The sequence below is a fragment of the Rana temporaria genome, chromosome 8 (assembly GCF_905171775.1).
Source record: "Rana temporaria chromosome 8, aRanTem1.1, whole genome shotgun sequence".
NCBI lineage: Eukaryota > Metazoa > Chordata > Amphibia > Anura > Ranidae > Rana > Rana temporaria.
Genome location: NC_053496.1, coordinates 147112229 through 147400586, shown reverse-complemented (window position 1 = coordinate 147400586; position 288358 = coordinate 147112229). Strand labels below are relative to the sequence as shown.

Sequence of the window (288358 nt, the reverse complement as noted above, 5' to 3'; positions counted from 1 at the left end):
GGGTTGCCCTGCGGATTGACAGCAAGCTTCCCGGTGTCTGTTTTTCTGGCTACCAAGGTAGGAAGCATTTGCTACTCCTCTCTGATGACTGGCTGACTGTTTGTTATGGGTATTGATGTCCTTGCTTTGTTTTCAGCCTACCAAGCCTTAGCTACGGATTTGTTATCGCCCCCCAGTGGCCAACCCTTGCTCTGCAGGTAGGAATTTTTTCCTTCTGCTTGGTTTGGGTGCCTTATTTTTTTGTATTCTGTTTTTTCTTTCCCAGTCCTTCTAGGTCTGAAAATAGACAGTCAGCACGTGAGGATGATAAAACTAAACATCATTCCTCTTCAAGTTCTAGACGTCCGAGATCCTCCTCTAGACATCGTAGTAGGGAGTCCAGGTCCGGACACCACTCTCATGGTCATTCCAGCCACTCTAGAAGCAGAGTCTAGTGCTGGGGGTGCAAGTCCCAGGTGCCAGATGGAAAATCTCTGTGTGAACCATGCTTTGCCCGGGCCATGAGAGAGAGAGGGGATGAAGGTCTTCAAGTGGAAGCTATGGTCAGAAAGGTGGTACAGGAATCCCTAAACAAACCTGAACCCGTGGCTTCAGTTGTTTCCCCATCTGACCCAGTACCAGTTCCCATGCAGTTGGATACTGAAGTTCCAGGTCCCTCTAGACTCTATCGCTCCGCAAGTGAAACCTCTCTGTGTGAGATTGAAGATTCTAACAATATCTCTGGTTTTGATTTTTCTCTAGTTCCAAATCTAGTGAAGGCAGTGAAAGACGCCTTAAAGTGGGAAGAGCCTGTTGAGGCACCCTCTAAACAGAGAAAATTATTTAAACAACTTCAGAAGGAGCGCCCAAACTTTCCTTTTCTGGAAGAACTCGGGGGAATCATTTCAGATGAATGGACTGGAGTAGAAAGAAAGAATTCTTTGCTCTCCAAAGTGGCGAAGATGTATCCATTTAAGAATGAGGATGTTAAGCATCTGGAGTCTGCCCCTCTGGTTGACGCAGCCCTAATGAGGTTGGTAAAACACGTCACACTCCCTTTGGAGGATTCCGTCTAATTTAAAGATGGGTTAGAGAGTAAGATAGATACGGACCTTAAACGTATCTATATCACAGCGGGCATGACTTGCAAGCCGGCCCTGGCTCTCGCAGCTTTATCTAAAGCAGGGATACTCAAACTACGGCCCTCCAGCTGTTGCGGAACTACACATCCCACGAGGCATTGTAAAACTCTGACATTCACAGACATGACTAGGCATGATGGGAATTGTAGTTCCTGAACAACTGGAGGGCCATAGTTTGAAGACCCATGATCTAAAGCAATGGAGATTTGGTCAGAAGAGATAGATTCTTCCATGTCAAGCATCTCTGAGGATTTAGCCGGAAGCATGCCGCTTCATGAGCTGAAAATGGCATCAGTCTTTTTGGGAGAAGCTTCTCTTGACACTATTCGCTTAGTGGCTCGTGTCATGCTCTCCTCTGTTACAGCCAAGCGGGCCTTGTGGCTCCGTCCTTGGCTAGCTGATCCAGCCTCTAAACAGGCTTGGTGTCGTATCCCCTTTCAGGGTTCTTCTCTGTTTGGGAATAAGCTTGACAGTGCTATTACCCGTGCCACAGGCGGTAAGTCAGGGTTCCTTCCCCAAGATCGTCGCCTTCTGAGTCAGAGAAAATTTCAACCCAGACACAATCAGGATCGTGCAAGAGAGGCTCGCAGTTATAGACCTGGTCGTGACTTCAGACGAAATTGGAGAAGAAACCAGCCGTCAGGGCAAAAACCCTCAAAAGCAGCTTCTTCTGGGGGTCGTGAAGCCCCTAAATCCTTTTGATACAGGTTCGGCTCAGACGGTTCAAGTCGGGGCCAGGTTACTCCAGTTCCGACATGTCTGGGCAGCCTCGGTAAAGGATTACTGGACGGTCAAAACAGTCTCTTTAGGTCATTCATGGACGTTCATCAAACCTCCCATGCTTCAGTTCATACCCACAGTCCTACCCTGCTTGGAAGAGAAGAAACAAATTCTTCTTTCATACACAAATTCCCTAATAGCCCAGGGTGCTGCCATACAAGTTCCAATGTCAGAGAAATTCCAGGGGATGTACTCACCCTTGTTCATGGTCCAAAAGAAGTCCGGTTCTTGGAGACCAGTAATAGATCTCACGCACCTAAACACCTTCATAAAAAAGGAAAGGTTCAAGATGGAGTCATTGCTTACAATACGTCAGACGGTTCAACCCGGCAATTGGCTAGTCTCTATAGACCTGAAAGATGCGTACTTTCATGTTCCAATTGCAGCAGAGTTCCAGAAATATTTCCGGTTTGCGGTAAACAATATTCATCTCCAGTTTACATGTCTCCCCTTCGGGCTTACAACATCGCCTCGAGTATTTTCAAAGCTCTTACTGGCCATTGTCGCCCTGATCAGAACCAAGGGAATCCGTCTACACCACTATCTAGACGATCTGCTGTTACTTTCCCAGTCCAAGGAACAGCTACTGCTACATCGGTCTCAAGTCATTTCTACTCTGACGGAGTTCGGTTGGCTTTTGAACCTAGAGAAGAGTCATCTAGAGCCTACTCAAACTCTAATCTTTCTTGGAGCTCAATTCAATACGATAGAGAGCACAATCTCCTTGCCACTGGAGAAAATTCCAATAATCCGAGACAGAATTCACCTGGCATTGTCTTCTCCTCTCCTCAGAGCTTCGCAGTGCCTCAAAATAATAGGCACCATGGTATCTACAGGCCCCATGACAAAATGGGCTCAATGGAGAATGCGTCCTTTTCAGAAGGGTTTTCTCCAGCAATGGGATCCGAAGGCCCGAGATCACTTCGTTCGGATAACTCCATTCATGCAGGAAAGTCTTCCTTGGTGGCTGCTACGGAAGAATCTTCTCAACTGTCATTCGATAGCCCCAGTTTCATGGATCACGATTACAACGGATGCCAGCAACAGAGGCTGGGAGGCACTCTGCTTGATGGAGGTAGCTCAAGGGAAGTGGGTCTTTCCGTCCCAGAGGGTAGTGTCCAATGTCCTGGAACTTCGAGCAGCCTTCCATGCTCTACAAGCCTTCTTCCACTTAATTCCACTTCTTCCACTTAACTTAAGGGTCATCAGTCCTCCTGAGACTGGACAACACTTCAGCAGTGTCTTATATCAAGAGACAGGGGGGCACCCGCAGTCTCTCCCTACTAAAAGAAGTAGACCCGATTATGTCATGGGCTCAAACACATCTAATGAACTTGACAGCTGTATATCTTCCCGGGGTTTAGAACTCTCAGGCGGATTTCCTTTCAAGGAAGTTGCTTGACAACGAGTGGTCTCTCCACAGCGAAGTCTTCAACTGGGTTCTATCTCTAGGGATTTCGCCAGAAGTAGATCTATTCGCATCCCCGTGCAACTTCAAACTAAAGAAGTACTACACGAGATGTCGTTGCCCTCAAGCCTTCGGAGTGGACGCCCTGACGGACCAGTGGAGGTTCCAGAAAGCATATGCCTTTCCCCCAACGCCTGTCATTCTTCATTTCCTGTCGAGACTCAGATGGGAGAGAGTCGAGATAGTAGCAATAATTCCATACTGGCCCAACAGACCATGGTTCCCATTACTGGTGCAACTGAGTTTCCGGGATCCAATTCAGCTTCCAACCAGACCAGATCTTCTACTACAAGGAATAACTCCTCACCCTTGCCCAACACACCTCCATCTGATGGCTTGGTTTTTGAGAGGGCAAGGCTGGAAGCACTAGGGTGCCCAAGTAAAGCCGTTCCAACCTTGTTAAATGCCAGAAGATCAAGCACCAATAAAGTTTATCAGAAAATTTGGTCTAAATTTTCAGATTTCATTTCTTCCGTGAATGGTTCTCTCAATGATCCCCAAATTCAGGATGTTCTAGGATTCCTCCAGACAGGTCTTGACCTACCCTTATCTGTCAGTTCTTTGAGAGTACAGATTTCAGCCATTTCCGCCTTCACAGGCATATCCTGGGCAAGACACACCCTTGTCAGGCAATTCTTTAAGGGTGCTGTGAGACTTAGACCTCAAAGAAAACCAAGGTTCTCCAAGTGGGATCTTCCTATGGTTCTGGATTTTTTCTCAGAAAGTCATGTGAATCCTTTATCAATCAAGGATCTCTCCCTCAAGGTGGCCTTCCTTGTTGCCATTATGTCAGCTAAGAGAGTATCTGAAATTGGTTCTCTAGGTTCCAAAGAACCATTTCTCACCTTCTTCCCGGATCGTGTCATGTTAATTCCTATGTTGGGTTCTAACCCAAAAGTAACATCTGTCTTTCACGAGAATCAGGAAATCGTCCTTCCCACCTTTCGTTCAACTGAGGACTCTAGTGTTCATCCTTTGGATGTTGGAGAAGTTCTGAAACAATACCTTGAAGCTACGGCACCTTTCCGGCAATCAGATCATCTACTTGTCACCTTCCAGGGGAAAAATAAAGGAATGCGTGCTTCCTCCAGGACTATTGCAAGGTGGATCGTCCAAGCCATCCAAATGGCTTACAGGGCAAAGGGGTTGGCTCCTCCAGAAGCGGTGACTGCACACTCCACTCGGAGCATCTCCACATCGTGGGCGGCTGCCCGTCACATCTCCCCGGAAGTGATTTGTAAAGCGGCTGCATGGTCGTCCTTAAATACATTCATGACGCATTATTGCGTAGAACCGGCCTCCTTGTCGTCGGTTAATTTGGTCTACACGTTTATCTGTTTGACAATGTCAATTAAATCTTTTTTCTTTAACCAGCAATTGCCCACCCGGGTGTGTATGGCTAGTCATTTCCCACACGTAGGCTGCCATGGAGTCTGTCAGGAAAAGGGAAAATTTATATCAAATACTTACCGTAATTTTCCTTTGCTGATGGACTCCATGGCAGCAGGAGTTCCCTCCCTTGCTGGAGTAGGCTATATTATGGAACACGGTCTATGGCTAGAAGCAAAGATTTATGGGAGAAGGGTCCTATGAGGTATGAGAGGCGGGATTAACCCACACGTAGGCTGCCATGGAGTCCATCAGGAAAGGAAAATTACGGTAAGTATTTGATATAAATTTTCCCTGGTTTACCAAATGTGCTGGGCAAATAGTAGAAATATCACAAATGTCCAAATGTAACCAATTACCTCTACCAAATTGATCAGTTTTTGACTTGCCAATTAGTATTTTAAGAGACTTTTTTTGTGAGAACGTCAGAAGCTTTAATGGAAATCAATTCTGAAACTCTAAGCGCAGCAAAAAACATGACAGAAAAAACTGCTTGAAAAAGAATGGATTAAAAATTTTAAAAACAAACTTTATTTGTAACTAAGCAAAGATCACCCAAAATCTTTGGAGTAATGGGTTTACAGGAATCAGCTGTAAAATTATCTTTTGTATATCCCTTTAAAGCCTGCTTAACTGAAAAGTATTGCATAAAGGAAGGTAAATTATAAATTTTTAGAAATTCGAGATTCCGAGCAGAGTCTTCTGCACATAAGACCAAGAATACTGTTTAGAAAATAGAAAACTCAGAAAATGTATAGCTAAGCATTCGGAAAAAGAAGATGCCGGTTCTCGGATTAAATTCAAGAAACTTAAATATAATAACCAGGCTGATTGATATCCCGCCCAGGTTGGGGGTGCTACAGAATTAATGATATACTCAGATATGGGCCCTAAACCAGGTCCCATAAATTGGGCGGACATGGCAGTCCCACGCGGTCTGCCTCCGGGAATAACTGGAAAAAAACGATGCATCTGCAGAAGAGATAATGAGTCTGCCAAATCATTATCCTTTCCTGCTACATGAATATCTTTTAGCCAAATATTCAGGCTTAAACATTTAAAAATCATATGTCTTAAAACGACAATGACAGATGGAGACTTTGATGTTAAACAATTGATGGCATACATAACACCCTTATTATCCGTTCTCACTAAGAACCTTTTGTTTTTAAAGAAAGATCCCCAAATTTCGAGGGCTACAATAATAATAGGAAATAATTCCAATAGAACTATATTCTTTAAATATCCCTTTACCTTCCAACTTGGGTTCCAACATTCTGCACACCAATGAGTCTGCCAAATTGCGGCAAAACCCAAAGAACATATAACTTGTATGACCTAATAGTCTAAAGAGCCAAGGCTGCTTGAGGCCCAGGCAATTCCATAAACATAAGTCAAAAAAAGGGGGGGGAAGGAGGGGGGAGGGACTTTCACGGCACTGATAAGAAACCAGGTAAGTGTAAAAAACAAAATGTATTTACATAAAACGGTTTACACGTTAAAAACATTTGGGAACAGACCCCACAAATCAACATTGGGTATACAACCAATTATGACAGATAGGTGGAGCCACAAGGCCTCGACCAGTTTTGCGGCAATGCCGCTTCTTCAGGAGGATTCTAAAAGATAGTAGTGACAAGGAATAAAAAACAAGCACAAAGAATATATGTATACATATAAAACAATATAAATAAAAATTAGTATTAAACAGCAATGCACTTTTCTGAGGGAGTAGAACTCACCCAAGCTGGTCAGTAGATTCAAGCACCGGGTCTGGCAAGTTACCCCTGGCGCATGAAGGGGGAATAGCTTAGAACGGACTCTGATAAAATGAACAAGGTCATAAATATTAATACTGGTAAGGGTAAATGAACGGTCCGTGATAAAGGGCACCAGGTAGTGAAGTGGGGAAGGGAAAGGAGGAGAAGGGGAAAGGGGGGGCAGTGAGAAAAAGGGTGAAGAAAGGATATGGGAAAGGACGGGAGGGGGGACAAGAGGGGAGGGGATATTAACTGAGAGGGAAAGGAAGGAGGAAGGGAAAGGAGAGGGGGAGGGGAATAGAACAAGTAATGGGATAAAGGCCAGTTGTGGCAAGGAGATGACAAGGGACAAGGCAAGGGATAGAGGGAGGGGGAGGAAAGCGGATGAGGTGTGTTAGAAGGGAAAGGATGAAAGGAAGGACTAGGAGAGGGGGGGAGGAAAGGAAAGAAGGGAAAAGGGAAAGGAAGGGGTGGAAAAAGGGAAGGGGTGAAAAAAAAGGGGGGGGAAAGGGGGGGGCAGGGGGAAGGTAAAAAGATGACACAGGAATAGTACAATAGGGAGCAGAGCTGGGGGAGGAAACAGGGGGGGGGAAATGGTGAGGAAGTGATAGGTCAAGGATTGTGAGGAATGAAGCAAGGGGAGGAAAAGAAAAAGAGGGGGGAGAAAAAAAGGGGGGGAAAGGGGGAAAAAGGGGAGGAGGGGGAAATAATGAGGGATGGGTGTGGCGGGGGTGGTGGGGATGGATTGGGAGGAAAAGAGGTGAAGTGCGGAAGGGGGTGGGGGGGTTTTATTTAAGCGAAATAAGAACGGGGGGAGGGAGGGGCGGGGGCAGCAAGACAGGGGGAACAGGAAGAGGGGATACAAGATGGGGAAGAAGGATAGAAGAACAAATAAAGAAGACAAAACAAAAACGGCAAAAGAACGAATATGACATCTATAACAAAAGACTTGCATTCTGTATTTTGTTTGAATCCTTGTTCTGTTCGTATTTTGATTTTCAGTCGTATGTTCATATGACATCTAAGAAAAGATTTTCATTCTGTATTTTGTTTGAATCCTTTTTCTGTTTGTATGTTCATATGACATCTTATAACAAAAGATTTGTATTCTGTATTCTGAATTCCTTTTTTCTGTTCGTAATTTGGTTTCAAAATACAGAATGCAAATCTTTTGTTATAAGATGTCATTTTCGTTTTTTTGAATGGACAGTGAGTGTAGTTAGTTAGTGAAGCAGCTTCTCTTTTGTGCTGAGTACAGTAGTACAGTAAAGCCAAATAAACTTTTTTGTGGATTTTCGTCTGAAGGGAGAGATCAGTTGGCCAGACTTTTGAACCTGGAACCCAAAAATGGTTTTCTGATGGAGTTTAAAAATGAACGAACGTTCGGTAAAACGATCGTTTTTATGTTTGTTGTTAAAAAAGTCTGACCAAGTGTATGGGGCTTAACAATAGTTAATATGGATGAGCCGCGTGTTGAAAGTGCCGCGAATCCAGCGATATATTACGAAAGTACAAATGATGAAAATTCACGAAAATTATTGTCTAACAAGTAACGAACATGAATTAAACAGAATAACAAACCATCCCGCATGTACGAAAATAAAACGGTAACCAAAATACGAAACGATCGGAATACGAAAAAATTGCGTCGTACGAAAAACGAACGGGAACGAACAGGAAAACGGGCGTCTTACAAAAAAACGAACGGGAACGAACCTACGGAACGATACGAAACGGAACAAAAAAAACGAAAACAAATTCTGTGCACATGTCTAGAGCAGAGTAATTAACAAGGCAGAGGATAATCAGGTAATGCTTAATCAGCAAAGGGTGATTTGGTCTGGCTAGAAAGGGAGGATTCAAAGTCAGGACTAAGGATCGTTTTTAACAGCAAGGATATAAAAGTTAATTTCTTATGTAAAAGCTTTGAGAGAAACACAGTCAGTCTATAGAGTACTGGCTGGTTTGCTTACCTTTAAACTAATGCTGCACCGCATGTCCCCAGGGAGAGCATCCACGCTGTCTCACTGAAGGCAGCTGAATGAGCTGCTTAAATGAGAGATCCCAGAACCAGGCCAGACGTCATGTGATCACGACGCTGGCTTGGCCCTCCATCCTGCCCCCCACGCTCTGATTGGAGTGAGTGGGAGTGCAGCTCTGGCCCAATGGCATGACGCCAGGTCAGAGGCTGCAGACAGGGTGCTGTGATTGGTGCTCCCTGCTCGGGACGGACACTTCATGCACAAATCAGGGGAAGAAGCCAGCACCAGAGCCAAGATCCGACCATGAGAGGAAATAAAGACCTCTCAGAAGTGCACCGCTGCATATAGTACAATTTAACACTTTAGATACCGATATACAACAATAGGTATACTGTATATGTACAGAAAAACATTTCTTGTAATTCATGTTCATTGCTATGAGAGTCAAATTTTATTGACACTGACTCTCATAGCAATGAACATGAATTACAAGAAATGTCTTACTCACCATGTCCCCCCTGTTTCTTCCCCCAGCTCTGCTCCCTATTGTACTATTCCTGTGTCATCTTTTTACCTTCCCCCTGCCCCCCTTTTTTTCCCCCTTTTTTTCACCCCTTCCCTTTTTCCACCCCTTCCTTTCCCTTTACCCTTCATTCCTTCTCCCCCCCCCTTTCCCCCCTCTCCTAGTCCTTCCTTTCATCCTTTCCCTTCTAACACACCTCCTCCGCTTCCCCCCCCCCCCCCCTCCCTCTATCCCTTGCCTTGTCCCTTGTCATCTCCTTGCCACAACTGGCCTTTATCCCATTACTTGTTCTATTCCCCCCCCTCTCCTTTCCCTTCCTCCTTCCTTTCCCCCTCAGTTAATATCCCCTCCCCTCTTGTCCCCCCTCCCGTCCTTTCCCATATCCTTTCTTCACCCTTTTTCTCACTGCCCCCCCCTTTCCCCCTCTCCTCCTTTCCTTTCCCTTCCCCACTTCACTACCTGGTGCCCTTTATCACAGACCGTTCATTTACTCTTACCAGTATTAATATTTATGACCTTGTTCATTTTATCAGAGTCCGTTCTAAGCTATTCCCCCTTCATGCGCCAGGGGTAACTTGCGAGACCCGGTGCTTGAATCTACTGACCAGCTTGGGTGAGTTCTACTCCCTCAGAAAAGTGCATTGCTGTTTAATACTAATTTTTATTTATATTGTTTTATATGTATACATATATTCTTTGTGCTTGTATTTTTATTCCTTGTCACTACTATCTTTTAGAATCCTCCTGAAGAAGCGGCATTGCCGCGAAACCGGTCGAGGCCTTGTGGCTCCACCTATCTGTCATAATTGGTTGTATACCCAATGTTGATTTGTGGGGTCTGTTCCCAAATGTTTGTAACGTGTAAACCGTTTTATGTAAATACATTTTGTTTTTTACACTTACCTGGTTTCTTATCAGTGCCGTGAAAGTACCTCCCCCCTCCTTCCCCCCCCCCTTTTTTTGACTTATGTTTATGGAATTGCCTGGGCCTCAAGCAGCCTTGGCTCTTTAGACTATTAGGTCATACAAGTTATATACTAACTGGGATGTTGGCACAATTAAAATAGTTGTATCATTAGTCTAATTGAGGCAATACTCACCCCTTTCGAAAACCCAAAGAACCTGCGGCTTCCGTAAATAGAAAAAAATCTTTGTCCAGAATAAAATCCTCCTGCCACATAGCTCTACCATTAAAATGAGAAAGGAACTGCAGCCAAACTAATAGGTCCTCCCTCATTTCATGTGACACACGAACACGAGAAAAGGGGGATTTTAGGCCAGAAATTGCAAGGTATAGCCTTCTGGAAAAAAACTTTCCAACCGGCATAATCCTGGCAGCAAATGCCAAAAGACCTAAGAGAGACTGTACCTCCTTTAATAGAACCTTCTTTTTCCGAATTAATGACAACAGTAGATCCTTGAGTTTTTTAATCTTTGAATCAGGGAGCCTGAATTCCATCAAATTAGTATCAATAGTGATACCCAAAAATTCTAAACAAGACAATGGACAGACCGTTTTTGCAAATGCTAAAAAGGGAACACCGAAGTGAAGACAGATTTAAAAAAAATATATATAATAATTAGGGTTGAGCGAACCCGAACTGTAAAGTTCGGGTTCGGTACGGACTTTGGGTTTTTCCCGAACCCGAATAGTTGGAAAAAGTCTGGGTTCGGGTTCGGAGTTCGGGTATGTTTTGGCGCGCTGCACGGCAGCCAATCGCCATTCGTGTTACTACTGTGACTGGGAACTGATCACAGCCATGCCTACTTATGGCATGGCTGTGATTGGCCAGTGCAGCATGTGACCCATCATGTGACGTGCCTCTATATTAGATAGAGGCACACAGCACAGATCGTCACTCTGCTTCACTCTAGATAGGGAAAGGCTGCTGGAATCTGCTGCATAGGGAAAGTCTTAGGTGTATCTGGCTCGTTTTCACTGGATTTCACTTATGTGAGGGAAAGGTTGCTGAATCTGCTCAGGGAAAGTGTTAGGTCTATGCTGTTATACTGCTCCAGAAATATCAAGAAGCACACTTTATTTCTTTGATATCTGCATCATCTTATGGCATCTGGTTCGTTGTCACTGCTTCACTTATGTGAGGGAAAGGTTGCTGAATCATAGGGACAGTTTTAGGTCTATCTTGCTCCAGAAATATCAACAAGCACTCTATTCCTGTGACATCTGCTGTGCTTCATATAGTTTAGGAATTTTGTTCAACTATAGGGGCTGTTTGCAATCTATAGGTGACTCTGAATATTTCAACAGCAGTACACCTGCCACACCACCTGTGCACCTGTGATATACTGTGTTTCTGTCAAGTACATAGTCAGGGAGAGTTTGCTGAAATATTTTTTCTATGGTGGCAGTCAGCACTCTATAGGTGACTATGTATATTTCAACAGGCACTGCACCTGTCCCCTGTGATATACTGTCTGTGCAGTACATTGTTTAGGCTGGTTCCTGCTTCTTGCTATAGGTGGAGAAATATATAGGTGAATCTCTGCCTATTTCACCAGCTTACACTTTTTTATATTTAACATTTTTCAAAATTAGGGCAAGACCCTACATTTGAGAAATATATAGGTGAATCTCTGCCCATTTCACCAGCACTCCACCTTTCCCCTGTGATATACTGTCTGTGCAGTACATTGTTTAGTGCTGGCTTCCTGCTTCTTGCTATAGGTGGAGAAATATATAGGTGAATCTCTGCCTATTTCACCAGCTTACACTTTTTTGTATTTCAAATTTCTCAAAATTAGGGCAAGACTCTAAATTTGAGAAATATGAGGAAAACGTCAACTAAGGGACGTGGCCGCGGTCGTGGTGCTGCTGGTGGAGCTCCTGTTACAGGGAGAGGACGTGGTCGATCTGTGCCAGCTACAAGCACAAGTGAAACACCTTTCTCAGGTGCGAGTAGCCGACAGAGCCTGCAGCGGTATTTGGTCGGGCCTAATCCAGCTCTACGAATGTTGAGGCCAGGAGCAGAACAGGCGGTAGTAGATTGGGTTGCTGACAGTGCCTCCAGTTCCTTCACATTGTTTTCCAACCAGTCCTGTGCTGAAAGCTCAGAGTTGGCGCCTGCAGCCGATGTCCACCATCAGTCTTTCACCTCACCCCCTTGCAAATCAGCCAAGCAGTCTGAGCCCCAAAGCATGCAGCAGTCTCTTCTTTTTGATGAGTCTGTTAGCATGTGTTCCCAGGGCCATCCACCTAGCCCAGCCCCAGAAGGGGAAGAGATTGAGTGCACTGATGCCCAACCACTTATATTTCAGGATGAGTTCATGGGGGGACCATCACAGCACGTCTTGCATGATGATGATGAAACACAGTTGCCAACTGCTGGTGCTTTTGCAATTGTGCAGACCGACAAGGAGAGCAGTGGTGAAGACTGGGTGGAAGATGATGTGGAGGACGATGAGGTCCTCGAACCGACATGGAATCAACGTCATGCAGGTGACCCATGTAGTTCAGAGGAAGAGGCGGTGGTCGCACAGAGCCACCAGCACAGCAGAAGAGGAAGCAGGGTGCCAAAGCAGAGCGTCCGTCCCCTAGACAGTATGCCTGCTACTGCCCAACGCAGCAAGGGACCGAGCACACCAAAGCCAGGTCCAAGGAGTTCCCTAGCGTGGCAGTTCTTCACACAATGTGCTGATGACAAGACACGCGTGGTTTGCACGTTGTGCAATCAAAGCCTGAAGCGAGGCATAAACATTCTCAACCTGAGCACAACCTGCATGACCAGGCATCTAAGTGCAAAGCACGAGCTGCAGTGGAGTAGACAACCGCAAAAACCAAGAAAGGTCTCTGGCTCCTCCTGCTTCCTCTTCTGCATCAGTCTCGGCCTCTCTGCCTCTTCATCCACCTCCGTAGTGACAGTGCCACCTGCCACCCCTCAATTAGAGGACCGGCAAGCAACACTACCACCTGGGTCACCAAACATCTCCACAATGTCCCATGGAAGCATTCAGCTCTCCATATCCCAAACACTGGAGCGTAAGAGGAAGTAACCCTCTACCCACCCGCGATCCCTGGCCCTGAATGCCAGCATTTCAAAATTACTGGCCTTTGAAATGCTGTTATTCCGTCTGGTGGAGACGCAGAGTTTTAAAAGCCTGATGGCATTGGCTGTCCCACAGTACGTCGTGCCCAGCCGCCACTACTTTTCCAGGCGAGCCATCCCTTCCCTGCACAACCAAGTGGGGGGACAAAATCAGGTGTGCACTGCGCAACGCCATCTGTGCTAACGTCCACCTAACTACGGATACGTGGACCAGTAAGCACGGTCAGGGACATTATATCTCCCTAACAGCGCACTGGGTAAATGCAGTGGCGGCTGGGCCTGAGGCTGATAGCAGTTTGGCGCATGTCCTTCCACCACCGAGGATTGCAGGGCGCTTCAGTTTGCCTCCTGTACCTAACTCCTTCTACTCTGCTTTCTCATCCTCTACCGCCTCCTCATCCAGTCAGCGTAACAAACTCACCACCAACTTCAGCACAGCCATGGGTAAACGCCAGCAGGCAGTTTTAAAAACTGCCTGGACACACACATAGAGGGTGAAGCACACTAGCACGCAAGGACCCCTTGTAGCAATACGTGCGGAGAAAAGCGGGGCATGCACACCTCCTAGGACGCCATTTAAATGCTGGTTAGCGGCTTTTAACGGTTGACACTGCCAAAGACACTCAGTGCCGGTCAGAGGCACTTTATATTGTAAGTGTTATTTTTTACCTTTTTTAAATAAATATATTTTTAACATACTACACCATGATGAGCCCCTTGTCTTTGAGGATTTAAGGATACCTTGTAAAAGGAAAAAGGAGGTAAAACCCACTGACGGATAAAGAAAAGACACCACCTTGGAGCCTATTAATATCTGGGGTCTGGTGAGTGTTGATTTTAACCATTGGTGATGGTGGCACATTTTTATCGGGTGGAAGAGATAGCGGCACTTGTCTGTATACAGCACCACCAACATTGAACCTTTTGTTTGCTGGAACCTACTGTATAGGAGCAAGATTGCTTGCCATTGGACTATTTTCAGTGCAGCTAGCACATTGCACTTTTTATTGGTTGTTTGATAACTATATATATATATATTTTTTTGTTATATATAATTTTTTGGGGATTACCTGTTTCCAATACTAGTTATTGGACAATTCACGGTGCAGTTGGCACATTGCACATTGTGTGTTTTATATAGTATACTTTTTTCTGTATTGTTTTCATTATTTAGCCGGTTAGTAGCAGCAACTAAAGCCACTCTTTCACAGGAGCACTGTGGCATATTGATTAATGTGTATGCCGATACACCATTTTTTATTTGTCACATATGCATGATTTAAATTTAATTTATATATTTTCACAGATTGTTTGTATTTAGGTTACTCACATTTAAAATTGGGCACATTGTGGCCCTGATATACATATTCCACTTATGGTTGAGGGTGTATTCTATCAAGTCACAGCTCACATTTCCAGAGATTAAACCCTCTGGATAATTAGATCAGCGCAGTAACATTTTTTCCTATGTCCGTACCTTGTGCAGAATAGACACCGGGCCGGCCTTACCCAGCCATTGTTTTTTTCTGAGCTTTCTAGGGTTGCCATCTCATCCCTTTCAAAGCAAAAACATATTAATTACACAGGTTCTCTGGCTGATTAAGGTGCTGTTAATTTAACTCACTTGGTGCCTTATCGAGTCTATCGACATTAAATTAGCCCCAGAACCTGTGTAACTCTGTGTTCAGGTTTAAAGGGATGAGGTAGCAACCCTAGATCTGTCTCACTATTTTGGGGTTTACCCTAATTTAAAAAATAAATCAATTAAAAACCAAAACCTTCTGTGTTGGCTACCTCCTCCTCCTCCTCCTCCTCCTCCTCCTCCACTGCCTCTTCCACCTTCAGTCACATTCTTAGGCTTGCGCACTGCAACTGCTTTCTTTAAGTCCCACCAGAGGTTCTCAATCGGATTTAAGTCTGGTGACTGCGATGGCCACTCCAAAATGTTCCAGCCTTTAATCTGCAACCATGCTCTAGTGGAATTGGAGGTATGCTTGGGATCATTGTCCTGTTGAAAGGTCCAACATCTCCCAAGCCTCAGGTTTGTGACGGACTGCATCACATTGTCATCCAATATCTCCTTGGTACTGAAGAGAATTCATGGGACCTTGCACACGCTGAAACTTCCCTGTATCTGCAGAAGCAAAACAGCCCCAAAGCATGATTGACCCCCCCGCCATGCTTTACAGTAGGCAAGGTGTTCTTTTCATCATAGGCCTTGTTCTTCCTCCTCCAAACATAGAGTTGATCCATGGGCCCAAACAGTCCACAGAACACAATCCCAAAACTTTGTCCACATGACTTTTGGCATACTGCAGTTGACTCTTCTTATTCTTTGGAGACAGCAAGGGGGTGCACCTGGGAGTTCTGGCATGGAGGCCTTCATTACGCAGTGTGCGCCGTATTGTCTGAGCAGAAACTTCAGTACCCACATCTGACAAATATTTTCTCAGTTCCTCAGCAGTCACACAGGGACTTTTCTCCACTCTATGCTTCAGATAGCGCACAGCAGTCGAAGTCTGCATCTTCTTTCTGCCACGACCAGGTAGCGTTTCAACAGTGTCCATTGCCTTGAATTTTGCATTTACTACTGTATTACAAAACCAATTGATATCATATTAGTTGCATATGGTTCTTTATAAAGTCCTTGTAGGATTTCATTCTGAATACAATTACAAATGTACACTAAATTCCCTAAAACCCTTTACAGCATTGGGGGGTTGAATAATTTTGAACAAAACTGTATGGACCTCGTCCTCCAAGGTCAAAATCATTTTTTTTTTATGTTATTTTAAGTTATTTCCCTATCCACATTTATTTCCAGAGTACTTGCCATGCTCTTCCCGACATTTTGCTGCCATTTGCAGCCCTCCAGCCCTTTCCCTTAGTTTTTTAGAGACATTTTTGTAGTCAAAAGTCCGGGTCCCCATTGACTTCAATGGGGTTCGGGTCAAAGTCCGGGTTCGGTCCCCAACCCAAACTTTTTTTTCAAAGTCCGGGTTCGGGTCCGAACCCGAACATCCAGGTGTCCGCTCAACTCTAATAATAATTAGAACAGTCAGGAGAATTGGGTTGGCCTAAAAATAAAAAATCATCCAAATGTATTAAAAATTTAGAACCAACTTCAAAACAAACCACCCATTCTAAAAAAGAAAAAAAAAGATTCAAAATAAAAACAAGACAGGGAACAACCCATAGGCAAACATTAATCAAAATAAAAATTGGCATTAAATAAAAACCTAGCGAATTAAAACATAAAAGATTAATAGGTAGGAGGCAAAAAGCTGACTTAAAAGGGGTTGTAAAGGTTTGTTTTTTATTTTCTAAATAGGTTCCTTTAAGTTAGTGCATTGTTGGTTCACTAACCTCTTCCTTAAATTTTCCTTCTAAATGTTTTTTTTCTTTGTTTTCTTTGTCTTAATTTCTCACTTCCTGTTCCTCCTCAGTAAGATGTTCAGTAAGCTGCTAAATGACTTTCCACCGCTCGGATGATGGTGGAAAGCTTACTGAGGAGAAACAGGAAGTGAGACATTCAAACAAAGAAAAAAACATTTAGAAGGGAAATAGAAGGAAAAGGTAAATGAACCAACAATACACTAGCTTAAAGGAACCAATTTAGAAAATAAAAGACGAACCTTTACAACCCCTTTAATGTCAGCTTTTGCCATAAGGGATCCTCTATCAAGGCATCTTAATTTTTTAGGGCATCCTCAAACGTGGCATAAGAGACTGATGATAAGCTATCCTCAATTTTATCATTGAGCAATTGACCCTTGGGAAAGGATAAGTGATGTATTAATCTAAAAGAGTTTTCCTTCTTTGGGACAATACCTAAAGGAGAAATCCTAAAATTACTTTTAATAATTTTTGATAAAACTATCTCAGGAAATTCACAAACTGATTTGAGATTTTTAACTAAAGTACATCCCTGTCCAGAGTAAACTGGGAAAAGAAAACCATCACTAAAACCTTTGATGAGAAGCTGGGCCTTCTACCGGAGCCTCTTGACCCGAAGAGCAAGGTAGGTCCATGCACTGGCGAATCCAGGCTTCTCCCCCGTCCTCTCCCGCCCGATCAGCCACCACATCAGGCTCATCTTCCGGCCTCAGAAGACGCCATTTGCTCAGTGAGGATAACCTCAGAGAACACCAAAGCTCCTGTCTTCTAAGGCGAATGAGCCCGATAGCGACGGAACCCTAATTTTATAGCCCTAAACGGGCCGGTTCTGACTAGTTTAAACTGGATTTTCCTGGGCTTTTACACGAGACCCAGGAGAGGTCACCTGTACCCCTCTCCCAGGCCAAGTGAGTCATATGTTCCCCCTGAGAGCATAGGGCTCCCAGGGGGGACTTAAAACCGCCATTTCTGCTGCTCTCCCATGAGGAAAACGGGGGCTAGAAACTGTCTTCCCCCTTTTTCCTATCATTCTGAAAAAACTGCTACAACCACCCCTTGTGCCTAAAGTTAGTGCAAGATGATCATTAAAGCGGTTGTAAAGGCTGAAAGTTTTTTTAATCTTTATGCATTTGGCTATAAAGCCTGTGTGCAGCAGCCCCCCTCAGCCTCCCTAATACTTACCTGAGCCACGTCTTGATCCAGTGATGTTGCACAAGAGACTTGGCTGTTTTGCACTCTCCCTCCTTATTGGCCAAGATGGCAACAAAGCACCATTGACTCCCCTGCTGTCAAAGTGAGTCAATGAGGAGGCAAGAGATGGGGTGGGGCCGTGGCTCTATGTCTAAGCTGTAATGTTTCTAAAAAAAACAGGGTCTTCAAAGACAGGTTCTTGGTTTCTATCATTTGTCTTGACCAGTTTGTGATAGTCTAATGCCTTGTACACACGATGAGAAAACTGCCATTTTTTATATTGTTCGTAGAAACCGGTCGTGTGTATGCTCCTCAGCAGTTTGACGGAAAAACTGCCTGTAAAAAATTGAAACCAGCTCTTTCTCGTCGTCTTTCCAGTCAGTTTTTTTCTTGTCGCGAAAAAACGGTCGTGCGTATGCCTTTCCGAGGGGAAAAACGCGCATGCTCAGAATCAAGTATGCAGCACAAAGGGTGGCACCATTTGAAAGGAACTTCCCCTTTTATAGTCCCGTCGTGCGTCACCGCGCTTTGATGGGTCGTTTTTTTTGCATGAACGTGTGTATGCAAGTCAGGCTGGAGAGGAATCACATCGGGAAAAAACAGTTTTTGTTTGTTGAAAAAAATAGTCATACTGTATGTACGAGGCATAACAAATAGATATGGCAGCCATTACCAGCAGCAGGGCTGGACCTGCAAGAGCAAATAAATAATCTCCAATCCCAGTTGACACCTCAGAAAACGTGTCGGAAGGAGCCAGTTGTAACGTTGGAGGGCGTGGTCTGCAAGTGCCTTTTAAAAATAGATTTTTTTTATCAAAAAAGAGACCAGTCTTCCTCCAATCTTTCATTATTCATCATGAGCTGTTAATTAGGGATCAACTTGAGCCCACTGAGGAAGGTATAGAGCAGTGGTTCTCAACCTGGGGTCAGGACTCCCTCGGGGGTCGAATGAGGATTTGCCAGGTATCACCAAATCCTGGGCTGTTCCTGAAGCCCACACCTCTCTCCTATCCTTTTTGCGGCCGTCCAGCAGAGCTGTGCCTGGAGCCCGGCCACCCACTCAGCCGCCCATTCAGTTCACGGCATGGCTGGGGAGCAGAGACTAGAGGTCAGCTGACTGGTGAGGAATGTGAAAGGGGAGGGGCTTGAGGAGACCCCATCTCCTGATTTCAGTATAGGTGTCACTGCTATGAGACACCACAAAGTTGGAGACACAGTGAACCCGGAGACACATTGAGGAACACTATCTGTGATTATAGTTGCCATTAAATATCCCCACTACAGTTCTCAGATCAGCAGATGACCCTGAGGAAGAGCACCTAACCTAAGTTGACTGATCAGTACCCCCCCCGTCAGCACTGCCACTGATCCCCCCCCCCACCAGCAATGCCACTCATCCCATTCCCCCCCAACCAAGGAGTAAGAGAAGGAATAAAAATAGAGAATATATGGAAGGGGTATGAAAAGAGGAAAAAATAAAAAGGGAGAGAAAAAAATAAGAGAAAGAACAAGATGGCTAGAGAGAGGAATGGGGGAAAAAACAAGAAATTAGGATAGAGAGAGATAAAGGTGAGAGAAAGGAGAACAAAGAGTGGTACATCCTAATATGTACCATAAGGGTTTTTAATATTGTACGAGTGGAAGGGACTCAGGGAGCACTAAATGTCGGTGGGTTAAGGGCGCAAGTTACTTGTCTTGCCTTGGGTGCTGACAACCCATGCTATGAAAATAAATTTACTGTTGGGGGTCCCCACAACTTGGGAAATTTTATCAAGGGGTCACGGCACTAGCAAGGTTGAAAACCACTGGTATAGAGGAATCCATGTCATCAGCCGCAGATAAGCGTCCATGCTTACTCATCCACCCAGGTTTGATGGGAGCTGTTGTCCTTTGTGAATCTGAGATTGGACAGACAGAGAAATGCATCCCCAAAGCTGTGGATCAGCACACATGCTTGTGACCTATGAGGGTTTGGCAAGTAGACATTTTTTTACGCCTGTAGTGCAACGCCGCTGCCGCCAAAGGGATGAGAACACATGTCCCTCTATGGAGATGGTTCACATCTCCACGCCGAACGCCGGACGCCTGACACCTGCCGGCTTTCGGCGTTCGGCTAGGAGATGGGAAGCATAGAGGGGGTCAACCTGGGGCACATCTAGGCGGACAATACCGGCGTTTTGTCGCCGCAAATCGCGGTACAAAACGCTATTTGTACCGCGATTTGCGGCGACAAAACGCTGTGAATTTGTCTGCCTAGGTGTGAATGGAGCTTAAGTCGGAGCTCCTATTAGAACGGTTCCATAGTATAGAACGGAGCGCAACTTGTCAGGCGGCCAAGTCGATCCAGACCACACATCTGTTTCCAATTTACCCATTATGTTCACATTGGGCACATTATATTTTATACTACTGTTGGTTTTCCCCACCCTAAATTCTATAATCATCGCACCTTTACACTCACTTTTCATTCCAGGTTTTCAGGTGTAGCAGGCTTAATTGCATTTCCAGCGCTTCCCTTTACATAGACAGAGCAAATAAAGGCCTTTTCAGCCCAGGTTCACGGACAGAGGGAATGAAAATCATGCAAGTTCAGCTGAACGCACACAATTTCATTCCTGCATGTCAGTCCTGACTTTGGAGGCGATTTCAGAGACCTCTGTGCGGGTTGCTGCACAGATGTCCAATGGAAACTGCACCCCGAAGTTGCCAAAGTGGTACAGAAACTACTTTTGGGAATCAGTGTGGTGCCGAAGATTTGTCAAATTGCTCCAATGTAAATCTAGGCTAAAAGGGCTTTAAAACACCCATCAACAGAATCATTAACAAAGGGACCTGTAAGATGTTTGAGATATGAGATGGAAAAAAAAATCCACTACCAGAATAAAAAAAATGGCCTAAAAAAAATCTTTCCATATAGATACCAGCAAAAAGCATAGAAGGAATATAAACCCATTTTCAGGGTTAAAGCAGAGGTCCACAAAAATGGAACCTCTGCTTTTCAGAACCCTCCCCCCCTCTGGTGTCACATTTGGCACCTTTCAGGGGAGCGCAGATACCGGTATAATACAGGTATTTGCCACCATTTCCGGGCATAGACTTCCGTGGGGAGTCACGCCCCTTCCCACCCCCGCCACTGTCTTCTGGGAAACACAGGTCCCAGAACACAATGGGGACCAGTTGCACGACTCACGCATGCGCAATAGGGAACCGGGAAGTGAAGCCACAACGCTTCACTTTCTGATTCCCTCACAGAGGATGACGGTGGGGGGAGCCGAGCGATTGCTTGGCTGCAGACATCGGGGGCACCCTGGACAAGCAAGTGTCCATTTATTAAATGTCAGCAGCTGCAGTATTTGTAGCTGCTGGTATTTTTTTTAGGCGGACCTCTCCGCTTTAAGTCAGAAACAAGTCATCTCGAAGGAGCAACGCAGTTACTTCATCCTTCTAAGGCTCGATTCACATTATGCATGTTGCTTTTGAAAGTTTCTGCAGTGCTTTTGGACATGTTTTTGATACATTTTTGCAGTTTGCATTTTTTAAAAGGGACCAATTGGAACACATCACTGCTTCTATCACAGAATTTGTACTTCCTGATTCCTCCCTAGTCTTGGTGCTTAGATTTTCATGGCTTTAATGTCTTTTTGCTTTGTCCATTTTGCTTGAAGAGGAAGCTGAACAAAAGAAGAAATCGTTGATTTTGGGTGCATCCGGCGATTACCAATAGGGAGCAGATAGGGGAATTTACAACGGCCTTCGAGCCCATGAAGACATGTTTCTGGATTACACACGGATGTCTATTAACCACTTAACCCCCGGACTATATTGCTGGTCAAAGACCAGAGCACTATTGGCGATTCGGCACTGTGTCGCTTTAACCGATAATTGCGCTGTCGTGCGAAGTGGCTCCCAAACAAAATTGGCGTCCTTTTTTCCCCACAAATAGAGCTTTCTTTTGGTGGTATTTGATCACCTCTGCGGTTTTTAGTTTTTGCGCTATAAACAAAAATAGAGCGACAATTTTGAAAAAAAAATAGATTTTTTACTTTTTGCTATAATAAATATCCCCCAAAAATATATATATATATAAAAAAAAAACTTTTTTTCCTCAGTTTAGGCCTATACGTATTCTTGTACATATTTTTCCTAAAAAAAAAAAAACGCAATAAGCGTTTATTGATTAGTTTGCGCAAAAGTTATAGGCCGCGATACAGATACATTGAGGTATCTTTAGTGCGGTGTAGCGCATCTGATATGCGATACGCCGCCGTAAGATAGTGAGGGGAGATCAGTATTCAGAAAGCTCTTGCCGACAACGTTGCGCTGGCGTAACGTAAATAGGCCGGCATAAGCCCGCGTAATTCAAAGTAGGTGCAAGGTGGGCGTGATGTATTTAAATGAATCGTGACCCCATGTTAATGAAGCGCCGAACAAACGGCGCATGCGCGCGCATGCTCAGTATCACGTCGAATTTACTCCCTAACATACGCTGGCTCAATGCCTGTGACATAAACGTAACCTTTGCCCAGCCCCATTCACGTACAACTTATGTAAACGACGAATTCGACGGCTGTTCTGACGTCCATACTTTGCATTGGCTGCACCTCATATAGCAGGGGTAACATTACGCCGGAACGTAAACGGCGCAGCTAAATCCGACGGGCGCAAGTAGGTTTCTGAATCAGCGTATCTAGTTTATTTGCATATTCTACGCATAAATCTACGGAAGCGCCCCTAGCGGCCAGCGTAAATATGCAACCAAGATAGGACGGCATAAGAGACTTACGTCAGTCGTATCTTGGAGAAATTCTGGCGTATCCGATTCTTTGAATCGGGCGCATAGCTACGACGCCTCACATTCGGACTTACAACGGCGTATCTGGAGATACGCAGTCGTAAGTCCTTTGTGAATCTGGGCCATAGCGTTTACAAAATAGGGGGTATTTTTATGGCATTTTTATTAATATTTTTTTTAACTAGTAATCAGCGATTTTTTTTTGGTACTGCGACATTATGGCGGACACTTCGGACACTTTTTTGGGGACCATTGGCATTTTTATAGCGATCAGTGCTATAAAAATGCATTGGATTACTATAAAAATGCCACTGGCAGTGAAGGGGTTAACACTAGGGGGCGGGGAAGGGGTTAAGTATGTTCCCTGGGTGTGTTCTAACTGTAGGGGGGTGGCCTCACTAGGGGAAATGACCGATCTTCTGTTCATACATTGTATGAACAGAAGATCAGCATTTCTCTCCCTGACAGGACCGGGAGCTGTGTGTTTACACACACAGCTCCTGGTCCCCGCTCTGTGACGAGCGATCGCGTGTGCCCGACGGCGATCGAGCCCGCCGGGCATGTGCACGGGAGTCGGGGGCGAGCAGGTGTCCCGCGATCGGTCACCGGAGCTGAAGAACGGGGAGAGGTGTGTGTAAACACACCTTCCCCGTGCTTCATTGTGGCAATGTCAGAGATCGTCTGTTCCCTAATATAGGGAAAGACCATCACTGACGTCACACGTCCAGCCCCACCCCCCTACAGTTAGAAACACATATGAGGTTACACTTAACCTCTACAGTGCCCGCCTAGTAGTTAACTCCTAAACTGCAATTGTCATTTTTACAGTAACCAGTGTATAGCACTTTTCGCTGTGAAAATGACAATGGTCCCAAAAATGTGTCAAAATTGTCCGATGTGTCCGCCATAATGTCGCAGTCATAAAAAAAAGAAATAGGATTTTATGCTCAGCGTAAAATCTCTTTCTCTGAGTTCATGGACGGACACAGCCTTAATCTTGACATAGTGGGTATTAGCCTTCCTTTAGGAGTGACTAGGCAGAAACTTATAGAAAAGGTTAACTTATAATACACACCCTACAGCCCCGCCCAGGGGGCGGGCCCTCCGGGTATAACCTCTCTCTGCATCTCGCAGGTCAGTTCGTCAAAAAGTAGTACAAACATAAAAAGGAGGGGAGGGTGCGGTGTCCGTCCATGAACTCAGAGAAAGATTTTACAGTGAGCATAAAAATCCTATTTTCTTTTTCATTCATGGACGGACACAGCCTTAATCTTGACATAGTGGGACGTCCCAAAGCAGTGTCAAAATGAGGGGTGGGAACAGCATAAAATTAAACTTCACCCCAAAACAAACAGAGCTCCTTCACTGAGGAGTTGCAACTCTAAACAGCTGCCTGCAAAACTTTGCGGCCGAAAGAAGCATCCGAAGATGCACTCACATCAACCTTATAGAACTTAGTGAAAGTGTCAGCGGACGACTAAGTCGCTGCTTTACACACCTGGGAAACAGACGCTTGATGTCGGAAAGCCCAGGAGGCACCTATTGCCCTGGTCGAATGCGCCGTGATAATTGCCCCCCTTACCCCTTATGGCGTAAGAATGGCAAAATTGAGGAAAAGAAATTGGACAGCCGCACTCCGAAATAACTTAAAAGAAAGTTGTCTTATTTTCAACTGTACACACACAGTCACTGCAACCACAAAGACAGAACAGCCGACGCATTTCACACTCGTAATTAGTGCTTAATCATGGCTAGAGAATGGTTCAAATGCAATAAAATTTATACTAAAAAGCAATGCAAACATGTGATTACTATCAACCTATGGCAACATAGAATTAATTAACTAATTAATTGATTAATCAATTAGAGGTGATACCTTCCCAAAAGAAAAAAGTCAAGACAATTAAACAAAAACCTGTGTATAAAGACACACATATCCCAATTTAACCCCACAGATTACATACATCCCAAAATTTGCAAAGTAAAGTAGCTGTGCAAAAGTAAATATGAATAGTACATGTGAAATTATTATGGACTATTATATGCATTCATATTCAAATTAATCCGAAACGACACACATGTGTATGAGTTGTCCAACCTATGACATATACTTCAATATATATATATATATGTGAATATCAATTGTTTAGTGTGGAGTGGACCATATATAAGTATAGACACATCAAAAAGAGTAATCCGTGCATATATATGCAAAAAGTGTCAAAAAATAAGTGACAGGTGTGGCGATATAGCTACAAACTACATGAATAAATGAATGGATGCATGAAGAATAAGCATATGTGGATACACATATGGATTAGAATGTGTATAAGTATGTGAGTATATGGACACCTGCATGCTATTCAGAAAATTCCTCATATAACCGGAGTGTTTTGCATAAATGCATGTCGGTAAATGAATAAGTGGATCAACAATCACTGAGGAAAAAAGGAATGTGTATATATTCATATAGTTGTGAAAACTGCAGAATATTGTGGTGGAAAGTTTGAATGTCATATTTATACCAGTGTAAAGATAAAGTATAATATGTTTTGCCAGACTGGTTCAATTTTGTGAAACTAAGCACTCAGCTGAGCTGTAAAAAGAAATGACTTCTACAGCAGCCAAAGTGTCCTTTGAAGCTAGACAGCTGGACAGGGGCCCTTTGCATAACTGGTGTGACTACACATCAGAGGTTGGCTACACATCAAAGAGTTTTTTTTACATTGCTTTAAGGCTTGAGATTCAACCAATAAGGATTTTGGAGCCTGGAGACCAAGGGGGGAGGGGGTATAAATCAGTCAGGTAGAAAGATTTTCTCTCTCTTGCCCTGAAGATGTGGACGTAACAGCATGGTGACGTATCCTCTCTGCCCCTTTCCCCCTCTCTCACTCTCTATCTCTCCCTTCCTAAGCTTAATCTCTGTAACTTTTCCTTTCCTATGACTTGTCATTTCTTACTGATGTATCCATTTTAGCCGTCTTACTGTTTTTATAATTGTGTGCCTTGGATATCATCTTGGTTTTAAAGGTGTTATCGGTTATGTTATACTTGTAAATATTGGAGTAATACAAGTTTCTTCTCTGTATCAATAAATATAATATTTTTCTCTTTTTCGCAGCGCTATTCTTTGCTTTAATTTTTATATAGACAAAAAGGTTTTTATAGCTTATTTTAATTATTTACGTGCGATATTAATATTTCTCTGATTATTAATTATGTACGTGCGTTATTAATTATTCTATGACAAAATGGTGCCCCGTGTATTGAGGAGAGTTTAAAGTTTGAATAGATATGATTTCTGGTATGGTAGACAGAGCTGAGTTAAGAGTTTTTTGTTTTAACCTGTCTGAATACCTAACAAACTCACTCTTCAGAACTTAACTTTTTCTTTTTGTCTATGCGAATGTGTTGATGAGACTGATTTTGAATAATGTAGATATATATAGAATGAAATTGCAGCAGGGTGTCAGTGCGGATATTTTTCTGACCGCTAGGTGGCGCATCCGTCGAATTCCGCGTCAAGTATGAAAATTAGCTAGATACGTGAATTCCCGAACATACGCCCGGCCGACGCAGTAAAGACGTTGTTTGCATAAGTCGTCCGTGAATGGGGCTGGACGTCATTTACGTTCACGTTGAAATCAATGACGTCCTTGCGGTGTACTTTGGAGCAATGCACACTGGGAAATTCCACGGCCGGCGCATGCGCCGTTCGGCAAAAACGTCTATCACGTCGAGTCACAGTAGATTTACAAAAAACACGCCCCCTGATCCAAATTTGAATTAGGCGGGCTTGCGCCGGCTGATTTGCGCTACACCGTCGCAACTTACGGAGCTATTGCTTTGAGAATACAGCACTTGCCCGTCTGGGTTGCAGAGGCGTAGCGTAGAGCGGATACGTTACACCCTCACAAATTTACACCGCTGACTGTGAATCTGGCCAAGTGTGCCTCTATGCAGTTGACCCTTTGAATAAGATTAGGCCAATCTTTGTGAGTGAAACACACCTATGCTTTTGTAAATAAACAGTGGGGCGATGGTGCCGCTATAATGATTAATATTCAATAAGGTGTGGGTGTAGTGGTTATTAAACCTATGTGACTCAGTTGGTGAACCTCCACCAATAGTTGGTGTCCAAGAAACCTCCAGGTTAGTAGGAGAAATAGATGAATGAATAAAGTCAGGACCCTGTGCAGGCCAGCAAAGAGAAGTGACGTGTGATCAAAAAAAAATATTTAAAATTAGAAATAAAGCAGTTCAAATCAATATCCAGGTTGAGGCCTCTAGGGGCTAGAGACCCCAACCTGTGTATCCAACGGGTCTCATTTTGTGAGACCTGGATCTTTCTGTTGCCCCCCCCGCCAGTGGTACATGGGACTTGAATGTTGTTTTTCTCCGAGGCTGGGGTTTATTTGTTTTGCACGGTGGGCATCTTTGGCATCTGGAGAATCCTTCCAGTTATGGACAAATATTCACTTCCCTGAGAGGATCAAGTACATTGTGGACAAGGGGTGTTCGTAGTGTTGGTACTCTACGGTACATGAATCTGGGTCGTGATGGCAAGAACGCTGCTAAAGTTCTGTCCTCTTTCAAAATGGGCCAATACTTTTTGAAGATCTTTTTTTTCAAGTGTTGGTTCTGGTTGCTGTATTCTGTGATAAAGGCCAAATCCATGGTAGGTGCTTGATGAAGCTTTTTTTTGTTGAACAAAGCTCCCCTATCCATCTCACGAATAGTGTTGCTCACGAATATTCGCATTGCGAATATTCGACTCGAATATAGCATATTCGAGAAATCGCGCTATATTTCGAAATTCGCGGTGAATATTCGCAATTCCGAATATTCGATTTTTTACAATTTTTTTTTTTAATCAGATCACATCCTAGATATCTCCATCGACGTCTAAAAGCATTGCTGGTATCATTAGAGACCCTGGGCCGAGTAGCTGAAGCGTTCATTGAATTTTCCAGAAAGATCGCAATGCGATTATTCGGCAAACGCAATATCGCGCGATTATTTTCCTCGCCCCGATCTTCCGCATCAGAGCGATTTTTACAGTTTCATTTTTAAAACAGATCACATCCTAGTGATCTCCATAGACGTCTGAAAGCATTGCTGGTATGATTAGAGCCATTGGGCCGAGTAGCTGAAGCGATCATTTTATATTGCCGAATATTCGCAATGCGAATATTCGGCAATAGGAATATTGCGCGATTATTTGCTCCGCCCTTTTGCATCAGAGCCAATCAGAGTTCTCCTTCCACACTCGTCACAGGTTAGCAACCAATAGGAACCTGCCTGCATGGACATTATATAAGCTCACTCCCAGCACCATTTCATTGCAGATTCAGAAGCTGGCTATAGAGTGTGGAGGCTGTTTCTGTGTTCCTGGTTTCCTGTGTCTTTGTTCTTGATTGATTTAGATCATCACCAGCATTGCTATTTAGTGATTCCAGTGGATCTTTTCCAGTATATCAACTGCTTTTTTCAAAGCAATAGACCCAAGAGCTTTTTTCAAAGCTACGTTTTGTGCTGTTTTGTGCTGTTTTTTTCATTTGTGTTACTGTTTGATCCTGCAATCCTCGCTGTTCAGTTATATTTGCAAGAGATTTCAGAACACATTTTGCTGAGCTTTATAAAAGAGCTTTTCTAAAAGCTAAGTTTTGTTCATCTTGTGTTACTGTTAGATCTTGCAGGTTCGCTGTTCAGTGATATTTGATAGGCATCTCAGTTCACATTTTGTTTAGTTTTCCCTAAAGAGCTTTTATAAAAGCTAAGTTTTGTGTTCAGTTTAGTTAAATTTTGTGTAGTAAGTGTACACACTGTTAGTGTACATTTATTTCATCTAGCTTAGCTTAGTGTGTGTTTAGTGTCTGTGTTTTGTGTTTAAAAAAAAAAAAAAAAAGTTAGTGTTTGTTTAGTGCTTTTTTTTTTTTCTTTAATTTTGTAGTCCTTGTCTGGTGTACTACTTTTCTTATAGTTTAGTAGCTGTCTGTGTACGTCTTTGTCTGCGTGCCTGTCTTGTAAAAAATACACAAAAACACATTTTGTTCACATTTACCCCCCCCAATAAAGTTTACCCCCCCCACACACATATCAGCAATAATGAGCGGCATCCGTGGCAGCAGGGGTAGGGGAGTTACTCCCAGTGCTGGATCGCTGCCAGCACGGGGTACCTCTCGTGCCCCTACTAGTGGTAGAGGATCGGGTGCAAGGGGAGTACGCCTGATCCGGGAGTTCTTCCCATCGGGCAGCCGCCCGATATTGCCATCTCAGGCTCAAGTAGTGGTGGACTACATGGGGCACAGCAGTGCCACTGAGTCGTCGGTCCCGACTCACAGTAGTACCACCATTACACCGGTGCCTGTACTACCCCCCCCCAGCCCCCAAGAGTCCAGCATCTTACTGTTCGACAGCGACAGTGAGAGGGATCTCTTGGGGGAGGCCATGCATCAGGCAGACCTCCAGCTCTGTCCTGATGGTCAGGACCTTTTTGAAGGGATGGATGAGGAGGATGGGATACCTGCTGGCAGTATCCCAGAGACATCCCTTCAAACTGGTGCTGCTGTTTTGGTGCAGGAAACAGCAGCACCTAGTCAGACCCAGGCGTGGGTGAGGGGACAGCGGAGCCAGGCTAGAGGCTCCATGTCACGTGGTTCCCTCAGACCAACACATCTCAGCCCTTGGTCTGACATCTCTGGGGGCGAAGAGGGTGACCCATCATGGTTGCCATCTGACGCGTCGGCTCACTACGTCAGTGACGACGGGGAAGGTAGGCACCCTGGTGAAACGGTGCGCCAGGTCACCACCAGGGAGACCATCGTCAGGGTCTCCACTGGTGATGGCAGCAGGAGGTGTCAGGAGGAGGAGCAGCAGCAGCAGCAGCAGCAGGCAGCTCCACCTGTGCGCACCGAGTCCCAGCAGGTGCAAGTAAGCGTCACCCCATCTGACAGGAGGGCGGTGCTGAAGTCACCTGTCTGGAATTTCTTTACCCTGGTGGCAGACAACCCTACCGTGGCCATCTGCCGGATTTGTAAAGTGAGGGTGAAGAGAGGGAAGTGTTTGGCTCGGGTGGGTACCACAGCCCTGAACCAGCACCTGAGGATAAACCACTGGGCGTTGTATGACGAGATGAAGCGTGGTGGTGGTAGCAGCGCCACCACCACAAGTGAGCAGGGTACAGCAGCCCCTGCCACATCTTCATCTGTTTCCAGCAGGTCATGCCCCCCCGCTCCCTCTAGTAGAGGTACTGGTACCGGCAGCCAGACCTCTACTTCCACAGCACCCTCCACGTCTGTGTCCCGCACTGCCGTCCGGCGCCAGGCGTCGATTTCAGACGCCTTTGACCGCACCACTCCCTTCCCCCCTGGAGACCGACGTGTGCGTTCCCTCAATGGGCTCCTGGCAAGGGTTATTGCCCAACATCTGCTGCCCTTCAACATAGTTGACAGCAACCCCTTCAGGCAGATGTTGGAGCAGGCCCAACCCCAATGGCGTGTCCCCAGCCGCCATTTCTTTGCCAGGACTGGTGTCCCTGCCCTACACCAGCACATTGTGCAGAATGTAACCCTGTCGCTGGATCACGCTGTCAGCGACAGGGTTCATCTGACAATGGATGGCTGGACCAGCAGGCATGGGCAGGGACGCTACATCAGCTTCACGGCCCATTGGGTTTCCCTCCGAGGCGTCGGTGAGGGATCGTCGGAAACCGATCTTGTGGTGCCGCCCCGGGGTGTCCAGGGGAGAACTGCTGGTCTCCCTCAAGCCACTGTCTCCGCAGCTGCTGAGCCTCCCAGCAAGCGCCCCCGTAGCTACTCAAGTGTGGGGCACGTGCGCTGTCAGGCCGTGCTCCAGCTTGTTAGTTTAGGGGACCGGAGACACACTGGAGAAGAAGTGCTGAAAGCACTTCAAGCTCAGGTCCAGAAGTGGCTGACACCCCTAAGGCTCCAGCCAGGTATGGTTGTCTGCGATAACGGCAGCAACCTACTCGCCGCCCTCCATGCTGGCAGTCTGACGCACGTGCCCTGTCTGGCACATGTCCTCAACCTGGTGGTGCAGAAGTTCCTGCGCACTTATCCAGGGTTGAGTGACATTGTGGCAAAGGCGCGTAGGATTGCCAGCCACTTCAGGCGCTCCCCAACCGCTACCGCGTCCCTGTCCAAATTGCAGCGGAAGTACAATCTGCCCCTTCACAGGCTGATTGTGGACAGTGTGACGCGGTGGAACTCCACCCTCCACATGCTGAAGAGGTTGTGGGAGCAGCAAAGGGCGGTGAGGGAGTACCTGATGGAACTAGGCACTGAGAGGGCTTCACCACAACTCCCTTTCATCGCCTGTGCGCAGTGGGGGCAGATAAACCAGGTCTGCCAAGTGTTGTCCTCCTTCGAGCAGGCGACCAAGATGGTCAGCAGTGAGCAAATTGGCCTCAATAGCGTGCTGCCAATACTGTTCATGCTGGAGAGGACACTAGATCGCCTGCTCGAGGCTGGGGAGAGTGCCTTGGTGGAGCAGGAGGAGTGAGCAATGCTCCACCGAGACCAGGGCCAGGACGAGGAGGAGGAGGAGGATGATGATGAAGAGGAGGAGGAGGTGGTTGCTGGTGTCGTCCCGGAGTCAGGGCCTGGTCAGGAGGGAGAGCCGGTGTTGGGGGCACCGATAGTCCGGGGGTTGGGCATGTCTGAGTTTGACCAGCAGCGCCTCAGGGATGAAGAGTCGCACCTCATTCACCTGGCCAGCATTGAGGAGTCACAGCGGGCTGTGCTCTTCCCCATGGCTGCCCACATGCTGAGATGCCTCAGGAGGGACCCCCGGGTTAAGACCATCAAGACGAGGGATGATTTCTGGATGGCCACCCTTTTGGATCCCAGGTGCAAGGGGAAACTGGAGCAGTTCATCCCAGCCAGCCGGAGGCAGCACCGGATGGAGGAACTGCAGGCAGCCATTGTCAGACGGTTGGAGCAGGCAACTCCCCGGCCTCCAGTTGTCCCCCCTCATCTCACCCAGCAGGTGGCTGCACCCAGCTGCAGCCGAGCAGGGGACCTAATGGAAGAGATGAGGATGTTCTTCCAAACCGAGCGACCCAGTACCACCACCAGCAGCAGCAGCAGCAGTCACCACCAGCGGCTGGCCCACATGGTGGCAGACTACATGGCGTCCGTCGGTGCTTCTGACAGTATGAGCACCGACGACCCCATGGAGTACTGGGTTGCCAGATTGGACACCTGCCGCGAGCTCGCTCAGTATGCGCTGGAGTTATTGTCTTGCCCCCCCTCCAGCGTACTATCTGAGCGGACATTCAGCGCGGCAGGTGGGGTGGTCACGGACAAGAGGACCCGTCTGTCCACAGACTCCGTGGACAGACTCACATTCATAAAGATGAATGAGTCCTGGATCGGCGGTGACTTTCTGGCACCCGTCGTCGGTTCAGGGCGCTGAAGGGTCCCTTGCCATGCATTCCCTGATGAAGCCCCGGACCTGATGTATTTACAGTGCTGAATATAACTATTTCAACATCAGAGAAAATCAATGTTAATATTTGGTACAGTAGGCTTTCTTTGCAATTACAGCGGTCAAACATTTCTTGTAGTTTTACACCAGCTTTGCACACACTGGAGGAGGGATTTTGGCCCACTCCTCCACACAGATCTTCTCTACATCAGTCATGTTTCTGGGCTATCGCTGAGAAACACGGAGTTTGAGCTCCCTCCAAAGATTCTCTATTGGGTTTAGGTCTGGAGACTGGCTAGGCCACGCCAGAACCTTGATATGCTCCTTACAGAGCCAATCCTTGGTTATCCTGGCTGTGTGCTTTGGGTCATTCTCATGTTGGAAGACCCAGCCTCGACCCATCTTCAAAGCTCTAACTCAGGGAAGGAGGTTGTTGCCCAAAATCTTGCAATACATGGCCCCGGTCATCCTCTCCTTAATACAGTGCAGTCACCCTGTCCCATGTGCAGAAAAACACCACCAAAGCATGATGCTACCACCCCCATGCTTCACATTAGGGATGGCGTTCTTGGCATGGTACTCATCATTATTCTTCCTCCGAACACGGTTAGTGAAATTATGATCAAAAAATTATATTATAGTCTCATCTGACCACATGATTTTCTCCCATAACTCCTTTGGATCAGTCAAGACAATTATGTCAGCAGTTATTTCACACCCTATATACTCTTATTAAGACTGCTGTACATCATGGCAACTCCTGCCCATGTGATATGACTCTGTATCAACTACTACTGTTAATACTACTACTGCTGCTTCAGCTGCTGCTGCCGCCCAGTCAATACACCTATGTCAGCAGTTGTTTAACACTCTATATACTCTTATTCCTACTGCTGTTCATCATGGCACCTCCTGCCCATGTGATATGACTCTGTATCAACTACTACTGTTAATACTACTACTGCTGCTTCTGCTGCTGCTGCTGCCGCCCAGTCAATACACCTATGTCAGCAGTTATTTCACACTCTATATACTCTTATTAAGACTGCTGTACATCATGGCAACTCCTGCCCATGTGATATGACTCTGTATCAACTACTACTGTTAATACTACTACTGCTGCTTCAGCTGCTGCTGCCGCCCAGTCAATACACCTATGTCAGCAGTTGTTTAACACTCTATATACTCTTATTCCTACTGCTGTTCATCATGGCACCTCCTGCCCATGTGATATGACTCTGTATCAACTACTACTGTTAATACTACTAGTACTGCTGCTTCTGCTGCTGCTGCTGCCGCCCAGTCAATACACCTATGTCAGCAGTTATTTCACACTCTATATACTCTTATTAAGACTGCTGTACATCATGGCAACTCCTGCCCATGTGATATGACTCTGTATCAACTACTACTGTTAATACTACTACTGCTGCTTCAGCTGCTGCTGCCGCCCAGTCAATACACCTATGTCAGCAGTTGTTTAACACTCTATATACTCTTATTAAGACTGCTGTACTTCATGGCAACTCCTGCCCATGTGATATGACTCTGTATCAACTACTACTGTTAATACTACTACTGCTGCTTCAGCTGCTGCTGCCGCCCAGTCAATACACCTATGTCAGCAGTTGTTTAACACTCTATATACTCTTATTCCTACTGCTGTTCATCATGGCACCTCCTGCCCATGTGATATGACTCTGTATCAACTACTACTGTTAATACTACTACTGCTGCTTCTGCTGCTGCTGCTGCCGCCCAGTCAATACACCTATGTCAGCAGTTATTTGACACTCTATATACTCCTATTCCTACTGCTGTTCATCATGGCACCTCCTGCCCATGTGATATGACTCTGTATCAACTACTACTGTTAATACTACTGCTGCTGCTTCTGCTGCTGCTGCCCAGTCAAGACACCTATGTCAGCAGTTATTTGACACTCTATATACTCCTATTCCTACTGCTGTTCATGATGGCACCTCCTGCCCATGTGATATGACTCTGTATCAACTACTACTGTTAATACTACTGCTGCTGCTTCTGCTGCTGCTGCTGCCCAGTCAAGACACCTATGTCAGCAGTTATTTGACACTCTATATACTCCTATTCCTACTGCTGTTCATCATGGCACCTCCTGCCCATGTGATATGACTCTGTATCAACTACTACTGTTAATACTACTGCTGCTTCTGCTGCTGCTGCCCAGTCAAGACACCTATGTCAGCAGTTATTTGACACTCTATATACTCCTATTCCTACTGCTGTTCATGATGGCACCTCCTGCCCATGTGATATGACTCTGTATCAACTACTACTGTTAATACTACTGCTGCTGCTTCTGCTGCTGCCCAGTCAAGACACCTATGTCAGCAGTTATTTGACACTCTATATACTCCTATTCCTACTGCTGTTCATCATGGCACCTCCTGCCCATGTGATATGACTCTGTATCAACTACTACTGTTAATACTACTGCTGCTTCTGCTGCTGCTGCCCAGTCAAGACACCTATGTCAGCAGTTATTTGACACTCTATATACTCCTATTCCTACTGCTGTTCATCATGGCACCTCCTGCCCATGTGATATGACTCTGTATCAACTACTACTGTTAATACTACTACTGCTGCTTCTGCTGCCCAGTCAAGACACCTATGTCAGCAGTTATTTCACACCCTATATACTCTTATTAAGACTGCTGTTCATCATGGCACCTCTTGCCCGAGTGATTTGACACTGTATTGTCAATGTCTACTACTACTATTACAGCTCAGTCAAGACACCTGTGTCCCAATTTTTTGGTACACTATTGACTACTATGACCACTACTGATGCTGTAAAGTATTCCCCAAGTGTTTTTATGCTATGTGTTACTATTACCACTACTGCTTGTAAATCATGCCTGTGTGATACTTAGTGGGAATGCTTTAATAAGCATTCCTAGTATGGATACCCGTAAATGTATTAATCTTAATTAGTGTGAATGCTTTAATAAACATTTCCAGTATTGATATCCGTAAATTTAGTAATCTTATTATTCCTTACGTTTTTTGGTTCTGCGTAACTTCGGCATACTTTCAGCTATTGAGACCATTCAACTGTAAAAATGTTCGTCTCGTTCAGCTAATGATGGGACTTCTTCAAGTTTTTTTCTACTTTTTACACTTTTATAAATTTTAAGCTTTTAGACCCTTTTTTTAAACATTGAAGTCAATGAGAACATCCTTTTCCCCTTTGAATTCACATGCCATGCCAAAAGTTTCAGCTACTTCATACTTTCACTTACAGACACTGAAAAAACTTTAAAGCGGTCACAAAATATTTAGCTATCCGGCTATGACTTTTCAGATCGTTATCGTTTACAATTTTTTGGTGAAAACGCAATTTACGTTTTGCGAATTTTTCACAAAAATGCAATAGGTTATAATGTAATCCTATGGAGGGGATTTAGAGTCTGTCATGTGACCTTAACATTGGAGATCTTTGTAATTAAAAATATCTTTACAAAAAGGGGAAACAAATTGGTCTCACGCCCACAAGATCTACTTTTCATACACAATTTTTATATCAAAACGTAGCTATGCTTGTCTGGTTTATGGCAATGTGACCAATTCTGCGATACGTATTTTAGTTTTAATTATTGGAGCAACAGCCAGAAATTATGTCTCATAGACTCTCATGTGAAATTATCTAAAAAATGTTGCTGCAGAACTCACAAAGACGCTCTTTTCTAAATCGCAGACATGGCCACATTTTTAAGTTTATCTACATAAATTTCATATCGATGCGTTTACAAGGGCCGTGTATTTCAAACGGTGTAGTCGTTGTATCAATTGCATGTACGTTTGAGGATTTATTAAGCTTTGTTTGGAGGCTTAAATCATGTATTAGATCTGTGAATTAAAAGCGTTTGTAATGTTATTTCTTTCCATAAATAACTTTCCTGACCTCAGTGCAATATTCCTCCTCACTGACCTGGGGGGGAGGGGAAACCTATTGAGGGGGGAGGGGCGACCAGGAAGTCAGCATACTCTATACTTTGCAGATAGAGAAAGAAGCTGTGTGTCCTAAAGATAGTGTAGTGGTTATGGTGAATGTCTTTGGCAAGGGGCTCACCAATTAAGCTATTCAGCATTCCCACTCGCATTTTCCTCAGGAAATGCATTGTCTAGTTATATTATATTTTAATACTCCTGCTGCTGCCTCCATGCTGAGTAAAGCTTCATGACCTCTCTGGCACAGCGGATCCACCAACAGCCTCCGCTACAAGCTACCAGACCGGACTACCAGACCGGATCTAAACAGCAAGTGTAACTATAACAATGAACCTTATGTTAAACCCTGTTTTGCGGCATTTATACTGCAACCATTGGGCTGACTGCAAGAGCTCATCTGCATTCTCTCTCTTTCTTGCTCTCCCTCTCTCTCTCTTTGTATATATATATATATTGTTGCTTTTGTTATGTTCATTTTTCAACAGTTTATTTTGTGTTCGTCGTGTCTGTGTCGTGTGCTTTAGTTTGTCCTAGGTTAATGTTAAATAAAATAATAGTATAAAATGTTTTTGCTTATTATGAAGTTAAATGTGTTGATGTTGATTTGTTTGATGTGAAGTTAGATGTGTTGAAAAACCTACAACTCTATCTCAAAAAGAAATGAAACATTTCCAAAAAATAAGAATTTTTAATACAAAAATAAATTTAAATATAGCTCTCAATCCGTTTCTGAATGCGGTGCATTTCCGCAATCTGACCCGATAGCTGCTGCTCTAGCAGAGCATTTTGTTGGGTGAGGTAGCTCATCTTCCGCTGGTTCTGAAGGATCTTCTGGTGCGTCTTTTCGATGAGTCTGTTTTGCCTCCTCATATCTCTTGATGCTTTTAGGATATAATAAAAAAACATTTGGATTTCAAATAACGTTACCAAATAAATAAATATTTTTTTTTGCTTATTAATCAATCATTATCATGTGTATACACTTGTTATGTGTCTAACACATCCCGGGAGTGCAGAATTATTAGGCAAATGAGTATTTGGACCACATCATCCTCTTTATGCATGTTGTCTTACTCCAAGCTGTATAGGCTCGAAAGCCTACTACAGATTAGGCATATTAGGTAATGTACATCTCTGTAATGAGAAGGTGTGTGGTCTAATGACATCAACACTCTATATCAGGTGTGCATAATTATTAGTCAATTTCCTTTTCTTTGGCAAAATTGGCCAAAAGAAGGATTTGACAGACTCTGAAAAGTCCAAAATAGAGAGATATCTAGCAGAGGGATGCAGCACTCTTAAAGTTGCAAAGCTTCTGAAGCGTGATCATCAAACAAAAGAAGCGTGTGGAAAAACAAAGGTGCAAAATAACTGCCCATGAACTGAGAAAAGTTAAGCGTGCAGCTGCCAAGATGCCACTTGCCACAAGATTGGCCATATTTCAGAGCTGCAACATCACTGGGGTGCCCAAAAGCACAAGGTGTGCAATACCCAGAGACATGGCCAAGGTAAGAAAGGCTGAAAGACGATGACCACTGAACAAGACACACAAGCTGCAACGTCAAGACTGTGCCAATAAATATCTCAAGAAAGATTTTTCTAAGGTTTTATGGACTGCTGAAATGAGAGTGAGTCTTGATGGGCCAGATGGAAGAGCCCGTGGCTGGATTGGTAAAGGGCAGGGAGCTCCAGTCCAACTCAGACGCCAGCAAGGTGGTGGTGGAGTACTGGTTTGGGCTGGTATCATCAAAGATGAGCTTGTGGGGCCTTTTCGGATTGAGGATGGAGTCAAGCTCAACTCCCAGTCCTACTGCCAGATTATGGAAGAGACCTTCTTCAAGCAGTGGTACAGGAAAAAGTCACCATCCTTCAAGAAAAACATGATTTTCATGCAGGACAATGCTCCATCACACGTGTCAAAGTACTCCACAGCGTGGCTGGCAAGAAAGGGTATTAAATAAAAAAAAGTAATGAGATGGCCTCCTTGTTCACCTGATCTGAACCCCATTGAGAACCTGTGGTCCATCATCAAATGTGGGATTTACAAGGAGGGAAAACAGTACACCTCTCTGAACAGTGTCTGGGAGGCTGTGGTTGCTGCTGCACGCAATGTTGATGGTGAACAGATCAAAACACTGACAGAATCCATGGATGTCAGGCTTTTGAGTGTCCTTGCAAAGAAAGGTGGCTATATTGGTCACTGATTTGTTTTTGTTTTGTTTTTAAATGTCAGAAATGTGTATTTGTGAATGTTGAGATGTTATATTGGTTTCACTGTTAAAAATAAATCATTGAAATGGCTATCTATTTATTTTTTGGTTAAGTTGCCTAATAATTCTGCACAGTAATAGTAGTCACCTGCACACACAGATATCCCCCGAAAATAACTAACACTAAAAACAAACTAAAAACTACTTCCAAAAAAATTCAGCTTTGATATTAATGAGTTTTTGGGGTTCATTGAGAACATGGTTGTTGTTCAATAATAAAATGAATCCTCAAAAAATACAACTTGCCTAATAATTATGCACTACCTGTATACTTCTAGCATCAATACCATATTATGGTTCTACAATCTGACAGGTGCGCTTTATATGTTGTCCATTTTTATATCTACATTTTGTTGTTGAAATGTTATTAATCATTGTGCACATATTTACCTTCCTGAATGAGGCTCACAGGACCGCTCTCTTCCTCCTGCTCTTCTGCTTGAGAAGTTGGGGTGGTGGGGGGGGGAAGCTCCTCAGCTTGCTCCTCAACAGGAGCTGGGGTTGGGGAGTGGGAGGGCCCTGGCTGCTCCTCCTCATGCATCTCCTCCTCTGCCGCATCCTCCTCTGCCGCATCCTCCTCCTCATCGGCCTGGCGCCTTCTGCGCTTGGCGCGGACAACTGGCATTGGAGCTCCTATAATAACACAATGTTCATATATTATAAAAATGTTTTCTAATGACGTATGCAAATTCTGTGTACTCTGCTGTATTGTATATGAATACAAATTGATTTATATAGACAGTTAACCAATGGGACAATGTTATATTAAAGGGTCTTGTGGGCACTACAGGGGACTGAGCGTGAGCTGGGATGCAACCATGTTAAAATGAGCTGTTTTTGTCTACTTTGTTTTGTTCAGACCATCTCATGTTAAAAAAAGGGCCTGATGGAGCACACGGGATTACTATAACAACCCCACCCCTAACACAGGAATTTAGTGGTAATCTATATATATATAAAACTCAACGTGTGTGTGTGCATAAATGTATGTATGTATGTATGTATGTATGTATGTATGTATGTATGTATGTTCCAGCATCACGTACAAACGGCTAAAGATATTTATATGAAACTTGGCACACAGGTTACTTATATGTCAGCCACAAACATAGGATAGGTGGTTTAAACCTTACCCACCCCCACTTGCCATGGTCGGGGTTTTTCTTTAAAGTCCCATGCAAAGCAATGGGAAAATTATGTTCCCACATAACTTCTGTGTTCCTGTCTGCTGTCCCATGTCTTTTTTCAACAGTACTATGAATACCTTGGCTGGTGGTGATATATGTTAGCACAACATGGCATCTTGGTTAACAACATCTGACCTTACATGAATTACATATGACCTTACATAACTGTCACCAAAGGAGCTGCGGTGGCTCCACGCGATTGCCACTGCACTGACAAGTGATTCACCTCTGCAGCTAGGGGTTCGGATCCCGCTCTCGGCTACCTGTGAATTGAGTTTGGTGGTCTCAGCCCCGCCCCTGGTGGGTGTGCTATGCGAGGTTGGGTTGGGAGGACCCCCTCACACCCGCCATTGCCAACCGGGGCATGGAGAAAGGTGGCAGATTGCCTCTGGGGGAGGCCTCCCAACTCCTGCAGGCCGGCTCCTCTCTCTTTCGAGTTCACGCACAAAATACACTTTTTAAAAAAAAAACATAACTGTCAACAATAACTTACCTGGATGATATTTAGCCCGAAGACGTCTGACCTGATCCATTTGGCGCCTCTTCAGGTCAGACCACTTCTTCACAATTGCATTGTGGTCGTGTTGGCCGCCAAAGTCAGCGATTAGGGCGCTGACCACAGCCCTTTTCTCTGGCTGCCTCCGCAGCTTATCGTATCCTGTTTCCAGGAACTTCTGCAAGATGAAGAACAAAGTATATTGTAATACTTCTGTTGACAGCCTTATGGATATATGACGTAAATGTATGCTATTCAACAATTGGAAGCATTCTCGCCTTATTAATCAATGACAGGGGTAACATGACAGATTTTATATCCTGCCATTTCGGTCGCCACCTTTTTTGCATAAATATAGCAGCCATTATCATTTGCATAATTATGAATATATTATTAACAACACAGGATACACGTATAGGGGAGATATGCGTTGCTAACTCTTTTCCCTGTCAGGAGCCTAACGCCCCGGGGGTCAGAGACGGGACCTTTTCGGAGGGCCACTGACGTATGTACCCGTCGCAGTTTTTTGTGATGTCACTCTTTAGGTGTGTGCACATTTTTCACTGCATCCGGGTGGAGTTTTTGGGTTGTGTTTTGCACGCCACAGGCTTTTCAACAGGAAAAAAAACAGCTGGAGGCAGAATGGTTGCAAAACACTACGGGTTTGTTACCTAACTCTGGGTTTCAAGACCAGTCCACCTCCAGCTGTTGCAAAACTACTACTCCCATCAGCCACGGTCTGTCAGTGCATGCTAAGAATTTTACTTTTGCTGCATCTAGGGTGCCACAGTTTAGAGACCCGTGCATAAAGGCCTGAAAAACGGGGGCCTGCAGAACTTACAATACTAGAAGTGCCAGCATTCCCAGGCATGCTGGAAGTTGTAGTTCTGCAACATCTAAAGGGCAATATGTATTCGAACGTCCTTGGGCCTTGAGGACACTGAAGTCAGGACGTTCGCATACGTCCTATGTCCAAAAAAATGTTAAATTCATTATGCTAAATAACAAGGAAAAGTGCCTAAATACACATTTGCCAACCAGGGTGTCTGCAGCTGTCCAGGCATGCTGGGACTTGTAGTTTTGGAAAAGCAGGAGACACATTTTTTGTGAAATACTAATATCTGATCATATATACTAACTTTTAAACTAGACTGAAATGCAGTTGAAGATAATGAAATAACAGTGGTCGAAATACTTACACAAATCAGCAAATTTTCCTCATATACAGTGAAATTACTTCCAACCATCTTGCTCTGCGATTGTGTTGCGATCAAAAAGTTGGAAACTGGCAAGGGTCCAGGAAATGGTCGCGTGTTGTTCGCGTGTTGATTGCGCTGCTTGGACCGAGATGGGTCCATATGGCTTCGGCTGTATGGACCACAGTAACTCTTTTCCCTGTCAGGAGCCTAACGCCCCGGGGGGTCAGAGACGGGACCTTTTCGGAGGACCACTGACGTATGCAACCGCCGCAGTTTTTTGTGATGTCAGTCTTTAGGTGTGTGCAAATTTTTTCTTGCACCGGGTGGAGTTTTTGGGTTGTGTTTTGCACGCCACAGGCTTTTCAACAGGAAAAAAACAGCTGGAGGCAGGATGGTTGCAAAACACTACGGGTTTGTTACCTAACTCTGGGTTTCAAGACCAGTCCACCTCCAGCTGTTGCAAAACTACTACTCCCATCAGCCACGGTCTGTCAGTGCATGCTAAGAATTTTACTTTTGCTGCATCTAGGGTGCCACAGTTTAGAGACCCGTGCATAAAGGCCTGAAAAACGGGGGCCTGCAGAACTTACAATACTAGAAGTGCCAGCATTCCCAGGCATGCTGGAAGTTGTAGTTCTGCAACATCTAAAGGGAAATATGTATTCGAACGTCCTTGGGCCTTGAGGACACTGAAGTCAGGACGTTCGCATACGTCCTATGTCCAATAAAATGTTAAATTCATTATGCTAAATAACAAGGAAAAGTGCCTAAATACACATTTGCCAACCAGGGTGTCTGCAGCTGTCCAGGCATGCTGGGACTTGTAGTTTTGTAAAAGCAGGAGACACATTTTTTGTGAAATACTAATATCTGATCATATATACTAACTTTTAAACTAGACTAAAATGCAGTTGAAGATGATGAAATAACAGTGGTCAAAATACTTACACAAATCAGCAACTTTTCCTCAGACTTAGTGAAATTGCTTCCAACCATGTTGCTGTGTGATTGCGCTGCGATCATAAGTTGGAAACTGGCAAGGCTCCAGAAAAATGGTCGCGTGTTGTTCGCGCAATTGCGCATGCGCGATCGAAAAATCGCAATCGCAATATGTTTTTTGGTTAAAATATCATACATATTCGATTTCAGAGTGCTGCTACAGCAGTTTTCGAAATATCTGCAATCAATTTCGCATTCGCATGTTGCGATATTTCGATAAAATATCAGGAATATTCTGAGCCAATCAGAGCGCTCCTCCAGCATATCTCGAAATTGCGCAATAAATATCGCATTCGCATATTGCGATATTTCGATAAAATATCACGAATATTCTGAGCCAATCAGAGCGCTCCTCCAGCATATCTCGAAATTCCGCAATAAATATCGCATTCGCATGTTGCGATATTTCGATAAAATATCACGAATATTCTGAGCCAGAGCGCTCCTCCAGCATATCTCGAAATTCCGCAATAAATATCACATTCGCATGTTGCGATATTTCGATAAAATATCACGAATATTCTGAGCCAATCAGAGCGCTCCTCCAGCATATCTCGAAATTCCGCAATAAATATCGCATTCGCATGTTGCGATATTTCGATAAAATATCACGAATATTCTGAGCCAATCAGAGCGCTCCTCCAGCATATCTCGAAATTCCGCAATAAATATCGCATTCGCATGTTGCGATATTTCGATAAAATATCACGAATATTCTAAGCCAATCAGAGCGCTCCTACCGCAGTTATTAAAAAATCGCAATTATTTTCGCATTCGCAATAGCGAAAAATCGCAATCAATTAATTTCGATAAAATATCACGAATATTCGAATTTAGCGAATATATCTCGAATATTCGAATATATATTCGAGATATATCGCGAAATCGAATATGGCATATTCTGCTCAACACTACTCACGAATGTTAATTTTCAGTTTTGTCAGCATCTATGCTTTTGGGATGCGTTTCCACTGGTGCAACTCCAATGTGGCCTGATTCAGGGTGCAATTTTGAAATGCAGCTGTAGTGCGACTGTGGTGTGGCTTTGAATGCGTTTTTAATCCAGAAGTCGCATCAAAATGGTGCAGGTACCTTTATCGGTCGTTGCAGCATTGAGCCACATAGATTGGAATGGGTGCTATTGAAATCAATGGGCTGCGAGGTTGTAATGCGACTTGGGGTCCAAAGTCGCATGGCAAATCCCATCAGTAGAAACGGAGACTAAATCACACTGAATTATCTGGATGTATGTGAATCTATTCCTCTGTTTAAATAACTGGGGATTGTAAGCAGTGTAATTAAATCTGGAAACACTGGCTAGATTGTAACTGCTAAAAAAAAAAAAAAAAAAAAATCATAGTGTAATTAGGGGTTCGTCAGTTAAAATGGCCTCCTGTAGTACAAGCCATCATAGGGTCTAATCATGCTTAACGCTTGGGAAGCCCTGTGGTACAGTAAGCATTTATTTTAGAATACTTTGGAAAGTCTGCGGGGAGGTTGAACCGTTTGGTTTGGAAAATCTCCGGGCTAATTTTTTGAAGGACTATAATCAGTACATGGATTGTTCTGGCAAGTAGTGAAAAAAAAAAATCGGTAAAGGTGGCAGGTGCAAGCCCTGTCAACCCAATCATGTCAAAGTGTAGCTAGCTTTGGAATAAGCGCCCTATAAGGGTTGCGGGATCAGCTCAAAGTCTGTCGTCCGTAAAAAGATGGGAAATCAAATCGCTTCAAAACGGAATTCTGACCGTGGGGAACCTTACCACTTGACTCCAAGGGAAGAAATGATAGATAAATATGGACCTTGGGTTGTGAAATATATAAATGATGGGAATCGCTAGACTGGAAACGGTATTTTTAAGAGAAATGCGAGATGCTTGGAGGGCAGGGATGGTAGGATAACAGAACTGATGAGGTGAGTATTTTTTAATAGGGAATCCACATCCCCAGAGAAGTGATGAACAGAGGTTATGGGTTTAAGTAGGATATAGAACATGTGGATCTGTGTAAGGTCTTGAGGTCATATTTGACCTAGCTAAACGTGTTGTGCGGAAATGTGTGAGATCCTTCTATTCTGTGAGAGTGTGTGACGTGTGCTCTCAGCTGCTGACTCAGTGCTGACAACCCAAATAACCCCCCTTCTATTCTGTGAGAGTGTGTGAACAACCTGCTCAACAACTGTATTGTCATGCAAATTGAGTGAGCCAATTGAAAAATAAAACAAAAAAAGTAAAATGCCTCATATATGTGTGTATATGTGTATATTTTTGTATTAACGGTAATCTTTGTTTCCATAGAAGAAACTTTTTGAAGTTTTCCAATGTACTCAGAATAGGTGAAGTATGACTGTCTTGCAAGACAAAAGGGAAACTTATAAAAAATGTGGTTGTTTTAAAACTGCTAATTTTTAACCATGGTGAATACATTTTTTAGGGGGGAATTATTGGTATACCATAACACAAAAATCCATATGGCATTAATATGTATTATAGTAATACATATTGATGAAAAGTTGAGCTCAACAATTTTTGGTATTTTAAAAGAAAGTGCACGGTTTATGTAATATAATGTAATGTATATTTGTGTTTCATATGCTAATGTCTTGTTACAGGTATATAACCATGTTTTTTTTTTGTTTCCAGGTTAAGAAAAAATGTAATGTTTATTACTAAATTTTATTTTGTGTTTTATCCCTCAGAATCGATAACTGGGTTTTCAGGATTTCAGAATAAGAGGAAATCTTTATGTTGGTCAGTCGGGTTTCACAAGGTTTAGGTTTTCATGACCATTATCTAGTTGGAACGTCTAGTGGTCAGTCCATTTGGCTATGTTTTTGGACCACCTAGTGGGGGTTACATGTTCTGATCCACTGAATAGCAGAACCAACTAACTGAGGTCCGCGTATTAGTTTTTTATGAAAAATTGAGTAAGACTGCAAGGGATAATTGGCACTCTAACACATATATTAGGCTAAGTAGCCTTCAGGGGTACCACACTTAGTGGTAAAAGGGTTTTGGGGTATTCTCCAGAGGTTGAAATGGATCGACCATAGATCCGTGGCATATCTGTTTTCTTATTACCGAAGATCAGCCATGCTGACACGTGTAGTTCCATAGATCTAATAGATAAAATCCTGATGCTACTTTGGCCAGACTTGTGTTTTTAGGACTTCTTAAACTCCCCCCCGCTGTTAAGCCTGGCTGTACAAGGTTGCCTCAGGCTAAGGTATGCTAATGTCCCTAGCTATCTGTATGTCCCCAAATGAAGTTCACAGCGGTTTCCTTTCGTGTCACCATGCGACACTTATTTTTTTTTCTCTCCTAGAGTTTTTATTTTTGTCAGTTGTGGTGGCTAGTTGTTACCAATTGCCTAATGAATAGCTGTGTGTGTCCAGGCACACTGGTCGGCTCGTGTATCCCCTACTGTTCAGTGATCCTGGCGCCTCAGTGCTACAAGGGAATTTTCTTAGTCTATTGGTCAGCACCCGTTGCCTTGAGCTGGATACACATTATGCAATTCTTGTTTTCCAGTTTCTTTTAGATTTACCAGCAGACATGTAGTACGAGGGCCTGCCTGGTGGCATACGAGTTGAAAGTGCATAGGTCTGGCCTCGTATTGTATAGTTTTAGGGTTGAGTCTGGTGAAAAGTGTGCAGGAAGATTGTATGGGGCGATACCAGCTCTTGGCTGTTCCAGGGGCCCTCACTTCCGATATATATGTGGGCATGCATTATTCTCCTCAGTTAATATCCATAGGTGTCCTTCCTGTCCTAGATTACTTGTGTACCCTAACTGGTGGTCTGTGACTTGCATGCCAAGAATATCAGTGCCCCAGGGTGGCACTAGACTCCTGTCTTTCATGGGAGTCCTGTCTGAATGGTGAAGGCAGTTTGGTTTGTAGGGGTGAAGGATAACATAGTCTAATTACTGAATTGATAGAGGAGGGAGAAAGTGTGCAGCCTCTATGAGGGATCGGGTGTACCTGGTGGCAGGTGGTTTTCAATCCGGGTATCCAAACTATTTCCCATACTTAAAAGAGGCTCAATGGCGACTGTCTTTGGAGCAGGAGGTGGGTCATTGGGTACCGTAATCACTATAGAGCTGGAGATAATCAGGAACACATTGGGAGGCCCTGGGCTACATATCAGGGAAGGGTTAGGAAAATCCAACTCATTCTATTCTCATCCCTAAGGGCAGGGAAGGAACTAAGGGCAGGGACGGAACTTTGGGCATGGACGGAACATTGTGCATATATCACGGTTAATTTGGGTACTATCCTATCAGACTCTACTGGGTTACACCCTGGAGTCCATCCTGTTCTGAGGGTTGTGAGTCCAGACAGGAATTGAAAGAAATGTTGGAATGGGTGACTAGTATGACATAAATGTATGTGGTGCAGGTACCCAGGAGACTGGCACCTATGCATAATAGGGTGTCTGTTGGCCAAACTAGAGGGTGCCAGGTGATACATCAATGGGGTGAAAACTTCCTCGTAGAGGCAGTGTCTCAAGCTTAACAGTCCTAGAAAGAAGCTTTCGGTTACTGGACATGGGAGAGGTACACCTAGTTGATGTCTCACCTGAGAAGTTGAATCCCTGCACGAGTAATGCCAGTAACTACATACAAGAACATGCCCTGTTAAATAAAGGGAATACACGCGGGCTAACAGGGTACAGAGTGGTTGATAAGACTATTACCCTGTATGTGTATACACTGAATCAAGTGATTGTTAAGTGACCAGTGGCTTTCTCCCAGAGATGTGCAGACACAGCATAAGGTTCACGCAGGATGCTTATTTCTGAGGAGTAACCCAACAGAGGAGGGGTGTATTCAGCACTATATAGGGGGAATAGGAGCTGGGATGGGTGTTAGTAATAGAGTGGACAGCGGTCTCCTGAGGAACAGACCCGCAGCCATGGCTTCAGACAATAAGCACGGCTTTGTTGCTCAGAGAGATTGGTGACAGTTGTGACAACATGCAACAAAGTTACATAAATACCCAGTTTAATATGGCTCACGATTTTATCGACAATGTTAAGAGGTTGGAAGAGAGTGTGATAGGGTATAGGACAAAAACATGTCATTGGCTCTGGCGTACATGCAGGGGCAGGCGGAGTTATTGACCAGTATCAGGCTGATTGTACAAATCTCTGTATGATGGGCGGTAGCCTGAGGAGTTAGCATCACCACTCAGTAAGACTTTGACAAAACTCATCGCTTACACTAATCAAAAATGGTAGTCAAATGCCGGGATGGGCTGTACTGGTTTGGATTGTGAGAGATGAGGTGCTGTATGATCCCATATACGGAAGTGCAGACTCGGTCTGTAGATATGTTGGCATCAATGAGCTTACTGACTGGGGATTCTATCTTGGTGCATTTGGGGCTAAGTGACCCACATGTGATCAGAGGGTACGGAAGCTGAGAGCAGGTTGATATTCCCCCTGTCAGAAGTGTGACCACAATGTCTTTTGCATTCCAGGTCAATACACGGTGGTGAAGGAGGAATGTTGGGAAGGTATTTCTCTGTGGGTTCTGGATGGGGAGATCATTGCGGGGGAGGAAACACCTAGGTATAATTTAGGACATAGGCAAGTTTTGTTTCTTTGTCCTAGAGGATACCGATGGGGTGTTAGTCATGGAACTAGGGTGTTCCTTGGACCTACCAGGTGGTAGTGGGGCATTGTCACTAAAATCAAGTCACAGGGATGGAGTTTTTGTGGGTTTTGTCATTGTTTCAATGGTATATGTGCTGTTGTACTCAATACCGAATGCTGGGGTATGGGTGCTGGTCTAGTGATGCACTGTTGTCAGCATTAGGTTGAATTGTACTCAACAGGGTACACTACCTTGGGGAGTCTATTGTACCTATTCTCTTGTCCTTGGGATGGATATAGACGGAACCCCGGGTTACACCACGAGTTGCCCTGAAGAAAGGTTTTTATAGCAAACCTGACATCCCCTTTACACTTACTGAAACTTCCGTTGGGATTCGGGGAGGAATTAAAAGTTAGGTAGTTAAACTTCGGGCAACAGGATTTAAATGGTGCCAACAGTTTGTGCAAGGCGTGAATAAAAAGGCCCGTCTCAAGGGATTTATAAGCTAAGGGGAGGGGGTGGAACAAATTTAATAACTGCTGGGAATTATCGGACATGGAGCTGGCTGAGAGAACATTTTAGGTGGAGGTGGGGTAGGCTTCCTGGATAAAATATATATATTTTTTTTTTGGACACCTAGGTGTGGAAAGAGTAGCGCCTGGCTGGACATATGGGGGGGGGGGAGAATATTCCCCCATTAGAGCAAAAAGAGACCTAATAGATACTGCCTTAGGAACAGGAGGTGTTGTCCTGAGTAGCCTAAACACAAGGGATTTAGAGGTACTCAGAAACGAGCTAGGTAGGTTGGCACAGCAGGTAGGGTAGTATCCAAGTGTGCTATGAGTCATATGGATTGGTGGAGGACTCAATTCCATGGCTGTCAAAACCTGATTTGCACAGTCTCATCCCTGATTCCGGTCGCCGGGATTGAACATCGTGCTTATACCACAGTTAATTTGGGTACTATTTTATCGGGCACTACCGTGTTACACCCGAGTCCATTATGATCTGATGGTTTCTGAGTCTGAACAACCTCAAATGATTGATACTGGTGGGTGCTGGAGAAAGGAAGGGGTGGTGTTATGTCAAGGGAAACAGGATAGGATCATGAGACAACAATGCTGGCACAAGGAAGGGTCATGTCTCCTGGATGCCGAGGAATTGTCCCAACCTTATGTAAAATACTTGGGGCAAGGGTATTGGTGCTGGTATCAAATGCCCAATGATGCCCTATATTCTGCCTACGGGTTGAACTGTACTCAACGGGGTACATTACCTCAGGGAGTCTACTGTACATCTTCCCCGGTCCTGGAAATAGATATAGCCTGTTACCCCAGAGGAAAGGCTTGATATCAAACCTGACACCCCCATACATCTACAGAAACTTCCTCTGGGATTTGGGGCTGAGTTAAAGGCTTGGCTGGTAGATTTTGAACAACAGGATGAAATATTAAATGTGCTAAGAGATGCTGAGAAAGAAGCCACTATACGACTCACCCATGATCAAAATAAGTTGATCCAAGTATCCCACGCTTTAGAGGCAGACACTAGGATTTCATGGGGGGAAAGTATATTTGGGTATAGTCCTAATGCATCAGCTTTCCTAAACATTGTGCTCCGCCCTGTTGTTCTAATCTGTGTAGCTTTATTGCTCTCCCTGATGCAAGTAATTATGTGCATTACTATCAGGAGAATGAACGCCAAAACTATGAGAATGTGCACCTCAACGAGGTATCTTCTCTCAAGGAACAGAAAAGCCACAAACTCAGAAACAAATTTCTGAAGAAGCCTGTTCCAGTCCAGACCAATACAAATGTACCGTTTTTAATACTCCTAGTTTAAATTTTTATCATGTTCGTGTCATTTTTTTTGTCATTTTTTATTTCTATTTTTTATTCATTTTTTATTCCATTACAATTTTATTTCACTTTTTATACGTTTTTTTAAATTTTTGTAAAAGTTATTTTTTTTTATTCATTTTTCTCTCTCTCGGTTTTTTTTCAATTGTTATTCATTTTTTTAATTTCAATAGTTTTTTATTTAGGTCATAACAGAGATCATAACACATTTCAGACATTTGAGCAATTCACATCACAGCGAGATAGGCATCGAGTAGCACAACAAAATAAACGTAACCTCAGTGCTGACTAATGGGGTAAGAAAATAAAAATAAAAAATCCATCAATAGGGATCCATGGTGTAGCAATAATGAAAATTGGACTACAAATATTCAAACCCCTGGTGCCCAGTGCTCATTGCGAGGGTGAAAACCTGATTTGTCTCTAATAAATGTCTGGTAACAATGGTCGACAGTCGACCGACACAACCTATAAATGTGAGTTTAAGTGAAACTAGGGACATAGATGGAGGTAGAGAGAAAAGAAAGAAGGGTGGGGAAGGGTTGAGGGGGAAAAGTAAGGTGAAATAGAAGAAGAAGAGGAGGAGAAAGAAGAAGAAGAAGAAGAAGAAGATGGAGCCATAGCAGGACCAGCAATTCTAATATGGTAATCTAACCCGTCTTACAATGCATTCGGAGGCCGTCATTGAAAACACAGACATTAGGAATGATACCATCTGTTCCAAAGTTCCCAATATTTACTGATGCCAGATCTGCCGCCTAATCCATAGTCAAACATTTGTTCGTAGGTACCGTGGATGTGGGTCGTTTGTATCGTTTCGGTCAGGCTCGGAGGCAACGGGTCCTTCCAGTGCCGGACCAAAACTAACCTGGCTGCTAGTAGTATGTGGGATAGTAGGATTCGTGAGTTGTAGGGTACCAAGTCCATTCCCAGGGAGAGCAATGCCATCCCCGGTTCCTGGTCTAGAGGCAGACCTAACACTCGAATGATCAACTTAAACACCTGGTTCCAATACTGAGTGATTTTGGGGCATGCCCACAGCAGATGGTGCAGTGTGCCAGTGTTCCCACATAATCTCCAGCAAAGGGGGGAAGCCCCAGGGGCAAATTTCGATATACGGTAGGGAGTGAGATACCAACGAAGTAGGAACTTTTGATACAGCTCCCACAGATTGGCACTCCTAGTGGATGAGTATGTGACCCTGAGAGCCGTTTCCCATTGTTCTTCTAAGTATACCTTATCTAAATCCCTTTCCCATGCTCTCATAGGGAGAGACTTCTGAAATACACATTTATCTTGTAGTATGGAGTAGAATAGCGAGATGCCCCTTGCTTTTGGTGACTTAGAGAGATAGTATTGGCGGACCTGCCACGGAAGCGAGATAGACGTTTCTTTGAAACCTTTCAGGAAATGACTAATCTGCAGGTACGTATAGTGGTCAGTCGGAGGTAGGTCTAGTTCTAGTTGAAGGGCTCTGAAGGTCTTGAGGGCGGGCCCTACGTGAAGGTCCGCTACCGTCAGTCTACCCCCGGGATCCCATTTGGTAAGTGAGATATTAGGGATGAACAGTGATAAAGCTGATAGAGGGATCATTAAAGGTAAAGATCTTTGTTCAGGGGATGGGTGTAGTGTCAGGGACTTCCAAGCCGCAATAGATCCTTGGATCGTTGGGCTCATCGCGGAAGACGGGTGGTGCAGGAAGACGCTGGATAGTAAGTAGTCGTAGAGATCTTCCCCGGGGACCTGGTGGCTTTCCAGTATTGCCCAAAGACTAGGATTTGGGGAGGGGAACCATCCCTTCAGCTGGGCAAGGATAGAAGCTAAATGGTAATCTTTAATGTGCGTGTGGCCTATCCCCCCTACTGATCTATGTTTTATTAACCTGCTAAATGCGCATCGAGCCCGCTTGCCCCCCCATAAGAACTTATTAATCAGGGATTGTAAAGAGGAGAAAAAGGAGGTAGGGACCGGGATGGGCAGAGTCCTGAAGATGTAAATGAGTTGGGGAAGGATCTGCATCTTGAAAGCCGCAAGGCGGCCCGACCAGGAGAGTTCAAATTTCGCTAGATTGTTTAATTTAGATGGAATTGACTGTAGCAGGGGGTAATAGTTTTCTTTAGCTAGTTCAGACGTCTTGGGGGTAAGAGTTATACCGAGATAAGAAATCCCAGTGTCTTTCCAAACATACGGGAATCTTTCGGTTAAGGATTGTTTGAGCGCAGGCGGAATACCCATTCCCAAAACGTAGGATTTAGCGTCATTGACCTTATAGTAGGACACCGAGGAGAATAGATTTAGCGTCTCTTGGACTGAGTCTAGGGAGGATTCTACGTCTGTGAGCATGAGGATGATGTCATCCGCGAAAAGGCTTATAGTGTGTGTCGAGCCCTTGCTCCTGAACCCCCTGATCTTGGGATGCGAGCGAATGTATGAGGCCAGAGGCTCCATGAGCAAGTTAAAAATGAGTGGGGAGAGGGGGCACCCCTGGCGTGTCCCATTGGTAATATTAAAGGGGGAAGATAGCATGCCGGATATATACACCTGAGCTGAGGGGTTAGTGTAAAGCGCCATTATCGCAGAATGGATCTCGCCCGTGAATCCAAACTTGGTAAGGACCTTCTCTAAGTAGACCCAGTGAATTCTATCAAACGCCTTCTCTGCATCCAAAGCTAGGAGCAGAGAAGGCGTTTTGGTCACATTTGCTGCATGAATGATATTAATTAAACGTCTCGTCGCGTCTGCCGTCTGCCTACCCTTTGTGAACCCTGATTGATCCATATGGATCAGAGTCGGTAGTATATCGACCAACCTATTTGCGATGAGTCTGGCATAGAGCTTCAGATCGTTATTTAGCAAAGAGATCGGTCTGAAGTTCTGTGGCGTAGTTGGATCTTTCCCAGGTTTTGGAAGTGCCACAATAAGAGCGCGTAGCATCTCATTGGGGAAGGAAGAGGAGGAGGCAGCATTGTTATAAACATCAGATAGAAAAGGGGCAAGATCAAGTTTAAAAGTTTTAAAGTATTCCCCTGTGAACCCATCAGGGCCGGGAGATTTATTTATAGGTAAGGATTCAATCGCTTTAATAATCTCCGGGACCGAGAAGGGTGTATTAAGTTCATCCAGCTGGGCTGGTGTAACACGGGGAAGACTGACCTTGTCCAGGAAGGTGGATATCATGGACTCGGTGGGCTGAATCGTGGTTTGATCCTCCTTCAAATTGTAAAGAGAATTATAGTAACAACTAAATGCGTCCGCAATAGCTTGTGGGTGATATAATTTTTCTTTTGTGGTAGGATGTAAAATGTAGGGAATTTTAGTTTTGTATCTGATGCCCCGAAGGCGATTAGCTAAAAGCTTCCCAGCTTTGTTACCGCTGACATAATATGACATCTTAAGACGCCTAGTTGCTAAGTCGAAATCGTCGAGTAGTACTATTCGCAAATCATATCTGAGTTGCGATAGTTGAGCCGATAATAATTGAGAGGTGTCATTTTTGTTTTGGGTTTCTAAGGTGTGGATTTTGGTAACCAGGTCATGTATTTGCTGTCTCCTCCTTCTCCTGACCCCAGCTCCCATTTTAATAAGAACCCCCCTCATATATGCCTTATGGGCATTCCAAAGAGTCATAGGATTGGCAACAGAATTGACATTGCTAGAGAAGAAATTGGACAATTCCACCTGCAGCTGAGCCTTGGTGGTGCCACCCTGGATCAGCCTCGAGTTGGACCGCCAGACGAAGCATGAGTTCACGCCTGGCGAGTCAGCAACCGATAGCGTCACCGAGGCATGGTCTGACCAAGTGATGTCGTTGATTTTGGATGCAGTGATTTTGGGCAATAACCATTTGTCCGTGACGAAAAGATCCAGTCTTGTATAAATTCGGTGGCTTGATGAAAAAAAAGAAAAGTCCCTTTCTGATCCATTGAGACACCTCCAAGCATCGTAAAGTTCCTGAGCATGTAGGAGTGGTTGTAGCGAGTGGCGATGCCGGGTTGTACAAGACGTTGAGTCCATTAATGGGTCAGGGGGAAGATTGAAATCTCCGCAGAGAAGGAGATAGCCCTTTTGAACTTTTTTAGCTTTCTTAAGGACTTGGTGAAGGAATCGGATCTGATGGTTATTGGGCGCATAGACATTGACTATGGTATATGTAGTAGAGGCAATATCACATACTAAAATGTGGTACCGACCTAGGGGGTCGGCTAGTTCGCTGTGTTTAGAGAATGCCACTGTGTCTCTTATTGCAGTAAGTACACCACCCTTTTTAGCCGATGAGCTCGCTGTGAAAACATGTGGAAACTTAGGGTGGGTACATGAGGGCATTTTCTGTTTGTGAAAGTGGGTCTCTTGTGCACATAGTACATCTCCCTTGTGGTGGATAGCCTCATTCCACATAGATTTCCTCTTCACCGGATGATTTAAACCTTTAGTGTTGATCGTCAAGAATGTGACAGGCATAGGTACTTGTGAGCAAAAAGCGGTGTAGAATAAAAGGTGGGTACATCACTTACAGTTTGCGAGGCTTGCATGTGGTGAAGAGGAACCTCTAACAATTGGCACGGTCTCGAAGGTGGCAGGTCTCCGACTATTTGAAGCGACGTGGCGGCTCCAGCTACGAAGAAGTGGCTCCAGGTGGAGAGAAGAAAAAGAAGAAAAAGTTGAAGCAAAACAAACGAAAAAAACTGCAGGGGGGTAAGGTAGGTCATAATGACCTGGGTGTAGCGTGTACAAACGCTAACTCAGAGTGGGGGAAAAAAAAGTCTAGCTCAATAATTTACTCCTTAAACAGGGGTACAGCTGCGGATTAAATAGTGTATTTGCACTATCCAGCGGGCATTTTAGCGGTGGGAACGGGCGTTTTTCGGGTTAACGATTTGCCAGTCGTTGCCTACCCGTGACGGGTCTCCCTTGTTTGAGTTTCTTGCGTCCTCCTCGGGGATGATGAGCCAAGATTTAAGTAGATCCAAACCTTTGGAAAGAGAGTCAACGACGAAGTCCCTTCCCTTATTGGTAATGATAAGTTTAGTAGGGAAGCCCCACTTGTAGGCAATGTTGTGGTTGCGGAGGGCTTTTGAGATGGTATTCAAGTTGCGCCTCTTCTGCAGTGTGTACTGTGACAAGTCCGCAAAAAACTGCAGATCTCTATGTTGTTCAGGAACAAGATCCTTGTTGCGGGCTGCTCTCATCAAGCGCTCCTTAATATGGTAGAAGTGGAGGCGAAGGATGACATCTCGGGGCACATTGTCAGGTAGATGGGTAGGTTTAGGCAGCCTATGGATCCTGTCCATTGTGACATCTAATGCCGATACGCCGGGCAGAATGGAGGTTATTATGTCAGTGACATGATCCAGCAAGTCTGGTTGTTGAACTGTTTCGGGGATCCCCCGTATTTTAAGGTTGTTCCTCCTTGCGCGGTCCTCAATGTCTGCGATCTTGGCCCTCACTGCTTCCATCTCCTCATCCCTGGCATCGTGGGCATCTACTAAGCTATTGATAGTGTTAGCGTACTCCCCCATTTTTGTTTCCACGTGATCCACCCTGGCAGACACATTATGCAGTTCCTTACCAAGCCCGCGTATACAGGACATCATATCACCATGTAGCGAGGTCCTAAGGGACACCAACATGTCCTTCAGTGTGGTGTCAAGCACAGGCTGATTCGTGGTGGGAAATCTGTCAATGGAATCAGGGAGTTCCCTGGTGTCGTCCCCAGAGTCCAAACCTGCACTAACCTCTGATGTAGCGACCGTGCCATCTAGCTTAGGCCGTGTCTTCTCTGGGCTCCCTGATGCGGAGGAAGGGACAGGGGACTGCTTTCTAGCCGATGGGGAGTTACGTTTTGCTGTCTTGCTTTTAGGTTGAATCGTCTGTGGAGTGCTGGCAGCAGATGGTCCGGGAGAATCGGCACCGTCCTGCCTTTGCTCCCACGCAAAGTATTCTGTTAGTTTCTGGGGTCGCTGGGGACCCTTGCGTTTGTTCGTCATCACTGGATGGACAGTGGGGCAGCAACGTCAGGAAGGTGAGTTTTGATCGCCGCTGGTCAGGCTGTAAGTGGATGCTGTAACCCCGTTATTGCCGGAGCTTTACTCAAATGCGGCCATTCCGGTTTTCCCCCCCTTTCGGGGTATTAAGTCTACATGACAGAATGTCCCCGGGGAGGAATGGAAGTGCTGGTCAGAGGGAGAGAGGGGAGAAGCCTCTGGGGAGTGTCAAGATGGCCGCCAGGACTCACCCAAGCCTGTAGACACCTTCAGGGGGCCGGAGGAAGCCAAACTGCGGGTTCCGGATGGCAGGCTGGGTGTCTCCGATGTGGTAGAGGGGGACTGCCTGTCGAGGGGTCCGGGATTGAGGGCAGAAACAGCTCCCCCTTAATGGTCCGGAGTCGGAAGATGGCCGCCGTGAGTAGGCCCAAGCCGCGGGCTAAATTTCCGGACGCCCGGAGGGTCCCGATCGCTGCTCCAGCAAAGTGTCCTAGAGTATGCCTCCTCTTGGGGCACAGCTGCGGGCGGGTCCTGAGGTGGTCGCCGCTCTTCCCAGCGCCGCGATCGCAGCACCGGAGCCCGGAGAGCTCCAGGCACCACAGGCCTCAAGATGGCGGCGGGTCAGCAGTGGATGGCGTCGGCCGTACCCTGTTTAGCACAGCGATCCTGCGTCCTAGAGAGCCGCCCCGGGCAGGGATCCACTCAGGGGGGGCCTAGGATTCGGGTTGTTAGGTTTAGGAAGGTCTTCCAGCGATTGCCCGCACAGGATGGTGGTGGATGAAGTCGGGCCTGTCGGAGCCTCTCCAAAGCACGTCTCTCTCCATGCACGTCCAGCCACGCCCCCCCGTTATTCATTTTTTTAATCAATTTTCTCATTTCTCATATTTTTTATTTGTCAGTTTTATTTTTTATTCTTTTTTATTTTTTTCTCTCATTTTTCTATAATGTGTGTGTAATTTAATAACTGTATTTGTCGGAAGGTTGATTTTTATATGTATAGGCATGTTTTTCTCAACTTTTCTCTAGTGCCAATAACTCTATTTTTTTGTTTTACACTAATGACTGTATATTAATTAATTTTAGAACTCTCCTGAAGAAGCGACCCAGTTGCAAAACTAGTTGAGACCTTTCAACGTGACCCCCACCTTCACTGTGATCTTCCATTCAGGGATAATCTCATATCGGTGAACTGCACGGCTGGTCGCGCTGTTTGTATTTTGATTTTTTTGTTTACGTTTTGATGTCTTTTATATCGATTTCTTGGATATCATGTTAATAAATTTATATTTTTTATTATAATTGCTCTTTTGAGTTTACCTGCTCACCCTGTACCGCTACAGTCCTATTTATTGCCCCTTTTCTTTAGCTTTTGCTATTGGTCTTTTGGGTTTTTGGGGTCCCTTAAGCGCCATTTCTATTCAAATTAATTTTAAGGATGATGGTACTACCAATTCTATGTTTTTTACTAAGAGGCCAACAATGAATTCCAGGCTGAGGTTGCCACTTAAACACTCATTTTAAGAACAGCATCGATGTGCAGCTACAGGGAGTCCTTTAACCTTCAGTTATTGCAGGAGCTGGGACGAGCTCCCTCCAATGCCAGCACTCCCAGTGGCAGAAGCTCAACATTTACACCAAATCTGCCAATATTTGAGATCAATGCTGTAAGGAGAGGATCTTGATTTTTTGAAAAAAAGATTGCTTTTCTGGCATTTTAGTAAAAAAAAAAAAAAAAAAACATTGGGGTAGATTCACAGACAAGATACAACGGTGTATCTCCAGATACGCCGTCGTATCTGAGTCTGGCCGGTCGTATCTATGCGCCTGATTCATAGAATCAGTTACGCATAGATTTCTATCAGATCCGACTGGCGTAAGTCTTACGCCGTCGGATCTTAACTGCATATTTACGCTGGCCGCTAGGGGCGTATACGCCGATTTACGCCTAGAATATGTAAATCAGCTAGATACGTGAATTCACGAACGTACGCCCGGCTGACGCAGTACATTTACGCCGTTTACGTTAGGCTTTTCCCGGCGTAAAGTTACCCCTGCTATATGGTGGCGTAAGTGTGGCGTACCAATGTTAAGTATGGCAGTCATTCCCGCTTCAAATTTATTTATTTTTTTACGTCGTTTGCGTAATTCGTCCGTGAATGGGGCTGGACGTCATTTACGTTCACGTCGAAACCAATGACGTCCTTGCGGCGTACTTTGGAGCAATGCACACTGGGAAATTCCACGGACGGCGCATGCGCCGTTCAGGAAAAACGTCAATCACGTCGGGTCAAGCCTGATTTACATAACACACGCCCACCTCTTCACAATTTGAACTAGGCGGGCTTACGCCGGCCTATTTACGCTACGCTGCCGCAACTTTCTTTTAAGAATACGGCACTTGCCTGTAAAAGTTGCGGAGGCGTAACGTAAATAGGATACGTTACACCCGCACAAAGAAACGCTGATCTACGTGAATCTACCCCATTGTGTTTACCAATTTAAGCACAAGATTTAAAACTGAACTAAAATTTTACTCAAATAAATAAAATGAAAAACTGTGCATCATAATTTTTTATAAAAAGATGAACCAACAACCAAGGCCCAATTGTCAACACCAGGAGTCAAATATTGCTGTGTTGTGTTTTGTTTATTGCTGAAGACATAGCCCAACATTAAACATTGCCTGATTTCACCACATTTCACTGCTTGCCATTGCCATTGATTGGCCTTTTTTTGTGGGCATCACTGGAAAGGAAGGCTTGAAGCTTAGGACGGCTACAGATACAGGTAACATAGGCAGATAGGAGAGGGAATCCCGAGAGGCTGTCTGGAGCCAACACCTGGTGGTTCATGAGCAGGTCAACAAGGTTATAGTCCACAAAAGATATCTAGACAAAAAAAAAAAGAAGTCTGTCAGTATATTATGGAAAAAGGTTTGTGAAATGGCCCTGACAGTGTCACACAGTAATGTCCTTCTACCTTGCTACCTAAACACCCCATTGGGGGATCCTTCTATTTTTTCACAATAATGTCCTTTTGCCCTCTGGAGGACAGATCAGACCATACACTTCCCTCGCCAAATCAAATGTGAATCTTTCTGCACTGCCAACACCACATTTAACACCATTCGCATTAGGTGAAAAACACCTGGTCGACTAAATAGGCCATTTGGGTCCCACCTCCCTAGGAGATTCTTATTTCTTTTTAATACATTAACCCGGTACCCAAACAATTGGAATTAGCACATTACATCCTCAGTGTCAAAACGGACAATAGCTAGAGCCTAGAAGAAAGCGTTTTTTTTTAGAGGTTGAAACCAGTTTGGATGGCTTCTTTATAAAAAGGGAACAATTGACCAGTATCATTCTCAATACTCATGCCACATTTTGTAAGACTTGGGACCCATTGATCACATATGGTTATCCTGCTCTTGTGGGATGACTCGCTTATAAGGAACCTGAATGGTGTCCGGAGGCCCCAGTGTCTTGCCACCCTTTCCACCCTAGAGTCCTAGAAGGAAGGTAAAGGGCTATCTGGATATGTACCCAGTTGGCCCCTTTTCCGTTTTGTGTCTGCATGTGAAGGTGTAAAGTTTATGCAGGATATTTGGGACATTTTTAAGAAACCAAGCTAGAATGCCATTTGCTATATCACTAGTTCTTTTTAGCAATAACAATTCTGTTTATTTGTAATTTAGTCTGCCAGGCTTGCAACATGAAACACCAAGAGCTGGTTCACACTAGGGCAGCACGACTTGCCGAGCGACTCAGCAAGGCGATCTGCCCACGACTTCAGAGGCGACTTGCAAAATGACTTCTGTATTGAAGGCAATGCAAGTTGCCCTGAAGTCATCCCAAAGTAGTACAGGAACCTTTTTCTAAGTCGGAGCAACTTAAGTTGCTCCTATTAGAACGGTTCCATAGTGCGGAGCGCGACTTGTCAGGTGGCCCCTGTGTAAACCGGCTCTAAAAGGGTACAATGTCCTTTTTCAGCTAGAAGTCAGCCTGGTAGCATTCTGTAATCCCTCAACACTGGTTCATTTACTGTAGCTCACATAATCTTCAAAGGCAGGGCAAAGCCAGTAGAACAGAAGGTATCAACATGTCCTGCATGTAACAAATCCAAACATAATAGACCAGAACAGATCCATTGATGTAGCATAGACAATGACCAAATACTATACAGCAAAACTTCATACAACCTGAAATATGGGTAATATTTTAAACAGGCAGATCCCATTTTGGAAAGCTCTTTGTATGGACTGGCCTGGACCAAGAAAGCCTTGAAACCAAAAAGGTTCTGGAAGAAAAAGTACCAGTTACACTTACTGGTAACTAGCTTTCTAGGAAATCTTCCAGGACGGCACACCTGAGAGATGAGAGGCTCCTCCCTACAGGAAACACAATCAATTGACACACCTCCCCTTGATCCTTACTGTAGAGAAGCAACTCCTGAACCCGGTTCACAAGTGAAATAATTCATTAGGCACTCGCCTACAATTTTCCCTCCTCCACAATGTTTGGGAAGTAGGTCTGCCATCCCAGAAGATTTCCTAGAAAGCTAGTTACTGGCAAGTGTAACTGGCATCATTACAACATGCTTATAAAACGCAGTCTTACCCATGGACCTAGATGTGTATGACTAACGAGCAGGGAGATTCTGATCTTAATCTAGCTTCCTTACTGGTTAGGATGCAGTGACATATAAGCCCACATAACACTTCTGGAAGAGCAAGGTCTTCAAATTCTTCCTGAAGCTTAGCAAATTGGTGGTGTTTAGGACCAACGATAAATCATTCCATACCTTACCCCCCTTCACTGAGAAAGCACATTCTCCTCGTCTGTTTCCTCACCCTGGGAACAACGACATTAGTTTGTCCCGCTGAACGAGACTGACAGTCAGGAGCATCACGAAGTATCATAATCAACATCAAGCTGTAAAGGGTATTATGACCAAGTTTTGGCACTTGTTGTCTATTGATCCCATGTTGCGCCCATTTGTGACGAAGGCACCCGCCATCACCTATCGACGGGCATCCTCTCTTAAAGACCAGCTGGTCAAGAGTGAGTTTAAAGGAGTGTTCTGCAAAGACCCATGCAAAAGGATGGGTACGTTTACATGTGGGGGGTGTCCAGTCTGTCAATATATGAATATCCTACAGGATAATATCTTACCTAATAAACCTTGCCATTTTTTTAACTGTAAGACCAAGGGGGTGGTATACCCTTTGATGTGCCATTGTGGTGGATTCTATGTGAGCAAGAAAAAGTTGCCTCCAGACACATTAGTTCCATGAAAATTACCAACCCCGAACTCCCTCTTGGGAGACATGTCATACAACATAAAGGGAAAGTTTCCCAGGATCCAGTTTCTGATCCTGGATAGGATTCATCCCAATTCCAGGGGAGGAGACTGGAATAAGGTGCTGCTCCAGCGGGAGACTCGCTGGATTGCAGACCTTGGGGCTACTATGCCTCCTGGATTAAATGAACAAATCAGCTTCCGATCTTTCCTGGAAGGCTTTGCCTCGGGAGGATGTCAAAAAGAGTGAGTTTAGTACCACACTGTTTGAATGCCCTGCTGGAATCTGTTCATTATGGTATGAGATTGTCGTTCGGTTTTACTTTTTGATTTGTCCGTTTAATTATTAACCTTTTTGTTTATATGGCTTTATTTGTGTGTTGTATTTGAAGGTATATCTTAGGGTTTACATATATGCCACTGTTGCACCGATTTGTGCCGGCGTGTTCTCTGGGCTGAACTGGATGACCCTTGTGGGGGGCTATTCCCCCTTTTTTCCCCACCCGGCGCACGTGGGCCTCCCTCTTTATGGGGGTGGCCCAATTTTATGGCCCAGCATGCCCCCATTTGGTGGTTGCATGCATTTGGGCCATACCTGCGTCGGCGGGCTCACGTGGTGGGGTTGTGCGCGTGCCCTTTTGTTCCTTTGCCCCTTCAACCAATTGGGGCGGATGGGGGTGGGCGCGTGTCTTGTCCCGCTGTGTTTTGTCCGGGTCTATTGGGTTTTATCTGGGTGTGGGCAGCGGGTGTCACCGTGCCCCTCTTCCTCTAAACCAATATGACATTGCCTTCTTACTACCGACTCCGACTCCTATCTCATGGTTGTCTTATTGGCATGTTGAATCGGCAATGTGAATGAGCTAATGAAGTGGCTTAAGTGATGTTTTTCTTTATGTGCAGGATGGTGGCGCTGTTTGCCTGCTTGCTGCCCTGAAACGTTGCGCATGATTGCGTCATTCCGATGCTCATCCCCGTGGTTGGATTAATGTGCGGCAACGTCTGACGCGATTGTGTTATGACGTGATGCCTCCCGCCCTCTCCCCCGTGGTTGGGCTCATGTGAGGCGACGTCCGACGTGATTACGGCATGACAGTAAACCTCCCGCTTCCGCCCTCTCTTCCCCTTCGCCCCTGTGGCTGGGTTCATGTGCAGCGACGTCCGACGGGACTACGTCATGACGCTGCACCTCCCGCCCCACCCTCTCCCTCCCTTCTCCTATTTAAGCACCATCGCCGATTGGCCTGGTTGTCATGGCTGACGGCGATGATGTGTGCTCTGAGGATTATGTGGAGGTATGTGACTATAATAACTTGTGTCCCAGTTTAAGCACACTCTCACTGGATTAATATTGATCCAAAGTATTTACGCGTGTTTGTTTACAGACAACAGCACTATTGAGGCCATTGTATTGTTTAAGACTGCTACAAGATTGGTGATTTGCAATCAGACAAATCTGCCATTTGCAGGTATGAGTTGAGGGCTTTTAGGTTCTTTAATGAGGGGTTGTTTTAGGAGGGCTGGTATGGGGCAGTCTATCATAGGGATTTGAGGGCGTGAATATTTTATTTACCAATCTTTCTGTTAGAGCTGCACGATTCTGGCCAAAATCAGAATCACGATTTTTTTGCTTAGAATGAAGATCACGATTCTCACGGCGTAAAATCTTACATTTACAAAAAAAAAAAAATGGGCTAACTTTACAGGCTAGTTTTTTTTTAATTCATTAAAGTAATTTTTTCCCCAAAAAATTGCAGTTAAAAAGACTGCTGCGCAAATACAGTGCAACATAAAATATTGCCACAACCGCCATTTTATTCTCTAGGGTCTCTACTAAAAAATGTTAATGTTTGGGGGTTCTAAGTAATTTTCTAGCAAACAAAAAATTATGATTTTAACTTGAAGAGCTGTCAGATAAAGGTTTGGTGTTTAAGTAGTTAAACGTTCCTAATTTACATACAGAAGTTTATTCCTTTGATGTGATACAATGTTTAGAATTAACTTTCCACTGATAAAGGTTTTCAAAACTTGGCAGGCTGCCCAGACTTGGCAGCTTGCCCAGACTTTGACTTTTGGCTGAGAGCAGACAGGAAATTCTTTGCATACCAAAGTGCAGAGAGAAAATTATTTTCATGTCAAAGATCGTGAAACTCTGTGTCAAGAATAGCAACGGGAAAAAGATTGCGATAACGATTGACGATTAATCGTGCAGCTCTACTTTCTGTACATATTATATTTTTATCTTGAATTGAATTGAGGAGTGTTCTCTTGGTGACCTCTTTGTCTGCACCTGGGTGGTGCCCTTTGGATCTGTTGGGATCATTTGGGGGACCCCGCTCTGTGTCTGACTCTCGGGGGGCTGTCCTTGGCTTCTCTGGGGGACACGCTGGTTCAGCTTTGGGCTCTTGCAGTGCTGTGATGGGTATGATCTAAATATCTTGTGATTGCTGTGTTTTAGTATTATTTGTATATACTAACAATTGACGTATTAATGTATAATATTCTAAAATGTTATTTGAATTTTATAGTATGACCACGCTTGGATACTAGCCCCTGACGAAGGGACTGCATCCCGAAATGCGTAGGGTTTTACCGGATCCTCGTGGGAATCCATGCACCATTCATGTGTTTTTATTCATATGTATAAATTATTACTGTGTTGTTGCCCAAAAAGTCCAACTTTTGGGGGGTTCTTTCCCATTTTGTCCCGCTGAACGTAGTGCTCTACTAGGAGCATATTGTGTGATTTTTTTTAAAGGGAAAGAAAAAGGCAGCCCGGCCAAGGCAAAGTGACTGAAGGCACAGAACCCAGAAGGAAGACCGGTGAAGATGGAAGCGCCCGACCCTGCTGGATTGATCACAGTGCTGGAGGGCTCAGTTTGATCATTTACATTGTGGCATAAGCCACCTCAGGTCCTCTAAAAAGTAATGTTAGCAAAGTTTACAGCTTTAATATCACAGGATCTCAGGAGCCTCCCATGGGGCCCCCTACTGACCCGTTGCCCTTGGGCAGTGCCTAAGTGCATAGTTGCCAACATTTAAAAAAAAAAAAAAATCACGGACACTTTTTTACAGGTGCTATATTTACAGTAGCTGAGATCCCCTATGTTCCTCTATTAGGGGTGCAATGGATAAAAAAAAACTCACGGTTCGGATCGTTCCTCGGATCAGAGTCACAGATCGGATCATTTTTCGGATCAGCAAAAAAAAAAAAAGACAAATGCCCATCAATGCAGCATGACATGTGCCCACCATTGCAGCCTCATTGTGCCCCAAATTGCAGCCTCACTGTGCCCCCATGCGTTCTGATTCTGGTGCGGCCAAAAAAATGGGTCCTGCAGCATGTTTTTGGTGTGAATTTGGTGCGATTTGAGCCATACAGAATAATGGCACTGCTGAGGAGTTGCATGTTATTTAAACAGCGGTGTGGGGAACCAGGGCTGAAGTGGCCCTAGTGTGTGTGTATGTATGAGTTAGACCTTAGATTGTAAAGCTCCTTGAGGGCAGGGACTGATGTGACTGTATAATATGTATATGCAATTGCAATGAAAGTGGCTTTTTTATTTTTTCTAAGAATCATTGGGAGTGGAACTATGGGATTGATTTACAAAATCTGGTGCAGCTGTACATGGTAGCCAAACAGCTGCCAACTTCAGTTTGTTCAATTAAGCTTTGGCAATAAAACCTGGCAGCCGATTGGTTTCTATGCAGAGCTGCACCACATTTTGCGTTCCCCAGATTTTGTGAATCAGCTCCTGTACTTGGAATAAGTTGACAGATAAGAGGCATTGAGGTGTCAGGAGCGGTGAGAGCTGAATGTCATAGCAGAGAAGTGCCGGGAGCTCGGATCAGCGCACACACAGCCTGCACAAGCCAGGAGTAGTTAATCATCACACAGGAGGCTCAGCCTGTCACATTGCTCACACCTGCCTCCCTCTAGTGTGCGCTCATCACTTACCTCGAAGGACAGTAGGGATGACATTTTTCCCCTCGGAGCTCCCAGCCATCCAGTGTCTGCTGACCATAGTCTGCTCTGGCTGGACGAGGAAACTGTCCGCTCACCTCTGTGGGGCCACTCAAGACATTTGCGTTAAACCTTTTGGGAACCACCAACCCCACCATCATTCTTCTGTGTGCCTATCACAAGCATGGGGTTAGGAGGAGGCGGGGCTGTGTGAGACCAGTGAGAGGCGACAATATCAATTTAATGCTGTTACAGCGTGTTTTATCGCTCTGTGATCCCTCGTGTGCCGATCCGAAAATCGGTTGAACTGTGCGGATCAATGACGATCCATTGCACCACTATCCTCTATACATCACAGTAGTAATCACAAAATTAAATAAGTACCAATAATGGGCAGAAAAAAAAATCTGAGGATTGAGATTTCCTTTAGTTGATGTGCCCATTCTACAGCTGGTAACATTGAGGATATTCAGTATAAATGTAAATAACTGTTTGTGGGTAAAAGGCTTAAGGGAGGAATATGGAGGGTATAGAGGAATGTTGACGGTCCAACAGTGGGCATTATGTACAGGAGAGGAGTGTGGAGGGCATCGCAGTGGACAGCATGTACAGGAGAGGTGTGTGGATGTTACGATAGCGGGCAGTATGCATGAGAGTGTGGAGGGTATGATGGGGCAATATGTATAGGAGAGAAGTGTGTAGGTTATGACAGTGAGCAGTATGTACAGGAGAGAAGTGTGGTGAGAAATGAGTATGACAGCGAGCACTATGTACAGGTGAGGATGAAGGAATCTGGGAAGGAAAAATGTAAAAGGTTTGCGGAAGGATGTTTAGGTGGCTTGCGTAGTGGTTAAGCGGGCCATACATGTGTAGCATTACCCCCAGTGGAGCTGCTGGATGTTTGGGCCGCGTATTATCTCATGGCTACTCTGAATTCCTAAGGGTGAATGTTTAGGCAGACTTTCCTCTGCACCACTTGTCCACTGTACAGTGTCTGATGTAAGAGGGCACTGTGGCTTGTGGTTTTAGCAGAAGCTTCTGGGCAATTTATATCCAGACCCAAGGGGAGATTATCTCAAATGGGCAGAAACCATCTGGCTGGTAATAGGGAGTTTGCAGCTAAATTCCTATGGCAAAGGAAAGTATTTACCATTTTCTTCCCTTTTGCCACAGCCACCGGGCTCCCTTTTTCGTCCTTACGGTCCACACGCATAGGATAGCTGCCAAAGTGCCCCCCCAACTGCTGTCCCCATAGGCAGCTGCAAGGTTAGGCTGTGTCCTGCACCAGTTAGTGTATACACTGGGGGGGGGGGGGGTAATGTCTTACCTTCCTCTTTGCCATCTGAGGTGGTTTAGGTAGACACTCGCTCCACTTGTCCTCCGTAGTGAACTGGTGCCTTTTTGGGCTTTCAGTTGCCACACTGATCACTGTCTGCTCCAGCGCTTCCCCCGTACCGAAACGCGTAGACGCACAAGGGACCCAATTCATACTTTTCAATATCTTTTATGGTTTGTATTTTTGAACACTGTTTTTGTCTGTACTTTTTGTAATATATATTTTTTGCTATTCCTATTGTTGTCTTGCCTTTAACCACTGGGCACTTAAACCCCCTTAATAACCAGACCAATTTTCAGCTTTCGGATTTTGAATGACAATTGCTCAGTCATACAACACTGTACCCAAATGAAATGTTTGTCCTTTTTTTCACACAAATAGAGCTTTCTTTTGGTGGTATTTAATCACTGTTGGTTTTTTTTGTTTTGTGCTATAAGAGAAGAACAAAAAAAAGACTGAAAATTCTGTAAAAAAAAAATGAATTTTTTTTTGTCTGATAATTTTTTTTTAGCAAAATTAGTATTTCTTCATAAATGTTGGCCAAAGTTTATACGGCTACATATCTTTGGTAAAAATAAGTACAAATTTGTGTATATTTGGTCTTTGTGAACGTTATAGAGTCCACAAGCTATGGTGTCAATATCTGAAAATTGATCACACCTAAAGTACTGACGGCCCATCTCATTTCTTGAGACCCCATCATGCCAGAAAAGTACAAATACCACCCAAATTATACCTTTTTGGAAAGAAGACATTCCAATGTATTTAGAAAGAGGCATGGTGAGTTTTTTGAAGTTGTACTTTTTCCCCACAATTCTTTGCAAAAATCAATGTTTTTTTTTTTCTTTAATTTTTTTTCACAAAATGTTCATATTAGCAGGTTATTTCTCACACACAGCATATGCATAGCACAAATTACACCCCAAAACACATTCTGCTATTCCTTCCGAGTATAGCGATACTACATGTGTGCGACTTTTACACAGCGTGGCCACACACAGAGGCCCAACATGCAGGGAGCACCCTCCGGCATTCTGGAGCACCCAAGCCAATTCTGACATTTCTCTCCTACATGTAAAAAATCATCATTTATTTGCTAGAAAATTACATGGAACCACAAAACATTATATATTTTTTTAGCAAAGACCTTAGAGAATACAATGGTGGTCGTTGCAACTTTATCTCGCACTGTATTTGCGCAGCAATTTTTCTAACGTATTTTTTTTTTTCATATTTGTACTTTATTTCTCTTTTTCTTTATATGACAGTTTCACAAAAGGTCAACATAACATATATAATGGGAACAGCAGCATATATATGTAGTTTTTCACACTACACTCTTGTGTAAGGTTGGTAAAGAAAACAAGAGGGGTTCCGAGCAACTTAAAATGACTAAACCAAACAAAAGGAAAAGCAATCTTTCGTCCCCTAACCCTGTTCACATACCAATCCACCTTTTACCCTTAACTTCCGTTCCCATTTCTTAGTACCACCATATCGTCCCCCAACAACACTCTCCCCTCTTTTCCCCTACCCTTCCATGATCCCCCTACTTAACCCCTCCCCAGACCCAAACCCCCCCTAAAAAAAAAAAAAAAAAAAAGAAGAGGAACCCCCCCCCCCCCTCCTACCTCCCCCCACCCCTTCCGCGCCGGAGACAGGGGACCACTCCCAGTTAAGCCCTTCGACCCTTCCCAACTTGTTCCTACCCAAAGAGGGTCTTTTTCTACCCGCTCTCCTCCTCCAACGTATTTTTTTACAAAAAAAAAAAGTTTTGTGCTTAAAAAACAAACAAAACAAAATCAGTAAAGTTAGCCCAATGTTTTTGCATAATGTGAAAGATGAAGTTATGGTGAGTAAATGGATAGCTGACATGTCACCCTTAAAAGTTGCACACGCTCGTGGAATGGCACCAAACTTCTCTACTTAAAAATCCCCATAGGTGAAGCTTTAAATATTTTTACTGGTTATATGTTTTTAGTTACAGAGAAGGTATAGGGCCAAAAGGATTGCTCTCGCTCCAACGTTCGCAGAGATACCTCACATGTGTGGTTTGAACACAGTTTTCATATGTGGGCGGGACTTGTGTATGCATTCGCTTATGCGTGCGAGCACACGGGCGCTTTAAAAATATATATATTTTATTGTTTATTTTACTTTTATATTTTAGTTTGACATGTTTTTCCGCAAAAAAATAAAACATTTTGATCACTTTTATTCCAATTACGAGGAATGTAAACATCCCTTGTAGAAATATAGCATGACAGGTCCTATTTACAGTGAGATATGGGGTCAATAAGACCCCACATCTCACCTCTAGGCTGGGAAGCCTGAAAAAAAAAACACAATTCTGGCTTCGATCGTAGCGTTGAGTCGGTAGAAGCAAGAAGGGGGGGGCATATTGCAGAGAATTGCGGGGTATTGCACAGGGATGGATGGCTGGATCTGTGACTGCAATTGCTGCTGCCTCCGCTCTCTCCCCTCACTGTACCGATCAGTACAGAGAGGTGAGGGAGGAACCGGCGTCATCACATGATTTACCGTGATCCGTGATGTGCCGGGTCCTCTGGTCACGGACACTCCCGTGTGCGTGCCCCCAGGGGGAGCGCAATTCTGAAAGGCCGTTAATCAACGGCCTCCCAGAGTTAAGCAACCGCCCTGTAGCCGTACTTTGGCTATGGGGCGGTTAAGTGGTTAAAGTCCGACCATTGGTTACCCCTTTTAAATAATCATGTTTTCCTCTCATTAATACGGATGTGGCATTGTGAGTGCTCCCTTTCTCCCCCCCCCCCCTTATTCCCCGCTTGAGGGAGGAAGACAGTAAGAGCCTGAGAGGCAGAGGTGTTAAGCGGTTTATAACAGCAGCAGATTCACACCGGTGTCCAGTTTCTGGGTCACCTGTGAGAAGGCCAGAGCCTGCAGGATATATTTCAGCCCCAGGTCTGCCTATACCTGCCTCACAGGGTTTACATCCGCTGACCTTGTTTTTCTTTTCCTCCGGCAAGAAAATCTGCTGCTCCAAAGAACGAATCCAACAGCCAAAAAAAAAAAAAACTAGAGCAGGATCCAAGTTTAATTTCTGGAGGTTCACACTCCAACACAATGTCTCCAGATGGTTGCAAGCCCTGATCAGATCATCCTGCAGCTTTTCTTTGGAAAGGGCAGAAAAAGGGGAAGAGAACATCGAGATAAAGGATCACCAAATCCCTGAAGACAAAGTGGAGCAAGAGCTTCTGCCATCACCTTTGTGAATATCCGAAGATGAAAAGCCAAAAGGGAGGGCGTTCCCAAAATCCTATATTACATCCGTTCCCTGCCCATTCCGATCACTTCCAACAAAAACTAAAAAAATAAAAGAGTGGCGTTCTCAGTTGTAACCACCAGTCATTAGAGACCATTATGCCTCATTACTGGACCAGATGAAGTTCGGGTTTTCCTCCTCTGGGAAAATAAATATTGGCTAAAAGTTGAAAAAAATGAAAAAGGAGTCACTGTAGGCCACGATCTGAGTGCCTTATCTATTGCTAGGCATGCACTTTCCAAAACTAGCATATCTAATCTATCCATCATCAGGCCCACAATAACCGTGTGGAAATATATACTATTTAAAACCAAACACAAAAAAAAGGTGCCTATTCCAACAAAAAAGTATTTGATTATGGTAAAATGCATTACACAGTGGGAGGCTGGATCCAAAAGGGTCATCATTTATATGTAGGTCTACCCTTGCAATACAAGAACATAATCTTGAGTACATTTAGTAAATATCCCAATAACTTCAAAGAAATTCTTCTAGAAATTTGTCAATTTCTTACTAAACATAATCACAACAAGACAGGAATGTCCCTTATGTACAGACTAACATCCCATTCAAATAACAATTCTCATATGTTAAAATGGGAAGATTTAAAAAAGGCAATAATTTTCTTGGAACCAATGGCAGGAAGCTATACAAATAGCGAGTAAAGCTTCCTCTTCTATAGAGCATTGGGACAATACACCATTTTAATAACAGATGGTATTTTACCCCATGCAAACCATCAAAAAAAAAAAAATATACCCTTCCTTCTCCCCTATATTCTGAAGATGCAACAAGTTGGCAACCTTCACACTCTTCACTGTGGAGTTGCAAAAACCTTTAGTTTATGGAAATCTGTATCCACCATCATGTCCAATCTCACAGGCAACTTAACTAAACTTACTCTGGCGCTATTGGGTATAAAAACCTGATATTTATCCCTTAATAGATAGAGCGATTGTGGCTCATTAACAGCAAGGCTTACTACAACCAGTTTGTGGAAATCCACTGAAGCACCCAACTTTTCGAATGTAATTTCTAGATTATAACTCAAGCACAATTCGAACCAATGCTAGCATATAAAAATTACTCCACTATTACCTTTACCTTCTAAATATTTAAAAGGAGTACAGTTCTTAATACTTGTGATGTTGATATAAAATATCTTTATAATATGAGCTTTGGCTGTAGTTCATCATCTAAACACTACAATCTTTGATCCTTGTTGATACTATAAAATTGTTGGTCAGCCCAAACCCTTAATGCCGTATACATATGACCATTTTTCATGTCATGGAAAAATACGTTTTTGTCGACGCGATTCCTCTCAAGCCTGCATGCACACGATCGTGAAAAAAAAAATGCTTGAGCATAGCGCGGTGACATACAACACGTACGACGGCACTAAAAAGCGGAAGTTCCATTCAAATGGCACCACCCTTTGGGCTGCTTTTGCTGATTTTGTGTTACCGCGTGTTAGTAAAAAGTCTGGAGAGATAAGATTTGTGCTTTTCAGTCTTCGTGCTTTAAAGATAGTTTTCTGGTGTTCAATTTGTGCTTGTGGGTTCGTATCTGTCTTTTAGTGCTTGTAGTCAGTTTGTATCTGTTTTTGTAGTGCGTTCTTGTCAGCTCGTTTCGGTTTTTCAGGTCGTTCTTCATTAGGCCTTGCTGTTCAGTGCGTTTTAGTTTGTTCTGATTAAACAACCGTTTTCTAGCCATGTTGCGGGTACGTTCTTGTCGCCGAGATCGTGCTGTGGCATTGTTGCTATATCCCGACTCCAGTCCATGAACAGGGTGAGGAGGAGTTCCTGGACCAAGAATTGGTTGCTCCAGCGGGACCAATTCTGTCACATGCCTCTGCTGCGGGAGATCCAGGAGAATAACCCTGATGACTACCGGATTTTTTCTAGGATGTCTGACCCCGTTTTTCAGCATCTAGTGGCTTTGGTGTCCCCCTATATCACCAGGCAGGACACCGTTATGCGGGAAGCCATCACTGCTGATGAGGCTAGTTGCCACGCTATGCTACCTGGCAACAGGGAGAAGCTTGCAGGACCTCAAGTTCGACAGGCATCTCCCCCCAGGCTCTGGGCCATATTATCCCAGAAACCTGTTCTGCCATAATACAAGTCCTGCATAAGGACTATATTAACTACTTGCCGACCAGCCGCCGCAGTTATACAGCGGCAGGTTGGCTCTCCTGCGTGAGAGCCCGTAGCTATACATCGGCTCTCGAAGCAGCCACTAGGGGCGCTTGCGTCCCCCGCTCGTCCCTGACTCCCGTGCCATCGGGCACCCGCAATCGCTCGTTACAGAGAGGACCGGGAGCCGTGTGTGTAAACACACAGCTCCCGGTCCTGTCAGGGGAGAAATGCCTGACCGTCTGTTCATACAATGTATGAACAGCGATCAGTCATTTCCCCTAGTGAGGCCACCCCCCCCCCCCCCACAATAAGAACACACCCGGGGAACATACTTAACCCCTTCCCTGCCAGTGGCATTTTTATAGTAATCCAATGCATTTTTATAGCACCGATCGCTATAAAAAATGCCAATGGTCCCAAAAATTTGTCAAAAGTGTGCCATAATGTCGCAGTACCAAAAAAAAAAAAAAAAAGCTGATCGCCGCCATTACTAGTAAAAAAAAAATTATGTAAACGCTATAACTTTTGCGCAAACCAATCAATAAACGTTTGCCATTTATTATAGCAAAAAAAAAAAGTTTTTCAAAAAAATTTCTCTATTTTTTGTTTATAGCGCAAAAACTAATATTCGCAGAGGTGATCAAATACCACCAAAAGAAAGCTCCATTTGTGGGGGAAAAAGGACGCCAATTTTGTTTGGGAGCCACGTTGCACGACCACGCAATTGTCAGTTAAAGCAACACAGTGCCGAATCACAAAAAGTGCTCTGGTCTTTGACCAGCAATATGGTCCGGGGGTTAAGGGGTTAAGGTAAGTTCTCCTTTAACCACTTAAGCACAGAAGGTGTTTTTCAGATTTGGGGTTTACAAGACAAACTTTTTTTTGCTAGAAAGTTCCTTAAAACCCCCAAACATTCTATATATATTTTTTCTAACACCCTAGAGAATAAAATGGCGGTAATTGCAATACTTTGTCACACCGTATTTGCGCAGCGGTCTTACAAGCGCACTTTTTTTGTAAAAAAAAAAATCACTTTTTTGAATAAAAAAATAAAATAAATAAGACAATAAATTTGGCCCATTTTTTTTATATATTGTGAAAGATAATGTTACGCCGAGTAAAATGATACCCAACATGTCACGCTTAAAAATTGCGCCCGCTAGTGGCATGGCGTCAAACTTTTACCCTTAAAAATCTCAATAGGCAACATTTTAAAAATTCTATAGGTTGCATTTTTTGAGCTACAGAGGTCTAGGGCTAGAATTATTACTCTCGCTTTAACGATCGTGGCGATACCTCACTTGTGTGGTTTGAACACCGCTTTCATATGCGGGCGCTTCTCGCATTTGTGTTCGCTTCTGCGCGCGAGCTCGACATGGCGCGTTATAAAATAAGAAAACAAACTTTTTTTTTTTTTTTTTTTACACTGAAAAAAATAAATATATATCACTTTTATTCCTATTACAAGGAATGTAAACATCCCTTGTAATAGAAAAAAAGCATGACAGGTCCTCTTAAATATGAGATCTGGGGTCAAAAAGACCTCAGATCTCATATTTAGACTTGAATGCAAAAAAAAAGGAAATTGTCATTTTTTCAAATGACAACAAAAAAAAATGTCTCTTTAAAGCGGTGGTTCACCCACACTAACATTTTAGCATTAAATTAGGCATAGTAGCGCGAGCTACAGTATGCCTGTATTGATTTTTTTAGCCCGGTACTCACTGTGCAATCCTCTATAGAAGATTCCGACTCCCCGCGGGGAATGGGCGTTCCTATCAAGAGGGAGGATGATTGACGGCCGGCTATGGCACGTCACGCTCCCAGAAGATAGCCAGAACAGGTCTCGGCTCTTCACGGCGCTATACGGCGCCTGCGCACAGACTATGCGCAGGCGCCGTGAAGCGCCAAGTCCTATTTCGGCTATTTCCGGAGAAGCGTGACGTGCCATAGCCGGCCGTCAATCATCCTCCCTCTTGATAGGAACGCCCATTCCCCGCGGGGAGTCGGAATCTTCTATAGAGGATTGCACAGTGAGTACGGGGCTAAAAAAATCAATACAGGCATACTGTAGCTCGCGCTACTATGCCTAATTTAATGCTATAAAAAAAAAATAAAAATGTTTCATTAGGGTGAACCACCGTTTTAAGGCGCATGGGCGGGACTGATGTTTTGACGTCACTTCCGCCCAGCAATGCTATGGGGACGGGTGGGGGCCATCTTGCCCTCACTCGCATCCCCACACAGCAGGCAGCAGGACCCGATCACCTCTGCCGCTACCGACGGCTCCGGTAAGCGGCGGAGGGCGTGGGAGAACGGCGGGAGGGGGGCCCTCTCCCGCCACCGATAACGGCGATCTCGCTGCAAATCCACCACAGAGACCACCGTTCTCGTTGACAGGACCGCTCACTGAAGAGATGGATATCTCGGTTGTGGCAGCAGCTGCTGCCGTTACCGAGATATCCATTTTTAAAAACAGGACGTATATTTACAGTGGGCGGTCGTTAAGTGGTTAACCTCACATTTTTTGTATTTAAAGCTTGCCAATTTATAGTATTTTTCATCAGTCCCTAATTACCTTGATTGTAATAGGCTGTGAATGTCCCCATGCATGCTGTAAGCTTTTAATTTTGTTTTGGCCTACATGCATATTTACAATAACTAACCTCTCCAGCATACTCTCCTGGGCCCAAACACACCTAGCCTAGTCACTTCCCAATGCATTTTGTTTGCTTCATTGTAGTGCTTGAACCCCCCCCTAAAGTGTGTGCATTTATTTTTCAAATTCAGGGTTAGAGCCTTCATTTTTGAGGTCCCCAACCCATCTAGAACCCCCCCATAAAATAATTTAAATGGGCCATCAGAGTGGGTGAGGAATTACAGATATACAGGTCATAAATCTTGCATTTCTGAAGGTTAACAAGCTCAAGCTTTATATGGAATACAAAACAGGAAGACACATCCAGCCTTTACTGTTGTATTTTCTGATATATACAGTCACCTGTAGAACAGAGAGAAGACACAAACCAAACTTAAAGCGGATGTGCCACTAAAAAAATATATTAAAAGCCAGCAGCTACAAATACTGCATCTGCTGACGTTTAATATAAGGACACTTACCTGTCCTGGAGTCCAGCGCCGTCCGCAGCAGATGACGAGCGATCGCTCGTCACCCTGCTGCCCCCCCCCTCCATCCACGGTGAGGGAACCAGGAAGTGAAGCGCTCCGGCTTCACTGCCCGGTTCCCTACGGCGCATGCGCGAGTCGCGCTGCGCCCGCCGATTGGTTCTCGCTGGGAGCCGAGTGTTCCCAGCATACAACGGGGGACGGACGGGAAGTAAGGAAAAAACCCGTCTTTTGCCCGTATCGTGTGGCCGGAAGTGGGTGCAGATACCTGTCTGTAGACAGGTATCTGCACCCCCCTCCCCCCTGAAAGGTGTCAAATGTGACACCGGAGGGGGGGGGTGCCGATCAGCGCGACTTCACTTTAGAGTGGAGATCCGCTTTAAAATGTTGTGTATTTCTAATACGCAAAAAGATACAATATAACCTAAGCAAAGAGAAAGGACACAAACTTCAAATGTGTGCTTCCGATGCTTAAAGGGGAGTTCCACCCACAATTTCACTTTTTAAATATAAATACCCCTGTAATACACAAGCTTAATGTATTCTAGTAAAGTTAGTCTGTAAACTAAGGTCCGTTTTGTTAGGTTGTTACAGCATTTAGATTAGTTTATAATCTAGAAATAGACCGTGGCCATCTTAAGTGTGGGCATCTTAAGTGTGGGCATCATGAAGCCAGACGGTATGACTTCCTGGATTTCAGCTTTGCATATCTCGCACATGCTCAGTGCACAAGCAATGTAATAGGTTTCAGTCAGGTTTGCAAGGACTACTGGGAAACATGCCTATCCCAGAAACCCTTGCAAATAGCCTAGGCTAATAAAGAGGAGGAAGTAATGAAGGACTACAAAATAAAGGTATTTACAAGCAACAAATTAAATAAAAATTGTCCATTCTGAACACTATGAGATTAGAGCATGCAGCACAGACAAACATAAAAAAAATGGGTGGAACTCCACTTTAAATAGGTTAAGGTCATACATCCAACAGAAAGGACACTAGCAAATCTGTGTTTAATTGCTCAGAAAAACACCATAAAGCCCCATGCACATGAGACGCTGGTAAACGCGTGTTCAGAGGCATTTGGACAGCTTTTTCAACTGCCCCTGAACACATTCAATGTTATCCTATGTGTCCATGCACAGTCACATTTTTCAGCAGTTGTATTCATGCTCATTTATGCTCGTTTTTTCAGAAGAAAATAATGGTTTCAGACGCAAAAGTTTTCGCGTTTCAGACGCAAAACGCCGCTAAACGCAGCAAACCACGGTACCGGCATTTTCCCGCGATTTCGTTTATAGGCGTTTTTAAAGGCGACTTTTTTTTACATTAGAAATCTCAAAAATGATGGCAAATGATGAAAAACCATTAAGAACACATAAAAAAAAGTAATTGCTTGCATTGTGGACAATCAACTTGTGGCAGGTGACGTGGCCAGTGGACAATCCACAACTTGTGGCAGGTGACATGGCCAGGTGACATGGCAAGTGGACAATCCACAACTTGTGTTAGGTGATGTGGCCAGGTGATGTGGCAGATCACGTGGCCAGGCGACGTGGCCAGTGGACAATCCACAACTTGTGGCAGGTGACATGGCCAGGTGACGTGGCAGGTGACATGGCCAGGTCATGTGGCAAGTGGACAATCCACAACTTGTGGCAGGTGACGTGCCAGGTGATGTGGCAAGTGAACTATCCACAACTTGTTTCAGGTGATGTGGCAGGTGACGTGGCCAGGTGATGTGGCAAGTGGACAATCCGCAACTTGTGGCAGGTGACGTGGCAAGTGGACAATCCACAACTTGTGGCAGGTGACGTGGCAAGGTGACGTGGCAAGTGGACAATCTACAACTTGTGGCAGGTGACGTGGCCAGTTGACATGGCAGATGACATGGCAAGTGGATAATCCACAACTTGTGGCAGGTGACATGGCCAGGTAACGTGGCAATTGGACAATCCACAACTTGTGGCAGGTGTCGTGGTCAGGTGACGTGGCAAGTGGACAATACACAACTTGTGGCAGGTGACGTGGCCAGTGGACAATCCACAACTTGTGGCAGGTGACGTGGCCAGGTGATTTGGCAAGTGGATAATCCACTTGTGGCAAGTGGACAATCCACAACTTGTGGCAGGTGACGTGGCCAGTGGACAATCCACATCCTGTGGCAGGTGACGTGGCCAATCCACATCTTGTGGCAGGTGACGTGGCCAGGTAACGTGGCAAGTGGACAATCCACAACTTGTGGTAGGTGACGTGGCCAGTGGACAATCCACAACTTGTGGCAGGTGACGTGGCCAGGTGACGTGGCAAGTGGACAATCCGCAGCTTGTGGCAGGTGACGTGGCCAGGTGACGTGGCAAGTGGACAATCCGCAGCTTGTGGCAGTTGACGTGGCCAGTGGACAATCCACAACTTGTAGCAGGTGACGTGGCCAGTGGACAATCCACAACTTGTAGAAGGTGACGTGGCCAGTGGACAATCCACATCTTGTGGCAGGTGACGTGGCCAGTGGACAATCCACATCTTGTGGCAGGTGACGTGGCCAGTGGACAATCCACATCTTGTGGCAGGTGGTGTGGCCAGGTGACGTGGCAAGTGGACAATCCGCAGCTTGTGGCAGGTGATGTGGCAAGTGACACGCTAAATTCATCAGGAATCAGTGTGGAGAAGGAAAATTCCAGCGCTGATTTGCACGTCTGACCATCATTCAGGTTCAGGTTTCCCATTGATGATACGGTCTGATCTCTTGGGAGACACCTTCAAGACGTTGCCATTCCCCCTGCTCTGGTTTACAGTGATGCTTTCCAGCCATCGTTCCTTTTATGTATCCAGATCCGATGGATGTGGTTTCACCAACTTACATACAGTCTATATTGACCCTTTAAGCATATGTTTATTAGGGTTCAATATTTCCGGTAAGCCTCCCTTCTCGGTGGTGGTTACTCTTTCACACAGTTGTCCATTTCCATTTCACAGTGGTGTTTTCAATCGTCCATCACAGGAGATTATTTACTGGCGGTGCACTTTTCCAGTGACTCACTGTTTGTTGATTTATTATATATGGACTCACTGTTTGTTAATTCATCATATATGGACTTTTTATTTGTTCACATTGTTGTACGATTCACTTTGGTATAATACTTTTCATCCATCATTTTTCAGCGCCACTTAATTGTTTTTGACACGCTAAATACACGTACACTGCTGCTCTCTCAGCTGCTACTCACCCTGGTCTCACAAAATGGCTGAAATGGTTAAATAATACTGTTTTTTTTTTTAGCTTAGGGAGGGTCTTATGATGTTTAACGAAACGCTTATAAACGCGGTAAAATGGCGCAAAATTCGCGTCAAAAACTGGCGTTTTAAACGCCGGTTTTTGCATTTGAAAACGTGTGTTTAGATGAGTTTGCATCTGCGTCTCGTGTGCATGGGGCCCAACACATATTGTGAATTTCTGATGATCACGAAAATGCAGTCGCATAGCCAGTATGACAACAGAAAAGACACATGCGACCTCAGTTGTGTATTGCTAGTGCTAGACCACGTGCAGTCATAACCGGCAGAGAGTGGCACTAACACACTTCTGATAAACAGGGTATAGACATAAAACAGAAATGTCACCAACAATCATTCAACATTGTGCATTTCTAATTAGCAACACTACACAGTCATATAACCGGCAGAAATGTCACTAGCAAAACTCAATGCTGTGCGTTTCTGAATAGCAACAGTGTAACGTGTAACCCACAGAAGTGTACAGTGTAACCCACAGAAGTGTCACTACCAGCAATACAATTTTGTGCTTTTTTGATTAGCAAACTTATACTGTTATAACAGAAATGTTGCCGACAACTCAATGCGTTTAATAGCAACCCTGTAGAGTCATCTAACAGAAATGTCACTAGCAAAAAACTCAATGCTGTGCATTTGTGTACAGTGATGTAACCCACAGAAATATCACTACCAATAATACAATGTTGTGCGTTTCTGATTAGCAAACTTGTACAGTCATAAGCAGCAGAAATGTCGCCATCAGTAACTTAATTTCATGTGTTTCTGATAAGCAATAGTGTACAGTCATATATTCAACAGAAATTTCACTAGAAAAAAAAAAAAAAACTTAATGCTATGCATTTCTGAATAACAGTGTACAGTGGCATAACCCATTGAAATGTCGCTACCAATAATACAATGTTGTGCATTTCGGATTAGCAAACTTGTACAGTCATATAACCAACAGAAATGTCGCTGACAATTCAATGTTGTGCATTTTTGATTAGCAATAGTGTACGGTTATATAATAGAAGTGTCACTAACAATTCAATGTTATGCGTTTGATGAGCAATAGTGTACAGTCACATAATCAATATTATGCATTTCTAGTGAGCCATAAGATGGTTATATAACAGAAAAGACACAAAACAAACTTTCAATGTTGTGCATTTCTGATGTGTGGTCTGAGGTGTGCGACTATACCACAGTAGTGGTAGCTGCTATTCTACTACTGCATAGGTCCGAGTAGGTGTAGCTGGCCCACACACAGGTGGGAGCGAGTCCAAGTCTCTCAGGAGGTGATCACAATCCTAGCCTGAAGGCAATCAGACACCTGTAGGGCTTCACACTAAATACAGGCTAGTTTATGTAGCTTTAGCATAGGTTTTCACCAGGAACCCCTCAATTAAGGGTTGCAGGATAGCATCTTATGCTTCTCATACAGCCCACAGGTGGTTTGTAGCCCAAGCCACAAGAGGTTTTGATTAACTCTTACACACTGATATAGCAGTAGTGCAAGGAGGAAATAGGTTGAATTTGTGGAGATGTTGCACCTAATAAGCAACCCCTCAAGGATATGTTCACTAGTAGGGATGAGCTTCGTATTGGAGTCGAACTCATGTTGGAATCGAACATTGTATGTTCGATCGTTCGTCGAATTACGGGCCATGAGAGAGCATCCCAGGTGTTTTATATATTTATACACTGTATAGATTAGCTAGATCTGCATTTCCTAATTTACTGGCAGGCAGGTGATTGTGCTAGCTGCAGTATTCTCATGTGGTGTACTGCCCGTGTCCTCTGCAGTGTGCACCTACAGCTATGTGGTGTGTGTACTGCCCGTGTCCTCTGCAGTGTGCACCTACAGCTACGTGGTGTGTGTACTGCCTGTGTCCTCTGCAGTGTGCACCTAAAGCTACATGGTGTGTGTACAGGCTGTGCTATTTTTAAATTACTTTTTTCTCATCTCATTTTGTGCAGGGACAGTTCTAAACACGTGCTACTTCACAGGCATACTATAGACACCCAGCAGGTACGATATTTAAAGGAATTTCCCGCCCCACTTTAAGCATCATTAAAATCATTGCTCCAGAAAAAACAACCGTTTTTAAAACTTTTTTTCCATCGATACATGTTCCCTGGGGCAAGACCCAGGTTCTCAAAGACGTTTTACGACAATAACTTGCATATTAGGCTTTAAAATGAGCACTTTTGAACTCGAACGTTCGAGTCCCGTAGACGTCAATGGGGTTCTAAATGTTCGTGCGAATGGTCAGTCCATTGGAAGGTTCTGGTGCGAACCAAACGGGGGGGGGGGGGTGTTCGGCTCATCTCTATTCACTAGGGTGCCCCTATGGGTAAAAAATTAGGAGGCAGGCTTTGAGGGGCTAAAAACCTCTAAATGCACCATTGTAAGCTACCTGCCAGATTCATAGCAGCTGGCCCTGACCCTTTAGGTATTGGAGTGGAAAGCACCCTGGATTGAGCCTTGCTCAGCCCCTATATACCTTGCTGAAGTTATGCTAGGGGCTTCTGTAATCTCCTCAGTGGCCTATATTGCCTGCAGGAGTCCATCCAGATCCTCTAGGGTGAAGAGGCATCTCCTTAACCTTGCATCCTACTGAATCTGGTTTACAAGGTCTAGATCCAACTCCCCCTCTGAGCTGTGTTCTGGCCTGTCTTTCCATATCCTCCCGTCCTTTTCTTCCTCTACCTGGGCTAGAGGGAGCGATTGTGAGGGTGGGGGAAGGGCACTTGGTCCTATTCAGAAGAGGCTTTCCTGGGAGGATGTGAATACCAAAATTGCGACAATTAGGGGCACATATCATAGTGAACGGAATAAAGTATTGAAATCCATGAGGTCAGGAGCAGCTGCAGATCAGATTTATAAGCCTAGTCTGTGGTACTTCAGTCAGTTAAACTTCCTTGACGACCATCTGGAAGCAAGGGAATCGCTTTCAACCCTTCCTCCCAGATGTAGCTCCAGCCTTCCCTGCAGCCAACCCTCCAGCCTTCTTTGGAGGAACAACCTGAGTTCCTGGGAGGAGCCCGATTTGACCATATGGAGCCAGGTATACCATTTGGCTAAAGATTTCTTGTACTAAAAGTATAATGTAAAATAGATGTTACTATTGCTAAAAATGTAATGATTGAACAAAAAGTGTTTGACATATCAATAGACCGTAGTGGCCAAAAATGTTGGGGACAGAATGATTGTCTTTAATATTTATTAGCATTCAATTTGCAACCGTCATGAGGTGAAAAATGTGTGATAGATGAAGACCAAAATGTAACCATGTACCTTTTTTATACACCGGCAGAGCACAGCCAGGATGAGGGGGGAGAAATTGTGAGGCAGGCCCCAGTGGGTGCTAGGCCTGGCCTAGCACCAGTTTCCAAATACCTCCTCTCCGCATTCCACAAAAGGGCCAGGAGGCCTTGACAGATGGAGGAGGAAACATGCTTTAATTAGGAAGGCTACTGCGGTCCTCAGAGAGCCCCCCACCCCTGCTGAGGGATTTGCAGCCATTATTGGGGAAAAACTTTTCAAGAATGGACATGGGCCAGCTTCTCAGAAGCAAAACCCTCATTTTGAAGGTGATCAACATGGGCTTGATGGGGAAGCTGACCGACTACATGGACATTGTGGAGGTCGCTCCTCCTGAACCTGCTCCTGCCACAAGCTCTCCTCCAGGGACACAGTCTCCGAAGACGGGGTTATCAAAGGCTGCAGGGAAGGCTACAAAGACAATAATTTTGGTCCTACAGATATGTGCTTCTCATGGTCCCAATTTTGTTATTCACATCCTTGGTTGTTTGCTGTGGGGATCTGTGTCTGCACAAAGTCAAGTCAGTGCTGCCTTCCTAGCTTTTGTTTTTATTACCTGCGTTTTTGGTTTGCCTTCACCTTAAATTTTTTTGGAGCCAGAATAAATGGATTTTTGGTTTACAGTCAAAACTTGACCTTGTGTTTTTATTCAAAATAGAGAATTTGCTAGTGAGTAGGCAGGGACATTTAAAAAAAAAACAATTTTCAAAACAAGGGACACCAACATCCTTGAGGATAAATACTAAATAATAATGTTGTGGTAACTTGACAAAAAAAATAAAGAAAAAAGGAAATCAGTCTAAAATATATATATTTTTTTTAGGGAGATCTGGCTTACAAAAAATAAAGCTTATTCATGAGATCACGATAAAGAAATAAGTTTGTCAGAACTCTGAGAATATCAACAGCAAAAGAATTTGATTATTGTAGCATTATAAAGAAGAAAAGAATGTGCTGCATTAAACAATGCAATAATTTACAGCATGACAAATGTGCTATCGCCAAAACGAACGCTAGTTTTACCAGAACGAGCGCTCCCGTCTCATAACTTGCTTCTGAGCATAAATTTTTAATGCCCATTTTTCTCATCAAGAAAAATGCTCTGGAGCCTACACAATAGTTTTTAACGACCAATTTAAAAAATTGCATTTTTCTCGTCATGAAAAACGGTTGTGCATTACAGTTTGATCCCATCTGGGGTAAGCGGGGGCTGACCAACAAAAACATATCAATATCTGTTATGCCTTTCTTCTCCAGTACTTGGCTTAGTTTTTACAATATTTTTTGAATAAGTACTATAATCAAATCCTTCAAAGTGATGTCCAATATTGCTGAATAGCTAATCATTACTCATCATAATGAAAATTAAAAATGTATTGTTAAAAAAAAAAAAGGCATTGAAGTGCAAATGAAGAATCTGCTCCTCAATTGTCACCACCAGCCTGGGATAAAGCTGGGAGGACCAGAAAGCGGGTGGTGAAAGCAAGAGCAGGAAGCCTGGTCTCAGGACAGAATCCAAGAGCTCATGGCTCCCCATCAGGTCTTCCCACGAGCCGGAGGAAACAAAAACTAAAAGGTGGTGGGGTGAAGCCTCCTTTGGTGGAAGAGGTGTTTTCTTTTGTCTAGTCTAGTAGGAGGAGCTACAATCTCTCAAGTGCTGTCCTGAAAGACGTTTTAGTAAATATTTTCAATAGAAACCTACAGATCCTAGTTTTAAATGTAAAGTGTCTTAAGACCACTTACTTTTCCACCCATCAATTTCTTTTCCCAGTTGCGATAAGTTAGACGATGGAATGAAATTCCCTGATAAATCTCCATCCACACCAGATTCTCACCTGATCCCCCACAAGAAAGCTTTTTCCACCATTATTTTTTGAAAGGATGCGCTCAAAATGACCATATTCAGTGGCAAGAGCCTTAATATAATCTTCTTTTCCATTTTCCTGAAAGAGGGAAAGAATTTACATACCTGAAATCAATTAAGAATGAAGATTTGTGTCACAAAATCTGCACTGCCAATTCATACTTACATAGTTTTGATAGATGAGATGGCTGTACTTCAGCCTGAGATCTTCCACTCCATCATTTACCATGTCTATCTGTGCAGCCTCAATGGGAGTTTTTCCATAAATACCTAGAGAAAGAACCAGTTTTAATTCTAGCTAACAGCAGTAAAGTATATCAGTCACCGTTTCAAACCTGAGTAAAGGCAGGTTCCTCAAAATGGGACTTCAGACCACAAACCGTGTTTAGAAAAAAAAAAAAATAGAATAAAATAAATGTATATAATTTTAAACACCAAGAAAAAAAAAAAAAAAGAAGAGAAAACTGAGCAGGCAATTGCTTACTCAATATAAAATAGGACTTTTAGGAGATAGTATGTCTAATCAGGTAAGAAAATACAACAAAAATAGTTTAGGAAAAAAATATTTTTTTTAATAGAAAATTAAAATGACAGTCATAAAACCACTTCGTAAAAATAGAAAACTATTCAGCGCTGGGAAAAAAAAATTCTGAGGTGAGAGGCCATCTGTTCTTTTCTGGTGAAGGATCTCTTTCTATGGTCACTAGTCTGGAATCTGCACCATTTTGTTGAAATTCTGTTGGATTTCTCGTTCACCCTATCACTGATGGACTTATTTTTTTGATGCATTCATTTTTGATTTTTTCCTTTCTATGATCACTCATGGACTTATTGTAACATATTGTTTTGCGCTGCACTATCTTATTACATAAAACCACTTAGGTCATTGATGAATGCTGATTTCAAGATTACTAGATGATAGTGATGCTGGAAACCAACATGTTTTGCAATTTTGCGTCGTCAGGGCGCCGCATCCATCTATCTTTGTATCTGATCATACAAAAAAGTACATGTCATTAGTATAGATCTGCATTCAAAATGTGTCATTGTTCAGTTCATTACATTTCTAACAATTCATTTCATAGGTTTATGCTCACCTAGTCTTTGGAGAGGCCGCATATCCCACCAAGCAAGTGCCCACAAATATGGCCAGTTCCCAAATATTCATGCATCCGGTAGGTGCCAGACCAGCCGGATTACTGTGAGGCTATTGGACTGGGCTCGTAATCATAAGGGATGTGGGGTTGGAATCTAAGTTTTAATACATTCTAGCAATTTATATAGCTGGATAATTTACAAAAAAAAAAAAAAAAACTCATGAGTTTCTTTTTCATACCTTATCTATAGTCTACAGAGAAAAAACCTAAATATTAAATATAGAAATACCTTCTATGTTAGTGATTATGATCCCACAAATTTGTCTCCAAAAAAATCAACACAGGGCCACAAGCATATAGCAGAGTGAGACCATTAAGTTTCTACACCGCAGTGATGCTGAAAAGTCAAGTCACTGGCCCAGATTCAGGTAGATTGGAGCAATATTTGCGTGGGCAAAGAGCAAAGATTTTTCTCTGCGCCCACGCAAATATTTCGATTTGCCCAGCGATTCACGGAGCAGTAGCTCCGTAAATTGCGCGGGCGCTATGCTAATTAGCCCTGCGTAAGGACGCCTAATGTAAATGATCCCGCCGGGGGCGGGAATCATTTAAATTAGGCGCGCTCCCGCGCCGAGCGAACAGCGCATGCTCCGTCGGGAAACTTTCCCGACATGCATTGCGGCAAATGACGTCGCAAGGACGTCATTTGCTTCTAAGTGAACGTGAATGGCGTCCAGCGCCATTCACGAATCACTTACGTAAACGACGTGAAATTTAAATTTCACGAGCGGGAAGCGCAGCTATACTTTAGCATTGGCTGCCCCTGCTATTAGCAGGAGCAACCTTGCGCTAAAGTTGCTGTACGGAAACTCCGTACCTTGCGTGCCCAGGGCCCGCGCAACTTTTGTGAATCGGTGGTAGTATGCAATTTGCATACTATACGCCGATCACAATGGCCGCGCCCCCTAGCGGCCAACGCAAGAATGCAGCCTGAGATATGAAGGCATAAGGAGGCTTATGTCTGTCATATCTTAGGCTGCAGTCGGTGTAACGAGGTTCCTGAATCAGGAGCACTCGTTACACCGGAGCAAGTAAGCCCTTGCGCCGCGCAACCTATGGTTGCGCGGGCGCAAGTGCTTCTTGAATCTGGGCCAATATGTACCCGACTTGACTATGGCATGATTGAGATGGTAAGAGTCGGTTCACACTAGGGCGACACGACTTCCAGCACAACTTTCAGAGGCGACTCCGACACAACTTGAGCATGAACCACAGGGAGATCTGGGGAGATTTAGAAAACGACTTGAAGTCGTCTCCAGGACAGGAGACTTTCCAGTGGCCAAACAATCAGCTCTAGGGGAGGGAGGGAGAGGTTTGCCTGAGAAATGTATGTTATCTTCCTGGAAAGTCGCTGGCGACTTCCATTGAAATCAATGGGTACAAATCGCCTACAAGTCGGATTGAAGTAGTACAGGAACTTCTTTTGAAGTCGGAGCGACTCGAATCGTGTGCATTAACACCGCTCCCATTCACTTGCATTGTTTTTCTCCACAGCGCGACTTGGGACGACTTGAGGCGACTTCAAGTCGGATCCCAAGTCGCCCCAGTGTGAACCGGCTCTAACACTCAATATAGTGCCTTTAGTTAGAGATAATATACTGTGCAATATAGTCATCAATATGGCACAGATATGTTTCACAGACCCGTCAGTAGAACTCCTATTAGGGTCAAATAAAAAAAAATAAAAAAAAAAGAGAACAGCCGTTAGCTATTGCGGTGGCGGTACCCAGTATATATCGCAGATCTCCCTATTGGTCCCCTCCTCGTAGTGCCGGTGCTTGTGTTACCTGCAAGACGCACATGTCAACTGGCTGTCGGCACTAGTGTCTTATAAAGCCTGGTCCCACCGGAAGCACAGGGTCGCGATTGACCCCTGACAGCACTTCCGGTGCGGGTGTCCCTTTCCAGGCGCATGCGCAGAAGGACCAAAGCAGTCAGTCACAGCGCGCAAGCGCCACATTCTGCATGAACAAGTGTGGACCAGGGTTGAGAAGGGAAAATCCCCTCTCTCCTACAGGGACACACGAATAGCTCCACTTAGTGGCATATATACCGGAGTGCAGCCATACTAACAAGTGGATACCTGCATAGCGCTACAACGGCCCCAGACAGAACTTCCAACGACAACATAATTGTGTATGATATAGAAGAAATAGCAACATTTGTTCAGCATGTATCAACGATTATTTAATTGTAAACCTTAATTATACAATTCCCTATGTGAAATAATCAACTTAAAAAGGGTCATTAAAAGGATTTTTTTTTTTTAGCCAAATAGCTTCCTTTACCTTACTGCAGTCCTGGTTTCATGCCCTTAGTTTGTTTTTGCTCTGATGTTGCTGTAATTCTGCTCTGTTCTGGACACTTCCTGGTTGTCTGTTTCCTTTGGACCACAGTACTGGGAGCTTCTAGTTTCGTTTTCAAACCCTCACTTCTCTATGGCTCTATACAGCACAGAGGCAGCATAACATGCAAAAACGAAACTGAAACCAAAGGTACATTATATGATTGTTTATTTTTAATAGGAATCAGTTAACTATTATGTCTCTATACCCTGTAAACAGTCATTTAAGCAAAAAAAAATGTTTCCTTTACAACTCCTTTAAGGAGTAACACTATCCACCACTCTATATGAGGATAACCTCTAGATGGCGGTAGTGTGTGTAACGGCTACCCAGCTAGGGAGAGGGTCTCAGCCGTTGGAGAAGTCCTTTTCCCTAGCAAGCTGCGATATGCAAGTACCGCCGGTATCCCCATCCAATAGATCCAGAGAGAGAGAGAGAGAGAGAGAGAGAGAGAGAGAGAGAGAGAGAGAGAGAGAGAGAGAATTCCCCTTCCCGAACGAGACAAGGCTACGTTGAAGGGTCAAACAAGACTGACTTTTATTGCACATTTCACCTCGCTTTTTATATGGTTACAAACTTACATGAACAATGACACTCTCCGCCCCCCCTTCACACACATACTTTGAAATAATGACATTCCCTTGAATCAATCAGTCTCTAGACGTTCGGCTCCAACCTTATATTTAACATGACTTGATCAGACAATAGAATTCAATTAACCTTTAAAACAATTATACACTCCCACATAACAGCCTCCGTATGTTGAGGGGATTAACTACACAAAGGAGAGTCCATTAGCTATGCAAAGGGAATGTTAGCATTCAGCAGTGGAAAAAGTCACTCTACAATTAACCCTTTGAGCTCAGAATAGTTCATAGGTCCGTTACAGTGTGTCACATAAAAGTGAACACAGAACCATTACAGTAAGCAAGGAAAAAATAAAAAATTGTAATAAATAAACCTATTCCTGCATAGTGATCACCTGTCCTGGTGATCAAAATTACAGGAAGGGTTTAAACGATACCGCTGTGTTTAACCCTGGTTGATAGGTCGCTCTTTGATTGAATATCTACCTCGCCTCTTGCTGGAGGACTTCGTCAAAATTGCCTCTCCTTTCCTGTTCCGGGATAACCTCAAGGACAAAGAAGGGGACATAGAATGGATCATAGCTGTACTGCAGGCCAACATGTTTACATATAGGAGTGTACAGTAGGCCTGCATCTAGATCATATAAGTGGTCTTGTATACGTCTAGCAAAAGGACGCTTAGTTTTACCAATGTAAAATGTGCCACCTAGACATGTAGCTAGATAAACACCAATTGTTGTGCAGTCAGCATATGATTTAGACCTATGGTAAACCCTTCGTTTAATTTTGATCACCAGGACAGGGATCACTATGCAGGAATAGGTTTATTACCAATTTTTATTTTTTCCTTGCTTACTGTAATGGTTCTGTGTTCATTTATGTGACACACTACCGCCATCTAGAGGTTACATAGTTACATAGTTAGTCAGGTTGAAAAAAGACACAAGTCCATCCAGTTCAACCACAAAAAATAAACAAACAAAATAAAAAACACAGTACAATCCCATACACCCAACTCCATACCCACAGTTGATCCAGAGGAAGGCAAAAAACCCCAGCAGAGCATGATCCAATTTGCTACAGCAGGGGAAAAAATTCCTTCCTGATCCCCCGAGAGGCAATCGGATTTACCCTGGATCAACTTTACCTACAAAACTTAGTACTCAGTTATTTTATGTACATTTAGGAAAGTATCCAGACCTTTCTTAAAGCAATCTACTGAGCTGGCCAGAACCACCTCTGGAGGGAGTCTGTTCCACATTTTCACAGCTCTTACTGTGAAAAAACCTTTCCGTATTTGGAGGTGAAATCTCTTTTCCTCTAGACGTAAAGAGTGCCCCCTTGTCCTCAGTGTTGACCGTAAAGTGAATAGCTCAACACCAAGTCCACTGTATGGACCTCTTATATATTTGTACATGTTGATCATATCCCCCCTAATTCTCCTCTTCTCAAGAGTGAATAAATTCAATTCCTCCAATTCTCCTCATATAGAGTGGTGGATAGTGTTACTCCTTAACCACTAGCCGACCAGCTGCCGCAGTTACACGGCGGCTGGTCGGCTGCGCGAGATCACGTAGCTATGTCATTTCGCATTGCAGCCAATAGGGGCACGTGCATGCCGTCAGAGAAGCTCGCCCCTGGTGCCGACGCGTGTGCCCGGCGGTCGCGATCACCGCCGGGCACCCGCGAGCACTCGTTACAGAGCGAGAACCAGGAGCTGTGTGTGTACACACACAGCTCCCGGTCCTGTCAGGGGGAGAAAAGACTGATCGCATGCTCATACAATGTATGCAAAGAGAAAGCGAAGAGAAGGCGCCTACAGGTTAAGGACAAAATAGCTTTTATTAACAATAGGTAACAGCATCCACTTATATAATAAGTAATGGAGATCCAGCATGTAGATCCTAAGTAGTGGTCACGGATGTGGCGTTCTTCCGCACTAGATGTTAACTGAAACAGTGCTCTGGTGTCAGACCGTCCGTGTTGCAGGAAGTCCGGCTGGGGCGGTGAGACCATCAGGAGCGAGGCGTGGAGCGCAGCGTGAGTCGCGGTGATGTCACAGGAACCTTTTGCATGCGACGACGTTTCGGAGCTGGCGCTGCGTGTAGCTGAGCGCGCTCCTTTTTCAAGCATAAAGGACTAGGGGAGACTAGATGGCTATTTATAAACAAAGGGGGGTGTGCCACCTAGTGGGGAAGAGCAGGAACTGTTCCTATTCATTAACCTCACAGGAAGACATACCCATAGGACAACAAGGGAATAATTTAAAAATTGTATATAAAAACCGGGTGGACAATTTAGAGAAGGGAGAAAGAATATTTAAAAACAATATGAAATAAAACAATGTAGGTGACCATTGGCTGGTTGCACCCAGTTTACAATACATTTATCTGAATGCATGAGAGAGGGAATTATAAATGAGACCTACTGATTGTCATAAAAATGGTAGGTTGATTTAACATGGATTATGACAGACAGATAGATAGGATAGATAGAATAGATAGAGAGGATAGATAGATAGGAGACGAGTGAGGTGAAAAACTTTTTGTGAATAAAATGGACTTAAAAAGACACAACACGTTTAGAATTGTATGTATGTACGCATATAGATATAATTAATGAGTCTATTTCCCATCTAGGATATTTTGATCCAATACGGTGGACTAAATGAATGAGGTGATATCATACAGAATATGGCTAGTTGGTATGTACTAGAATGTGGACAGACTGTTCACACCTCTCACCAGATGGGGATAAGGCATTAGAGGAATAAGAAAGCAGATAAAAATAATAAAACGATGGAAGATAATATTTGAATGGAAGAAAAGTGACAGATCATCATGTATTAACTGGAATAAAGTTATAGAATGGTAGAATGGTAGGTTCTATCATTTCATTAAGGCCTCCAGGCGAGAAGAGTATCTAAAGTATATATCCAGTACGTCTCTCGTTCGCACAATTTGAAAAATCTTTCTGCCTCAGTGAGGTTTTTGGGCATCTGTTCGACTACCCATACTTATAGGTCATCAGTAGACCCTTTGTGAAATTTGGAAAAGTGTTGGGGACACTATGTTTGTCTATACATCCCTCAATCTTCCTACGATGCTGTCTGAACCTCTGTCTAAGGGGGCAGATGGTTCGACCCACATAGAGTAGTTGGCAGGGGCAGAGAAGACAATAGACAACATGGTCTGAGGAACAATTATGAAAATCATAGAAAAGGCGAGTTTTTCCTTTTTCAGTAAACTTCTTTTGACCATGCTGTACAAAGCTGCACATTTTGCATAGGGCCTTCTTGCATTGAAACATGCCATGTAAAAGGTATTAGGCATAATTCTTGCATAATATTAGAAGAACTTGGTTTTAGCTTACTGGGAGCCATTTTGTTTTTGATGTTGAGGGCTCTTCTGTATGTAACTTTAAGGAGATTGTGCAACACCGATTTTAAATGGACGTCTTCTAGAAGAATTGGCCAGTGTTTTTTCAAAATAGATTCCATTTTTTTGTGATCATGATGACAAAACTATTTTTTTCTCCAGGTTTGTGGGTATTTTGTGCATATTGGGTGTATGCCTCCTTAGAGATTCTGGGTAACCCTTTTCTTGTAATTTTTTGGTAAGTAGCTGACTTTGTTCTGTGAAATCTGCTATGCTGGTGCAATTGCACCGTAGACGGCAAAATTGACCCATGGTATATTGTTTTTCCACTTTGAATAGTGACAACTCCTATAGTGTAGAAGTGAGTTTCCAGCAGTTGGCTTGGAGTAATTTTTAGCATGGATGATATTAATCGGTATGGTACAGTTCGTATGCCGCGTACACACAGTCGTTTTTTGTGATGAAATAAAACAAAGTTTTTCAAACTTCATTTTAAAAAACGACGTTGCCTACACACCATCGTTTTTTCAAAATGCTCTAGCAAAGCGTGGTTACATTCAGCACGTACGACGGCACTCTGTTCCATTCAAGCTTGCGTCATAACTTGCTTCTGAGCATGCGCGGGTTTAAAAACGTAATTTTACCCACACACTATCATTTTAAATGACACAAAAAACGACGTTTTGAAAAATGACAAAAAATTGAAGCATGTTCGAATTTTTTTTTTTTCGTTTTTCAGAAGACATAAAACAACGTTTTCCCCACACACGGTCATTTTAAATGACGTTTTTAAAAATGTTGTTTTCTTCATCACAAAAAACGACCGTGTGTACACGGCATAAGTCTAAAAAGGCCAGCTTTTCAACGTCTGTAACAAAGGTAAAATTCAAACCGTACATATTGCTGTTACAATGATTCACAAAATCTTCACAGTCCTTGTTGGTGCCATTCCAAATGATAATTATGTAGTCTATGTATCTGCCATAGAAGACAACATATTTAACACCCCCAGTGTTAACCCCTTTTTACAGTAATCAATGCATTTTTATAGCACTGATCGCTATAAAAATGCCAATGGTCCCAAAAATGTGTCAAAAGTGTCCGAAGTGTCCTCCACAAGGTCGCAGTACCGATAAAATCGATGATCTCCGCCATTACTAGTAAAAAAAAATTTTTTATAAAAATGCCATAAAAACTATCCCCCATTTTGTAGATGCTATAATTTTTCCGCAAACCAATCAATAAACACTTGTGATTTTTTTTACGAAAAATATGTAGAATACACATCGGCCTAAACTGAGGAAAAAATCGTTTTTTTTATATATTTTGGGGATATTACAGCAAAATAAAACCAAAATATTCATTTTTTTCAAAATTGTCGCTCTATTTTTGTTTATAGCGCAAAAACTAAAAACCGCAGTAGTGATCAAATACCACCAAAAAAAAAAGAAAGTTCTATTTGTGGAAAATAAAAAAAAGAAAAAGCCAATTTTGTTTGGGAGCCACGACGCAGTGCCGACTCGCAAAAAGTTGGCCGGTCATTGACATGCAAAATGGTCAGGGGCTGAAGTGGTTAAGTTGATTATTTCACATAGGGAATTGTATAATTAAGGTTTACAATTAAATAATCTTTGATACATGCTAAACAAAATGTTGCCATTTCTACTATATCATGCACAATTATGTTGTCGTTGGAAGTTCTGTCTGGGGTCAATCTAGCGCTATGCAGGTATCCACTTGTTAGTATGGCTGCACTCTGGTATTCATGCCACTAAGTGGAGCTATTCGTGTGTCCCTGTAGGAGAGGGGATTTTCCCTTCTCAACCCTGGTCCGCACTTGTTCATGCGGAATGTGGCGCCTGAACGCTGTGACTGACTGCTTTGGTCCTTCTGCGCATGCGCCTGAAAAGGAACACCCGCACTGGAAGTGCTTTCAGGGGTCAATCGTGACCCTGTGCTTCCGGTGGGACCGGACTTTATAAGACGCTAGTGCCGACAGCCAGTTGACACACGCGTCTTGCAGGGAACAAGCACCGGCACTACGAGGAGGGGACCAATAAGGAGATCTGCGGTATATTCTGGGTACTGCCACCGCAATAGGTAACAGCTGTTCTCTTTATTTGGCCCCAATAGAAGCATTATACTGATTGGGGTATGTGAAACACATCTGTGCCATATTTATGACTATATTGTACAGTACATTTTCTTTAACTAGAGGCACTATATTGAGTGTTACCATCTCAATCATGCCATAGTCAAGTCAGGTACATATTGATAAGTGCTTTATGTTTCATTCATCTTTTCAGCATCACTGCGGCGTAGAAACATAATGGTCTCACTCTGTTACTGCTATATGATTGTGGCCCTGTGTTGATTTTTAAGAGACAAATTTGTGGGATCATAATCACCAAGACAGCAGGTATTTCTATATTTAAATATTTAGGTTTTCTTCTCTATAGACTATAGATGAGTTTTTCTCTTTCATACCTTATGATTTTTGTACATTATCCAGCTAAATAAATTACTAGAATGTTTTTAAAACCTTATAGATTCTGACCCCACATCCCTTATGATTACCAGCCCGGTCCAATAGCCTCACAGTAATCCGGCGGGTTTGGATGAACTTTTGGGAACTGGCCATATTTGTGGGCACTTGTTTGGTGGGATATGCGGCCTCTCCAAAACTCCATAGACTAGGTGAGCATAAACATATGAAATGAATTGTTAGAAATGTAATGAACTGAACAATGAAAAATTATGAATGTAGATCTATACTAATGACATGTACTTCTTTGTATGATCAGATACAAAGATAGATGGATGCGGTGCCCTGACGACGCAAAATTGCGAAACATGTTGGTTTCCAGCATCACCATCATCTAGTAATCTTGTAATCAGCATTCATCAATGGCCTAAGTGGTTTTAGGATGTCATTTTATTTTTATATTAATACATTTTCTTAAACTTTTTTGTTGTATTTGCTTACCTGATTAGACATACTATCTCAAAATGTCCTATTTTATATTGAGTAAGCAATTGCCTGCTCAGTTTCCTCTTTTCTTTTAATATTCTAAGGACTGAAGTATCTTGTCTGTTCTGGAAACTGTCCAATCACACCTATCCAAATATTTTAAACACCGTCTGTTTGTGGTCCAGTTAAATTCCCATTTTGAGGAACCTGCCTTTAATCTATGCATCAGGGATGTGGCCCACAATCTGTGTAGTCAGTTAACTGCAGCAAATGGCTTATGTATTACGGTTTCAATTCTGGTGCAACCACATGTGGCAGGGAACTAGGCTTCAAGACTGTCAAGTTAAGAAAAATTACCATGATTCCTAGCAAGATGACGGAGAATGGCATTTGACTGATACATAGTGAAGTCTCCATCCTTAAATCCTGGAAGTTGACCAAACATCTGTCAAGCAAAGCACAAAAACTGTCAGAAAAGGACATTAAAATGCAGCTAAAAACCTGTGAGAGTCCGCTTCTGATAACTTGAAATTGCTAGCTGATGGACTTATGGTGCATCTCATAAAGTTAATTTCAGTAATTCAATTCAAAAAGTGAAACTAATTTATAGTGATACAATTCAAACATTAGTTTTTCAATTGTGACGATAATGGCTTACAGCTAGGGAAAACCCACCATTCAGTTTCTCAAAAAATGTGAACACACAAGACCAGTAAAAAAAAAAAAATATTTTTAATACAGAAATGTTGCCTTACTGAAAAGTACATCTATGTATGGTATGCACTCAATACTTGGGGGGTTATTTTTGTACGAATTACTGCATCAATGCGGCATGGCTTGGAGGCGATCAGCCTGTGGCACTGGCATTATGGAAGCCCAGGTTGCTTTGATGGCACCCTTCAGCTCATCTACATTGTTGGGTCTGGTGTCTCATCTTTCTCGACAACACCCCACAGATTCTGAGGTTTAGGTCAGGTGAGTTTTGCCAACAAACAAGCACATTAATGCCATGATCATTAAACCAGGTATTGGTACTTTTGGCAGTGTAGGCAGGTGCCAAGTCCTGCTGGGAAATTAAATCAACATCTCCATAAAAGCAGGTCAGCAGAGGAAAGCATGAAGTGCTCTAGAATTTCCTAGTAGATGGCTGCGCTGACTTTGGACTTAATAAAAACAGTGGACCAGCAGACATGGCTCCCCAAATCAGACTGGACAGTTTTGCATTTCTTTTGACAATTAGGATCCCACAGTCCAGAGTCAGCTCCCACCGTCTGACAGTCCTTAATCACTTCAATACCAGGCACTCCCCCCCCCCCCTTCTGCTCAGAACAAAATGTTCAGCTTCCAGCACGGTCACACTTTAAAATGACAATTGCATGGTCATGCAACATTGTACCCAAACATTTTTAAGATTTTCTTCCCACAAATAGAGCTTTTTGGTGGTATTTGATCACCGCTGTTTTTATTTTAACAAACTAAAAAGGACCGAAATAAAAAAAGTTATAAAAATTACCAGCTACACTTACCAGTAACAAGTTTTCTAGGAAGTCTTCCAGGATGGCACACCTTTGACGACGGGTCCCACCTGACAGGAAACAAAAATCAACAGTTTAAAAGGCCCCACCCTTCCCTCTGTCCCTCAGTTATGACAAAGTATAGGCCCGCACCGGTGTCAGATGGTACATTCTGTGAGAATAAAACATCAACAATTAAGGGTAGTGAAGTAGGCCTGCCGTCCTGGAAGACTTCCTAGAAAACCTGTTACGTGCAACTGGTACTTTTCTCCAGTCTTCCAGGACGGCATACCTGAGACGATGAGCAAGAAGTTCAGACTTTTACTTGTGAAAAAAAAGAAGTTCAGGCCTACCTTAGGGTGTGATCACCGCCTGTAGGAACTTCCTGACAAACGCCAAGTCCTGAGGGGACAACAGCTCCACCCTGTTGTATCTCAGGAAAGTATTATGGCTTGTCAAAGTTGCTCCTCTGCAGATTTGATCAAGCAAAGCGCCTGCCCTCTCTGCCAGGAAGTCAGAGATCTAGTTAAATGAGCTTTAATATGAGCTGGAACAGGATTTTGACCGTTCACAAGCTACTGCGATAGTCTGTTTAATCCACCTGGCTATCGTAGGCTTAGAGGCCTGAAGTCCTTTCTTTTGGTCGGATAAACTAAATTAGTAAATGATTTGATCACCTGAACTCCCTCACTATCTAAATAGACCAAAATACATCTTCTAACATACAAAACTTTTCCTCTGTCATTTTTGGGGTTCTGACAAAAGGAGGGAAGAACAATTTCCTGTGACCTGTGGAAATCTGAGGTCACTTTTGGCAAATATAAAAAAAGGATCACCCTATCCTCTAGGAACAACAAAAAGGGCTCTTTTATGTTCAGAGCCTGTAAGGAATGTGAAATAATGGAATATTATATGTCTGACATTAGTTACTCCATTTTAGATTTGGGGTTCCATTTTGTATAACATACATTGCAATAAGTACTGTGCTTGTTTTTCTCCTACCATTTAAGCTTTGCGGTTTTTGTCATAGATACAAATAGATTATGTGTTAGACGGCTAGTTCCGGCACAGACATTCTGTGTGCAAGAAACTTGTTCCTCAATTTTCTGAAACTTGTAAGAATGAAACTTGTGGAAAGAGGAACATCTGTATCTGTATAAAATACTGTGAACAATATAGACAATTTGCAATCTATGATACAGCATATTGTGTCTGTCATTATTCTGTCCCTCCGGCGCAGGGGGCATCCACCTGTCCAAGGTCCAGCCTAGGCAACGGAACCAGAACCGAACCTTACAGACTGGTACCAGAAGTGGGGTATCGATTGACCAGGTAAGTCCGCATTTATTCTCGAATTTTAATATTTGGGTATTTTTGTGTTCTTTGCCTGGCTCAACAGTACCTCAGATAAATTTTAGTTTTGAAGTTCTGTTGTGCGCATTGCAGAGGTTGCGGTTATAAAGGATAGGGAGAGTCTGACGAGTGTTGAGTCTGACTATAAACTATTGTAAGAATATTTCAGGGTAGCAGCAGATTGCTCCCTGAAGAAGGACGGACATAGAGTGGAGCCCCAAGTACAAAAGAGCTCATTTCTTGTTTTGTATTGTCTGAATTTGATGTGATTTAATCTGTTGCAACCTTTTGAATGATATAGAACACAATGTATTGTATAATATAAGATTGATTGTTGTTATTTTTGTAACAGTGATTGCATGTCATACTCTGTGTCAAAGACCTCCTGTATTCAGTGCAAAACAGGTTTAACTTTCTCAGCAAACGGGTCAAATTTATCCCTAATCTCTGTATGGCCGGGAGGACATAGAAGTCCAACCCAACTAGGCAACAGGAGATTTTACCCGTTTAATCCCCAAAAACAGTCCCCCTGCACTAGAGTGCACCGAGTGGATATACACAATCAAATACCGTTCACCCTGCAGGAAGGTCTTCGAGAAGGCCTGTCCCCGGACGAAGTGAAGGAGATTGTACAAAGGACAGGACAAACTTTAGTTGTCTGTCCCTTTTATTTACCAGTGTCCAAAATATTTTAGGAGGACTTGAAATACAGAGTACTGACATGGGTAATAAATTTGGGAAGGAAGATTCAGAAGGTGAGCTGAAACAACCTTCTCCTATAGAGTTTGTTAAGAATGAAATACCAATTGTATATTGTGATCCTTTTTGGGATTTGATAATAAAACAAAGCCATCAATTGCATATGTCAGGATACAGTCCAGTAGGTCCTGTGAATAGGGAACAGTGGTATGAGGTAGAGAGGATGTGTGGAATAGGAAAGAACATATATCCACCAGGAGATTGGGATACGGAGTATATGAAAAAATGTTGTAAGAAATGGAGGCCTTTAGTGGAAAAATATGAAAAGAAATATGCGGAGTTGGACTAAGGTACTGCCCTTACTAGGGAAGTTCCTCCACCTTATACCAGGCGCCCACCCCCAGTTCCAACCGTGCCAACTCCACCATCCTATGTTTTTGTTAAAGAGGAAGCTCCTCGCAGAAAATTATACCCCGTTCTTTCAAATCCTCAAGTTACAATCATGGCCTATGGCTCTGCAACTGACCAGCAAAAACAGCAATGGGAAGATAGAGCCAAAGAGGAGGCAGATAAAAGAGGTCATTTGAAGAGGACAGGAAAATAAGAGAAGAGCGGATACACTAAGAGAGCTTGGGGAGTTGCAAAGGGACTTAGACTCCGTTAGTACTCAAGCAAAGATAGAACAGATGAGAAATAAGAAAGAGGAGATAGAAGAATCGAGACGCATCCAGGAACAGCAGAGGGAAATAAAATTAAAACGTGAACAAATGAGTGAGCATAAACAAAATCTTGATGAGCAAGCCCGAGAAATGAGTAATCTTAGAAAAAAACTTAGGAGGGATGAGGAGGAAATATTAGCACTTTAGATTTCAAATGTTCGAGTCCCATAGACTTTAACAGGTCTTTTTGAGGCAAAGTGAGGACTTTTCCCAGCTTTAACGGGAGAGCCCGTGCTGGAGGAAACACCCCTGTTGGCGGCACAAATGCCCTACCAACAACAGAATCAGTATTCTAATGGTGATCAGTACCCTCCACGCTCTGTGCCATACCCTCGCCAGGGCCCACAAAATGATCAGGCATGCTTCCATTGTGGTGGCTTTGGCCACTGGAGGGCTAACTGCCCACAAGGGAGACAAAGTCATAGAGGTAAAAAGGGAAACAGGGGAGCTTATAGAGGTCAAAACCCTAACTGGAATGACAATAGACAGATAGCCCAGTACCCACAGTGGAACCAACAGGCACAATCTCAGTCCCGTCCTTAGTTCTTTGCTCTTATTCTGGCATTTGGCAGGCTTTACCTACTTTAAACCTTGTTGTAGAGGGGGAAGACACCTCCTTTCCGGTTGACACAGGGAATTAATGGGATACCAACACCACATGACATAACATCAGACTTAGAAATATGTAACCAGGATGGCAAGTTTCTATGTAAATGCAGTTTTGCTCTGTTACTTACTTGCCCAGTCTCTCTAGCTGGTAGAGACTTACTGTCCAAATTACGGATCAAGATAATTTTTGAATCCAATGGCACGGTGTCAGTTAATTCACCAGACTGATGTGTCAGTGCAGAAACGGGTGGACATCAGATCTTTCTTTGTGGCTCTACCCCCACCAGTAGGTCAGCATAAAATATGGGCAGAGTCCAAAGATTCTGTGGGTTTCCTAAATTGCACACCCTACCGGCCGACAATCAGACGGGGATGTATCCCCATTTTTCAGAAACAATATCCCCTGTCTGAGGAGAAGTTGAATGGTATAGACCCACAGATACAATTATTCTTACAAAAGGGCATATTGACTCCAGTCATCAGTCCTTGGAATACACCCATTAACCCCGTAAGAAAGGCAAACGGAACATGGCGCTTGGTACAAGATTTAAGACCCTTGAACAAATGCATTACACCTCTACCTCCCCTCGTTGCAGATATTAGCACCATCTTTGCTCCTCTGACACCAGAACACAAATGGTATACGGTGATAGACCTTGCCAATGTATTTTTTAGTGTGCCCGTTGATGCTGCTAGTCAGCCCCTCTTTAGTTTTTCATGGAAACGCGGCCAACTGACATGGACCAGGTTACTGCAGGGTTTTGTGGATAGTCCAGCCGCCTTCAGCATGGTGTTAAATCAATCCCTGACTGACTGGGTTCCTGAACATGGTTCAGTTCTGATCCAATACGTGGACGATCATTCTAATAGGAAATGGGACGGAAACTGGCCGCTATAATGACTCTGTGCATCTGTTAGACCACCTCGCTGACAAGGGTCACTTAGCGTCTTTCAAGAAGGTGCAGTGGTGCTCGTCTCGGGTGGAATACTTGGGAGCGGTCATCTCGGAAGGTGCCAGGCTGGTATCCCCTGCCAGAGTAGAGGCCATATCAGCACTGAGCAGACCGAGCGACAAGCGCTCACTGCTGTCTTTCCTAGGCTCAATAGTGTACTGTAGGCAATGGATTCCAGACTGTTCATTTCATGACTCAGTCCTTAGGAAGGCTACACTCGCCACAGCCCCCAAACAAATTACCTGGACCCCTGAGATGGTCACTGTCTATGACACACTGGTGCGTTCACTTCGTAATGCACCCGCTTTGGGGTTGATACAACATGGTAGGGTCTTTTCACTGTATTGCCTCATTGTGGGGAATACCATGGCTACTGTTCTGACCCAAGAGCATGATGGTAAGCAAAGACCTGTAACGTATATTTCAAGTTCAGGGTATGCCCGCTTGTCTTCAGGCACTGGCCGACAGAGAAACTTGTTCTGGCATCACCCATGACCCTTTTCACAACTCAGTGTCACACAACTGATGCAAAACATGAACACGCAACATATGACAGCTCAGAGGTTAAGTGGGTACGAGATAATTTTCTTAAACACACAAAATTTAGAGATTAAAACGTGTCCATCCACTACTCCTATAGTACGGTTTCTGCACTCCCTCATTAAACTAATGCCTGAATCAGAGCCAGTGCCCGAGCATAATTGCGAAGACCTAATTTCCCAAACAACCTCCCCAAGAGCTGATTTAAAGGAGAAACCCCTAGAAGGGGGCATTACCATATATGTGGACGGTAGTTGTACACGTCCCGATGATAAAACCTACCGTACTGGTTATGCAGTTGTCCAACTTTCTGACACTATTCATGAATCAAGACCCTTAGTCGCAAAATCTGCGCAAGAGGCTGAACTTGCTGCGTTAATACGTGCCTGTCAGCTGTTTGCAAACCCTTATTGAAACATTACTAGATGCCATACACCTGCGTAAAGGGATTGCAGTGATTAAAGTGAAAGCTCATACTACGAGTAGGACCACGGAAGCACTTGGCAATGCACTTGCTGACAAAGTAGCCAAACAAGCAGCGGATACTATCCCTGCACATGACACCCCTGTAACCTCTATGTTTTACATGAATTTAGTGCACCAGACTACGGTTATGCTTTTACAGTCTATGGCTCTGACTGGATGCAGCATAATTTGGCCAAAGATCCTGCAGGTCTTTGGACAAATAAGGAGGGAATCATGGGTATTCCTAAGTCTGCGGCACCATTGATCATCTCATACATTCATGGTCCAGGTCACATGGGCCAGAAGTCCATCTTAAAACAATACAGAGTCCACAAGGACTCATAAAAATAATACAAGACTTTGTAAGCTCATGCGTTACAGGCGCACAAAATAATTTACAGGGCAAGGCAATGGGAAGACACGGAAATTTGCCCCCTCCATTAGGACCTCTTACAGACTTACAAATAGACTTTACACATATGCCAAAACGGAAAGGAAAAGTAAAATATCTTATGGTAATTGTGGATACATTTTCCGGGTGGGTAGAAGCAGTGCCCACTACTGGGGAAACAGCAGGAATAGCGGTACGAGCTATTATAAATAATTAGGTGAGTCGATTCGGACTCCCAGTGAATATCTGGTCTGATCAGGGACCAGCTTTTGTCTCTAAACTCACACAGGAATTCTCCAAGATTTTGGGGATACAATGGAAATTGCACATCCCTTATCACCCTCAGAGTGCTGGAATTGTGGAACGAATGAATAGAAACATTATCTTCCAGGTGTACTTTACCAGATAAGGGTCACTCCTAATTCTAGAGGGTGTTCCCCTTTTGAGATACTCATGGGACACCCTCCAGCTGAGAATAGTGTAGGAAAGGATAATGATTTGTTTTCTTAACAGGAGACTTGGATGAAACATCTGGTAAGTACTATCCAACATACCCAAGAAGGAGTTGCTGTCACCTTTTCTCCTCTTTCCACAGATCCAACTCACCCCTTTATACCTGGAGATGAGGTATTGGTTAAGCAATTGGCCGTAAGGAGAAAGACAGGCCCCATTTACCAAGGTCCATATACAGTGGAAAAGGTCCCTTGAAGATAAAGACCCCCGAAGCCCCAATGGCTCCCCCCTTGGAGCGAGGGCTCAAGAACAAGGAGGACGTAAAGCCAGAGACCCTGATGGCTCCTCCCATAGAGCAAGGGTCCGGGAAAACCAGCACTTAACTGCCAATCAGAATAGAAACTGTATGGGACAACGGTCAGGGGTGTACAATAGAATGATACGAGGAGGGAAATATTGTGGACTGTTGCTTATACTGTTTGTGGTGACCGCTTTTGGGGTTTGCTACTTCATCCCAGGTTGCCATGGGATACATAAGATAGGAAAAAGCCAAGACCCAAAATTAGTCATAGTAAGGAAAAGATTCATACCATTTAGATGGCGAACCAAATTTGGTATAGTGAGTGATCCCAAGAAAGTAAACATTCTTTGGGATCAGAGGAGGGATGTAAGGAATGTGAAATAATGGAATATTATATGTCTGACATTAGTTACTCCATTTTAGATTTGGGGTTCCATTTTGTATAACATACATTGCAATAAGTACTGTGCTTGTTTTTCTCCTACCATTTAAGCTTTGCGGTTTTTGTCATAGATACAAATAGATTATGTGTTAGACGGCTAGTTCCGGCACAGACATTCTGTGTGCAAGAAACGTGTTCCTCAATTTTCTGAAGCTTGTAAGAATGAAACTTGTGGAAAGAGGAACATCTGTATCTGTATAAAATACTGTGAACAATATAGACAATTTGCAATCTATGATACAGCATATTGTGTCTGTCATTATTCTGTCCCGCCGGCGCAGGGGGCATCCACCTGTCCAAGGTCCAGCCTAGGCAACGGAACCAGAACCGAACCTTACAGGTCACTAACCCTTCTGGCTGTTGTGATTGCCAGAAGGAAGGCCCTTTTAAGCAAAAGAAACTTAGAAGCCTGAGCCACCGGCTCAAAGGGCTCTTTGGTTAGAGCCCCCAATACCAGGGATAAATCCCAAGATGGGAACCAGATTGTCCTTTTCGGGGTTACCCTTTCCCTGGCTGTCAAAAATCTTTTTACAAGTGGGTTCAGAGCCAGCCTTTGGTCTAAAAACACTGATAAGGCTGCAACCTGGACCCTGAGAGTACCGACTGCTAGGCCCTGGTCAACTCCCTCTTGGAGGAAATCCAGGATCATGGGGATTGTTTGGAGATAACCTTCTCTAGGCTGAGCCCAGTGAGAGAAGACTTTTCAAACTTTTGCATAAATTTGCCTGGTGACTGGCTTCCTACTCAGCAAGAGTGTTTCAATCACCTTTTCCGAACACACTACACCTGAGGATCTCCTTCTCAAAACACCATGCAGTCAGGGAAAGAAAACCTGGATCGGGATGCAACACTGGTCCCTGGAAGAGGAGATCGCATCTGGACGGGAGATGCAGCGGAGGCGCAATCGACCCCCTCAGGGTGGGGAACCATGCCCGCTTCGGCCACCAGGGTGCGATTAGAATAAGGCACCCGTTTGAACGGGATAAATTCTGCAATACCCCGGGAATGAGCACCAGGGGAGGGAATGCGTACGCCAGGGCGAACTCCCAGTTCTGGGCTAAGGCATCTATTCCGCGGGAGCCCTGGTGAAAGAGGTACTCGTGAACCTTCCTGTTCTACCTGCAGGCAAAGAAATCCATCTCTGGTCTACCAAAGTATTGGCTTACCAGAGAAAACCTACGTAAGACTTACCGGTAACGGTATTTCTATGAACCTTCCAGGACGGCACCTGAGAGATGATGGCTCCTCCCTGCAGGAAACAATCACATGACAGTTTAAAAAGCCCCACCCTTACCCTTGTTCCCCAGTATGTATTAGAGTAATCCTGAACTGGTTCACAAGGGACATAGTTCCTTATAGGTAATTACCTTTTCCCTCCACTTAGGGCGGGAAGTAGGCCTGCCGTCCTGGAAGGTTCGTAGAAATACCGTTACCGGTAAGTCTAACGTAGGTTTTATCCTATCACCTTCCAGGACGGCACCTGAGAGGATAATCAAGAAACCACAGGCCTACCTTCAGGGTGGGACCACAGCTTGTAGAACCTTTTGACCAAAGGCTAAGTCTTGCTGTGACAACATTTCCACACGATAGTGCTTCAGGAATGTATGATGGCTGGACCAGGTAGCCACGCTGCGGATTTGTTCCCAGGAGGCCCCTGCTTTCTCAGCCCAGGAAGTTGCTAAGGATCTAGTCGAATGAGGCTTGATATTAATAGGAGCTGCCACTCTGGTGCATACATAGGCCTCAGGGATAGTCTCAAGATGGATAAGAGAAGCTGAGGCTTTTGATGCCTGCAGTCCCTTCCTAGGCCCAGCATGTAGAACTAATAGGTGATTGGATCTCCTAAAAATTTTAGTTCTCTCCAGATAGGCGAGAAGACACCTTCTTGCATCTAGACAATGAAATTTCCTTTTTTTCGTTTTTTGGTTCAGAACAAAAGGACGGCAATATTATGTCTTGCGTCCTATGAAATAAGGATGCCACTTTTGGTAGGTACAGGGGGTCTGCTCTAAGAGTGATCCTATCTGTCTGTACCCTCAGGAAGGGTTCTTTCATGGATAGCGCCTGCAAATCCCCTACCCTCCTGGCCGAAGTAATGGCTAACAAAAAAGTTAACTTTAAAGTTAGAAATTTAAGGGGAACCTCTTCAATAGGTTCAAATGGGTGTATAGATAAAGCCTCTAACACCCTAGTCAGGTCCCAAGGCGGACAACTATATTTTTGGACTGGAGAAACTCTCTCTTGCTAACAAAAAACTTTTATTAAAGGTCCTCTTTAGCCAATCTTCGATCGAGATAGACTGAGAGGGACGCTATCTGGACCCAAAGGGTACTAACTTTTAACCCCAAGTCTACTCCGTCCTGGAGGAAGTCCAGGATAACTGGGATAGAAGTTGAAGTTACCTGTCTATCCTTACCCCAGGAATAGGTGGTCTTCTAAATTTTTAAATACATTTTTTGAGTTACTGGTTTTCTGCTCAGGAGAAGGGTACTTATGACCTTCTCTGAGCAGCCTTTACGTTTCAAGATCTGCCGCTCACTAACCAGACCGCCAGCTGAAAGAATTCAGGCTTTGGGTGAAGTACTGGGTCCTGCCTGAGGAGATCTGCCCTGTACGGGAGTTTTAGTGGTTCCACTACCACCATGGATCTTAGGTTTGCAAACCAAGCTCTACTTGGCCACCACGGAGCTATCAGAAGAATCTGGCCGGGAGACCTGCTGAGCTTCTGAAGAACCCGCGGAATAAGCGCCACAGGCGGGAAGGCGTAAGCCAGCCTGAAACTCCAGGTCTGGATAGTGCATCCAGACCCTCCGACTGTAGTTCTTGGGAAATCGAGAAATACCTTTTTACCTTCCTGTTTTGCCGGTTGGCAAACAAGTCTATTTCCGGATTTCCGAAGCACTGTACCAGGGTTTGAAATACCTCTGGGTTCAGTTCCCATTCCTCCTGCTTCAACTGCTGACAGCTGAGGAAGTCTGCTTCTGTATTGATCGTCCCCTTTATGTGTATGGCTGAAATAGAGAGAGAACTCTTCCTTCTGCCCACTCCAAGATCTCCTTGGATAGTTCTAGTAGGGGACTGCTACCACCGTAGTGTTGTCGGAGCTTACTTGGGACTTCCCTGGATGTCTTCCTGGAAGGCTATTAGGGCTTCCCCCACTGCTCTGAGTTCCCTGTAATTGGACGACCTGTGAGCTGTCCCATTGCCCCTGGGCTTTCTTCTTTTCTAGGTGGGCGCCCCACCCCCAAGAGCTGGCATCCGTGGTAACCTTTATTGGGTTCCACTGAGTCCATGGTCGCCCTTCCTTCAGGTTTTGGTGAATTGTCCACCACTCCAGGTAAGCCAGGACCTGAGGGGTGAGCAGTATTTCCTGATCCAGGGACTCTCTCTTTCTGTCCCAAGAGGACAGGAAGAAGAAATGAAGCGTCCTGGCATGAAGCTGGGCCCAGACAACCGCTGGTATGCTTGCCGACATGAGGCCTAAGGCTCTCAGAACATTTCTTCTGGAGAGTCTGGGTTTTTTTATCATCAGGTCCCCTGGCGCTGAGGCTAGATTTACCACTTTGTCTTCCGGCAAGAAGAGCCTCTGCTGCCTGGTGTCCACTATGTATCCCAGAAAGTTCTTGACTGTAGTGATCTAGATATGTTCCTCCAATCAATGTAGTGATCTAGATGTATAGTGTATAGTGCCCAGTAGTCCGGTTAGATAATTAATATCTTAGATGTTAGTATGATGACGACGACCATAAATTAAGTTGTTTAGCAGCAACTCACACCAGGTTCTCCAGAGAACGCAAATTTAATTAACTTCCAGTAACTTACAAAGTCCAAAGTCCACAGACGATACAAGAATCCAACAGAGTATTTCAGAATCCCATCTTTTCCTAGACCTGTGCTATATTCATCATAGAGTGACAAAACTATACTACATTGAATGCCAGCTTGACTGCCTCAAATACTGGTCTCACACTCGAGGGAGGGGTTCTCCCAGGTCAACCAAATGCTTACCCTGAATGAACACTTCCCCAAGTCTAATTACCATTAATACATATTTCCTTTTGTATGTAAGGAAGTATCAGGCCATCTCACACAGCTAGTCTTAGATAAGATTAACACTTTAAAAGGGTCCTCTGTACCTTTTGATACGTGTCGTTTGACCACTAACCCTTTTGGTCAGCAAACACCCTTTGATGTGTAACCTTGAATGCCTGTATGTAAACCATGCCATATATATATATATATATATATATATATATATATATATATATATATATATATATATATACACACACACACACACACAGAGATATATATCTATCTATATATATGTATCCATCTATCTGTATCATAATATTTTAAATACCTACACATCTATATTAATATTACAACATTGACCTGTTCTGGTTCGAGGGAGGATTTTTCTGTGTCGATTATCCACCCTAGACTTTTCAGGACTGACACTGCTTTGTTGGAATCCAACGTGACCTGGCTGGCCGACTGTCCTGAGATCAGTAAATCGTCCAGATAGGGTATAAGGGATATACCCTGAAGGTGCAGGAATGCCATTGCTTCCGCTAGGATTTTTGTGAATATCCTTGGGCTGGAAGTTAGGCCAAACAGTGCCCTAAACTGCCAGTGGAGGATTTCTCCTTCCACCACGACCGCAAACCTCAGGTATGCCTGATGATCCACATGAAGGTACGTGAAGCACGTGAAAGTAGGCATCTTTGAGGTCTAGGGTCACCATGAAGGCTTCCTTCATGAGGTTCTTCCTTACCGAATAGATACTTTCCATAGTAAATCTCTTGTATTCCAGAAACTTGTTCAGGTTTCTTAGATTTACTATTAGACGGTATTTCCCGGATGGTTTGCGGACTACAAATACATGGGAATAGAATCCCTGGTACTGCTGATCTTTTGGTACTGGCACTACCACTAGCTGCTCTGATAATTCCTGTATACCCTCTAGGAGGGCAGACCTCTTCAGGGCATCCCTGGGAATATGTGTAAGGGTGATCATGGAGGGGGGTGTTGCCAAGAATTCTAGACGATAACCTTCTCGAACAATTTGGCAAATGTAAGGGCTGTTCGAAATCTTTTCCCATTGAGGTAAGAATTGGGACAGACCCCCCACTCTGATCTTGGCGTCACTTAGACGGTTTGTCGCCGGTTTTGGGAGAAGGGAAAAGCAAGTTGTTCTTATTCCCTTTACCAAAGTTCCAACGTCTGTAGGGTTCCTTTTTGTTTTGTTTAGCTTGCCCCTGGGGGCCTCGAAAAGTTTTCCTGAAACCTTCTCTTTTGGGTTTAACTGGAAATTGTTTGCCTTTTTCTGATGACCTAGCCAGGACATCATCTAGGCCCTTGCCAAACAAAAGAGAACCCTGATAGGGGATGCCACACAGTTTACCTTTGGATGTTGCATCTCCCTCCCAGGCCTTGATCCAAACAGCCCTTCTAGCTGAGTTAATCAAGGCTGCCATTTTGGCTGAAGCTCTAGCAGATTCAATTGCTGCATCTGCCAGGTAAGCAATAGCCTTCCTGATCACTGTAAGGGACTCTACCACCTCCTCTGAATCAGAGTTCTGAGACAGGTGCCCGGTGAGTGTCTCCACCCAGATATCGGTATTCCTGGCTACACACGCTGCTGCTAAGGCTGGACTCATAGCTGCTTAATTGGCTTCCCAAGCCTTCCTAAGGAGAGATTCTGCCCTGCGGTCCATCAGGTCCTTGATATTACCCGCATCCTCAAAGGAGAGATCAGACAACTTAGTGACTTGCGACAAAGCCGCATCAACTCTAGGGAGCTTAAAAAAGATCTCCTCGTCCTCCTGGGAAAAGGGAAACCTTTCCCAGGTTTTTTGTTTGATAATTCTCCTTTCAGGTTCTCTCCATTCCTGTAGGACTAACTCCTTCAGGGACTGGTGTAGAGGGAATACCCTAGACTGGGTGTCCCCCAGGCCCCTATAAACGTTATCCTGTGCTGAGGTTGGTTTAGGGGTCTCGGGGATCTCCTCTGTGGCGTAAATTGCCTGGAGGAGACACTCCAGATCCTCTACAGCAAAGAGGTGTCTCCTTAGTCGCATGTCTTCCTGAGACTGACTAATGGAGTCTCCGTCTGCCTCCCCTGAGCTGTGTCTAGATCTGGTCAGACTCGCTACCTCACTTTCTTCATCCTCTGCCCTACCCAGAGGGGGTATATGTGAAGGTGTGAAGAAGGCACTTGGACCCTTAAAGAATAGACTTTGAGAGGAAGTGCCTTCCCTGGGGGCGAGTTCCTCTATCTCAGTCTGTACTGACTGCCCAGCTGCCTCCCGGAAAGCTTTGACTGTTGCTAACATTTCCATGCAAGAAAACTCTTCATCATTGCGGCAGCCTCTTTTCCTGTTAAATTATTTATACATTTATAGCAAAAGGGTTTTGAGTAGGATTTAGGGAGCTTCTCCTTACAATTCCCACACCTCTTAGAGGAACTATGCCCTGTAGCGGCAGGAGACTTAACTGAGGCCTCCTGGGCTCCGCTGGGGGATTCTGAAAGACATGAGATACACAAAATATTACTCCGTCTCATCCCCCCCCCCCCCCCCAAGACTGCTGGTTTGTACTGGGGAGGAAAGGAAGCAAACAAGAAGGTATCCAGATCCTGCTCTGGCCGTTCCCTAAAAGTCGGGAACTCTCGCTGCCTCCTTCCTCCCTTTCCAGGGGGATTAGTATCACCGACGCCCAACCTGGATCTGCCAGCAGTCGCATCCATCTTCCCATCCTCTTGCACGAGGAGGTTGACTGGATCCTGGCTGCCGGTACCTCTGAACAGGCTGTCCGCAAGCCGACCGCTTCCACTGCCAACGCTGCTCTCCACGCTGCCGTACAGGCACTTCCGGGTTGCGCCGCCAGGAACCGCCCACTTCCTGTGACGCGGTTCCTGTCTTTTCTCAGAGCGAGGCTTGGAGCACGGCGTTCCGACCAGGAAACGATCCCCGGGAAAGAGCGATTTGAATGGTGGCCGCTTTACAGCACCACAGTGATGGCTCGCCTCCCCGCAGCTCAGAGCACTGGTGCACGCCTGGGGCGACCTGTGAGTTGGACCAAGCCTACAGGTTAGTTCAGCCCTCCCCGGCCTCCCTAGAACCTGTCTCAACAGGGGTACCTTCTGTAGTAGTATATGTTTTAATATATGGATATGTATGTGTAATATATATCTATATTATATGAGTCCAACATATACAGGCCGGATTTCAAACCTGTGATTCAAAGAGACAGGAAGAGTCTCAAACATTACTCAATCAGTTTAATTAAATTAAATGAGAAGTCTAGTTTACACCATCAGGCCTGTAAGAGGTTTGTCTATTGTCAAAAAAGGCAGAAACAGGATGGAGCCGTTTTTACATATCAAACCACTATTCAGATCTCATGCAATCCAATTACTTATTAGAGGGGGGCTTATTAGTATGCAAGGATGCATACTAATTAGTGACTTCGGCTGAAGTCACATCCTGTCTTTTAAGAGTGGCAGGTAAATATGTCCTGCTGTCTTTCAATTAAGAGACAACCAATCAAATTGGTCAGCTATTCAAAAGAAACAATATATAATGTTGGGAATTTCTGGTTATCAGTTAGAGAATATACCCCCACGTATTCTCTGCATGAACATGTGAAGGCACAGATCTAGAAGGGATCAGAACATGTATTCTCTAAGATGAGACTTTGACACTACATTACTTTGTTGGATTCTTGTATCGTCTGTGGACTTTGTATGTTATTGGAAGATCCATTAAATGCGTTCTCTGGAGAACCTGGTGTGAGTTGCTGCAGAACAACCTAATTTACTCTGACTTCAGTACATTGGATCTTATGGTTCGGTGTTGGACACTATACATGATCACTACATTGGTGCCGTTCAAGTGACCAGAAGCACATTTTCAGGACTTGGTAACAGAAGCCGGTGATGATAGCAATCCTGTGAGTTGGACCGAAGTCTGATGGAGACCCAAGAGCTGTGCGGTGACTCTAATGTCTGGTTGTGACATAAGAGAGTCTGATATACAAGACTAAACAAGTTTGGAACCCCAGAATTATTCTCTGGAGACTGGAAACTAAAGAAAGAAAAGACTGCCGTGCACTAGAAGAACGGAACTGGCAAGGTGAAGCTTCAAATGCGGTGAGTAAAATATTTCCTTTATTTTAAATTAGTACTATAGTCAAAATGCTTACTCAGTGTGAAGCTAGTGTCAGTTCTGATAAAATTAACAGATGGGTATTAAAATGTATTAAGCGTCATGGCGGTCCTTATGAAATGCCAGAAAAATGTAAGCAGATGTGGACTATGATGAAGGAATTTTTAGAGGATAGCAAAATTTCAGAAAGTAAAAGAAAAGGTTGTATTGTGCAGGGCTTGTTGTCTTGCTGTTTAAAAATGGAAAGTTCTTTGAATGATAAAGTTGAGGAAATTGCGCAGTTACAGAGTGCAGTTGATAATGGCCATAAGGTTTGCCAGAGGTTACAAAACCAATCAGAAACTGACAGAGTAAATTTAAAATTGCATGCAGTTACCATTGGTGGAGCTTTGCTTGAGAAATCTAAACGTTGTGATGAATTATCAGAGGAAAATGAGAGATTAAAATTAAGAATTATGGAATTGGAGAAGAGATCTCAGGAATGCAGATGTGCATCAAATCTTGGATTAAGCAATCTGCAGCAAAATACAAACTTTCTATCAAATGAAACAGAACCTCATATTAAATCTGATAATTCATTGCCAGCCGCACCCACTGTGACCACCATGGTTTATAACAATAACAATACAGGGGAAGTTCAGCTTGTAATGAAGCATTTGAAACCAAAAGAACTGGATGCAATTCTTAAATAGGAATGGTTCCCTGCCATGATATAAACAGATTTTTAAAATGGTTTTGTGACTTGCAGAATGTCATAGATTTGTACAATATCAACCCATCTGACGTAGAAAGAGTTTTGCAACATTCTATAGGAAATAGTCTTTGGATGAGAATCAAACAGATCTGTCTTCAGCCTCTGAGGACAAGGGACATATTACTGGAATGATTAGGTGTTCTGTACGGAGTGCGTTCCGATGTTACGATTCATGGGAAGATTGAGCAGATGCAAGGTGAATCTCCCTATGAATTGTCGCACAGGATATATACGGTTATGGAATTGTTGGTTGGTAATAATCTTGCATTTGAGCGGGGAGGCTCGATACATATCAGTATGTTGCTAGATGCTTTGCATGAAGATATCAAACAAAATATTTTATTAGTTACCCCGAATCCTCATGATTTAAAAGATGTATTATTGAGAGCAGATCATTTATGGAGAAAGTCAAATGAGCAAGCTGTCAGAATTGATGTAGGCACATTGTTTAGGACAAACACTGAACAGAAAGATCAGAAGATAATATCTAATGATCACAACAAAAGGGGAAACTCTGGGTCAAACATGGGTGATATTAACATGATAAACAGAGCTGACCAAAATAATAATAAGAAAAAGACCTGGATACCATTTCCTCAGTTAAAACAGAAATATGACCACCTGAAGATTGAGTATGATAAGATGAAGATAGAATATTACACATTATTAGAACAGTTGAATGGTACAGATCTGTTTTTGAATGAAAATGACACTTCTATAGCAGTGGGGGAGAATTAGCTTTAAAGTGTAAAAATGTAAATAGTTGTTTGTTTAAGGTCTTTTCTAATGAGTTTTTGTCTGAGAGGTTTTGTCTTTCAGGTACGTTGCTGGAGATAGGCGTTTGCATGTGAATAGCTGGAGTAATTGCTGGCTAGTGGGGGAGAAACTCTGGATGGACAATATCACTATACAAGAAATTATAAAGAATTCATGGACACTCTCTCAATATTCATCAAGCAATGGACTTTTTTTTTGAACATTCAAATTTTTTTTTCTCTTCATTTTTTTTATTATTTTCTTTTTAATGGACTTACCCAACGCCCTATTTTTTTCATTTTCTCCCGTTCCCCGATATATTTTACTTTTTTTATTATGTTTTATTTCTTGAACTTAATCTTAAAACCAGAGTGAAGCATTTAAATCTAAAATAATGTTATAACATCTGTACATATGACATAATGCATATTGATATCAATATATTTGACCTCTGAGGTAATGCAGCACAATGGCTGGGCATAAATTATAGTAGGTTGGGTGGTTTTCCTAAATTTATAAGAGGGGTGAGTGAAATTCATCACTCTAGTCATGATTTGAAACATTGTTGAATCAGTTATTTATAATATGCTGAAGGCTATGACACATATGGATGAAAGAGACCTTTCTACTCTTCATAAAAATACTGGCAAGAATTTCCACTGCCGATTTGTCTGCACAGAAGATCTGATAAACACTGATGGGGGAATATATATATGTTGGTATACCATTCTGTGGAATTATGGACTGAATGATACAAATAACAGCTCTATTAAAGGCAATGCGGGGTCGGCCTACAGCACGTTACGAAAGCAAATTGTTGCTGGCAATCAACAAATTCAGAATATTGAAGGTTTGAATGATTGAAGGTATCAAGTGCAAGGAAATAGTTTGCAGCACAGAATTGTTACTGCCGGTCCGGATCCAAACCTTTTTGACCTTGAAAGGGACTGCCGATACATTAATAGTTCTTCTTACTACAAAGATGGAAGATGGAAGAATTTCAGGAATTGCTGGTGTTTGTGTAAAAGCATCTTTAAAAATGAAAACTTTGAGCCTGGAGATGGGAGAATCCTGGACTTATGTGGATTGGACCTCCCCAAAACATACCAAGCTTTACTTTCAGTGAGATGGTGAGAGATGTGAAGTCTGAATGGACGGTGACATCAGCTCGGTTTTGCACAATATTCAAGATCGTGATGTGATTTACAAAACAAGGAGCAATCTTTGAAATAAGGCCTAAACACTAGAAGGTAGTGTACCGTCACGACCAGGGGCGGAGCAACAACATGGCGCCGTAAGGATTCAGGGCGGCAGCAGCAGCAGCTCCATGCTCCTCTCTAAGTGACTGAGACAATGGGAAATTGAAGCAGAAACTATCCCAGACCATCGCTAATCCCGGTCTGTACTGACCCACCTGGGGAGGCTGACGGCGTGGGTGCCTGGCTGCGGTGTGCGCCGTTGGTCCGGTGCGTTCGGCGTCCTCCGTGCGCAGGGCTGGGGGGAATCCCCGGCAAGTAACCGCTGCACTGAAGGGGAGCGTCTGTGTTCCTGGTGTTCGGGGACCAAAGCACCCAGTGATTGGACATCAGATGGAGTGACGCAAGAGGAGGAGGAGACGAAGGAGATAGCCGAGTACTGCAAGAGGTCTCGCAGGGAGCCGCTCCAGGACGCCGACGCCGATTTGTGCCCTACTACAGATGAGAGGCTGCAGAGGCTAGGGACCCGGGGGATGGCCGGCTGGACAAAGCGGAATGAGCACGCTCAACCCCTGCTGTCTCCACAAAACGGAGGAAGGTCTCCCTTCCATTGCCCGCCTTGGACTGTGTAGGAATAAGAGGGGAGGTGAGTGAGAAGCTGACAGCAAGGAGATGGTAAGGTGAATAATACTGCTAGCTGGCTTTTGCACCACTGAACTGAACTGAACTGATATTTTGCCATCTTCTTGCGGTTACTTGCTGATGCTAAAGGAAAAATGCTGATTAAGGTCTCATAGAAACGCAATGATAAGAACCTTTTAGGCACATTCTCAGGCGAACACAAGTCCCCTGGAGGGATGGAAAGAGGTGGAAAGTGGAATGGGAAAGAGTCTGTCTGTTTGAGCTGAAGTGGCCCTAGGACTGTCTAAATTATACTGAAATAAGAGTTCTAATTTGTATGAGATAAGCAGCAGCTCTTGAAGAGACAGATTGATGCAAGGGGAAGGTTGCCTGTTGAACCGTTTGCCTATTTAACTTGAATGTTCCCATGAGATATTGTTCTAAGTCTACAGAGGTCTCATCCCCAGCTCCACACTCCACTAGCCTCTGTTACATATTTGGTCAGCCTGTGAAGGTTAGACAGCTCATTAATATCTCTATAAACAGGTTCTTGGAAAAAGGGCAGAGATGGTACGGAAGGCCCCAAAAAACACGCAGGGGGGGGGGATCAAGCCGCAGCACAATGAGATCATATCTTGTGTCTGAAGGTCTGGAGAGGACATTGGATAGCCCTAAAGGAGACAGCGAAAATGGTATATCTGGGACACCTATAAAGAATAAAGGACAGTCTGAGGGGGAGGTCTCAGGGAAAAAGAAGGAGAAAAATAAAGATCAATCCCCAGGGGTAAAAGGCCAGAGTAAAGTCCTAAAGACCCCTGAAAGTCAACAACAGCCCAATTTGTATCCTAATACCTCCCCTGAAGACTCCCAAGCCCCACCAACTAGGCAGGATATGATGGACATGACAGAAATGATACTACGCCTAGAAGGAACCATCAAGGGGGAAATGGGAGCAACAAGAAGAGATATACAGAGCGTGTTACAGAGAGTGGAAGGGATAGAGGAACAACTGGAGGACCACAGAAATGCAATAATGGAATTAAGAGATAGGGCTGACATGGATTGGATAGAAATAAGAAACGCTCGTTATAAATTAGAAGACCACGAGAATCGCAGCAGAAGAAAAAATCTGCGCATAAGAGGTCTCTCAGAAGAAGTTAAAGATATAGAACTGGGGGAGGTGCTGCGAGGGATATTCAATACAGCCTTAAAGAGAGACTTGACAGCTCCATTGCATTTTGAACGGGTCCACAGAATACAAAAACTGTATAACACACAGAGAGACCTACCAAGGGACACCATAGTCAGATTCCTAGAATATAACCAAAAGGAACTGGTATCTCAAAGCACAAGGAACTCTGCTACTATGGAATACAAGGGAGGCAAGCTACTCCTGTTTTCAGATCTTGCACCAGAGACATTAGCACGAAAGAGGGCACTGAAGCCACTAACCAGTCATCTACAGTCAAAGGATATCCCGTACAGATGGGGCTTCCCAGCCTGCCTGTCGGTTAAGAATCAGGGGGTCTCAGCAGTTATTCGTTTTCCTGAAGATGTAAAGGAGTTCTGTAACAAGCTGAATATTCAGCCAATGCAAATAGATAATTGGGAAAAGAGACCTCCAGCATGGAGAAGATGGAGGGAACAGGAATGGAATAGGGCATAGACTATTAAACTTATGTATGAGGGGTGACGTATGCTGTGGGTCATGGGGATGCGGGGGGGTGGGGTGGGAGGCTGGGGAACAAGGGTGGCTGGTTATCAGGTACCCGCGGGGATTGCCCTCTGCCTTCTACCTGCCCATTACCCGTTCTCCCTCTTGCTAAAGGATCTTAGTAGGTTTAATGCCTAGAGAAAGAATAAATGGCTGTCACTTGGGGAGGGGGTAACATGGAGCTGATATGCCGTCCCTGGACCAGGAGCCGTCCCAATTTAGCGGACGAGGCCTGGGTAATGGGGGGTCATGATAGACATCCCAAAGTAAGGCCCACTCGGCAAGTGGCCTGGATGGGCACAGACCGAGTGAGTCTTAGCATTGAGGTTCAATGTGTTGGGGGTAGGGTGGGAGAGGGTGGGGGGTATATGTTATATATATGGTCTCAAGGTACTCGGATTAAGTTTTCCTATTTTGCTATGAGTTTGATGTGTGGTTTGGTCTTTATATATATTGAGAAAGGGCCTGGAGTCTCTCATGTCCTGTGGAGATATGATATGTCCTCCCTATTTAGGAGGGGAAAAAAAAGCGAAATATAGGAAATGGCTGCATTAAAGATTGCTACATACAATGTACGAGGGTTAAACAGCCCAAGTAAGCGGTATCAAATACTACAGGAGATGAAGAGACTCTCGGCCAAAATAGTGTTCCTTCAGGAAACCCACCTAAAAATAACATCAAAAACTAGATTAAACTCAAAGGAATTCCCCATTTGGATTCATAGCTACTCCCCGAATAAAAGGGCAAAGGGAGTCGCAATAGGGTTCGATAGAAACACAGGGTTCTCCCTAGAAGCCACAGAGGTAGATCCCGATGGAAGATACCTGTTTGTCAAGGGTACAATTATGAATATGAGGTACACATTGGTAAATGTGTATTGTCCTAATGTAAGGCCGGCCGTCTATCTGAGAAAGATTTTAAATAAATTAGAAGGATTTAGAGAAGGTATGGTGATTCTGGCAGGCGACCTAAATTTTGTATTTGATCCTCTATTAGACACTCAACCGATCTCATTGAGATCAGAGGGGAAATATCTCAGAATGGTTAAACATAAATTATACCAGATGCAAATGGTGGACGCCTGGAGAATCTTCCATCCAAAAGATAAGGACTATACATATTTCTCAGGGGTCCATGGGTCTTATTCAAGAATAGACCATGTCCTCCTAGATCATCGGCTGCTTGAAGGACTGACAAGGATAGAAATAAAATCTATAACACTGTCAGATCATGCCCCAGTGGTACTATCCTTAGACGTAGGGGAGATCCCGGCTGGGTGTCCAGTGTGGAGATTAGATGAGTCCCTAATAAATAACACCAAGACAGCCGATGATCTAGGTAGGGATATGAGTATATTCTTCAAAGAAAATGATATAGAAAACATCGATCCAGCCACGCTCTGGGAAACACACAAGGCATTTGTGAGAGGGCGGTTGATAGCAGAGAAAGTCAAGAGGAGGAAGATTAGACAGGTACGGAAACAAACATTATTAGAAGAAATCCAGGTCCTCGAATGGAAGCATAAAAAAATACAGGCAGAGCAGGTTCTAAGGGCCCTAACTAGCAAGAGAGAAGAGCTCCGGGACCTCCTGGAGCAGGAAACGAAATGGATCTTTAATAATGTGAATAATAAATTCTATGCTCTAGGTAATAAACCAGGGAGTTTGCTAGCAAGGACCTTAAAACCAAGAAACACACTGAACTCTATTCTGAAAATAAAAGATAGAAATGGAGAAATGAGACACTCCACTAGTGAGATAACTAAAACATTTTATGATTACTACCAAAACCTATATAATGTCAACAAGGGGCAAGGGGAAATAGAAATTCAGAATAGAAGGGAAAAAATTAAACAATACTTAGAAAAGGTGAAGACCCCAGGCCTAGCAGAGGAAGTAATAAGTGACTTAGAGAAAGAAATAACAAAAGAAGAAATAAGTCAAGTGATTAGGAGCATTAAAATGGGGAAAAGTCCCGGCCCCGATGGGTTTACGTCACTATATTATAAAAGGTTTGGGGAGATACTAGTGCCTTTTTTTCAGAAGTATATGAACTCAATAGGGGGGGGGCTTGGCAATACGCAAGGAAGCTCTGAACGCTCACATAACTTTGATAGGGAAGGAAGATAAGGACCCCTCCTTGTGTGCCAGCTATAGGCCGATATCTTTAATAAACGTGGACATAAAAATGTATTCTAAAATTCTTGCCGAGAGAATTAGACCGCTCTTGACAGGCCTGATAGATAACGATCAAGCAGGGTTTGTACCCGGGAGAGAAACGAGAGAAAACATCTTAAGAGTAATATTTCTGTTGCAAAAAGCTAAAAAGAACAAAGAACCAGTAGTATTCCTGTCTTTAGACGCCGAAAAGGCGTTTGACAGGCTAGAATGGGAATTTATGCTTGCAAACTTATCCCACATAGGATTTGGTCCAAGTATGCTTAGGTGGATAGGGGCTCTGTATTCGGATCCCTCGGCTAAGGTGAGGGTGAATGGCACCCTTTCTGATAGCTTTTCACTTTGTAATGGAACCCGGGAAGGTTGCCCGCTTTCGCCTATCCTATTCGTCCTGTCATTGGAGCCTTTATTGGAAACAATACGGAAGAATCAGGATATAGAAGGGATAAAACTAGAGAGAAGAGAGCACAAGATATCCGCCTTCGCGGATGACATGATGCTGTTTGTATCTAACCCTAGGGAGACACTGCCTAAAATAATGGCGGAATATGAACAGTATGGGGAGATCTCGAATCTCAAAATTAATAAAGACAAAACGGAGATACTAAGTATATCATTAAGTCCAAAGGATCGTAGGGAATTGGAGGGGCTCTATCCATTTTTTTTGTAGAATCTTTATTTGGGGATGGCATAGCAATACATCACAACAGTTGTTGTAAAAGAAAAGACATCTCACATCAAACAAGAAGCCATCAATATACAGTTTTTCAACGAAACATATAAGGAAAGACAAGGTAGTCTTTAGGGGAAGAGAAAGTGGAAGCAACTAATCCCATTGGGGGCCCACTACTTACGGGTGCATCACAGGGGGGACGTAGGGCCAGGCAGTGGATCGAAAGCAGAGACCTCCCCCCTATATAGTAGTCACAAGACATAGGCCCAAGGCACATGGGCAGCACATCTCAAACATCATATTAGGTAGTGAAAAGCAAAAAAAAAAAAAAAAAAAAGGGGGGGGGGCACCTCGGTACCCGTAGGAGGGGCAGGGCGACCAGGGGCCAATCTAGCCAGTCAGACGGACAGCAAGTGAGGCTAAACATTTCGTGCAAGTTAACGGGATAGGCCGGCCGGGTGTGTCCGGGGGGAAGGGGGGCCACCTAAGACCTCCATCTTACCCTCCCTCCCGCATCAGCCCCCACCGGCCCCGTATCAATCGACAGGCCCGTCCCGGGGTGACAAAACAAGTACCAAGCCCTCAGAGGGGCCAGGCTGCCCCCCAGACGCAGGCCGCCGAGTCCGCTCAACCAGCCAGGGCCCCCAGCACCCACCCCCTCCCCCAGAACACCAACCACCCGGGTCCCCAGTATCAGCACAGTGTCTGTAGGTCCAAGTGGGAGAAGCGGAGGAGGTTAGAGAGAGAAAGACAAGAGGAGAAAAAAAAAGGGGGGGAGTGGGGAAGGTAGGAGAAGAGAAAGGGAGATAGAGAGGAACTAGGAACAGAAGGAACGTACCTGAGGTCAGACATCCAGCTCCTCCCCCGCGCCACTGGTCACCACCATCTTGCAGTGAGAGCAACCTTAAAGGAAAAGACACCCGAAGAGTCCGAGGCGGCTCCTCCAAGGGCAGAGTTACGGGCTATTGGGCCCGAGGTCTTTGCTTAAGGGAGGGGTCTGCTAACTCTAACAGCGCCACATCCAAACTGGAGGAGACAAGTCCCGGGTCCAGGAAGTACGTCGTCCAGGCCGACCAGGTGCTAGAGTAACGCTCTCGGGTATTCCTGCAAGTGGCGATCCAGTCCTCCGCCTCCCGTATCTCACCCACCTTGCGAATCCATTCCTCCCTGCTGGGAACCTGCGGGCGCTTCCAGTATATTGGAAGCAGCCGTTTCGCTGCGTTCAAAAGATGGGGCAGCAGGCTACGTTTATACCGGCTCGCCGGCATGGGAGGAATGTGCAACAGAAAGTGGATCGGGGAGAACGGGATGTCCAGGTCCAGAATTTCCTTAATCTGGGACTGTACGTCCAACCAGAAAGGTCTGATCACTGGGCAATCCCACCAGATGTGCAGGAGTGTACCCCTATGGCCGCATCCTCTCCAGCATCGGTCAGACGCGGAAGGGTAGATCCTAGCCAAGTCCGCAGGTACCCGGTACCAGCGGGACAGCAGTTTATAGTTTGTTTCCTGTGTCTTAGAGTCTATGGAGCTAGAACGGGTGAACTGGTACAAGTGTGCCAGCTGGTTAGGGGTGAAAGTCGTTTCTAAGTCTCGCTCCCATATCCGGACAAAAGTGGGCTTCTGTAGGGGGGACGCAAAGCTAAGCAAGCGGTAGAGTTCAGATATCATGTGTGGGATCGGCTCCTCTTCAATAAAGAGGCGCTCGAAGGCCTTAAGCGTAGAGGTGTCCCTGGTTGGGCCCCCCTGGGTCGCAAAAAAGTGGTGAAGCTGTCGGTAGCGCCAAAAGTCCATGGGAAAGGACCCGTGCCGTCCTCTAAGTGTCTCTAGGGGCAAAAGCTTACCGTCTTGCAGGAGCTTACCGCAGCTAGCGTTACTATCGTCCACCCATGGCCCGAAAAAACCCGCCTGCTCCCCCGGTGGAAACCACAGAAAGCCGCCTAACGGGGCCAAAGGGGACACAGGAGGGGCCAGCGCCAACCGAGCGTTGAGCCGGTCCCATGTCCTCAAGGTCTGAACCGTCAGCGGGGAGGCAGAGTCCGACAGTCCTCTATCCCCCCGGGACAGCCACGGGGCATAAGATAGGTTCCTACCCGCCATACACTTTTCCAGGGAGACCCAGATCTTAGAGGCTGTGTGAAAGCGCCAGTTAAGTATCCTCTGGAGGACAATTGCCCTGTGGTATCTCTGGATGTCAGGGAGACCTAAGCCCCCCACCTCCCTCGGGCGTGTGAGCACCCGGAGCGCGATTCTCGGCTTCCGGTTGTTCCAAATAAATTTAGATATCAGGCTAGACACCTGAGTGAAAAAACCCCGGGGAAGGGACATAGGCAACATCTGCATGTAGAACAGGATGCGTGGTAAGATATTCATCTTTACTACAGCCAACCTCCCCAGCCATGTAAAGGCCGTCTTAGTCCAGGAGGCCAAGTCATTTTTCACTGTAGCTAACAAGGGGGGGAAGTTGGCTGCATAAAGGGTGTCATATCTATCCGTCAACCGGACACCTAGGTATTTCAGGGAGGACTTGGCCCAAGAAAACGGGAAGGCTGTCTGTAAGCGGTCTGTCAGTGAGGGTGATATCTGGATAGGGAGTATTTCAGACTTCGAATAATTGATTTTAAAATTTGAAAGGGACCCGAAGTGGGTGAGTTCCCTCATCAGATTTGGCAACGAGATCAGGGGCTCCGTCAAGTGAAACAGCACGTCATCAGCATAAGCTGAGAGCTTGTGCTCCGTGTGGCCCACCTTCAGCCCTTTAATATCGACATTCGCCCGGACGGTGCGTAAGAAAGGCTCCAACACCAGGGCAAACAGGATAGGCGACAACGGACACCCCTGTCTCGTGCCATTTCTTATCGGGAATCTGTGGGAAAGGAGTCCGTTGACCTTGACTTGAGCGTATGGGTCCGAGTACAACGCCATAATCCAAGACAGCATGTGTGCCCGAAGACCCATAGTTTCAAGGACAGCCTGGAGATAGCTCCAATCCACCCGGTCAAAAGCTTTCTCCGCGTCCGTGGAGAGAATGAGATACGGGGGGGAGTCAACGGAGGTGCGCGCCCAGTGAATGAGGTGTGTTGCTCTGACAGAGTTGTCTCGGGCCTCACGACCCGCCACAAACCCCGTCTGGTCAGGATGGACAATCAACGGGATCAGATGTTTTAGTCTGGTGGCGAGAATCTTTGCTAAGATTTTGACATCCACATTTAGGAGGGATATTGGTCTGTAACTTTGGGGCTGAGTCGGGTCCTTCCCGTCTTTGTGGATGACCGAAATGTGAGCTAGCAACGCCTCACTAGGGATGGCATTTCCTGCTGCTATGGAGTTGAAATATTCACACATCGTTCCGGACAGCAGAGGCAGGAATTGCCTATAGTAAGCTTTAGTGAACCCATCAGGGCCAGGGCTTTTGCCACTGGGCAGGGACTTCACCGTAGCTTCTATCTCAGCGAGGGTGATAGGGGATTCTAATTGGGTGGCCTGATCGTCCGTCAGCGAGGGCAGGCCAGACGCCTTAAGGTAGCCGTGGATGTCATTGAGTCTCGCGTCACTAACCCCAGGGGGGCGCGTCGATCCCAAGTCATACAGGGCAGCATAATAATCTCGGAACCCAGAGGCTATCTGGGAGGACCTAACCGCCAGTAATCCAGAGGGGAGGCACAGCTTGTGCACCAGCATTTGCGCACGTTTCTTCCTGAGTGCTCTGGCCAACATGCGGCCACATTTGTTTCCGTGCTCGTAATATTTGTGTGACATATAGCGCAGTTGTTTGCGCGCCTGGCGGTCTAGTAGACGGAGAAATAATTCTCTCGTATCAGTCAGTTCCCTCAATGCGCCTCTGGGTCGCCGGTATGCTTATGTCTAAGTTCAGCCCTTTGAAGGGCCTCTAGGACCCTGTTAAAGTCTACCTGTCGGGCCTTCTTTAGTCTAGAGCCCTGGGATATCAGTTCACCCCTCACTACCGCCTTGTGACCCTCCCACACCATACCTTTACTCACTCCCTCCGTGGTGTTTTCTCGGAAGTAGTGAGCCAAGACATCTGTCACCTTTGAGACAACTACCTCATCGTCCAGTAAGGACTCGTTTAACCGCCACGACCAGGCCCGACGGGCGTCCGGCCGCAGGGCCAGCGTGGTCGACACCGGGGCATGGTCGGATATGGTAAGATTCCCAATGGATGAGGCCTGTAGTACCTCCAGGGCTAAGTGGTCTACACAGATGAGGTCTATACGAGTATAGACGTCGTGGACCTTCGAGTAGTAACTGTAGTCTGTCGGAAGGGTGCAATACACGCCAACTGTCAAACAAGCGGTGGGTCTGAAGGGATCGACGAAAGTGACGAAGGAAAACGTGCGAATGGGAGGGACGGTTACGGGAAGTGTCTAGCTGTGGGTCAGGGCTAACATTAAAGTCGCCCCCCAGGACCAGGGCCCCTTCCCGAAAGTCCGCCAGGGAATCTAGGGTTTTGTCAAGGAATGAAAGTTGACCCGAGTTAGGGGCGTAGATCGTAGCCACGGTAAGCCTCTGACCCATAACCGAGCCCTTTAAGAGAACAAATCGTCCCAGAGGGTCTATTTTGCTCTCAGCGACCTGAAAGGGGCAGGATTTGTGTATGGCAATAGCCGTGCCTTTAGATTTAGTGTCCGGGGAGTTACTCAGGAACCACTGGTTATACAAATGAGTCGGGAGTTTGGGCAGAGACCGGGAGGTAAAATGCGTCTCTTGCAAAAGGACTATCTGTGCCCCAGACCTCTTCAATTCCCACCACAGTTTACTACGTTTACACGGGGAGCAAAGACCTCGGACATTATATGTGAGTACCTTAAGTGACGCCATCGGGGGGTCCGTTCGTGGAGAGAAATTCCATCTCTGGGGTGGATGCAGCACGGGGGGTGGAGCCGGAGGCCGTTCCTGTGAGAGGGAAGCAATCAAGAGAGAAGGAATAGAAGGGGGAGAGAGAGAGACAATTAGTAACAGAAGAACAGATAAACAAAACATACAATAGTAGGGGGGTAAAAGCCCCCCATCTAAATACCAAGGGGATGGGCCCTGGGGTCAACCCTCCAGGGGAGGGGTCCCCAAGACTCATTCCCATTTCCCAAAGGGAAAATATACCTAATAAGGTATGGCCTACAGGGGGAACGTGGACCAACACGAGAGGGCAGGACGCGAGGGTCAGTCCCCGCACACCACCGCCTAGTAAACTTCAAACATTCAATTTTAGGAGAGGAAATCAGCTCAACAGGGTTAAAAAAAAGGAAAATAAAAAAAAAAAAAAAAAAAACCAAACGGAAACCAAACGGAAAACAGGAGCAGAGCTGTTAACGAAAAATAAACATAGCGACTCAGAGTTAAGCTACGAAAGTGGGCACACTCGGGCTTAGATGTCAGGGGGACCCTCCGATGTGACCGGTCCCTACTGGGCCCAGACCTCAGCTGAAGTCCATCTGTCAGAGCCGGGGTTAAGAGGGATCGACAGTAGTTCTTGACATTAGTCCTTGACCCTGCAGGTCAACTAAGACGCACTGCGTAGCCATGGCTGTAACCCCCCCCCCCCCCCAAAACACCCCCGCAGAGTCCGGGCTTAGAGGGGGCTGCACAGGCAGCAATGGGTGAGGGCTGGGGGGGGAGTGTGGTCAGTCACTGGGGATTGGCAAAAAGAAACAGGGGATAGGTAGGATCTGTCCACTCAGTGCCCCTGGGTGTCCGGACCCCGAGGGGAGCTGGCCGAGGGGCGTCTACGGTCGCGTCTGCGACTCCTGCGATTGACCGACATCCACGGTTGAGGAAGTTGCAGTTGGGGGTGTTCAGATAGCCCCCTCCAGTCAGGAAAGTCCACTGGTTCCAGTCCCAGGGTGTCTAGAAAATGCGGGAGATCATCCTTGTTGCGCAGCGTGGCCTGTCGGCCATCCTTAGATGCTTGGAGGTAGAAAGGGAAACCCCAGCGGTAGGTCAGTCCTGCTTTTTGTACAGCTTCAAGCAGCGGACGAAGGGCTCTGCGCTGCATGAGAGTTCGCCGCGAGATATCCTGGTAAAAGGAAAGCTTGGCCCCATCAAAATCGAAATGTTGCTGCCTACGCATCTTCTGCATAATTCTGTCTTTCAGGGTGTATTTATGAAGCTTGCAGATTACATCCCTGGGATTGTCCGGATCTTGAGAGGGGGGCCTAAGGGCCCTGTGGGCACGATCAATCTCGATGACTGCTGTTGCAGGCAGACCCAGAATCTCTCTGAATATGTCCTCCAATGTAGGGATAATGTCTCTAGGAGCAGTCGCCTCTGGCAGGCCGCGTATGCGGATATTGGCCCTCCTGCTGCGATTTTCAAAATCGTCAAGCTGGCAGAGTAGTGCTTCGATTTTCTGATCTTGGGCACTGCATCTGTCCTGTAGCATAGAGATTGCTGGCAGGGCCTCATCCAGGGGCTCTATCCATTTAAATGGAAGCAAAGGAGGATGAAATATTTAGGTATATACTTGTCTTGCAAGGAAAAGTGCTTCTATGAAGACAATTATATACTACTACTGAATAAGGTAAAATCAGATTTAAAAGGATATAGTATAGATAGAGTATCATGGTGGGGAAGGGTGAATACTATAAAAATGATGATTTTGCCTAAAGTTCTTTATATTTTTCAAACACTTCCGATAAAAATCCCAGAAATATATTTTAAAATCCTGGATAAGATAATAGGAGGTTTCATATGGAGGGGGAAAAAGCCGCGTATAGCAGTGGAGACTCGGATTAGATCTAAAGAGGAAGGAGGAATACAGCTGCCAGACTTCAGAAGGTACTATGAGGCGGCAGTACTGAGGAGGATTACAGATTGGGCGCAGGGGGAGGGTGGAAGTAAAAAAAAGTGGGTAGAAGTCGAAGAAAGTTTAAGTAAGAAAGAGCTGGGAAATATAATATGGGTACCGAGGCAATATAGAGGACTACCCCTGGACACTCCTGTAATAACAAAAGAAACATTTAGAATATGGGATAAGGTTTATAAGAAAAATAAATTGCCCTATAATAGTCCGCTGTTGCCGCTTACAGGTACGGATTTCTTTCCTCCTGGCAAGGAGGGGGGATTATTCCGGAGGTGGGCAACTTCAGACACTCCAAGATTAAAGGATATAATAAAAGGAAATGAAGTGCGTCCGGTGGGAGAACTTCAAGAGAAATACGGACAGTACCCAGGAGATAGGTGGAGACACAGACAAGTCCAACATTTTGTTGGCACTTTGTCGAAGCCCCTGCGAGCTATGAATGAACTAAATCGAAATAAGGCCTAACAGCTATACTGGCCACGAATGTTTACTGAATCCTTTTCCAGTCATGGTCTAAAGTTATATTATCTAATAACTGTTTCATGGGGATATTTTAGAGGTTGGTGAAGGGAGATGTAACCAGTCTCAACTTAATATTTCATATGAGCCATTGTAAAGCATCCAGTACCTCAAACCATAATGCTTGATTTATGGATCAGTTCTAGTAGTTAGAACCGATCCAAGTGGGGGAATATGTAGTAGTATATGTTGTAATATATGGATATGTATGTGTATATATATATATATATATATATATATATATATATATATATATATATATATATATATATATATATATATATATATATATATTATATGAGTCTAACATATACAGGCCGGATTTCAAACCTGTGATTCAAAGAGACAGGAAGAGTCTCAAACATTACTCAGTTTAATTAAATTAAATAAGTCTAGTTTACACATCAGGCCTGTAAGAGGTTTGTCCATTGTCAAAAAAGGCAGAAACAGGATGGAGCCGTTTTTACATATCAAACCACTATTCAGATCTCATGCAATCTAATTACTTATTAGAGGGGGGCTTATTAGTATGCAAGGATGCATACTAATTAGTGACTTCGGCTGAAGTCACATCCTGTCTTTTAAGAGTGGCAGGTAAATATGTCCTGCTGTCTTTCAATTAAGAGACAACCAATCAAATTGGTCAGCTATTCAAAAGAAACAATATATAATGTTGGGAATTTCTGGTTATCAGTTAGAGAATATACCCCCACGTATTCTCTGCATGAACATGTGAAGGCACAGATCTAGAAGGGATCAAAACATGTATTCTCTAAGATGAGACTTTGACACTACATTACCTTGTTGGATTCTTGTATCGTCTGTGGACTTTGTATGTTATTGGAAGATCCATTAAATGCATTCTCTGGAGAACCTGGTGTGAGTTGCTGCAGAACAACCTAATTTACTCTCTGACTTCAGTACATTGGATCTTATGGTTCTGTGTTGGACACTATACATGATCACTACACCTTCGACCCTCCCCGGTCTCTAGGTTTTTTAAAAACAAAAAAAAACGTGTCGCTGTGTTCGGAGAAACACAATCAATACTGGGGAACAAGGGTAAGGGTGGGGCTTTTAAACTGTCATGTGATTGTGTTTCCTGCAGGGAGGAGCCATCATCTCTCAGGTGCCGTCCTGGAAGGTGATGGGAGAAAACCTAGTTTAGTTCCCACTCTCCTTGATGAATCAGCCTGCTGGACCTTGTTCCCCCCAATGATTCAGGTAGGACACAGCTACTGCGTTGTCCGAGAAGATCTGTACTTCCATTCCCTGACCTGGTCTCTGAAAAAGTTTAATGCTTTTCCGACTGCTAACAACTCCCTGAAATTGGAGGAAGCTTTGCTCTGCTCCCGGTACCAAGGGCCCTGGGTGAAGAGATCTCCCCAGCCCCAGTCAATTGCATGTGTAGTCAGAATCAACAGATTGTTGGGTCCAGGACCGAACTCCCGACAGGTTGTCTGCGTTGAGCCACCAGTCTAGGGAGTTCCTCATCTCTTCCAAAAGGGGTACTGTTATGTCCAGGGATTCCCTTCTCCCGTCACAGGAGGAGAGACAGAATCCCTGGAGTCTCCGGGAATGGAACTGGGCCCAGTGAAACGCTGGGATGCAGGACGACATGAGCCCCAGCACTCATGGTCCTTAGAGAGGTCTCTCCGGTACCAAGCAGAGTAGACGCTCTCTGCACTTTTGTGATCGAGGCGGAAAGATCCTTTGGTTCACCGAGCCTACCCGGTACCCTAAAAACATTGTGCGGGATCTAGGGAGGATTTCTCTCGGCTGATTAGCCACCCCAGTGATTTTAGAGCGGACAGCACTTTTTCTCGGTCAGACTGGAGCTGTTCCAGGGTCAGACGGAAAATAAGCATGTCGTCCAAGTATGGGATCAAGGCCATTTCCTGGAGGTGTAGAAAAGACACCACCTCGGCCAGAACTTTGGTGAAAAATCTGACTGGCTTCTAGGTCGAAGGGGAGTGCCTTGAACTGCCAATTTCGGATGCCCTGCAAACCTCAGGAAATTCTGATGTTTTGGGGCAATGGGGACATGCAAATAAGCATTCTTTAATTCCAACGTTATCATGAAGACTCCCTCCTGAAGGTGTCCGACTGTGTAAATACTCTCCATCCGTAACTTTTTGTACACCAAGTACTGGTTTAGCTTTCGTAGATTTATGATCAGCTGGAATTTTCTAGATGGTTTTGGCACCACAAATATGTGGGAATAAAACCCCTGGCCGATGTGATCCACAGGAACAGGGATGATGACCTCCTGTTCTGCCAGTTCAGACACTCCCCAAAAGTCCCCTTGCTTTCAACGGGTCTTTGGGCAGATGAGCAAGGATAAAGTTTGTATCCCTCCCTTATCAGATTTAGAATGTAAGGACTCTGATATTTTCCCATTGGGGGAGGAACCACGAGAGCCTTCCGCCTTTATGTTGGCTTCATTTGGACTACTTGTTGTAAGTATCAGGCCCAGAAAAAAGGATTCCACCTTTTTCCTTGCACTTACCAAATATCCCCACTTTTTCCTCAGCTCCTTCCTTCCTATCCTTGTGTTTTGCAGGGAATTTTTTGCCTGTCGAACGTGACAGTGACTGTACTAGGTCTGAACCGAAAAGCAGTGAGCCTTTAAAGGGAATACCGCAAAGACGAGACTTGGATGTAAAACTCCATCCCACATCTTTACCCAAAGGGCTCTTCTAGCAGAATTTAGAAGTGCTGCCGACTTGGCAGTTCTAACCGTCTCTACCGTGGCATCTGCCAAATAAGCTACTGCCTTACCAACCACCTCCAGAGAATTCAACACCTTCTTAGATTTACTCTCATGCGCTAGGTGGTCCATTAACCTGCAAACCCATGCGTCTGCATTTCTAGCGACACAGGCAGAAGCCAATGCTGGGCCCATAGCTGCAGCATTTGGGTCCCAGGCTCTAAGTAGCAAGGTTTCAGATTTCTTGTCCATCGGATCCTGAATGCTTCCGGAATCTTCGAAGGACAGATCCAAACATTTGGATACTTGAGCCAATGAAGCATCCAGATGCAGAACTTTAAAGAATCTTCCTTCCTCAGCATTAAAGGGGCACCTACGCTTCCAGGTTTTAAGTCTTAAAACTTTGCGATCAGGCTCTTTCCATTCTCTTAAAATTATATCCTTAAGAGATTGTGTACTGGGAAAGATTTGGCCTGAGTTTTGCCAAGTCCCCTGTACAGTCTATCCTGTGCTGAGACTTGCATGGACAGTAACTGAATGTCCTCAGAGGTATAGATAGACTTGAGGAGACTCCATGTCCTCAGCTGAAAAGAGATGTCCCCCAGGTCCAGCCTCACTGGTCAGAATCCTCCCCTTCCTCTCGAGAACCCTCTAAGGACTCTAGCTCTTCATCAGTAGGACATAAAGGGAAGGGGAATTTGGGACTTTATATGAGGCATAGGACTTGTGGGTCCAGTGTCTCCATCCCTTTAAAGCAATTAAGCTGGAAGGAAGGTTGGGACATTAAATGAAACATGCACCTAAAAGAGTGATAAACGGACAATGGGTGTCTGACCAGTAGAATGAATATAACAACTGTATTAGCTGACTCTCTATACCCAGCACAGTAATACATAATAATATTAATCCATATATCACATAACCATATACATATGATTGTTGCAGCATAATACATTTAAAAATAGTAAGATGATCCCATGTAGTACATGATGATAGCATCAGAATAGCTTGACGCGTTTCATGGAACTCTCCACTCTTCAGGAGCTGATGCTAATGTGTATCTGAAATTAATAAGATTTATAAACTGTTGGTACAGGGTCTAAAATTAACTGGGGGGGGGTGTATAGGAGGAAGAAGGTTAAAGACAATATAAGCTAGTGTGGGACATAATAGATTAAAAACATATCCCAAGACTTACAAATCACCTGCGGGTCTAATTGGTAGCGAGATGGGCTGCAAGCTGGCCGGACAAGTCAACAGTACCAGGAACTGAGGTGGTATATCCCTCCGACATGCAGACGCTGTGTAAGCTATGACTAAGCACTAGTTTCAGTGCAAAACGCATCAGCGGTCAGGTTTTATTTTGCTGTGACTTGTAGTGCTGTCCTTTTAATAAAAGGCTACAATTTGTTCAGAGTGCGGCTGTCCAGAGACAATCTTTGTTCCTGTTGTGTATATATATATATATATATATATATATATATACACACACATACACACACACACACACACACATATACACACACACACACACACACACACATACATACATACATACAGTGCAGGAGATGTTCTCCTAATGGTGTGCAGGCAAAACAGGCTCTGGCCTAGTTCCTCTGGCTTTTTATCTCCTTCCCTTATTTCCTTCACAGTTTTTTGCTGCTGCCTTATTGTAAACTCCCTATTGGAAGAACCTGAGCGTCTGAAGAGGAATGGGGTGAAAAAGCCCATGCTGCTGCAGCAAACTGCTGTCCCCTAATAGATTAGATCAGTCTGGAGAAGTACCTGCCACACACACATAATATATTATACATTATATATGTGGTCGGGAAGTGGTTAAGAACAGGAGCACACCCCCCTTTTTTTCCAGGTCAGCAGTGGATGTAGACCAGACAACTTTATTTTTTAAATAAAACACTTTTTGGTGAAGGAGTAGGGGGTGGGGGATCTGGGGGCCCTCATTTAAAGGGCGTAATGACGTACAGTCAAGAATTTGGCAGGGACCGTCGCCTGAACATTAGTCTGAAGCTCGAACAGCGACTATCTCACCAGAGTGTGCTTGTACACATTCTGGTCTGTAAGGATATAATTGACATTACAAACTCCATTTTTGATCATGCAGCTTCCATTTTGCCATTATAGATAGACTTCGTAGGAATCAGTAGAAATTAGTATTATTTAGAAGGGACTTTCAAAACTGCTGACTATGCCTTGTCCATTTACTCTAGATAATGATTAGGAAAGTCTTTGAGCAGCTTGACATCGTTACTCTGACCAGAGTAAATAGTAGGTAAAGTCATGGGTGATTAATCATGAAGGTTTCAGTAGCATCTAATTATCTGTATTATGATTGGTTTAGAGAAAACGCCTCATTGTACGCCTTGACAACAAAAAGTTCAATGTGATTGACTATATATTCTGTATCAATGGACAATAAAAATCAGAGTTCTTGCATCATATCTAGCTCTTGTGGTGTTTGAATTCTCCATGCGCATGTCAAGGGAAGCCAACAGTTGTGACATTGAGTGACAGACCCCAACATCTGACAGTAGAAGGAGAAGTCCACACGGGGACTCCAAGCGACCAAGGGGACCCAGAAAACAGCCTACCCCAACACTGTCAATCCAAGACACTGAGCAAACCAGCTACTGTAAAATGGTACGTTTACAGTTTTACATAGCGAGTCTACCGATTTACATGTCTGCCACGCTTATTGGCTGCTCCAAGAGATTAATCTTCCAGTGCCCAAGTAATCGGGAAAGAGGGATCTTTCTCCCCAGCGAACATAGCAAACGTGCTCTTGCAAAAAAAAAAAAAAAAAAGACACAAACACACACACACACACACACACACACACACACTAAAATCATTAGTAAACATACAAAATGCCTACTAAAAGCTAAAATGTGTAGCGAGTTAAGCCACCATGCAAAGGAGACGCTGCTAAACACGTGTTCAGAGGCAGTTGGACACTTTTTTCACATTCAATGTGTCCATGCACACAGTCTAGTTTATTGCCGTTTTTAGGCAGTTGCGTTTAACCTTGTTTTTCCAGAAGCAAAAAAATGGGTTCAGACACAAAAAGCGGCTAAACGCGGTACCAGCGTTTTGCAGAGATTTCATTTATAAAAGCTTTTTAACCACTTAATAACCGCCCTATAGACAATATACGTCTACAGGGCGGTTGCATAACTCTGGGAGGGCGTACATTGACGTCCTCCCAGAGTCGCTCTCCCGCGTGCGCCCCCTGGGGCGCGCACACGGGAATGTCCGTGACCGCCGGGTCCAGAGGACCCGGCCGATCACGAATCGCGGTAAATTGCCGCTGATAGCGGCCGTTTACCACGTGATCGCTCCGTCCAATGACGGAGCGATCACATGTAAACAAACCGGCGTCATTTGATGACGCCGGTTCCTCCCTCCTCTCTCTGCATACCCCCGCGCAATACTCTGCATAGCCCCCCCCTGCGCAATACTCTGCATAGCCCCCCCCCTGCGCAATACTCTGCATAGCCCCCCCCCTGCGCAATACTCTGCATAGCCCCCCCCCCTGCGCAATACTCTGCATAGCCCCCCCCTGCGCAATACTCTGCATAGCCCCCCCCCCGCGCAATACTCTGCATAGCCCCCCCCCCTGCGCAATACTCTGCATAGCCCCCCCCCTGCGCAATACTCTGCATAGCCCCCCCCTGCGCAATACTCTGCATAGCCCCCCCTGCGCAATACTCTGCATAGCCCCCCCTGCGCAATACTCTGCATAGCCCCCCCTGCGCAATACTCTGCATAGCCCCCCCTGCGCAATACCCTGCATAGCCCCCCTGCGCAATACTGTGCATAGCCCCCCCCCTGCCCAATACTCTGCATACCCCCCCCCCTGCACAATACTCTGCATACCCCCCCCCCTGCGCCAATACTCTGCATACCCCCCCCCTGCGCCAATACTCTGCATACCCCCCCCTGCGCCAATACTCTGCATACCCCCCCTGCGCCAATACTCTGCATACCCCCCCTGCGCCAATACTCTGCATACCCCCCCTGCGCCAATACTCTGCATACCCCCCCTGCGCCAATACTCTGCATACCCCCCCTGCGCCAATACTCTGCATACCCCCCCTGCGCCAATACTCTGCATACCCCCCATGTTGGGCCTCTGTATGTGGCCACGCTGTGTAAAAGTCTCACACATTTGGTATCGCCATACTCGGGAGGAATAGCAGAATGTGTTTTGGGGTGTAATTTGTGGTATGCATATGTTGTGTGTGAGAAAAAACCTGCGAATATGAACATTTTGTGAAAAAAAAATAAAAAATAAAAAAAATCTTGATTTTGCAAAGAATTGTGGGAAAAAATTACAACTTCAAAAAACTCATCATGCCTCTTTCTAAATACCTTGGAATGTCTTCTTTCCAAAAAGGGGTCATTTGGGGGGTATTTGTACTTTTCTGGCATGTTAGGGTCTCAAGAAATGAGATAGGCGGTCAGTACATCAGATGTGATCAAATTGATCAATTTTCAGTAATTGGTACCATAGCTTGTAGACTCTATAACTTTCACCCAGACTAAATAATAACCCAATTTATTTTTTTATTTTTACCAAAGATATGTAGCAGTATACATTTTAGGCCAAATGTATGAAACAAAAATCCTTTTTTGCAAAATGTTATAATAGAAATTAAGAAAAATTCATTTTTTTACAAAATTTTCTTTTTTCTTTTCATTTATAGCGGAAAAAATTAAAACCGCAGAGGTGATCAAATACCACCAAAAGAAAGCTCTATTTGTGGGAAAAAAAGGACAAACATTTCAATTGGTTACAGTGTTGTATGACTGAGTTATTGTCATTCAAAATGTGAGAGCACCGAAAGCTGAAAATTGGACTGGTTATTAAGGGGGTTTTCGTGCCTGGTGGTCAAGTGGTTAAAAAGTGACACGCTAAATACACTGCTGCTCTCTCAGCTGCTACTAACTCTGGTCTCACAAAATGGCTGAAATGGTTAAATACTTTTTTTGAGCTTAGGGAGGGTCTTATGATGTTTAGCTAAACGCTTATAGACGCAAATGCAGTAAATCTCTGCTAAAATCGCGGCAAAACGGGCGTTTCTAAATGCCAGTTTTAGCCTTTAAAAATGTGTGTTCAGCAGAGTTTGCATCGGTGTCCCGTGTGCATGGGACCTTAAAGTTGTGTCTGAATGAGTGCTGTGGCCTGTACAGTGTGAATCAGTGTTTTTTGGGTGGCTGCATCTGTGTACAGGCAGCTTATGTTATGCTACAGAGAAGCAGCAGCTATATGAACACAGCCATGTCCTATTTGGAAAGGTGTGTTAGACCCCTTTCACACATGCAGACCTCAGTTTTTTCGGTGGACCTGAACGGACGCTCCATACAGTTCTAGGGAGCGATTGAGGTCAGTCAACATCCAATCCGCTTCGATCTGGTCCGCTAAACTCAGACGGATGGAAACCCCATTTTCCATCCGTCTAAGCCAGAGGTGCCCAACCTTTTGAAGGCAGAGGGATACTTAAGCGACTTGGTAACCGGTCACTACACACAATGAGCGGAGGGGGCAGATGACATGTCTGTCCAGTATGCATATGCAAAGCAGACAGACACAGCCCAATCTACTCTATGGGCCCTCTGATCCAGTCAGATAGAAGGGGACAGATCCACTTCTGTTTTCTTTAGCAGATCGGACAAAAGTCTGTTTACAACTGCCGCTCCAAATAGGTGCATTGGAGGGTCCCAATTTGGGTCGGACCAATTGCGTGAAAGGGGTCCCCAAGGTTGCTTTTACACTGCGCTACAATTGACCGCAGACCTGTGGTTTTCCCGCCAGTGAGCTGCACTTTTCCATAGACATCTATTATATCCTGCAGGTCTGGTGCACTTTCTGAAAAGCCTCTTGCTTCCTCTACTGCCGGCTTCATTTACAACACTGATGCTCTCGGATGGCAGGTCGGCAATCTGGGCTTTTGCCAACCAGCCATCCCAGAGCAGGAGGTTGCAGGCTACATCAGAGGGCTCTGCAGGCCACACGTGGCCCCTGGGCCACTGGTTGGGCACCCCTGGTCCAAGCAGATGAAAAACTGACAGGCGGATCGGTTTTCATCTGATCTCCCAGGTCCATCTCCACAGTGAGCAGAGACAGACCAGTCATCCGCTGGCTCAGCAGGAATCAACAGAGTGATCCCCGCTGAGCAAACCGAGTCCATCAAAAACTAACATTTTGTGTTAAAGCCCTTAGTCAGATATACGGCCTCACACAGACCTTCAGGGACACTCCCACACCTGCACGTGTCAAATTAGGAGCTGTACAGCTGCTGTGTCCCCATAGAGCAGTGTTTCTCAATTCCAGTCCTCAGGCCCCCCCAACAGGTCAGGTTTTCAGGATTTCCATTATTTTGCACAGGTGATTTGATCAGTTTCACTGCCTTAGTAATCACCACAGCCTTTTCATCTGAGGGAAATCCTGAAAACCTGACCTGTTGGGGGGGCCTGAGGACTGGAATTGAGAAACACTGCCATAGAGTAACAAACCGCTTACAATGTTTGCGCCAGAGAACCCATGTAAATGAGCATTTAATTTTGTAAAAATATTTTTACAAAATGTAAATGTTATTTACAATTACATTTTTTGTAAAATAAATAAATTGTGGGGGGTTCTTTAGTGAAGCAAACATCAGAAGTCTAAACAGACCCCTTATGTCTCACTTCTGATACAGAGAAAGGGACTGCAGACAGATTTTCGTGCTCATTACAAACTGAAGCATAGCAATAAAGGTCTACTATGCTTCAGTTATGGATGAATACAGTACATGATACCGATCGCTCAGTGTTCAGAAAAGGAAGGCTCCCCCACTCTCCACCCTGAATCAATTCCCCTGTGAGCCCTGCAGCAGCCAGTGGGTGGGAGAAAAGTGGAAGCCAGCAGAGCTGTGGGAGGAGAGGGGGCATGGGCAGCAGAGGAAAGAGGATCCTGGAAAGAAGAAGGGAACTGGTGCATCAGGGGCCATTACTGGATCTGATCCCTGTAGTGTGCCCCTGCATCTGCTGAAAGCCATCGGGAGAGAGGAGGAGAAGAAGCCAGCTTCCAGGGGCTGCATGGACAAAGTCAAGTTCTCTTATTTTCTCACCATCAAAATAGGCAATTTATTTATTTTTTCCAAAAAGGAACACTTACAGCTTCTTTTTTGAGGTCCCCTTTCAGCCATGTATCATCAAATATCACCACCTCTTCTTTCCAATCCACTCCCTGGTCAGCCATTAGCATGCGCATGGATTCACAACGACCTGAGACACAAAGCAACTATAAGGATATGTTTGATAATCCATTTGCCCATAATTTAAACAGCACCTACATTTATAGCGTATTTTGAGAACATCCGATTACCTGGTATTTGAGACAGTGTATGGCATTCTGTGAAGCCAAGCTTGCCATCTTGAATTTCATTGCCAAAAAGATCCACCTCGAAAGGTCACTGAACCTAGACAATTGGTCCATTTATTTGCTCACGGTCCATTTATTTGCTCTCCATGTCAGTGGTGAGCAAACAAATGTCAGCATTTCTGACTTCCATTTTAAATCCATCAACATCAAACTAAAGGGCAGAGTTTCCTAGCTTGGTTGTGAGCAGCATCCTGTTAGATGATCAAGTTGACTTTCCTTAAGTTGTCAGGGTAAGCTTTGCTACATGCCATATACTGTACATACACATATAATATCTCTCTCTCCCTCTCTCTCTCTCTAACAGTACCCATTTTCTAAAGGTAGCCAAAAACTTCGGATTACCAAGAATCCATTGAAAGTGAAAAAAACTTGATATTCACAATTTTCTTCCCTATACTTGCCATGTCATATTGCTATGATCATACCCATTTATAGGCAAGCCTTAAAAAAAAAAAGTTGTAAAAGGTAAAAGAAAAAAAAAATCCCTAAAATAGCTTCCTTTACAGTGCAGTCCTTCACTTACCTCATCCTTAGATTTTGCTTTTAAAGGTCTATTTCTTCTGAGAAATCCTCACTTCCTGTTCTTCTGTCTAACTACACACAGTAATGCGAGGCTTTCTCCCTGGTGTGGAGAAAGTATCTTGAGGGGGGGGCAGCAGGAGTGTCAGGAAAACCACTAACACAGCTCCTTTATCTGCAAAGTAGAGGGTCCTGTCTTGCCTGCTCGCCCCCTCCACCCTCAAGATACTTTCTCCACACCAGGGAGAAAGCCTCGCATTACTGTGTGTAGTTACAGACAGAAGAACGGGAAGTGAGGATTTCTCAAAATAAAAATAAATTTAAAAGCAAAAATTGAAGGAAGAGGTAAGTGAAGTAGGACTGCACTAAGGTAAAGGAAGCTATTTAGGAAGGAAAAAAAAAAAAAAAACACTTACCTTTACAACCCCTTTAAAATTAAAATTGTACACCAAGTCATGTTCCATGGTATAAGGGCGTTTTCCTCCTTGTTATGCCTCCCTATCAGTTTCATTTTTCTGTATGTCTGCATGTAGATGGGATGGGGTTGGGCAGTGGTGTATTTAGGTTTTGTGCTGCCCTAGGCCTGACTAAATTCATACACCCCCTAATTTAAATACGACCCACCCTTCCTGTCAAAGCCACACCCCTTCCCATTTAAGACCCGCCCCATCATCTGTAAATCACACTCCTTCCAGACCCCCGCCCCCTCCATCTCCCCCCCTAGCAGCAAAAATACTCCTTCAGCACAAATCCTCACACTCATATAACCCCTTCCAGTGAAAATCCCCCTTCTCGGCACAAACTCTTTCCTTCACCTCCCCTTTCCCAGCACAAATCCTCCCCCATCTCCCCCTTCCAGCATAAATCCTCACGTTCAGAAAAATCCCTCATCTCAAACCTGTGCCTCCTTCTCTCCCCTTTTAGGACACCCCCCCCAGCTCTTTCTCCTGTTCTGTAAGAGCAGCCTCCTATGTTGGGACTTGTAGTGCACTTGGGGGGCTGAGATATGGCAGCCTTTTATGCTGGGACTTGTAGTACACGCTGGGGGGCTGAGATATGGCAGTCTCCTATGCTGGGAATTGTGGTGCCCTCAGTGGCGGAATGAGGATTCCTCAGTCCCCCACAGGCTAAGGCACTACAAGTCCCAGCATAGGAGGCTGCCATATGTCAGCCCCCCCCCCCAGAGTGCACGGCAGGTCCCAGCATAGAAGGCTGCCATATCTCAGCCCCCACAGTGCACTACAAGTCCCAGCAAAAACAAGGCACTACAAGTCCTCCAAACACAAAACAATGAGACTGCACAGCCTTCCACCCCCTCCCATACTCTCACTCCTTGGCTGCCATACACTTCGGCTTGCCACACTCCCCTTACAACAGTGTCTCCTACCTGAGTCTGGGCTGGATGTCACGCTGCATGGTGAAGCAGTGGGCGGGATGTCTGAAGACACATCTAGGCTCCCAGACCCCGGCGCACCGCACGGCTGCAAATAACTCTGCACTGGTCAGGCACCTCAGAGGCTGTATGTGAGATGGGAGGAGGCCGCGGGAGCCGGGACTCGAGGCCTTGTCGGCCTAGGCCAAAATACAGCCCTGGAGTTGGGAACATAGACCATGCAGTGTTCAACTAAAGTAACTAAAGCCAATATGCAATAAATGAATGGTTTTAAATTTGACCATTTACCAATATTTGTATTATGCCAATCACAACTTTAGCAAAAATTATACAACTCTTTTGCAGATTAAAATTACTTTTATTAAGTCTGTTTTCGCTACACGTTTGCCCCTGGTGTGTATGTAGCTCAACATACAGCTTAAACCTTGCATCTTTATTACGACGAACAGATGGTGGCCATATAAGATGCGTATGAATAATGGTGGAACTAGAGATAAATAAATGAACATATAAGAATTATATGAACACAAACAAATGTTTACTAGGCATATAAACAGTCTATCAGTGATGCTGTCCCAGGATCATCAAGACCTAGGAAACATGTGGTGCATGCTTAGCCGACTCCATGTGGACTGTCCAGTGGAAAAGAGGTGATAGGAAGTGAAGACAGTTTAACACGACAGGAAATGTACATTACCATAGAACACTGCCCATCGACAGTCTTTTGTTAAGAGTGACATCTAGTGGACATTTGAATTACAAGTCCAGATATTACTGTATTTCCTTGTAGGCCAAAGGCATGACACTCCCCGCCTGGTATCATAAGATGCCACCATTTCTCAGAGCACTGTCACTAGGAATAGGTTCTATTTTCGAGATAGTCGATCTCCTTAGCATAGGTTTCGTGCTGTACAGTACAGATAAGATCCTGGGACTGTTGGAGCTCTAATGCTGAACTGGTCCTTTGAAAATGATGCCATCCTTTGTGGGCACAGCTGTTTAAGTCACCCTTGAAAGAGTGAGCTATATGGATAAGACCAGAAAAAGCTCAAACAAGCCCCTTCCATTTTGAGAATCTGGTAAATGTGTCAGATTGAAGTTGCAGTCTGAAATGGTGAGATCTCAGGACGGATGTCAGTATCTGATTATGGTTGGTAGGTACATAGTGCCTGTGAAGAAAAATCAGAGTTAGTCTTACCGGAAACTGTTTCCAGGAGTCTTCCAGGACAGCCCTTGAGAGACGGAGACACATCACCTTCAGCTCTTTAAAAGGCGGTCCCCTCAGGCATCTGGTCAGTTTTAATCCAAGAACCGAAGGACGGAGCTGAAATACAGTTAACATATATACAATTTATATTATACCTACCTCAAAGAATAGGGTGGAAACGTGCTGTCCTGGAGGACTCCTGGAAACAGTTTCCGGTAAGACCAACTCTGATTTTCCCAAGGCGTCTTCCAGGACAGCCCTTGAGGATGAGCAAGCACTCACCAGATTAGGGTGGGAACAAAGCTTGGAGGCCTTTCCTCCCAAAGGCTTGATCACTCAAGGTGTCCAATCGATAGTGTCGAATGAACGTTGACATGCTTGACCACGTGGCGGCCTTACATATCTGCTCTGGGGTAGCGCCGGCTCTCTGCCCAGGACGTGGCTAACGCCCTTGCAGAGTGTGCCTTCAAGCCTTGAGGGTCCAAGTGCAGAGTTTTGTACCCTTCCAAGATGGCCATCTTAATCCACCTGGCTATTGTCCCTTTTGAAGCCCGTTTTCCCTTTTGATTTCCAGAAAAAAACAAACAGGGCCTCTGATGTTCTAAAGCTTTTAGTTGCTTCCAGATAGGCAAGGAGGCATCTTCTGACGTCTAGCCGGTGTAGCTGTTCTTTGCTATTTGCAGGCTTATTGCAGAAGGAAGGTAAAATGATGTCCTGACTTGTGAAAAGAGGAAGCGACTTTTGGAATAAAGGACTGGTCAGTCTTTAAAATAACTCTATCCGCCAATACCTGCATGTATGTTTCTCTGATTGACAGAGCTTGGAGTTCGCTGACTCTGCGAGCAGAAGTCACCACGACTAAGACTGTTTTTAAAGTAATCAGTCTTAAAGATGCCTCTGATATTGGCTCAAAGGGCTCTCTAATGACCGTTTTCAACATAATGGATAGATCCCATGTCAGCACTTTTCGGCATGGGGCCGGGCGTTGTTTAGCAACTGCTTTACAAAATCTGTTAATAAGCGGGTCCTGCTGTAAGGAGCACTGAACGTAAACTGATAGGGCAGCAATTTGTACTTTAATCGTGCTTAAAGCCAATTTCTTGTCGATGCCCTCTTGTAAGAATTCCAAAATTGTTGGAGAATCGTATTCTTTTTCTATTCTCTTTAGCCAGAGATTAAATTTTTTCCAGTGCTTCAGGTAAATTGCTCTGGTATTTGGTTTGCGACTCTAACAGAGTTTCAATCACTCTGTCCGATAGACCCTTGGATTTCAGGATGTCTATTTCAGATACCAGGCCGCCAGATTCAAGAAGACTGGAACTTGAGACAGCAGGTCCTGACTGCACGGTAACATCCAAGGTGGTCGATCTACTAAGGACAGTAGAAGTTAAAACCACACCCTTTTTGGCCAAAAAGGGGCTATTAGGAGAAGGGAAGTCTTCTCCATTCTGAACTTGGAGAGGACTCTTGGTAAAAGATGAAGTGGTGGGAAGGCATAGGTCAGGGTGAACTTCCATTCGTTCTGAAGGGCATCGACTGCCTCTGGTTGATCTCTTGGGTTCAGAGAGGAAAAGTCTGGTAGTTTGGCATTTTTTCTGTTTGCGAAAAGGTCGATCTCCGGAAGACCCCACTTGGCAACTACTTCTGCAAATACTGTCGGATCTAGAGACCACTCTTCTTGTGAGATTATCTGTCTGCTCAAAAAATCGGCTAGATTGTTCTGTGTACCCTTGAGATGGACTGCTGACAGCGACTCCAGATTCTCCAGATCTTCCAGCAGTTTTTGCTTTGTTGGTGCCAGGAACAGCAAGTTGTCCAAGTAGGAAACAACTGTTATGGCCTGGAGTCTTGGGGGGCCAGCGTCTCCGCTAGGATCTTGGTAAAGATCCTCGGGGATGAGGAGACACCAAAGGGGAGGGCTTGGCTCTGAAAATGGTAGATATTTTCTCCCACTCGAATGGCTATGCGGAGGAAATTTTGGGAGCTTTCCCTGATAGGAATATCAAGGTAGGCATCCTTCAGATCTATTTTTGCCATGAAACCGTCTTTTCAAAGCAGATTCTTGACAGAATAGATGGACTGTGTTCAATGGTTTTAGGTTGAAGATCAGGCGATATTTGCCTGATGGCTTCCGCACCAAAAAGACGTGCGATTAAAAACCTTGGCCTTCCTCTTGTTTGGGAACTGGTATGGTATTAGAACCTTCTGATCTACTAGTTCTTTTATGAGGTGTTGCAGAGCTTGAGCTTTTATCAGGTCTTTTGCCAGTTGTGTAACCAAGAATCTTTTTGGTGGTACTTGTTTGAACTCCAAAGCATAGCCCTTTTCTATGACTCCCCTGACAGAACTGTTGGTCAGTTTTTCCCATTGTGGAAGGAAGTCCCCCAATCTTCCTCCCACTTGGATCCTGGCATCACTGAGCCTTGGGATTTTTGTCAGGAGGGTTAAAGAGCACATTGGCTTACTTTTTCCCCCTTGTGCTGCCCAGGGTCTATTTGGCTTCCCTTTTTCTTGAGTTTTCTTCTGCCCTTTAAAAGGAACGAAAAAAAACTTCCTGGGACCTGACTTTCAGGAAAAGTTTTTTTATCCACAGTGCGTTCCAACGCTTCATCTAGCGGAGTGCCAAACAAAAACTTACCCGAAAATGGAATGCTGCAAAGGCGTAATTTAGAGGCGGTATCTCCCGGGCAGGTTTTGAGCCAAAGAGTTCTCCTCACAGCCACTGACAGAGGCTGCCCTGGCTGAAAGCTTTACCGATTCTGCCGAGGCATCTGCGATAAAACCCACAGCTTTAAAAAGCATGGGAAAAGATTTTAACAACTCTTCTCTAGGGGTACCTGTCAGGTGTTCCTGCAATTGTTTGAGCCAAAACTCCAAATTACGTGCTACACACGTGGTTGCTAGGGCTGGCTTAAAGCGGGGGGTTTACCCAAAAAAAAAAAATTAAGTTGCATCTAGCAGAGCCAGCATACTAATGACATTACATTTCGGAAGGTTTTTTTTTTCTCTCGGTACATACCTTTATATCCTGATGTTGTCCAGGGCTTCCGGGTTCCGATGACTGCGTGACTGGGCGTTCCTATCCTTTCGTTCGATGATTGACGTCTTGTGAAACAGGTGACCTGTCACACAACGTGCGTCAGACGTCGGGAAAGAGCCGAGCTGCGAGTCGGCACTATACGGCGCCTGCGCAGTCAGCTCTACACGGCGGGCGCAGGCGCTGTATAGTGCAGACTTAGCGCGGGTATTTCCGGAAATCTGGTGACGCGCGTGGTGCGACAGGTCAACTGTTTCACAAGACGTCAATCATCGAACGCAAGGATAGGAACGCCCAGTCCCGGAGTCGTCCGAACGCGGAAGCCCTGGACAAAATCCGGATATAAAAGGTACGTACAGAGCAAAAAAAAAAAAATGCCGAAATGAAATGTTCTTACTATTGTACTTTTAATGTAAAAAAATCGTTTAGGGTGAACCTCCACTTTAAGGTTAGCCATAGCCGTGTCCCAGGATCTATTGAGGATAACATCCCCCCTTTTATCCATGGGATCCGCCAAATGTCCCATATCATCGAACACAAGGTCCGAGTGCTTTGATACTTTTGCTAGGGGGGCATCCAGTTTGAGGGACCGATTCCAGACCGCAGTGGGGTCCTCATCAAAAGGAAATCTCCTTTTCAGACCACCTGAAAAGAAGGGCCTTTGGTCAGGTTCCTCCCATTCCTTACGAACCAAGTCTGAAACTAACTTGTGTACTGGGAAAACCTTCCGTTTTTTCCTGCTTAACCCCTGATACATCCTATCATGCCGTGAGAGCAAAGTCTTTTCCTCCTTCAGCTCTAACGTCTCATGAATGGCCCCGATTAATTCATCTACCTCCTCCTGGGAGAGTTTGAATCTAGTGGGGGTGTGGGAGTCATCCTGATCATTTTCTTGCCCAGAATTTGGCTGGGAAGAATCCGAATCAGAATTTTTAAGGGAAACCTCCTCATTCTCCACAGGATCACCTGATGCTACCAGAATTGGAGAGGTGGGCACCTCTTGCTGGCTAGCAGTTGGACATGGAATTTGTGTGTCAGCAATGAGCTTTCTGAAAGATTGAAAAGTAGCTTGCACTTCATCCTTAAAAATAACCCAAAATTTATTAAGTGGGGAATCCTCTTTGCCATGTATGACAGTTGTAACACAAGGACCACACAGGCTTTTGGTATAGCCAGATGCAAGTCTTGAATTACATGTGGCACACTTTTTGTCTCTGGAAGGGATTTTAACACTGTGGTCTTTTGGCTCTGACAGGGAACAAAAAGAGGGAGAGGGGTCTTTTTTAGAATATACACAAAACAAGTGCCCCCGCCTCCCCTGTCCTAAGGTGCCCACTGAGCTCTACATAGGAATACAGACCTATCTAGCTCCCCTTTACACAGGTGAGAAACACAGGAAAAAAAAGGTTCTGGCACAGCCAGCCTACCTTGAAGAGCCGGCGCCAGACTCCCCTGGAGCGTGTGCAGCGTCCATACTGCTTCGGTATGCAGGCAGAGTACAGCCCATGCTTGCTGCCTTTGTATGCGCCGACTTGGCCTTCCATCCAACCCTGCGCCAGAAAACCGGAACCTGGAGCTTCCCGCGCACAGTGATGATGCGCGCATCCTGGCCTGGAGGTTATGCCCAGCGTCTTCCGGGTCATGGCGTCCACCGCAAGGAGAGCGCTTCTCCCGCCGCCAATGCAGGCCATCACTGCCCACTTCCTCGCCGGGCACCAGAGGGAACGGGGAACTCCATGCCCAAGCGGAGGGAACCTGTGGCCACAAAACAGAGATTTACAAGGTGAGGGAACAACCAGCCCAGCCGTCTTCCCCAGCCCTTGGATATGGACACTCTCCCAGATCCATACCCCTGAGAAAAGATGGTTCCCTTCAGGTGACATGTCTCCTCCGTTCTGAGGAAACACATAAAAACTGACCAGATGCCTGAGGGACCGCCTTTTAAAGAGCTGGAGGTGATGCGTTTCCTGTCCAGGGAGGAGCTCCGTCTCTCAAGGGCTGTCCTGGAAGACGCCTTGGGAAAGACTTTATTCTGTATTTTCTCATAGGTTCTGTTTTTTTTTTTTTTTGTTTTTAAGAACCCCTGGACCGATCTGGGTGAAATTTGGATATGTTGGTCCCCCAGATCAGGGGATATGTAATGGCAGGGATACCTTGTGTGGAAAAGGGGTGTTCCAACTTTGGGGACAATTGGGGTGCTCTTTGCCTGGAGATAATTGGTTTAATCCTTAAACTGATCTCAATATCTCCCAGGCAGAGCTTGCTGTGGTAATATCGTCTGCAGTGTCATGTAAATGAACTTTGGTCTGTCTCTCAAGAAGCGTTCATGTGAATTTCTATTGTTTAGCAGGTAAGAGCTTACCTCCGAGTCACCTCGTCTGGGTAAATGACCAGTAATTAACACATGTGGATTACATCGGAGACAGCCGTCTGTCTCCTAAAAGAGGTCTATAAAACCATTGTATGATGCTGGAGGTGGAGTGTCATTGTCTGATTAATTCAAGTATTCCTTTTGCTGTATAAGTAACATGCCCTCTCTAAAGCTATTCTATACCTGGACACCCTTCATGAAGTCTTGGCTCATGTTTGGGGGAGAATATTTTAACCATTCATCTGTATTCATCTCCCCTATCCCTCTACCTTCTATGGTAGCGATAATCATTTATGCTTGGCGATTGAGGGATTGAAAGAAGGCCGCAGTACCTTACTTACTGCAGGTCTTAACAACTGGTGGCAAGCAGCGGGGTTGAATGGGACGCATAAAGACAGCAGGTGAATGGCCCAGCATTACGAGAGACTAAAGAGGACTACGCTAAAGGATCTGCTGGAAGCCCGAGGTCGGGTGGCAAGCAACAAAAAGAAAGCTACCCTCATAGCAGAACTAATGGAGGGCGACCAAACCAGCAGCATGGCGAATGTCAGCCAGGAGGAAGCAGAGTTCCAACAGAAGGTGATGTGGAGGCTAAACCTATATGGGCCAAATCCCACACTGGAGATGGTGACGCAAGTCCTGGCGCAGGTGAACGCAGAGCACAACAGGCAAGTTTAAACCAAGGAGACACCGCTTCCTTACCTGGATCTATAAATGGAGGGCAGCGGAGAAAGATTAACTATGCTGCTTTTAAAAGTTTTTCGGACGGAGAAATGGAAATTGACGCATACCTACGTCAATGCGCTTTGGAGGGTCTGAAATCTGAGCAATGGGCCGCGATTCTAAGCCGCAAACTCACGGGCCGAGCAGCAGAGGCATACCGAGCAGTTCCTGATACAGCCATACACGACTACGCCAGGGTAAAGGACATTCTGCTAGCCAGGTATGCCGTGACCCCAGAGACTTACAGGAAAACGTTTCTGGCATTACGGAAAGGGGGCCGAGACTCCTACACTGAATGGGCTTTTAGGATGTATCGGCCGGATACAAGGCTGCCAAGCCGCGACGCTAGAGGAGGTGCTACAACTCTTCTTGCTAGAACAATTTTTTGACCACACACACACACACACACACACCGGAAGCCGGCCACAATCGAGGAAGCGGCCAAGCTGGCAGACGAGCATCACAAGGAAAGAAAAGGAGAGGCTAGTGGAAACCACCCTCTGGAAGGGTCCAGAACCCCTACACCAGGTCCTGTGACCCACCACCGACCGGACGTGGTACCACCCACTACACCATTAAATTTTAACCAGAGACCGCCATTGGTATGTCACCAATGCAATCAGCCAGGGCATTACAAAATACATTGCCCTCAGCGGAGCAGAGGCAATTGGGTGCGGGCATCACCACCACCGAGGGCAGCCACTCACCACTATCAGCATGAGCTGCTGGAAGACCACAGCACTGAATCTGAGCAATGGACCAAACTACATGAGGTGAACCTAGCACAAGCCAAGGGGGACAACCGGGTGCACCACAGACAATGGGTCACAGTAGATGGAAAGGAGGCTGAGGCACTACGAGACTGGGCCACCCTCACTCTGGTGCAGCCTCACAACGTATCTGTGAAGGCGCGCACCAACAGGACTGTTGCAGTAAGAGTGGCAGGAGGTGCCATCCACAAACTACCCACAGCCCAAGTGCAGTTAAATTGGGGCACCGGAGCCAAGCAGATGGAAGTAGGCATTATGTCGGGCCTACCTACGGAAGTATTGCTGGGGAACGATTTGGGGTGCCTAACTTCACAGCTGCTTACCCCAGATTCCACTGGAACCTGCCCTGTGACTACCAGGGCGCAAGCCTGACGAGCTGGACAGACGCACTCAGAGGAACCACAGGTAGGAACTGAAAACCCCGTAGTATGCCCGGACCCCATCCTTTCTGGGGCACTCCACAAGACTTTGACCAAGCCCAGCAGTCAGATCCCACCTTAGCAGGTTACAGGAAGGCTGTAGGTACCCCCAAGGAAGGTAATGCTCAAGAGAACTTCCACTGGGACAAAGGACTGCTATATAGGGTCACAGGGGGAGTGGGAAGTGGGGCAGCCCAAGTTATAAAAAGGCAGCTAGTTGAACCCTGCAAATACAGAGCAGAGCTTCTAATGCTCAGCCATGATATCCCGCTAGCCGGACATCTGGGTATCAAGAAAAAGAATGATCGCCTTACCCAGACGTTCTTCTGGCCAGGGATATCAAAAGACTTGCAGACGTACTGCAGGACATGTGACACGCGTCAAAGGATTGGGAAACGGGGGGGACCACCCCAAGGCCAAGTTACGGTCCCTACCTATAATAGAGGAACCATTCTCCAGAGTGGCAGTAGACCGTATAGGGCCCCTCAACAAACCCAGCACATCCGGAAGGTGCTACATCCTCACGGTGGTGGACTATGCCACCAGGTACCCCGAGGCGGTGGCGCTCCCCAACATTGAGGCGGAGATGGTAGCAGAAGCTCTAGTCAGGATGTTTTCTCGAGTAGGATTCCCCCGGGAAATACTCTCAGATCAGGGAACCCAGTTCACGGCAACTGTCACTCAACAGTTATGGCAGAGCTGCGGGGTGAAACCGTTATTTAGCTTCCCCTACCAACCCCAGACCAACGGCCTTTGTGAACGATTCAACGGCACGCTTAAGCAGATGCTCACAGCGTTCAGAGTCCTGCAGTCAATGGGAGAAATTTCTACCCCATCTCCTGTTTGCCTACTGGGAAGTGCCCCAGGCGTCGATTGGGTTCTCCCCCCTCAAACTCCTATATGGGAGAAAAGTCCGGGGACCCCTGGACCTCATACGGGAGCACTGGGAGGGCAACACAGGAATGGAAGGGATCCCGGTTTTGCCGTACGTGCTGGAGTTCCGGGACTGCCTGCGGGCACTGAGCGAATCAGTTCGGGAGAGCCTACAGGCAGCCCAGAAATGACAGAAACAATGGTATGACCGGGGAGCACGAAATAAGAACCTGGAAGTAGGGCAAAAAGTATTAGCCCTCAGACCATCCAAAAAGGACAAGCTACAGGCAGCATGGCAGGGGCTATTTAAAGTGGTGGAACGGATTAGCGACACCACCTATATTGTGGCCATATGTTCGGATGAAAGGATCAGAAAAGCCTTTTATGTGAACATGTTAAAACCGTACTTCGAGCGCGCCGAGGACGTGGCCGCTATCTGTGCCCCGTCCACTGACGCTAGTGAAGGACTCCCCTTACCCGACCTGCCGGCAGCTAATCAAGTTAACCTAGAGCAAGTTGGGTTGGGGGAGCAACTAACTCTCACCCTGAAACCCGAGAACTGCCATGGGTGCATGGCAGAGGTTCAATACCTAGGGCCTAGAGTAGGGTCTGGGAAACAGCCCCCCGAACCCGCAAAAGTAGAGGCCATAGCCAATTGGCCCCAGCCCCGCACCAAGACGCAGGTATTGGCGTCCCTAGGCACCGCCGGGTATTATAGAAAGTTCGTCCCGGAGTATAGCACCCTAGCGAAACCCCTCACCGACCTGACCAAAAGGTCCCTACCCAAGCAGGTAGCCTGGTTCTCAGAGTGTGCAACGGCGTTCCAGGGACTCAAGACGGCATGGAGCACACAGTGGCATACCTCAGCTGCAAGTTATTACTTTGGGAGGTCAGCTATGCCACCATGGAAAAAGAATGCCTGGCTCTAGTATGGGCCTTAAAGAAGCTCCAACCATACCTTTACCCTACTCACTGACCACAACCCCCTCATCTGGCTCAACTGAGTCTCTGGAGACAATCCCCGGTTGCTGCGCTGGAGTCTAGCTTTGCAGCCTTACAATTTTACACTTCAATACCGCCCGGGCAAGCAGAACGGCAATGCGGATGGACTTTCCCGCCAAACCGACTTGGAAGTATAATTTTGACCCGGACATTCCCTAGCCAACCCGGCAGGGTCTAGGCGGGCATGCCTACCCATGAAACTAAGGGGGGAGTATTTTGAAGAAAATAGACTTTGTTTTTTTAAGAACCCCTGGACCGATCTGGGTGAAATTTGGATATGTTAGCCCCGATCTGGGGGACCATCAGGGGATATGTAATGGCAGGGATACCTTATGTGGCAAAGGGGTGTTTCAACTTTGGGGAAAATTGGGGTGCTCTTTGCCCGGAGATAATTGATTTATTCCTTAAACTGATCTCAATATCTCCCAGGCAGAGCTTGCTGTGGTAATATCGTCTGCAGTGTCACGTAAATGAACTTTGGTCTGTCTCTCAAGAAGCACTCATTGTGTGAATTTCTATTGTTTAGCAGGTAAGAGCTTACCTCTGAGTCACCTTGTCTGGGTAAATGACCAGTAAATAACACATGTGGATTACATCAGAGACAGCCGTCTGTCTCCTAAAAGAGGTCTATTGAAGGAGAGGCTCGTTAGTAAAACCATTGTATGATGCTGGAGGTGGAGTGTGTCATTGTCTGATTAATTCAAGTATTCCTTTTGCTGTATAAGTAACCTGCCCTCTCAAAGCTATTCTATACCTGGACACCCTTCATGAAGTCTTGGCCCATGTTTGGGGGAGAATATTCGAACCATTCGGAATAATCATCTTGGAAACTGCATTCATCTCCACTATCCCTCTACCTTCTATGGTAGCGATAATCATTTATGCTCGGAAATTGAGGAATGAAAAGAAGGCCGCAGTACCTCACTTACTGCAGGTCTTAACAGTGCCATTGTGTTGGACAAGTGTATCTCCTAATCCGCAACACTGTTGACGTAAACATAGAAATGTCTGGTCTCATTGTACATGTAGCCTAGCACAACCTTGCTGCTAGTGTAGAGCTGGATATCCTTGAGGTCAATGTCCATCTCTGAGGTTATAAGTTCTGCCAGTTCAACGGCTAGTACCAGGGTGTGGAGGTAGCTTTGCCCATGACAAATTCTACGTGGCATCGTGCTGTAGTGTCAACAGTTCTTAAGTAGGCCACAGCAGCTATTGCCTTGATAGAAGCATCACAGAATATGCAAAGGGTTTGACTGTCTTTGTAGAGGGTATAGGGGCATATGGGCGTGAAACACGGAGATCAGATAAGACCGATAGAGAGTTCTTCCACTTTACCCAAGAGTTCCTCTTATCAAGGGGTAGTGGGGCATCCCAGTCGGATGTTTCACGAATCAAGTCTCCAAGTAGGGCTTTACCTTGAATTGTAACGGGTGCTGAAAATCCTAATGGATCGTATAGGCTATGGATTGTGGACAAGACACCTCTGCAAGTGAAGGGCCTTTCTTCTATTTGGAAGGAAAAGGAATCAGATTTCAAGTCCCAAATAGACCTAGACTGTGTTGTACAGTGTAGCGCTTACCCCCGAAGAAGCCACTGGTTAGTTTGGGACCGGCTTTCCAAGTTACCTTCTTGACTTGATCTAGGGGTAACTTGTGAGTGTGAATAAAGAGCAAGTGTCCAGACACAAATTCAGTTTCAATGCTTTAAGCCAAGGGCCCAAACTAGCCAACATCAATATGACACGATGGAGAAAGGTTGATGAGCGTAGAAGAACTTTAGTATCAGGCCTTGGATCTTAGGAGAGAGCAAGCCTGCTCTCAGCAATAGCCAACTCAATTCTTCGCCACCCAATCAGGGTGGGTAAAGTGCCCCCGGACAGGCAACCATCTCAGGCCTGGCAGCCGGAGCGCCACTTGTAGATCACTGGGAGGAAACAGACCTCGGCCACAGGCCTGGCTCAGGGCCTCTGCCACAGGCTAGACAATTTAGGATTTGTGAAATCAGTTGGAGCAAATCCTCCCAGTTAGTTCAATCAATGTCACCCACTGACAGCTTGAGCATACCTGTCATACGGTGTGGTGACCGGATCCCCGATGGTTCGTCTAGGTCTCCAGGACAACCTCTAGTTCTAGGTGCTCCCGAGCATATTCCCCACTGTACAGCTCCCGGCTTAGGATCCTCTCAGCAGAAGGTTGGGACCCAGCAAGTCGCTGGAGCCCCTTTCAATGTTAGGGTGAGGCTCTGCATTGATGCCTGAACTCAGCCTGGCAGGACGCGGTGGCGGGGCCCATGGATGCGCATACCCTGAAGGTGGGTATCGCACCTGTAACTCGGGCCCCGCAAGAACAACCCGCCAAAAATGGCTGCCAGATATATCCCCCCTCCCAGCATGCCCAATGAGGGAGAAACCCCTCCGAATGGCTGCTGGGAGGGTCCCCCAGAATCCCTCTAGCGCCAACTGTCGCCCAGCGGTGATAACGCACCCCTGGAGCGCAGACTGACCTACAGGACAAATTCTGGAAATGGCAGCAGCCTAAAATTTCCATAATTAGTGAATGGGAGTAAATTAAGCCTCCCATTCCCCACTAATTTTAGTATAGCGCCTGTACTGAAAGTAGGGGGGCGCTACAACAGGTAAAGCATCTGTACCTAGATCCAAGTACCTTCGATCGTTGGAATGGTCTTGAGCAGGGAAAGCTTCCATTAACAAGTTTGCTTCCAAACAGCAAAGAGGTAAAGTGGAGGTTCACCCTGAAAGTAGGGGGGCGCTACAACAGGTAAAGCATCTGTACCTAGATCCAAGTCCCTTAGATCGTTGGAATGGTCTTGAGCAGGGAAAGCTTCCATTAACAAGTTTGCTTCCAAACAGCAAAGAGGTAAAGTGGAGGTTCACCCAAAAAGTTAATTTTTAAGATTAGATTGATGCTCATTTTGTCAAGGGGAATCGGGTATTTTTTTTTAAATTGAAGCAGTACTTACCGTTTTAGAGAGTGATCTTCTCCGCCGCTTCCGGGTATGGGCATTCCTATTTGATTGACAGGCTTCCGACGGTCGCATACATCGCATCACAATTTTCCGAAAGTAGTCTAACGTAGGTGCGCAGGCGCCATTTAGAGCCGCACCGACTTTCGGCTACTCGTGACGCGATGTATGCGACCATCGGAAGCCTGTCAATCAAATAGGAACGCCCAGTCCCGAAGACCATACTCAGAAGCAGCGGAGAAGATCGCTCTCTAAAACGGCAAGTACTGCTTCGATTTAAAAAAAACTACCCGATTCCCCTTGACAAAATGAGCATCAATCTAATCTTAAATTTTTTTCCGGGTGAACTCCCGCTTTAAGTCTGAGATTGTAACAAATGTAGATAAGAATGTTTGGACAGCCGCACTCTGAAACCTCTGAAAACTTTTACCAATAAAAGGCAACCGAAACACCACAGTAAAATACAGGGGCATGCAGCGGACGCGTTTCACACTATTGGTTAGTGCTTACTCATAGCTCAGTTTTGGACATTGCATCCTTTGAGATTGTAACAAGCAAGCATTTCCTGCGCTCTTTTAAGAAGACAGATTGCAGACTCAATGGAAGGCAAGGATTTCAAACGGGCTTCTAGATAAAAGTCTCTCCAAATTGTTTTGTATCTGAGCCATACTCAAGTTCACCTTCTTGGGCGGAATGTCTGAGTCCGTAGATAGCAACTGCAGGTGAAGGGCTATTGCCCATAAGGAGCATTGTTGGGACCATTCATTTGAGCTCTTTATTTGTGGGCTCACAAGATCTCTCCCAAGGAGTAGGATAATCTGATCCTGAGAATCAAGTTCTGGTATCAGATGCGCTATGCGTTTCAAGTGTGTGATGAGCAGCCACATCTGGTGTAGGAATTTCAGATCTATGGTCAGGGATCTGGTTGCATTTGATAAGAGTTGGCAAAGACAAGCATGATTATCCCGTCAATGGACTTGACTTGGTAGCTGGATGCTCTCCTCCCAGTCTCCACTATTTCTGCACAAGTTTTTAATGAGTAGGGAATGCTGGGGCCTTTAATGTCAACAATATCAAAGAAGATGGAGCTGGCTAATGACTTGTTACTTTGGTCATCCAGAATTGCATAGAGCTTAATAGCTGTGTGTCTTTACCTGCTAGGTAGACTGACTAGGCATATTTTGGAGCAGGATCTGCCACCTATGACTCCTTTGCAGACCTCTGTACATTGTGAAGTGATCTCTGGTGCAGTTGTAATGGTTTGCTCTTCCTCCCCGCCTTGCTCACTAGTGCTAAGAGTGTGTTGTAAAGTCCATGGAGCTGGCCCAGGATGTAAACCTGTGTTGTGATCTGAGCTGTCACATTCTGTGCATTTTAAACTGACCTTACAGTCCTTGGCGAGGTGAGAGGTTTGAAAAGCAGAACCTGTAGCAGATGTGGTTCTCCTTGAGGAAGGCCTTGCGGTCTGCAGGGTTTTCTTTCTGAAGGCTCTGCATTTTAGGAGGGGGATGTGGTTTCCGATGCAAGGGGCACTGCTTACCAGGATCTTTGACCATTGTCTCCGCGTTAGAGAAGCTGTCGGACCTGTGAAAATAATCTGGAGTTTTGTGTACTGCTACTGGAGGTTTGCAAGGGTTAGGTCCTGAAGGAGCAGCACATGACCATTTAAAATCAAAACTTGGATCATTTCTTGTTTTAGCTTGCTGACACACAGTCCACAAAAACAGAAAACAGAGGGAATGGAACATCATGCTGTCTTTTAAATAGAGATCCATGCGAAATCCACCGCTCTTGCAAGTTATAGGGTAACTTTTGTACAATGGGGTTGACACCTCTGGCTGTGTCAAAGATCAGCCCTGTTGGGGGTCCTTTGAGAGATATCAGGGGTCTTAACAGACCTCTGACATCTTCCCTTTAAGACAGAGAAAGGGACTGAGGACACAGATTCCCCAGTCCCTTTCTCTGCAGCCTCAGCTAAAATGAATGGAGAGAAGCTCCTCCATTCATAAACAGGTTACGATGCTCAGTTATGTGAATGGACAGAGTCAGTGATCACTGACTGTCCATTCTGAAAAGGTAGGTTTAGCGGCTCCTACCTTCGCTCTCCATCCTGACAGATTGAGGGTGGAGAGCAGCACGGGGAACTAGGCGGCACAGGGGACAAAGGCAGCACAGAGCACAGGGGCAACTCCCCTGCCGCACTGATCGCCCAGGTATCGGGGTGAAGTATCAGAGCATTCCCCCCCCCCCCCCCCGAGTACAAGTACTCTGGGAAATGCTCAGTATCGGGACATCCCTATGAAGTTCCATTAGCAAGTCACTTCGCTCCCTAAGTTTCTGGTAGGCTTTGTAGGGTATTTTGGCGAAGTTATTAAGTCTTTTGAATAGTGCACTTTCTACTGCTTCTGCTGAACCATAACACTCAAGTCTATCCCAGATCGTCTTAAGACCAATGTCTGGGTGGTTTATATTTATTGCCCCGATTCGCCTGGCGTGCTCGGCAGACTCATTTCCAAGTCATTTGATCAGGAGGTCTATCTCTTCACTGCAAGAAAAGCCCAAGTCTCCGATAGCATTTTGAAAGGAAGACCGCCAGGCTCTGTAGCCTTCAGGGCGGTCAATAAACTTTAAGTCCCTTGGGTAGCTCACGTCATGCAAAGAACCTTGCAAAGTCTATGGTGGCTTGGTGTGTGTTCCCATGGTGATATGGCTGTGTATAGTCATACCTTTTAAGTTCAATAAAGGTTTATTGAATTTTTAGACAAGTATAAACAGAAAGTCAACATGGTTTGATCGAGCGTCGGACAAAGGGCGACCCGAAAATCATAACATACACAATCCGTAATATAGAAAATACAATGGTACAAACAAACAGTTACTACATATTACGGGTATAGCAAATATCAGTGTTTACAAGGCCTATCCGCGACCTATGATGGCCTCCCCCGACCTGGACGCCCCAATGGGATCCTGCTGCGTCCACGGCTCAGGGGAGTAAGGGGGAAAAAAAAACTACCTCGGATAGGCAGGTGACTGCAGTACCCATACTCGCTGATACCTCGTTCATTGAAATAAAAGTAGTAATAACAAAATACAAAAGTAACTGGTCACATAAAATAGTCAGAATGTGCATGAATGGAAACCAGGGTGGAGAGAGTCAGCCAGAAGAGAAAACGAAAAGACAGGTGAAGAGGAGAGAAGGCCTGAGGCGGAAAAAGGAGAGAAGGGAGGGGGGGAGGGTAAGGGGAGCTGTGTGCTCAGTTCCCATCAAGATTTCATCATTTTGGCTCGGGTAAATTCAGGAAATTAAAACAAAAACATGAAATAAAAAAACAGTTTACTAGCAACAGATTAAGGCAGGTAGAGGTAAAATCAAAACCGCTGGAGGCAAAGACTACCACTGTGTTCGGACCCAGGGACCAGTGTCCGCAGGGAGTCACAGGGACACCGTGGGCGGGAGTCTTTGAGTTTATCTTAAGTGGAGTAATGCCTCCAGACACTTCCAAGTAAAGGAAAATTTAGTGTATCCATTGAGGGATTTGGCTTGCAATTCCTCCATAAGCATAATGCCATTCATTTCATTCATCCATTCGATAATAGTTGGGGGGGAAGACGACTTCCAGTGCCTAGAAATCAACTGCCACCCAGCACTTTAGAATTTAGAAGGGAAATTTTCTGAAATTTAGTGGAGCCGGGGAGGATGGAGAAGAGGGCTATAAAGGGAGATGGGGTAAGAGGCTCACCATATAGATCAGAATAAATTTGGGTCCAGAAGTGGCGTATCCTATCGCAGTCCCACCAAATGTGACTATACATACCCGTGGCTGATGTACATCTCCAGCAAGCGTCCGAGGCAGAAGGGAACATGATCCCGAGGGTGGTCGACACTCGATACCATCACGAAAATACTTTATAATTTTTTTCTTGAGCATAACTCGATAGAGGATTTATGAGTGTAGAAAAAAGCCTTACGCCACTCCGCATCACTGATATCTCTCCCCAGCTCCTCCGACCAAGCCGAGGTGAATTTAGGAAAGGAACCATGAGTGTAGCCCAAAACCATCTTGTAGATCAGAGAGAGGGTGTGCCGTTGGAAGGATGGAAAGGAGCAAAGTTGTTCAAACCCTGTTAGTGGCCTATTAACCCGTCTAGAATCGTGAAGCGTCTTACAGTAAGCCGTCAGATGTAGATTTGTAAGCCAGGTCACTCCGTAGATGAGGCCAACACGAAGGAGCCTGTGGTGTTACCAACAAAGCTTTGTGCAGTGGGCCAGACCTCTCTCTGGTAGCCTGCTAAGGATTGGAGCATTCTGCCCCCGGGGAGGGCTGGATTATCGAATAAGGGGGTCAACAGACTCAGGTCAGTAGAAAGGGCGTATGGCTCTCTCCTACGGTACCAAATCGCCAGGGCATCTCTGGTGAGGGGGGACAGCCCCGTAAGGACTCGGTGGGATGCAGCGTATCCCCAGAGTAGGGCCCGAAGGTCCACCGAGGATAGGTCTTGTTCAACACATATGAAACCCAAAGGGCGAGGGAACCATTCCAAAATCTGGGAGAGCACTGCCGACGTGTGGTAAAGCTCAAAGTCGGGGAGACCCGTTCCTCCGCTCGCGATGGGGGAGCAAAGGAGCCTGTGCTTCAGCCTGGGACGACTACCCCTCCATACAAAACTGAATGGCCATGGAACGTAACGTGCAAAAAGAAAGAAAGCGGATGGAAGGGCTATCAGGAGTGCTTGGGACAGATATAATAAATCCATTTTACGTGTACTTATGTGTCCGAAGCAAGACACCAGCAGGTCCATGCAGGCCTCAGTGAGACGAAATTTAGACGTTTAGACAGTAGCGGGCTAGAATTCAGAGCAAAAATGTACGACAGCTGTTGTGGGACTGCGGTCCCCAAATAAGAAATGGACTTCTCCCTCCACTGGAAGGAGAAATTTGATTTGAGGGTATCAAGGGTAGAAAGCGGAAGGGTTCAGCGCTTCCATTTTAGATAGATTCAGTTTATAGTTACTCAGTCTGCCAAACCGATAAATCTCAGCCAAAATAGAGGGCATACTAATGTGGGGTTGAGTGACATAAAGGAGCAAATCGTCCGCATACAAGGAAAGTTTACAATGGGATGAAGATGTTTGGATCCCGAGTATGCTCGGATTCGCTCCAAGCGCCTGGGCCAGGTGTTTCAATTACATGGGAAAAAAAGGAGGAGGGGAGAGAGGGGGCACCCCTGTCTAGTACCGTTTTTAATTGGTAGCATGCTCGATTGCATACCGTTGACCAAGACAGTGGCAGAGGGGGCGGAGTACAGAAACATAATACGAGAAAGCATTTTCGGGCCCAAGCCTATTTGAGCAAGAGTGGACTGCAAGAATGGCCAGTCGACCCCATCAAATGCCTTCTCTGCGTCACAGGAGAGAAGGCATGCAAGGATTCGGTGGCGTTGGGCATAGGCTTTGAGGTGTATGGTCTTGGTGGTGTTGTCCCGGGCCTCACATCCTGGGACAAATCAGACCTGATCCCCGTGGATAACGTTGGGCAATAATGGTGAAAGGCAGTCGGCCAGGACCTTCGCGAAAAGTTTCAAATCAATATTTAAAAAGGGATATAGGCCTATAATTTGAGCAATAAGATGGGTCTTTACCGGGTTTAGGGAGGACTGCCATCTGGGCTAGAAGAAGATTAGAAGGGGAAGTACCATCGTTAATGGCGTTGAAAGCTTTTGTTAAGAGGGGGGCTAACTATGGAGCAAACAATTTATAGAAACGCAAGGTAAACCTATCCAGGCCAGGGCACTTACCGTTTGAGTTTAATGGCTAAAAGAAAGTCCTCAACAGTGAGGGGGGATTCTAGTTTCTACAGTGGGAGCTGGGATAGTCGGGAGAGCGGTATCTCTGATGTAAGCGGACAGATCACAAGGGGGATCACCAGGCTGAGGAGGGGACACGGGTGTCTGAGGAGAAAGATCATAAAGACCTCAAAAGATGCGATAGAAGCAAGGAGGCAAGCGACTTCTGCCGAGCGGGCTTTTTTGAGCCTAGAACCGTGTTGAATGAACTTGCCCCTAAGGACACACTTAAGGGCCTCCCACTTCGTGAGCGAGTTGGTGACATCCTGAGCATGATCAGAAATTAAGTGTGTGATGGTCTGAATAATGTCATCAGTGCACGCCAGGTCTGAGAGCAAATTGTCATTAAGTCTCCAAGAGGATCTAGGTTTGTGAGCGGGAATCTTTCCCAAACTAACATGTACAGGGGCATGATCCGATCAAAGTGCAACTGATGAATGCACCAGGGGAAAGGTCCAATAGAGATTGTGAAATGAGGATATAGTCCAGTCTGCTATACGAGGAGTGCGCGGGGGAATATGTGTAGTCCCTAGCAGTGGGGTGCAAAACCCTCCACACATCTATGAGGGAGAGCTCGGTAAAGAGGGAACGCAGCTTGGTCAGAGTAGCTAGAGAGAGAGCGAGGACTTACCGGTTGACGTGTCCATACGAGGCATAAGAGCAGCATTGAAGTCACCGCCCAGGATCATGTTGGTTGTGCCGAACTTCCGCAAGTGCGAGATCACGGTGGAGAAAAACTGCAGTTGGTCATGGTTAGGAGAATACACATTAATAACGTAAATCACATTCATATGACAATTTGAGAAAAATAAATCTCCCCGCGGAATCTACATAGGAGTCAAGAACAGTTGGCGTGAAGGAGGCATGGAATGCGATGGAAACCCCTTTAGATTTCGCGGAGGGGTTAGTACTATGATACCAAGTAGGGTAATGGTTTGTGGAAAAGCTTGGGAATAGAGTCGGACCTAAAGTGGGTTTCTTAGAGAATTTGGGTACGCAATTTATGAAAGTGGAACACAATCTGCCTCCGTTTCTCTAGGGTGTTAACCCCCTGCAGTTCAGGGATGATATTGTCAAGAAGTTGGGAGTAGCCATGGAAAATACTGCAAAAGGGGAGGATAAGTACCTACCAGGAATGAGCACACCCCTTCCAGGGGAGGGGAAAGGGGACAACACAGGATGGGGGGGTTCAGGATAAAGAAAGAAGGGAAAAAAAAAAAAAAGAAGAATGAGGTGGTGAAAGGAAAGCTGGGCCAAAACGGCCACACTAACAACGTTGCAAGAAACAATTCAGCCAGTACCGTAGAGGCAGCTGAAAGGCCTAGGTTGGGGATCATGGTCACCGCACGGAGAGGTCCCCACACACACACACACCGCAATGTTTCAATATATATAATTAGCAACGACAAGCTAAACAAACAAATCAAGTTAAGTCAGGACCCCAAGGGACTGTGCAACGAAACATAACTTGCGTACAAGGCAGGGGATGTGAGCCCCCAACATGTACTCCAGGGTTTTAGCATCCCACCAAAAACAGTTGGACACACCAGAGAAATGTGAAAAAAAGTATTCAAAAATTAGGGAAGGGAAAAGGGCAGGGGGAGCCGCACAAGTGGGAGAAAATAAGCTTGGGCATAACTGGTGGCGTCAAAACAGATAGGGACCACCACGCTGGAGAGGACCACTAGCGGAAAAAAATAAAAAATAAAAGAACAGGGAGAGTCCCCCCCCGAAGCTGAGGGGGCCAGTATCTCCCTTGTGCAACTAACCCGACATTAGTCCACAGCATAGTGTCCCTACTTACCTGCACATCCCAACAGGGGATTAGGTCAGCGGGCTAAAACCTGTAAAAGAGAAAGCCAGCGATACACGACGAGCAAAGTCTTATCAGCCAGCAGATGACTTGGAGGCCTCCGACTTGGAGCGTCTAGGTTTCTTGGTCTGTCTTCCATCCGGAGGAAAGTTGAAAGCCAGGGGCGGCAGCATGCAGTGGCCAATCTGGAAGGGGTATCTGTGGAAGCTCAAAAGTTCCCAAAAACTTGGGGAGGTCACCCAGTGTGCGAAACACCGCAGATTTCCCTTCATGAGATGCCGACAGTTGGAAGGGGAAGCCCCAGTGTTACTTAATGTGTTTGGCCTGAAGGGCTCCAGTGAGGGGTTTCAGGGCCCGGCACAGGTCCAAGGTTAGCTTGGAGACGTCAGGTAGCAGGTGGATGCAGGTCTCATTAAAGAGGATGTCTTCTTGAGCACAAGCGGCCTGCATGATGGTGTCTGACGGCATAAAAGTGAACCCTGCATATCACGTCTCTGGGGTAATTCAGGTTAAGGTTTTTGGGTCCCAGGGCCCTGTGGACCCGATCAAGTTCTATAGCTGCCTCCTTGTCTTTCTGAAGTAATTAAATATGGCGGTGACCACAGGGATCAGGTCTTTGGATTCCACCGATTCAGGGAGGCCGCGGACGCGTATGTTGTGTCTGGCCCAGTTCTCTTGGTCATCTTGGGATAGCATGATCTGCTGGATCTGGACAGTGTGGTCGTTTAACATGGTGTCATGAGCCTGCAAAGTAGAGACAGTCTCCTCCACACAGCCTTCCACCTCCTCCAGCCTGTCTGACATCCCTGCGCAGCTCAGAAATCTCCTGTTTATAGAAGTGCTCCATTCTCTGCACACAGGCCTCAAAATCGTGTCTGGTGGGCAAGGCCTTAATATAGGCCGATGGGAGTCCGGAGAGCGGCAGCCAGAGTGAATGGAGCCCATATCAGAGTCCGGGGGAGAGCTGACCCTCTGCCTGGTCTTCATGGCAGAGGTGGAGCGCTGAGAAGCCCCCAGTGAGGCCGCGTGTGTCCCCGAGGAACGGGCCGCCGCCATCTTGGACGAGGGGGTGCCGCGCTGCTGCGGGTGTAATTTAAAAAAAAAAAAAAAAAAAAAGGATCAATCTCACCATCCCGGCCTGGATCGGGGTGATGGTGAGTGTCTCCCCCGCCCTTCCGTCCCATCACCGACCTGTCTGGTGTGTCCGTGCGGTGATTACAGCCGTTGATCAGGCAGCGTGTGCGGGAGCTCTCAGCACACACGTCTCACTCCCATGCGCCAAGCCACGCCCCCCATAGTCATACCTTTTGAGGGTGTCAAGCCGGCAACTGTCATACCATTCTGACTTGGACGTTGGTTCCGGAGGACCATTAGAAGGCTGTTACCTCATGTATAGGGAGTCTAATAGGAGGCGTCACTTTGCATGTATTTCTCCTGTTTGCAGGCTGGAGACTTGTCGCCGACTTGCAGAGGTACCGTGTAATGTCTTTGGCTTGTCTCTTGATGTCATCTTTGTCACTGGTTGGCTTAAAATGTTGATTGATGTAATCTGAAGTTCATTGTAGGGAATCTTGAGTTTCAGCTTCGCGGTTGAGAATATTGATGTGTCTGCTGCATTCGCTTCTCAAATATACAGCCAATTCTAAGGCATCTGCTTCGGATATTGCAGCTTCCGCTTCCTTCTCTACAGTGAATTTCTCTAGGGCTACTTCTAGGAGGGCTTCCTCAGCCTCCAACTGTGCCCCTTGCTGCACTTTGTGCCTCCAACTGTACTTTATCTTTAGTCTCACTTTCTTTTTTTAATCTGCATTTCTTGCTCAGCAAAGGCTGCTCTGATCTTAGTGACTTTGGCGATAGCGAGTGCATTGCTTGCGGAGGATGATCTAGAGGAGCCGAAAAATTGGGACCTTGTCTTGAGTGGGGATGCCTGGCTATGTGACATGTTGCTTGCAAGAATGCTCGACTGTGTAGAGACTTCTGTATCGCTGTATGCAGGTGGCTGCGCTGACAGGGTAGCAGGCCTATGTGTAGTCACTTCCTAAATCCCACTTGCTGGATAGCAGCTGTTTCACTGTTCTGGCTACACGTTTGCCCCTGGCGTGTATGTAGCTCAACATACAGCTTAAACCTTGCATCCCAAATAACCAGACTGTCTAACTTTGGATCTTTATTACGATGAACAGATGGTGGCCATACAAGCCGTTTATGAATAATGGTGAAACTAGAGATAAATAAATGAACATAAGAATTATATGAACACAAACAAATGTCTACTAGGCATATAAACAGTCTTTCATACCAGTGATGCTGTCCCAGGAGGATCAAGACCTAGGAAACATGTGGTGCAGGCTTAGCTGACTCCATGTGGACTGTCCAGTGGAAAATATGAAGAGTGGCGATAGGAAGTGAAGACAGTTTTCAGTAACACGACAGGAAATGTAAATTACCATAGAACACTGCCCATCAACAGTCCTTTGTTAAGAGTGACATCTAGTGGACATTTGAATTGCAAGTCCAGAACATATTACTGTATTTCCTTGTAGGCCAAAGGCATGACAAAGTCATTAACTTCTACACACATTTGCAGAAGATACTACAGTGATGAGCCAAAATTGTCCAATTTCCCCAAGACTTTTCCTTCCTTCTTCCTTTTGAACTTCCTTCTAGGCCCAAGCTGGAGTTGTAAAAGGTTGACATTCATGGGCTTCCCCACCCCCCCCCCCCCCGACCTTGTTAGGTTAATTTGAGCTATAGAATTATACCTTTGGTACTAAATAATTTGCTTTCAAAATTCATGAATTATGATATCTTTTATACAGAGTTTAAGTTGACCATAAACTATCAAAATTCAATCCATTATAATCACAGCTACAAAGACAGAAATGTCCATACACCAACAGGTGAGGAAAAGAGCACATGGATCGATTCGCCCCAGAGCTTCCTCAGGATCCACTTTGTTTTACAGTTTTTGTATACACTACAAACAAATGTAAAAATCATTATGACAATTATATCATACAAAAGACAATCATAACATAGGGGGGCGCTATCATCAATACATGAATTCTACACCAATTAAAAAAGGGTTGAAATCAATCCATAAACAGTATAAAAAAAAAGTCACTGTGCTATAGAATGCTCCGGAAGCAAGGGAAAATCGCCAATCTCCAAAGTGAATAAACACAGCCCTGAAAATGTGACCAAAGACAGCGTCGCAAAAGAAAAAAAAAAAAAAAAAAAGAGGGGGGGGTGCCAAAGTCAATGCACAACCTTCACACAAGTGCCAAATTATAAGCTTGTCAGATAGATGACCCTCCAACTGAAGAGAAGTTATATACAGCATGGCCAATATAGAAAGGTGCCACTGATGCTTCAATTAAATTACTGCATCAGCCAGGCAACTAATATTTTCAGAAGGCAGACAATCATGTAAAGCAGCATACCAGGAGCTGGTGACCCAGATGTCAGTGGGGCCCTGCAGAGATAAATGAAGTGCACCAGTGACATCTTTCTATATGGGCCATGCTGTATATGACTTTGCCTAGAGGGTCACATCTGGTAAACTTACATCTTAGCACTTCTGGTTAAAGTTTGTGAATTCACTTTGGCACCCCCTTGTTTTCTTTGGTCACATTTCCAGGACTGTCTTCAATTTCTTGTAGATTTCTCCTTGCTTCATGAGAATTTTATATAGCAGTGTGACCTTTTGTTTTAATGCATTTAAAAGTTATACACTTTCACAGATTGATTTCAACATTTAATTGGTTTATACAGCAATTCATGTATTGGTGGTATTTTTATATCCGTTTTTAAGCGCAACATTGTAAAATTGTAAATTTGTAGTTTTTGTATTTTAGGGTAAAATCCCCTATTGCGTTTGCTGGTTATTTTTATTTTCAGTTCAGTTTTTCTTTATACTATACCCGGGATGCATTATTTCTAGACAGGGCGTTTTTTTTTTTTTTTTTTTTTAAACGTTTTAAACATGGTTTACTATCTGTCAAATCGTTCAGGAGAGGTTGTAAAAACGTCCCGTGTACATGAAGCCTTATTGGACCCAGTCTTGAACAGGACTGTTGGAAAACATTTCCTTGATCAGCTGGTTGCAGACACCGATCAACATACGATCAGGTTATAGCCAACCTTAAGGCCTTTTGTACACTACTGCTGGTAAACTGATGTTTAGGAGCAGTTGGGCATTTATTTCAACTGCTGCTGAACTCTGTTATCTTATCAGTACATGTACACTGGTTCGTTTATAGTCGTTTCTAGGCAGTTGCGTTTAGAGGCTTTTTCTTGAATGCAAAAAAAATGCGTTCAGAAGCTAGAGGCAGTTGAAGCTCCAAACGTGGCAATTCGCTTTTAGCAACGTTTACAGATGTTTTTCAGTTTAACAAAAAAATTTAAATAAATCAAAATGCTTCTAGACGCAAACAGCATTTTTAGACACTGGTTTCTAGCTGTCAAGTTAAATCGTTCAGGAGAGGTTGAACGTCAGTGTACACGAAGCCCAAGGATAAAGTAGCACTTTCATTGTCCTGATTGATATCAGCTTGTAAGTGAGGATTGTTATGACATTGATTACTGTTCCTTGTTCATTATATTTGGGGTCCATTTTGGACTTCAATGCTTTGAAAATTAGCAATATGGCTACACAGCTAGAGTGCTCCATTAGAAATACTGGCAGGCCAATATTCTGTGCCAACCAAAATCCTGTCCAACATTGCCTGAGCAAAGTGTGAATTCCTAAAGGCATCAATAATTCCTTCAGACAAGGAGAGTATGTAAAAATCGGACAAGTCAACCTGGCAAATTATGGTTACACAACAAACAAAAAGGTATAGGTCTTGCTCATTTAATCAACTACTTGTATGCCATCAGAGGCAGGGAGTAGAACAAGGTCCAACAACAAGGACACATTTTACTTACCTCTGGCATTAAAATACACAATTGCGTATCCAGGCACTAAAAAAAAAAAAAAAAAAAAATTGGAGTTTACAGGCACAGTGAAAACATTGCCTCAAGAGTAGCAGTGCTACTGTATGTTCTTGATTAAACATTTAACAATTAAAACACAGGGAAAGTCAAAAGTTGCGGAAGTGAATCTATGTACTTAATTTTTGGGAGCGGAGATAGCCAGTGTGCAGTAGCAAATGTAGCAGGTAGGGATCAAGCAGAAGCATACCCAAAGTGGAAAAATAGCTTAAAGCGGGAGTTCACCCAAATTTTTTTTTTTTTTAACATTAGATTGATGCTCATTTTGTCAAGGGGAATCGGGTGTTTTTTTTAAATCAAAGCAGTACTTACCGTTTTAGAGATAGATCTTCTCCGCCGCTTCCGGGTATGGTCTTCAGGACTGGGCGTTCCTATTTGATTGACAGGCTTCCGACGATCGCATACATCGCGTCACGAGTAGCCGAAAGTCGGTGCGGCTCTATACGGCGCCTGCGCACCGACGTTCGGCTACTTTCGGAAAATCGTAACGCGATGTATGCGACCGTCGGAAGCGGCGGAGAAGATCGCTTCAATTTAAAAAAAAAAAAACACCCGATTCCCCTTGACAAAATGAGCATTAATCTAATGTAAAAATTAACTTTTTGGGTGAACCTCCACTTTAAATAGGAATTTCATGGGAGGAGCAAGAAGTTCAAGGCTCACAAAAGACAAGATTGAAAGTAAGGTTGTCCAAAGGATCAGGCAAGGAGCTGTCCAGCATCTCAGCAAGAAGAGCTACTGCCTGGGTTCCGATCTGGGTCCTGATGGATTTTTCGATAAAGTATGGTGTGGCGCTTGTCAATGCCTTCTGTATCACACCAGCCAGGGGTGGCAAGACATGCCCACTGTTACCATTCGCCTCCACCACTACAGAATTGAGCGTCCAAATGCTTAGCTCAGAGCTACTGTATCAGGGAAGAGAGCATGTGAGCTGGTTTGCTTCTAAGAAAGAGCTCACTGCTCTGGTGGAAGTGAACAGCGGGTGTCTTTACAACATGGCAGGATAGGGAAACCTATGTTAGACGTAACAGTATTTCTACGAACCCTCCAGGACAGCACACCTGAGAGATGAGGACTCCTCCCTACAGGAAACAATCAATTGACAGCTCGTTCTAAGCCCCCACCCTTCCCCTTGATCCCCAGTATGTATTATGTTTCAATAATTTTTATTAAAGTTTTGCAGTAAAACTTACGTCTTTCAACATGAAATAAACTTTCAGGGTTACATGGTAGCGACCCATTACAGTTGAGGAAATTTCCTACCATAGCATACATAACCTGTTAGCAACAAGAAACAATTGATGTTTCCAAATAATGCTTTAAGGAAGTAGAGAGGAAGGTAGAGCAGAAAAGGAAAACAAACCCACTGGGGGGAGAAAAAAATAATCAGTAGAACAGGGGAGAAGGAGAGGGCTGAGGCTCCGTGCCTCCTAAAGCAGTCAACAGGACCCCACTAAGTTGCGATCGTCCTGGGATCATTAGTCGGGTAACCGATCCATGGGTCTCAGACTTTGTGAAACAACTTCATCTTGTCCTGTGCAATGGCTGTTAACCGTTCATTCAACATAAGCCAAGGCAGTTTAGGTTTAAGTTGATCGAATGGCAAGGCCACGGACCTCCAGTTTCTCACTATAGTTATTTTAGCGGAGATAAAAATGAATGTAAATCAGCTGTCTTTGGGATCTGGATGCCTCAGGCACCCAGGAGCGCATGTTTTGCAGATTTAACCAAATTGATCTAGGTAAGGATATAGACGAAATTATACACCCTGATCCAGAATCTCCGGACCCTAGGGCATGTCCACCACACGATAGGTGGATCCCACCTGGCCACATCCCCTAAAGCACTCCAGGGTGGCACCAGGCACAAAGGTGGCCAGTCTGGCCAGAACCATATACCATCTCAGTAAGACCTTGTAGTTAGCCTCTATAAGAGGTGTTAATGAGCGATCGAGATGCGGATTCTGACAGCCTATGCCACTCAGTTTCAAGAGTTTCCTGAAGATCCTGCTCCCATTGAAGCATATAGCCCAGTTTTGTCAGGACAGCGTATATAGTGGAAATGTGACCTCTGACTTTTATCATATTGCCTACACAACCGCTCCATGGTAGTCATAGTTGATAGATCACCTTTACGGGCTACACTTTGTAGAAAATGCTATAATTGAGTATACCTAAAACGTTCCGAAACTGGCATTTGATACTTTTCCACTAACATTCGTTCCAATAACATCCCTTTATGGTCACAAAGATCAGCTATTCGTATTAAGCCCTCGTTAGTCCACCATTCAAAACACAGGGAGTGAGGCCCAGGGTGAAGTCCCTGTTTTTCAATAGAGGGGCTAGCGAACCGTGGGAGGATTTAAATTTCCGGGATCTTTAAAGTCTGTGCCAAATTTCCAGTGAAAAGGAAAGAGTAGGACACAGTATGATCGGTCTCTCTTTCATGGGGAGCCACATAATATGAGAAGTAGGTTCCGGACAACAGGAATACAATTCCATAGTCATCCAAATGGCTGCAAGTTTTTTGGGAGAGGAACCTTGTGAGTTGGGCTAGCTGGGCCGCATGCAAGTATTTTATCAGGTCAGGCAGTCCCAGACCCCCTCTGTTTGAGTGTACAATGTTCCCCGATTCACCCTAGGCCTCTTATCACCCATATAAAACGGAAGAATTTTATTTTGGAATGTTTGGAGATCCGATCGGACTAGTGACACAGGCAAAGTACGGAATAAGTATAAAACCTTTGGTAAAATATTCATTTTTATTGAGTGCAATCTGCCGAACCACGACGGGGGGGTGAATCTGCCACCTAGCAAGGTCATCAGTCAGGCGCTTGAACAAGGCTGGGTAGTTCCTTCTATATAACATTTGCAGGGCTCAAAATTTCAAGTCTTGAGCCACTAGCCAGGCCTCAAAGGTTACTCGCCCCACCCAACCCCTACCCTGCCCTTAATTCTCCCGCTAATTACGCACTCATTGTAACGAAATGACCTGGGACAAACAGACTTTGTAAGGATGAGGGGTACTCCTGTACCGGCGTCACCAAGGAGTCTTATGTCTAGGGTCACCTTATGTCCGATAGGGCCATAGGGTGACAGAAATTAGATCCTAAATTACAGGACAGGGGACATCACTGATAGTTCATATTGCAGGATCTTGAGATATTGCAAGTTGTTGGTTAATTGTGACCCAACCAGTCAATAGTGACTCATTCCTATGATTAGCACTGGCTAGTGACATGCTAATTGAGTCTGCTTCTGAAAGACCTCTCATTGTGTGATGCGGCTTTGTGTGAATTCTATTGATACAAGATGTGGAATGGAACTTGCCAAGCTGTATGCGGAGACAGAACATGATAATTATAGGCCAGCGCCGACATGTCTAGAATGTTTAGCAATTAGCCATCTGAAGGTGTATTGAAGCCCCCCCCCCCCAGGGTGTGGGTGGAGAGTTTGATTGTTCCTGTGCCTTGAAAACTGTATAAAATCTGAGAGTGAACCATTAAAGTTGTCTTACATTTGAAACCAGAGAACACGGAGCAAGTCTCGTTATTCTGGAAAATGGGATGCCTGCTGGTTTGTCTGTGTGTCAGATGAGCTGTCGTAGTTGATGGAAGGTCGTAAACGGTGGTGACCGTTACACTCAAATTATCTTGTAAAATGTTTTATGCAGAATTAAGTTGCAAAAATAAATATCAACAACAACTTTATCAGTTCCTTCAGCACAGCCTCACCTGTGCCCACCAATGCAGCCTCGCCGTGCCCCCCATTGCAGCCTCACCGTGCCCCCCTTGCCGGAGAGGAGGAGATTAAGAAAGAGGAGGGCGACAACGGGAGAGGAGGGTGACACACAGCTAAACACACCGGGGGGACTACAAGTACCAGGGAGGAGACACTGCTATACACACCGGGGGGACTGCAAGTACCAGGGAGGAGAGACACAGCTATACACACGGGGGGGGGGGGGGCTACAAGTACCAGGGGGGCTGCTGATTGGTGGCTGCACTTCTATTGTATTACTAATTGAATGCTTCACTGAAATTGAGATTGTGTGAACCGGGCTTTAGTATAGCAGAGACTCCAAGCACTACTCATAGGTGAATCAAATTATTGAGGGACAAATTAAAAAGCTCTTAGGCATTAGCATTCAGCTCTAGAGTTCAGTGTTGGCAGTTTGTCATCTCCTACCGCAGATGGCATCACCCTGACACTAACTTCTCTGCAACCGTAACAATAAAACACTAACCTCCCTTATGTAAGCATTACCCCTTATTTCCATGCCCTCTGTGCTGGGATTCTCTACCTTAATAACCAAACTTTTCCTGTGTCGACATTTACTATTGTTGAAAACCACCTCTTGTTTATAGAACCCTTCAATGGTATCTTCAGGGCCATAGACACCATTGTTCTATGAACTGAAGAGGAGAGCCGTTCTCCCAGTGATCGCCCCGATGGCAGGGAGCATAGAGGAAGAGGCGATCCACGGATCGCAGAGCTGTATAGCACGCTGCTTCAACTTACATTGAAATTTCCTCCACTCTGCCCACAGCTCCGCCTCCTTGTGACCCCACGCCTGTAATAGAAAGCGGGTCCAATGCCGAGATGTGTTTATCACAGACGTGGGGTCAGGAGGAGGCGGGGCTGTGGGAACGAGCAGAGCAAATTTCAATGCAAGTTGTAACGGGCTATACCGCTCTGCGATCCCGCGGCTCTCTGCTTCCTCTATGCCAGGGATATGCAATTAGCGGACCTCCAGCTGTTGCAGAACTACAAATCCCATGAGGCATAGCAAGACTGACAGCCACAAGCATGACACTCAGAGGAAGAGGCATGGTGGGACTTGTAGTTTTGCAACAGCTGGAGGTCCGCTAATTGCATATCCCTGCTCTATGCCATCGGGGCTATCACTGCGCGAACGGCTCGTGATTAACCCCCGATCGCCAGCGGTTCGCCCCCCCACCCCCCCACTTCCAGGCAGCCAGCTCCTCGCCAGACCTGATTTTCGCAAAATGCGAGTGGAAAATTTGAGGTCTGACATTTGAATGGAAGAGGTCAAGCTTACTCCAAGATAGGAAAGAGCCCCTGGCTCCCACCGAAATTGGTACGTTCGCTCAAGTGTCTCCTGGGTAGATTTCAGTAAAGAGAGATTTAGTGCCCTGGACTTACTATGATTAATTTGTAGACCCAAGATCTCTGAAAATGCAAGTAGAACTGCGTGTAAGTTGGGGAGGGAAGTAATAAGTGAGGACAATGCCAATAAAAAGGTAGTCTGCGAAGAGTAGGCACTTATGCTCACTGTCTCCACAGACTATGCCCCTGACGTCTTGGTTCATGCGGATCCTGATTGCCAACGGCTCTATTGCCAGAGCGAAGCGCAATGTGGACAGTGGGCAACCCTGCCCAGTTCCCCTCTTAATAGCAAAAGGTGGGGATTTATATCCTCTAAGCCTTAAAGACACTGAAGGAGAATCATACAGCATCCGCAGGAGAACCAGAAAGCGCTCGCCAAAGCGACACAGTAAGTCAAGTATTCCCAGGAGAGGGAATTGAACGCCTTCCAGATGTCCAGCAAAAGCAGCATTCCCCGCCTAGGTCCCCCATAGTCCCAGTCTGACTGAATGGCCGAAATCAATTATAATCCTGCGAGTCTGATCAGAGGCCTGGCGATTCGGAACGAAACCTGCCCGATTTGGATGGATGCAATTCGAAAGGAAGGTATTCAATCTAAAGGCCAACACTTTCGTTAATATTTTTAGATCTGTATTGATCAAGGATATCGGGCGGTAGTTAGCACAATCTCCGCGATCTTTTCCCGGTTTTGGTATGACATGCAGAAACGCCGTATTTTCGTGATCGGGAACTGTAACAGCTATGTATTCTGCCTGGACATCCATGATAATCCTACAGTGAGGCATACAAAGGGTTAATTGGAGAATGACTCTTTAACTGCTAAATTCTAATGTCCCTTAGTTAATTGACTCTTTTGTGTATTGTTAGCAGGCGCCTGTCAGGTGTATGCTGATGGGATGGTCTGAGTGTATTGTTCTAAAGGTTAATTGAATTCTATTGATAAAGGAATGTGTCTGATCAGGTCATGTTAAACATAGCGCGGAGCCGAACCGGCTAGAGACTGATTAGCTCAAGGGGATGTCATTCAAAGTATCTGTATTGAAGCCCCCCTGTGTGAGGAGGGGGCGGAGAATTTCACTGTTCCTGTAACAGCTTGTAACCAGATATATACTAGGTGAATGTGCCATTAAAAATCAGTCTTGTTTGACCCTTCAAACGCAGCCTCGTCTCGTTCTTGAAAGGGGACTCTCTCTCTCTCTCTCTCTGGATATCGTGGATGGGATATACCGGCGGTACTTGCATATCGCAACTTGCCAGGGAAAAGGACGTCTCCAACGGCTGATACCCCCTCCCTACTAGGGGGTAGCCGTTACATTGGTTGGCAGCAGCGGGATGGTCCTTTTATCCAAAAAGCAAGTTCTGAATAGAGTCTCACTACGCCAGGCTGAAAAGATCCACACTAAAAGATCTATTGGAGAGTCGTGGTAGGAGTGCCAGTAACAGACCACGGAGGGAGCCGATAGCTGACCTGCTGGAGCTGGACGAAATGGATGGATCCATGGAAGGAACTGAGCCCCTTGCACCTGTCACCGAGGAAGATGCAATTACTGGTATTGTACAGTGGAGATTATCCTTGTATCCAGAAACGTCCGTGGAACTAATCAACCAGCTGTTCCGGGAAGCAAGGGAAGAGATACAAACTAAGAGGGGACAAGAACTGGAACTGGTAAGAGCGAGACAGCCCATTACACATGCAGTTCCTACTCCCCCACCCGTGGCTACAGGACAGAAAATACCGTTCACTGCATTTAAAGCTTTTGTAGAAAGTGAGGAGGAAAAATCGATGGATATTTGGCGGACTTTGAGAGGCAGTGCTCACTACACCAGGTACCACCAGACCAATGGATCACTATTTTGTCTGGGAAATTGTCGGGCAAAGCCAATGAAGCCTTTCGGGCTCTCGCTCCAGAGGATATTTTACAATATCAGCAAGTTAAAAAGGTGCTGCTAACCCGATATGCCGTAACTCCAGAAGCCTACCGCCGTCGCTTCCGGGAGTCCAAGAAGGCTGTGGACTCCCACATGGAATGGGCCAACCGGTTACAAACGGTGGCATCACTTTGGGCCCAAGGGTGCAAGGCCAACACCGGGGAGGAAGTATTGCAGCTGTTCCTAATGGAACATTTCTTCCAAGACCTGGCCGCAGACATACAAGACTGGATACGAGATCGCCGTCCTGATAACTTAAACGAGGCGGCTCGGCTAGCAGATGAGTACACAGAAACAAGGAAAGTAAGCCAGAGTACTACACGGCTGGCTCAGAAGGTAGAACCGCGTACTCCAACCGTCACCCCACGCCCAGAGTGTCGGGCTCCAGTCCCACCAGGACCACCACGTCCTCAGGGGCCTAACAACTACCCCCGGGATTCGTCTAGGGTGACGTGCCATCACTGCAGCAACACGGAACATATTGCTTGCTATTGCCCTCTGAGAGCTACAAACAACAACTGGAGACGCACAACACCCAACACAGAGGTCACTCCATCACGTCCCTCTGCGGCCCACTGCCTGGAGACCGAGGGGGGCCCAGAGGAATGTCTGGGAATTTTGTATGAGGCAGACCCAATACAAGCTGCCTCTCCAGATAACCGTCAGCATCACCGTCAAGATGTACGGGTGAATGGACAAGTAGCACAAGGTCTAAGATACCGGGGCTACTATCACTTTGATTCAAAAACATCTGGTAAAGCCAGAGAACATGTCTACTCGCACAGTTGCCGTCCGGGTCGCAGGGGGCGCTGTATTCCGCTTACCCACCGCCCGGGTGCACTTAGACTGGGGAGTCGGGTCAGGAAAGACCACAGTTGGTATCATGGACAACCTACCTGCCGAGGTTGTGCTGGGCAACGACATTGGCCCTTTGACTTCGGCGTATTTACCTACATCTGCTGCGGCTTGCCCCGTGACCACCCGCTCACAGACCCGTATCACAGATGATCCTACAACAGGCCAGGAGACCCAGGTAAGCCAAGAACCGACATGTAACCCCACTACGGTAGAGAGACCCATAGCTTGGGACACCCCAGAGGAATTTGGGAGGGAAACCAGGGAGTACCCCCACCCTTCAAAAGTATTGAGAATTAGCAGACAGTAGAGGGGATGAGCGGGAACGTTTTATATGGGATGGTGACAGGTTATACAGATTGACCGAAGGCCGAAAGAGAGGCGGTGTCCCTTCGCAAAAGCGCCAACTAGTGGTACCCAGAAAGCACCGGTTGGCACTTCTCCGAATCGGCCACGACATTCCGTTGGCAGGGCACCTAGGGGGTAACCGCACCACCTACAGGATCACCCAGACTTTCTTTTGGCCGGGGATCTCGAAGGATGTGCAACATTACTGCAGCACCTGTGACGTATGCCAACGGGTAGGAAAAAGAGGGGACCAACCTAAGGCTCGACCGTCACCTATGCCCGTGATCGAGGAACCATTTAGCAGGGTAGCTGTCGACCTAGTGGGACCTCTACCTAACCCCAGTCCCTCGGGTAAGAAATATATTCTTACCGTAGTAGACTATGCTACCCGGAGGCCGTCGCTCTGACGAATATCCAGGGGGACACTGTTGCCAGTGCGCTCGTCTGGATATTCACCCGAGTGGGGTTTCCTCAGGAAATCCTGTCCGACCGAGGGACCCAGTTTACCGCAGACCTAACCCAACAGTTATGGAAGGTCTGCGGTATTAAGACCCTGCTTAGTTCACCGTACCACCCTCAGACCAACGGTCTCTGAACGCTTTAATGGTACCCTCAAGCAATTGCTGCGAACCTTTACAGCGGAATACAGAGACTGGGAGCGATTTTTGCCGCACCTCTTGTTTGCCTATCGAGGGGTACCACAGGAATCCACAGGGTTCTCCCCCTTCAAGCTGCTCTATGGACAGAGAGTGCGGGGCCCCCTCGACCTCATCCGGGAGGGCGAGATAGAACATGAAGGTGTCCCCATTGTGCCATATGTGATGGAAATGCGGGACCGCATGGAACATTTAGCTCGGATGGCACGGGACCATCTCCAAACGGCCCAGGGATGACAAACACTGGTACGACCGGGGCGCCCGTCAGAGAACGTTTCAAGTGGGCCAGAAGGTGCTGGTGCTTAGGCCTGTCAAAGGGAATATACTCCAGACCTCATGGCAGGGCCCTTACAAAGTAGTAGCACAAGTCTGCAATACTACATATGTAATTGACAGCAGCCAAGATGAAAGGGTCCAGAAGTCCTTTCATGTAAAAAAACTTATTAAAATAGTATCAAGAAAGACCAGAGGATGTAGCAGCCATATGTATCCCAGCCACTGAAGACCCTGACAGCTTACCCATCCCAGATCTATTAGCAGATTCGGAACCTAAAACTCTGCTCAATACGATACAGCTAGGGGAACGGTTACCTCCCGCAGAAAAGGGACAGATGCGACAATTGCTAACTGAGAAAGGACTGACATTTTCCCAGGAGCCCGGGTACACTCTTAGCGACTCACTACGTAGAGACCCCAGGACAAAACCCTCTCAGACAGACTCCCTACAGAATCCCTGAGGCAGTAAAAGAGGAGATGAGGAAGGAAATACAAGAAATGTTAAGACACTGGGGATCATAGAACCATCTGACAGCCCCTGGGCCTCGCCCGTTGTCCTAAAACCCAAAAAGGACGGAACAACCCGATTCTGTGTCGATTACCGACGCCTCAATGACAGAACCGTGACCGATGCCTACCCCATGCCCCGAGTAGACGAGCTATTAGATTGTATTGCCAGGGGACGTTATCTGACCACAATCGATCTGTGCAAAGGATATTGGCAGATTCCCCTGTCCAAGGAGGCTATCCCTAAGTCGGCATTTGTCACCCCATTTGGCTTATTCCAGTTCAAGGTCATGCCATTTGGGATGAAGAACGCCCCAGCCACATTTCAGCGCTTAGTGGACCGCCTCCTTGATGGCTTCCAGGATTTTGCTTGCGCGTACCTGGATGACATTGCGATCTATAGTGAGACTTGGGGGGGAACACTTGAGGCATGTTGAGGCTGTACTGGATCAGATTAGGGCCGCCGGCCTAACCCTGAAGCCAGAAAAATGTAATTTCGGGATGGCAGAAGTCCAGTACTTGGGACACAGAGTGCGGTGTGGGAAACAACGACCAGAACCCGCTAAGGTTGAGGCTGTAGCCAATTGGCCAACTCCCCACACCAAGACCCAGGTACTGGCATTTTTATGGACAGCAGGGTATTACAGAAAATTTGTCCCTGACTATAGTACCATTGCTAAACCTTTGACAGATTTGACCAAGAAGAATTTGCCTAGAGTAGTCATGTGGTCTCCCGCCTGTGAAACAGCATTCCAAACCTTGAAACAAGCATTGATCAACGCACCTGTTCTATCTGCCCCCGTCCCTAACAAAAGATTTGTCATTCATACAGATGCGTCCATGTACGGACTGGGGGCAATTCTAAGTCAGATCGGGGAGGATGGAGGAGAACACCCTGTTGCGTACCTGAGTAGAAAACCATTACCCAGGGAAGTGAGCTACGCGGCCGTGGAAAAGGAATGTTTAGCCCTGGTTTGGGCTTTGAAGAAGCTCACACCCTACCTGTATGGTCAGGAATTCACCCTGATCACAGACCATAACCCACTAGTATGGCTAAACCGAATAGCTGGGGATAATGGGCGCTTGCTAAGATGGAGCTTGGCCCTACAACCATACAATTTTTCTATCCAATACTGCCCTGGCAGATTCAATGGGAATGCCGACGGACTGTCCAGGCAAACGGAACTTTTACCCTAACAGCAGACCGGACATCCCAAAGTTGACCCGAAAAGGATCAATCCGGGTCTGCCAGAGTGTTCCACAAAAGGGGAGCAGTGTAACAGAGCTATGTATTCTGCCTGGACATCCATGATAATCCTACAGTGAGGCATACAAAGGGTTAATTGTAGAATGACTCTAACTGCTAAATTGTAATGTCCCTTCTTAGTTAATTGACTCTCTTTTGTGTATTTTCAAGTTAGCAGGCGCCTGTCAGGTGTATGCTGATGGGATGGTCTGAGTGTGTATTGTTCTAAAGGTTAATTGAATTCTATTGATAAAGGAATGTGTCTGATCAGGTCATGTTAAACATAGCGCGGAGCTATGAAATGTGAGACAAGCTGAGGGGCGTGGCTTAATGATGGTGGAGTAGAGACACACTAGCTCCAGAGCTCCACAACCTCCCTCCGCCCCCGGACAACTATTCATGCCGAGTATGCACCTACGGTCCTAGTCTAAATTCCCTTACACGGTCCAGCTCTGAGGAGGGGAGTGTGTCTTGGTCGGCGCACTGGGGATGAAGAAAGAGGAAAGACCTTCCAAAGTCCGCATCCAAGCCGAGATCCAGCAGTACTTCCCGCAGACCAGAGCAGTTGCTAACCGCACTCGATCCGCGGCATCACGTGTGGAGTCAGACCCAGGTACACGCTCTCCGAAATTCGCAGAAAGCAAAGCGGCTGAGAGTCACTGCGAGCCGCCTCCACCAACAGTTATAGGAGAGGAGAAAGAAGGGGGGACACGGCGGGGGACGCTGGAGACGCGGACAGACCAGGCACTTGAGCAGCGTCAGCACGGGATGGCACAAACAATAACAGACCAGGAGCCGGAGCTCAGATCCTTGAAGGAGTTGCCGTTATCCCTCCCAACACGTGCGGACATACTCGCACTGCCTACAAGAGCGGAGATGGAAGCATTAGTATTAAGGATGGAGGAGTCGCACCGAAGAGAGCTGGAAACTGTACAGGAGGAAGTACAGCTACTATCAGATAAGTTAGCTCATGTGGAGGTTGCGGGGGGGCTGTTGGAGAAGCGGGTGGCGAGCTTGGAACAATCTCAAAGGTTACAAATGGAGCAAGTGGACTCCCTACAGCTTAAAGTTGAAGAAATTGAGGACCGCAGTAGGCGCAAGAATTTGAGGTTTAGGGGGGTGCCGGAGACTATTGGGAAAGAAGCCTTACATCAGACCATTGAGGCAATATGTCGCCAATTGGTAGACCCCCTTACCCCTTGCCCCCTTGAATTTGAGAGGCTACATAGAGCTTTGGGTCCCCCATCAGATAACCCAAATAGACCAAGGGACATAATTTGTTGTTTCCATTATTTCTCCCATAAAGAACTTATAAGCCGGAGAGCATGGGATGCTGGAGAAATTCTGTTTGAAGGGTCCCGGATACAGATACTGCCAGACCTCTCCCGCGCTACCCTTCAACGGAGAGCAATGTTACGTTCAGTTCTGGATAAGGTTAAGCAGGCAGGAGGGACATATCGGTGGGGGTACCCTATTGCGGTCATAATAAGGAGGAATACCCAGACATTTCACTTACAACAGCCCCTGGAACTCCCAGAGCTGTTTAAATTTATGGAGATGGAGACAATGGAGGTGCCAAATTGGCTGCAGCATTTATCGGGGTTGTCCAGGGGTACAGCAAAATATGTTAGGCCTAGCAGGCCTGAGAGAAGAAAGGAGAATGTATTGGTACCCCCTTCAGGAGAAAGAATAAGGACCACCTAATACGAGGACGGCTGTACTTTGTTTTCCTTTTCCCTGTGGAAGGAGAAAATTTCCCCTTGTCCCTTCTCTTTTTTCCCCCCCTTTATTTTTTCTTAGTGTCTTTCTATCTTCCCCTCCTGCCCTTTGTGCCCCATGTGAGGTTTTGCCCATGATGAGCAAGTGGGTCACCTCTGCCCCGATGTACCCGGTACTTGGGGGGGGGGGTATCCCGACCCCCTAGGCCTGGACTGCGTGTAGAGAGTCCCAGGAAGTAACACTTTTTTAGAAGGGTTTTTTTTTTTTCTGTCCCTCCATTTTGCACGTTTGTTTTTTCTTTTATTTTCATTGGAATAAGTACACACCCAATATAGTGGGTAATATATAGGAGTGGATAATTTATACACATGTGTTATAAGGAAAGGGTATAGATAGAGTACCCCAGAAGAGGGTTAAGTGGTGTTTTTTATTTAGCAACGTTTGATTTAGAAGTGTTTTGCTTTTTATTTATTTAACTTTTTCTGCTTTTCCTTCCTTTTTTTTTTTTTTTTTTTTTTACCATGCCCAGCAAATCTGGGGACATGGTATATATAAACACAGTTGAGTAGGTTGGGTTATAGTAGACCATAGTAGACCAAAGTGGCACTATTGGTAGCAACACGAAGTATCACAAAGTAATAAAAGTTCACAAGGAATATAATATGCACGGCACGGGGGAGGGTCGGGTCCCTTCCCTGGTCCCCGGAGGGTGAAGGATCATTTAATTAATACATAACGCTGGGGGTTGGTGTGGTCCGGGGGGGGAGGGGGGGAGAGTTGGGGGTTGATGGAGGGCAGGAACCACGGTGGTGTTCAAGCCCTAGAAGAGGGGAGGGGTGGGGGGGAGGGAGGCCTGGGTTGGAGTAGGGGGGAAAAAATTAAAATGTGTGGATAATAGAGTAATTGGAGGGCAAGACAAGAAAAACATGTGGTTACGTCAAGGAAGAATAACTTGGGGGGGCAGGTAGGGGGGGGATAAATAAATGACTGAATAATATGACCGTAGGGATAAATAAATAGAGGAATAACCGGGGGGAGAAGGGAGGGGGGGGAGCAGGCTGGGGTGTCTCATTATTATATTTTTTCTGTGTGTGCTTTTTCTGTTTCTTTTTCTCTTTTTTTTTTCTCGAGAGGCATTGCTTCACCTAATTGGACCAGCCCCTAGAATAGGATATTGCCCACCGAACCATTGGGTGAGGGGGTTAAAAGTGGGTAACGTACCCTGAGGGGATTTAGGGGTGGGAGGGAAGGTAAGGGGGAGATAGAGTGGGGGGGTAAGTAAAGTGGGCGGGAGAGTAAGGCGGGTTTTTTTTTTTTTTTTTTTTTCTCTCCGCGCCGGAGATGGAGGGAATAAAAATAACCTCCCTAAATGTAAAGGGACTTAATGTCCCTGAGAAACGCAGGATGTTATTAAACGACCTGCGACGTTTAGAGACAGATATTGCCTATATACAGGAGACCCATTTTAGGACGGGGGGGCTCCCACTGTTGCAAAACAGATTTTTTCCCTCGGCCTATCATGCAGGGAACCAAGAAGCAAAGTCTAAGGGGGTGTCTATTTTGATTTCTAATAGGATCCCCTGGACATTAGAAAATAGCTACCCAGATCCAAAAGGGAGATACCTCTTTCTAAAAGGGAGGTTAGGAGAAACAAAAGTGACTTTAGCTACAGTTTATTTACCCAATGTACATCAAGATACCTTTATGAGGAAGATTCTTAAAGAACTGATGGAGTTTTTAGAAGGCAAATTGATTCTAGGGGGGGATTTTAATATCCCCTTAAATCCAAAGATGGACACTTCAAGGGGAACCTCGTCCATCACTGAGGGAGTCAGACGGGGGGTCTTACGTAGCCTCCATGAAACCCAGCTGGTGGATGCATGGAGGACGCTACATGGGGAAGAGAGGGACTACACCTTTTACTCCAATCCGCATCAGGTGTATTCTAGGATAGACCTCTTCATGCTACCTCACTATTTGATCCCCGCGGTGATGGAGGTATCCATTGGTAGTATAACATGGTCGGACCATGCACCGGTCAGTTTACGTATCTCATTATCTGGAGCAGGGCTTGCTCAGGAGAGAAGGTGGCGTCTAAATGAAAGCCTCTTGCAGAATAATGAAGTGAGGGAGGAAGTGGCTCGGGAAATTACAGAATATTTTCAAATGAATGTTACCCCCGGGTGTAACCTAGGGATGGTGTGGGAAGCGCATAAAGTGGTGATAAGGGGGGTCCTCATCAGACATGGAGCGAAGATAAAAAGGAAGCGAGAACAGCAGGTTAAAAATTTACTAAGGGAAATTCAAGAACTGGAACTCCAACACAAAAAGACACATAACCCCCAAACAAGCAGAGAACTGAGCCATCTCCGAAGACAGATTACAGAGATTCTTTGCTATAAGGCCAAAGCAATAATACAAAGGGGTAGGAAAATAAATTACGAATTTGGAGATAAGTGTAGCAAATTACTGGCAGGGAAATTGAAAGAGAAAAGTCAACAAACGTATGTCCCACAAATTAAGGGGAAGGAGGGACAATTAAAAAGGAAGCCAGAAGAGATAGTGGAGGAGTTTGGGAGGTATTACTCCTCTCTATACAATCTGACTCAGCCACAAGCAGACCAGTCAAAAATAGAAGAATATCTCTCAGCAATGGACTTAGCTAGGTTACCATCAATAGCACAGGCTAGTTTAGACATCCCCTTCTCGATAGAAGAACTAGAGGCAACATTAAAAACTATGAAAGAAGGGAAGGCCCCGGGTCCGGATGGATACACAATCAGATACTATAAAGAGTTTATAAAAATATTGGGAGGGCAGTTAATAGAATTTTTTAAACGCAGTGGGTCAGACGGCTAAATTTCCACCAGAGGCTTTATTAGCTCAAATTATAGTTATCCCCAAAGAGGGGAAAGATCCCGCGGAGTGCGGCAGCTATAGGCCGATCTCATTGCTAAACTCGGACTTAAAACTCTTTACGAAGATATTAGCAAGACGGATCCAAGTATGGCTACCTGAGCTAGTGGACATGGACCAAGTGCGCTTCGTTCCTACTAGGGAGGCAAGAGACGGTACAATAAGGGTTCTTAATCTGGTGCAGTGGGCTACGGACCGGGACATCCCTTGCGTGTTCCTAAATACTGATGCCGAGAAGGCTTTTGATAGAGTGAATTGGAGGTTCCTGTTCTCAGTGCTGAGGCACGCGGGTCTGGGGGAGAATATGTTAAGATGGATCGGGAGTGTCTATACAGACCCGAGTGCCTCAGTGAGAGTTAACGGGAGGAACTCCAAAACTTTCCAAGTTACAAACGGAACGCGCCAGGGATGTCCCTTGTCACCATTATTATTTGTGTTATTTCTGGAACCTCTATTAAACAAAATATGTCAAAATCCGGATGTACAGGGCTTACAGATAGGGGGGAGAGGGCACAAAGTAACAGCATTTGCAGATGACTTGCTGTTCACTATATCAAATCCACATGTATCTCTTCCCAATCTTGTCAAAGAAATCGCTAAATTTGGAGAGTTATCAAATTTAAAAATAAACCAGGCAAAATCCGAAGCAATGAGTGTGTCACTGCCATCCCAGAAACAGTCGAGGATACGACAAAATTTTTGTTTTAAGTGGAAGACTGCACTAAAATTTCTGGGTACCCTGATCCCAGCAAACTTAAAAGAAACATTCAAAATAAAATTTTCCACCACTTCTTACCTCAATAAGAAGGTTACTTGAAAAATGGCAACATGGATTACATTCATGGTTCGGTAGAAATATACTTAAGATGAGCATTTTGCCAAAAATTACGTATTTATTTCAAACACTTCCGATAACGATACCATCGGTATTTATTAGGCAAACGAATGCCCTCCTGAGGAATTTCATCTGGGCAGGGAAAAAGGCCAGAATCAAAAAAGAGGTGATGAGGCTGCCCAAGTGTTTTGGTGGGATGGCAGTTCCGGACATTGCCAAATATTATCAAGCGGCTCATTTGACGAGAGTGATAGATTGGTGCAGAAACGGGCAGTATAAAAAGTGGGTTGAGGTAGAACAGCAGTTATGCCCAATAGCACTAAGCAGGGCACCTTGGTGTTATAAGTTATTGCCAAGTAAGATGAAGAAACACCCCACAATTGGTCCAACGCTGTTAATTGCAGCTAAAATCTGTAAGAACCCAAAATTTTCATCAAAACAATCCCCTTTGTTCCCTATATTAGGGAACCCAGGTTTTGTTCCAGGTACAGAAGGAGGAATCTTTAAGAAATTAAAAGAAAGGGGCAAGGTACAGGCATCCCACTTTTTGCAAACGGAGATGTGGCCATCAATTGAGGCTTTAACAAGGAGAGGAGGGAATTATGAGCTATCCCCTTGGCAAGCACTACAAATAAGTCTCTTCCTAAGATCCCTGGGACATCCATCCAATTTCCGGCGTCAATTAACAAAATTTGAACAATACTGCGACTAGGAGGAACCAATACAAAGAGTGAGCTCAAAGACGTATAGTTTATTGAATGCCCCCTCAAGAGGATTTTGAGCTGCCGGGATTGAGGAAATGGGAAAGGGATTTGGGGAGGAATTTCTCACAGTCTCAACGTAAACACATAATTCACTTAGCATTAAACTCCTCACTATCTACGCAAACACAGGAATCAAATTATAAACTATTGACCCAATGATATTATACACCAGTAAAGTTGCAAAAATTTTCTAAAAAGATTACTCAGAATACTGTTGGAGATGTGGCTTGGAGCAGGGAACCTTTCTGCACATATTCTGGTCGTGTGTAAAAATAAGAGAATACTGGAAAGAGGTCCAGAGAATCGTTCAAAAATTTACGGAATTCCAGATTCCGGATGATCCAGCCTTTTTTCTGCTCCATAGTTCACAAATCCCAGTACGAGAGTATAAAAAGACGGTAATTTGCCACATGATAAATACAGCCAGAAAGGGGATAACACTACAATGGAGAGACAGTAAACCACCATCCATCGCGAGATGGCTCAATAGAGTAAGAGAGACCGGAGCCATAGAGGACTTGATCCTCTCAGCCCGGAACAAAAGGGAACAATACATAGGAACATGGACTGGATGGAATCAATTTGTAAACACGGAAGAAGGGAAGAGTCTACTGGAGGAGGAGAGCGGGTAGTAAAAGACCCTTTTTGGGTAGGAACAAGTTGGGAAGGGTCGAAGGGCTTAAGCGGGAGTGGTCCCGTGTCTCCGGCGCGGAAGGGGTGGGGGGAGGTAGGGGGGGGGGGTTTCCTTTTTTTTTTTTTGGGGGGCTTGGGTTTGGGGAGGGGTTAAGCAGGGGGATCATGGAAGGGTAGGGGAAAAGAGGGGAGAGTGTTGTTGGGGGACGATATGGTGGTACTAAGAAATGGGAACGGAAGTTAAGGGTAAAAGGTGGATTGGTATGTGAACAGGGTTAGGGGACGAAGGATTGCTTCTCCTTTTGTTTGGTTTAGTCATTTTAAGTTGCTCGGAACCCGCCTTGTTTTTTTTTTACCAACCTTACATAAGAGTGTAGTGTGAAAAACTACATATATATGTTGCTGTTCCTATTATACATGTTATGTTAGCCTTTTGTGAAACTGTCATATAAAGAAAAAGAGAAATAAAGTATAAATATGAAAAAAAAAAAAAAAATCATAGCGCGGAGCCGAACCGGCTATAGACTGATTAGCTCAAGGGGATGTCATTATTTCAAAGTATCTGTATTGAAGCCCCCCCTGTGTGAGGAGGGGCGGAGATTTTCATTGTTCCTGTAACAGCTTGTAACCAGATATATACTAGGTGAATGTGCCATTAAAAATCAGTCTTGTTTGACCCTTCAAACGCAGCCTCGTCTCGTTCTTGAAAGGGGACTCTCTCTCTGGATCTCGTGGATGGGATATATCTACCGGCGGTACTTGCATATCGCAACTTGCCAGGGAAAAGGACGTCTCCAACGGCCGATACCCCCTCCCTACTAGGGGGTAGCCGTTACAGGAACCAAGTTTCCCCTTCTCAGGTCATTAAAATAAAAACATAAATGAGGTGCGAGAACCTCCGTGTATTTCCTACAATAATGGCCCGCAGAGCCACCTGGTCCAGGAGCTTTAGATGGATGGATAGTTTTTATGGCCGCCTGAGTTTCAGATACCGTAAACTCCCCATCCATTAGTTCCCTATGAGCCTGGGTAAGTTGGGGCAGTTGCATGTCTTGGAAAACCGGAGTTACTTACCGGTAACTCTTCCTAGGAGTCTTCCAGGACAGCCTTTTGAGACCTTGGGCTCCTCCCTCTGGGGCAGGAAACATGCATACCCATTTCTTTAAAGATGGTCCTCCAGGCCTCCTCCTCAGTTTACCCGAGAACTACCAGAAGGTCCTGAAAAACATAATACACTAACACGTCAGTTCATAATTCCAATACCAGTTACGACACCGGGTGGGAAAAACCCTGGCTGTCCTGGAAGACTCCTATAAAAAGTTACCGGTAAGTCTAACTCCGGTTTTCTCAACTTGTCTTCCAGGACAGCCTCTGAGATAAGCAAGAACTTACTTGTTAGGGTAGGGATACTATCTGGAGGACCTTTCGTCCAAATGTTTGTTCCTTGTCCGACAGATCTAAACGATAGTGTCTTGCAAACGTAGAATAGGAAGAAGACCATGCCGCTGCCTTACATATGTCCTCCAGGGAGGCTCCGGCCTTCTCTGCCCAAGATACCGAGACTGCCGGGTTGAATGTGCCTTGACCAAAGGGGGTTGCTTACCCTCTGACTGATAAGCTTCTATGATCGCCATTTTTAACCACCTAGCAATGGACGATTTGGATGCTCCATAACCCTTGCGGGCACCCGCAAAATTAACAAAAAGTGAGTCAGTGCCTAAAATCTTTTTATGGCCTCTAAATAAATCAAAAGACTTCTTTTAATGTCCAACAAGCTTAATGATTCCCCCTCATCTTCTGAGGTGGAATGAAAGGTTGGTAGGACAATGTCCTGGGTCCTATGGAACATAGACACTTTCGGTAGAAAACTAGGATCTGTTTGAAGGATGATTCTATCATCCAAAATTAAAAAAGGCTCCCGAATAGACAGCCTGCAGATCACTCAACCTCCTGGCCGACGTGTTCGATATTAAAAAACAGTCTTTAGTACTATGTTTTTCAGTGAAGAATTCCCCAGGGGCTCAAAAAGGATTACCCGTAAGGGCCCCAAGGACCAAAGACAGGACCCAAGTGGGGCAGGCTCTCACTTTTACTGGTTTGGATCTTGCTAGGTCCTTGGAAAAAAAAAAAAAAAAAACTAATTTTGCTGGAGTGGAATCTGGAGGAAAATACTCAAGGCTGCTGTTTGAACCTTTAGGGTACTGATAGAAAGTCCCATATCAACCCCTGCTTGGAGGAAATCCAGCACCACCGCAATGATCCAATCCTTGCTCTGCCAGCCAGGAACTCAATTTCTTCCAAACTTTGGCATAAATTGCCCTGATTACAGGGTTATGGCATTCTAGCAGCGTTTTGACCACCCTATCTGAGAACCCGTGAGCCTTCAGCAATTGTTCCTCCCTGACTGTTAGGATCAATGGAGGGCGGATGGCCAGCTTCTTCAGGTTGGCAAACCACGGCCTCTTGGGCCAGAATGGTGTAATCATGATTAGGTCCGTAGACTATGAGGAATCTCTGGAGAACCTTGGCTATCAGCCTCACGGGAGGGAAGGCATAAGCCAGACTGAAATGCCATGGATTGGCGAAGGCATCTATCCCTGTGGCTTGGTCGCGCTGGTGGATGGAAAAAAATTGCGGCACTTTGTTCTCTTCTAAAGCGAAGAGGTTCACTTCCGGCTGCCCCCAGTGAAACGCCATCTCCTTGAACACCTCCCCGTTGAGGGACCATTCGTCCTGGCTTATGGGCTGCCGACTGAGAAAGTCTGCTAGGGTATTCTGGGAACCTTTCAGGTGAACCGCTGATAAAGAAGACAGGTTTATCTCGGCCCAGCTCAAGATTCTGTTTGCTATGGCCTGAAGGGCGGGGCTTCTTGTGCCCCTCTGTTTTAATACGCGACTGCTGCCGCGTTGTCCGTCCTCACCTGTAGGTGTTGTCCCATTACCTGGGATCGGAAGGCTTCTATGGCTTTTAGGATCGCGAGAAGCTCCCTCTGGTTTGAGGACTGATGGGTTTCCGTCGGTGACCAGGATCCCTGGGATAAGTTCCCCTCCAGGTGGGCTCCCCAACCTAGTCCGCTGGCATCGGTTGTTAACACCAAGGTCGTAGGCATGCTCCAGGACAAACCCTTCTCCAAGTTGTGGTGGGTCCGCCACCACCATAAGGTTCTTTTGATTCTGGGGGAAATGGGCATAGGTAGGTCTAGGAATTTCCTTCCTGCCGTCCCAATGACTCAGCATGAGATTTTGTAGAGGTTGTTGATGAAGCCTGGCCCATGGCACTGCCGGAAAACAGGCCGACATCAAACCTAATACCCCCATCACATCCCTGACTAGGGCAACCTGGTTGGTTTGAAGTTGGGCTACTGCCAGCTCCACCTTCTGAACTTTCTCCTTGAGAAGAAAAACTTTCATCTCCACTGAGGAGATTATGTATGCCAGATATAGGACCTCCTGAGACGGAGTCAATTGGGATTACCACTAAATTCCTGTGGTAGGCGTGGGGTTACCAGAGTAATCCCGTGTACCCCATCAGGCCCTTTTTTTAACATGAGATTGTCTGAACAAAACAAAGGAAACAAAAACAGCTCATTTTACCATGGTGGCAGCCCAGCTCACACAGTTCCCTGTAGTGCCCGCAAGACCCTTTAATATAACATATAACCCTTTGTATATAAATACATTTGTATTCATATACAATACAGCAGAGTACACAGAATTTGCATACGTTATTAGAAAACATTTTTACATATCTGAACATTGTGTTATTATAGGAGCTCCTCTACCATCTGTGCGCCCCAAGCGCACAAGGCGACAGGCCGCAGAGGAGGAGGATGAGGAGGAGGATGCAGAGGAGGAGAGGGATGAGGAGCAGCCAGGGCCCTCCCAGTCGCCACCCCCAGCTCCTGTTGAGGAGCAAGAGGAGGAGCTGCAACCCTCCCCCCCCCCAAACTTCTGGTGGTGGATCGGGTGAAGGAGAAGAGAAGAGGAGGATGAGACGGTTCCTGTGAGCCTCAGTCAGGAGGGTAAATATGTGCACAAAGATTAATAACATTTCAACAATAAGATGTAGATATAAAAATGGACAGCATTTAAAGCGCACCCGTCAGATTTCAGAACAATAATATGGCATTTATGATAGAAGTATATGTGCTAGACACATAACAATTGACTGTACATGATAATGATTGTTTAATAAGCAACATAAATATTTTATTTATTTGGTAACGGTCTTTGAAATCCAAATGTTTTTTTCTTATATCCTAACAGTTTTGAAAAAGATGTTGGAAAAACAAAGTGTCATCCAGAGGACCCAAGACAAAATTCTCGCAAATCAGCGGAAAATGCGGTTTCTGGACCTCCAAAATCAACAGCTGGAGCAACAGCAGAGAAAGAATTTTGCTGAGATGGCAGAGCTTCAGAAGCTCATGCAGAATTACATTTGATTTTTTTTTCTTTTAATAAAAAATGTTTTTTTTTTTTAAATGTTTCCTTTCTTATTGAGATTGGTAGGTTTTTCAACACATCTAACTTCACATCCAACACATCAACATCAACACATCTAACTTCATAATAACCGGGGCGTGGCCGGATGAGGGAGAGAGTGAGAGTGAGAGTAGTGATGTGAGTATGAGTGTGTGAGGCTTCCACACCTCCCCACACCTCCCCGCTCCCGGACAAAATACATGCTGCCTAAGTACTGATCCCTAAATCCCGGAGATGACCACTCTAAAGGACTGCTGTGTATCTGTCTGTTACCCGCTGCTCTGACAAGATTGGTCGGCTGCAATCGGAGGAATCGGAGGCTGCTGGATGCTGGGACGCTGAGACGCTGAGCAGGCTCCCCGGCTGTTCCCCGACTGACTCCCCGAGTGTTGTTCAGGGGGGCGGTGCGAGACTCGGGTCTCCCAGACGCTACTCCCGAGATCTCGTGAGACTACGGAAACTCGCGAGTGTGCCTGTCACGCTGATCGGAGCTGGTCGGCGCTGGGGAGACGACTCGCAGAGCTGGAGGAAGGCGACTTGCTCCACCAGGATCACTGTCGGAGGGGATAGAGGAGACCACAGAGGAGGGACATTACACGCGTGGAGGTACTGGTAAGGAGAAGCCTGCTCCAGCGCGCAAGTATAAACCACCTAGCGGTTCCCTGGTAGCTGCCTGAACATTTGGGATTTTGTTTTTGCGGCTCCCCTCTCTTTTTGACATCAATAGACCATTATTATTAAAGGAACAATGAGAGCGATCTCAACTGCTGTCTAAGAAGGGGGGGGGGGAAAGGAAAGGGGAAAGGAGAGGAGAAAGGAGGGGACTTAAACATTTCTTAAAAAGAAAATCAATTTGTTTGCCTACTGTGTGGACTGAGATTTTGAATACACATAAGAGTCTGTTGGCTGCTGTTCTCCTCTATAGCGAGGATCGGGACCCGACAGCCACTGAGAGTGGGGGAAAGATCCCAGGGCTATTATTAGAGCTACCAGAGGACTGCATAGAGGCAAAGTGGAAAGAGCCACATTGTATGCAAGGGTATTGGTAAGGAGACAACTTCTGAAGCACGCAGGGACAAGTATCCAATGCTCTCTGGTGGTTCTCTGCGCTTATTGCCCATTGCATTAGAAACAGTGTGAATCTCTGTGCTTCCTTCCTATTAACAATAGACTATATTCTGATACAGGGGTCCTAGATAGTCTTTGGGAGCCCCTGGGAGACCTGTCCCCCCCCTTCTTATTTAATATAGTTGGGATATTTTGTTTTGTATCTCCCTGTCTTTTTTTCTCCTCCATGTTTACCATGACTAATAAACGTGGGCCTGAGGACCAGCAAAACTTAGAGGGAGCCCCTACCACACGGTCCGCTAGGGGAAAGGAGAAGGGTAGCCAGACTGCAGCGGCTAAACTGGACCGTTTGTTTCATCCATCTCAGCCCATATCCCAAACGCCCACTAAAGGAGGCCCATCACCACCAGCTACACAGCCCAAGGGCTCCATGGGTTCATCGGGGGTTAGGAAAAGTCAGGGTCGGTGGTCTCTAAATCAACTAACCCCACAAATCTAACTGGGACTAAAGCCTCGACTACTATTAAAGGACTTGGGGGGGGGGGGGGAGGTACATGGAGCCGCGTCTGCATTGGCTACGCTTACGATACCTGATCATACTACCTTACCTGGCCCTGAACTAGTAGAAGACCCCACATTGAGGGATGTCCTGCGAGCTGTCAATGACTGTAAAGAATACATGGTGGGCTTTGATAATCAGCTAAAGAACCTGAGCGATGAGCTTGTCTCAATACATCAGGATATACGCAAAACTGTTGAAAGAGTTACCACCCTGGAAGAACGAGTGAGCACGGTGGAGGATACCCTGTATCCCTTTGAGAAGGAATTCAGGGGTCTACAGGAGAAAACGAATCAACAAGCAGCCAAATTAGACGAAATCGAGAATAGACTTCGAAGGAATAATGTCCGAGTGATCGGTCTTCCGGAACGGAGTGAGGGGCCCAACACTATATCCTTCATGGAGGGCTGGCTTAGGGAAATTTTTGGCCCAGCCACTTTCTCGTCCTTTTTTTCTATTGAAAGGGCTCATCGGGTTCCTTTCAAACCCCCGCAGGAAGGAGGGCGCCCTAGATCATTACTCTAAGTTCTTCTATTATAAAGTCACTCTGCTCCAAAAAGCCAGGGAAATGGGAGAGATTATGTATAAAGGGAGTGAGAATTTCCTTTTACCCCGATTTCTCTCCTGATTTGCAAAAACGCAGAGCCGAATTTACGCAAATAAAACGTACCCTACAGCACCACAAGGTGGTATATGCCTTACAGTACCTGGCCCGGTTACGGGTTACAGCCCTGGGCAGGACTTTTTTTTTCCAACTCACCGACAGAGGGGATACAATGGCTGGAATCAAACAGCAAGGATCTATAGACATTAACACAACATAACTTTTTTTTCCTCGGAGGGACACTTTTTGTTCTAGGTAGTATCTGGGCTACTTTTTTTCTTTTTTTTTTGTTTGTTATATAATTTTTTTACAACTTGATTGACTATACAAAAAGGAATAGCACTATAAGATTAATGGTTCTAAATGTTTCACTACTTTGCGGGGGGGGGGGGGTTTGAGAGAAGGGGGAGGGGGAAATGTTTTATTTCTTTTTGAGGAAGGGAGTAACACGCATTTATTGTCACTTATATAGCCACACAATGCTCACTTTTATATTGCTAAAGATCCTAAGTTGCTGGTGTCTTATATTTATGGATAATTAGCTTAACTTAACTGCGGGGTCCTTCCCCCCCCCCTTTTTTTTTTTTTTTTTTTTAAGTTTGATTGTGTACACAAGGAGTATTGCACTATAAGATTAATGGCACTAAACGTTTCACCATTTTGTGTCTGTATCTATTGACACTTTATTTTTATAGCTGTACTATGTTCATTTTTACATTTTTAGTGGCTCCAGTTTGCTTGAGGTACTATATTGATTGATTAATCTTATTAATCCTAGCGATCTTATTAATTAGGGGGTGGGGGTGCACTATGTTCACTTTTACTATGTCTAAGATTCTAACTTGTTTAGATTGTTAAACTAATCGATAACTTGATGAATCTCACAAACAGAGGGGTCCCTCTTTTCCTTCCTTTTTTCAGTCTTCCTTTTTCTTTTTTTTTCTTTTTTTTTTTCGGCTCTGGGAGATGTGGATTTAGGGTCTGATTGGGGGGGTGGGGGGGGAGACGAGAGGCTCTCGCTCCTCATCAGAGAGAGAGGTGAATAAGTGCGAGAATGGGAGGATGGTTGTGGTTAGGTGAGAGTAGTGAGGTCACAGGTGAAGCCCCATGGGGGAGCCCAGGTGGGCAGGAGGGGAGGGGGATTTGGGAGGGAGGGTGTTGGGAGGGGGGAGGGAGAAGGCGAGAGGGAACTTTGGGGGAGAGAGGTATCTTAATTATCACAGAGGAGAGGAGAGACCTTGGTCTTGATGAGCGGCAGGAAGAGGGGGAAAAGGAAAAAAAGACATGTTACTGTTACTCTATCCAGTCTATGGCTTTGAGGATTAGATCATGGAATGTACGGGGGTTAGGGGACCCTACTAAGAAAGCACTGGTGTTAGCATCAATGGAAGGAAGGGGGCCAGGGATACTCTGCCTACAGGAGACACATCTAACTAAAGATACAATGACCCAGTTGGGGATACGAAAATTTCCATTTCACTACCACTCTGTACACTCCTCTTATTCGAGGGGAGCGAGCATAATGGTAGGGAGAGATGTGCCATTTACTTGTGAGAAGAGTTGGATAGACGAACAAGGCCGGTATGTATTCTTGGCCTGCTCTATTGAAAATAGGCCGTATATTCTTGCCAATATTTATATCCCCCCCCCCCATTTAAGTTCGACGTTTTACAGAAACTAGTGGAATTTATGTTGGATAAAACCGACATTCCCTTGATAGCAGTAGGCAACTATAATGAAGTCCTAGATAGAGCCTACGATAGATTTCCCACGACATACGAATCAAATATAGAACAAGGGAGCCGATTGGCCCATTTCCTGGATGAGACAGGATTAAAAGATATTTGGCGCATTCGCCATCCTTGTATCCGACAGTATTCTTGTCTTTCTAGCTCCTATGCTACCCTGTCCAGAATCGACATGGCCTTGGGCAATGAGTTGGCACTGGGCATGGTTGAGGAGATAGAATATGGGCCAAGGGGGGTCTCAGACCACTCGCCATTGGATCTAGTCATCAGGAGGAGCAAGAGAACCCCGCTAAGAGAGTGGAAAATCAGTCCATACTGGCTTGAGCTAATGGGTGAACCACAGGAATTGCTGAACAGCTTGAAAGAATATGTGCAAATAAATATAGGTTCGGCAAAGCCTGGAGTGGTTTGGGACTCGCTGAAGGCCTATTTAAGGGGTTTGCTGATCCAGAAAGTGGCAAGAGTACAAAGGGAGTCCAGGGCATGGGAAGAGGACCTTAGAAGGGAAGTGATGGTAGCTGAACAAAGATATATTGATACTCCGTCCTTAAGTAGGCAAAGAGAGTGGCTCGATAAACAGAAGGTCTATAAAATGGCCACTATGAGAAAGGCAGATAACCATCTAATATTCCAGAGACAAACTCAATTCGGGGAGGAGGAGAAAGTGGGTCGAGTCTTGTCCTTGCTGACACGGGCCAACTCCCCCTCTTCAAACATTTCGGCAATTAGGGCCCCAACAGGTGATATCTCCGACGGTAGCGAAATAAGACAAATATTTCACAGCTTTTATAAATCTCTCTACAAGTCCAGGGGAGGAAATTAAGGAATGGAAATCTTCATTCAGGGAATTCCAGTTCCAACTCTGTCAGAAAAAGACAGGGAAAAATTGGAATCCCCAGTAACACTGGAAGAATTACAGTTGGCAGTAGCGGGGATGTCCAGCCATAAATCACCTGGCCCGGACGGGCTCCCAATAGAGATTTACAAGCACTTTGGTGAAATACTGCTACCAGAACTGCTTCAGATGTTAAAAAGTGCTTTTTTGGAGGGACAGCTTCCTTCTTCTATGAAGGAGGCAACGATTGTGGTAATCCATAAAGAGGGAAAAGATAAACTAGACCCTAGCTCTTATCGCCCAATATCACTGCTCTGCACAGATGCAAAAATTCTTGCCAGAGTACTTGCAAATCGCCTAAAAGGGTGCATCGAGAGCCTTATTCACTCTGATCAATCAGGGTTCATTCCAAACAGGTCAACTAGCATAAACCTCAGAAGGGCCTTCTTAAATATACATAGATAAGGGTCTTAAATATGCACCCGTAAAAAATCTGGACAAATTCCAGACATACATAGGAATTCAAAAATATGTCCGGAAATTAAATATAAAAAAGTATATGATCAGTAACCCTTATAAAACTAGGACTACCGATACCGATGAAGAAATTAGACACAGCACTCTGAAGAATAAATCTATCTTCAACCCGCCCGTGAAAGACAATAAATGTGTTGAGGTGTTCAAAAGATTGGTCACAGGAGAATTAATGGACCTAAAAGTGAAGAAACAAGAAGAACCCAAACACATCAGGAGTGGGATACGTAAACTAATGAAAAGAAAGGATCTAGTAGTCCGACCAGCCGATAAAGGCGGAGGTATTGTGGTACTTTCCAAGGAACAGTATAAAATAAGCATGGATCAGATGCTAGGAGACACTAACACCTACAACCGCCTACTAGGTAATCCCATGTTTAAATGTAGAAAAGCCCTGGAACAGACAGTCTATCTAGGACTTAAAAGAGGAATTTTGGACAAGAAAGAAGCACAATATTTGATTCCTAAATCATGTCGTACACCTATTGTGTACTCACTCCCCAAAATACACAAAGACAGCACAAATCCACCACCCAGACCTATAGTAAATGGAATTGATTCCCTAACTGCAAGAATGGGCCAATACATTGTCTTTTATTTACAGCCAGCTGTTCAAAATACGAGAGCGTATCTAAGAGATACAAAACAGATGTTACAATGCCTGGATGACATACCGAAAGAAGATGGACCGTTTTGGCTAGCAACGGCAGATGTATCGTCGTTATACACGATTATATTACACCACCAAGCATGCAAAGCAGTCAAATGGGGCCTTAGAAAACACTCCAAGTTGCCCTGCATCCAACGTAAATATCTGGTAAAATGTCTGGATTTTTGCCTAAAAAACAGTTATTTTTGGTATAGCAGTAATTACTTCTTCCAGAAAACTGGCGTAGCCATGGGGGCAAAGTTTGCCCCTAGTGTGGCTGGGCTCTTTATGGCCCAATGGGAAGAAGAGAGAATCTTTTCTGCGCCACCCGATGATTTGTACACATATAAAAGATATATTGATGATATCTTTGTTCTGTGGAAGGGTGACAAAGAAACACTGCTAGATTTTTTACAAGTTTTAAATACCAACGACCGAAACATTAAACTGTCTTAGGAAATCAGCAACAAAAAGATCACATTTTTGGACCTGGAGGTTGAAGAAAACAACAAACTTCGTTCCAAAACCCACTTCAAAAATGTGGATCGGAATAGCCATTTGCCGCTTGAAAGCTGTCACCATAGAAATTGGCTTTTTAACATACCAAAGGGGCAACCAATGCGTCTTAGACGAAATTGTACAGACAAAGACATTTTCCTTGCTCAAGCAAAAGATATGGGAGAACGCTTTAAACAAAAAGGATACGACAACTCCTTCATTAACCAGAAAATTGCAGAAGTAGCAACAATGGACAGACAGATTCTTATGAGTGACAAGTCCAAAAAAGTACAGAAAGACTTAATGCCCATCATTTTTGACTACAGCATACAACACAAACGTATCGAAAGAGTCATTAAACGTCATTGGAACATATTGCTGGCAGACAAAGAACTGGGGAGTGTTCTTCCACTTATTCCCAAGTTTGTATACAAAAGGGCACCTACCATTAGGGACAAAATTGTCAAAAATGTGCCTGACCCGCCTAAAAGCAATTTTCTTTCTTTTTTCACTGGTAAAGGTTTTTTCCCGTGCAAACTGTGTTTTTCTTGTCTGAGAACACATCATCCTAACCAAAAGAAGAAAGACTTTACTGCAACAAGCACAGGAGACGTATACGAAATAAAAGAAATTTATCTGCTGTAATACAGAGGGAGTTGTGTACGCACTGGAATGTAGCTGCGGATTACAATATATAGGTCGAACTAAAAGAGCACTACGAGTACGTATAAAAGAGCATGTGCAAAATATCCTCAAAGGCTTTGACAAACACAGCGTATCAAGACATTTCCTCACTCATCACAATAAAGATCCGACACAGTTGAAGTTTTGGGGTATAGAACCCTATGCGAGACACTGGCGAGGTAGCCACAAAGTTAGAACATTGAGCCAGCTAGAATCTCGCTGGATATTTACTTTAGATACCTTTGCACCTCGTGGTTTGAATATAGATTTTGATCTCAACTGCTTTCTTAGTGACCGTTAAAACAAGATTTTTTGGGATTTACCCTCCCTATAGCACCCCGCTCCTTCCCTCCGTTTTCTTTTCCTTTTTCTTTTTTCTTTCCAATTAAGTTCATCACGGATGTTCTAGAATGTTTTAAATTTATATGTGGATTAGTCCGCGCACGTCATTTACGTTTTTTGACCTCAGGTGGCATATAAATTTATTTTATCGGGTTCTATGAAGTAATTTTATATATACCTATGGTTTTAATATTTTATACATATTTTTAATAATTTTAATATATTCCATATTTTTTACCCTGGCTCTTGATCATTAAACGTTTCTATGTCATATAATTATGAAGCCTTTTAGCCCTTAACATTATAGCCCATCATGGGGCTATTTTTTATCAGCCACCCCCCTTCCTCTGTTTTTCCTGTTGCTCCACGTTCATTGATTACAGTTATGCCGTTCTGTATTGCTTATATGCTACAGAAACATGGCCGCAGCCCCACTTCCGGTTGGCTTCAATATGGCCACTGCCCTACTTCCGGCGGCGCTCTGTTCAATGAACGTCACCGTTACTATCGTCTCATGACAGTTGCCAACGTCCCTTTTAGGTCGCGGGACCCCGCACTGGCTGTCAGCTAGGCGAGCGGTCCCGTGCTACAGGTATTTGAGACGTACGCCCAGTGTTTTTGGGACACAGGGCGACGTCTATACTTGAACTACGGCAAAATGGCGGCCGTCCCACTTCCGGTGACATTATCCAGCATAGAAGATTATGCTGATGGGGACCAAACGATTTTTTTTTTTTTTTCAAAACAATTGACAGATGGGGGGTAAGATTGTCACCCCTCTGTCATGTGTAATTAAATATATAAATAGCCGTTTCTATGGGGCGTAATACACTAAGATTTATTACAATTAATAGACTATAGCAAAATGGCCGATGCTCCATTTCCTGTATAGGAAAATGGCCATTTGTTTTCACTGACAGCCCACCAAACAAGCCTATATAACGAGTAAATTATGCGCAAAAAGTTTATCAGAGCATTGTTATTGGAGGCAGCATAGTCAGTATAAAAAGCTGAAATCAGTGAAAGTTCCGGCTGTTTGGGGTGGTGATGGGGGATGTGCGGGTATGTTTGAATGGGAGTATGCACACAGGGCTGCCGTCAATAAGGAACAGAGATCATGTTCCAATCTAGGAGACAAACAAGGAGAGAGGCGCCTCTGGGTGCAGTACTTAAGACAGATGGACGAAGAGGACGAACAGGGATGACGTCATCCCTGTTCGTCCATCGGCACACACGGCTCGCAGCGCCTGCACAGGATCCCCCTGCCCACCGCCGAAAAATCAAAGATTACACCAGCGGCAGAAGGACAGATCCCCTGCATCCCACAAACGCTGTACCAGGGACAAAGGGAAAGGACACCACCAGATGATACCTACCTACCCTCCTGGAAAATTGTTTCCACACGTTTTCGATTGACCACCAAAATGTGAGTGGCTTTTTAACTTGTGTTTTTTTTTAAATAATGTAAAATTTAAAAACTGTCTTAAGTACTGCACCCAGAGGCGCCTCTCTCCTTGTTTGTCACCAAACAAGCCTCCCTATATAAAGGACCCTCTGTATACCTCTCACTATTCCTGAGGAAGTCACGCATAGTGACGAATACGTGCAAGAGTCCGAGAGGTACCGGAGGTGACGTTGGCGAACTATTTTCCTTTGTTTATATGCCTGTTTTTACCTTTTACCATGTGAGTATCCGTTTGTATGCTTTCTGCTAAATAAATTTTAAAAACGGTATCACACTATTGGTGCTTTATCCCTCTGGGTGCGAGTCATTGGCCATCCTGAGACGTGACCACCAAGAGGGACCTGTGTTTCCTTGAATCAGAGCCTATCTGGATAACCACCTTTACAGATACGTTTGGCAAGTTTACTTGGACCTATATGCTGTTACCTTACAGCAGTAAGGTAAGGGGACATCCTCATTCACCCTGAAGGGATTACTGGATATCCATCCTTTTCTCTCACCTTACATGTTGGGATCTACACCAGCACTCCCTACTTTGGATTTCATTTTTGGACTTTTGGATTATTTATATTCTCGTTTCTAATATTAAGCTCTGCTGCATGGACTTTTCAGCTTAGCCTATCCCAGCCTCTTGGGTGTTGTGTGACGCACACTGTATATCTATAATTGTATTTTTCATCACTTATTTATTGTTTTCTTTCACTTCATTATATAGAGCTCATGAAGTTTTCTATTAGCACTTATGCATAGAAGTGATTTACTTCTGTCAACCAGTTCACTGATTATCCTTTGATGCTATATTGTTTGTAGTGCTATTATCACATACAGACCATTTTACTTCCTCTACACACCTCTCCCATCCCCCACCTACAGCGCTATTTTCTTTGCTATTATTTTATGGTTTGATACACCTTTCAGTGCCGCAGCTGTAAACCCTCACCCTACCCCCCCCCTATTCTCTTTGGTAGCGCGGTAATACCCATGTTTCCCCTATTATTTATAAAGGGCCCCACCGAAATCCTCAGCACCAGGCCCATGATGTTCTTAATCTGGCCGCAGTAATCAGGGCTAGGGTTCTGTGCCAAAAAAAGGGTCCTGCTCCCCTGAGCAAATGACAGTGGTGGGACTGGCAACCACGCTCTTCCCCACAGGACAGAGGGGTGCCGAGGAGAGTCACAGCCAGGGGCTTCTCCCAGGACAGTCCTGAGACCTGGAGCTCCCCAAGTTCCCCAAGTTCCTGAGCGTGCTCCTTGCCATCTGGCAGGAAACACAATAACTGAGGAGGAGGCCTGGAGGACCATCTTTAAAAAAATGGGTATGCGTGTTTCCTGGCCCAGAGGGAGGAGCCCAAGGTCTCAGAGGCTGTCCTGGAAGACGAGTTGAGAAAAACGGTTCCACTTTAGACGTTGCATAATTAGGTGGTGGGCTATAAAGTTTGGCGTAGAATTTTTGAAATTCCCTGAGAATGGATTAAGGGTTCTGAGTGGGGTGTCCTGTAGACAGTCTCAATTTGGGTAGTGTTGGTATATATTGTCGAGGTACTAGTTTCCTAGCCAGAAAAGTGGTAGGTTTGTTGCCCATTGGACCAGCTAATATACTTTTCAGCTTGGGTAGTCAGACTAAGATTTAGTGCCAGTCTTGCCTCAATCTTATATCTAATGTCGTCTGGGGGGTCCTACGCTGTTCCTCCAATAGCTTGTCCAAGTCTGCCTCCAATTGCTTAACTGTTTGCTCACGGTTTCTCTTTACTCTGGCCGCCAGTTGAATTAATTTACCCCGTATCGTAAATTTGTGAGCCATCCAGTTAATGGCTGGGGAGGTTTCTGAGGATTTGTTAGTCCTGAAGTAATCCTGCTTTTCCTTCTCAATCTCAGCATATAGTAAGGGGTCATTCAGTAAGCTTGCATTAAGTCGCCATGGTGAGGGGCTAGGTTTAGACCAAATTCCCTTTACGGATAGCTTAATCGGAGAATGGTCTGACCACGGGGTGGTTAGTATTTTAACCGACATTATGTACGGAAGTAAGGGGGTGCGCACTAAGATGTGGTCTATCCGGGAATAAGTGTGGTGTACCTGTGAAAAATGTGTGTAATCTCTAGCTGTGGATTACTCTCCCTCCAGGCATCCATCAGGTCGTAAAGGTGAAGTAGGCGCGCGACCCTGCTACTGCCTCGGTGGCCCTTTAAGGGTTGTTTGGGTCAGACTTGTCCATTACCCTATCTAACAGGATATTACCATCTCCACCCAGAATCACCTGTCCCTGTATCTTGGGCATCAATACACTAAGAATTTTGCTTAAGAATTCAACCTGTCCCGTATTTGGGATATAGTAATATATAAAAGGAGACCAGCTGATCATGGAGGCGACCAACCACCATCACATATCTGCCCCCCTTGTCCAACGTGAGGGGCGTGAAGGGAGTCCGCTTAGAAAAGCAGACCGCCACTCCACCCTGCTTGACAGGTCCACAGGCCAAGTAGTATTGTGGATATTTCACATTCAAATATCTTGGGGCTGATGTCTTAGAAAAATGGGTCTCCTGTAATAGGACATCCGCTTTTTGTTTTTGGTAAAATTGGAAAGCTTTAGTTCATTTAATGGGTGAATTAAAACCATGCACATTATGTGTGATGATCGAATAATCAGTAGGATAACCGCTTGCCATCGTGGTAGGGCAGAGCACTCTTACCTTGTGTCAACCAGGGCGAGCGTGAAGCAGCTGGAGCAAGCGACCACATCATCATTGAGAACCAGGACCGGACAATCATAATGGAGCACGGAGCCAACCCTCGGAGGCGCAGGGTAGAATCCGTAAGAAAAGGAAAAAAGATAAACAAGTGGCCTTAGGCCTACAACACTACTAATAGTCAACCTGAGACAGTTAGCAACATTTTGGGGTATAACCCCGACCGAATACAAAGTCCGGAAACATGTATGCAAGGATACCCTCCTCCGTAGAGAAGTAGTCTCGCAACTGGGTGGCATGAATAGCACCCAACCTAAATTCTTAACACCTCTAACGAAAGTCGAAAAAAAAAAAAAAGCCCACAGCATTACGCTTGCAGAGTTCTTCCCGCCAGTCGCGGACCTGAACAGGCCGAGAACAAAAAAACCCAAAACAAAGGATAAAAGTAAAAAATGAAAAGCAAAAAAAAAAAAAAAAAAAAAAAAAAAAAGGAAAATCGATAAGTTGTTCTGGATACACCAGGAACTGCACATTTCACGTGCAAACCAGTGTGACGGAGTCTGGGCTACCAATTCAACTCGAGGAAATAACAGCAGACCCCATCCAGGGTAAATGGACGAGTCTATACTCAGGTCATCCGAGGAGATCTTCCCATCTGCGAATTCCATCGTTCCTGCCACAGCAAAGAGAGGCTGTTGGTCCTGGCGTGAAGTGGGGGAGGCATGGGGGTCCCGCGTGATGATACCAAGAATCAGCAAAAGATCCTCGCCCTCTGAAAACGTCAAAAAGGAATGGGACCTTCCCTGGAATGTCAATGACAACCGAAAAGGAAATGCCCAGCGATATTTTATCTGTTTGTTTACAAGCTGTTGCAGCAGCAGCGGTTTCAGGTTCCTGCATTTTTGCCCCGTTCAGGGAGCTAGGTCAGTGAAAAGTTGGATCGGTGTTCCAAATAATGACAAATCCTGTCTATTGTGGGCGGCCAGCATCAGTTTTTTCCTTTATTCGGTAATAGTGCGGCTTAACTAGGTCACGCGGCAAGCCATCTTTTCTTGGGGCTGTCAGGGCGCGATGGATGCGGTCAATCTCCATGTGGTGTGTCTTAATGTTAGGAATCCGTTCCTTAATCAAGTCCCTCATGGTCCCCTCCACGTCAGTATGATTTCCAGGGAGGCCACGTATACGCACGTTATACCTGCGAGAGCGGTTCTCCAAATCCTCCATTTTGGAATAGGCTTCCTCCAACCTGTCTTGAAGGTCAGTAATCATCTTGGAGTTTTGAGTTACCTTTTTAACTGTGCTGTCCACTTTTGCTTCTATCTGTTCAAATCTCTCACCCAAGCTATGAATGTCCCCTTTAAGGTCAATGGCGATTAAAGTACAGGCCTTAGGCGTGGCCTGGAACGGCATGTGAGAGGACGTAGCTCTCACAGCTCCTGACCTCGATCCGGTACCGATCCTCCCTCAGCCAAACTACGGACCGGTAACGGTTATATGCTGACCCCAGCTGATCCCGGGACCTCGGGGGAACCTCCGCCAGCTCTCTGCACGAGGGGAATGGTCAGAAAAGTACTTTCAGAGCCGGGTCCCGAAATCCAAGATGGCGCCGCCGCGCTCTCTGTGAAGGGGACTCCTCGTGGCGCTGACAGAATGAAGGAGCACGGACCCAAGCAGCAGAAGCAGCAGAAGTCTCAGGGTAAGGAAGCACCTAGAGACATGCTATACTTCACTCAGAAGTTAAACGGACTGGCGGGGGCTGATAGTGGTGGACGCCCTGGGCACACTAACTCTGACAGGCATGAAACACAGGCCTTGGCGGCCATCTTTGCCGAGCACAGTGGAGAAGAGGAGAATGATCTGCCTGACCCGGGGGCCCAGAGCTCAGGGGATAATGATACACCTGTGGCTACCCAACCCACACTGGCTGATATATTAAGGGCTGTTAACCTGGGCAATGCCTCCGTAAACACCGTCAGGGAAGAATTGTCATTGATGAGACAGGACTTTCAGAAAATGAGGGAGCGCACCACGGCTGTGGAGAGCAGGGTGAGCGAGGTAGAGGACCGCCTGACCCCCATAGAGCGAGAGGCCAAAGCCGCATACCAACTGGCGAGGGAGGCCACAGACAGGGCGGAAGATTTTGAAAATCGCCTTAGAAGAAATAACGTGCGCATTGTCGGTCTCCCTGAGAAGGTAGAGGGTAGAGATCCCACGGCCTACGTGGAGGGCTGGTTGTTGGACATATTTGGGAAGAATACCTTTTCTCCCCTATTTGCAGTGGAACGTGCTCACCGAGTGCCGGCTCGCCCTCCCCAGCCAGGGGGGCCACCCAGGCCGATGCTGGCGAAACTATTGCATTACAGAGACAGAGAAACAGTGCTGCGCCAGGCAAGAGAAAGGGCTAATATTCAACATAATGGGGCCAGGGTGTCCTTCTATCCTGACTTCTCGGCGGAGGTGCAGAGACGCAGAGCCAAGTTCTTTGATGTGAAACGCAGACTTCGGCAGCTGCAACTACCATATGCCATGTTATACCCGGCTAAGCTGCGGGTGATAGTGGAGGGGCAGGCGCAGTTTTTTGAGTCCCCTAATGACGCAGCTAACTGGCTTGATCGGAACGAGCAACCCCTGAGACGACGGCTACGAGAGGGAGCAGAGGAGGGATAGTGATGCCCAGGCCCATAGCGGGGCACCGAGACACATATGGAAAGTGGGACAACACGTTTGGATGGAGACATTGTGTGGTATGTTTATCTTGTTAACCTCTGGCTGAGGGAAAATATATTGCTACAGATCAAGACGAGAGCTTTAGAAATCTTTAATGGCGAATCTACAACACGTGAGTTGTTCTGGCCTCCGAAGTTTGAATGGGAGGCCTTGTGCAGGTCTTGCCCTGTTGGCAGGATCCAGAGCAGCAGAGTTGATTTGGGCAGCGGTTTGCGCCCTTTGCTTTTTTTTTCTTTTACTTCTTTTTTTTCAGCTTTTTGAAAGGTGGTACTACAGAACGAGTTTTGCAACAATCAACATGAGCAGCGTGAAGCCCGGGTGGTTATTTCTACTGTTTTTGTCACCGGGCACATGGTCTGAGGGGATTTTGGACCTAATGGAGGTACATTTGCTTGTTACTAACTTTTCTTTTTATACATGGCAGAGGTACCTATAGTGTCGTGGAATGTGAGAGGACTTCAATCCCCACTTAAGAGAACTATGATACGCATGTGCCTTAAAAAGTTCCTACCAGGGATTTTTTGTTTCCAGGAAACGCATCTCACAGTGGACACTATTTGCTGTTTACGGTATAACTGGGTGTCTAAAGCGTACCACTCCACTCACACCTCCTACTCCAGGGGGGTGAGTGTTTTGGTGCATGGCTCCCTGGACTATCAGGAATTGGATAATAGCATTGACACGGAGGGGCGATATGTTTTTCTCTATTGCAGGTTGGGGGATTTGACGTGTATTCTTGCATGTGTGTATGTGCCCCCCCCTTTCGCGGCGACGGTACTGCGGGCGCTGATTGCCTACTTGGATGGCAAGCCCGAGGTGCCGCTGCTGGTGATCGGGGACTTCAATTGCTGCTTGGACCCTGCGGTGGATAGACACCCGGCAGTAGGAGCCTCTGCCCTCTCCAGGGGTACCCCCCTGGCGCGGTTGTTGCAAGAGGTGGGCTGGGTGGATGTCTGGCTGCAGCGGAATCCAGGTGTTAAGCAATACTCATGCTTTTCTAAATCGCATGGCAGCTTGTCTAGGATTGACCTGGGGGTGGGAAACGCACACATGCTTCAGTATGTCTCTAAAATGGAGTATAGACCTCGCAGCGTATCTGACCATTCCCCTTTGATCGTGCATTTGGTGGTTTCCCAACCCACTGAGCTCCCTAAGGCCCCCTGGAAATTCAATGCCTTTTGGCTAAAACTATTTGATTCTCCTGAGACCATAGAGGAAAGTGTGAGGGGGTTCTTTACTGCTCAGGATCCACAGGGCTCTTGTGTACAACAGTGGGAGGCTTTTAAACTGTTCCTGAAAAGGGTCTTGGTAACGGAAATCAACAAGGTCAAGAAGGCCTCATCTGCGTTTCTTTTGGAGCTGGAGGGGAGGGTGGAGGCTCTGGAGGGGCAGTTTGTCCTGGACCCCTCTGACTGGGCCAGGGAGGAGTGGCAGGCCGCTCAATCTGCTTATGAGCGGGTGCTTTCCTCTGGGGCCGAAAAAAAAGAGATTTTTCTCTAAGCAAGCGTTTTTTGAAGAGGGGGAGAAAACAGGCCGCATGCTAGCGCGTATAGCAAATTCACAGCAGAGGTCTCCAGCTATAGGGGCCATAAAATCCAAAGTTGGGCCCATTGTTAGTACACCCGAACTTATCATGAAGGAATTGGCGGGGTTCTATGAAGAACTGTACCGCCCTGGTACTGCCTATCTGGCGGCTGATCTGGAACAGTACTTGGGTGGCTTGACGTTCCCTCGGTTGACGGTAGAGCAGAAAGCGGGGTTGGAGGCGCCCCTTACTGTGGAGGAAATTCAGGAGGCGGTGGGACTATTTCCTAACTGTAAGGCACCGGGGGAGGATGGGATTCCCATCGAGGTTTACAAACAACACGCGGAAGTTTTGCTGCCAAGGCTGCTACGGGTGTTTAATGCGGCCCTGGGGGAAGGAGTACTTCCGCCCTCCATGGCAAAAGCAAATATTGTTTTGCTTCTTAAACCGGGCAAAGATCCGGTTGAACCAGGGTCCTACAGGCCAATCTCATTGCTGCAATGTGATATAAAGATCTTGGCAAAGGTCTTGGCACTGAGATTGAATACTGTCATAACGTCCCTGGTGCACGGAGATCAGGCGGGGTTTATGCCGAATAAGTCCACCGCCATCAACTTGCGGAGGTTGTTTCTAAACATGCAGTCTGACGCGGATAATGTAGGACACAGGGCTTTGCTGTCTTTAGATGCGGCCAAGGCATTTGACAGCATTGACTGGAACTACTTGTGGGAGGTGTTGGCGCGATTCGGGTTTGGAGAGAAATACATAGCATGGGTCCGTCTACTGTATAGTCGTCCGGAGGCAGCTATCAGGGCCTTCGGGTGTCTGTCCCATGGCTTCGCGTTGGGAAGAGGGACGAGGCAGGGATGCCCGCTGTCCCCTCTCCTCTTCGCGTTGGCCATTGAGCCTCTGGCCATGGAGATTAGGGCCAATCCGGGTATAGTAGGGTTTTGTTATGGCCCCCTGCAGGAGAAGGTGATGCTCTATGCAGATGACACCTTGCTTATGCTGGGAGATACGGATGCATCTCTGAGGGAGGCCATGGCAACCATTACACGATTCGGGGGGTACTCTGGCCTGCAGATTAACTGGTCAAAGTCGGCCCTGCTATTGTTAGATGGGGAGGCCACACAAACGGTGACATCGTCCTGCCCTATACCGGTCACGACTTCCTTCAAATACCTCGGGATTTATGTAACGGCCAACCCCAGGGATTTTAGCCATTTGAACATATCCCCCCTGCTCCAGAGGTTCCGGGAAAGGGTTAAGTCATGGAACAATCTCCGTATCTCGGTGGCGGGTAAGATAAACCTAGTAAAGAGGATATTAATGCCGCAGCTGCTGTATTGTCTCCACAACGCCCCGGTGGTGATCCCTTTAAAAATCTTTAGAATAGTGAATTCTATCTTCCGGTCCTTGATCTGGAAGAATAAGACGCCAAGAATTAAACTTGAACATCTCCAGAGACCCAAGGACAATGGCGGGCTGGCGTTGCCCAACCCGTGGTTGTACTACCTTGCGGCGCAATTGCAACACCTGGTGGGGTGCTTCGGGAGGGAGCCGGCTGGTTCCTCTGGAGCACTGATGCTACACACGGTGGGGGATGGGCCCATCCCCATGGCACTTGAGGCCCTGGCTTTCGCCAAACCTAATAAGAAATACCCCACGTATAATCTTATACAAAAGATATGGAACAAATGCAAATATGTACAGCAAGCTGATGGATACACTGACTACAGCCCCCTATGGCATAATGATACTTATACAGAACTGGCTAAATTACAGATTGGTGGTGGGTGGAAAAGTCATGGGGTCACACACATTAAACATGTATTTAGACACGGGAGGCTCAGGCCATTCGCAGATTTGCGGGTGGAATATGGGCTACCGTCTTCGATGCTTTTTCAATATATGCAGCTTCAGCACGCAGTGAGGGCCCAGAGTAGGTCATCTGAGTGGCATCTGTCGCCGACTCCGGTGTTTAGTCTCCTGGGTGATGCTGTGTCCTCGAAGGGATTTATCTCTGAATGTTACGCCATCCTACTACAATACTTCTTGGGACAGCATCCAGTCATGGTAAGGGAAAAGTGGGAGAGGGGCGTGGGGCAATTGGATGGAGAACAATGGGAGGAGATATTCCAGGGGGTGAGTTCCTGCTCACTGAATGTGGCTCAGCGACTCACTCAGCTATACATTATATTTAGGGTGTATTACACGCCGCGCAGGTTACAATTGATGGGAATGCAGACGGATGATGTGTGTACTAGATGCAAACGTGACCACGGGGACCTCATACACCTCCTGTGGAGATGTCCCAAACTGCACATGTATTTGTCTGAGGTGACGAGTACTATTAATTCTGTTTTTGGGGTATCCATGCCTGTGGACCCCAGAGTTGGTTTACTGGGGGTCTTGGAGGAACATGTTGAAGAGGTATACACAAGGGAGGCGGTGCAAAGGGCGTTGTTCCAGGCCAGAAAATTGATTATGATACACTGGAAGTCTGAGACCCCTCCGACTTTAAGGGAGTGGATTGATAGGATGGGTGGAATGCTACGTATGGAGAAACTCATTTACCAACATAGGGGAAGCAATCGTAAATTTGAAAACCTCTGGGCTCCGTGGCTGGATGCACCGGGGCTTTCACCGGTGGATCTGGTTATGGATAGGTTGCTGGGAGCGCATGTGGGATAAATGTTATAATTCGGGGAAATGTATACTAGGGGGGATGAGAGAAATGCTATGTGACTGCAGTGCCCGGCTGGGACTGGTCGATGAGAAATGTATTCCTGGTTTTGCTGTGTAATATTGAATGCCATAAGTTGTATGCCACCTTTTCATCTTCATCAATAAAAACTTTTTTTTGTTGGATTAAAAAAAAAAAAAAGTACAGGCCTTAGAAAGTTCTATTTGCAACATAGCTGAGAAACAGGCTAGCAACACTGTATCACTTGAGTAGGATGTTGGCTGAGGAGTTGTGACATCTGGACTGGGTTGACTAAACATGGCTTCAGTCAGCTCAGCCATGTTCCTATCCATAGATGGTACTGGAGAATCCCCTGCCTCCTGCAGGCCTCTGTATGTGGCAGGTGATAGGGGCTGTGAGAGACTCACCCTGCAGCTCAGCCTCTAGGTCTCCCGACGACTGATGAGAATGGATCCCTGGGATGATCAGGCTGATCCTGCTCATCATCCTTCCTCTGGTATTTTTGTGCCTTAGATGCCTGGCTGCCTCGTGTCCATGCAACCCGGCGCCATCTTTGAGTTTGGCCTTTGTGTGGGGGGGGGGTCCTGCTCCTCCGTGGGATTTAATCTGTTTGTCCCTTTTTAGGCTGGCCCCTCGCCCTCCTGTTCATACCCGCCTCGGGCTGCAAACCGGACCGCTCCCAGAGCTGGATTGCCGCTGCCTGCGCTATAGATCGCTGTATTAGGTCGGGCATGCGGAGCTCCTTCAGAGCACGTCCGACTCCGGGATCCCACTCATGCGCACTGGTCCCAGTATGTATTAAAGTAATCAAGGAACTGGTTCACAAGGGACATAGTTCCGTATAGGTACTTACCACCTAGCGATTAGCTTATCTTTTCCTTCCACTTAGGGTGGGAAGTAGGCCTGCCGTCCTGGAAGGTTCGTAGAAATACCATTACCAGTAAGTCCAACGTAGGTTTTCTCCTATCACCTTCCAGGACGGCACACCCAAGGATAATCAAGCAACCACAGGCCTACTTTCAGGGTGGACCACAGCTTGTAGGACCTTCCGACCGAAAGCCAAGTCTTGCTGTGACATTTCCACACGATAGTGCTTCAGGAAAGTATGTTGACTTGACCAGGTGGCCGCAATGTGGATTTGCTCCCAGGGGGCCCCTACTTTTTCAGCCCAGGAAGTTGCTAGAGATCTGGTTGAATGAGCTTTGGTTTTAGCTGGAGCTGGGATTCCAGAGCATACATAAGCCCTGGATATCGCTTCTCTTATACATCTGGAGACTGAGGCTTTAGAGGCCTGAAGTCCCTTCCTGGGCCCAGCATACAGAATTCGTTTTGTTCTTTCTAAATAGGCAAGACACCTTACAGCCAGACAATGAAATTTCTTTCTCGTTTTTTGGTTTATCACAAAAGGACAGCAATATTATCTGTTGCGTCCTATGAAATAAGGATGCTACTTTTGGTAGTTACAAGGGATCTGCCCTGAGAGTGACTGTGTGGCTGTACCAGCAAGAAGGGTTCCTTCATGGACAATGCCTGCAGATCCCCTACCCTCCTGGCTGTAGCAATTGCTAACAAAAACGCCATTTTAAAAAGTTAGAAACTTAAAGGGAACCTCTTCTATAGGTTCAAACGGGTGTTTAGATAACGCCTCCAACACCCTAGTTAAGTCCCAAGGCAGAAAACTACCTTTCATCTTTAACCACTTCCCGACCGCCGCATGTATATGTACGTCCACAGAATGGCGCGTACAGGTACGTCCTTGCCTTTCCGCGGGTCCGATCGGGCCCCCCCCTACATGCGGCGGTCGGATTCCCGCGGGGAGAGATCCGGGACGACGGCGCAGCTATTCATTTATAGCCGCTCCGTCGCGATCGCTCCCCGGAGCTGAAGAACGGGGAGAGCCGTATGTAAACACGGCTTCCCCGTGCTTCACTGTGGCGGCTGCATCGATCGACTCATCCCTTTTATAGGGAGACTCGATAGATGACGTCAGTCCTACAGCCACACCCCCCTACAGTTGTGAACCCCAACCCCTACAGCGCCCCCTGTGGTTAACTCCCAAACTGCAACTGTCATTTTCACAATAAACAATGCAATTTAAATGCATTTTTTGCTGTGAAAATGACAATGGTCCCAAAAATGTGTCAAAATTGTCCAAAGTGTCCGCCATAATGTCGCAGTCACGAAAAAAAAAAAAAAAAAAAAAAGCTGATCGCCGCCAATAGTAGTAAAAAATTTTTTTTTTATAAAAATGCAATAAAACTATCCCCTATTTTGTAAACGCTATAAATTTTGCGCAAACCAACCGATAAACGCTTATTGTGATTTTTTTTTACCAAAAATAGGTAGAAGAATACGTATCGGCCTAAACTGAGGAAAAAAAAAAATTATATATGTTTTTGGGGGATATTTATTACAGCAAAAAGTAAAAAATACTGCATTTTTTTCTAAATTGTCGCTCTATTTTTGTTTATAGCGCAAAAAATAAAAACTGCAAAGAAGATCAAATACCACCAAAAGATCGATCTATTTGTGGGGGAAAAACGACAATTTTGTTTGGGAGCCACGTCGCATGAGCGCGCAATTGTCTGTTAAAGCGACGCAGTGCCGAATTGTAAAAACGCCTTTGGGCATTTAGCAGCATATTGGTCCGGGGCTTAAGTGGTTAAATTTCTTTGTTTTCCAGCGGGTTGCAAGACGAATATTATTACAAAGTGCAAACGATATTCCAAATATATAAATACATTCAGTGGATCATATCTACAACCAGTGGTTTGTGTTAACCAACCCTCCCTTATCCGCCCACCCCCCCTCACCCACCCCATGTAGACATTGTGCCCTAGCGTAGTCCTACTTTATATGCCCAAGTGGGAGCAAGTATATCCATCTAGTTAAAGTGCTAGTGCATTAAATATAGGGAGAAGACGTTGAGAGGAAAAAAAAAAAAAAAGGGGGGGGGAGAAACCAGCGAGTCGAGGAAAGCATAAGGGAGTCAAACCATCAAAAAAGCCGTCGGAAGGGGAAGTTAAGGGAAGGACCCCAAGTGCCTTTATTAATAAATCATACTGGTGGTGGAAAAGATTTCCAGTTCCTGTGGGGGAACCCAAGCAAGGAGGGGCATCTACCTCTTATAGAGGGTATCCCATTTCCCAGACCCATGGCCCCCACACTCTTTCAAACTTTTTATAGTTGCCTTGTCAAATAAAAGCCACTCACTCCAGATCATTACATTAATGGTTTCTACCCAGTTTTTCACCGATGGGGGGGTGGGGGGTGCACCTGCCATTTCTGTGCAATTAACGTTTGTGCTTGGAATAGCTTTAAGGACAGGGGGAAACTCTTTCCCTTGCTAACAGAAAACATTTAATGGAGGTCCTCTTTCGCCAGGCTATCAAGATAGGGATGAGCCGAACACCTCCCGGTTCGGATCAGAACAGACCGAACGTTCGCGCGAACTTTAGAACCCCATTGAAGTCTATGGGACTCGAGCGGTCGAAATCAAAAGTACTAATTTTAAAGGCCAATATGCAAGTTATTATACTAAAACGGGTTTGGGGACCTGGGTCTGCCCCCAGGGAACATGCATCAATGCAAAAAAAAAAAAAAAAAGTTTTAAAAACTGAAGTTTTTTTGGGAGCAGTGATTTTGAAGCAGAGGTTCACCCAAAACAATGTAAAGTATATAACATTACATTCAGTATAGCTCAAACATGTACAGTATGCGTTTTTTTGGGGCGGTGTACATACGGTATCAGTATTTTACACAGTTCGGCTATTTTCGGAAAGTCATTACGCGCCTTATCCGCCGGTGGGAGTTTCAGGCACGTCAATCATATGGTCGAAGTCCCAGATGACATTGCGGCACTGCACAGGAACGCCCAGTCCAACGGGAGTACCCGGAAGGAAAATACCGATAATACCGTATGTACAGCCCCCCCCCCCCCCCAAAAAATGCATACTGTACATGTTTGAGGTATACTGAATGTAATGTTATATACTTGTTTTTTGGGTGAACCTCCGCTTTGACGCTTAAAAAGGTGGAAAAAAATAAAGAATAAAAAAAAAAAATTGAAAAATGACTTTAACTAGAAAAGATACAATTTCTGGGGAAATTGTGCGACGTGGTCTTGCCTCCACCAATACTCCTGACTGGAGACGGTGCCCCTGGAGATGTAAATGTGATCCAACAGTGTGTCGATCCAGTTCGGTCCATTGCCCCCATCAAAAACTGCTCCATCAAAAACTACCCCATCAAAACTGCACTATCCCATTTGCTCCATCAAAAACTGGTTGCTATGGACTGGTTGCTATGGAGTGGTTGCTATGTATGGTTGCTATATGCAGAGCATGCAGAAGTTACGCAGAGCCAAAAAAAAAACTGAGCCATATCACCTCACAGTGTGTGGGAGGAGTTATAGAAAGCCCTCACAGATGTGTGTATGAAGGTTTTTACCTCAGCGTCTCCTAGGAAACCAATGTAAACATATGCAAACACACTCTCTAAGCAGAGGAAAGTTCCCTCAACCTTGTGTGGGAGGAGCCAACTCACAGCTGTTTGTGAGGTGTTATTAAACTCCTCAGCGTCTCCTAGGAAACCAATTGTTTGGTTTGCAGGCTCTCTGTAAACACAGCAGAAATTGAGGAATGTTTTTTGAATACTTGTCCTTCGAATGAAGGTACTTACCTCACAGAAAACACCTCACAACTGTGTGTATGAAGGTATTTATCTCACAGAAAACAAATCACAACTACCTCACAACTGTGTGTATGAAGGTATTTATCTCACAGAAAACACCTCATAACTACCTCACAACTGTGTGGGAGGAGCTATAGAATCCCCTTACAGCTGTGAGGAGTTTTAATTACCTCAGCGTCTCCTATGAAACCAATGTAAACATATGCAAACACACTCTAAGCAGAGACTCAGATCCTGGATTTTTTAATACTTGTCCTTCAAATGGTTGTATTTTAAAAACTATAAATCGTACAGCGAATATCTTTATATTTTACGAATCACAAGACCCAGACCTACATTTTGATGTATAGTATGTCTCCGAAATAATAAAATTGAAGGCACAGTCGCAGTTTACAAATTCCAAAGCAGATTTTAGTTTTCTAAACTTTGACCTCCATTGAAATAATGGATGGCGTAGGTTGCAAACAAATTATCATATTGTGAAAACGGTTTGATCAATCACTTAGCTGTGAACACGTGTGATGGCAGCAAGGATAGCTGAACGTTTTGATATAAGATTTGTGTAGGTCGGCTTGAAAATGAGGGAGTGGTCGCAGTTAACAAATCATGTGCTGATTTTTCAGTTTCTGACATTCCACACTCTAGCTCTCCCCATTCATTCCTATGGGAAAATTTTGCCGCAAAAATGACTATATTTCGCGAACGATTCGGCGAAACGTTCCACAACGTAATAGCCCACCGATCGGGAACAATCCGCACGATTCGATATATTACTCGTCTATGTAGTGTAAAAACTGTGGGAGGAGTTAGGGTGGCAAATTTGGCTATAAGAATAATATATATGTGAGATTACAATAAGTGCTCTTGCTATGCAAGAAAAGATACAATTTCTGGGGAAATTGTGCGGCGTGGTCTTGCCTCCACCAATACTCCTGACTGGAGACGGTGCCCCTGGAGATGTAAATGTGATCCAACCGTGTGTCGATCCAGTTCGGTCCATTGCCCCATCAAAAACTGCTCCATCAAAAACTAGCCCATCAAAAACTGCTCCATCAAAAACTAGCCCATCTAAACTGCACAATCTAAACTGCACCATCCTATTTGCCCCATCAAAAACTGGCTGCTATGGAGTGGTTGCTATGGACTGGTTGTTATGGAGTGGATGCTAGGGACTGGATGCTAGGGACTGGATGCTAGGGACTGGATGCTAGGGACTGGATGCTAGGGACTGGATGCTAGGGACTGGATGCTAGGGACTGGATGCTAGGGACTGGATGCTAGGGACTGGATGCTAGGGAGTGGTTGCTATATGCAGAGCATGCAGAAGTTACGCAGAGCCAAAAAAAACTGAGCCATATCTCCTCACAGTGTGTGGGAGGAGCTATAGAAAGCCCTCACAGATGTGTGTATGAAGGATTTTACCTCAGCGTCTCCTAAGAAACCAATGTAAACATATGCAAACACACATCAGGCATCTCAAACTGGCGGCCCTCCAGCTGTTGCAAAACTACAAGTCCAATGAGGCATTGCAAGAATGACAGTTACCAGCATGACTCCCACAGGCAAAGGCATGATGGGACTTTTAGTTTTACAACAGCTGGAGGGCCACCAGTTTGAGACCCTTGTTAGCAGAGGAAAGTTCCCTCAGCCTTGTGTGGGAGGAGCCAACTCACCTCACAACTCCTCAGCGTCTCCTAGGAAAAAAACAATTGTTTGGTTTGCAGGCTCTCTGTAAACACAGCAGAAATTGAGGAATATTTTTTGAATACTTGTCCTTCAAATTAAGGTATTTACTTCACATAAAACACCTCACAACTACCTCACAGCTGTGTGTATGAAGGTATTTACCTCACAGAAAACACCTCACAGCTGTGTGTATGAAGGTATTTACCTCACAGAAAAACACCTCACAGCTGTGTGGGAGGAGCTATAGAATCCCCTTACAGCTGTGAGGACTTTTAATTACCTCAGCGTCTCCTAGGAAACCAATGTAAACATAAGCATGCAGCCTCTAAGCAGAGACTCAGATTCTTGCTTTAATTTTTTAATACTTGTCCTTCAAATGGTTGTATTTTAAAAACTATAAATCGTACAGCGAATATCTTTATATTTTACGAATCACAAGACCCAGACCTACATTTTGATGTATAGTATGTCTCTGAAATAATAAAATTTAAGGCACAGTCACAGTTTTCAAATTCCAAAGCATATTTTCGTTTTCTAAACTTTGACCTCCATTGAAATAATGGATGGCGTAGGTTGCAAACAAATGATCATATTGTGAAAACGGTTTGGTCAATCACTTAGCCGTGAACATGTGTGGTGGCAGCAGGGATAGCTGAACGTTTTGATATAAGATTTGTGTAGGTCGGCTTGAAAATGAGGGAGTGGTCGCAGTTTACAAATCATGTGCTGATTTTTCATTTTTAGAAATCCCACACTCTAGCTCTCCCCATTCATTCCTATGGGAAAATTTTGCCGCAAAAATTACGATATTTCACGAACGATTCGGCGAAACGTTCCACACAGTAATAGCCCACCGATCGGGAACAATCCGCACGATTCGATATATTACTTGTCTATGTAGTGTAAAAACTGTGGGAGGAGTTAGGGTGGCAAATTTGGCTACAATAAGAATAATATATATGTGAGATAACAATAAGTGCTCTTGCTATGCAAGACCACTTAATAATATATATATGTGAGATTACAATAAGTGCTCTTGCTATGCAAGACCACTTAAATATTGTACCTGCTGGGTGTCTATAGTATGCCTGTGAAGTGGCATGTGTTTAGAACTGTCCCTGCAAAAATGTCATTACTATAGGAAAAAAGTAATTTAAAACTGCTTGTGGCTTTAAGGTAGTGTCTGGTCCCTGCAATATGGACGAAAATCATTGAGAAAATGGCATGGGTTTTCCCCCCCTCCCCCCAGGTCATTACCAGCCCCTTTGGCCCTATATACTTTGAACAGCAGTATACAGGCGGTGCAAACAAGACAGGGACTGTAGGTTTGTTGTCAGGTAGAATACGTTTGTAATTTTGAACTGGTACTTTTTTAAAGTGTAGCTTCAGCCAAAAAAAATCTATTTTTAAGCTTTTTGGAAAACAGAGAAGGGTTATCACCCCGGTAACATTTGTTTTGCTGTCTGTGCACATCTGTTCAGAAGATTGCACCTCACTTTCTGTCCCAATGACAAATTATTTTTTTTAATAAAAACAAGGATTGGTGATAAAGCAGTGGACAGGAGACACCTTACAGAAGAGAATTTCCCTTCCTAGGGGTAGACATCCTCTCACTTCCTGTTGTCTCCTTCCGTTTGCAAGTTGGATGTTTGAAAGTAGGGGCCTGCCGTATATACTCTGCAGAATTTGGGCCCTAGGTGTTGGTGTTGCCACAACACCAATACCCTGCTGTGAACCATTATATCAAGAATTGTAATTACATTCCATTGAACAGTGGAAGAAAAATTGGCCCTTTGGTGCTGGTGCCACAACACTGCAAGTCCTCACAGATACTGTAGTTGGAGCACAGAAAAGAGCCCTGTTGCAAAGTATTGCATCAAAATTGTAATTACTAGACATGTGCATTCGTTTTCGTCCGAATGCATTTTCATCTGAATTTCAGGCATTTTCGTTTTAACAAACGATAACGAAAGCACAGAAAACGAAAACCGAAAGATCCGACAAACAAATGCTTAATTTTCATTGCGGTCGAATGTGCCCAACCTTAACTCTATTAGTCCAATATTATTCTACATAAAGAGAAAAGATTCGACATTAGAGAGACATGAAGAGTCGACATAGAGAGACATGAAGATTAGACATCGAATCTTTATTTTTTCCTTGGAACATTCGACAGACACCATAAGCCTTCAATGACCGATTCGACCTTAATTTAGATTTTTGGACGAATGCATTTTTTTTACGAAAAAAATAAAAAAAAATTTCGGGAGTAACTAAATAAAATTAAATTTTTCGGACAAAAACGAAATTACGAAACAAAATATTTCAGTGTGCACATGTCTAGTAATTACACTCCCCTGTTAAACAGAAATTGGGCCTTAGGCACTGGTGGCGGTGCCCAGAACCAAAAATGTTCTTACAAGCCATCAGCATGATCATTGAGGAGGAAAAGGATAGTCAGTCACTCAGCATGACAGGATATGCAGTCTTGAAGGGATCTGACATTTCCAAAAAAATTGTTACATCAGCATCAAGTGCTTGGTAGCTGGTGGTGATCCAAGCCCGATTCATTTTTATGAAGGTCAGTTGATCGACCGAGTCGGTGAAGAGGCACACCCTGTGATCGGTTACAAAGCCTCCAGCAGCACTGAATGTGCATTCCGAAAAAACACTGGATGCAGGACAGGCCAGTAGCTCAATTGCATACTGTGCAAGCTCTGGCCAGTAAACCATCCTCAAGACCCAGTAAGCCAGAGGATTTTCGTTGGGAAAGATGTCCAAGTCCGATCTTGCCCCTAGGTATTCCGGCACCATGTAAAACAGACACTGGCGATGGTTGCTGGAATCGGTCATACCTTGGGGCTGCAGACTAAAAAATTGTCTGAACGCATCGGTCAGAAGGCCACCTTCTCCACTGCTCCTTCGACTGACCGAAGCCTCAGCAACAGGTTGTCCAGGACCAGGATTTTGTAACCTCCCAGTCTCTGGGAACGCGTTGCAGACTTTTTGCTCCTTCTGCACCGGCAAGATAAGGTCCACAACCTTACCCTTGTAACATGGATCAAGGAGGGTTGCCAGCCAGTAATGATTCCTCTCCTTGATAGCACGAATACAAGGATCCTTCCGCAGGCTTTGCAAGATCAGGGAGGCCATACAGCGTAGGTTTGCTGAGGCATTCGGTGCGGAGTCCTCTGAGTCACCGAGGACGACATGATCCGCAGCCACGTACAAGTCCATGGGTTTCTTGGGACTAATTGATCCCTTAAAGACTGCTGCCTAGTGCTAGGCGGCTCCTACTCCTCCAGCATGTACCCAACACTGTGGTCAAACAGTTTGGGGGACTCCTCAGGAGGACATGGTTGGACTAGGGAAGGAGTGACTGATGCCATCGAGCAGAGGAAAGAGGCCACGTTGGCAGCTGCTTTGCCAGTAAAAATACCCGAGCCTGGGTAAGAGGAGGAGGACGGCTTGGTCATCCACTCTACCAAGTCTTCGGCATGTTGTGGCTCAACACAGCCAGCTGCCAAAAAAAAAAAAAGCTACGTGCTGATGAGGATGCACCGTTTCCATGACCACCACTGTTGTCTCTAGACGCAGAGCCTGCTTGCCCTCTATCGGCTCGTGACTCTGCCTCACCTTGTTGTCCTTCCTGCCTGTGGTATTAATATGAGAACACCAGCAATTGTATTCACGTAGCTTTAGGTGCACACTGTGCAGAGGACACAGTACACCAAGTGAAAATACTGCAGCTAGCACAATCACCTGCCTGCCAGTATATTAGGAAGAACAGATCTAGCTAAACTCAATACAGTGTATAAAGTATATAATATATAAAAACACACACACACACACACACACACACACACGGGATGCATACATATCCTCTACACACTAACTGACTCGCCTGCCTAATCTACCTAAAAATAAAATGACTCTTAACCACCGCAACACACGACCACCACAAAGGCAGCCTTATATAGTGTGGGGTGTGTACCAAACCCCCTGAGCCATAATTGGGCAAAGCCACCCTGGCTTTGGCCAATTATGGCTCTCCGTTTTTTGCACGCTGTGATTGGCCAAAGCATGCGGGTAATAGTGCATGCTTGGCCAATCGTCAGCCAGCAATGCACTGCGATGCCGCAGTGAATTATGTGCCATGACACTCCACTCGAATTTAGCGCAAATTTGGCGCGAACGGCCCATAACATTCGGAATTCGACGAACGGTCGAACATACGATGTTCGAGTTGAACATGAGTTCGACTCGAACACAAAGCTCATCCCTAAAGATAGACTGAGAGGACCCGGATGCTATTTGGACCCGAAGGGTACTGGCTGTTAAAAAAAAAAAAAATTCCTTTACAAACCCTTTATGTAAATAGCTTCCCTTGTAGTCAAAGTCTTCACCGAGGAATTCGATACCCTAACTACCCAGGCATGAGGTGTGCCATTGGCCTTGCTGGACAGTACGCCTATAAGTGGGCATACCCCGAAGTGATAGTGAAGAAATAAATGATGAAAAAAGACAAAATTGAAAAAAGGGGGGAACGGGTGGGTGGGTACCCAGAAACCCCATCAACGCTGGAGATTAGAGGGGAGGAGGGATAAATAGCCCTCTGACTCCTCCTACAAACACAGGCTAGCCTGCGGCTAGCCTTAACACTTGTAGTCAGAGTCTTCACCGAGGAATACGATACCCTAACTACCCAGGCCTGAGGTGTGCCATTGGCCTTGCTGGACAGTACACCTATAAGTGGGCAAAAAGACCCGGAAGTAGGGGTGATGAAAGTGGAAGGGCATGAACCATCTGTCTGGTAGAGAAGCACGCCCGGACAGTCTCAAAGAACGACTCCAATAAGCATCCGTTACTACAGCAGAAGTCAGCGTAGTAAGAACCGATGACAGAAGGAACCCCCATCCGTTGGCACTTACACAACTGCCCAGAAACCAAACGACTGTCCCGTGACTGATGGACTAAGCCTCCCTCCCGAAAGCACAGACATGGGAACAACTGCTGATGGCGAGAGGATACATGGGGGGAATGGAACAAGGGCCGACCTGAGGAGCCCTGCGAAATGCAAACACCATCCAATAGGACGCAAGACCAGTAGCCCTGTCAAACACCCACAACCCCTGGCCTAACTATCCATACCTGGTAAGGGGACGTGAGAGGGAGAGATGCCAAAAATGGACAAACTGATAGGAGGGAAGGGGTATGAGTGCCGGCTACCCGAAAGATAAGTTGCTGATGTTAACGGATGAGGCCAACACGCAGTAGCCATATGCAACGATACACAGACAGAACCAGACATGGCATGACACAACCTACCCAAGTGACTGTGACCCCCACCCCCCCAGGAACAGGCTGGGAATTGGACAAAGAAGCCTGGACTGACAGACCTGCCCAGACAATCCGGCAACCTATGAACAAGAGAACAGCCCCAAAGATAACGGCCCAGACCCCTACCATTAGCAGAGAAGAAGTGACGACATGAACGAGAACCCTGATAAAATTATCCTTGCAGGAAAGGCCAGAACCCGCTCCATGCTGGTATGTGAAGTAGCTGGGATGGAATTGGACACAAACTGAAACGTACCGCCTACCCTGCTGTGGCCGGAAAAGGAAACCCCTTGTTGACTTACCGCTCTGCTGAGTCAAGTACGGACCAACCCCCGAGTGACGGAGTACTACCATGCTCTGAACCCCCACGTGGAGCAGCCAGGATGTACCAGAATGTGTCGCCCCCGAAACATGCGGCACGCCCAACCCTAGGAAAACAGGAAGAAAAGACAACAGACAACAAAACATGAGACACCCCCCCTTCTGTACCTGCCTGGGCCAAAGACGTGAGCAGAAATGACCAGACCTCAGCACGTGAATGAACCCGACGACAGATCCCACTCAGCACGTGAATGAACCCGACGACAGATCCCACCCAAGTGTATGTGATAAGTGTAAGCAGTAAGTGAGCCCGAGTAACCTGCCGCGCAGAGACATGTAATTAAATAATGAAACACTCAGGGCCGATGTACCCACAGACGGTGGTGGGGTGATGTAGGCATAAGAATGAACGTGCACGTATGACGTATGGTATACAGGCGAGAAGAAGATTGTGGTCAACAATCATTAAAAAAACGAAAACCTCAGCCTGTATGGATCTGTAGACGTGACAGATCCTGAGATGCGCACCCTGGCTAGCTATACCCAGAATGCAAGAACCTGAAGGAAAGGTATGACGAGACATACGAACAAAAGAAGCTACAAGGCTAAACATGTGCGCCGTGACTGCATAGCACCAACAGCCATGACCGAACCACGCTGGAGTAGGACATACGACAGAAAACACAACCCCCTCTATGCCTACCCAAGTATGAAGACATGCAGTTGCCTGGAGGGACCCCAGCATGTGAATGAACCTGACAACCCCCCGGTGAATAACTAGTGAGCGCAAGTGACCTGCTGCGCAACCAAACACTGAGGACCCGTGTACCCACAGACCGTGGTGGGTAGTCCTGCAGGTGAAATGAAACGTAATGCATGGTAAGACGTGACAGGCGAGAAGATTGAGGTCAACAATCATCTGGAAAATGATAACCTCAGCACGAAAGGATCTGTAGACGTGACAGATCCCGAGATGCGAGCCCTAGCCCACTGGACCAGGAGCAAAACCTATGAACTATGACGAGACATGGAAATGGATGAAGAAGAACCAGCTACCGGTATGAGCTGAACCTGCGTGACACCGAAATACTGACAGAAACGCGCCATGACAGAAACGCGCACAGACACTGACCGAACATGACGCTGACAGAACCGCTATGACAGCAAACCCTGGGGCAGGAACGCTATGACAGCAAACCCTGGGGCAGGAACGCTATGACAGCAAACCCTGGGGCAGGAACCCCGGGGCAGAAAACCCCGGGGCAGAAAACCCCGGGGCAGAAAACCCCGGGGCAGAAAACCCCGGGGCAGAAAACCCCGGGGCAGAAACGGTATGACAGAGGCCGAACTACCGGAGCGGAAACGCTACGACAGAAAATGCGGACTGAGAGACAGGAACTGATAAATTGCGCATTGCAAGAAAAACTGCCAGCGTGACACGTGGGTAGACAGCCCCCCCCATGCTGCCAGCGTGACCCCCTAAGCGGGTGGACAACCCCTTCCCTGCTGCTAGCATGAACCGGGAGAAAAGGTGGACAGCCCCTCATGCTGCCAGCGTGACCCCTGGAGATGTGGGTGGACAGCACTCTCCCAAGCTGCCAGCGTGACCCTTGGAGATGTGGTGAACAGCCTCCCCCCATGCTGCTAGGGTGACCCTGGGAGGAGTAGATGATGCTTCCCCCCTCCCCCCCATGCTGCTGGGAGGAGTGGGTAGATGCCCCCCTGACAGCAGAAAAAGCCATGGAAGAGTGGGTGGATGCACCCCCCCCGGTTTGCCAGCAACATCCCCAGGAGGAGTGGGTAGATGACCCCCCCCCCCCTCCTGACAGCATCGTGAGCCAGGAGAGAAAAACCTCCAAGGACCAGAGTGAGTGAGTGAGTGAGTGGATGTCCCCCCACCCCCCCCCCCCCCCCCGAGTTCTGGCAGAAGGGTGGATGGGATCAGACAGACCCCCCTCATGACCCAGCGAGAGTACCTGGAGAAGGGGGGGGCCTCCTGCAGCGAGATGAGCCGTGGGCGGTGGGTGGACGGCAAGTCACACCCCCCCCCGGTACGGGCACCATGGGAAGCGGACCACGGACGCCCCCCCTCGCATAACACCGGGAGAAGCGAGCAGGCGACCAGCATCCTAAAGCCAGATGGAGCTCTGGGGCCAGCATGAGCAAGGCACTGCATCCTTGCGTGAGCATCGGGAGTGTGAGCTCCCCTCAACCTGCTGAGGGACTACAGCGATAGCACGAAAGGAGAAGGTGGATGGATGGCCGGGCTGCCCCCCCATGATGCCTGGCGTGCGCACTGGGAACAGCAGCAGCCCCCCCCCCCAAACCTGTGGCCTCTCGGCTGCCTGCATGAGCACAGCAATAGTGGGTGGCCCTCCCTCCGGACAGCCGATGCGTACCTGTCCGGAGAGACTGAGCAAACTGGGGGAGCGGGAGGAACGGGCGGGTGGCCTCCATGGAGCCCTGCACCACGTGGACGTCACTGTGGGTGCCCGGAGGAGTGAGAAGAGGAACGGACGGCCCCCCTCTCACAGAGTAAGCCCAGAGGAGCGGGAGGGTGGACGGAGGGATCCCCACAGTGTGAGCCCGGGAGGAGAAGAGGGCGGCCCCCATGATGCTGGCAAGTGCATGGCTGAAATGGGTGGAAAGTCCCCCCGATGGTGCCCGCCACAACTACATGAGTTGTAGACGTAAGAAGGGGCCACGGAGGAGTGGGAGGACACGCACCCCCCCCCGCAAGCATCGGGAAAATCTGGGGGGGGGCGGTTGGGGTGAGCTGCGCTCAGCTGATGGAGGAGGATGGGGAACAGACAGTCCGGCCCGCTGGGGATCCTGAGGAGAGCACGGTGGGTGGGCTGGGCAGCGGGCTTCCCCCCCATAACGTCTGGCGGCACCCCCCAGAAATACCACCTCTATGGCAGCCACCGCAACGGCAGCTGCGATGCGAACTGCCATGAGACACCTGCAGCAGCAGCTGCCATTGCATCGTACGAAACCGGAAGTGACGTGCGATACCCAGAAACCCTACCGACGCTGGAGATTAGAGGGGAGGAGGGATAAATAGCCCTCTGACTCCTCCTACAAACACAGGCTAGCCTGCGGCTAGCTTTAACACTTACTGCAGTCCTGGTTTCATGTCCTCTGTTTTTGCTCTGATGTTGCTGTAATTCTTCTCTGTTCTGGACACTTCCTGGTTGTCTGTTTCGTTATAATCACAGTACTGGGAGCTTTCTCTGTGGTCACAAATGTGCTCGCCCCCATCCTCCGGACTACAGCAGTGCGTCATGCTTGCTCTACATGATCCAGACTTCAAGGAGGTGTGATCAGTGTATGTCTAAAACCCCACAGTACCTCCTCCCTTTGAATCAGTTACGTTTCATCACCATCACTGCCCCGCCCCCTTGCTTTCTGAACAGCTCAGATATAAACACACTGAGTCTCTCTCAGAATCAGAAGGAAGGAGAAATCTTTTCACAAATCCTACAAAATCAGCTAAAACCTTCCTGTCAGTTTAACAAACAATATGTGGGCAATATTGGATATATCAGTTTGTAAATGGATAGAAAACTGGCTGAAAGACAGAATTCAGAGAGTCGTGGTTAATGATTCTTACTCTGAATGGTCCAAGGTTATCAGTGGTGTACCCCAAGATTCAGTGCTGGGACCCTTACTTTTCAATATATTTATAAATGATATTGGGTCTGAGATCAAAAGTAACATTTCTGTCTTTGCATATGACACCAAGCTATGCAGTGGAATAACGTCCTTACAGGATGTCTCCAATTTACAAGCCGACCTCAATGCTCTGTCTGATTGGGCGACTAAGTGGCAGATGAGGTTTAATGTAGATAAATGTAAAGTTATGCACTTGGGGGCTAAGAATATGCATGCATCATACATACTAGGGGGAGTACAACTGGGGGGGGTCTGTAGTGGAGAAGGATCTGGGGGTTTTAGTTGATCATAAGCTCAATAATGGCATGCAATGCCAAGCTGCGGTTTCCAAAGCGAGCAAAGTCCTTTCTTGTATTAAGAGAGGTATGGACTCCAGAGACAGAGATATAATTTTGCCCCTGTACAAATCATTAGTAAGACCTCATCTGGAATATGCAGTTCAGTTTTGGGCACCAGTTCTCAAAAAGGATATTATAGGAGAACTGGAGAAAGTGCAGAGAAGAGCAACCAAACTGATAAGAGGCATGGAGGAGCTCAGCTATGAGGAAAGATTAGAGGAACTAAATTTATTCACTCTTGAGAAGAGAAGAATAAGGGGGGATATGATCAACATGTTCAAATATATAAGCGGTCCATACAGTGAACTTGGTGTTGAGTTATTCACTTTACGGTCATCACTGAGGACAAGGGGGCACTCTTTACGTCTAGAGGAAAAGAGATTTCACCTCCAAATACGGAAAGGTTTTTTCACAGTAAGAGCTGTGAAAATGTGGAACAGACTCCCTCCAGAGGTGGTTCTGGCCAGCTCAGTAGATTGCTTTAAGAAAGGTCTGGATTCTTTCCTAAATGTTCAGAATATAACTGAGTACTAAGATTTGTAGGTATAGTTGATCCAGGGTAAATCCGATTGCCTCTCGGGGGATCAGGAAGGAATTTTTTCCCCTGCTGTAGCAAATTGGATCATGCTCCGCTGGGGTTTTTTTGCCTTCCTCTGGATCAACTGTGGGTATGGAGTTGGGTGTATAGGATTTTACTGTGTTTTTTTATTTTGTTTTTTGTGGTTGAACTGGATGGACTTGTGTCTTTTTTCAACCTGACTAACTATGTAACTATGTAACTATGTAACTAATATAAAAATGATAATCTAATTTATGTCACTGTTTTTTCCTTATGCAATAATGTGTGCCTCTTACTAATTATTCAACAAACACCGCACACACCCCCCCTCCCCCCCATTATCCCCCCATCCTCATCTTTCCTACCCTTCCCCCTCTCTCTCTCTACTCCCTTCTCCGTTCTCTCTAACTGACTTTTTACTTCTTTACCTTTCTTCCTAATGATTCGACCTTTCACCAACAGGCTAGGTTGGGCCAAGGCCATTGTTTATTTTTGTGTTGTTTTAGTTTAGCCCCCTTGGCTTTCACCTTGCAGATTCAGAGACAGGGTCCTCCCGCTGCCTTTCACAAGATGGTACCCCTGAAGTGTATAAGTTATCCTATTGCTTTCTCCTGGCCTAGGGCGCAGCAGGCTCCCAGTGGGGCGCCCGGGCGGGAGTAGATGACAGCAGTATACATAGGAATACTCGACAGGGATATATGTGTAATTATCTCTCAGGTCTTGCGAGGGGATTCATGTTATGTTATATTTAATACCGTGGAAAGTGTCTGTCTACTTCAGGGTAGTCCGGCCCGCCCGATGTGGGGGGACCGGTGCCCGCTTTCTTTGATGTCTGTCAAAAATTCTAATAAAACTTTTATTGAACCTAATTATTCAACAAATCTGCCCCTCCCCCAACGTCCATCCATCCATCCCATTCTCAGGCATCAATCTGTCCAATCTGTCTTTGTTAGTCCCGTTCGTAATTTTACATATGGTAATCCATTGTTACTCATGATTACCCTAGTCTGAATATAATTTATTCACAGCTGTATATCTTTTAAATTTTACCTTTGATACTACTAATAAAATAATTTTTGTACAAAAATGAGGGGAAAAGGGATCAGGAAAACGGTCAACATCGGGTTGACCATTTCCCTGATCCCTTTTTCCCCTCATTTTTGACTACTGGTATTGGTTACAGCAACAGTACCCAACAGGGCACATGATCTACTTTAAGTGTTGATACTGATCACTTTACATTAGTGGTTTTCTTGCTTATTCCCTTCTTCCCCACCCCCCTACAATTAATATCAATCTGTCCTCTATCCATCCATCCCATTCTCAGGCATCAATCTGTCCTCCATCCATCCCATCCCACTCAGGCATCAATCTGTCCTCTATCCACCCATCCTCCGCTATCCCCGTCCTCCCCTATCCCAGGTCTCCACTTTCCCCGTCCTCCCCTATCCCAGGCCTCCGTTATCCCCGTCTTCACCTATCCCAGGCCTCCGAGTTGAGGACACAGAGGGACACTGATGCTGGGTGTGTGGAGGACATGGGGGGGGGGGGACACTGATGGTAGGTGGGCACTGGGGGGTGGAGGACACAGGGGGACACTGATGGTGGGTGGGTGGAGGACACCAATGGCGGGTAGACACAAGGGGACACTGTGCCCCTTGTATACCTCTGCATCCTTCAATATCTTTGTTACTACTGTGTACCCCCTTCTCCACAACTGCACCTCTATACCCCTTTACATTACACAGCCCTCTGGACCCTTTTACATTACACAGAGCCCTTCAGTGCAGATACACACCCCCCCCCCCCAGTGCAAAACACCCCTGTAACAGTCAGGGGTTAACACCGTTTACGATACTCCATTCCACCAACCCACGACAGCTTATCCGACACTCCAACAATCCATAAGAATTGTGCAATAAAAGTGAGGGGGCGCTAAAATTAATATAATGGATAGTGTGTCACAATACTATTCAAGTGATCTATATCAGACCATATATTCAAATATAATCAGACCGTGTACTCAAATATAAGTGAATAAAATACGGATGATGGTAATATATCTTTAAATGCAATAGTGCCCAGATGATGTGAAATAAAAAGTCCAAAAAAAAAAAAAAACGCACGATGAGTGCAACGTTCCAAGATTGTATTTGCACTTGATCCAATCTTGAAACGTTGCACTCATCGTGCGTTTTTTTTTTTGGACTTTTTATTTCACATCATCTGGGCACTATTGCATTTAAAGATATATTACCATCATCCGTATTTTATTCACTTATATTTGAGTACACGGTCTGATTATATTTGAATATATGGTCTGATATAGATCACTTGAATAGTATTGTGACACACTATCCATTATATTAATTTTAGCGCCCCTCACTTTTATTGCACAATTACATAAGTCGGTCATCTGATTTCTTTTGGGAGCAGCTTCACTCAGTCACTTGGTATATCAAGTTTACAATTAGTGTATATTAATTTGGCGCAAGTTTTCTTTTTCTTTCGATCCATAAGAATTCCCCAGAAGGACGAGACACAGCTATGTCTGGTTCAAACGAATGAAATGCTTTAATGGTAAACTCTCAGATTTTTATACAGTTTCAAAGCATGCTGCAGTAATCACAGGGACAATGAAACACTACACCCCAACATCACACAATGGGGGCTTCAATACACATTCAGTTTAGACAATGACATTCAGATGAGCCAATTACTACTCATTACCCAGACGGTCTGGCTCTGCAACAAGTTATCTTCACCTGTTACACAAAACACATTACTTTGCTAGACATGGCAATTCCATAAAACCGGAAAGGTCAGACTTTCTGGCACCGAATGTACCTACTACTGTACCTACTGTTACTACTACTGTTACAGTAGAAGTAGTAGTTACAGTAGTAGTAACAACTGTAACTGCTATTGCAACTACTACTACTACTACTACTGTAACTACTGTAACTACTACTACTGTAACTACTACTACTGTAACTACTACTGTAGTAGTAGTAGTAGTTACAGTAGTAGTAGTTACAATAGCAGTTACAGTAGCAGTTACAGTTGTTACTACTACTGCAACTACTACTGCAACTGCTACTACTGCAACTGCTACTACTGCAACTGCTACTACTGCAACTGCTACTACTGCAACTGCTACTACTGCAACTGCTACTACTGCAACTGCTACTACTGCAACTGCTACTACTGCAACTGCTACTACTGCAACTGCTACTACTGCAACTGCTACTACTGCAACTACTACTGTAACTACTACTACATTAATTAGCATCTCAACAGTCTGTTACACATTGAATGAATCACTGTCCTATTGACCTGTTGAGGTCAGAACAAACAACCTGTAATATCTCAAGATCTCCTGCAATACATGAATCATTAATGTCCCATCTCATGTAATCCGAGATATCAGTTCTCAATCATCCTATGCCTCTAAAGGACATAGGATGACCCAAGAGTCAGTGAAGCTGGCACAGGAGTACCCCGCATCCTTCAAAAGTCTCTGGGTATCACGGGCCATTCCGTTACAACTCCCCACAGTGCAAAAAACCTTAGTGCAGAACCCCCCCTCAGTGCAAGGGGGGTTGCACTGAGGGTGGTGTTTTGCAGTAAGGGGGGTGTTTTCACAAGGGGGTTTGCACTGGGGTGTTTTGCACTAAGGGGGGGTATACAGAGTGAGTGTTTGCACCGAGGGTAGTGTTTTGCACTGAGGGGGGGGGGGTTTGCAAACACCCCCTCAGTGCAAACCCCCCTTAGTGCACAGGGGGACGCCGATGGTGGGTGGAGGAGACTAAGGGGAAGAGGACTGGGAGAATATCACGGGGCTTGAAGCATGTATGGATTTGTGGGTGTGTTTAGAAGCTTTGAATAATCATCGTTGGGCGGTATAGTGGGCGGTTTATGAAAAACAGAGCTCTTGTGCCCTTTTTTTAAACTGCAAAGGATACTGGGAAATGTAGTTCTAAGCACTATGGTCACATGAACGAGTGCAGAAACGAAAGTAGAAACCAACAGGTACAATATATGATTGAATTTAATTGCTTTGTAATTGTTTTTAAAGGAATCTTAACTATTCTGGCTCTGGACAGCTAGATGTGATACATACCCTGTGAACAGTAGTAGAGGTCATCTGTCTTTCTTTATCCCAAGAGCAGAAAGTCTTTCAAACTTTTGAATAAATATTTTTAGTCACTGGTTTTCTACTCAAAAGGAGGGTATGTATTACCTTCTCTGAGCAACCTTTACGTTTCAGGATCTGGCGCTCACTAAACAGGCTGTCTGCTGAAAAATTACGGCCTTGGGTGTAGAACTGGCCCCTGCCTGAGAAGATCTATCCTGTTTGGGAGTTTCAGTGGTTCCGCTACAGCCATGGATTTCAAACTTGCAAACCAAGCTCTCCTTGGCCACCAGGGTGCCATCAGAGGATCTGGCTTGGAGATCTGCTGAGCTTCTGAAGGACCCAAGGCCGGGAAGGCGTATGCCAGCCTGTAATGCCAGGTCTGAGTCAGTGCATCTAACCCTTCTGACTTCTTTTGGGAAAATCGAGAAATATCTTTACTTTTCTGTTCTGCCAGTTGGCAAACAGGTCTATTTCTGGATTTCTGAAGTACTGCACCAGGGTTTGAAACAGATCAGGGTTTAGTTCCCATTCCCCTTGTCTTATCAGCCGACGACTGAGGAAGTCTGCCTCTATTGCTTGTCCCCTTTGTGTATAGCAGAAATGGAGGGAATTTTTTTCTGCCCAATCCAGGATTTCCTTGGATAGTTCCAGTAGGGGTCTGGACCTGGTACCTTCCTGGTGACTCAGGTAGGCTACGACCGTGGCGTTGTCAGAGCTTACTTGAACCGTGATGTCCTTCTGAAAGGCTTTTCGGGCTTCCCCTACTGCTAGAGAGCCGTTCCATTGCCCTTGGGCTTTTTTCTTCTCTAGGTAGGCTGCCCACCCCCAGGAACTGGCATCTGTGGTGACTAGAGTTGAGCGGACACCTGGATGTTCGGGTCCGGGACCGAACCCAAACCTCATTAAAAGTCAATAGGGACCCGGACTTTGGACTACAAAAATGTCTCTAAAAAACGAAGGGAAAGGGCTGGAGGGCTGCAAAATGTCGGGAAGAGCATGGCAAGTACTCTGGAAATAAATGTGGATAGGGAAATAACTTAAAATAACAAATAAAAAATAAAATCATTTTGACCTAGGAGGACGAGGTCCATACAGTTTTGTTCAAAATTATTCAACCCCCCCAATGCTGTAAAGGGTTTTAGTGTACATTTGTAATTGTATTCATAATGAAATCCTACAAGGACTTCTTAACCACTTCCAGACCTGCGCATGACGATGTACGTCCTTTTTTTAAAGATTGATATCTCGGTAACGGCAGCAGCTGCTGCCACAACCGAGGTATCGATCTTTAGTGTGCGCGGTCTGGTACACGATAACGGCGGTCTCCGCGAGATCGCCGTTATCGGTGGCGGGAGAGGGCCCCCCTCCCCCCGCTTACCGGAGCCGTCGGTAGCGGCGGAGGAGATCGGGACTGTTCGGTAGCTGAGCGGGGACGAGACTGAAGGAAAAATCTCCTTCGCCCGTCCCCATAGCTCTGATGGGCGGAAGTGACGTCAAAACGTCAGTCCCGCCCAGCCTCTTAGAGACAATTTTTTTTGTCATTTGAAAAAATGACAGTTTCAAATTTTTATTTTTTTTGCATTTTAGTCTAAATATGAGATCTGAGGTCTTTTTGACCAAAGATCTCATATTTAAGAGGACCTGTCATGTTTTTTTCTATTACAAGGGATGTTTACATTCCTTATAATAGGAATAAAAGTGATCAATTTAATAAAATAAGAAAACAAAAAAAAAATGTTTTAAAGCGCCCCGTCCCGACGAGCTCGCGCACAGAAGCATACGCGAGTAGCGCCCGCATATGAAAACTGTGTTCAAATCACACAAGTGAGGTATCGCCGCGATCGTTAGAGCGAGAGCAATAATTCTAGCCCCAGGCCTACTCTGTAGCTCAAAAAATGCAATCTCTAGAATTTTTTAAACATCGCCTATCGAGATTTTTAAGGGTAAAAGTTTGACGCCATGCCACAAGCGGGCGCAATTTTTAAGCGTGACATGTTGGGTATCATTTTACTCGGCGTAACATTATCTTTCACAGTATATTAAAAAAATGGGCCAAATTTATTGTGGTCTTATTTTTTAATTCAAAAAAGTGATTTTTTTCCAAAAAAAGTGCGCTTGTAAGACCGCTGCGCAAATACGGTGTGACAAAAAGTATTGGAATGACCACTATTTTATTCTCTAGGATAGATATATAGAATATATATATATATATATATATATATATATATATATATATATATATATATATATATATATATATATATATATATAATGTTTGGGGGTTTTAAGTAATTTTCTAGCAGAAAAAAACTGTTTTAGTCTTGCAAACACCAAATCTGAAAAACACCCAAGGTCTGGAAGTGGTTAAAGAACCATATGCAACTAAAATGACATCAATTGGTTTTGTAATACAGTAGTAAATGTTTATTTTGTGAATTCTTCATTTACACAATTATTCAACCCCTTAAAGACTACCACTCTGAAGAACAGAGGTTCATTGAAGTGTTTTCTATCAGGTATTGAAAACTGTGGATGTCAGGGAGCAGCAATAAAGCCTAATAAGCACCAGGAAGACCAGAGAAGAGGCGATTACTCTTCACAGGAAGGGCAATGGCTATAAGAAGATTGCAAAGATGTTAAACATACCAAGAGACACCATAGGAAGCATCATTTGCAAATTCAAGGCAAAGGGCACTGTTGAAACGCTACCTGGTCGTGGCAGAAAGAAGATGCCGACTTCGACTGCTGTGCGCTACCTGAAGCGCAGAGTGGAGAAAAGTCCCTGTGTGACTGCTGAGGAACTGAGAAAAGATTTGTCAGATGTGGATACTGAAGTTTCTGCTCAGACAATACGGCGCACACTGCGTAATGAAAGCCTCCATGCCAGAACTCCCAGGTGCACCCCCTTGTTGTCTCCAAAGAATAAGAAGAGTCGACTGCAGTATGCCAAAAGTCACGTGGACAAAGTTTTGGGATTGTGTTCTGTGGACTGTTTGGGCCCATGGATCAACTCTATGTTTGGAGGAGGAAGAACAAGGCCCATGATGAAAAAAGAACACCTTGCCTACTGTGAAGCATGGCGGGGGGTCAATCATGCTTTGGGGAGGTTTTGCTTCTGCAGGTACAGGGAAGCTTCAGCGTGTGCAAGGTCCCATGAATTCTCTTCAGTACCAGGAGATATTGGATGACAATGTGATGCAGTCCGTCACAAACCTGAGGCTTGGGAGACGTTGGACCTTTCAACAGGACAATGATCCCAAGCATACCTCCAAGTCCACTAGAGCATGGTTGCAGATTAAAGGCTGGAACATTTTGGAGTGGCCATCGCAGTCACCAGACTTAAATCCGATTGAGAACCTCTGGTGGGACTTAAAGAAAGCAGGTGCAGTGCGCAAGCCTAAGAATGTGACTGAAGGTGGAAGCGGCGGCGGAGGAGGTAGCCAACAGCAGGTTTTGGTTTTTAATGGATTTTTTAAATTAGGGTAAACCCCAAAAGAGTGAGAAAGATCTAGGGTTGCTACCTCATCCCTTTAAACCAGAACAAAGTAATTACACAGGTTCTGGGGCCAATTTAAATGTCGATAAGGCACCAAGTGAGTTTAATTAGCAGCACCTTAATAAGCCAGAGAACCTGTGTAATTAATATGTTTTTGCTTTTAAAAGGGATGAGATGGCAACCCTAGAAAGATCAGAAAAAAAAAAAAAAATGGCTGGGTAAGGCCAGCCCGGTGTCTATTCTGCACAAGGTACGGACAAGTCCTCTGGGATCCATGCCTGGTTCATTTTAATGAACGTGAGCTTGTCCACATTGGCTCTGGACAGGCGGCTGCGCTTGTCTGTGATAACGCCCACTGCCGTGCTAAATACACGTTCAGACAATACACTGGCCGCAGGGCAGGCCAGCACCTCCAAGGCGTAAAGGGCAAGCTCAGGCCATGTGCCCAATTTGGAGACCCAGAAGTTTAAGGGGGCATAGCCGTCATTCAGTTCGTGTAGGCGTGTGCACACATACTGCTCCACCATGTTGCTGAAATGCTGCCTCCTGCTAAAACGTTCTATATCAGCTGGTGGTGCCGTTTGTTGTGGCGTGCTGACAAAGCTTTTTCACATGTCAGCCATGCTAACCCTGCCTTCTGAGGTGCTGGTGGTGCCCCTGCTGCGTTGGCGACCTCTTCCTCCTCCGCCTTCTGCTTCCACTGTGCCCCCGCTGCCAGGTGGGAATTGCACCAGCAGCGCGTCTGCCAGTGTGCGCTTGTACTCGCGCATCTTGCGCTCACGCTCCAGTGAGGGAATTAAGGATGCTACATTGTCCTTGTAATGGGGATCCAGCAGCGTGGCCACCCAGTAATCAGCACCTGTTTTAATGTGCAAAACACGCCGGTCGTTGGAGACACTGCAGCATGTAATTGCTCATGTGTGCCAGGCTGCCCAGAGGCAACGAAAAGCTGTCCTCTGTGGGAGGTGTATCTGTGTCCTCTGTATCCCCCCAGCCACGCACCAGTAATGGCCATGAGCTGGTCTGGATGCCATCCTGCTGTGAACATGGTTCCTCCATGTCTTCCTCCTCCTCATCCTCCACCGCGTCATCCTCCAGAACTGTGCCCTTGCTGGACAACTGTGTACCTGGCCTTTGTTGGTGCACGAACCCACCCTCGGAGCCACTTGTGAATGACTGCCCTGAAAGCCTTGGAAATGATCCCGATTCCTCCTCCTCCTGTGCCACATCCTCTTCCGTAGCGTTTTTTCAAGGAGGCATAGAACTGGGATAGTCACGCTGAGAGCGTGTCATCGGCACTGGCCATGTTGGTGGAGTACTCGAAACAGCGCAACAAGGCACACAGGTCTCGCATGGAGGCCCAGTTATTGGTGGTGAAGTGGTTCTGTTCCGCAGAGCGACTCACGCGTGCGTGCTGCAGCTGGAACTCCACTATCCACCTTGTGGGCACATCACATATGAGGCGGTGAGCGGGAAGGCCAAAGTTACGCTGCAGCGCTGCCAGGCGAGCAGCAGGGTGAGAACACCGAAAGTCGGGCTAAGTTTTCAGGAAACTCTGCACCACCAAATTCAGCACATGCGCCAGGCAAGGGATGTGCGTCAAACCGGCTAGGCCCAGAGCTGCTACGAGATTTCGCCCGTTATCACACACCACCAGGCCCGGCTTGAGGCTCACTGACGCCAACCACTCATCGGTCTGTTCCATGTCCCTCCACAACTCCTGCGCGGAAAGTTTTAAAACTGCCTGCTGGCGTTTACCCATGGCTGTGCTGAAGTTGGTGGTGAATTTGTTACGCTGACTGGATGAGGAGGCGGTAGAGGATGAGGAAGCGGAGTAGAAGGAGTTAGGAACAAGAGGCAAACTGAAGCGCCCTGCAATCCTCGGTGGTGGAAGGACATGCGCCAAACTGCTATCCGCCTCAGGCCCAGCCGCCACTACATTTACCCAGTGCGCTGTTAGGGAGATATAACGTCCCTGACCGTGCTTACTGGTCCACGTATCCGTAGTTAGGTAGCCCTTGGCACAGATGGCGTTGCGCAGTGCACACCTGATTTTGTCCCCCACTTGGTTGTGCAGGGAAGGGATGGCTCGCCTGGAAAAGTAGTGGCGGCTGGGCACGACGTACTGTGGGACAGCCAATGCCATCAGACTTTTAAAACTCTGCGTCTCCACCAGACGGAATGACAGCATTTCAAAGGCCAGTAATTTTGAAATGCTGGCATTCAGGGCCAGGGATCGCGGGTGGGTAGAGGGGTACTTCCTCTTACGCTCCAGTGTTTGGGAGATGGAGAGCTGAATGTTTCCATGGGACATTGTGGAGATGTTTGGTGACCCAGATGGTAGTGTTGCTTGCCGGTCCTTCAATTGAGGGGTGGCAGGTGGCACTGTCACTACGGAGGTGGATGAAGAGGCAGAGAGGCCCGAGACTGATGCAGAAGAGGAAGCAGGAGGAGCCAGAGACCTTTCTTGGTTTTTGCGGTGTCTACTCCACTGCAGCTTGTGCTTTGCACTTAGATGCCTGGTCATGCAGGTTGTGCTCAGGTTGAGAATGTTTATGCCTCGCTTCAGGCTCTGATTGCACAACGTGCAAACCATGCGTGTCTTGTCATTAGCACATTGTGTGAAGAACTGCCATGCTAGGGAACTCCTTGGACCTGGCTTTGGTGTGCTCGGTCCCTTGCTGCGTTGGGCAGTAGCAGGTGTACTGTCTAGGGGACGGACGCTCTGCTTTGGCACCCTGCTCCTTCTGCTGTGCTGGTGGCTCTGTGCGACCACCGTCTCTTCCTCCGAACTACACGGGTCACCTGCATTGAGGTTGATTCCATGTCGGGTCGCGGACCTCATCGTCCTGCACATCATCTTCCACCCAGTCTTCACCACTGCCCTCCTTGTCGGTCTGCACAATTGCAAAAGCACCAGCAGTTGGCAACTGTGTTTCATAATCATCCAAGACGTGCTGTGATGGTCACCCCATGTACTCATCTTGAAATATAAGAATATAAGTGGTGGGGCATCGGCGCACTCAATCTCTTCCCCTTCTGGGGCTGGGCTAGGTGGATGGCCCTGGGAACACATGCTAACAGACTCATCAAAAAGAAAGACTGCTGCATGCTTTGGGGCTCAGACTGCTTGGCTGATTTGCAAGGGGGTGAGGTGAAAGACTGATGGTGGACATCGGCTGCAGGCGCCAACTCTGAGCTTTCAGCACAAGACTGGTTCGAAAACAATGTGAAGGAACTGGAGGCACTGTCAGCAACCCAATCTACTACCGCCTGTTCTGCTCCTGGCCTCAACATTCGTAGAGCTGGATTAGGCCCGACCAAATACCGCTGCAGGCTCTGGCAGCTACTGGCACCTGAGAAAGGTGTTTCACTTGAGCGTGTAGCTGGCACAGATCGACCACATCCTCTCCCTGTAACAGGAGCTCCACCAGCAGCACCACGACCGTGGCCACGTCCCTTATTTGACGTTTTCCTCATATTTCTCAAATGTAGGATCTTCCCCTAAATGGGTGTTTTTTAAATCCAACAATAGTGTAATATGGTGTAATATGCAGAGATTCACCTATATATTTCTCTACCTATAGCAAGAAGCAGGAACCTACCCCTAAACAATGTACTGCACAGACAGTGTATCACAGGGGACAGGTGGAGTGCTGGTGAAATAGGCAGAGAGTCACCTATAGATTGCTGTCCCTATAGCAAATACCTGGAACCTCTCCCTCAACTATGTACTGGACACACAGTATATCACAGGTGCAGTGCTGGTGAAATATACAGACAGTCACCTATAGGAAATAGCTGGAACCTCTCCCTCAACTATTTACTGGAGACACAGTATATCACAGGTGGTGGCAGGTGCAGTGCTGGTGAAATATACAGAGTCACCTATAGGAAATAGCTGGAACCTCTCCCTCAACTATGTACTGGACACACACATCATATCACAGGTGGTGGCAGGTGCAGTGCTGTTGAAATATACAGAGTCACCTATAGATTGCTGTCCCTATAGGAAATAGCTGGAACCTCTCCCTCAACTATAAGATGCAGATGTCACAGAAATAAAGAGTGCTTGTGTAGATTTCTGAAGCAGGATACACCACTCTGACACTGTCCCTCAAACAATAGCAGCCTGTCCCTACCATAGCTACAGCAGAATGATGAGCTATAAACCATAAGATGCAGATCTCACAGAAAGACTTACCAGTGACGGTATAGGTCCAACCTGTAGTGCCTTAGGAACATTGAGTAGTTGCTCCAGGTGGCAGCCTTGCAGATCTGCTCGGGTGTAGCACCGGCCCTTTCGGCCCATGAGACTGCAGTTGACCTTGTTTAGTGTGCTACAATACCTGAGGGAGGCACAACTCCTTTGGCTTTATAGGCTTCTGTAATTGCGAGTTTAAGCCATCTGGCTAACGTACTTTTGGACGCTTCCCCCCCCTCTACGGGACCTGAGAATGTTACAAAAAGCATTTGACTTTCTAAATTCTCTGGTGACTGAAAGAAACTAATAGACACCTTTTCACGTCTAAAGTATGGAATGCTTCTTCTCCAGCATTAGAAGGGTTTAAAGAAAAAGTGGGTAAAACTATTTCCTGTGACCGATGAAATTTTTATGACACTTTTGGAAGAAATGTAGGATCCGTCTGAAGGATCACTCGGTCTGAAAATATTCTTAGAAAAGGTTCAGTAATGGCCAGAGCTTGGAGCTCACTGATTCGTCTTGCTGACGTAATGGCCACCAAAAAAACTGTTTTGAGAATTAAATTTTTCAAAGAAGTATCTTCCAATGGTTCGAACTGAGCTTCCGTTAAACCTTGTAGCACAACTGATAAGTCCCAACTGGGAAAACTTTTGAGGGTCACTGGTCTTTCGAGCTAGTGCCCTAAAAAAAAATGGAAATCAAGGGTTCCCTGGACAGGGTCTTTTCCAAACAGAAAGAGCCGCTACCTGCGTTTTTAAGGTACTGGCTGCAAGTCCTTTTTCCATTCCTTCATGGAGAAATTCTAGTACTGAAACCACACTCTTGATTTGAAGAACTTTGGAAGAACACCAGGAATTATAATTTCTTCCATACTTTTAGATAAATGGATCTAGTTACCTCCTTCCTACTAGACAGTAGAGTTTTTACAACTTTGTCGGATAAGCCCTTGTTTATTAAAATGTCTTCTTCAGAAACCAAGCGCTTAGATGTAACCTGTCTGTTTCTGGATGACACACAGAGCCCTGTGTTAGAAGGTCCTTCCTGGATGGTAACTTCCATGGAGGTTTTACTGCCAGGTTTAATATGGTTGCAAACCAAGGCCTTTTTGGCCAAGAGAGTAATCAGAATTAGGTTTGTTTTCTCTTCCCTGAATTTCCTTAGGACCATCTGGATCAGAGGAAAGGAGGGAAAGGCGTAGCAGAGATGGTAATCCCAAGGATGGGCTAGAGCATCTATGCCCATCGCCTGGTCTTCTCTGGAGAGAAAAGAAGTCTTGGACCTTTGAATTTTGCTGACTGGCAAAAAGGTCTACTTGAGGATTTCCCCATTCCTTAGAGATCATGTTGAAAATCTCCTGATTTAAACTCCATTCTGCTTCCACTACTTTCCTTCTGCTCAGAAGGTCTGCCAACAGATTTTGGGACCCCTTTAGGTGAATTGCTGACAAAGAGACTACATTTTGCTCCGCCCAGGACAGTAACTGATTGGCCAATTCCATCAATCCCTGGCTCCTGGTCCCGCCTTGTTTGGTCACATAGGCTACTGCTGTTATGTTGTCTGACAATATTTGAACATGGCGACCTTTCAGAATCTGTTGAAAAGACAGGAGACCCATGAAAATGGCCTTTAGTTCTCGCCAATTTGATGACCTCCTTGCCTGCACGTTGGACCAAGACCCTTGTGCGGTCTGTCCGTCTAGATAAGCTCCCCATCCCCACAAACTTGTGTCTGTTGTCAGACGCTTGTCCAAAGGAAGAACCCGAGAGACCCTTTGACAGATTGGAAGGATTTCTCCACCACCAGAGGGCCCGCTTTACTTTTGATGTTGGTTTGAAAAGTTTCTCCAGCGAGACCACACTTGTAGGATGTTCTCTGTAGGGGTCTGGAATGCAACCTCGCCCATTGGACGGCAGGAATCGAAGCCGTGAGCTGGCCTAAGACTGCCATAGCTGTCCGAATTGACACTGAAAGATTCGTCTGAATCAGGCTCACTGCGGTAATGACTTTCTCCATCTTTTCATGAGGGAGAAACACCTTCTGGAGGACTGAATTGATGGTGTAACCAAGAAACCTCATCTCCTGTGCAGGGTCTAGGTTTGATTTTTCTAGATTCAATATTCACCCCAGGCTCTCGAGATGAGCCTGGGACACCTGGAGATTTGCTACCAGCTGATCCTTTGAATCTGCAAGCAAAAAAAAAAAAAAATATAGGAGGTCGTCCAAATAAGGAACAACCGAGACCCCCCTCAGTTTCAGAGGTTCCAAGGCTTCCGCCATCACTTTTGTAAAAATCCTGGGGGAGGACGAGAGGCCAAACGGCAGAGCCCTGAATTGTAGGTGCCAAACTGAAGTCCCTAAGTTGATTGCCAAGCGCAGAAACTTTTGAGAAGCCTGAGCTATTGGCACATGTAGGTACGCATCTCTTCAATCCAGAGAGGCCATGAAGCAATCTGGTGTTAATAACTTCGTTATGGAGTGGATGGTGTCCATACGGAAATGCTTGTACCTTATTGATTTGTTCAGGATCTTTAAGATCAAAATTAGGCAAAATTTGCCTGAGGGATTTTTCACTAAGAATATGTGGGAGTAAAAACCCTCTTCCTTCCTGATTTTTTGGGACCTGGATAATAACTTCCTGTTGGATCAGATCCTTTAACAGGTTCATCATTGCGGAAGCCGTTTCCTGATCCCTTGGTAGGGCTGTCACATAAAATCTGCAAGGAGGGCACTCTGAGAACTCCAGGTTGTATCCCTGTGCAACGATATTTTTCACAAAGGGACTTTTGACCAATAGATTCCACTGAGAAAAGAAAGCGGACAATCTTCCCCCCACGGGAGTCGGCCTGTCACTTGTCTTTTGAGGACTGATCTTGGGGGGACTTGAAAAATGATTCCTCCTCTTACCCTACGGAACCCAGCGCTTTTTGTTCTTTTTTGTAGGTTTGTGGAAAAGAACGAAAAATTCTTCTTAATTTGTTGTTTTTTCTTAGCCGGGAAAGCCTTTGTCAGCTGTTCTATCCAGAACTTTTTCTAGATCTGGCCCGAACAGTAAATCCCCTGAAAAGGGTAAACCGCAAAGTTTGATTTTAGAGGCTGTATCCCCTGTCCAGGTCTTAAGCCACACCACACGCCTGGCTGAATTCACCAGAGCAGAAGATCTAGCTGACAACTTAATTGATTCAGCTGATGCATCAGCCATGTACTTGATTGATTTTAAAAATCAAGGGAAAAGATTCCAAAATATCCTTCCTTGGTGTACCTGCTTTTACATCAGTCCATCAGTTTTTCCACCCAACACTCTAGGTTTCTTGCCACCACTGTGGAAGCCATTGCGGGTTTTAGACAGAGAAGTAGAATCCCAAGCCTTTAACAGGGAGTCCGCCCTTTTATCCATGGTGTCCTTTAGTACCCCCATGTCTTCAAACACAAGATCCGTGGGTCGAGACACCTGAGAAAAAGCTACATCAACTTTTGGCTTTATTCCAGACTTCAGAGTCCTTATCTTCAAAGGGGAATCTCTTCCTTAAACTCTTGGAAAAGAAAGGGCCCCTTTCCACTTTTTTTATAGCATCTGATACTACTTTGTGAACTGGAAACACTTTATGTTTAGAGTCATCCAACCCCTGGAACATTTTGTCGAAGAGACAAATTGTACCTCTTCTTCCTGGATATCAATTGTAGCATAGATTGCATCAAGTAGATCAGATACAAGGTCTCTGTAAACGAAGTAGATGGAGCTTCTGCAACCTTCTTCCTCATCTGAATCTGAGCAAGCGAAGAGTACTTGTCCCTTCATCCCCTGAATCCATAACCTCTGACCTAGAGGTGGAAGCTTTTGGGCTAGGTGGTAATTGTTGGGGTTCAGTTTGCACTGCTGGACCTTGGCCTAACATAGATTTGACTTAGCACAAAGAACTTGCAAGTTCTTGTACGGAAGAAAATAGAACTTTATATTTCTGGGATGTCTCTTCTACTAACTCCTTAATACAGGATTTGCACATTGCCTTCTGCCACGTATCCCTAAGAGGGTTCTTGCAGGAAGGACATTTCCTTTGAGGTGGTGGTTTTTTAGTTTATCCTAAAACACACAGAAAGGAGATATTTTACAAATGGATAACCAATTAGGTTTTTACCAGATAGAAAAAACTGCCACGACTTAAAGGAAGTTGAGAAGAAAAGGCCCACAGCCTTGCAAACATATCACCACCCAGTGAAAACTGTCAGGGACCGAGAGAAGTTACCTCTGACCCTGCAGTACAGGCTCCCTTAAGGAGGACAAATAAAACACAACACGAGCCCAAAGGTAAAGAATTGAGGCACCACTGTACCCCCTCCTACCTGGACCTGAGCGGCGCCTGTTTCCGCCATGGCTGCGGATCCTCCTTCCATCGCAGAGAACGCAGCCGGGACTGAGTCATTTTTAAATATTCCCGGGTCAGCGCGTCATCAAAAACATCCGGAACCGGAAGACGCCGCTCTTCTAGGCCTGACCCCTGCGTTACTAGGCAGCGTGGACTACGTGCCGCCCCTACAGAAAGCCGCGCTGCTGTGCATGACATCACCTGCCCGCCGGGACCGACATGCGGCGGAACAAACACCGCAACCGCGGTAATATACCGCCCGGCCACCTGAGCCAAGAACAGCGGATCCCGGGCACTTAGCGCCACTACCTGCAGAGCCTTCATTCCACTGAGCAGGGAGAGGCTGGAGACTCCGGAGCACCCCCCCACACTTAGGGGGGGGCTGGGATGGCGCCTGCACACAGGCAGACATAAATCAAAAAGGTAAGCTTACCACTTCCTTGGAAAGAGCGCAGCACCCCTGGCCCACAAGCATGCGCTTCCACCATGGTGGAGGAAACACTAACTGAGGCCATGGTGGAAGAGGAGGGCTTTTAAAGACTAGCATGTGTATCCTAATGAAGAGGCGGAGCTGCGCTCTCTCCAAGGTTGTCCTGAAAGGCGAGTGGAGAAATAAAGAGTGCTTGTGTAGATTTCTGAAGCAGGATACACCTCTCTGACACTGTCCCTCAATCAGCAGCAGCCTTTCCCTACACTAGCTAATGCAGAGTGACGACCTGTGCTGTGTGCCTCTAATATAGAGGCTGGTCACATGCTGCACTGGCCAATCACAGCCATGCCATTAGTAGACATGGCTGTGATGGCTTCCTAGTAACTCTAGTATAACAAATGGCGATTGGTTGCCGTGCAGCGTGCCATAAAATGGCCAAAATCCGAACCCAAACTTTTTCCAATTATTCGGGTGCCAAAAAAAAAAAAAAGTCTGTACCCGAACTTTACAGTTCGGGTTCGCTCAACCCTAGTGGTGACCTTTACCGGGTTCCACTGAGCCCATGGTCGACCTTTTAGGGAATTGTCCACCATTCTAGGGAGGACAGGACCTGAGGGGTAAGCAGTATTCTCCTGATCCAAGGACACCTTTCTGTCCCAAGAGGACAGGAAGAAGAAATTAAGTGTCCTTGAGTGGAGTTGTACACAGACTATTGCTGGTATACTCGCTGACATCAGGCCTAGGGTTCTCAGAATTTCCCTTCTGGAGTGCGACAGGGTCTTCATCAGATCCCCTACTGCTGAAGCTAGCTTTGCCAGTTTGACTTCTGTCAGGAAGAGCTTCTGCTGCCCACTATGTAGCCCAGGAACGTCTAGAGGCGGTACCTAACCACGCACGCATATCGTCACTTCCTGCATTGCTGGTTCCTAGCACAAGCCGAGGTGGAACGCACGCCCGGACAACGAGCGCGGCATCCAGTATCCAGGACCTCTTTCCGCTACTACGCGAGCTAGCCCCAGTGCCGGGTTCAAGGCACCCTAAATGGTAGGCGGCCACTTGGCTCCCTCTACTTTACATTTTTAAATAAAAAACAAATTACACTATGTATGGCATCACCTTTGTTTTACATGCATAAATCGGGCATCCAACCAACAACGCAAGCATCACTGCCAGGACGTTATTATCAATAGCAGGTGATCCTGTCACAAGCTTTAATGTTCCTTTTTTGGTAACAAAGTAAGGGACATTAATATCTGGTAAGGAGCCATCCAATTCTCACATTTTGGTGATAGTTTTAAAGGTGAAGGTGGAAACATCGCTCTATCTGAAAACATAGCACGCAGCACTTTACTTCATTTTTGATTCAACAGCATGCAAATCTTCTTCACCGTTTGAGGAATCAATTGGGATAATAGACTTTCACTTGAATGATATTACTTATTTAATAGAACTTGGTTTATTTTCACAGTTTCTAATTATTTATTTATTTCATTCATTCGGCACAGCAACTTGTGCAACTCATCACTGGTACATAGTTCACTCTAACAGGACTTTTTACTTTAAGTAAATACAGGTGTTTTATATATATTTGTTTACGAATTTCAATTATGTATCACAAAATATATTTATTAGCGCACCCATTTCCACACAATTTTACAGGAACGTCTTGACCTGTTCTGGTTCGAGGGATAATTTTTTTTGTATTTGACTATCCAACCCAGGTTTTCCAGGACCGATATTGCTTTGTTGGTATCCAACGTGACCTGGGAGGCTGACTGCCTGGAGATCAGTAGATCGTCCAGGTACGGTATTAGGGATATACCCTGGAGATGCAGAAAGGCTACTGCCTCCAAGCTTTTTGTAAAAATCCTTGGACTGGCTGTTAGTTCAAATGTTAGGGCTCTGAATTGCCAGTGAAGAATTTCTCCTCCAACTACCACTGCAAACCTCAAATATGCCTGATGGTCCATGTGGATTGGTATGTGAAGGTAGGCATCTTTGAGGTCCAGAGTCGGCATGAAGGCTTCCTTCATGTGGTTCTTGCATACTGAGTAGATACTTTCCATAGCAAATTTTTTGTATTCCAGAAACTTATTCAGGTTTCCTAACTTTACCATCAGGCGGTATTTTCCCGATGGCTTGCGGACAAATACGTGGGAATAGAATCCCTGGTATTGTTCTTTTGGTACTGGTACCACTACCTGTTCGGCCAGTTCCTGGATACCCTCCAGGGAGGGCAGATCTTTTTAGGGCATCCCTGGGAGGATGTGTAAGAGTAATCAGACAGGGGTGTTGCTGAAAATTCCAGACGATAACCTTCTCGTAGGATTTGGCAAATTTAAGTGCTGTCCGAAATCTTTTCCCACCGAGGAACAAATTGGCAGTCCCCCCCCCCCCACTCTGATGTTGGCGTCAGTTCTGTGTCGCCAGCTTTGGGAGAAGGGAACAGCAAGTTATTTTCTTTCCCTTACCATAACCCCCACCGTTGGTTGGGTTCCTTTTTGGTTCTGTACTTTGATTGCCCAGAGAGGCCTCAAAATTTTCCTAAACCAATCTTTTTTGGGTTTAACTGGAAACTTTTACCTTTTTCTGATGACCTTGACAGGACATCATCCAGGCCCTGGCCAAAAAATAACAAACCTTGAAAGGGCAGAGCACATAGCTTACCCTTAGATGTTACATCTCCTTCCCAGGCTTTAATCCAGACAGCTCTTCTAGCCAAAATTGATTAATGCTGCCGTATTAGCCAAAGCTCTTGCAGATTTGATTGCAGCATCCACAAGGTAAGTAACAGCTTTTCCCATTTATGTTAGAGAATTGATAACATCCTCTGATTCGGTTCTCTGGGACAGGTGCTTGTGAGCTTCTCCACCCAGGAATCTGTATTCCTGGCTACACAGGCTGCTGCCAAGGCTGCTGTATTAGCTTCCCAAGCTTTTTTAAGCAATGATTCTGCTCTGCGGTCCATCAAATCCTTAATACTGCCTGCGTCCTCAAAGGAGAGGTCAGACAATTTGGTGACTTGCGACAAAACCGCATCCAGTCTTGGGAGCTTAAAGAAAGTCACCTCATCAGTTTGGTTAAAGGGAAATCTTTTCCAAGTTTTCTGTCTGACAATTCTCCTTTCAGGCTCTCTCCATTCCTGTAGGACTAGATCCCTAAAGGATTGGTGGAGTGATTGAGATTTGCTCATCCCCCCTATGAACCTCATCCTGTGCTTAGGTTACTTTAGGGGTTTCTGGAATCTCTCTGGCATATGTTGCCTGGAGGAGTCCTTCAAGATCTTCTACAGCAAAGAGGTGTCTCCTTAGACTTCCTGGAACTGGCTTAGGGAGTCTATATCCAACTCTCCCTCTGAGCCGTGTCCTGATCTGGCCTGGCTTTCCGAGTCCATCCCTTCATCTTTCTCTGCCTGGCCTAGAGGCAGTGTTTGCGAGGGTGGGAGGAGGGCACTGGGTCCCCCTGTAAAGAGGCTTTCTTGAGAGGATGTGCCTTCTCTAGGTCTAAGTTCCTCTGTGTCAGGACTCTGAGTCGCTGACTGTCCGGCTGCTTCACGGAAAGCTTTAACAGTTGCCAGCATTTCCATCTGCATGGATGCAAGGAATCTTTTCATCATTACAGCAGCCTCCTTCCCTGCTAAATCATTTATGCATTTATAGCAAAAGGGCTTTGAGTGAGACTTTGGGAATTTAGCCTTACAGTTCCCACATTTTTGAGGAACTATGCCCTGTTGCGGCAGGAGACATATGCATAACATTACTCGGTCTTCCCTTAAGACTACAGGTTTGTACTGGGGAGGGAAAGAGTAAGGCGAGAAGTGAAAGCCGGTTCCTGTTCTGGCTGACCCTGCAATCTCAGACCTTGGAAGCCAGGACCTCTCACTCCCTTTGCTTTTCCAAGGGGGGGGGGGGGGTTGTACTGATCCCCCGACCTGGATCTGCCTGCAGTTGCATTTGTCTTCCCTTCCTCTTGTTCCATGAGGAGGTTGACTGGGTCCTGGGCAGCTGCTACCGCTAGAGGGGCAGGTACAGCAAGCTGACCGATTTCCACGCCACTCTCCACACTGTCTCCCGGCGTCCTAACACTTCTGGGTTGCACTGTGTCTGCGGCACCACCCACTTCCTGTGATGCGATCGTGTTCAGAACGAGGATTGGAGCTCAGTGCTTCCTCCCAGGGAAAACCCAGAAGTGAAGACAGCGGCTTAATGGCGGCATTTTTGAAACACAGCGATAGCGCGCGCACTCCCTGCGGCCAGAGCGCTGGTGCACGCCTGGGGCGATCTGTAAGAAGGACAAAACCTACAGGTCAGTTCAGGCCTCCCTAAAACCTGTCTCAACAGGGGTACCATTAGACCCTCCCAAAACAAACATGTCGCTGGGCTTCGGGAGAAACACAATCAATACTGGGGATCAAGGGAAGGGTGGGGACTTCTAACAAGCTGTCAATTGATTGCGTTTCCTGTAGGGAGGAGCCCTCATCTCTCGTGTGCTGTCCTGGAAGGCAATAGAAGATTTTTTTTAATGAGGTACATAAATGATCTAGACCTATAGCAAGGCAACATTCAAATTTGGTCAAAAGCTGCACAGTTTGATTTTATCTACAGATGCCCCTTCGTTACTGCGGCAGTTTTTTGGTAAAAGGGGAACTATGTCTTCATTTTATGAAGCCACTAAAGGTTTTGTTGATGGCATTCTTTAATTGCCTGTGTCTCTGCCAGGGAGGGGCTAGCTGGCTTTCAAAATACACATTGCACCTTATGATGTATACATTTCAGTATGGTTAAAAGGACCAAGAGGGGCGAGATGGCGTGCACGTGCACGTGAAGACGTGAGGCCGCGCTGCGCTCTCGGGTGAGGAGGAAGAGATAGGCAGCAACGAGAGGAGGGGCGGAACATGGCGTGAGAGAGAGTGAACATCCCCCCATACACACGCCGCATGCTGCTTCTTACCGGCTTACCACGGAGCCGTCGGGACCATCTGCAGCCGTAGATAGCGGTGCCCCGCTCGCCACACCAGGAAGACGGAGTTCAGGCAGTAAGCAGTGAGGGTATAGGAAGCAGTGTCGGGCAGGTATTGGGAGGACAGCACCCGCAACCCACACTAACCCAGGCCAGGTCCCATTGACGTGAGTATGGTGAGCCAGTGGTATACAGTGCTCGATGAGAAGTCTGCACCCCGTATCTCTGTGGACCCAGAAGGGGAGGTACATTTTCCTTCTTAAAAATATGTCTAAACGTGTCTAAATTCTATTGAAGAAGAATTAGAAGGGCTGTAAATTGTAAACTTCTGTGGACATCATTCAAAGGGAGATACACCAGGATTGGTAGAAAAAACTTTGCTCTTGATATGATACATGCTGTCTGTTACCCTGTATGATATGCAACATCTACTAGGGGTGTGAAATATGGTCAAATGGAGGAAATGAACTCTACAAAGTGTTGACAGAACACAGGTATTTTTTTTTTTTTTTGACCAGGTGGACCCAATAGCGGAAGAATTGGGAACTCTCAGATAAGCAACTGACCGTTTAAATTGACCCTGAATAGAAGGGTATACAAGGATACTTTAACTGACTGTAGGGGAATTGATCTTGTCGGACCTTAACTGATTGAACGGGACTAAATATAGTGCGGTTGGGGGGGTGGGGGGGGGGGGAGGAGTGGGGGGGAGAGGGGGAGAGGGGAGAGGATCAGAAGCAGGCAAACCTCAAACCTGCACAAATATAAATATACATGTTGTTTCCTTTTTTTCTTTTTCCTCTCTCTTCCCCCCCCCCCCCACTTTAAAGACATCACTTTGAAGACGGGCTTATTCTCCGATATCCTTTAAGCCACTGCGGACCATAGGACAACTATACGCATCCTCTCTGCTGGTCAGCTCACGGTGTGCTTTATTAATTAAGGGCCAGGAACGCGGATATAAGTCAATCAGACCTGCAAAGTATGGTCAGGCTTATACAATCAAAACGCATGAGATCTGAGGATCAGTAGCCGGGGTTAATGAGAACCTCAAGGCAAATTGGCTGTCTGTGTAAATGAACCTGGAAGGTTACATAAAAGGGATGGATAGGATGCGTTATCATTGATAACTGGTTGTTACAGCTCATTACTATACTATTAGATTGGGCGGGGACACCTTTATTTTGCATGAAATACCCAGACCAGGTAAAATAGACATATACAGATTCAAGATCTTATCTGTAACACATGGCTTGAACGGGGTACTCTCCCTTTATTGTGCTCTGTTTTTTTTTGCTGCCCGCTGGGAAATTATACCTCACTCTCTTTTTACCCTCTTTTTGGGGAATTTTTGTATGCCCCCTAGGTTCCCTCTTTTTCCGGAGTTCCTCTCTCTTTCAGGATTAGAAAAGAAAGAAGAAAGAAATCTGAAGTTAACTTTTCTCCCTCTTTAAAATCTTATAAAAAGGAGAAAAAAAAAAAATCTAGACATCTCCCATCTCCCTCCCAGCTCGGTAGGGTACTACATCTATATCAAATTCTGTATCAATCGCTAGAAACAAAGGGTCAAGCTGGGGAAAAGAATTAGAAGGAAAGAATCTAACATGAGCAGAATGATAAGTAGATCAACAAAGGGGGACCCCCCTACCACCCCAAGAAATATAACAGCAACAAGCTCAATAAGGCCTTTTGTGTCCAGTAGAGAAAGCCCACTGGTTTCTGCGACACAGGGAGTAACAAAGCAACAACAAGGAAACAAAGCAAAAAAGATCGAAAAAGAAAAGCCCCATAGTGAAACCTCCGGAGAAACTTCTGTGGAATCAAGAGAGGAGGCATCCATGAGAAATGGATTAGAAAGCAGTAGGATAGATGCACAGTCCCCCTCAAAGGGAGAAATGGCGGAGATGTTGCTAAAATTGGAAAATGTGATAAAGGGGGAGATACAGAACTTACGGACAGATCTGGGTCACATGCTCTCCAGAATAGAATCCGTAGAGGAACAAACTGAGAGACAAGAACAAGAATCAAATTCACTAAAGATCCAGATCGAACAGATCCAATTAAAACAGAGGCACATTCTCTATAAATTAGAGGACCAGGAAAATAGAAACCGGAGACAAAACCTGAGGATCAAATTAATACCAGAGAAGAGGGGTGAGGACCTTAGGACAACAATGCAAACGATATTTAACCCCATACTGGAAAGAACAGCAGACAACCCAATCATGATTGAAAGGGTACATCGAGTAGGAAATCCGAAAAAAGTGACCTCCGAGCGAACAAGAGATGTTATAATAAGGTTCCGATTCTATGAAGATAAAGAAGAAATATGGAAGAAGCTGAGGGGACAACCCCCGATAGTCTTTGAGGGGGTCGATCTCCGGATATTCACAGACGTGGCCCCAGAAACTTTGGCAAGGAGATGGCTTTTGAAACCACTTTTGAAACAGATGGTCGATTTAAACATTAAATATAACTGGGGTTTCCCTGCCTGCTTAATTGGGACAAGAGAGGGAAGATCTGCGACATTGAGATTCCCCGAGGACTTAAGTGAATTTTGCGGGAAACTGGATATTCGGGTCCCTGAACTGCCGGGCTGGGAGTAGGGGAGGGGGGCCGAGAGGGGGGGGTGTCCTCCCGGCGACACCCCATACCTCTTTCTCTCCAAACCACCCGGCCCCGTTCTAGGCTAATATCTGTCTCCCTAGGGTCCCTCTTGATGGTGTCCACCTTTTCTTCTCTTTCCATCGTCTGCTCCGAGAGATGAGGGAATCCCTGGGGGACGTTGGGAAGATGTTTGCAACCTGTCCTTTAGTCCAAAAGATCTAATGCACCTGGGAACGCCCCGTTGGCTTAAACGGGACAAGAGGGGAGAGAGAGGGGAGATTTGCAACGATAAGATTTTCCGAGGTTTTAAACAAGCTCTGCGGGAAATGAGACATTTAGGTACCCGGTCTGTCGGGTTGGGGCTGGGGGGAGGGGGGGCTCTATCCTGAGGCCCCCTGTCCCATCCCCTTCTATCCGCTCCGCCCTGCCTCGGGCCGCAGTGGGTCCTTCTAGGACCCCTTTCTCGATATTCTCCTGGTTTGTCCCTCTGCCTTTCTTTCTCTCCTTTTTTTTTTTTTTTTTCTTGTACTCCTCTATTTTATTCCTCTCCCCCTGTCCGCCCGTGGGCCCCGAGAGGGCCCCTGGCGGAGTGGGGGGGAGAGGATTGAAGTCCTCCCCCTACCCACCCTGTCCAAAAGACAGGGGGGGGGGAGGAAAAATCCTAAACCTCACCCAGAGCGATCTGGACCAAGACATGGTAGTTGGTTCAGAGGTCTTTAATAGACCAAACGGGAGGGCGGGAGGGGGGGAAAGGGAGGGGGATGAGGGGGGGGGGGGGATAGGGGAAAGGGTCTTTAATAGACCAAACGGGAGGGAGGGAGGGGGGGAGGGGGGAGGGGGGAAGAGGGGGGAGGGATTGAGGGGAGGGGGAAAAAGCCCTGTCTCACCTGGACAACTAGAAGAGAGCGTAACCCATAGAAAAGAAAATCGCAGACCCAGACCCGAGGAGAGAAAAGGGAGGAAGAGGAGGAAAAAAAAAAAAAAAAGAGAGCGAAGATGCCAGTAATTAAATGCCTCTCATACAATGTCAAGGGTCTAAACAGCCCATATAAGAGACATAATGTGCTAAAGGAACTGAAACATTATAGGGCAGATATTGCATTCCTCCAAGAGACCCATCTGACAATAGGGTCAAACGTAAGGATGTATTCGACAGACTTCCCCACTTGGTATTATGGAGACACCATCTCCAAGAGAGCCAGAGGGGTCGCAATAGGGGTAGCCAAGGGGACTAGGTTTGTGCCTACAGATAGACTAACTGACCCAGAAGGGAGATTCCTCTTTTTGAGAGGAAAATTGGAGGAAGAAGAGTATACCCTGGTAAACGTATATGCACCTAACATCTCCCCGATGAAGTACATATTGGGAATCTTAGGAAAATTAAAAGACTTTAGCAGGGGAAAGATAATACTAGGAGGAGACCTAAACTTCTGCATGGATCCGAAAGTGGATAAGTCCCACAGTACACTAGAAATCCAGGACACACAATTAAGAAAGGCCAAAGCTAGCCTACATAGAAATCAGCTTGTAGATGCATGGAGGATTTTTAATCCTACTCAGCGAGACTACACATTTTTTTCCCAGGTACATGGTAGTTATTCTCGGATCGACCACATCTTTGTGGATCATAGAATGCTGGAGGGGGTGGTCGAGACGAGAATAGAGCCCATGACGATCTCTGATCACGCCCCCATTAGTATAACTATAAAAATCTCGGGAAATCAAAGGCCCTATCAAAGCTGGAGATTAAATGAGGAACTACTGATTGAGGAAAAAAGCTTAACAAGGGTTAAAAAAGAACTAGAAGAATATTTTAAGATAAATGAGACTGAGGAAATTTCAGCGGCAACCCTATGGGATGCCCACAAGGCAGTGATAAGAGGGGCTCTGATCTCGGAAGGAGCAAGGAGAAAAAAAGAAGCGATCAGTAAAAAAGTAAAATTAATAGATGAGATCTATAGCTTAGAACAAAAACACAAAAAAGAAGGTAAGCAACGAGATGTATACCTAACTCTTGTCAATAAACGAAATATACTTAAAGATCTCATGAATCAGGAAATAAGAAAAGAATTCAACTCAATAGCAGGTGAAAGATACAAGTGGGGAAATAAAACAAGTAAACATTTGGCTCGGCTGGTGAAAAAAAAGAAATCAAGGAACTATATTGACAAAATCAAAAATGAAAAAGGCGAGGTTGTACATACAACAAAAGAAATTGCCGAAACATTTAGATTATATTATGAAAAATTATATTCAGTAGAACAAAAGACTTGGCAGACAGGAGAGAAAGAAAATAAGATCACAACCTTTTTAAAAGAAGCAAGACTCCCAAAAATTAGTCAATTGGATGCAGAGGGGATGGATAGGCCAATCACGGAAAAGGAAATCAAGTTAGCATTAACAAACTCTGCCTCAGGTAAAAGCCCAGGCCCAGATGGCTTTACAGTAATGTATTACAAAAAATGTAAAGAGATACTACTACCAAGGCTATGTAGGTATTTTAACGGCCTGGGGAAGGGGCACAAATTAAGTAAAGAGGCCTCGGAAGCAATTATAACTGTTATCCCGAAAGAAGGCAAGGACCTGGAGGGCTGCTCGGGCTACCGGCCGATATCTTTGCTGAACACGGATATAAAATTGTTCGCAAGGATATTGGCCGGGAGAATGAAGCAGGAAATGAATAAATTGGTACATCCAGATCAGACGGGTTTCATCCAGGGACGAGAGGGGAGAGACAATGGGGTAAGAACACTTTTGATAATCCGGAAAATGAGGTTGATGGGGTCCCCAGGTCTACTCCTGTCAATAGACGCAGAGAAAGCGTTCGACAGGGTAGACTGGGGACTCATGCTCTCTACTTTAAAGGAAATGGGGTTTGGCAGGGGGATGATGAACTGGGTGGCCGCCCTTTATCAGTCTCCTTCGGCAAAAATAAAAATAAACGGTAGCTTTTCGCAAACATTTCAAATGAAAAACGGAACGCGGCAGGGATGTCCATTGTCACCTCTACTGTTTGTGTTGTCAATGGAACCCCTGCTAGCCAAGATCCGCAACAGTCAAAAAATTAAAGGGATCAAAATAGGAGAGGAGGAACATAAACTCGCAGCTTTTGCAGACGACGTCCTCTTCTATTTAACTGAACCCAAAACATCAATCCCAAACCTATTAAGCCTTTGCCATGAATATGGAGAAGTTTCAAATTTCAAATTGAATATCACCAAAACGGAGATTATGAATATAAATGTTAGTAAGACAGAAGAAAAATCCCTGAAAAGGAACCATCGTTTCGCCTGGGTTAGCGAACTTAAATACCTTGGGATCTTGTTAGCAAAATCATTCAAAAAAACCTACGCGATAAACTTCATCCCATTGTTAAATGAAATTAAGAAAGAGACAAAAAGGGTGGAAAATAGAGCAATATCATGGATAGGACGAATCAATTATTGCAAAATGGTCATCATGCCAAAGATCCTATATAAATTCCAGATGATCCCCATAGCCCTCCCGAGAACGCTACTCTCAGCCCTTAATAAATTAATTATGAATTTTATATGGAAGAATAAGAAACATAGGATATCTTCTCAAACATTAAGGCAACCAAAAAAAAAGGGTGGACTCGCCGTCCCGGATGTTAAGAGATACTACGATGCGGTGATATTAGCAAGGGTGGTGGAGTGGGCCAGAGTCAATAAAGAAAAAAGGTGGGTAAGTCTAGAAAATGAAATATCACAGGCAAGGTTAGATAAGATAATATGGAATCCACCCAAATTTAGGACACTGGATATAAATCTACACGAGATAACAAAAAAGGCACTGAAAACATGGGATATAGTATATAAAAAAATTGAGAAAGAATACAACTCACCTCTCATAGCACTGAAAAACAATGATTTTTTTGCACCGGGTAAGACACAAGTAGGGGGGCATTGGATTAAAAAAGACACTGCACAACTAAGAGATATAATGAGTGAGGGTCACATTAGAACACTGCAGGAGTTAAAACTTAATAAAAATTTAATGGAAATCAATGAGTGGAGGTACCGGCAGCTAAACCATTTTATACAGGGTCTTCCCCACCCTTTGAGGTCGGGTGACCAGTTGTCAGATCTTGAGAAAATTTGTACCACAGAAAGATCCAAAGGTATCATTTCAAAACTATATAGGATCCTACTGAGGATGGGGGAGCCGGACGTACCTCCATTCATTGAAAAATGGGAAAGGGAACTGGGCACACAGCGGGATAGGACCACAATAGAGAGATTGTTGGCTCTGACTCACTCCTCTGCGGTTGACAGCCGCACGGCGGAAATGTGTTATAAATGCATCGCCGGTTGGTATATGACACCGGATAAATTAAAACAATTTAAAGAGGGGCAGACAGGGGACTGTTGGAGGGGATGTAGATCACCAGGAAATATGGCACACCTTTGGTGGGGATGCCCCAAGATAAAAGAGTATTGGGAAAATATACTGGGTTGCGTGGAAGAGATCACAAAGAAAAAGATAAAGATGGACCCATGGGTTGTTTTATTTCATGGGGGAGAAGAAGGCATTAAAAGGTACAGGGACTCACTGGTACCGCACCTCCTGAATGCCGCTAAGAGATTAATTCCTAGAAGGTGGCAAGATCCAGACCCCCCTTTAATGTGGGAATGGATTGACGCGGTCGAAGAAACATACAGAATGGAAGAACTGAAAGAGGGGTTAGAGGGTAATAATATCTTATTAAGCACAAAATGGGAAAACTGGAGGACTTTCAAGAAAACATGGAGTTACGCAGAAAAGCTACGGGAAGAAATTTAAACGCTCCCTTAGAAGAAAATTAGAAAGACCCATAGGTCTGAAGAGAATGTCTAAGGTGAGACAGGGGGGGAAGGGGTAGGGGTAAGGGGGGGTAAAAATGTGAAATGGTTAATTCTTGGTATAAAAAAAAGAAAGAAAAATAAATATAAAAAAAATAAAAATAAATAAATAAATAAATAAAGATGTATAAAGAAAAAGCAACACTAATGATGCTAAACCAAAATAGAGATGCAATGGGCTGGTGCGCAGAACATGAGCATAAAACACGCACTCTATGAGGTAGAGTCTGAAGTGAAGAAAAAAAAAAAAAAAAAAAGGACCAAGAGGAAACAATGAGCAAACCCATATCAATGTTTCCCTCAGTGTCCCCCTCAGGGCCGTCTTTAACCCAGGGCAAAACCGGGAACTTGCCCTGGGCCCAATCTTTGTAGGGGGCCCTGCGCTACCTGTGAATTGGGGTCCCGACAACGGCTTTGCAGAGGACATGGGAGGCTGTATTCCCGATCTAGCTAGCAGTGAGTGGGCGGGACCAAGAGCTTAACAGACGCGCTGACCCCACCCCATGCAGCCTGTATGCTCAGAACAGAGCGGCTGTAGTTAAAGCAGTGATTAGAGTGGGCGTGTCAGTGGAGCTCCCGGCCCTGCCCCCTCTATACTGGCTGGGGAATACAGAAGGCCGGGAGCTCCACTGACACGCCCACTCCGATCACTGGCTCGAACTACAGCCGCTCCACCGTTCCGAGTGGAGCTCCTGGTCCCGCCTCCTCTGCTGGCTAGTGCGCGAATACAACCTCCTGTGTCCTCTGCACTCTGCAAAACTCATCTGGGCCCCAATTCACGGTAACTTTATGCAGTATGTCACAGTTTCTGGTAACTTTATGCAGTATGTCACAGTCTCTGGTAATCTTGTGCAGTATGTCTGCACTCTGACCCTCTCCTGTAGTATGTGTATTAATGTGCCGCTTTACTTGCTCAATTATTTGGGATTGTGCCACTGATCAGTGAGTGGTAATGATGTGCATTAACCTATAGCAAGTGAGCAGAAATTGTGTTGTAACCTCTAGCAACCAGCCAGTGAGTGGTAAGGATAGGCTGTAACCTCTGGCAAACGATTGCAATTGCTACGTGATCTGCTGCAGTAAACTGATTTTGTGTCCATCTGCTTTTTTTTGTATGTCCCAAGAAAATGTTTGCCCAGGGCCCAATCAAAATTAAAGATGGCCCTGGTCCCCCTACTAAACAAGATACTGACTGATGCGAGGGCTGTGCAACACTAGTGTTGCATGACAGGTTGGAGCAGAAAGGACAGAGAATGACACTTCAGTGTGCCCCCACCCCCCCAAATAAATTGTACTTCAGTGCACCCTGGATACTGCACTTTTACTCCTAGATTAGTAGAAGCAGATTCTTAAAAATCAAATGGCAAAGTATAGTTTACAATAACATAGTAACCGACTACCGTCTTTTCTACCTGGCCATTTTGGAATATTGCATATTTATAGAGGCTAGCAAGTCAACTGCTTGTTACCATACTTATCAATTTTTCCAGTTTAAATATACACACAAACCACAGTGCCCCTTCCCTTTAAAAAAAAAAAAAAAAAAAAAAAAAACACACACACACTTTATTAAAGGGAGTTCTGCCGTGAACCAAACAGGGTTGTGTTCAGCCCATCTCTACTGAGGAATACAGACGCCAGGAGGTCTTGTAAATACAGAAATTGAGTTGTAACTAAGCGCTTTTGGTTAAAGTGGAGGTTCACCATAAAACAATTATATAACATTACATCCAGCATAATTCGGACATGTACAGTATGCTGGTATTTTTTTTTTGCCGTACATACCGTTTTATTGTTATTTTCCCCCGGCTTCTGATTCCCGCGGGACTGGGCGTTCCTATTCAGAGGTAGATGGACGTCTGGTGAAAAACTTCCCAAGGCGCATAAGGTGCGTCACCAGTTTTCCGTAAATAGCCGACCTGCGAGTCGGCTATTTACGGAAAACTGGTGATGCGCCTTGGGAAGTTTTTTACAAGACGTCCATCATCTACCTCTGAATAGGAACGCCCAGTCCCGTGGGAATCAGAACCCGGAAGCCGGGGGGGGGGGGGGAGGGGGCGGGGGAACAAAATAAAAAACAGTATGTACGGCGACAAACAAAAAAAAAAAAAAAAAACACACAGCATACTGTACATGTCCGAATTATGCTGAATGTAAGGTTATATAATTGTAGTCAGAGTCTTCAAGACTTCGAGTAAGGGATGCGGTAACCCTAATAACCAATGGCCTGGATTGTGCCCATTTGGCCCGCTGTAGGTACGCCTGAAAGAGGGCATACCCTGAATAAGAAAAAGTAGAATGAGAATATGAGAAAGCTGAGGGAATGGGTGGGTGGGACCCAGAAATCCACCGCGACCCAGCCCTGACCGGGAGGGAGTCTTAAATAGCCTCAGACTCCTCCCACAAATACAGGCTGGCCTGCGGCCAGCCTTCTTACTTGTAGTCAGAGTCTTCAAGACTTCGAGTAAGGGATGCGGTAACCCTAATAACCAATGGCCTGGATTGTGCCCATTTGGCCCGCTGTAGGTACGCCTGAAAGAGGGCAAAAGACACATATTTAGGTGGAGAGGGGGTAGATGAGCGACCAAGAAGAAAAGCCGCACGCACCCGGATGGCAACCGTAAGCATACCTGATAAGAAGCCGTTGTGACCGGAGAAGCTACTGACTCATGACCTGTGAAAGAAGGAAGCCCCCGCCGAACGCGTCAAGCAGCCCCTGAACTCGACCAATGCCCTGAGAAAGATTGATTCGAGCCTGCTGCCTGCGATAAGCCAGTCGAAAGCCTGAAGCGTTAATGATACAAGGATACTTGGGGCAACTGAACCAGAACTGGCCCGAGACGCCCCTGCAACCATGCCTAACAATGAATACTACAACCGGCCGCCAGACTTAGCTCCGTGAGGAAACCCCCCCAACCCCTGGCCTATCCATGCTGATATGGAAAGTAACCGGGAGAGTTGCAAAAATTGACAACTGGCAGGAGCCTGAAGTGCTGGATACCTAATGGATAACTTGACGGAGCAGAAGGACGAGGCCCATGCGCTACAGCAGCAACCTGACCTGGAACCATGACGACACACGAACCCGTTCCTACCCGATAGCCTTGGCTGAAAGTACCCATAGAAGGGACATCAGAGAATCAGGGATGGGAGATTCCACCACCACCTCCGACAAGGAACACCCATGACACAGACATAAACCAGAAGGTCTGCTAGACCGGACCCAAGGGGATGATGAAATGACCGGCAGAAATGGAAGATCAGGAGCTGGGGATGCGCAGACACAACCTAGACAATACAGAAAACAGACATGCAACAACAACACCCTATGAGCCTACCTACGTATGAGCAGAACAACAAGACCGCTGCGCATGAAAGACCCCGATGACACCCCCACCCAGTGTGACTGGCATGTGAGCCTGAGTAACCTGCCGCGCAGAGACAGGCAATTTAACTGAACACTCAAGGCTAGTGTACCCACTGACGGTGGTGGGTAATCGTATAGGTGTAAGAATGAACGTGCACGTATGACGTATGTAAACAGGCGAGAAGATTGTGGTCAACAATCAATTAAAAACGAAACCTCAGCCCGTAAGAATCTGAAGACGTGACAGATCCTGAGATGTGAGCACTAGCTAAACAACCCAGATGCAACGTGGACAAAGTACAATGAGACATAGTCACCGCGGAGATGACAACACCAAGACAAACAAACACAGACAGGAATCGTGGGGCAGCCACACTAAAACAGAAATCGTGGGGGCAGAAATGCTATGACAGAAATTGAGGGGGACAGAAATCGTGGGGGCAACGGTAATGCTGAGACTGAAACTTATGGCAAACCTGGGGCAGAAATGGTATGGGAGACCCGCTGAACCTGAATGCTGTGGCAAAAATAAATGGACAAAGACAAACCTGGGGCATGAAAAGTATGAGAGCGACACTGAGCCTGAAATGCTGAGACAGAAACGCAATGACAGACAGAAATAAGACAGAAAGCGCAGGTGGCCGCCGTGCCCAGACAGAAAGCGCGGTGGCCGCCGTGCCCAGACAGAAAGCGCGGTGGCCGCCGTGCCCAGACAGAAAGCGCGGTGGCCGCCGTGCCCAGACAGAAAGCGCGGTGGCCGCCGTGCCCAGACAGAAAGCGCGGTGGCCGCCGTGCCCAGACAGAAAGCGCGGTGGCCGCCGTGCCCAGACAGAAAGCGCGGTGGCCGCCGTGCCCAGACAGAAAGCGCGGTGGCCGCCGTGCCCAGACAGAAAGCGCGGTGGCCGCCGTGCCCAGACAGAAAACGTGGGGGGCAGATAACCCTGGGGCAGATAACCCTGGGGCAGATAACCCTGGGGCAGATAACCCTGGGGCAGATAACCCTGGGGCAGATAACCCTGGGGCAGATAACCCTGGGGCAGATAACCCTGGGGCAGATAACCCTGGGGCAGATAACCCTGGGGCAGATAACCCTGGGGCAGATAACCCTGGGGCAGATAACCCTGGGGCAGATAACCCTGGGGCAGATAACCCTGGGGCAGATAACCCTGGGGCAGATAACCCTGGGGCAGATAACCCTGGGGCAGATAACCCTGGGGCAGATAACCCTGGGGCAGATAACCCTGGGGCAGATAACCCTGGGGCAGATAACCCTGGGGCAGAAACCCTAAGACCGAAAACCTGGGGCAGAAACCCTAAGACCGAAAACCTGGGGCAGAAACCCTAAGACCGAAAACCTGGGGCAGAAACCCTAAGACCGAAAACCTGGGGCAGAAACCCTAAGACCGAAAACCTGGGGCAGAAACCCTAAGACCGAAAACCTGGGGCAGAAACCCTAAGACCGAAAACCTGGGGCAGAAACCCTAAGACCGAAAACCTGGGGCAGAAACCCTAAGACCGAAAACCTGGGGCAGAAACCCTAAGACCGAAAACCTGGGGCAGAAACCCTAAGACCGAAAACCTGGGGCAGAAACCCTAAGACCGAAAACCTGGGGCAGAAACCCTAAGACCGAAAACCTGGGGCAGAAACCCTAAGACCGAAAACCTGGGGCAGAAACCCTAAGACCGAAAACCTGGGGCAGAAACCCTAAGACCGAAAACCTGGGGCAGAAACCCTAAGACCGAAAACCTGGGGCAGAAACCCTAAGACCGAAAACCTGGGGCAGAAACCCTAAGACCGAAAACCTGGGGCAGAAACCCTAAGACCGAAAACCTGGGGCAGAAACCCTAAGACCGAAAACCTGGGGCAGAAACGCTAAGACAACAAAACCCTGGGGCAGACACGCTATGACAACAAAAACCTGGGGCAAACGTAATGACAGAAACCTGAGGCAGAATGGTATGATAGAAACCCCAGCCTGGAACGCTGAGGCAAATCTGGCAGAAACCTGGGCATGAATGGTATGAGAGAAAGCTGCGCCTGCAACACTGAGGCAGATATGTAATGACAAATGCTGAAACAGAAATTGTGCGGCCCGAACACTATGACAGCAAACCTGGGGGCAGAAACGCATGATACTAGCAATGTAATTGCATGTGCGACTACCATGAGAAACGACACCAAATGACCGACTACCATGCGAACCGCAACGTATACAAAAATGCCATGAGCCACGTAAATGCATGAGAACGTCATCGCATGAGCAACCACCATGAGAAACGTCATCGTATGTGAAACGTAATCGCATGAAAAACGACATTGTATGAGAACCGTCATGAAAAACGTCATCGCATGAGAAACGCCATGAACCAGGGACAGAAACGTAATGACAAAACAAACCAGGGACAGCAATGCAAAAACCGAAACCAGGGACAGAAAACATAATGGCAGACATGAATGTAAACCCCCCCTGTGAGAACCGTGATCGCATGGGAACCGTCACACCTGAGAACCGTGATCGCATGAGAAACTACCATGTGAAATGTGATCGCATGACCAATTGCATGAGACACAAAATCGCATGAGAAATACCATGTGAAACGTGACGCCTGAGAACCGTAACCGCATGACAATCGCATGAGACACTGAATCATATGAGACAACATCGCATAAGACACAAAATCGCATGAGAAAATACCACGTGAAACGTGATTGCATGAGAACCGTAACCGCATGACAATCGCATGAGACACTGAATCAATTGAGACAACATCGCATGAGACACAAAATCGCATGAGAATACCATGTGAAACGTGATCGCATGAGAAACGTAATCGCATGAGAATACCATGTGAAACGTGATCGCATGAGAACCGTAACCGCATGACAAAATCTCATGAGACGCAAATCTCATGAGACGCAAATCGCATGAGACACGAAATTGCATGGGACAATACCATGTGAAACGTAATCGCATGAGAAAATACCATGACACAAAATCGCATGAGAAACATAATTGCATGAGAAACGTAGTCGCATGAGAAACCACCATGAGACACAGAATCGCATGAGACACAAAATCGCATGAGAAACGTAGCCACATGAGAAATACCATGAGACACAAAATCGCATGAGACAATACCATGTGAAACGTAATCGCATGAGAAACGTCACCGCATGAAACTACCATGACACAAAATCGCATGAGAAACGTAGTCGCATGAGAAACGTAGTCGCATGAAATACCATAAGACACAAAATCGCATGAGAAACGTAGTCGCATGACACAAAATCGCATGACACACAAAATCGCATGACACACAAAATCGCATGACACAAAATCGCATGAGAAACGTAGCCGCATGAGAAAAATACCATGACACCTCGCATGAGACACGAAATCGCATGAGAAACGTAGCCGCATGAAAAAATACCATGAGACACGTGGTCGCATGAGAAACAATGTCGCATGAGAAACAATGTCGCATGAGAAACAATGTCGCATGAGAAACATGAAGGCATGAAAACATAAGCAACCAGAAACCTGAGACAGGGGGAGAAGCATGACACATTGACAGTAGTGAATACAGAGCTGGATGTGAAGTGCATGGGTGACTACCATGTTCCCTGTGTGTTACTATTACAGGTTTCATACTGCATGCGATATAACAGTTGTAGCTAACCCTATGCTACTCAGTGAGCACGTGGACAAACCAGCGGGCGGACGGTGCGAGAGGAGGACCCGGACTAGCACCGGAGAAACCACGTGACCGCCGGCGGCGGAAGAAGGGTGTCTGACCGGCTGGAGATACAGGCAGGCAGATAGGTGGAAAGATCTGGACCCCGGGGGAAGGAAACAATCCCCTAACAGACCTGCGGCGCATGGATGGCTTGCCGGCCGCAGCCGCCCCCCTCCTCCCTCAGCGTGAGTTGAGAACTGACAGGGAGGAGGAGCGGACGGCCCCCGCAACACGCCGGTGAGTGCTCGGAGGAGTGGGAGGGAGGTTGGATGGCCCCCCTCGTGTACCCGGAGAATTGCAGCCGATAGCCCAGGGTGGAAGGCGGCTCCCGCTTCCCCCATACCGCCAGGTACTGGCCCAGAGAGACGCTGGTGGGTCAGATCCACATGTGGAGCAGCCATGAGCGGGCGGGCGCTCGGACGACCCCTCCCTCCTCCAAATCCGACGGCTGAATGGCGTCTGCTGACGCTGATATGACACGCCCCCCTCCTACCCAGAAATCCACCGCGACCCAGCCCTGACCGGGAGGGAGTCTTAAATAGCCTCAGACTCCTCCCACAAATACAGGCTGGCCTGCGGCCAGCCTTCTTACTTGTTTTAGGGTGAACGTCCACTTTAAGTGGTCCATCAAAAGGGTCAAGGTGTACTTCAGCTACTGGTGGTGAACATCTCATAGCAACTGGGTGGAAATGCACCTGCTGGATCCCTATCCTTGAACTTTGTTATTGATATGGACTCAATTTGTGTTTAATGCAAAAGCGCTGTATTCATTTTTTATTGTTGTAGTCATTTTATACCAGGAAACTCTGCTAGATGCTTTTGCTTGTATGATTTAGGACATTATGGGCACACATTGGGTGGTGTCAGCAGTTACCTCCAGACTCATCTGGGCTCTTTAAAGTGGTAGAAAAGAAAACATGTCATACTTTCCTCCACTGTGCAGCTAGTTTTGCACAGAGTGGCCCAAACATCTTCTGGGGTCCCTCAGTGGCTCTCCCCCCACAATAGATAACCCCCTAGGAGAAGCGCTCTTCGAGGGGGTTACCTTGAGGCCACGCTTGAGTCATTTGGCATCCATAGGCGCCGAGTGGATGACTTGACCCCGCCCCCCCACTTTATTGGATTTGATTGACAGCAGCGGGAGCCAATGGCTGCGCTGCTATCAATCTATCCAATCCAAGGTGGGAACTCCGTGGAGAGGAGGAGATGAAGGGGCTCAGGTAAGTAAAACAGGGGGGGGGGGGGTCAGTGACTGGCAGGTGTTTTTTCACCTGAAGGCATTATATGTAAAGCAGAGGTTCACACAAAAAGTAAACCTCCGCTTTTTGGATCCCTCCGCTTTAAATGCATTTTTTGCTGTGAAAATGACAATGGTCCCAAAAAAGGTGGCAAAATTGTCCTTAGTGTCCGCCATAATGTCGCAGTCAAAAAAAAAAAGCTGATCGCCGCCATTAGTAGTAAAAAAAGAAAATTAAAAAAAAAAAAAAATGTAATAAAACTATCCCCTATTTTGTAAACGCTATAAATTTCGTGCAAACCAACCGATAAACGCTTAGAGATTCTTACCAAAAAAATAGGTAGAATACGTATCGGCCTAAACTGAGAAAAAAAAAAAAGTTGATATTTTTTGGGGATATTATAGCAAAAAGTAAAAAATATTGCATTAACCGCAGAGGTGATCAAATACCACCAAAAGAAAGCTCAATTTGTGGGGGAAAAAAAAAAAAAAAAAAAGCCAATTTTGTCTGGGAGCCACGTCTGCGCAATTGTCTGTTAAAGCGACGCAGTGCCGAATCGCAAAATCTGGCCGGGTCCTTTAGCTGCATTTTGGTCCGGGTCTTCAGTGGTTAAGCCAGTAACATTTTCTTAAAAGGGGGTGGTTGGGTTAGAGTAAGCAACAATTCTTTAGGTTATCAAGCAAACAAAGCACGGTTATGCAATCTGATCTCAGCACAAGTTTTTTTTTTAGCTACTGCAATTGGAAACTAAGGCATCGTACACACGATCAGATTTTCAGAAGACCGTTACGTTTGTTGCATGCTAGTCATGTCAAAAGTGAAGAGGTTACTCACCATATGAAAATGAAAATTCTCATACAACGTATGACGTAATGTGTTGAATATTTTTGTAGGTATTTTCAAATCTGAGCATTGCTCTTATGATTTTTTTTTCACACTAAAAAGGCACGTACACAAAAAAAAAAATCCTAAAAATACAAAAAAAAAATCTGCCGATTCTCAGATTAGTATGGTGCTTTCGACAGCCGATTCCGGTTTTTCGTCCGACAAAAGCTGGATGTGCAGACTATAAAATTTGTCGTCTGAACGCAACGTCCGATTTTCGTTTAATAAGTATGGTTTTTGTTTGAAAAAAAAAAAAAAAAAATACATAAGAGCAAGACTAAGCATGCTCAGAAATGAAAGAATACATACAACACACATTGCTTCTCACTGCCTTAAAGCAGAGTGCCACCCAAAAGTGGAACTTCCGCTCATCTTATTCCTCCCCCCTCTGATGCCACAACCGTCTATGCCAGGCATCCTTTCCCACTTCCCGGGAGTCCCTGCCGCAGAGCTGTGACATCACTGTGGGGCTCCCCCCATTTCCCTGGCCAATAGGAGAGAGGAGCGGGGCCTCGCGCATGCGCAGTAGGATTCCTGGCATGAAGCCGAAAGGCTACACTGCCAGGTTCCCCTACCCGCAATGGCAGCAGAGCACCCGACAGCTGAAGTGAGGCCCGGAACAAAAAGACAAAGACATAGTGCAGGGCCGGGCATGACTGTGGCTAGGGTGCACTGCAAGGGTTAACAATACAGAGTGGAGTGGTTCTACTTAAGGGAGAGGCAGGGCCAGAGGGACAGAAATCTTTAGTGAAAAGTGGAGGTGGCAGTTTTTACACGCTGCTCCTCCAGCATTGCTTCTGTGGACCAGATTGGCGCGGTTGAGGGCGGCGGCTACCAGCAAAGGGCCAGGGTGGTTGGAGAGCTGGGCTGCTGAATGGATGAAGGACCAGGCGATCAGGAGGTGAGGTGACTCCACGCGGGCGGAGGTCACGGCCTCCGGCCCCGTTCTTCTCCTGGGCCATCTTCCAGGACTGTCAGGGGGGAGAGGAGCCCGCTGGGGGGGGGGGTGAACGATCGCCCCCCCCCCCAGCAAAGAAGGTGCAGCAGCAGGATGGCGATGGGCCTGAGCATCGAGATCTACTCGGGAGGGGCACAGCCCAACAGACACTGGCATGGTCCTCTAAATGTGGGGGCCAGCAGTTTCCGTGGGTGGGCGTGGCCAATCGGGACGGCATGAGGGAACCCAAGATTGAGGCGATCGTGCTGGGGATGGCAGCCAAGGATGGACACCAGGCGCTCTGAGCACTGCGACGAGGGGCGGAGTGTCTGATGCAGGCCGGCCTGCACAGCCGAGTGACTCCACGGCCTCCAGGTCGGCTTCACCTGGGGGGCTGACACCGATCCCTATCGGGGAGGATAGGTATGAGGGCGAGCTGTAGGAGGAGGTGCTTGAGCCCGAACCGGCGAGGGAGATCCAGGGGACGGCTCCCAGTAGGCCTGGCAAAACTGCTTCTACTGCTACCGTTTCCTTATCTGATGCATTGTGTGACCTTTTGGGTGTGGCGAGAGGGGGGGCGTCGGGGGTGTCAGCACCTCCGCCGCAGGCTGCGGTGGCTGGAGCTGGCGGGCAGTGTCTCCGCCACTTCAGGGTCAGATGCGCTGTTAAGGATTTATTGGGGGGCCTCCGGGATCTGGTGGCTGCTGGGCAGGGTCACCCTCCACAGGTAGCCCCTTGGGCACCGGCAGGCCAGTGGGGCCGCTGGGGTGGACACGAGTGCTGCGGGGGTTGGGGGTTTCCCAGCTTCCGCTGGTAACGCCGGTTGTGCCGGCTCCGGCGGGGACAGGGGCGGAAAAGGCAGGGGGGGCCCCTGAGGCACTGTTCGGTCAGACCTGGTACGTATTGCGGATGCGGCAAAATGTGAAGGTTCATGTGTGCTTTGAGGGTCCGCTGGGCGCACATTTAAAGCAGAAGGTCAGGGACAAGATTTGCAAGGGTGAATATGTGGACATCTTCTCACTATTGCCGTTGGAAAAATGTAACCTGGATAGGGTGAAACCTGAGGACTCCAAAAAAAGGATGAGGAGAAGAGGCGTTCGTGAACTGGCTACAGGCGTTCGTCATCATGGCGAGCATCATAAGAAAGAACCCCGAACATTGTTTGGCGTTGTTTTGTTATATGGATGCGATCGGGGGGAGGCCCACAGGGTGTATGGGGGTTCAGCGTGGTTGACATACGATGAACAGTTCAGGCAGCGTAGGGCGGTGAGGCCTTCTCTTCGCTGGGTATATAAAGACATCAGCATCTGGATGCAGCTCATGGCGTCAGCTCGGGCTCCTGCAGTCTTTTCAAGGGGGGGCCCGGGGGTGCAAACTCCTCAGGACTGTCGGCCGGAGAAAAAAATGGGGGGTGTGCTGGCAGTTCAATGAGAACTCCTGCAAGTTCAGGGGATCGTGCAAGTTCAAACACGAATGTTTGGGGTGTGGGGGGGGGGGGATCCCATCCCTTGTCTAGGCGTTTCAAAAAAAGGGAAGCGTGCCAGCGACACTGCTCAGAAGAGGGACAGGATGCAGCCTTTCCTAAGTAGGTACCCTGATAGGGCAGCAGCGGACGGTTTCAAGATACCGTGTTCATGGACGGTAGTACCACCGGTGGCACGGAATTTGAAATCTGCTCAGCTTCATCCAGGGGTGTTGGGGGAAAAGTTGGCGAGGGAGGTGGCGCTGGGTCGGATGTGCAGCCCATTTGCGGTCCCGCCATTGCCGGATCTGGTGATGTCTCCAATGGGGGTGGTGCCTAAGAAGGAACAGAACAAATTCCGTCAATGATTTTATTGACCCCGATGCATGCACGGTGTCATACACGTCGCTCGACGCGGCGGTCAGGTGGGTTAGGCAGTATGGACGCGGGGCACAGATGACCAAGTCGGACATTAAATCCTCTTTCAGGCTGTTGCCGGTACATTCCGACAGCTTTTGGCTGCTGCTGGCAGGGCCAATTTTATGTGGATCAGTGCTTACCCATAGGCTGCTCTAGTTCGTGTGCCATGTTGAGGCTTTCAGCTCCTTCTTGGAGTGGGTGGTGAGAGAGATGTGTCGAGGCTGGATTCGGTCATTCATTACCTGGACGACTTTCTCTGCGTGGGGCCGCCTTCCTCTGGTGTGTGCACAATTCTCCTGTCTACATTGCAGCACATCGCAGGACGTTTTGGTGTGCCGTTGGCGGCCGACAAGACAGAAGGGCCCCACGACGGAGATCAGTTTCTTGGGGATAGTGATAGATTCCAGGGCGATGGAGTGTCGTCTGCCCAGGGACAAGTTGGAGTCTTTGCAGAGGGAGGTTAGGGAGTTCCAAGGTTTGCGAAAGGTGCAGTCCTTACTAGGCAAGTTGAACTTCGCCTGTAGGATTATCCCCAGGGGTAGGGTCTTTTGCCGGCGGCTACGGCAGGGGTGAAGGCCCCGACTCACTTCATTCGTTTGACGAAAGAGCATCGGGAGGACTGGAAGGTATGGTACGAGTTCCTGGCGTCCCATAACGGCAGATGGGTGTGGATGTCTGGCTCGGTGAGTAACTTTGATGTGGAACTGGTCACGGATGCGGTGGGGTCCACGGGTTACGGGGCATTTTTCCAAGGGCAGTGGAGCGCGGAACCTTGGCCGCGGTCTTGGGTGGAGGCAGGGTATTTCCCTAGCTTATGCCTTTCCTCCTCTAGCTCTTATCCCCAGGGTTCTACAGAAGCTATCCAGGTCGAAGGGATACCTTATCTTGATCATGCCCTGGTGGCCCAAGCAAACATGGTTCCCCATTCCGAGGGGGTGGTCGATGGCTCCTCCGTTGCGTCTCCCATCCAGACGCGATCTCCTCTCTCAGGGACCAGTGTTGCATCCCGATCCAGGGTTTCTTTCCCTGACGGCATGGTATTTGAGAGGGAGATCCTCAGACTTAGGGGATGCTCGGAGAAGGTGATTGACACACTTCTGCAGAGTAGAAAGCCAGTCACTAGAAAAATATACGCAAAAGTTTGGAAAGTCTTCTCTCGCTGGGCTCAGCCTAGAAGAGGTCCTCTACAAACAATTCCGATGGTCCTGGATTTTCTCCAAGATGGAGTTGACCAGGGTTTGGCAGCAAGTACGCTCAGGGTTCAGGTGGCAGCCTTATCGGTATTCTTTGACCAGAGACTGGCCCTGAACCCTCTGATTAAAAGATTTCTAACAGCCAGGGAAAGGGTAAAGGGTAACCCTGGTAAAGACAATCCGGTTTCCCCCCTTGGGATTTATCCCTCTGATCCGAATCCTCCCCTTCTTCCTGAGAACTTTGAACTGAGGAATCCAACTCTACTTCTGAATATGTTAGAGATGGTCCCTGAGATCCTCCTGTCAGGCTGGTTTGGGTCTCTATTAAGGATGAGGAGTCCTCTGTACCTACTGGAGCTACCTCTGTTTGCTACCGTGGTTTTAAAGGATTGGAGTGTAGCGAGCATTTCAGTTTGTAAAGCTCTGCACACCTTTATGGTTTGCACCGTCTCCTTGCCTCCTAATTTATAAATACATCTGTAGCAGAAGGGTTTAGTGTGATCCTGTGGGAGTTTCTCCCCACAGTACCCACAGCGCTTGGACTTATTGGAGGATTTCCCTTTAGACCTGCTGGTGGTCTCCTGGGCAGGGCATTCAGTCACTGAAATAGATAAGAAAAAGACAGGACCCTTAATACCCATGGCTACCACCTGGGGGAGAGTGTAAATAGGGCCACCCAACATCACTTCCTCCCCCACCAGCAAAAGATCACTCACCCCCTGTGGCGACCTGTGCTGCCGGAACCGGACCCTCTTCTCCGTCCATACTGCTTTAGAGCAGTCCCGCTGTGTCCAAGAGTGTGATTGCTTCTGATCCTTGGATCCTTTCAGCCGGGACGATGCAGGGGCATGGACCCCTGCTCCGTTTACCACACTGAAGTGTGGAAACAAACCGGCACTCACCGCCATTTTAGCATAGCCCGGCGCGCGGAAGTGACGTCATCCGCCCGCGCCGCTCCAGGCTTCCGGACATGCGCACTGAGTGCCCGAGGATGCCGGAGCCCGTACCTCGGTCGGCGGGGATTTCTGCGCCTAGCTCCCTTGGAACTAGCGACAGGCTAGATAAGACGTCCGCGCAGCTCCTCCAGACCATCAGGTAGGAGGAGAGGAGCAAGATTTACATGGTCCCTGGACAGCCTAGACCCCCTCACCAGGTCCAGCGCCACCAGCATTCTCAGGGAGTTCTTCTTGTACTTCTCTCCCCGAGAATGAATCTATGGGGAAACCCCCCTGATCATAAAGATGAAAGCCATAATCTGGCTCTGCAGTCCCCACTGACTGCTCTTAAGATCAGACAATACCAGGGGGAAGACCTTGGTCCCAGACCTTAGTCTCTGTTAAAAAAAATAAACTGTTTCGCTGCCATCTGTTAGGAAACACAAACAGAGTTTAAAAAGCCCCACCCTTCCCTCTGCCCCTTAGTTATTGATTGAAGGGTGGGGCCTTTTAAACTCTGTTGATTGTGTTTCCTGTCAGGTGAGACTGTCATCTCAGGTGTGCCATCCTGGAAGATGACTGGAGAAACATTAAAATTAATGGGCTGCCCTACCCACAGAATGCAGGTCACAAATATGAACCCAATGGCAAGTGTGTGTTTTTTTACGCAAAAAAACATGCTCTTTTGCTGCATTTGGGGTGCCACCAACTATGAATGGCACCAAAAGCACAGCATGTATTTTTCATGCATTCACAAAATGCTATAGTGTGAATGTAGCTTTAAGATGAACCACCGAGTATGACCTTCAGGCCATGTTCACACTGATCCGACATAGTCGCACAACTTCACCCTGCGACTTCAGATGCGACTTTAGCATGAGCCGATATTGAGACGAGTGCGACTTTTTATTTATAAAAAAGCACCCCCCTCCTGAACCATACCAGGCCACATGCCCTCAACATTGGGGGGTGGGTGTACCCTCTGCCCCTCAACCCCAAAGCATCTTGTCTGATGTTCTTACACATGTATTTTCTAGGAGAAGTTCATGTGCAATGATCAGTAAAATACTTGCGTATAGATGCAGTTTTTTTTTTAAATACAATACTTTTTTTTATTGTTGTTTGCATACAAAAAGATACAAAAGATATTACATCATCGTGCATAATATAAAAAATACACAACCATACATTTTTCCCCATTTCCCCCCTATCTTGTCCTCACCTCTTTCTTTGTACCATTTTAAATAAATGAAAGATCTCTTTATTCTAAACTGTCATACCTCGCCTCCCCCCCCCCACCCCACACACCCTCACCCTCCCACCCACCCTCCCATCACACCGTGAGCCAATTTTTGAAAAACAATATACTTTAAGTGAATCTTCCCCATGGAGGAATGCCCGATAGCGGGTTAAGATATTTATTGAATTTGGATGACGACAGTCCTCTTTTTATATAGAGCATCCTGTTTCATCTAGCCAGGGTTTCCACATCCTCACAAACTTTCTATAATTGCCCTGCCTAGTGAGTGTCACTCTCTCACTCCAAATCATTGTGTTAATGGTTTCAACCCAAGATTTAGCAGTGGGTGGTATCTGGGCCTGCCACCTCAAGGCAATTAACTTCCTTGCCTGGAAGAGGCATCTCGGCACCACTTCAAGGGAGCTGGCTGGCACTCTGTTTTCCTCTATGCTGCCTAATAAGCATATCTTAGACTCAGCTTCAAGCTTAGTTTTAAAAGTTTTATTTATTTTGGCAACCACCTCCTCCCAGTATCTAAATAGCTTAGGACATTTCCACAACATGTGGATAAGATTGCCTGTCGCTCTGCACCTTGGGCATTCGTCAGTACTTCTCCACCCAAGATTGAACATTCTCCTGGGGGTATAGTATACTCTATGCAAGAGGAACAAGTGTGATACCTTCTGAGATGGGGAGATCGAAACCAATACCCCCCTACTCAAGATCGCACTCCATTGTTCCGTGGTCATTTGACCTAAGTCTTTCTCCCATCCTGTCCTGCTCTTAGTAAGGCCTGCCCTACTTATGGTTTTAGCTCCTATTCTTGAGTACAACTCGGATATCAGGCCTTTAGTTGTTTTTGAAGAGGTTATTTTCAGGAGGGTGGGAGCTGGGGACCATACGATGGGTTGTAGCCCAAACTGAGCTTGGATGGCGTGTCGGATCTGGAGATATCTGTAAAATGTTTTATTTGTTATGTTGAATTCCTGTCGCAAGTCTGCGAAGGATTTCATCTGTTCTCCATTGTACAATTGGTTTAAACGGGTTATCCCTTGTCTCTCCCATTCTTTACATCTCTCAATGTTCTTTAATTCTTTTAAGTTTTGATTGCACCAGAGAGGGGTAAAAATTGTTATTCCCTTATAGCCCATCAATACTTTTGTTGTTTGCCACACTTTAAGGCTAAGTTTTATAGTTGGACATTTATGGTATAGATGCAGTTAAATGTGTAAAGACACGTATGTGTATGTAGCGTCACCCCCTCAGTTACCTTCTTAGTGTTGTCTAGGGGTGTAGTTGATGGAGTAGTGAGCGAATGTCCAGTCAATGAATAAAGGTTTTCAAATGCTTTATTTCCAGGCCCAACATGGCCAACATCAACATGAGGTATAGCAAAAAGGTTGATGAAGCGAGAGAGAACTTTGCAGTATCAGGCCTGGATATGAGGGAGAGAGCAATCCTGCTCTCAACAGCACAGTAGTAGTTATTTCAGTTCGTCACCACTCTAGCCAGAGTGGGTGAAGTGCCCCTGGACAGACTCCTGTCACGAGCCTGGCAGCCGAAGTGTCACTTTAGGTTGCTGGGAGGAACAAGCCTCCGCCACAGACCTAGCTCTAGGGCCTCTGCCACAGGCCTAGTACTTTAAGTGAACTTAACGGAACGGATTGAACGAATCCTCCCAGTAAATTTAGTCAGGGTCACTGGGTGACAATTGAAGTGTACCTGTCAATGTCCCGGTCACCAGATCCCCGATGGTTCGCTCAAGCCCTGTTGGACAACCTGCCTCCGGGTTCTCCTCAAGCCGACCCCCCATCGAACGGCACACAGCCTGGGATCTCCTCAATAGAGTTGGGAACCTAGTAAGTCACTGGGGTCCCTGTCAGGAACATGGAGCTCTGCGTAGCATGCGCCCCCGGCCTGGAAGGCCATCGCCGGGGTCCGTTGGATGCGCACACACTGAAGGTGGGTGCCGCACCTGGAACCCGCGAAGAACCACACAAAATGGCGTCCACCACAGATACTCTCCCCCAGCATGCCCCGCGAGGGAAAAAAACTCTAATTGGCTGCTGGGGAAAAGTGGCTCTGCCAGAACCCCTCTAGCGCCAACTGTCGCCCAGGGATGGAATCGCATCCCTGGAGCGCAGACTGACCTACAGGACAGTTCCGGAATGACAGCAGCCCAAATTTAGCAAATTGTGAATGGGAGCAAAATAACTCTCCCATTCCCCACTAACTTTAGCGTAGTGCCCATACTGAAAGCAAGGGGGCCCTACACGTACATAATTTGTTTTTATGAGAATTTCCCCCAACCCCCACCCCCTTTGTTTAGGCTTAAAATGCATGTAAACCCAATTCGTGAAATTTGAGATGGGCACATATCTGCAGTATCTCTTTTCAATGAGCCAAGTCTAAGGCTGCTTTCACATTGCAGCGTGGAGCTGCGGTGACGGTATAGCCGCGCTATTTGTAGGGTGGCTATACCGTCGTGTTTACCGCGATTTTAACCCCCGCTAGCGGCCGAAGGGTTAATACCGCCTGCGTTGCGGGCGGTATTACCGCGCTTTCCCATTGATTTCACACCGCTCCTATACCGCGGTAAAGATGCGTCTAGCAGGACTTTTGGAGCGCTCCTGCTAGCGCACCGCTTCAATGTGAAAGCCTTCGGGCTTTCACATTGAACACTACAGGGCATGATTTTTCATGCGGTATAGCAGCGATATTTTTAGCGCTGTACCACATGAAAAACGCCCCAATGTGAAAGGGGCCTTATAGCGCTTTTCTGAACAGCTTTTCCTCTGTTATCAGCCTGAGAACTCCTGACATTTATTGCCTTTTTAGACAAAAGCAGCCTGAATCTTTACAAAGGAGGTTGCTAAAATAGATTAGCAGAGAGCAGCTCCTATTACAAAACAGCTGAGAGTCTCTGCCTATGATGAGAGGGGGTGTGAGCGCCTTACCTCCAATCAGCAATGTTAGCCATCTTGGCTGTATGCCCAGACATCATACTCTGTGTTAACCAGGAAGAGAAAATCTAACGATAGATAGATAGATAGATAGATAGATAGATAGATAGATAGATAGATAGATAGATAGAAAACCTATGTAGGGAGATTTGGTTAATCTCTGTGTATCATATGAGGCTGTTCAATTCACTGGGTGTATGGAGGATTTACATACACTTTAGGCTCCATGCACACTGAAGCTGATAAACTGTAGATTGTTGTTTTGTCTTTTTTAAAGCCCATAAACTGAACTCTATGTTAGCCTATGTGCCCATGCACACCTGGGCGTTTTTTAGTGTTAATGAGCTTTGGAGTTTATTGGCTTTTTTCTGAATGCCCAAAATTTGCGTTCAAAGTGCAGTTTTTCTGCGAAAAAAAAAAAAGGCAAAACGCAGAAAAACGCTAAAAAAATAAAATAAAAAATAAAATAAATAAAAGCTACACTGAAAAACCTACGTTAGATCTACCGGTAACGGTATTTCTACGAGCCTTCCAGGACGGCACACCAGAGAGATAAGGGCTCCTCCCACAGGAAACACAATCAATTGACAAGTTTGTTATAAGTTCCCACCCCTCCCCTTGCTCCTCAGTATTTAATAAAGTAATCTTGAACTGGTTCACAAGGGGCACCCCATCGGTACTTACCATTTAGCATATAGCTTACCTTTCTTCACATAGGGTGGGTAGTAGGCCTGCCGTCCTGGAAGGCTCGTAGAAATACCGTTACCGGTAGATCTAACGTAGGTTTTCTCCTACGCCTTCCAGGACGGCACACCAGAGAGGATATGAAAGGACCTCAGGCCTACCTCAGGGTGGGACCACAGCTTGGAGGACCTTCCGACCGAAAGCCAGGTCTTGCTGTGACAACAATTCTACACGGTAGTGTTTCAGGAAGGTGTGATGACTTGACCAGGTAGCCGCAGTACGGATCTGGTCCCAGGAGGCACCTGCTCTCTCCGCCCAAGATGTCGCCAGAGATCTGGTTGAATGAGCTTTGATATTAAGTGGAGCTGGTTCTCCTGCACACTGATAAGCCTCTGTAATAGCTTCTCTAATCCATTTTGAGACTGATGGCCTTGAGGCCTGTAATCCCTTCCTGACCCCACCATAGAGGATTAGGAGATGGTTAGATTTCCTGAAACTTTTGGTTCTATCTAAATATATAAGAAGACATCTTCTTACATCCAAACAGTGGAACTTAAACTCCTTCTCGTTCTTTGGTTCTGAACAAAAGGACGGCAATATCATTTCTTGCGTCCTGTTGAGTAAGGATGCTACTTTAGGTAGGTATAAGGGATCTGCCCTAAGAGTGACCCTGTCTGGTTGCACCCTAAGAAAAGGCTCTTTCATAGACAGAGCTTGCAGATCTCCTACCCTCCTGGCTGTAGTAATAGCCAACAAAAAAGCTAATTTTAACGTAAGGAACCTAAGGGAAACTTTCTCTAAAGGTTCAAAAGGAGGCATAGATAATGACTCTAATACCCTAGTAAGGTCCCATGGTGGACAGAAGCTTTTAAGGACGGGGGACATTCTTTCCCTAGCTAGTAAGAATCTCTTAACTAGGTCGTCCTTCGCTAATCTTTTATCCAGGTACACCGAGAGGGCCGCTACCTGTACTCGCAGGGTGCTAACCTTAAGCCCAGCGTCCGCTCCATCCTGGAGAAAATCCAGGATAACCGGAACCGACTGGGAAGACTTTTGTCTTTTTCTACTCCAGGTCTGGAAGGTTCTCCATATCTTTGAGTAGATCTTTCTAGTGACCGGCTTTCTACTTGTAAGGAGAGTATCAATCACCTTTTCTGAACAACCTTTTTGTTTCAGAATCTGGCGCTCACTAACCAGGCTGTTAGCTGAAAGAACTCTGGTCTCGAGTGAAACACTGGACCTTGTCTGAGAAGATCTGTCCTGGCTGGGAGTCTCAGAGGCTCTGCTACTGACATGAACCTCAGGTTCGCAAACCATGTCCTCCTTGGCCACCATGGGGCAATAAGGAGGACCAGACCGGGGGACTTGCTGACTTTCTGGAGTACCCGCGGAATTAGCGCCAGGGGTGGGAAAGCGTAGGCCATTTTGAAATGCCAGTTCTGGGACAGCGCATCCAGGCCCTCTGAATCCCGTTCTACCGAGGCTGAGAAGTACCTGTTCACTTTCCTGTTCTTCCGGTTCGCGAACAGATCTATGTCTGGTTCGCCAAACTGAAGAACTAAGGCCTGAAAGACCTCGGGACTCAATTCCCATTCCCCCTGTCTTAATTGTTGGCGACTGAGGAAGTCCGCTTCTATGTTGTCTGTCCCCTTTATATGTATGGCTGAGATGGAGGTGACATGCTTCTCTGCCCAACCCAGGATTTTTATGGTTAGTTCTAATAGGGGACCGGATCTGGTACCGCCTTGGTGATTCAGGTAGGCCACTACTGTAGCGTTGTCTGAGCTCACCTGGACCTCCCTGTCTGTGACATCTTGTTGGAAGGCCTTCAGAGCTTCTCCTACTGCTCTGAGCTCCCTGGTATTGGAAGATTGATGAGCCAGGAGGTAGCACCATCTTCCTTGGGCTTTTTTCTTTCCCAAGTGGGCACCCCACCCCCATGTGCTGGCATCCGTAGTCAATTTTACCGGATCCCATTGTGCCCAAGGTCGACCTTTCCTTAGGTTTTGGTGACTGGTCCACCACTCTAGGGATGAGAGGACCTGAGGGGTGAGTACAATCTCCTGATCCAGGGATTGCTTCTTCTTGTCCCAAGAGGACAGAAAGAAAAAATGGAGCATCCTTGCATGTAATTGGGACCAGACTACTGCTGGTATGGATGCCGACATTAAGCCTAGCACTCTCATAACTGACCTCCTGGGAAGTCTGGGGAATCTCACCAGATTCTCTGCTCCTGACACTAATTTTTTTATTTTTTCCTCTGGCAGGAAAAGCGTCTGGAGCCTGGAGTCTATAGTGTAGCCCAGGAAATTTTTTACCTGTTCTGGTATGAGGGAAGATTTCTCTAAATTGATAATCCAGCCTAGGCTTTCTAAAAACTCCATCACCCTGTTGGTATCCCTCTGAACCTGTGACTCTGTCTGACCGGAGATCAGTAGATCGTCCAGGTATGGTATAAGGCATATTCCTTGAAGATGTAGGAATGCTACTGCCTCTGCCAGAATTTTTGTAAAGATTCTGGGGCTGGAGGTTAGGCCGAAGGGTAGTGCCCTGAACTGCCAATGAAAGATTTCCTCCCCTACCACCACCGCAAACCTCAAAAAGGCCTGATGGTCCACGTGAATTGGCACGTGCAAATAGGCGTCCTTGAGGTCTATGGTTGTCATGTAGGTTTCCTTCATGAGGTTCTTTCTTACTGAGTAAATACTCTCCATGGAGAATTTCTTTTGTTCTAAAAATCCGTTTAGTTTTTTTAGGTTTACTATCAGGCGGAATTTTCCTGATGGTTTCTGAACCAAAAACACGTGGGAATAGAACCCCCGGTATTGCTGTTCTACTGGCACTGGTGTTATTACTAGTTGCTCTACCAATTCCTGAATCCCCTCCAGGAGGGCCCTTCTTTTTAGGGTATCCTTGGGGAGCTGCGTGAGGGTGATCATAGGGGGGGGAAAGGTGACAAATTCCAGGCGGAACCCATCCCTTATAAGCTTGTGTATGTAGGGACTGTCTGAAATATTTTCCCACTGTTGTACAAACTGGGACAGCCTCCCCCCTACCTTGACCTTGGCGTCACTTGGTTTGTTTAGCCTCAGCCTTGGCGAAGGGAAAGAGTAAGTTATTCTTTTTGTTCCCTTTGCCATAAAACCAGCGCCTATTGGGTTCTCTTTTATATCTCTGCTTGTTTTGCCCCTGGGGGCCTCGAAAAGTCTTCTTAAACCCATCTTTCTTAGGTTTCACAGGGAATTTCTTTCCCTTTTCTGAAGACCTAGCTAGGACATCATCCAATCCTTGGCCAAACAGAAGTGAACCCTGGAAAGGGAGTCCACACAGTTTTCCCTTTGATGTGACATCCCCATCCCAGGCTTTAACCCAGATAGCTCGCCTGGACGAGTTAATCAAGGCCGCTGTTTTGGCTGAAGCTTTGGCAGTTTCCAAAGCGGCATCAGCCAAGTATGCGACAGCTTTTCCTATCAAAGATAGAGACCCCAAGATTTCCTCTGACTCTGTAAACTGGCCGAGGTGTTCTGCCAGTTTCTCTACCCATAGGTCTGCATTCCTGGCTACACAGGTCGCAGCTAATGCTGGGGCCATAGAAGCTGTGTTAGCCTCCCATGCTTTTCTTAGGAGTGATTCGGCCCTGCGATCCATTAGATCTTTAATACTGCCAGCATCTTCAAATGAGAGGTCTGACAGTTTAGTGACCTGAGACAGGGCCGCATCCAGTTTTGGAAGTTTAAAGAAAGCTTCCCCAACTGATTGGGTGAACGGGTACTTCCGTTTCCAGGTTTTCTGAGTGGTTAGTCTCCTTTCTGGATATTTCCATTCTTGTAGGATTATTTCTTTTAGAGATTGGTGGAGAGGGAAGACTCTATCCTGTATTTCACTGAGTCCCCTATACACCTTATCCTGTGCAGAGGTCGTTTTAGGAACCTCTGGAATCTCTTCAGTGGCATAGATTGCCTGAAGGAGACTGTCCACGTCCTCTGCTGAGAAGAGGAATCTTTTCAATTTTCCTTCTTCCTGAGACATGACTGAGTCTCTATCCTCCTCACCCTCTGAGCTATGTCTAGTGACCTGGCTCATGACCTCACTTTCCTCTTCCTCCAGATCATGAGAAAAGACCTGAGAGGATAGGAAAGGGGTACTGGGTCCTGCAACTAGCCTTCCCTGAGAAATCAAAGTCTCTCTAGGGGCCGGTTCCTCTGTGCTAGGGCCTGTGGCTGCTTGTGTAGCTGTCTCCCTGAGAGCTCTAACCGTGGCCAACATTTCAGACTGCATTGACAAGAGAAAATCTTTCATCATAGCAGCTGCCTCCTTCCCAGCCAACTGGTTAATACATTTGTGGCAGAAGGGTTTGGTATAGGATTTTGGGAGTTTATCTTTACAGTTTCCACATTTTCTAGAGGAACTACCACTAGCAGATGCTGAGGATTGAGCAGAGGCCCCCTGGGTTTCACCGGGAGATTCTGTTAGAGAGGGAACATAATAAAAAACAACCATGTTATTTCTTCCCACTTCAGAGCTGCAGGCTGTACTAGGGAGAAAAGAGAGAGAGAACGAGGAAGGCAGCCGTTACCAGCTGCATCCTGCGACTCAGGAACTCTCACTCTCCCCTTTTCTCCCTTTCCAGGAGGGACTGTACTCACCGACCCCCGATCTGGATTTGGTAGCCGCAGCGCTAGTCTTCCCTTCCTCTTCCATCATGAGGAGGTTGACTGGGTCCTTGGCTTGCCGGTACCTGTTCGCAGGGTTTATCCGCCGCCGACCCCACCGCTCCACGCTGCTCTCCACGCCGAGGCGTCACTTCCGGGTTGCCTGTAGGGAACGCCCACTCTCCGGTGACGCGCTTCCTGTACCTCCGAACGAGGTCTGGAGCGCAATGCTCCTCTGCAAACCCCCCCAGGAAGAAGAGTTAGCAGCGTGGCGGATTTTTGTGCAGAGGGACGATGGCTTTTTCACCACAGCTCAGAGCGTCCATGCCTGTCTTTGTGGCGACCTGTGAGCGACCGAAGCCAACAGGTCAGTTCAGCTCTCCCCGGCCTCCCTGAACCTGCCTCAACAGGGGTACCCTTCGACTTCACCGTCTCCAGGTAATGTAAAACAACAAACGTGCCGCTGTGTTCGGGAGAAACACAATCAAAATACTGAGGAGCAAGGGGAGGGGTGGGAACTTATAACAAACTTGTCAATTGATTGTGTTTCCTGTGGGAGGAGCCCTTATCTCTCTGGTGTGCCGTCCTGGAAGGCGTAGGAGAAAACCCTGATTAAAGCTATTGGAAAAACGCTAAAAATCGTTGAAAGGCTCCCTGCAAAGCTACCGGCGTTTTTTTATAGCTTTTTTTTAGCTTCAGGGTGCATGGAGCCTAAACTTACATGCATACAAATGTGTAAACATTTGTTTATATGTGCATAAAATAGAGATTTTTGGATGATACTTCCTCCAGTCAAACATATGGACCTGCAGCTGCCAAAACATTGTACCTGTGATCCACTGAAAGTTTTGCATCTATAAGGCTACTTTAACACTGATGCGCTTTGCAGGCGCTATAGAGCCAGTAATAGCACCCTAAAAAAAGCATCCTCTCTCACTCCAGTGGGAAAGCCCGAGTCCTGTTAGCCGCATCTTTGAGGTGAATACACCGCTCCTAAAGCGCCCCCTACCCATTGAAATTAACCACCAATGCAGCAACGCTTTGCACCCTTTTTCGGACGCTAGCGGGGGTTAAAAGTGCATCCTCTATCAGCCGAACAGCACTGCAAAAGACTGTAAAGCACTGCTAAAAATAGCAGTGCTTTACCGCCAACGGTGCGACACCTCAGTGTGAAAGTAGCCTAATGGCGCATTTATTTTTTGGAAAAGGTTGACCTACCCTTTAACCTCCTGAGGCCCGCGCTATAGGCTATACACATTTAACCCCTATCTCACCCCCTATTGTGAACCCCTTCAATGCCAATCACATTTACAGTAATTAGTGTACTGATCGCAGTGTGAATGGTGCCAAAAATGTGTCAAAAGTGTCCGATGTACCGCCGTCCCAATAAAAATCGCAGCCAATACTAGTAAAAAAAATAAATAAATAAATAATAATGCTGTCCCCCATTTTGTAGGCGCTATAATTTTTCGCAAACCAGTCGCTTATTGCGATTTTTTTTTTTTACCAAAAATCTGTAGAAGAATACGTATTGGCCTAGACTGAAATTTTTTTTCTCTTTTAAAAAAAAATTGGGATATTATAGCAACAAGTAAAAAATATTGTATTTTTTTTTCAAAATTGTCGTTCTTTTTTGTTTATAGCGCAAAAAATAAAAACCGCAGAGGTGATTAAATACCACCAAAAGAAAGCTCTACTTGTGAAAAAAAAGTCAATTTTGTTTGGGGGCCACCTCGCACGACTGTCAGTTAAAGCGACGCAGTGCCGGAAGCTGAAATTTCACCTGGGCGGGGGGGGGGGGGGTATATGTGCCCAGTAAGCAAGTGGTTAAACCATTGCCTGGTGATCCTACCATGAAAGCCCTTTTTCCAGGCACTACCAGTTATAGGGAGGCACCCTGTTCCTGCCTTCCTATTATGCCCATGCGGTGCGACCTGTTGAATGAGCTTCAATTGGGTTCCGGTCAATATACACATATTAGCTGCAAGTTCTGATCAAATGCAAGACCATGCAACCAAAGCCATACATTAGGCCAGCTTCTGTTGAACAAACAGCATTGCACACAGAGGGAAATTCAGTGTATACCAGGGTACACATCTACTTTACCCCCCCCCCCCCCCCCTTAGAAATGCATTAAGGTTTCAGCAAAAAAAAAAAAAAAACTACACACAATACAGCTGTACATTTTTGCAGATCAGATCATCATGGACAAATGCTAATAGCTCAACCAAAGGGTAAATCTCAAATGGAGATTATTTTAGCATAGTATACAAAGCAAAGGACACGGACCTCTTAGATATAAAAATATAATGCTAAGGTCAAATATTTTCCTAAACTTGGGTAAACAATAAGGCACACAACACATGCAATCACTGACTGCTTGCATACAATAAACCACTATGCATGCACTTACTGTTTGCTGGTATGGATGGACGCTACAGGAAAAATGTTACACTCACAGTGCACTGGCAGTATAGCAAGACCCTCTTTATAAAGCAGGATTAGCTCTTATAAGCAGCACTCTGATTGATTGCACAAGTGGGAAGGAGGAGAGAGAGAGGGTGTGTGCAGGGTCACTGGAGAGTCCAAATAAAATCAGACTTCCATGGTAAAGCATGTCACCTGACCAATGTACAAGCTCAACACATTGATCACACGCTGTATGTAATACATTATAGATTGCCTTTGTTCTCATTGTTTTTCAGCTACAACCTCTGACAGTTATGCATTTGTAACACTAGGTAAACTAGATTTAGTTTGAAGCATTCCAAAATTCCAAGTAGTAGCCAGGTGCTTTGATGTTTCCACCAGATGCTGCACCTGCAACTTTGGAATATTTTTGTTGCTCTTTTCCCTGCACCACTACTCTCATGTGTGTGCAGTACAGTTACATAGTTACATAGAAGGTGAGGTTGAAAAAAGACACAAGTGCATCGAGTTCAACCTATAGGTGTGATTATATGTTTGTATTACATTGTATATCCCTGTATGTTGAGGTCATTCAGGTGCTTATATAATAGTTTTTTGAAACCATCGATGCTCCCCGCTGAGATCACCACCTGTGGAAGGGAATTCCACATCCTTGCCACTCTTACAGAATGCTCTTTGTAGTTTAAGGTTAAACCTCTTTTCTTCTAATTTGAATGAGTAGCCATGTGTCTTGTTAAACTTCCTTCCACAAAAAAGTTTTATCCCTATTGTGGGGTCACCAGTACGGTATTTGTAAATATATAGCGCTACCCCCTCAGGAGCCGCTGGATAGAATAGGGATGGCCTGTTACCTCTATAGCTCTGACGTCTAGGGTCGTTGATGAGAGTAGCAATGACGGAATGTCCAAACAGCAGGTGTCTTTTCTTGTGCTTTATTTATACCAACACAGTAAACGATAAACTTGAGGTAGATAGGAGAGATGTATGAAGAGGAGAAAAACAGCAGATTCAGGCTTAAACAGTACAGAAGCAGTCCTGCTTCACCAATCTGCCTTAGAGTGCCTACACTCTGGATGAGGCTGGGTTCACACTACTACACTACTTTCATCCTACTTTGCTCTGTGTTCAATGTTTCCCTATGAGAGCGTCTTGTAGCGTCCTACACAAGTCGGTCCGACTTTGAAAATGCTCCCTGTACTACTTTTGGTCCTACATTGATCCTACTTCAGGCCCATTGAATATCATTGAAGTCGGACCAAAGTAGTATCCTGTTCATGAAAGTAGGATGGATGTAGGACCAATGTAGGATAAATGTAGGACCAATGTAGCAGAGCAAAGTAGGATGAAAGTAGTGTAGTAGTGTGAACCCAGCCTGAAGGAGAAACAGAGCTTCTGTGATAATTCTGCAGCCACCATTCTATTGTGGAGAAAAGTATACACTATGGAATTCTCTTTGTTTTCATTTCCCTGAGATACTATTGAGGGCTCGATCTACTGCATACAACCAGCTTCAACCACAAGTCTTTAGGTAGACTTTAAACACCCTGGGGCAGATCCACGTACCTTTGCGCGGGGGGCCGCGTATCTAAGATACGCTACGCCGCCGTAACTTATCTTTTTTTTTCAAATCCTCAAAGAATTTGCGGCGTAAGTTACGGCGGCGTAGTGTATCCCTGGTGGCGTAAGGGCGCGGAATTCAAATGGATGTAATGGGGGCGTGTTTTATGTAAATACGTCGTGACCCGACGTAAACTATGTTTTTTTTTTAACTGCGCATGCGCAGCGGGGGTTAATCAGGAGTGTGCTTTCTGGCTTTTCCACAAAGTTTTTCTTTAAAGGGGAGTTCCACCCACAATTTCACTTTTTAAATATAAATACTCCTGTAATACACAAGCTTAATGTATTCTAGTAAAGTTAGTCTGTAAACTAAGGTCCGTTTTGTTAGGTTGTTACAGCATTTAGATAGTTTATAATCTAGAAATAGACCGTGGCCATCTTAAGTGTGGACATCATGAAGCCAGACTGTATGACTTCCTGGATTTCAGCTTTGCATATCTCGCACATGCTCAGTGCACAAGCAATGTAATAGGTTTCAGTCAGGTTTGCAAGGACTACTGGGAAACATGATGCCTATCCCAGAAACCCTTGCAAATAGCCTAGGCAAATAAGCAGGAGGAAGTAATGAAGGACTACAAAATAAAGGTATTTACAAGCAACAAATTAAATAAAAATTGTCCATTCTGAACACTATGAGATTAGAGCATGCAGCACAGACAAACATAAAAAAAATGGGTGGAACTCCACTTTAATTATAAGAAGAAGTTCCTGGATTTATACACATTTATTTGTGATTTATGGGACTATTTTACACATGTTTGTCTTTGGAGCATTGCTATTCACATATGATTTCTCTTGTACATGCGTGTTAATTGTTTCTTAACTTTTCATTTGAGTTTTTGGTGTTATCAATATATTGTTTAGCGCTGTACCTTATACTATACTAGGGGTGCAACGGATCAAAAAACTCACGGTTCGGATCGTTCCTCGGATCAGGAGTCACGGATCGGATCATTTTTCGGATCGGCAAAAAAAAAAAAATCTCCCCCACTGTAATATCCACATCTCCTCCCCCCCCACCAACTATAGTACCTCCTCTTAGTACAGAGACCCCCCCTCCTCTTAGTACAGAGACCCCCCCTCCTCTTAGTACAGAGACCCCCCTCCTCTTAGTACAGAGACCCCCCTTCTCAGTACAGTGACCCCCTTCTCAGCACAGTGACCCCCCCTTCTCAGGACAGTGACCCCCCCTTCTCAGGACAGTGACCCCCCCTTCTCAGGACAGTGACCCCCCCAGCTAGTACCGACAGACGAGCGGCGTGTCCCACGAGTGCGGGCTCCTCCTCTGTGGGTGTAAACAGAGGAGGGCCGCCGCCGGGTGTACCAAGATGGCCGCGGCTCCGGAGCTAGGCCGAAGCTGCGGTCTTTCCTAATGTTACGGCGGCGGCTCCGGAGCTAGGCCGAAGCCGCGGCCTTTCCTAGCGTTATGGTCGCGGCTCCGGTGCTAGGCCAAAGCCGTGGCCATAACATTAGGAAAGGCTGCAGCTTCGGCCTAGCTCCGGAGCCACCGCCGTAACATTAGGAAAGGCCGCGGCTTCAGCCTAGCTCCGGAGCCGTGGCAATCCGCGGATCACAGTGTGTTCTGATCCGAAGGGGGTGACCCGTTCGGATCACGGATCAACTGTGATCCGTTGCACCCCTATACTATAATATATATATATATATATATATATATATATATATATATATATATATATATATATATATATATATATATATATAGTCATCATTGTGGACTCCAAGACTTTCCTACAGACTAAAAAATATACACTGATGTTGGTTATTTTCACCAATGAAATGTAGCACTATACATTTTGGCCTAAAAATGTTTTTCAAAATGTTCAGTCTTTTTTTGTTCATTTTGCAAAAAAAAAACAGCTGTAATTAAACATTAAACACCAAGAAAGCTATTTTAATGTAAAAAAGAATGCTAAAAATGTCATATGTGTACAGTTTTGCATGACCACACATTTGGCATTCAAAGTGTCACAGTGCTAAAGGTTGAAAATTGGTCTGAAAAATATAAGGGAAAACTTGGGGGGGAAGGGAAGGCAACTTAACCACTGGTATATAGGTAATCAGTATAGATGCCTATAGTTGATCATATACCCTGTTGGGTTTTGTTGCTGTAACCAATATGCATGGCTATAAAAGGGAGAAAATGGGGAGGGGGAATAGCCTAAGGCAGTGATGGAGAACCTTTTCCTGACACAGCATGACAGCATATACGTATGGAAGGCTCCGCCTCCCTGCCCAATCAGGACCGGTTATACTATAAAAGTAGGTCTCCTCCCTTACCACAGTATTCTCTGTTTTTTCCTTACTGCTACAGGCGGTTATGCTACTGCTAGAAAGCAGGAATTTTTTATTTTCCCTCACCTTGCCGGACAATTCTGGCCAAGCTGCACAGGTTAAAGCCTCTCCTGTGACAAAGCTCCCCGCTGTACAGGCAGACCTGAACGCCTATATGGGGGAGACCTCACCCCAGCAGGATCCAGGAAGATGGGGGTGAAGGTATCTGGTCTCTAGGGATTGCTCATTTATCATGACGCCATGGATGGACATTCATTGGACTTGGTGTGGACAGGAAGCATGCAGGTAGTAAGACACCACATGCTGCATTATTCTATTCAGTTACTGCTGCAAGTATGTGGTTAAACTTGCATTACTGAAGGTCTGTGGTTTGTGTCTGCAATACTGCTAATGATTATAGCAGGTGTGCTGTGCTGGGTTGAAGCCTTCCTTTTAACTGAACAAGCCTGGCTTTACAGTCTTGATTTATTTTCTGCAGGTATGTTGTAAGTTTGCATTTCTGAAAAGCATATATCACACATGTGAATGTAACTGGAGGTCCATAGTGCCACTCTGTTTACTAATATTAAACAGACTGAAGGAAGTGTTTGCATTATTGCTAAAACTTGAACTGATAACAGGTGATACTGAGAGCCCTTTCATTTTAAAGCGGATGTGCCACTAAAAAAATATATTAAAAGCCAGCAGCTACAAATACTGCAGCTGCTGACTTTTAATATAAGGACACTTACCTGTCCTGGAGTCCAGCGCCGATCGCAGCAGATGACGAGCGATCGCTCGTCACCCTGCTGCTCCCCCCTCCATCCACGGTGAGGGAACCAGGAAGTGAAGCGCTCCGGCTTCACTGCCCGGTTCCCTACGGCGCATGCGCGAGTCGCGCTGCGCCCGCCGATTGGCTCCCGCTGTGTGCTGGGAGCCGAGTGTTCCCAGCATACAACGGGGGACGGACGGGAAGCAAGGGAAAAACCCGTCTTTTGCCCGCATCGTAGGGCCGGAAGTGGGTGCAGATACCTGTCTGTAGACAGGTATCTGCACCCCCCTCCCCCCTGAAAGGTGTCAAATGTGACACCGGAGGGGGGGAGGGTGCCGATCAGCGGGACTCCACTTTAGAGTGGAGATCCGCTTAAATGCAGGGCCTGGCCCTGTAGGATGGGCTCACTGTGTATTGAAGATTGGTCTCCTTGGTGGTACATGTGTCTAGGTAGGTTTAACCTGCTAGTGCTAATTGTCAGATGACTATTAATTTGTGCTGCTTGCCTGTGATTACATTAACTCAGGGCTTTTTTTCAGGGGGAACTTGGGGGAACTCAGTTCCACCACCTCTGGCTCAGACCCTTTGGTGCCTGCTCACCACAATCACTTGTAAACACAGAAGTCCAGTTTCTCTGTTTACAAGTGACAGCTCTGCACTCTGTGTGTAACCCCCTGAACTCTGCACTCTGTGAGTGAGGCCCGGAGCAACTGCAAGTCAGTGTAGGGCCGGCCATGACAGGGTTAACAGAAACCCTTGTTAGCTGGGTGGGGGAGGAGTAACAGCGGTGGGAGGGGAGATACATATATCTCCTACCCTCCGTTTCCCGGGCAAGTGAAGCGTGGGGGAGCGAAGTTGCTGCTGTGTCTGCTCAGCCTGCAGTGAATTCGCTTGGCCCAAATAGTCACGGCGATGACGGCGATCGAGGATTTATTCGGGAGATTGAGGGCGGAGGCGGCTATCCGGGGTGAGGACTGGCTGCAGAGGCAGTTGGGGGCACTTTTACCACAGGATGGAGGGGACATGGGGCGCATGGCGTCGGGGCCTAGCCGCGTCCAGACCGGACAAGCAGCATCGGGGCAGAGCGGCGGCTCAGCTCCTGGAGGAAGGTTTTACTGTGGGGTTCCGTATTCCTTGTAGCTTGACGGTGGTTCCGCCGCTGTCCAAGAATTTGCGTTCGGCTCTCCAACACCCGGAAGTGGTTTCTGAGAAACTATGGAAGGAAGTGGGGCTAGGCCGCATGGGGGGCCCATTTGAATCCCCCCCTTTGGAGGGTCTGGTGGTATCACCGTTGGGGGTGGTACCGAAGAAGGAACCAAACAAGTTCAGACTCATTCACCACCTCTCATTTCCGAAAGGGGGGTCGGTCAATGATGCGATTGATGCGGGTGATTGTTCGGTGTGCTACACATCGTTTGACGCGGCGGTGGGATGGGTCAAGAAATACGGCCGGGGGGCGTTGATGGCCAAGTCGGACATCGAGGCGGCCTTCCGGCTGTTGCCGGTGCACCCGGACAGCTTCAGGTTGTTGGGGTGTCACTGGGAAGGGGAGTTCTATGTGGACAAATGTCTGCCCATGGGCTGCTCGGTATCCTGTGCGTTGTTCGAACAATTCAGTTCCTTTTTGGAATGGGTGGTGCGAGACGTGGCGGGAGTGAATTCAGTCATCCACTATCTGGATGACTTTCTCTGCATTGGACCGGGGGGGGTCACGGATTTGTGCGGTTTTGTTATCTACGCTAGAACACATAGCGGAACGTTTTGGGGTGCCTTTGGCACCCGAAAAGACGGAAGGTCCTAGGTCTGTCATTCAATTCCTGGGCATAGTCATAGACGCCGAGAAGATGGAATGCCGTTTGCCGCAGGATAAGCTAGAAGGCCTCAAGGAGGAGGTCAGGGGTATGATTGGAGTGCATAAGGTGCAGCTGCGGGCTTTGCAGTCGTTGTTGGGTAAGCTAAATTTTGCCTGCAGGATCATCCCGATGGGGAGGGTTTTTTGTCGACGGCTGTCGGCTAGCACTGCGGGTGTTAGGTTGCCCAATCACTATGTGCGGCTCGTGAAGGAGCATAGGGAGGACCTGCGGGTATGGCACTCTTTTCTAGAGGGTTTTAACGGCAGGGCCTTGTGGATGTCCGGCCCGGTCAGCAATTTTGACCTGGAGCTGTATACAGATGCGGCCGGGGGTGCAGGCTTTGGGGCCTTCTTTCAGGGTCAGTGGAGCGCTGGCTCTTGGCCGCAGTCTTGGGTGACTGCGGGCTTTACAAAGAATTTGGTGCTGCTGGAGCTGTTTCCAGTGGTGCTGGCGGTTGAGTTATGGGGCACGTCTTTCCGGGATCGGAAGGTGCGCTTCCATGGGGATAACTTGGGGGTCGTGCAGGTGATCAATCGAGTTACCGCGTCTTCTCCCCCAGTGATTCGTCTCCTGAGACACTTGGTGCTGCGCTGTATGCAGCTGAATGTGTTTGTGTATGCGGTGCACTTACCTGGTGTGGACAATGTCGTGGCTGACGCTTTGTCTCGGTTTCAGTGGGACAGGTTCCGGGAGCTGGTGCCGGAGGCAGAGGAACGGGGGGTCCCTTGTCCGGAGTGGCTGTGGCAGATTCCATTGGAACAATCTCCACCTGGATTAGGAAATCGTTGAGTGAGGGTACTTGGGCGGCCTATGAGAAGGTATGGTCGGAGTGGAGCGATTTGGTGAGGGAATCGGAGGTTCACCTTTCGGGACCGGAGGTGAGGACACTGGTTCTGTATTTTTTGTCTAGAAACATGGAAGCAGGAGTGTCGCCGTCGGCGTTGGATAAGAAATTGGCCGGGTTGGCATTTCTGTTCAAATGGCAAGGGTGGCCGGATCTTACAAAGGACTTCTGGGTGCGACAAGCTCTGAAAGGGTACAGGAAACAGGGGCGGCGACCTGACGCTCGCCGCCCGGTGTCTTTCAAAGTTTTGAGAGGAATCCTGGCTAAAGTGGGGGCGATATGTTCATCCGGGTTTGAAGTTACATTGTTCCGCGCGGCATTCGCGCTGGCATTTTTTGGGGCCTTTAGGGTGGGCGAGCTGGTGAGCCCGTCAAAATTGGTCCAGGGGGGCATGGGAGTCTCGGATGTCGGTTGGACCCCGGAGGGGGTCACGTTGTGGCTCAGAAGGTCCAAAACGGATCAGAGTGGCAAGGGAAGGGCGGTTCACGTGTTCCCAATTGAAGGGTCGGAGTTGTGCCCGGTCAGGCTGGTAAGGGACTACCTGGACATCCGTCCGGGGGTGGGGGGCGCCTTTTTGGTACACGAAAATGGGTCCCCGATGTCACGATATCAGTTTGTGGCAGTGTTTAGGAAGTGTCTGGGGGCATTGGGCCTGGTGGCAAAGGAGTTCTCGGCTCATTCCTTTAGGATCGGGGCAGCTACGGAGGCGGCAAGGAATGGACTGGGTGAAGAGGCAATAAAGAGGATAGGGCGTTGGGAATCCAGGCGGTTTCGTTTATATGTTAGGCCGCAGCTGGTGGCTAGTTTGGGTTGAAGGTCTGGGGAGTGGGTTTTGAGTTACGGGGCAAAGGGGTGACAGTGATTACTCAAAAGCGGGTTATCTCTATGTGGGTATGTTGGTGACGTGTTTTTTGTTTACTGTTTTTCAGGTACTGGACCGCTTTTGGTCTGGATAATGGGCCACTCCTACGTGGTTCGGGGGGCCAGACGGGCGGACGATCGCCCGACCGGTCGCCAGCTGGGAATATCGAGACAGGAGGCGAGTGTAAGGTGGTTGGGGGTCCCCGGGATGTTATGGAGCAAGGTGGTGCCGGAGGTGCACAAATTTGCACGGCTGGACAGGCCACCGGAGGTTCTGGTTATTCACGCCGGGGGGAATGATCTTGGAGTGAGATCGATGATGGAGATAGCACGGGACATTAAATTTGACTTCCAGCGGATCCGGATGTCCTTTCCGGATACGATAGTGGTGTGGTCAGACATGATGGCCAGGTCAACATGGAGGATGGCCAGGTCGGTAGAGGGGGTGAATCAGGCACGCAGGAAGATAAACAGAAATGTGGGGCGGTTTGTGCTCAGGAACGGGGGGCTAGTGGTTCGGCACCCCGAATTGGAAGTGGACACATGGAGATACCTCAGGAGTGATGGTGTTCACCTCACGGACGTGGGGATTGATATGTGGGTGTTGCGTTTAGAGGAGGGGGTACAGCAAGCGATGAGGGTGTGGAGGTGCTCCCATAGGTAAGGGGTTACCTTTGGGTGCTGGTGGCGGGTGTTTTTGGACTTTGCAGGAGAAGATATTACCCCAAAGATGGACGCCAGTACCCAGCGGTGGGAGGGGTCCTGAAGGGGTTTCTAGTTGCCAGTCTACTAATGTAGCTGGAAGGTTGGTGAATGGGGGCACTGCGGTCAATGGTCGTCTTTGAGCCAGCTTTGGCTTGAGGCCTATGACCAGAGGTTAGGACACCGCAGTGCCAAAAAAGTGTTACATAGTTACAAAGTTTAAAGATTAACGAGTTAATGGTTAATGGGTCCTGCAAAGTCCAGCACCATGTTAGAGAGGTTATTATCTCAGGAAATAAGTGTTTTTTCTCTATGTGTTATTGGTTTTTGTTATTGGTTATTTATGATTATTTAAAGAGTATTTAAAATAAAGGAGGCTGCTACGGCCAGTTTTTACTCCAACATTAAGTAGTGGTCTCATTCTTTTATTAAGGCTTAATGTGGGGGGTATTAACTGTAAAGGGGGCTTAGCGGTCAGGGGTTATACTCTGGTATACCATAGTCAAGTGAGGCCCGGAGCAACTGCAAGTCAGTGTAGGGCCGGCCATGACAGGGTTAACAGAAACCCTTGTTAGCTGGGTGGGGGAGGAGTAACAGCGGTGGGAGGGGAGATACATATATCTCCTACCCTCCGTTTCCCGGGCAAGTGAAGCGTGGGGGAGCGAAGTTCCCACCCACCCTCCCCTTTTTTTTGGGGGTTATGGAGTATGGTACTGATGGGATTTGATGACTTGGTATGTGTTTTTGGTGCTGTTTGGTGTTTTTTGTTTCATTACAGGTGGAAGGATCACGTCGTCGTGGCAGTGGCGGGTGTTTTTGGACTTTGCAGGAGAAGATATTACCCCAAAGATGGACGCCAGTACCCAGCGGTGGGAGGGGTCCTGAAGGGGTTTCTAGTTGCCAGCCTACTAATGTAGCTGGAAGGTTGGTGAATGGGGGCACTGCGGTCAATGGTCGTCTTTGAGCCAGCTTCAGCTTGAGGCCTATGACCAGAGGTTAGGACACCGCAGTGCCAAAAAAGTGTTACATAGTTACAAAGTTTAAAGGTTAACGAGTTAATGGTTAATGGGTCCTGCAAAGTCCAGCACCATGTTAGAGAGGTTATTATCTCAGGAAATAAGTGTTTTTTCTCTATGTGTTATTGGTTTTTGTTATTGGTTATTTATGATTATTTAAAGAGTATTTAAAATAAAGGAGGCTGCTACGGCCAGTTTTTACTCCAACATTAAGTAGTGGTCTCATTCTTTTATTAAGGCTTAATGTGGGGGGTATTAACTGTAAAGGGGGCTTAGCGGTCAGGGGTTATACTCTGGTATACCATAGTCATGTAATGCAATCCTGGTATTTAATGCCCCTTTAAGACCCTTCTACTGTTTTTGAAATCTGAACGGGTTCGTGGTTGAGTTCCTGCACCTATTTTCTGAGAAAAAAAGCCCTGCATTAACTCCATATTAGGTAAGGCTGTGATGTGTTTATTTCTATGCATTTATATGTTGACCTTGGTGCTAAAATGTCAGGATCTGTTTAGTCACATTCCTTAGTACTTGTTAGCAATAGGTAATTGCTTGTGTTATTTGGGGTACCCCACAGAGAGATATGGGGTTTGTAGTGGTTACTATTTATGTAAAATGGCTCCAGGCTTTCAGCTCATCTGTGAACCAGTAGCAATCAGCCTTCCTAGAGACCAGCAACTTTAATGAAGGTGAGGGCAGGTAGGTATATGCTATATCCTAAAAGAGTGCACATTATGGGCATAATGAGTGTAAATCTCCAGCCCTCAACCCCAACACCAGTCTACCTGATTCTGCGACAAGGGACAGATCCTCTTCAACCCTTAAAAAACCCACTATGTAGTTAACTGCCAGAAGGGGCAGATCAAGAAATCGCTACAGTAATCATAGTGGTCTGGTGGTAACTGGTGTGTCGGCCAGAATGCAAAACAAGGTTGCAGGCCAAAGACAGTGACAAATGGGCAGAGATTGAGAAGGCCTACAGTCACTAATGGTTCCATACCAAGCCTAATCAAACAACTGTGTTTATTTAAAGGCAACCTCTACCTCAGAACTTGCTTCTGGAAAATTGCTCTGGCAAGTTGGTATATCAGAAGCAAAAGAGGGAGACTTTAACCCCGTCCAAACTGACTGTGTGGAACTCAGGTACTAAGCTATTCCAGCAAAGTCATCTAAAGGGTACCTCTGCCTCAAAAGCAGCTGGCCAAATGGGCTTCATCAGATTAACCAAGGGTGCCATTCTTCCAACAGAAGAAACAATATCCTTGCAGAGACCCTGGGACAGCAAATAGATCTGGAGATGAACAAGGTTCATACTACTGTTAAGTAGGGATGAGCCGAACATACCCGGGTTCGGTTCGCACCAGAACGGTCGAACAGACCGCGGTTTCGCACGAACATTTAGAACCCCATTGAAATCTATGGGACTCGAACATTCGAATTCAAAAACGCTCATTTTAAAGACCAATATGCAAGTTATTGATGGAAAACGTCTTTGAGAACCCGGGTCTTGTCCCAGGGAACATGTATCAATGGAAAAAAAAGTTTTAAAAACTGTAGTTTTTTCTTGAGCAGCGATTTTAATGATGCTTAAAGTGAAAAAAAAAAATCCTTTTAAATATGGTACCTGCTGGGTGTCTATAGTAGTGGCACGTGTTTAGAAATGTCCCTGCACAACATGAGATTACTCTCAGAAAAAAGTAATTTAATACTGCTTGCGGCTTTAATGTAATGGTTGGTCCCTGCAATATGGATAAAAATCATTGAAAAAAATAGCATGAGTTTCCCCGCCACCACTCCCCCCAGGTCATTACAAGACCCAGTGCCGATCCTGACCTCCCTGGGGCCCTAAGCAAAATGACATGGCACATTGAAAATGAGAATCGGGGGGGGGGGGGGGCGCTGACGACAGTGACATGTCACATTAAAGAAAGTTGAGAAGCGGGGGGAGGGGCTGTTCTGCTGTCGGAAATGACTCAGCCAGCGAGTTTAGAAGCGGGGTGAGGGGGCGAAAATGACTTCTCACCAGGCGGGGCCTCTAGTCATTTGGGGGGCCCTTTGCAGATTTGCGGGACCCTAAGCGGCTTGCATAGTGAGCCTATAGCGAGGATCGGCCCTGACAAGACCGTTTGGCCCTATATACTTTGAACAGCAGTATACAGGCATT

General features: G+C 45.9%; 1 protein-coding gene across 3 annotated transcripts; it reads right to left on the bottom strand.

The window, feature by feature from the left end:
- Positions 1–58124: 58124 nt before the first annotated feature.
- LOC120909157 (glutathione S-transferase P 1-like) lies at positions 58125–276353 on the bottom strand. Of its 3 annotated transcripts, none has more exons than XM_040320861.1 (7): positions 276224–276353; positions 163436–163471; positions 152232–152431; positions 93919–94006; positions 83291–83394; positions 83096–83203; positions 58125–58384 (listed from the first exon to the last, which is right to left on the bottom strand). In XM_040320861.1, coding segments are annotated over exons 1-7 (726 nt in total). In that variant the 5' UTR covers positions 276225–276353; the 3' UTR covers positions 58125–58195. The 3 variants fall into 3 exon arrangements, with proteins under 3 accessions (XP_040176795.1, XP_040176796.1, XP_040176797.1); XM_040320862.1 differs by lacking the exon at positions 152232–152431 and adding an exon at positions 135285–135394 and having other exon boundaries at positions 276224–276344; XM_040320863.1 differs by lacking the exons at positions 152232–152431; positions 163436–163471 and adding an exon at positions 135285–135394 and having other exon boundaries at positions 276224–276343.
- Positions 276354–288358: the final 12005 nt, after the last annotated feature.

Coding starts and splice junctions, on each gene's coding strand:
- LOC120909157 (XM_040320861.1), bottom strand. Junction 94,007..152,231: donor ACCTCGCCAAGGACTGTAAG/GTCAGTTTAAAA, acceptor TTTGCTTGACAG/ATGTTTGGTCAACTTCCAGG. Junction 83,204..83,290: donor ATCTCATCTATCAAAACTAT/GTAAGTATGAAT, acceptor TCCCTCTTTCAG/GAAAATGGAAAAGAAGATTA.